The 287,475-nt window shown below is 44.2% G+C and overlaps 7 protein-coding genes, 2 long non-coding RNA genes and 6 pseudogenes across 18 annotated transcripts in view; 7 read left to right on the forward strand and 8 right to left on the reverse strand.

The window, feature by feature from the left end:
* Positions 1 to 579: 579 nt before the first annotated feature.
* Positions 580 to 46,583, reverse strand: ANXA6 (annexin A6). 2 transcript variants are annotated; one of them, XM_039836638.1, is made up of 26 exons: positions 46,431 to 46,583; positions 36,887 to 36,930; positions 32,170 to 32,260; positions 31,394 to 31,488; positions 30,711 to 30,824; positions 29,479 to 29,569; positions 28,470 to 28,549; positions 26,639 to 26,695; positions 25,765 to 25,858; positions 25,233 to 25,328; positions 23,814 to 23,872; positions 22,719 to 22,841; positions 21,556 to 21,614; positions 20,185 to 20,263; positions 18,408 to 18,489; positions 17,117 to 17,211; positions 16,416 to 16,529; positions 14,427 to 14,517; positions 13,547 to 13,626; positions 12,888 to 12,941; positions 7,539 to 7,556; positions 6,640 to 6,733; positions 5,367 to 5,462; positions 3,577 to 3,635; positions 2,092 to 2,214; positions 580 to 991 (listed from the first exon to the last, which is right to left on the reverse strand). In XM_039836638.1, exons 2-26 carry the CDS (start codon positions 36,902 to 36,904, stop codon positions 932 to 934), a joined length of 2,022 nt encoding a protein of 673 aa, XP_039692572.1. In that variant the 5' UTR covers positions 36,905 to 36,930; positions 46,431 to 46,583; the 3' UTR covers positions 580 to 931. The 2 variants fall into 2 exon arrangements, with proteins under 2 accessions (XP_039692572.1, XP_039692573.1); XM_039836639.1 differs by lacking the exon at positions 7,539 to 7,556 and having other exon boundaries at positions 702 to 991.
* On the forward strand, positions 24,667 to 24,784 carry LOC120581775 (uncharacterized; annotated as a pseudogene).
* LOC120581729 (uncharacterized) lies at positions 29,793 to 29,911 on the forward strand (annotated as a pseudogene).
* Positions 46,584 to 59,946: 13,363 nt separating the features above from the next.
* LOC120581203 (platelet-derived growth factor receptor-like protein) lies at positions 59,947 to 71,982 on the forward strand (annotated as a pseudogene).
* Positions 71,983 to 72,381: 399 nt separating this feature from the next.
* Positions 72,382 to 104,102, reverse strand: CCDC69 (coiled-coil domain containing 69). The gene is made up of 9 exons (XM_039836640.1): positions 103,900 to 104,102; positions 89,529 to 89,598; positions 86,632 to 86,738; positions 86,040 to 86,127; positions 77,977 to 78,050; positions 76,818 to 76,919; positions 76,233 to 76,352; positions 75,269 to 75,366; positions 72,382 to 74,544 (listed from the first exon to the last, which is right to left on the reverse strand). Exons 1-9 carry the CDS (start codon positions 103,945 to 103,947, stop codon positions 74,367 to 74,369), a joined length of 885 nt encoding a protein of 294 aa, XP_039692574.1. The 5' UTR covers positions 103,948 to 104,102; the 3' UTR covers positions 72,382 to 74,366.
* A 10,949-nt stretch (positions 104,103 to 115,051) lies between these two features.
* Positions 115,052 to 115,170, forward strand: LOC120581680 (uncharacterized; annotated as a pseudogene).
* A 4,285-nt stretch (positions 115,171 to 119,455) lies between these two features.
* On the forward strand, positions 119,456 to 129,889 carry GM2A (ganglioside GM2 activator). The gene is made up of 4 exons (XM_039836644.1): positions 119,456 to 119,790; positions 124,160 to 124,321; positions 125,820 to 126,002; positions 126,332 to 129,889. The coding sequence occupies exons 1-4, from the start codon at positions 119,701 to 119,703 to the stop codon at positions 126,482 to 126,484; spliced, it is 588 nt and encodes a 195-aa protein (XP_039692578.1). The 5' UTR covers positions 119,456 to 119,700; the 3' UTR covers positions 126,485 to 129,889.
* Positions 129,890 to 130,222: 333 nt separating this feature from the next.
* SLC36A3 (solute carrier family 36 member 3) lies at positions 130,223 to 159,438 on the reverse strand. Its single transcript, XM_039836643.1, has 11 exons — positions 159,292 to 159,438; positions 156,591 to 156,673; positions 151,144 to 151,234; positions 148,647 to 148,735; positions 146,097 to 146,192; positions 142,624 to 142,708; positions 141,263 to 141,481; positions 139,221 to 139,319; positions 138,671 to 138,837; positions 135,905 to 136,074; positions 130,223 to 132,917 (listed from the first exon to the last, which is right to left on the reverse strand). Exons 3-11 carry the CDS (start codon positions 151,231 to 151,233, stop codon positions 132,649 to 132,651), a joined length of 1,284 nt encoding a protein of 427 aa, XP_039692577.1. The 5' UTR covers position 151,234; positions 156,591 to 156,673; positions 159,292 to 159,438; the 3' UTR covers positions 130,223 to 132,648.
* A 109-nt stretch (positions 159,439 to 159,547) lies between these two features.
* LOC120581585 (uncharacterized) lies at positions 159,548 to 166,186 on the forward strand. The gene is made up of 3 exons (XR_005647332.1): positions 159,548 to 159,782; positions 159,865 to 162,279; positions 165,732 to 166,186. It is a non-coding gene; the product is annotated as an uncharacterized LOC120581585 (long non-coding RNA).
* SLC36A2 (solute carrier family 36 member 2) lies at positions 162,274 to 187,257 on the reverse strand. Of its 2 annotated transcripts, XM_039836641.1 has the most exons (11): positions 186,537 to 187,257; positions 185,748 to 185,950; positions 182,645 to 182,735; positions 181,989 to 182,077; positions 181,259 to 181,447; positions 177,839 to 177,923; positions 174,736 to 174,954; positions 173,282 to 173,380; positions 167,460 to 167,626; positions 165,725 to 165,894; positions 162,274 to 163,090 (listed from the first exon to the last, which is right to left on the reverse strand). In XM_039836641.1, exons 3-11 carry the CDS (start codon positions 182,696 to 182,698, stop codon positions 162,819 to 162,821), a joined length of 1,344 nt encoding a protein of 447 aa, XP_039692575.1. In that variant the 5' UTR covers positions 182,699 to 182,735; positions 185,748 to 185,950; positions 186,537 to 187,257; the 3' UTR covers positions 162,274 to 162,818. The 2 variants fall into 2 exon arrangements, with proteins under 2 accessions (XP_039692575.1, XP_039692576.1); XM_039836642.1 differs by lacking the exon at positions 186,537 to 187,257 and having other exon boundaries at positions 162,739 to 163,090; positions 181,352 to 181,447; positions 185,748 to 186,000.
* Positions 165,036 to 165,153, reverse strand: LOC120581804 (uncharacterized; annotated as a pseudogene).
* A 15,222-nt stretch (positions 187,258 to 202,479) lies between the features above and the next one.
* On the reverse strand, positions 202,480 to 214,986 carry LOC120581597 (uncharacterized). Its single transcript, XR_005647343.1, has 4 exons — positions 214,935 to 214,986; positions 205,168 to 205,444; positions 203,632 to 203,793; positions 202,480 to 202,606 (listed from the first exon to the last, which is right to left on the reverse strand). It is a non-coding gene; the product is annotated as an uncharacterized LOC120581597 (long non-coding RNA).
* Positions 214,987 to 220,531: 5,545 nt separating this feature from the next.
* On the reverse strand, positions 220,532 to 220,650 carry LOC120581849 (uncharacterized; annotated as a pseudogene).
* A 1,178-nt stretch (positions 220,651 to 221,828) lies between these two features.
* Positions 221,829 to 287,475, forward strand: part of SLC36A1 (solute carrier family 36 member 1) — a 265,469-nt gene continuing 199,822 nt past the window's right edge. For 4 of the 8 annotated variants that reach the window (XR_005647333.1, XR_005647334.1, XR_005647335.1 and 1 more), the window contains exons 1-10: positions 221,829 to 221,987; positions 231,878 to 232,025; positions 237,611 to 237,701; positions 238,556 to 238,644; positions 239,104 to 239,199; positions 241,178 to 241,262; positions 241,649 to 241,867; positions 246,366 to 246,464; positions 248,986 to 249,152; positions 252,260 to 252,429. Coding sequence is in view for 5 of the 8 variants with exons in the window: in XM_039836647.1 (XP_039692581.1) it covers positions 231,883 to 232,025; positions 237,611 to 237,701; positions 238,556 to 238,644; positions 239,104 to 239,199; positions 241,178 to 241,262; positions 241,649 to 241,867; positions 246,366 to 246,464; positions 248,986 to 249,152; positions 252,260 to 252,429 (1,159 nt within the window). In the remaining 3 variants the exon portion in view is untranslated. The other 4 variants (XM_039836646.1, XM_039836649.1, XM_039836648.1 and 1 more) reach the window with 4 other exon arrangements.
* Positions 273,637 to 287,475, reverse strand: part of FAT2 (FAT atypical cadherin 2) — a 72,715-nt gene continuing 58,876 nt past the window's right edge. Inside the window, exons 20-24 of the mRNA XM_039836655.1 lie at positions 284,924 to 285,069; positions 280,932 to 281,373; positions 278,764 to 278,917; positions 276,678 to 277,132; positions 273,637 to 275,597 (exon numbers count right to left, since the gene is read on the reverse strand). Coding sequence (XP_039692589.1) covers positions 275,065 to 275,597; positions 276,678 to 277,132; positions 278,764 to 278,917; positions 280,932 to 281,373; positions 284,924 to 285,069 — 1,730 coding nt within the window. The 3' untranslated portion in view covers positions 273,637 to 275,064. The remainder of the gene's footprint in view (positions 275,598 to 276,677; positions 277,133 to 278,763; positions 278,918 to 280,931; positions 281,374 to 284,923; positions 285,070 to 287,475) is intronic.

Below are 287,475 nucleotides of genomic sequence, written 5' to 3' on the forward strand. Positions count from 1 at the left end.
TTGGTTGCAATGGATGAAGAGCACACAGAGAAACGTCCAGCAGCAGAGGGAAGAGAGGAGGCTCAAGACCCAGAGCTTAGACCCTCCTTTGGGATTTCCAGCATAGAATATAAAGATGGAACTCACTCCTGGGCAGCATTAACAATCTCAGGCTCTAATGAGGAAAATCTAGGCAGCAGGTTCCAGGTCAAAAACACAGGTCCTCACTGGAAATGCGTTTGCGTGTCTATTTAAAGCGAAAAGAAGTGTAAAGGGAATGATTTCGAGGCACATCTTAGAATGTCAATGTTAGAAGAGAAAGCCAAGATCTTTTTTCCCCGACTCTCCCATTTTGTAGATAAGAAAATAGAGACTCAGGGAAAGAAAGAGACTGGCCCAAGGTCAGAAAGCAAGTGTGTAGCTGATGTAAATTTGAACCCAGGTATCTGGACTCCAGGTTCAGTGTCCTAAAGCACAAACTGGAGGGACGTGGGTGGTGAAACAGTGACCGGATGGCCAGCTGGCCAGAAGACATTTCTCCCTCCCCCAGAACACTCAATCGGCACCTGCCACCATGCCCTACCAAAGCACACACGTCTCTCGTTTCATAGACAGAGGCTCAGTATGTTTTTAGATTTGACAAAGCCCCAACCAGGGCAGGGCTGTGACAAAGGGCAGAAGGGCCGAGGAGGAAGATGGGGAGTGGAGGTGGATGGAATCTGTGGCTATGGTTCTACAGCCGCTCAGATGTGAGCAGTGACCAGGCTGGGCCCTCAGTGGCCCATGTGAGTGGGAGCCTTTCCTAAACCCGTTAATGACAAGAGCCCCCCCTTGTCCCCTCCCTCCACCCTGCCCCTTCCTTAGTCTCTGGAGCTGGAGCGATCAGGCTTGGTCACGGCGGCTGGTGCTGATGACCATTTCTCGGCTTAGATGCCCACCAAAACCAGTGGCCCTAGTCCTCGCCACCACAGATAGCCAGCAAGGCCTTCATGAAGTCTCCAGAGGTGTCACCCTGACAGGGGCAGAGGGAGAACAGAGTGAGTGAAAACAATCCTGATGGCCTCAATGCCCTCTCTTCCCAGCTTCCCATTTTCCAGGAATAGTCTGTGTACATACAAATATATGTATGTGTGTAACATCCCTTTTCTATACAAATGGGCACATAACTTTTTTTTTTGACTGAGAAAAGATCACAGACCAGCACATAGAGCCTCCTGATGCTTTTCATGGCTGTATCGTATTCTACCATGTGGATGTATCATTTATTTAACCAGTTCTGCACGGAGGGGTTCCACACTTTTGCTACTGTAAATAATGCTGACATAAATATTCTCTTACATGCCTTTGGGGGCATGTGTGACTATATCTATAGGATAAATTCCTACACATAAAAATACCACGTCCGAAGTGGACACATTTAAAATTTTGAAATCCCCAAACTACCCTTTTAAGATGTGCTACCTCCCTACCAAGTCTGTTGAGACCGCCTGTGAGATGTTCCATGGGTTTGTCAACCAAGTACAGTATAAAACACTTTACGATCTTGACCAGTCAGTGTCAAAGACAAAAAATTGGGCTCCATTAAGTGAAAACAGTCAGACACAAAAGATCACTTGTTACGTGATTCCATTTATATGAAATACCACGTGCTGAGTCTCCACTTTCTGTCTCTGTAGAGACGGTTGTCTAGGGCTGAGGGTAGAAACAGGTAAACAGGTACAAGGATCTTAGTGGGGTAATAGAAATGTTTTAAACCGAATTGTGGCGATGGTTGCACAACTCACTAAATTTACTAAAAATTTTAAAATTACACTCATAAACAGGTGAATTTTATAATATGTAAATTATACTTCAATAAAAGTTTTTAAAAGGCCAAAAAAGGGAGAGCTCTTGTTTTATTTGGAAATCTTTAATTATAAATCTCTTGATCTACCTGGAATTTATTTTGGTATAAACAAGGAGGCAGGTCTCGTTTCATTTAGCCACATCCTGGCTGTCCTAAGAGGTAGCTCATTGAGTAAAAGATTGTGGGAATGAAAAGGACTTCAAATCTCACATTCTGGGATCTGACACTCACCCCCTTCCCCACTGACCTCTACCCTCTCCTCTCACCTCAATGGCTTGGTGGACAGACTTGTCGTATTTCTCAATGAACTCCCGTCGGATGTTGAGCAGGTCGATCTCACTCCGGGAGACCATGATCCGGGTGAGGGTCTTTTCATCCGTGCCAGCACCCTGGTGGCGTGGAAGACAGGGGGACACAGGGTGGGAGAAGAAACGGGGCCAGATCAGGCAAGGACTAGTGCGTGTCCATCTGCCTCTCTTCCTTTTCCCTCCAAGACCAGGGTGGGAGAGTCTGCATCCATCTCCCACAAACAGTCCTGACCCAAACTCCCCTGGGCCTAGGACTGGGCCAGACAGGCAAAAATGGTCTTTGTGAATTGAATAGTGTGCCCTCCCCGCACCAAATCCATATCCATTTGGAACCTTACAATGTGACGTATTTTGGAAATAGGGTCTTTGCACATGTAACAAGTTGAGGTCATACTGGAACAGGGTGGGCCCTAGATCTAACGACTGGTGTCCTTATAAGAAGAGGACACGTGGACATATACACAAAGACGGTCATGTGAAGATTAAGGCAGAGCCCGGAGGGACAATGCATTTACAAGCCAAGAGGAACTTAGGTCCCTAGAAACCACCGGAAGCTGGGAGAGGCATGGGCAAGCTTCTCCCTCAGAGCCTCCAGAAGTAACCAATCCTTCTAACACCTTCACTCTGGACTTTTGGCCTCTAGAACCGTGAGAGAATAAATTTCTGTGGTCACTCAATTTGTGGTCGTTTGTTACAGCAACCTTGGGAAATGAATACAGGGCATCAGGAGCAGGCAGGGAACACGGAGTATGTGGGGCAGCCAGGGCCCACCTCCGCTCCCTAGGAGCTCAGAACACCAGCTTAGGAGTCAGAGCTGGCACGTGATGAGCACCCAATAGATGGTTGTCAGGTCTGGGGACTGCAAGCTGAGAGGGGTCTCATGCTTGTTCCCACCAAGCAGGCTCTGTCAGCAGCTGAGTCTCCACTTGCTGGGCTGAGAGGGTGTACGGTGCATCCTCAGTTTTCAGAAAGCCAGGGCTAATACCAGAGCTGAGTACTTGCTATCTTTTGTGGGCATTTGTCAGAGGAGGCACTGTGTCACCTGCTTGAATGTGAGCTCCAACAGGGCAGAGATTGTGTCCTACTCAGCCCCGTGTCCCCAAAGCAAGTGTGCAAAGACCCTAATTCTCAACTTTTGGCCTTCGTTGTGGGAATCTGGCCTGTGCATTGTAGGCTGTTAGCAGCATCCCTGCTTTCTACCCATAAGATGCCAGCAGCCATGCTCCCTAAGCTGTGACAACCAAAATGCCTCCGAACATCTCTAAAAAGTCACCTCTGGCTGAGAACTGCAATCCTAGAGCCAGACACAGAGCAGATGCTGATAAATATCAAACAAGGGACACAGCTGTCACAAGGCTTGATCTGGGGGGATGGCCCACTCCTGGGTTTATGGGCGGGCAGATGTGCTGGGAGGAAAAGAAACAAACAAGCAAGTTTTCTTACCTTCATGGACTTGTAAAGTTTGTCGGCAAAGAAGAGAGGCTTGTTCTTGACACTTTGAACTGGTAGGAAGAGGGAAGGGATTCAGGGAACTCGGTCAGAGGAAGTGCACCCAGACTCTGGGCAGGGCTTTCTCCTCCCCTCCTCTCCCCCAGCCTGGGCCTGAAGGTCATTGCCAACCCTGGGGTCATACTCAGAGCCTGACATCTTCACTTCCTCTTCCCCATGCCGCCTCCTCTGGCTCATCCCTAGGCCTGGCTCTCATTGGGTGACAGCTTACTTCCTGCTAAAGTGCTTGCAATTAACTCAAAGGGAAGAAACCTCTCATGAACCCAAGGCACAGGGCCTCAGACTCCTACATGCACCAGAATCATTGAAGAACTTGTTTACAACTCAGGTTTTATGCTCCACCTGGGGACTCAGATTCAAGAAATATTTCGAGCAGCAGTCCTCTGAGTATGGTTCCTGGACAGCTACATCAGCACCATCGAGGGACTTGGCAGAAATGCAGATTTCCAAGCCCCGCCCCAGGTGTGCTGAAGCTGCAACTCTGAAGGTGGGTGACCACCTCATCCGCCTTTGCTGGGACGGTCCTGGTGTTAGCATAAACCAGGTTGGTCTGGTGCAGCCTAATGTTTGAGAGCTACTGATGTGCAGAAATACTAGGCCAAAGAATGACTTGGTATAATTTAAGGCACCGTGCCAGCCCCTGAGGCTGACTGTCGCCCAAAGTCTGCACACTGTTGCCACACTGGCAGCCCCTGCTCCCCACCCATATCCCCCCACCTAAATAATGCCGATGTGGGGGTCTCTAGCCCTCAGTAGCTGCTGGATTTCCAGGCTCCAGAGCCCACAGGGGAGTGTCTCAGCTTAAGGAAGAAGAATCAGACACCAGCCCCAGAAAGCCAGAATGACTCTGGATAAAAGTACCTCTGTGAGGAAGGTGGGGGACAACAGGCTAGAGCTGTGTACCCCGAGGGCACAGTCATGTGCCCCCTGCGACAGGCTCAGGAACCCGTGGGAGAGATCACACCCTACACCAACCTTCCAAGCCCCCTGCCACCTCCCAGACATACCCCAAGCTCCTTGGCCTGTGAGTCAAAGCTCCGGCCTCCCTCCTGCGCTATCTCGTTGCCTTCGCACGCTCCCCCACACCCCCTCCTCTGAACACATCATGAATTCCTTTGTTTCTTTGTTTTTCTGGTGTGGCGGTTTCCCATCTGCCCCCCATTATTTCACCTCTGCAAATCTCATCCCATCTTGCAAGGCTATACTTGATATGCACAGTTCCCATTGTGCCACCCCCTCCAAGGAGCCTGCCTCGACTCCAGGCCCAGGGCTGAGTCAGTCTGGTGAAAGAGCAGACTGGGCAAAAACTTGCATCCTCTGCAACCAATCCCAAAAGCGTACCCCAGTCCTGCCTTAGAGGACCCCGGGCCCACCACAGACAGAGTGATGTGGAAGGGTGTGTGTATGTGTGCGCGTGTGCCCACGCACGCCCTAGTCCTGCAGGACACTGTGCCTCTACCCAGCCCTGCCATCACACTCCTGGTTCTTTCCCTAGGGAGAGCTGTTTCCTCTTCCTGCCCTGAAGGCTGGAACAAGTCCTCATGTTACCCTACTAATCACACGTTGACAGCACCCCTGGAGCCGATAAGTGGCGGTGTGGATTTTCCAGTACTAGTAGCTTAGGAAGCTGCCACGGCCACTCATCCAGGGAATCTGGCCATGTTCCCAGTGCCCCCATCCGTTGCCCTTGACCTCCAGCCCCTTCCCTTGGTCCTGCCAGTTACCAATGGCCACAAATGCGTCCCTGACATCCCCAGACATCTCCTTCTTGATGGTGTGCTCCACGTCATAGTTGGTCATCTTGATGAACTCCTGGAAGACTGGCCCCAAAAGAAGCCCAGAGGTAGGGGGTGAGCTTCAGCTCAGAGAGAGGGGCGAGACCACTCCTCCCCCCACCCACCCAGCTCCACCCACGGGCTGCGCCTGGGAAAGTGGAAAGGGGCAGCAGGTATGGCCGTGCCCCGGCCTAACTGCACTGGGCAGGATCATCGTGGGAGGGACGTTCTGACCTCAGACTGCCTTGGGCTCAGAGCCAAATCTGTGTCAAGTTAGTCATTGCCCCAGAGCCTTGGATAAATTCCAGGAACTTGGAATAGGGTAGTAGAGAAGCATGAGTCCCTGGCACGGCTCTGCTCTGAGTTCACTGAGTGCCTGTGGGCGAGCTCCTCTCCCTCCCTGGGCCTCCCCTCCTCCTGTGGGATGGAGATTAATGTCAGTAACACAATGGCAACACTGAGGGAGTTACTATGAACCAGGCTCTGTGCTAAGTGCTTTCTGTGCTATTATATTTTTTATAACCTCACAACAATCATGTGAGGTAGAATTAAAATCCCAGTTTATAGCCAAGGGAACTGAGATATTACAGATAATCAATAACGTACTCAAAGTCATAAGGCTGCTAAGTGGAAGATTTGAATCAAAGCAGTCCAGCTCCCAAGTTCATTCCTGTAGCCACAATGCTAAAGCACTGTAAGTATGTTATTGAAAAAGTACCAGGCAAATGCATGCTAAAATGTAAAGGTCTTAGTGGAAAGGGTACTAATGTCGGGGCCACAGCATACAGATGTGCCCTGTGCATGTGGCAGCCTGTGGCTCAAAGACGTGTATGTGGTTCTTATGCCAACACTGCCCCCCAGCACCTTGCTCCTGCAGACATCACCAATGGATCGTGACACAGAATCCTTTCAACACAGCATTCCAGGCAGCCACTATCCATCCATCAGATTGGCCTCGGAGGTGAAAGCCACCTGCCCTCCCGTATCCCAAGCATCGTGCCTGTTTCCCTAAGGAGGTGAAGGGAGTTGGCCCCCCAGGGTGAATGATGCGTTAGGGCCAGGGCTCCCCGCGTCCCCATCAGCTACCACACTCCACTGCTGGGGTCTTTTAGAGAGAGGGTGGGTGGGCAATGGGCTCCTCTTTTCCCAGAGAGCGGAGAGGTTCTCATTAGACCTGGGGATCTTCCTGCTGAATTGGGGAGGGGAAGGGGTCAGGCCTCACCTCTCCGGAGGTGCGGATAGCTACGTGTACACAGGATCGTCATGAAACGCGTCTCCAGGGAAGTTTTGTCTCCGCTGGATGTGTCTGCTATTTCCTGCAGAGCCCAGGTCGGGGCAAGGATTTGAGAGGAAAGACACAAGAAAGCCTTGGTTATTATTCACTTTCATGTCTTTGCCTAGGCCAAGGGCACTTAGAAGCTGTGTTAACCCAGCCACCCAAGGAGGCTGGCGTTGGCCCCTTCTTCTTTCCTTGGCCTCCTCACCCCCTCCAGTTCCCAGGGATGCTGCAGACTGACACAGAGGGACTGAGTACTAGGCACTTCTACCCTGGCTTCGGGGCCACAGGACAGTGGCCCGGGAGAGGGGCAAACAGAGTTCTGAGACTGTGGAGACTCAGAGTTCTCCTTCCATCCTTAAACTTCTCCGAAAGCCTCTTCAGGAAGTGTGTCTGGGCACATGGGCAAGGAAAAATGGCCTAGCTAGTGCTTCCCCAACTGTCAGAAATGGCAAACATATTTTAACACACCGCATATATATATTTCCACAATGGTCTTGCTGGCTACTAGTTCTATTTAGATTGCTAGGCTGATATTAAATTTCCCTGTAAAATAAATCATTTCAGATTTTTTTAAAAAGTATTTAAAAAAAAATATTCACAGCTTGTTATACCTAGCACAAATCATGTGGGAAATGAGTGGCTGAAGTTTGGGAAACACTTGCTGGGCCCATTTTTACCCAGCTGGGTTCTTACAAGGCTCTGAAGGAGAGAGAGAGAAGCTGCGGGCAAACCCCCAAATCACTGCCTGACTCTGCCCCACTTTGCCCCACCCAGAGGCACAGACAGAATCAGACTTCACTCAGAGAGGCCTTAAAATCCACGGGAAAGACCATAACACTCACCAAGATCTCAGCAGCCACCTGAGAGCAGGGAGGAGAGATAGGAGGGAGAGAGGGGAAGGCAAGAGTCAGAGGAGGCCCGGAGAGGATGGCTCTGGGGGCCCTGGGGTGCAGGGACGGGGGCCTGGCTCAGGGTGGCAAAGGCCCCAAGAGGCCCAAGGGGACTTGGGACCACGATGGGCACAGGGAAGAGAGAAAACACCTTTTCTTGAACTTTAGGATGGAGCTCAAAATGGGAAAAGGCCTGGGAATTACTTAACTACAAAAATGCCCACCTGAGGGGTATAGGGAGGACACAGAACGGGGCACTCTAGCTGTCATCACACCTGGCAACCTAGGGCAACTCCAGACCTACTGTGCGCATCTTCAAAGCCACTGAGAAGTCAGAATGCGAGAAGTGCCAAGCTCACCACACCCTTCACATTCAGAGTTAGAGGGTCCTGGGGAAAGCTGTCATTTCACTCTCTCGAGTGACAGACAGGACAGGAGAGCTGAGGCCTGAAGGGGAGGGGACTTGTAGGGGGCATACAGCCAATCAATTGAAAAAATGCCAGCTGTTCAGTCATCTTACAAGGGTCAACTTAAATCGCTCCTTTATGCTGAGCACAATCCTCTATTGTTAGTACAGATTTTGTTAGGCGAATACTGTGGCCTGGAGTGCCTAGGGATGAAATACGGCCAGCCCTGTGCATCCCAGACTGTTTTGCTTTTGCCTGTGTCCCCGAAACTCTGCCCTCCACTTTAATCTACTGAACATAAAAAACCATCCTCTTCATAAACTTCCCAATAGTTTTATGCTTTAGAAACCTTTTTATTTTATAAATTGGCAATGTCTATCAAAATTTAAAATGCACGTGCTTTTCGATCAAGCAATCATGTAGCTAGGAATTTGCCTTAAAGATATACTGGCAAAAGTCTTCCAAGATGTATAACGCAAGAGTGTTCACTGAAGCATTCTTTGCAACAAAGAAAACCTGGAAACCATTAATAGACTTGTTAAACAGTCTATGGTTCTTCCAATACTGGAAATCCATGCAGATATTAAAAAGAATGAGACTAGTCTGCAGCACTGATAAGGAGTTTCCATTTAAAGTAAGCAAAAAAGTGAAGTGTAACATATTGTGCATAATAATGTTCTTTTTATCTAGAAAGAAAAGATAAATGCACACTCGCTCCTACGTACTTACTGGGAAGTTATGTAGAGGGACAGTCAAGACACTGTTGACAATGTTTGCCTTTGGGGACTGTGAGGGAAAGCTTTTCATTTTATTTTTCCTCAAATTTTACGTTTACATTTTCTCAACATGCAAATATATCATTTTTTACTTTAATGTCGAATAGATGTTATTAGGATTATGGGATGCTTCTGTTTTTTATTTATACTTTCTATATTAAAAACAACCTAGTTGAACCTTGAGGACATTATGCTAAGTGAAATAAGCCAGTTCCAAAAGGACAAATACTGTATGATTACGATTGTATGAGGTATCTAGAGAGGTCAAATTAACAGAGACAAGAAGTAGCATGGTATTTACTAGGGGCTGGGGAGAGGGAAATGGGCAGTGTTTATTTAATGGGGACAGAATTTCACTTTTACAAGATAAAAAGAGTTCAGAGGAGAGATGGTGCTGAGGGTTGTGTAACAATGTGAATGTACTTAAATCACTGAATTGTACACTTAAAAATGGTTAAGATGGTAAATTTTATTATGTTATACGTATTTTTATCACATATTATGTGAATTTTACAACTTAAAAAATGTTATGCTAAATACTGACCAGGTTTTTTTTTTTTTTAAAGAGAAATGTTTAAAAAATTTGAGAAAGGATCTAAAGTGCCAAACATTCTTCATTTATTTGGGTCAGAGAATCCCAGACAAATATGTTTTGTCAAAGTATCTTTAAGACAATCATATTTGTAATATGAAAAATGCGGTGGGTTACTAAAATAATTTTCTAGATAATCAACACAAAAGTGTTTCCTTATTAGCCTAGTTACTTCATGCAAAAATTAATCTGGGCAGCACCTATAAAAGTCATAGTTATCATATGACACAGCAATTCCACTCCTAGATACACACCCAAGAGGAATTAAAACATATGTGCACACGAAAACTTATAGGCAAATATTTCTAGCAAGCAGCTATAAATATTATTCATAATAGCCAAAAAGTGGAAACAACCCAAATGTCTGTTAGCTGATGAACTGACTTTTAAAAAGTTATATATCCATACTATAGAATATTATTTGACAATGGAAAGGAATGAAGGAATATATATGCTATAATATGGATGAATTTTGAAAATGTTATACTAAATGAAAGAAACCAGTCACAGAAGGCCACATATTACATGATTCTATTTATACGAAATGTCCAGAGTAGGCAAGTCAGGGACAGAAAATAGATTAGTGGTTGTTTAGGGCTGGGGGGTGGGGAGGAAATGAGGAGTAACTGCAATGTGTTTCTTTTCGGGGTGATGAAATGCTCTGACGTCGATTGCGGTGACGATTGCACAAGTCTGTGAAGACACTAAAAACCACTGCAGTGTACACTTTAAATTGGGTCAATATATGGTATGTGAATTATATTTCAATAAAGCTGTCCTATTAAACAAATAATAACCTGGAGACTGAATTACCTAAAACTGGCCACAATTCTTCATTTTCCTCTGGGTCCATAATTAGACCATCTGTATTATTTATTGCTCAAACTGGAACACTAAGAGTGAAAGGGAAGCTATTAGCAATTACTGTGGGGAAATGGGTGAGCACTGGACATATGTCTCCCTGCTCATAACAGACCCAGAATTCCAAGAGCTCGAGGGTGTTCTAGACGCCCATGGTGAAAGAGGGTATGGGAAGGAGGGTATACACGAGCGAACAAACACTGCCAAGTACTAATGTGCAGTATCTAGAATTTTTATGGGGGAACTTGGCTCTGCATTATCAAATGCCTTCAATTTTTGTATATATTTTCCTCCAGCACTCCCATTTTGCCTCCAGAAATCAACTCGAATGGAAAAATCATGCGTTTGACAAAAGAGTTGGATACTAGGAAGAGGGCTGGTTAAAAAAAAGTTTGGTAGATTCTTAAATAGGATATTGCCATTAAATGCTGTTGATTTTTAAAAATGACATGCAACAGTGTTCGCAGGATATTAATTTTTAACTGATATAAATCAGAAACCCATATTTTATACATACATAAACCCTCCCCCCCCCAAAAACAACTAGACTGATATATTCCAAAATATTAACAATGTTATTACTGGTAGGCTCTGTAATTTTTTTCTTTTCTTTCTTTCTTTTCTTTTTCTTATCTATCTATCTATCTATCTATCTATCTATCTATCTATCTATCTATCTATTTGCTTGTTTCTATTTTCTCAAGTTTCTACAAAAGAATACGTATTACTTTTGAAACAAAATGTTTCTAGTTATAAGAAATGAGCCCACAGTAAGACCGGGGTCTTGAACCTGTGAACTGGGGGGGCAACTGAGCTGGGCAAGGCTCTAGCTCCCTTGGTTCTTTCCACCCAGGTTCTCTCTCCCTCTTTCTCTCCTGCAAAACTGCCCCCAGTGAGGCCCACCACTGCCCCCTGCTGGCAGCACCTGGATGAATGTCCTAGTAGAGGATGGATTTGAGGTGATCTTTAGGAAGAAGTCAGTTTCAAAGACCATCAACAGCACAATGGGGCTGCTCATACTAGTACTTAAGTATCTGCTGAATGAGTGAATGAAATGTGGCTTCAGGAATCCACTCTAGGGATCTGGATTTCCAGGCTCTCCCCCATAAAGGTAAGCATAATGCAGCAAGAGTATCTTATTGGAATGGAATCCTGAAACTTCTGACAGCTATACTCCAAACCAGGAGCTGGACAACTGGACACCACCTGGTTTGGAAGCTGCAGGGAAATGATTATACTGGGTCCTATATTAAATAATATTAGGTATAGGCTTTGAAGTCAGGCAGGCCTGGGTCCAAATCACACCATGGCCACTTAGAAACTGTACCCTTGGATAGGTAAAGAGCTTTGTTTTCCTCCAGTAAGAAAAAGGGGGCATCATGAAGTAAAAAACGGTCTTAGCATCATGCTCAGTACTTAATACGCATCCTAATCGTTTCATAGAATTTGTCAGGTTACAGCTAAGGATCTTTTCAGCTCAGATGCTGCCGGAACATTCCACACCTCTGTTGGTGGAACTGGGAAGCTGGCCCTGACTCCCAAACCATCAGAGCTCTTTTCAATCCACCAACTGTTAAAGAAGGGGGCTGGATCCTCAAGCTGTAGTATCTATGCTCATTCCTGGATCTAGAGCTTTTGGGGGCTGGGAGGAAGGGTCAGGCAGAAGAGACAGAGATCTGCAGCTGGGCCAGGCCAGAAGGTGCTAGAAACAAGGCACAGGCAAGTGGGGATAATGCAGATGGCCTCAGCAGGGATTGCCCAGCCACAGGGACTCTTAAGGACAATGGATGTGGGGTTGTCCAGCCTCTATGAGGAGCCAGCTCTAGATCTCAAGCTCCTTAGCCTTAGGAGCAGGGCAGAAGCAGAATAGCCAAGAGACCCTAGAGCAGCAGTCCCCAACTTTTTTGGTATCAGGGACTGGTGCTCCTATGAGAATCTAATGCCTGATGATCTGAGGTGGAGCTGAGGTGGTGATGCTAGTGCTGGGAGCGGCTGCAAATACAGATGAGGGTTTGCTCGCTCACCCGCCTCTCACCTCCTGCTGTGTGGCCTGGTTCTTTACAGGCTACGGACCAGTACCGGTCTGCAGTCCAGGGGTCCCCTCTCCTTATTCATTCAACAACAAAGATATATTAAGTCCTGACCATGTGCCACTTTGGAAACATCGGTGAGCAAAACAAAGATCACAGCCCTTCATGAATTCACTTTCTAGGTTCTCCCAGGATACTCCCTTCAACCTTGGTCCCATTTCATAGATAATGAACCGAGACCTGTAGCACTCAAGCTTCTTCCCAGCAAGCTCCCAGACTGCTCCCTCTGAGTCAATTCCACCTGGGCCACTGATTTGCTGTGTGACTTTCAGAAGTTACTCACCCTCTCTGGGCCTCTTTTTTTCCCACTGTAACTCGGACCATCTGTAAGTCCCTTTCAGCTCTGAAGGTCTGGGGCTCTAAAATTGCTCTTCACACAGGAAATGCCAAGACCAGCACTACGCTCCTGAGCATCACTCTGAGAGCTCTGAAAACCCCACAGTCTCACTTCTGAGGGTGAAGTGGTGCAAGCGGACCAGAGTCTAAGTGTCTGCCAATCAAACCAGTAGCCTCCCCCGCTCTGACAGCCAAGGCCTGGCATGGACAGACATCGGCGAGAGCTGCCGGGGCCTCACCTGGGCATCCTCCCGAGCCTGGTCCCGGTCTTCTCCTCCCTCCTCACGGTTCCCCTGCAGCAGGACCAGTGAGAAAGGTCAGTCCCCAAACATCCTCCCTTTGTGCCCCTCAGTAGCCACAGGAACTTGCTCAGCCTCTCTGCCTCTCTGAATACTTTTCTTCAGCTGTAACATGAGGGCAATAATCCTGCCTTCATAGGGTGGGCTGTCGTAAGCATGAAATGTGCACGTTTGGAAGGCGCTTATTAGCCCAAGGCCTGACTCAGACACACTGAGCCTGCATCAGGGCCTGGCACCTGGGCTGCAAGACTTCCAAGAGATGGTGATAGAAACTCTCAGGTACGACACAGAGAAAGGTCACCCACATGACCTTGTCCTGTCAGCTGGGTGCCCAAAGACAGGATGCAGGGACTAAGATGCTCACCAGGGAGGGCTGCACGGAGAAGGCGGCACCAAGCCAGCTTTGAAAAGTGAACAGTGGAGAAGGCATTGCACGAGGCAGTAACCGTCTGAGCAGTGGAACTGAGTAGGTAAGTGGGGAAAACACCTGTCTCTTCATCAAGAGTGGGCACCTAACTCCCTGCTCTCCCACACAGCAACCCTCCCCTCCCCACAGGGTCCCAGAGGGCCAAGCAGGGCTGGGCCATGAATTCACCCACCGTGGCCAGAGATATGAGGATCCTCTTGAAGTGGCCAGACGTGTCTGAGCTCAGAGCATCCTCCAGGGACTTGTGATAGTCTGAGACAGAGAAAGGGGATATGGGTAGCTGCTGGTCAAGAAGGACTGGAGGGGAGCCTAGAGGCTCAGACTTGACCCAGAGCAGTGTTGGCGTGGGTGGCGGGGATGAAGGAGTTCGCAGTTGGTTCTTGGGGGCATCTAGCCATCTGGTGACCTTGAGACTGATGTGCCTATTGGTCCATCATTTCCTTCTGCTCCTGTCCTGGTTGAGGTCTCACTGCATCTCGCTTCTCCCATTTAACTGCCTCCCTATCTCCATTCTCTTTTCTCCTTTCCCCACTGTGTGACAGTTGCTAGACCCACAAGGACAGCTCTGGCCATGTGACTCCCCTGCTCGAAAATTCTACCATTTTAATGCTGTTTACAAGGGGAAAAGTTTAAACATTTTTAACTTGTACTCAAGGTTCTTCAAAATAATATGGGGCCACTTGTGAAAAAATCATTAACAATTTCAAGATGACGATGGCATAGCATGCAGCCAAGCATGGGCCTTCTGAACAAGGGACACAGTGTGGCTGCACAGTCCACCCACCCAAGAAGCCTCCCTCCGTCTCTGGTGGCCTGGATGCTCTCTCCTCTCACTCTCAAACTCTTCTACTTCCAGGCCTTTGTCTGGCTGGGACTCTGTCTGGGGCACCTTTTTCCAAGACTCGGGGTTGGGCACACCCAAGGGGGTCATCGAAGCTTCGTGGCCTAAGAGAAGGCAGAGCTGTAGGGAGAACTGTGGGCGAGGTCAGAAGCTGGCTCTTCTCCCACCTGACCCCAGGGTACTGGGCCCTAGGCCTCCTCCCCACACTCACCTTCCTTATAGGCCTCATTGATGGCCTGGATTTCGGCGTTGGTCCGAGTAGCTAGGATTTCGATGAGAGCTTTTTCATCGGTGCCAGCTCCCTAGAATGTCAAGGAAAAGAGGATCTGAACCACAGCCCTGAACCTCCTGCTGATGTCTAAGGGGCCCAGGCCAAGGAGGCGTCTGCTCCAAGAAACCATCCCGGAGGCGAATGTCCAGGCCACCAAGCCTTCCTGGATTCTCTCCTCACCTAGACGTGGCCCCCAGACCAGAGACCTTGGCCCAATCAGGGCTCAACATTCCAGCTTGTCAAGATTCCCAGAACCTCCCATGAGAATTGCTTTGGACCAAAAATTAAAAAGAAAAGAATATACGGTAGAAGGGGATGTGCATCTAAAAACGCACATACAAACACACATCGGAACGTAGATGTTTATACGTAAGTATATCACGAGAACGGAGGACACGCATCACAACATTGGTGACTGGTTTCCGGGTAGGTGAAGGAACCACAGATGATTTCTGTTTCCTTCTTTTTTGTTCTGTGTTTATTTTTCAAGTTTTCACAGTGAACACATATGATTTTGTCAGAAGAAAAACAGTTTGGTGCTTTAAGGAGAAAACATACTATGTTTGTTTATGTTTGGATGTGATGAGTGATTCATGGACTGATACATTAAGTCTTCTGGACAGAGGCAGCTTAGGGAATCCGCTATTCTAAGGACCCCATTTTAGGGGAGCGGAGGGAGGTAGACAAGACTGATTGTTAATTGACCGATAGATTCAAACATCTGTTAAACACCTGTAATGTGCCAGTCCCTGTGCAAGCTGCTGGGACAATGGCTATAAAAACAGGGAAGTCGTGGTCTCTGTCCTGGGAGGTTACTGCCCAGTGGTCAGCTGGTCCCTGGGTTCTCTGCCCCGAACAGACCGAGGCTGACTGAGGTCTTTAATAGTCTCTTTCTTAAAAGCTGACATGTGGCAAGGACAGCCTGACCCTTAGAGTGTCCTGAGACCCGGGGTCTAGCCCCATCCTTCTAATTCTGTGTTTTTAGGTCATTCACTTTTTTTTTTGTCTAGGAATTTTAGAAGGACAATAATCTCAATTCGCTTTGCCTAGGGAATGTCTGTTCTCTGCTCTCTTTCGAATCCTTCAGGGGTCCAAAGCTCTAGTGTTTTCACACCGTCGTCAGGTCAGGCTCTAGCACCAGACAGACTTGGTCCAAATCCCAGCTCTGCTACTGCGACTTTGACCAAGCGACTTACCCTCTGGGCCTCAGCCTTCTCATCTGTAAGATGGGGGTACCACAAAACCTCGCCTCGTGGGTCGATGAGACAAGTCACTGAGCTATAACACACATAGCCCAGGGTAGTTTACCATTTGCTCTCAGTAAAGGAGCCCGTAGTACAACTGGCATCTTGGGAAGCAAACCAGCTCCAGCAACAGCTGGGCCAGGACCTAACGCCTTTTCTTGCTAATTACAGGGTCAGATCTTAAGAGTTAACAGCGCCCTTCATACCGGTGACCTCACTTGACCCACCCCCATGTTTGAAGGGAGGGGATGAATGCTCCCTCCCATTTCGCAGCTGAAGGTGTGAAGGCTTAGAAAGTATAAGTGGCCCAATAACACAGTGAATATGTGGCAGCGCCGGACTAGAATGCAGACTCCGGAGGCTGTTGTTCCTTCCAGGTCCCTTGTGCTTCCTCCAGCTGCTCCAAGAGATCCCCCTGAGCCCTCTGGTTCCTGGGCACGGGACCCCACTTAAACCAACCATAGTAAAAACCGAGACTTTCTTTGGCAGAAATGCTGGGAGGAAGAGCCTCTCCACCAGAGCTGCAACCTGTAGGATGTACACAAGCCATCCTGCCACCATGGGGAGAAAGGCTGGTTGAGAGTGAGGCCGCCGCAGGGTAGAGGTGAGCTGAGGTAGGGAAGAGGCTGCGTCCTCCCAGCACCTGCATGGACTAGACCCCATCCATTTGATGCCCACACCGTACCTCCATGGCCTTCTTCAACTGCTTGGCATCGTAATGGGCTGGTGGCATCATGAGCCCCAGAATCAGCCTCGCCAGGTCTCCAGAGAGCTCAGACTTCAGGTCAGCCATCAAGTCCTGCAAAGGGCAGAGCCAAGATCATGCCGCATCAGTGCTTGCTCACGTGTGACCCAGGGTAGGGAGGAGACATGGAGTGAGGAAATGGGCTCCACGTGGATGCAGGGGATTACAGGAGCCTGTGTCTGCTTTGTTGTTATTGGGTTTACTATTTAGGGGAAGCCAAAGAGGGTGGGAAAAAACCACCAGGGGTAAAACCTGCTCTCCATGGAAGCAACAGGTAGGGAAGGAAGCAGGGAAGGAGGCACAATGATGGCTGACACTTAGCCTTGGGGCCTTAAAACCTCTATAAGCAGAGGGAACTGCGGGGTGGCCAAAGCACTGCAGGAAAACAACTCATATCTCTAATCTCGCCCCAAGCCATTCACACACGTGACACTGATCACAAGGAACTGGGGGAATGGAGAGAATGTGTCTGCAGGCAGCCCAAACCCAATGCTGAAGACGCTCTCAGAACACATGACCACATGGGGTCCCACGGCTGTGGAAGCCCCAGGTGCCCGACTGTGCGGAGTTGGCTGTGATAGCCTGCCCTCCCTCAGAGAAGGGAGTGGATGTGGGCCCAGGGTGCAGGCTCAGGCCCTTACCCGGCCGAAGTGGGACTTGAAGGTCTGCCGGATCTGTTGCCGCTGGGCGTTGCTGCGGTGTGTGATGATGTCGATGATGGTGCCCTCGTCGGTTCCTGAGTCACCGAAGCCACATGGCTCAGAGGCAGGCCTGCGGCCCAGCTTCCCCTATGCCCCCCACTGATGGGCTCCGCCAATCTCTGTCAGGGTAGAGGCCTGGCTAGGCAGCCATGTGCTCCCGAGCCCCTGCAGGAGCCCTGCCACTGGCCTAAGCCACTAACTTCCCCTGGATTCCTCCCTGTACTTCTGTTGTGTCACTGGTTAAGGGGGGGTGGGGGGAGGACAAACAAAAACCCTGGGGGAACAGAGAGCACTAGGACGAGGATCAGGGCCTCTGAATTCTAGTCCTGGTTCTGGCATTGGCTGAGCAAGTCTTGTCCCCTTTCTAGGACTCAATTTCCACACCTGTAACATGAAGAGGGCTGAAGTAATTACTAAGGGAATCCTTCTAACCTCATAATCTAAGTCCTCTTGGGGACTCTATGTCCTTTTTCTTCAACTTGCTGAAAGCTGGACCCCAAGTCCCTCTAACTACAGCAGGTCGATTCTGGAAGGCATCAGGATACTGCTTCCTGCCTCTCAGATTAATGCCATCAACTTCAGACTTGGCACAGGACTCTATCTTTAAAAAGCATTTTTATACCTGTCATCTTACAGTCCTAGATATGCTCCATAGATACTGTTATTCCCAAGAGACAAATGCAAATGAAGCCCACATAGTACAGGACTTACCCCAAGGCCCCAGGGAGGTGCTATTGGACAGATGGCGGGGAGAAAGGACCATTCATCCACCCACAGGGTAGTTCTTCTCATTGGTGCTAAATGGAGGCCTGGAAGCGGGTGACGGGGGGGTGGTCCACCCACTAGAGAACCTGGACTCGGATTATACGGTCCACATCCCTTATTTTATAACACGGGAAAATCGAGGCTTATAGGGGTTGAAGGACTTGCCCAAAGGTACAGAGTGAGTTGGTGGCAAAGCCAGGGCAAGAACACAGGGCTTTAGACCCAGTACTTTTTTCTACACCAGGATATTGCTCCTGAGGGGCTAGGGACACCGTAGTCTCTCTGGGAAGGCCTTGTGTCAAGTTCCTCACAAACCCCTTCTCTCCCCGCCTCCCTGCACTCAGGAGGGCGGAGACTCAAAGACACTAGTTTGAGACATTAGCTCTTGCCCCTGCCCAGCCCACTGCCAAACCTGCCACACCCGCTGCCCCAGAGGCCACCCCTGCCCCTTTCCCGTCCCCCTTACCAAGTCCCTTCATGGCTTTCCTCAGCGCTTTGGCATCTGCATCAGGGTTGAAGTCATTGGCTGGACGCACAGTTCCCTTCAGCTGCAAAAAGCAGAAAGAGACTAAGCAGGTGTCTGGAGGCCCCTCCCCCGGGGGGGGCCAGGCCAAGAGAGGAGCATGCGAGGGAGGGGAGGCTTTCCCCATGAGCCCCATACCGAGCAGCGTGGGGGAAAGAGGCGGGGTGAAGGCACAGCAGACAGACCCTTGCCCTAGAGCTGAGAGAGGGAGAGAGACAGACCCAAGCCAGGCAGCAGGACAAGTGCTGGTCCTGGAAAAAAGTGGCCAGGCTCCTGCCCCAGGAGTCAGCTCTGTCCTAGCTCCACTGTGGCCTCCTCAGTCCCTCAGAATCTTGCCCTGTCTCCAAGGCGCTTCTGCCTCTTAGACAGACATTCCTCCAGAAAAGGCAACAGAAATGATCTGGAATACCAGAACGGAGTCTCCCAAATTTCAGACACTCCTTTACAATGTTTTCCATATGTGCATTCGCCCTATGCTATTTCTTAATATTTTTATTTAATTCAGCTTTTCTGTTTTACTTAAATGCATTCATTTTGAAGTACATTTGAAGCAAGGTTTTTTTATCCACTCTATTTCTTGATATATCCTAAAACAGTGCCTGACAGAGTAAACAACTCAAAACATATTTGTTAAATAAATTAATGAGTGAGAATAATTTATACCACTATCATGAATAGAAGGTTGGCATCATGTCTGGTAAACAGACAACAATAACCCATGAAAATAAATGTAATACAAACAAAAAACATGTAGTGAAACACAGATCACCACATTTAACCGAGATGCCATTTTTGCCAAAAGCAAAATCTCTGAACTTGAAGCTGGCTCTCTCGGCTCTCTCATTACGAAAAAGGAAAATCAACGAGTGTGGCAGAGACGTGGCACTAAACTGAGACCATGTCTTTAACATAATCAGGAGGACGGAAGAAATCAAAAAGGAGTAGCTTTCCCACCATGTGAGGTTCAAGGTTATTTAATGCCATGGGGTACCCCTCCTCCAAACTAAATTTCTCAGATAACTTCAGATCATCTGCAATGACAGTTCTTGCCTTCTAATTTGGGGAACGCTGTCCTGGAACATCAGAGCTCAAGAGCCCTTTCAGGGCACAAGGAGACTGCCATGTCTAACGCCCTCATCTTAAAGACAGAGGCTCAGAGAGAGGTGGAGACCTGCCTAAGGCGGCACAGCAAGTGAGTAACAGAGAGTCCATGGCTCCAAATATTTTTCTGTGGACCAAGCGCTATACCAATCTCTGGAATGATTTGCCCCAAGCACTTCTGTGAAAACTTTCATTCTCATTCTTTATGGAGCCTGGGTCCAAGGATGGTCAAGACAATCTTGAATCCTCCTGTGCACCCAGGGGTACCCATCTGTTCTCAGCTTTCATGCTTCCTAAGCCCAACTGTTAGGCCCAGGATGGGACAGCCTCCTCCATGAATCCAGCCAGGTCACCATTCGGCAAGCCCTGTTAGTGGTGAGTGGACCAGAACACTTCCCAGCGTGTTAGAAGTTAATGCAGGAAGCAGATGCCCACACCAGAGTGCCCGCCCACGAATTCATCACTCCAAGGAGAAAAGGAAGCTTCAGATGTGAAAACCGTCTCTCTCGGCTTGGCCACCAGGGGACAGCTGAGCGCCAACCAGAACAGCAGGAAGTGTGAGCAGAAGAGTGGAAGCTTTGTGGTCAAGAGGTCAAGCGGGAGGTGGGGAGGGTCTGACCTCTACTCGGGCCACTGCACTAAGCTCCCACATCTGATAGGCCACCTGCGCTGCCTCCGGGAAGAACTGGCCAGCAGCACTGGAATGGAGGGGGTTGTGGGGAGGAGAGGAGGGACTGTCACCGTAGGCAACACTCCACACATACGACACAGACCACGCAGACACACGCACACACACGTGCGCACACACACACACACACTTCTACTTTAAATCCACCTACCTCCCCTCCAGCCTTAGCCTCGTCCACTCACCAGAGCACTCACTCCATTTCTGAGAACCTTCTACCCTCTCGAGACCCCATACGATGCTGGCTCTGCCCAGCAGCCTTCCTGGCTGGGGGGTCCCAAGGACAGGAGTTCCCCAATGTTTCAACCTCCCCTTATTTCTATTCAAGTCTCCCCTCTCAGACAAAGTCAATGACCAGCTTATGGCCGCATCATCTCTTCAGCCCTTCCTGCAAAGCGCCGTGCGGAGCGGGCACTCAGTAAATGTCTGCTGAACCGAATCAGCCCCTGCGGCATTTACCGAAGGGTGACAGGTCTAGCAGCGCTTAACTGGATCCTTATAAGCCCCAGAGAAGAGAAATCTCAGTACCTATAGTTCCCTTCCTAGCACACGAATCTGGTCAAGTCGTGCACCAACCTCATCTCTTCAATGGCTCCCCGCTACCCTGAGGCGAGGTTCATAAGCCAGAAAGAGGCCCCCCAGCCCCTGGTCCCCTCTCGGCCTCATCTCTGTTTCTAGCACTCTATAAAAGTGCAGCCTTGGTTAATAAAAATGAACCAGGCGGTGTCCTCTCATTTCTAGGCCTTTCTTCTACCCCAAACATTTTCTTCCAGATCCTGTCTTCACCCCTTCTTCCCCCTTCCCTTCCTACTTGGGTCTCAGCCTCGTTATCTCCAGGAGCCTCCCCAGTGTGGCTGTGAGCCTACATGTGCTTTCATAGGCACGTGTGTCTCCCCCATCACAGGACTGCCTGTGCGTACGCCTGGTCTGTATGCCTCTCTAGGCTGCAAGCATCATCAAGTGCTTCCCTACGAGCAGGCTGCATAAATGAGTAGGGAGTGCAGGTATCTGTACCTTTTCCTTGGAACAGATGATGAAACTGAGACGCCCCTATGAAGTAACAGGGCCTGGCCCCTCATATTCTGATTCCTGGTCCGCAACCCCAGACTGACTTCCCAAGTTCACAACAGCAGACGTCTCCACGTACAGGAGACCACAATCACGTTCACACACACACTCAGACTTTCACCTGCATGGGACTTCTGGCTCCAAGGAATCCCCAAGCTCATCCAATCCATCCATCCACCAGGATGAGAGCCAGGAGAGTTCTGGCCTGCCACCCCCCAAGGCCAAGAAGCCACTTACTCATCATCTCCCCCACACAGCTTCAGCAGAGCCTTCTTGTACTCGCCTGAGGTGTCATTCTGGGGAGAAAGAAAGAAAGGTTACCTCTTACCCAACCCTGGGGTCTTCTCAGACAAGGAGGGAAGGTTCAGGAGGGCCCCACATAGGAAAGGCCAAACACTTATTCATGGCAGCCCTGACTCTCTTCCTGTCTGGAGGTGGCTGAGACCAACAAACAGGAGTGTGCTGGTAAGAATCTAACAATTAGCTCTCTGCGGGGGAAGAAAAAAGAAGAAAAGGAAAAAAAGCCCTGATTTGTAGCATTTGTCAATTTGCCAATTTCCGCGGTATAAATACTTCCGATGGACAATTCCAAGCTACCGATACGACTTTACAAAATGTGGAATTAAGAAGAGATGCTCACTGCTTTATTGAGCCAGTGAGTCAGACCCTGCGCACCACTGTCCCCAGCAAGTCCCCAGCCTGTCCCTCCCAAGTGAAAACAGTCCGTGAAAATAGGGCTCCACGAACGAACAGGTAAATGTACATTCGACAGACATGGCATATTCTATGTCTCTCTTGGAGCTTTGTATTGAATTAACATATTAACGGCTATGATAAATTCTGAGGTAAAGAAATTGGCTTATCTTGGCTTATTCTAGTTTTTTTCCAAACATTTTCCCATGGAACCTTTTTTCACTTAATGCCTATAAAATTCCTCTTTAGAAACACACTTTGGGGACCATGGCTTGAACTCAGAAGGCTTTATCCCATTCATCCTCCCCCCAAAAGAGAAAAAACCCAATTCTACATCTGTTTTTTGACCAAGTCATATGGGCTGGACACCCTGGGGTCATCAACTGGCCCAGGGCCAAGAGGTCCCAAATTAAGTCTCGTTTGTGTTCTTCAGTGTCCCCACCCTTCTTCCAGGAGACTGAACTCTCACTGCCCTTGGGATGGAGTCCTCATCCTGGATTCAGCTTGCGTGCCGTTCAGGACCCAGCCCTGCCTTCCTCTAAAGAGGCGCCTCACGTACCTCACGTCTCGCAATCACTGCCGGACGTTCGCTTCTCTGTTAAATGCCCTGAATATGCCACAAGAAGTTCCCAAGAGACTCTGGCTTTCTAGGACAGTTCTTTCCCTCCCGCGGTGGCCCTGCTCTGGCCCCTGTCAGCTCCGCTCACCTTGATCATGCTGTAGAGGGACTTTTCGTACTTGGTCCGGAATATCTCCCGGATGTCAAGCATGTCCAGCTCGCTACGGGAGACCATGATGCGGATCAGGGTGTTGTCCCGAGTCCCCAGGCCCTGGGAGACAAGTGGGTTTAGGGGACAGAGAGTTGAGAGAGAGCTAGACAGTTGACAGAGAGTTGACAGTCCCCAGCTTAGTTAAAAATACAACTTTCGTAATAAAACATCAAAACTAAGAGCGAAAGAATTGGAACTTTGCCACTCCCTTTGAGGCTCCCTGTGTGTCCCTGTGTGTCTTTGATTTTCCTTATAATTTTACCTAACTTTGTAACTCTAAGCAATATATTATTTAGGTTTGCACATTTTGGAACTTTGTAAATATGCCACTGTGCAGTTAGTTCCCCTGCTCCTCCTCATGGACACTGTCGTATCTAGTTTTTTCCTAATTCAGACAATACTGCTATGAATAGTCTCGTGAACATGTGCACACAGGCTCCATCTCTCCAGGGCTGAGCGGCTCACTCTCACTCTGGCATTAGAAGGCAGAGTATGGGCTGCCGTCCACTTGCCCTTGTAGGATGGCCATGCAGGGGCTTTGGGCATATGGTCTCCAGCAACAAATGACTCCGTTCGTTTACCCTGCATGCTATGGAAATATCATCAGTTTCTAGGTCTGTGTGTAAAATAGCGAGAAGCAGTGTTCTCGGTACACACTCACAGTGGAATCGCTGGGTCACCGGGATGAGCATGAGGACTCAGCAGACAATGCTAAAGTGCTTTCTACTTACCAACGTACACTATATATAAACATTCTGGTTACTTAACAGTTTTTAAAAGTGAGGGCTTCCAACCCATCTGGCTGGCTGGATTGGGTGCAGGCTGACACTTCAGCCTCTGATCGATGTGAGATATGTGACTGGGCAGCAGGCTCTGGAGGTCATTGGGGACCAAGTGCCAGCACTTTGTTCTGTGGCTAATCTGCTGAAGGCTCTCTTTGGCCAGTGGACCCCAAGGACTTATTCTAAAGTCCCAGCAGTGGTAGGCAGGGACCCCCTCCCTCAACTCGTTTGCATCAACCCCACCATGTACCTTCATGGCCTTGAAGAGCCTTTCAGCAAAATACTCCGAGGTGCTCCGAATACACTTCACTGAGGAGAGGGAGGAAAAGGCAGTTATTCTAGCTGCCTCAGAAGGGGGATACAGTGGCTGGACCCCTTCTTTCTTTTCATTCCTTGGGGGCCACCCAGTTCAAACCCAGGAAGAACCCTGGCTCCTGATAACCATGGCTGACTTTGATCACAAACCCAGGGGAAAAATCAGGAAACGGGCTTGTTGTAATGTGAGTAGTGCATTACAAAGACCCACTGCATCTTTCTTGTCCTTTGGGGTTTCACAAGGAACTGGGTCTGGTGGGAGGCAGCCTCTGGGGAAGAGCTGGGAAAGGTATTCCTTTAGATTCTGTTAAGCCAGAAAGGTACTGGCTCCTGAATCACTAGATCCTGCTGGCAGAGCGGGCCAGAACCTGACTATGGGAAATAGGGTTGGCGGGAGACAGTTCTGGATGGGAAGATGAGGTCTGGGCTGTAGACCTCCCCCAAGAAACACACACATATAACCTAGCCCAGGCTCAGACACGCTGACTCTTGGAATGTCTGGCTTGCAAGAGCCTCTGTGTCAGGCAGTCCATTCCCTCTGCCCCATCTATCAGATGAGGAAACTGAGGCCCAGCAAGGATAAGTGACTCCAAGCCAATAGCAGATTTGGGAGAAGGCCTGGGTCTGAATCTTGACTTTGCCATTGACTAGTCAGCTCCTTGCATCCCTCATGCCCAAAGTACGCCCAATTCATTATAAAACAACCCCTCGGCGAGTGATTCCGCCTCTGTGAGATGGGGGTAACAACAGTGCCCACTCCTGGGTCCTTTTTAAAGATTAAACACTCAGTCTACTGCCATGCCACCTGAACAAGCCCTATCTCGTCTGATCTTGGAAGCTAAGCAGGGTCGGGCCTGGTTAGTACTTGGATGGGAGACCACCTAGGAAGACCAGGTGCTATAGGCGTAAAAAATAAAAATAAAAAAATAAGGGACTGTAAGCAAACAAGGTCCTTGCAATCTGTGAGGTCAACAAAGGGTTGCCTCATGACGAAAAAAAAAAAAAAAGATTAAACACTCAGCATAGTGCCTGGCACACAGTATGCCGGGCTCTACAAAATCCACTCTCCTAATCATTATTTCTCAACCCCGTCCCCCAGCCCCATGCTCTTTCTCACCCTACCAGACACACCGGATGAGTGAGCAGAGGGAAGTCAGGGCCCGAGGCTCGACTCCCTGCCTCGCTGGCCTCAGCCATGCTGCCCTGGCTAAACCTTTAGAATTCACTGCCCATATGGTTCTCACCTTCCCATCTCCATACCACAGAATTCCCTTTTTCCATTCTCAGCCCATGTTTCCTGGGCCAGAATCCCACACTCCCTCAGAGCCTGTGGGAATGCAAAGTCAAAACATACCCACGGCCAGCATCAGCTTCTCAAAGTCCCCAGACAGCTCCCCTCGGATGCTGGCTTCGATGGGCTTCCCTGTGGTCTTCAGATACTCATCAAACACTAAGCCAGAGAGAGAGAGAGACAGGCATGTCAGAAGTGTCCCCAGGGTACTGAGAACGAAAGAGACTTCAGAAAGGGAGGATGCAGTGACCAGGACTGGAGTGCCAATATGAAGGGAGGGCTAGTACTTTGGGGGGGTGGCAGGCAGGTTGTGCATATCACCAGCCACCATGCAGTCAAGCTGCCTTATGCCGCAGGGAACTGTGTATCCCTCATGCTCCAACATGAAGATAGGACTGGTAACCAGACGGAAGTGCTAAGCATCCTGTTAATTGCTTTGGTTAAGGACCATACAAACCACCGTCTAATAAAATTAGGACTGGTGTTTGGGTTGCAGATGAAGTAGCTATCATGCTCCATTAGAAAAGGAAAGAGAACAGAATTCTTGGCACAGCTGCAAGGGAGCAGCTGTAGGTCTTCTCTGGAGCTTGCTTACCCAACCGAAGATGCTGCTTGCTGCGATTTCCCAAAATGTAAATGAACTGGGCTTCATCTGTTCCCCATTTCAGTTCCCCTGCCTCGTACAGGTCCTGAAGGGGAAGAAGTGGGGATTAACCAAAAGAGGAAAACTCAGGAGACAGGACTCATGGGCCAAGCCACTCAGAACCAATGTTGGATCCCTGAACATAACAGTAATTAGTAGCCTCAGGGCATTTTCATATACTGTTTATCTTTCCCCATTTCCTTCTGGGAAAACTCCTACTCAATGTTCAAGTGCCAGATCAGATGTCCCATTTGTTCTCAAAGTACTTCCTGATGCCCCCAGCAGAGTTCTGTTTCCTTCCCTTCCTCTCTCTTCTAGGCTCCTATAGCTTTATATTTCTTTATAGCTTTGACTCACTGTATATTGCAATGATTTCTTGATATGCCTGTCTCCCCACTATGGCGTGGGTCCCTCCAGGACAGGGACTGTGAGTCAGCATTCTCTATATCTGCCCCTGCAATGTTAGTGGCACACGGTGGGGCTCAAAACACCTGGAATGTATGGTACATCCTGGGAGAAGGTGTTCATGTGATTAACATATGGCTGTCTCTCCCAGGACTGCTGATTTTGTTCATTACTGGTTCTCCAATGCGTGGCAGGGTGCCTGGCACGTAGTAGCTATCGGTAAATATTAATAAACTAAATAAGTGAACAAATGATGAAAGCTCCAAAATACATCTCACCAACTTTAAATATGTTGTATATCTTTGAAAGATAACATAAATCTTTTCTTCAACAAAGCACTATATAAATGATGCTGTAACTGTTATTTCTGGTATTTGATGCAAATTACTTTGCTTGGGGCCCTCCATCGGAGTTTATTTACCTGGACATCCTGTTGCACCAAGTCCTCGCTTACTACGTCGTCGTCTTCCCTCGTTCCCTGGGCAGAGAGACAAGGCATACGTGGTTCAAATACCAGAGCCAAGGGGAAGTCCTGGATGCCAGTGGTGGGGACAGGGAGGGCTGGGAAACCATGTTGGCCCAGAGGCGTCCAGGAGCAGTGACTTATAGCTGCTGCTGGATCAGGACTGCAGCATCTGTTTCATGGGGAATCGGAGTTCCTCCCACTGGCTTTTCCCTTCATCCTTGGAGCTGGGACAAAACAGGGGAGTCCTGAGAATCATCAAGGTCCTCCCAGGTGCTACCATCCCATCCCAGAGGAGGCCAGAGCCTACCGAGAATATCTGTGAGGGCAGGGCCCTTGTCACAAGTCCTGGCATGGCCCATGGTGGGCCCCAACAATATCACAGGGGTAAAAATTCTGCACATATGCGTTCTAGTAGAGGTTCTCATACCTTAACCCAAAGAATTCACCAATGAGGATTTGAGACCTGGACTCTCAGATCTGAGCTCCCAAGCTGTAAAGGCACCAAATCCCATGTGTGCCAGCACTGTCTGCCTCATCTGACAGAAGAGGACATTCACAGGGGTCAGGGGACAGCCCTCTTGGGCTGCTTGGTTATGTGGGCAGAGGTCAAACCAATGCTTATTTCCTCTTCCCCCAGATTGTGCATTTCAGGATCTCAACCCCCCTGGTTCTTTGGAACTGAGCCCAAGAAGACAGAGCTGGCAAGCTTACAATCTGTGCCATGTCACTGCCCACTTAGTGTCAGAGGTTGAGGAGGCAACATCCTTAACTCTAAGATACAGGCTGGAACTCTCCGTTTCAGAATATGCTCTTTGAAAATGGGGCCAAGGTCACGCTTTCCCACGCCTGATGTTTCTGAAAATTCTCCAGTTGCTTAATATAAAATGCACATTGTCATGGTTATGGCAAGGAGAGAACTGGTGTAAAATGCGGGGAAGGGGGAGGTGAAAGAAACAAAGAGGTCGCTTAATTTATATATAAAGGTTTGGTCCTTGGAGCTGGGCGAGAGACATCTGTGACCACAGAGACTGCCGTGAGGCCAGACCTGTGGAGGCGAAATGGCAGGCAGGACCTGCTCTCCAGCCCACTGCGGTCATGCCAAATGCAGGCCTGCTGTAGCCAGAACTTTCAATTATTCAAAAGCATCCAGAAATCTGGTTTTTGAGAAAAAGCTTATAATTGTTAGCAACTAACTCAAAGTGGTTTTTTTTGTTTGTTTGTTTATTTTTATAATTGTGTGGGAAAACAAAGGAAAAACACCAATTTGGTAGGTTGAATGCAGCCAAGGACACCAGACTGCGCCCTCTTTATGGGCTCTTTTTTTATGTGCTTCTTGGGTGGGAGGGAGGAGCAGCAGGGTTCCACTGTGAGGGCAGCCCGGCTCAAGTACGCTCAGTGGCCGGAGGGAGGCCTGGAAGGGGTGGGGCGGTACATGTGGAGAGAGGAAGAAGGTCACGGGAGAGGATATTTCTGGTCACAAGAGAGAAGGATGTATGCAAACGGAAATGTGGGTCACCTGCCTCTGCAAACCAGGAGGAACAGGACAGACCCCCTGGCCGCTCAGATTCCACACCCAGGGGCACCAGATGGAAATCATCTCAAGTTTGGGGATTAAATGGGCGGACGGAAAGGGGTGGTCACAGTACAGGAGGAGGACTTTACGCCCAAGGAGACACCAGGAGTCCCTCGCAAGCCACTGTCTGGGGAAACTGGGAGAGGTGCCCACAGCCAGACTCTGCCTGCACCCTGGCAGAGAGCGCAGGGGAGGGCCCCAAGGTGGACCGACCTGGAGCAGGACCACGAGCATCTTCTGGAAGTGGCCAGACGTGTCACCAATGATGTCAGCCTCTAGGTCTCGTTCGTAGGCTGCAGGGAAGGAATACGAGCTCTAGTTCCATCCACAGGAGACCCCAGAGATCCAGGGTAACGATCCCTGATGCCCCCAAAATGATCAGATACTGGTTACAAATCCCAAAAACCAGTCTCCATAATGGCCATGGCAAGATCCAGGGTGTATTTTCAGTTCCTTGTACTGACCTATGACACGATGTGATGGGATCCAACTGCTTCTCTCCATCCCCACCTATACCACTGTCATCGCTCACCTGGACAGTGGCCACAGCCTTCTGACCATTCCTTCTGCTTCTGCTCACTCCCTCTCCAATCCACAGCAATGAGGGTGACCAACTTAAAGCCCACATCTGATCATGGGCTCCCCTGCTTTCTACTGGACTTAGAATAAAACATCATCTCTTTCTCTGGGCCTGTCTGGTCTTGCCCTGCCCTCCACCACTCCTGCCTCACACTGACTACCGGGCCCATTTCTGCTCCAGGGTCTTTGGACTTGCCGTTCCCTCTGCCTGCAAGGATTTCTCCCCACCCTTTATACAAATGGCTCCTTCTCATTTCCTTCCAAGACAGGCTTTCCCCGACCACCTGTCTGAAGCGGGTCCTCCCCAGTTAAAGTCTGATTCTTATTATCCCATTTGTTTCTTTCCCAACACGACCACATGTCATTATTGTGTCTACTTGTTTATTATCTGTATCCTTCATTACCTCTTTAGTCTATAAGCTCTTAGAGACAGGGACAACATGGGTTTTGTCTATCACCATATCCTGAGAAACCCAGCACACTGCCCGGCACAGAGCAGGTACTTATTGGAAAGATAGACAGATGGACAGATCAGAGGGAAGGAGGAAAGGAGGTGGCTGAATAAGATCTTAGGGTCTCCACCCTTGCAATCACCCTCATTTTATATCTGAAAATCCTGAATAGCCCTTCCTGCCCATCTCACCATCTTTGTACGCTGCCACCAGCTGGTGGATCTGCTCATTGGTCCGGGAAGCCAAGATTTCAATGAGGCACTTCTCGTCAGTGCCAATTCCCTGGGAGAAGAGAAGGGACACATGAGTCAAGGGCTGTATGGGTGGCCACCAGCCACAGGTTAGGATCCTGCAGTGGCCGAGCTATGAAACCTCCAGCATTCAGGATGCTCCTATCACAGCTTGCAGGCACTGACTGGAGCTGCTGCCCTGAGAATCAATAGATATGGGTTCCAGTCCTACCTCTGCCTGCAGCTTTGTGACCTCTCATTAAGAAACTTTATCAGTCTACAGCCATGCCACCCTGAATGTGACCGATCTGGTCTGATCTCGGAAGTTAAGCAGGGTCAGGCCTGCTTAGTACTTGGATGGGAGACCATCTAGGAATACCAGGTGCTGTAGGTGTTAAAAAAAAAAAAAAAAGAAACTTTATCTTTCTGGGCCTCAGTTTTCCCATCTGTAAAATGGAGATGCTACTACTTGCTCTGCCAAATTCATAGGGAAACTGTAAAGGTAATCATCTCTCATGTTGCTGAGTTTACTGGTTTATAAAATGGATTCACGCTTAATAGCTCATCTGAAGCAAAGATCATAGCACATTATAAACTGTAAAGTGCTAGGTACCCTTGAGGGTTTTTGTTCTCTCCCTGTTTCCTAGGGAGTGACCCTCTGCTTCAACCAGACTGAGCTGCTCCTCATCTCCTGATATCCTCACATCACAACCTCTCCGGCCATTTGCTTCTCCATCCTGGAACGATTTTCTCACTCTGATCAACCAAATTCTTCCCAGGCTTTTGGGCCCAACTCGATCCTGTCATTTTCTATGATGCCCTCTCAAGCCACCCCGGACCAACGGCCTGCCCTGCTAACCTCCTCTGTTACATCCTTAGCCTTTGGGTGTTGGACACAATTTTTCTCCACGTCCCCGTATTCTGCTTCCTCTGGACTGTAAGCTACTGGTGTGGGGGTCTGGGCCAAGGTCCCCTCTCAAAGGGTCTGCCTCATACTGACGTCTGTCCTACATCTGTCCTCCCTGAGGAGATTGTGGCACCCCTCTGGGACAGGGTTTGGACAAGCTGCCTCTTGAAAACAGGGTACATCGCTGGGTGGATGTGGGGCTCACTGAACACTTGCCGTATAGGCCACGTTCCTCCTCTCAATCACATCCCCTCCCCCGACACACACACAGACCCACCCTTCTTACCGAGATGGCATCTTTAATTTCTTTGGCATCACAATAGGCGAGCGGCCTCATCAGACCCACAATCAGTCGTTCAAACTTCCCCGTCAGCTCATATTTCAAGTCCGCAATGAGGTCCTGGGGGGTGGGAGTGGGGGTGGGAGAGGAGATGGAGGAGGAGAGGAAGAGCAGTTACAATGATAAGAATTACATTTAATGAGCACTTAAATCTGTACAGGCCTAAGTAATCTAATCTCATTCAATCGTCACTCTTGGAGATAGATATGCATGGGTACGTGCCATCATCAACCCTAAGAAGCAGGCTTAGAGACGTCAGGTAACTTGCCCAGTCACAAAGCTAGCAAATGGCGGTGCAGGGTTCAAGTCCACAGTGTCCTGCCTCTTCCCCATCATTTGTTTACTTGTTTACTGTGTGTCTCCCCCACTATCTGTGAGTCCACAGGGTTGACCCTCTCATAGGTCTTATTCACCTGTGCAGCCCTAACACCCAGCACAGTGCCTAGCACACAGCAGGTGCTGCAGGTGATTTGTGGCTGAATGGTCCCCTGACTGAAGGGAATAGGGCAGAAGTGCCAGCACAGAGGCTGACCTGGAGTAAAATACTCAGGAAAGACCCTAAATGAACACACAGGTGAATAAACCATCCCCTGACCCACCCGTCCCTGCCTTCTGGTTGCCATAGTTACCTTGCCATAGAGGGACTTATAGCTCTGGCAGATCTCCTGCCTCTGCCTGTTGCTCCGGGAAGTGATCAGCTCCAGTATGGCCTCCTTGTCGCTGCCTGGAAGAAGGGAGAGCACCCATTGCCCTATGCCAACCTGCCTCCAGGAAGCCCACCAGGGCTGCTCCTTGCAGTCAGTGGCATCAGCCTTCTGCTCACGAGGTGGTGGCATGGAGGGGAGGATCTGTGGGGATCTGCCAAGCCCCCACTGAGAGGGATCACAGCACCTGCAGCATCTGAGCACAGAGGGCCTGTGATTCAGTTCCCCGTCGTACAAATAAGGAAACTGAGGCCCAGAGGCAAGGACTCACCCAAAGTCTCATAAGGAGCCTGGCTTAGAAAAACTCAGGTGTCCTAACACCCAGGACTGGTTCATTCAACAAGGAAAATCAAAGAGAATAACAGGCACCAAATTCAAGGTAGTGGTTACACCCACGAGGAAAGGCAGAGGAGGTGTTACAGGAGGGTCCAACTATATGAGAAAGCAAGTGTTATTTCTCAAGTTGGGTAGTAGGTTTGTGGGTGAAACTTCTATTATTCTTTAGAATAATAGAAGTTCTGTGGGTCTGGAATATTTCATTATAAAACTGTGAAAAATAATAGAAAGAGGAGACAAAACAGAATGAGTGAGCGCATCTCATCATTTCACTCCCACCCCAGCCCCCATATGGGGACACCCCCAAGCCCCAGTGAATCCTCCTGTTTTTCTTGCAGCCCCACTCCCGGTGGCCGGGTACCCACCGAAGCCCTTCATAGCGGTGTACAGAGCCTCGGCATCCTGGCTGGGATCGAAGTCCGGAAAGTCGCGAATGGAACCGCGGTACTTGGCACCCTGTGGAGAGAGAAGCAGAGGGTGAACTGCTGATTCTGGGCCTGAACTGGGCTCCCTGCTTCACCCTCAGACCACGCTCCCAACCCCGGCCACGGGCAGAGTCCAGGCTGTGCCCTCTTCCCCTAAAATTGAGCACTGAGCACAGAAAGCCTTGGCAAGGGTGGGAATGACTCTCCTGGTACTTTCTACCACAACCTGCCCCAAGAATGGTGCCACTTTCCCACGGGAGGGTGGCTCGGACAAGCCCACGGCCCTGCATCACTTTCCTAGGACCCAGGAGAGATTGAAATCCCGGCTGCGTGCAGGGGATGGGACTGATCCCAGCAAGAGTGACGGGAGCCCCTCATGTTTCTATGGCAGTTTCTGGTTTACGAAGCCCTTTCGCCTCCACTGTGATTATTTTCACAACTTGGAGAAGCACTTAAGATGATCTCCATCACAGAAACAACTGGAACCCAGATCTTTGGCCTGTTTCCCTCTGCTCTCCAGCTCCAGAAACCCTGTAGCTGCTACCTTCCGAGGGGGGTGTCCTGGCCCAGGGAGCCCGGGGTCACCCTCGGAATTAATGCCAAGACAAGGTGCTATTCCTCTGGGCCCAGTAAACTGAGCTGTGAAATGGCATCTGGGGACAAGCCGGCTGGGTCCTTGGGGTGGAGAGGAGGAGAGGCAGAGCCAGAGGATCTGAATGCACAATGGCTTGGTTCACAGAAAAGTCAGATGTGGGCCGGCGACATGGTCTGAGAAGTCTGGGGTCCAAGACACAGCTCAGGGAAGGGCACTGGGCCTGTTGCAGGCCCTGTGCTTTGGGCTGAAGATTCAGGGAGAAAGAAGACCTGACTCTATCTTTCATGAGCTTCCCACCCAGCAGAGGGGAGACAAGCACAGACATCAGCATAAAGCTTGTAGTAAATACCCTAGGACAGAGGCAAAATAATGTGGGGAAACGGTGGAAGCTGAGTCTAGCCAGAGGAGGGAGCCGGGAAAGGCTTCATGGAAGGGGGAGGGGTTGTCCATGTAAACTTAAAGGAGGAAGTAGACAGGCCAAAATGAGCCTCTGAACACCTCCCATATCTCCCGGTGCCTGCACTGCGAGACCTGGCCAGGCACTTGGATGCTCTTTGGTTTATGTCTGCAGCTGCTGACTCCTCTGAGGTATGCATGCGTGGGTGCAGAGTTGCTATTTAAAGTTCTGACAGGGCAGGGGACCAGAAAGGGACATAGTCCTTTTCCTGCTACCAGTGAATGCCCTGCAACCTGATCACAGCCCTGGGCAGAGAAGGAAAGAGTAACACATGCCAAATTCCCAGACCAGAGAAGAGATACTCCTTTTCAAAAGCTCTGAGTATCTGTCCTGCTCACTAGTGTATTTGTAGCACCCAGCACAGGGCTTGGCACAACTAGGCACTCACTAAATATTTATGTCCTAGATGAATGGGTATGTGAATGGATGGTGACTGAATATAATCTGAGCAGATCAAAGAGGAAAAACTTCCCGCTAAAGGATGACAGCTGGCCCCAAAGAGCGGTTAGGGGGAGGGAAAGGGTTTCATACAGAGCAAGCAGCATGGCGAAGGCCTGGAGGCAAGAGCAGGCAAGCAACGTTCAGAGAAGCAAGGCCAGATGCTTCAGCGCTCAGTGCAGACATCTAAAGTTGCCAAAATCATGGGAGTGTAAATTGCCAGGAGGGAATGGGGAGAGAGGAGATGGAAGCAGGTCCCCAGGATGAAGGGCGGAGGTCTCAGCAGCAGCAGCAGCAGCAGCAGCAAGCCGAGGACCCGCTCCTGCTGCTGCTCCCCCTCCTCCCTGCTCCTCCCTCCTCACACACTGCGATGGCTGAGGCAGTGTCTGGGGAAGCGGCTGCAGCTGAAAGGTGAGGCCATGCCATCCTGGGGGAAGGGAAGTCTAACGACAGACACAAGGCTTGATTGACGTTCCCTTAGAGTCAGACTCAGGGAGCAGCAGGCCAGTCACCCCCATGGGTCTTTCCACAAGGATAATAAAATCTTCTAGGGAGCTGCCTGCCAGATTAGTCATCCCAGGACTGGCAGGATCACAGCCACCAGAAGCAGCAGACACAGGGGCTTTACTACTGGTCACATTAGAGACACAGAAACGGTCCTTCGAATCACCTAGGCCCAGGTGTTCCACCATTGGTACCACCTGTGCAGCTGTCCCCACTTCTCTGGCAGACAGTTCTTGGCCTCAGGTAACCATGATCAAGGCGAGGGGAGAGCAGAGGTGAAGGGACTTTCCACCCTGAAATATTCAACAGGTCCTGATGCCAGCTGGTGAGCAGCCTGGACCCTGGGGCTCTATGGTCTTGGGCCCCATCCAGGCTGTTGCTGGAGTAGGAGTCCCAAGGCCTTTCGGGACAAATGTGATATTGTCACCCAGAGAGAAAGCTGCTGACCGGAACTCCACCTGAGAGCTGCCTTGCTCACACCTGACCCAGGGCTCGTCTCTGCAGCTCCTGGAGTTTCAGGCACCAGCACCTTCCCCTCTTGCCCTGTCCTCAAAGTGTCCTCATCCCCAAAATCATGTTCAAACCCAGATATCCCTGGGGCACGGAGGCCATGGAGACATGCCTCCAGGACCTTTCTATGACACCACACTATTTCTTCACGTCTTTGAGTCTCAAGTTCCCTTTTTCTGAAAGGAAAGAAAGGAGGAACAGCACAATTATCATAGTAGAAGTAAATGGGGGTGATCTGGACCAGAGAAAAGAGTGAGTGGCTTGTTCTGTGCATGTGTGTGTGTGTGTGTATGTGTGTGTGTGGTGTGTGGTATGTTTTGGGAAGGGGGCACACTAGAAGCAGAACTGGGGTGCGAAGAATTGGGAGCCGTAGACACAAACTTCAGCTGGAGACAGAAGGAAGACTGTCTCGCTCTGGTACCTTCCTGCGACCTCCTCCCCTCCCTGAGGCCCTGTACTCCAAAGCATGCTGAGAATCACCGTTCTGCTTAACACGCAGTCTTCCCCAGCCAGCTCTGGCCTTCTGTTCCAGCCTCCCCTCCACCTAGATCATCTCAGCCCCTTGCCCTTCTTGAGTAGCTTCTCTGGGCAGCTTTCCAGTTCTCTCCACCTGCCAGAGCTCCTTTACTGCCCCCACCAGAGCCTTGGCACCATGCATGGGGCATCCCAACTCACCCCAAGGCTCAGGGACCACTAAGGCTCTGGGACTCCTGCCTGCAGGATATCTTCTGGCCCTTGGCCCACGGAACAAGAAACGATGGGTCAGCCAGGCAGACAGCACGGTCTGGGAGCACTGGACTAAGAGTCCAAACAAAGATCTGCGCCCTAGGTCCTGGGCCCTGTGACCTCCCAGGGCTTGATCTGTCCACTTCGGTCACCTAGAACCCTGCAATTCGAATGCCTCTCAGGAAGTAGCTCAGGGACAACTACATATGGGAAATGGGGGAAGCAAATGTCTGTCTTGGATCTTTGCCCATAACCACTAACACTCTCTCCTCTTGGTCAGAGGCCACATGTGCAAAGTACGCTCAGAGGCCGACAGGGAGGCCATAGCTAGGACTCTTTTGAGTATACTAATCCTATATCACACGACACACTGTGCTCTTCGAAAACTGTAAATTGATATCCTTAAGACCCTTGTTCATTGAATGGCAAGTCATGAAGACAGGGACAAAGTTTGGTTTTCACTGAGCTCAACCACCTCATAACGGGAACTGAGGCCCAGAGAGAGTAAAGAACTCACCGATGATCACACACCTCCTATACCATGTCCGTGGCCAGCTCTGTGACTGAAGTGAGGGGCCAAGTCAGGCATCCCCCAGTAGTTTTATTCTCCCTTTCGATCCCATCATTGCAGTGACCTTGTCTTTTTCTCTAAGGCCAACCAACAGGGATCTCTCTCAGGCAAACCCTGGCACAGAATGATACCTATCTCTGACCAAGGGCAGAACCTAGTCCTGGCCATACACAGGAGTAAGAGCTCTGATACACCTCAAATTCTACTGCCCAGCAAAGTGGTCACACGGCATGAAAGACTGAGGTATCCCAAGACAGGGGAACTTAATCCCCAATGCATGTGATAGGAAACACTTCCAACTCCAGAGCAGAGAGGACCCCCTAATGCTTTGGCCTGTCTTGTAGCCACCTCCATTCCTATAGGAACCACTCTTGGGCCATACAGTTTGGGTGGGACTGACTCCATCGCCTGGATCCAAGCTACCCAGGACCAGCCAATGAGAACCAAACCTTGGACTTTCCCTGGGATCACAGGGAATAAATTCTGTTATTTCCTCCAGGCTGCCCAGGAAGTAGAATGAAAGCCTAGATCTGCTGGTGGCCAGCATGACAAATCAGGGAAGAACCTGCCCAAGAATGAAGCCATCCAGAGGAAGTCCAGTACAGAAGCAGAACCCTGACACTAGTATTTGGGCACCTGCATCCAGCCAGACCTGAAGCCCTGGATGTCTCAGTCCTGTATGCCAATACGCATCTTTTCTGCTTGTGTGATGCCATGGGTCACTTGCATCTGAAAGTGCCAGGGATTTGCACAGCTGAAGGTGCCAGGGATTCGTGCGGCAGGCCTGGTGATGCGCGGAGGATCCCAGGCCCCGGGAAGGCGGAGCACAGCTTCCAGGAGGGGAGAGGCTCCTTACCTGTGCTGGTTTGGCCATGGTCTCAGGTTCTGCAGCAGAAAACACTGTGGAGAAGAAAGAGACCCCATGAGACTCCCCTGCACTCCGCTCCCCTCCATTCTTTCCCCCGAATTCCCTCACTCTTCCTTCCTCCCAAGGGAGAGGATGATCCCCCTGCTCTTTTCCGGCTGCCTCCAGCCCTTCAGGTTAAATGACACCCAAAGACCAGATGTATTTTTCAGGGGACAATGGACAGACACTCACGCCAGGCTGGGAAAGGAGCTTGGAACCCAGAAGGAGAGAGGTCACGGCCATGGACCACACGATTCCTCCAGGCCGTGCAGGACACCTTCTCAGATATGGTCTCACTCATCCTCACGGCCATCCTTCCTGGCATCAGAACCACCCCCCCCCGCCCCGCCCGCTTTTTTTTCTACAGAGAAGAAAACTGAGGATGGGAGCGGGGAGGTAAGTGAGGTCAAGAAATTTGCCCAAGGTCACATGACTTAAAATGAATTCAACAAAGTCCAGATTGCAGAGCCCATGCTATCTGCACCACGTGTGCTCTCTTTCCAAGTTACCAAAACTAGTGGCCTGCAGATGAGAAGACTCAAGGGACTCCTGGTCACCTGCTGCGAATATCTGAAGGGCTGCGGGGCCTGTATAGGTCAGTAAACACTTTAGCGTCTGCTCTGATTAGGTACTGCTCTAGGTACTGAGGATACAAGAGTAAATAAAAGGGTAAATCAACACCTGCTTTTCTGGCATGTACTCAGTAGTGGGGAAGAATAACAAAGGCATGTGATAAAAACTAAGGAGACAAGATGAAGGCGAGAGTGACAAGGGCGCAGTGCCAGGTGGAGCGGTCGGAGGGTCTCATGGGCCACGTGGACACCTGGGGTAGTGTGGCCAAGGAGCTCAGGGTGGCTGATAAGGCAGCAGGGAATGGGGGCAGGACTCGGAGGATGTGGGTCAGGGACCAGCGCCTGAGGCTGCTGTAAAGACTGGAATTTTCTCTGACTGGACAGAAAGTCACGGGGGCAGGGGCAGGGGCAGGTGACTGAACAAAGAGGAGACACAATCTCACTTAAGGGGATGTCAGGAGACAGGGTCTACAGTGAAGGAATGAACCAAAATATCTTACGTAAGAATAAATGAGAAAACTGGTTTGGAAAGGGGGAGAGATAAGGGAGGGGGCTGGGCTCATGAGCCTCGCAGCAGGACGGCAAAGATGGGAGGGAAGCCACCTTCTCGGGACGAGAGGGAGAAAAAGGAGAGCCAGTACTTTCCATTTGATAGAAATTGGATGCTTTTTTAACCCTGTCTATGTGTGATGTTTTAAAAGTAAAAAAACGACTCTATCAGATGTATTCGGTAAGACCTATGAGGAGCTGAACGAGAAGAGACGGTAGACGCCAAGGAGACATTTCAGCTCTGTGTTTTTCAGTTCTTCACATCGACCCTTTCCCACCCCACCCCCCAAAACCCCAGCAACAACCACCACCACCTTTAGGGGAAAGCAGTCCCTGACCTCAGTCCGTAACCCCGCCCTCATTGCAGAGTCACTGGAGACAGTGACAGAGTGGGGGACACAGGGTTTGGAGTCAGACAGACCTGGATTCATGTCAATTTTGTCGCCCATTAGCTTTGTGACCTTGGGCATATTGTTCATCTCTGAGTTCAAGGTCATCTCCGGTACAAAACTGGGGCTTTCCCTTTACCACCTTGTAGAGTTGTTGGAGGATGAGATGTAGCTTTTGTCAAGCCAGCGCACATGAGGCCAGGCAGATATCTGTTCTTGGTCAATGGTGGCACTCACTGTACTAGGCGTACAGTGAGTGCCAGGCTTTGTAGTGTTTGCCCATGGGTCCCCACTCACTGCCTGATTACAAGTCCCCCAAACTACAGTCAGCATGCAGACATGAGATGGGGCTGGGAGTAAAGAGCAGAGGACAAACACATCTGCCTACGTAGCAACCGCTCTGCTATTTCCCTGACAACCAGGGGCCCCTTGGTACAAATGTACAGCTCTCACCAGGAAGTGGCACCCTCTCACCCAGAGGGGGGCCCACTTCTACTCCAGGGCCTGGCTGGGAGCCAGCTCTGGGTTTCCCCGGGGCCTGGGGACAGAGAGGAAAGAGGATGAGGGAGCCTCAAGGGCAGCAATGAAACGAACTAACAAAACCCAGGAAGTCAGCTGAGACAGGGAGGGAGGGCTGAGGCCTGTCACCTGCACCTCCAGCCTCTCCTTTGGCCTCGTTGATGGAAACTTCAGCTGCTGGCTGCAGCCGGGCCCATTTGGACGAGAGCCGCTTTCCAAAGAAAGCCAGCTCAGAGGCAGGGCCTTGAAGTCTTTGGGACAATACTCTTGGCTCTGAGAGCCATTTATGTGTGTCTCATGTGAGTGTGTATGTCTTGTATGTACATGAAAAGCAAGTTTCTTCCAGAACCAGATGTTCAGATAGCAGTTCGGGGAGCCAATCTCCAACAGCCTTTCTTCTGAGGACTCAGGGACGCTCTGGAGTAACCACAGAAGGACCATCTACCCTGGTGTACTCCAGCTCTACAAGGGGCTGATTCTTCCCAGAACAACCTGGACCATACTTTCCAAATTCGCTGAATTAATGTTCTAAATCCACTATTTCAGAATCTCAGGGGGGCCTTAAGGAGCCACTACTCCAAGCCTCTCATTTGCTAGATGCGTAAATGCATCTCAGGGAGGATAAGTGACTTGCCAAGACCCAGACCACAGCGAACATCTCTGCCTCCCACCTACGGGTACAGCAAGCCCCACAGCCTTGGGCCCTGGCTGCAGCGGGATGTCAGGAAGAGACCACAGGCATGTCTCAGATTCCGGTTCCCAATCTGTCTGTAACCTCAGACAAGCTGGGTTCTCTCTCTGGACCTGTTTCTTCATCTGTAAAATGGGGATATGATCACTCTCCCTTTGGGAAAATCCAGAGCGGGTGTGAGAGGCTTTTATAGATTTCGACCAGGGATTTTCACAGCAAAATCTCAGAATATCAGTCCTAGAAGGGTTCTCCTCAGGCCACAGGCTTCCTCTCTAGCGCCCGTCCCCCGAGTATGCAAGTCTCATCATCTTGGTTGAAACAGCTTCTCAAGACTGGTAGGTATGGCCACTCTAGACCTGAGCCTCTCTCCTCCCAGGCACCCAGAATCTCTTCTGGCCTGGCTAGCATGAGGGCGTGCTGTGGCCAGTCATTCCAGAAATCCGTTCAAGGGTAGAGGGTCGCCTGGTGGCTTGGAGCTGCTGTGGTCACTGCCCTGCCGTAGTCCTTTAGCCTGCGAGCAATCATGTTTCCTTCCTTCCCTTGGGAGCTCAGGACTGAAACTAGGAGGAACACTCTGGGATAGAGAAGACACCAGAGCTGGCAGAACCTGTGGTTGGCTGCTGCCCAAATACAGAGTTGGGGGAACCGAGAGCTGGAGAGGGGAAGGTCTTGTCCAAGTCATGCAAAAGGCATGGGCTTTGAGGTCAAATCTGGCTGTGAGTCACAGCTCTGTTACCCATCAATGTGATTTAAGTTACCTAAACTGATTTTCAATTTCTGCATCTGTAAAATGCATATAAATATACCTCTACAAGCTGAGAAATAAATGAAATAATAGATGAAGAGCCCTCAGCACAGTGCCTGGCACATAGCAAAAGTGCAACAAATGGTAGCTTTTACTGTGATAAACCTAAACATTTACAAGAGAGGCAGGAGGGCATGATAAGAAAGAATGCAAGTTTTGCAGTCATGGCCTGAGTCCAAATCCTGACACTTCAAATTCCTAGTTCATAACTTCGGGTGAGTTACGTCACTTCTCTCTGATTCAGTTTCTTCATCTCTGAAATGACGATCTCATAAAATTCAATGATGTGAGGCAGGTACTAATTAAATGTTTAATGAATGGTGCTTTTTGTTACCACAGTCGTCACTATTACAGCAGCGGTCTCCAAAGTGAGGTACTGGGCATGACGATCCACTGGGGTGCAGGAAGAGAATACTACAATTTTCTAGATTTCTTTCTTATCCTTTTATGTTCCATTTTTGATGCATGCTATACACGTACAACTTATATGTGCCCACGCACACAAATATTAGGGGTTCAGGCTGACAGAAGTATATAATTGAGTGTGGACTCACTGGAACATAACAGAGGAAGGAGAAGAAGAGAGAAGATGTCAGGCAGAACAGAAACACCAGCATAAGAAAAAGCATTTCTGTCCTCAAAAGGTAGCTCCTGGGCTTTGGAGAAAGAGTTGTACTTTTAGGGAGGGAGATGTTGAGTGTAAGGGGGTGAAACCAGGTGTTGTGGGACGAGCAATTTGACAAAACTCAAGAAATACCTGGAAGATCATGCAAAACACTCACACAAAAAAATCACTCCTGTGCTCCAGGAATGCCCAAGGGGCTGTAACTTGAGCTGTGTCACCGCTTTGTCCACTTGTCTCCAATGGTCCCTTCAGAGCACGCCCTCTAGCTCAGCATTCAAGGCCCCTGACATCCTTTCTGATTTATCTGCCCTCCCCTCCCTCCTCATCACCCACCACCACACCCTCTCCCCTCTAAACCAGGAATCCCGTCCACCAGCATTTTCTAGCCAGCCTCTAGCATCAACACCAGCGCCTTTTCAATTCTGGCTTCATTAATACCCACTGGGGAGTTTTTCAAAATAACCAAAGCATAAGGTCAACCCCCAGAGACTCTGATTCAACGGTTCTGGGGTGAAGCCTGGGCTTTGATAATTTTTATAAACTTTCCTAGGTGATTCTGCCAACTCTTCTAGAAAGCCAGGAGGAATTTCTCCAGCCTTTGAACCCCCACAGCACTCTGAAACCACCTACGCTTGGCTAGCCTGGGTCAACCACTGTGGATTTGTCATTCCCTAGCAGGTAGAGGCTATCTGCCTGCCTCCAAGGTATTGTGGGAAGAAACCTGTACTTCAAACTCTCCAGGTTATCTGATTTCAGTCTTTGTCTTTGAGCTATTTTACAGTTCAATAATTTATAGATAACTGATAGTAATGCAAACTAATTCTTATAAACATGCTCATTCTGTCCCAATCAATAAAGGTCCAACTGATTTCTCTCTCCCACCGGTGGAAAAACCAGTTTGCCTCCATTTGAACATTCCTTTCAATATGTAGGTGTCTGTCTGCTGATTCTCTTTGGAGCTGGTTATAACATCTGCCTGGCCTGGTCATTGATTAATGAGTAAAATTAAATCCTTAGCACAAGGTCATTTTTACGTCTGTGTGAGTCATGACTCTATTTTTTCCTGGAAATTACTGTGTATACTCCTTGGCTATACCCCCTACCTTAGGGTGTGGGTGTGGCTCATAAGGATTATTGGATATAAGGCACCGAATGGCTTTAAGGCTTTCTTTAGTGACCTCCCTTTGAAAAACCACAGTGTAGGGGAGGAAAAATAATTTTCCTTCTGCTAGAGCATCTAAAGTCCTTCTGGCTGGTCTCATAATCAAATTGACGTGAGACAGCTTACCAAGAGAAAATAACCAAATTTATCACGTATGTGCATAGAAGGGTTCCATAAGAATAAAGACCCAAGGACGAAAGAGGCGGTTGAGGCTTATATGCCATCTTGAGCTTCGGAGAAAGGCGGGTAGTGGTTTGGACTTCAAAGGGAAGGTAGGCAATTCACAGGTAGATGAGAAAGAGCAAATATCTGGGCCACGCCATAAACCATGGGGCCTACAGGGGTGTCTAACCACCAGACTTTGCTAGGTTCCTCTCTGTCTGCCACACTTGGTTCATATTGTGCTAAGGTGATTTTGCAAAGGTGAATATGCTAAGGTGACAGCCCTACCCGGAGCAGTATTTCTATCTGAAGTTTTCAGACAGGTAAGGGAGAGGTAAAAGGCTCTTCTTGAGTCTTCTTTTTGTTTCTAAAAAATAACCAGCTTAAAATAATCATAATCCTCCCAAAAGGCAATATTTTGCTTTCTGTCAACAGAATAAAAGGAACCGTCCAGCTGGCTGTTTTAAAACTGCTTTACTCCTCGTTATACAGCCAGGAGAGGAAAGAACTTGAGGGGTTAAATAAGTTGCCCAACTTGTAAAGAAAGTTAGTGATTCAATAAGGGTTCATTTTTCAAAACTATTTATTGAACACCTCCTGTATGCCCCTCGTTAGGAGTTGGGGATAAAATAAAAAATGAGACAAGTCTTCAGCCCCCTGGAAGCTGTAAATCTAGTGCAATAATCTGCCATTTTTTTTATCCTAAACACTACCAAAGTAACAAAAGAAAAAAACCAGAGCGTTCCTCACGATAAACAAAAATGTACTTTTTAAGTATGAGATTAAAAGCACATAAGAGGTCTAATAGTTTCTTCCTGTACCCCAGAAAGTCATCTTTAGTGCCTCTGGGTGTGTGCACCCCACTTCTAAATCTAAATCCTTCCCGTGCCCCTTTCCTGATGGCTACACCCCTAGCCCGCAGGAAGATACCCAGGACCAGCCCCACTGCCCTCCAGGAGCCTCCAGGGTAAACACCACTCTGGCCATGTGCCTGGGCACCCTGCTTCGCCGCCCCCCCTCCCCAGCTCATGCACTCAGGTTTCTTAGAGAGCAGTGTCTTTCTCTCTCCTGACCCAGAACCATTGATCTCAGGGCTGGACAAGGCCCTAGGAGATCATTGGGCTGCTCCAAGTTTGGAATTGGACTGCCCCGGGTTTGAACCCCAGCTCAGGTCACTTTCGTGAGAAGCAAGTGCAGTGTCTGACTACAGTGAAAGAGGCTGGAACCTGACCTGCTATGCAGGAACTGTGAGGCCTTAGGCAACTACTTAACCTCATATGTAAACTGGGTGATAAAAATAATACCTACTGCAGGGGAGTTGTGGTGAGGATGAAAAGAACTGACATGACTAGTGCTTAGAAGAGGCCCTGGCACACAGACACATTATATAAGTGTATTATTGCTTCCTTAATCTTTCAAAGGCTGAGTTTCCACATCTGCAAAATGGGCACAGTAACAGCATCTCACATATCAAGGGCATAGCCAGGGCCTGGCAAGTTGGAAAGGTTTATTTAATAAATAATAGAGGTTGCTATTTTATTATTATTTAAGGAGTACCAAGACATCTGTTTTATAGGTGAGGAACCTGAGGCTCAAGTCACCTGCCTTCTCAAGTACCACACCCCTCTGAGATTATAACAGTAGTACTTGTTTCTCTGTGCACCACACTCTACAGTTTAGAAGACACTTTCGCATCTGCCATTTTATAATCTCATTAGGGCACATCCTCATTTTACAGATGGGGGATCTGAGGCTCAAAGGACAGTCATTCCTCCTTAGCCAGCCTCTGTGGGGGCTTCTCCACCCCAGGAAGAAAGGGTATGCAATATGGGTGATTCCAAGCCAAAAAGTGTATAAGCATAAAGGCACCCCCATCACACACACAGACTTCTTTTTCTCTATTGGGGGGCAGGGGGAGGAGACACGCATACTCAGAAAGCAGGGTAAAGACCACATCCTGTGCTTTGTCCCCACCCAGGAAGTATCCTGGAGAGGCTGGGTGGGGGGAGGCTGGTGAGACCACTGGGACTCCCCAGGAAATCCTGCAATGGTACAAGAAGAGCCATGCAGCTCCAACCCATTTCACCAGCTGGGGCCCTGGGTACATCTCTTATCCCTCTAGAGAGGAAGGAACAAAGGCCCCGGGGGTAGGGAGTGTGCCCGGGGCACCCAGCTGGTTAGTGGCAGGGCTAGGGTTGAGGCTGACGGCCCAGGGCTCCCCTGGGTGCTGCAGTGCAGATGTTCCAGACACTGGCAGCTATCCATCACTGCAGAGTTCCCCATCCTGTCCCAGGAATCAACCCCAAGGGTCCAGGACCCCGTCTTCCCAGATGCAGCCCCTTCTCTGCATACTCGCAAACACATGCTGACCCAGCAACAGCTGTGGCCCTTACCCAGAAACCACAAATATTTTCTGTATCTCAGCAGCCCGCCTTGGGAACACGGGGTGGAAGGCAAGGAAGATGGATGAGTGACTGTCCCAGATGCAGAGGGGGGGATGGAGGCCTCAGGCTCCCTCCCCAGCCCCACCCAACTCCCAGAATCCTAAATCTTAGAACAGTTGAACCCTAGAATACCAGCACTAGAAGTGGCAGCCAATTCATCAGACTTTGTTACAGATGGGCAACTAAGGCCCAGAGAGAGAAGGGGCTTGCCCAAGGACAACCAGCACCTGGAACTGTAACCCAGCTTTCCACTGACCCCTAGGCCAGTGCCCTCTGCATGGCCCAGGGCCTGATGGCAACAAGCGCGGGTCTGTGGGAGCTGAAGCTGGGAGGGTCATTCACCTCGAAGGGGAAGGACTAAGAGGTCAGCATATGGCGTCTGGGTCAGTGGGGCCGGCAATTTAAGGTGCGCTTTGGGTGGGGGATGAAGGGAGAGTGAGGGAAAGGGCAGACTGGGGGGAACCATTCTTTTCACAAACTGGGAGCCATATGTCCAAATTTGGAATCGCCCGGGAAGACTTAATAGAATTTAGAGAAAAGGAGGGGGAGGGAGGGAGGAAGCAAAGGCTGGCCTGGTCCTCCCGAAGGACCCCTTGCCCCTTCCCCCTGCCAGGCCCTTGTGGGCCAGGCTTCACAGGCCGGTAATGGAGACTTCCCGCACCTGTAATTATCCTTTGCAGCTGACAAATAAATCAATTTTCACAGCCACCGTTTCCTCTGACAGGGGCTGGGTTCGTCGACTCTGGGCTTAGAGAAGGAAACAGGCTGAGAAGAAAAGCTATTAATTCAAGGTTACTGTGCAAGTTGTCGGTGGAGCTGGGATTCGGATTCAAGGGATTTCACTCCCGTGCTGCTGTTCTGGGAGTTATCTGAAGCCCCCAAGCTCCGAGATAGGCCTAAACTGGGGTTGGGGAGAGCAGGAAGAAGGGTGGGGCCTCTTCCCGCCGCAAGGTCCCTTGAATGGGCCTCGCTTTCCAGGGAAGCAGGGTCCGCGGGGCCCCGAGGTGTAGACAGCGGTCCGCACACAGAGAGCCCTCCCCACAACACACTCAAGCGATTTCATAAGCGGCTGGAGATCTGACTCTTCGCGTCCTCTGCCTTCGGCTTCTGCCACACCCTTCCCTGCGGGTCGGGTCCTTAGATCCCCGTCCAGCTGTCCCCAACCCCGAGCCTTCAAAGTCTCTCCATCCCCCTCCTCCCCCCAAAAGAGCAGTGCCAGCGAGAGACCCCGAGGCCTCGGCCCAGGTGCGCCCCTCCCACACACCATGCCCCCTGCAGGCCTCCCTCCTCCCGCTCCCCTCCCCCAGCCAGGGTGCCGTCCGCCTCCGCTTCTCCGCCTGCGGCCCTAGATTTGCTCCACTGCGCTCCCCCAGACACACCCAGCCCGCGACCCTCTCGAGTGCCCTTGGGATTCGGCTCCCTGCGACCCTCCCCGCTTCTGGACGCGCCCTCCCCGGATCCTGGAGGGAGGCATAGGTCCGCGATGACGGGGCGTTTGTAGATCGCCCCCGCGTCCTTGCAGCCCCCTGCCTGGAGTACCCCGGAGCAATCCCGCTCCGGCTTCAACCCGCTCACCGAGCAGCGGAGGCCTCCTGTGGCGAACGGGCGGACGGGCAGACGGACCGGCGGACACGGAGCTCGCTGGATGGGAGCCCGTTAGCGGAGCAGCAGCAGCCGCGGCGCAGGGGCGGGCGGGGAGGACAGCCGTGCGCTCTCCCGCCCGACACGTGGCGCGCAGGGGCCAATCCGGCGGGGCCCGCTCGCCTCCTCCCTCCCCATCTCCCCCCCCCCCGCAGTTCCTCGCTCCTTGAATCTTAGAATGTCACCACCCCAGCAGGGCCTCGCGAAGAGAGCTCAGACCCGGGACTTGAGACTTGAGAGAGGGGAGGGGATTTGGCCAAGGTTACACCGCCATTCAGGGCTGGCAGTGAGAGCTCCCGACTCCCAGTTCTGCACACTTTCCCCCAAATTCCTACCACTTGCCAAAGCTTTGTTGAGAAACGGATCATTGAGCCTTGACAAAATTGAGGCCAGGCACTTTATCCGTCTGATCAGATTCCATTCCTCAATAGCCCATCAGATCCGCGACGTTACTTACCCACTTTCCAAGAGAGCAGAGCCCGTCCGTTGGCTAATGTCGCAGAGCTAGTAAGTTGTGGAGTCGGGATCGGAACCTGAGCCACGTGACTCCAGGGAGCCGCATAGCCCAGAAGAAGAAAGGGAGACGAAGAGACCAGCAGTTATAATCCAGGGCTGTGGGGGAAAACAATAGGGATTTTTGTTTGTTTGTTTTGTTTTGTTTTTTAAGATAAACTCTGGGAATCCAAATAAAACAGAATAATTGTCCCCCAGGGGATTTGTAAAGACTTCCCGAAGAAGGTGATTTGCAGTGAAGGTCAGTAGTACCTCCCATCCCCTGCCCCCTTAGAAATTATGCTTTGATGAAAAGATGGAACGATGCAATCCTGGGCTGTCAGGCAGCTGCTGAGTCTCCCTATGCAAGACATTTTACTGCTCTGATTCTCAATTTGCTCATACGAAAGATAAGGATAACCCAGGCCTTTTACAAGAGTTACCCTCAATCTGTTCCTAGTTCAGAGACCTCTAAGCTTCCTACAAGGAGACCTGGTTGGAAATTATGTCCTTTCATCTGTCTCTTCATTTCTTAACAAGCATTTATGAGCACCGTAGCATGCCAGGCACTGAGCTGGGAGGCCAAAGCGAGCAAATGGGAAGCGGGGCCCTGATCTGCCCTCATGGAGCTTCCGGCCCTTAGGGAAGACAGATGGTTAGGTCATTGTGCCGCTAAAGTTTAGCTAGTTGTAATCTGGGCACCCTAAAGTGCTGTGATGGCCCACAGCAGATGGACCCAGCCTGGCCTAGGCTCCTGAATGAGAGTGATGTTAAGGTATGATCAGAAAGATAAATGGAATCTAGTAAAGAGACTAAGAAGAAATTAAAATTATTATCTTCAGATGAGATGTGCTGTCAGTAGAAGCAACACCTTTTGAGATCGACTGTGAGGGGGCTGGCCTCAGTGAGGATGGAGGTGGGTCTCCTCAAGCATCATAAGAGTAGCTGCTATTTATTGAGCATGTTCTATGAGCCAGGCACTGTTGTAAGCGCTTTGTTTACAATGTCGCATGTAAGCTTCACGATTCATTAATAAATATTTGTTCGGGACCTATTATATGTCAGGCACTACTTTAGGAGCTTTATCTTTAAACAAAATGATCTCTGTCCTTGGGGAATCTGCATTACAGCAGAGGGGAGATGGAGACACAGTAAGTAAACACGACATGTCAGTAGGTGACAAGTGCTGTGAATAAAAGGAAGAAAAAGTGGGTGAGGAGCCCAGGATGACGGGGAAGCTGCAGCGTTACGGAGGGCGTTGGGCAGATGCCACTATGAGAAGGTGAAATTTGACTAAAAACGTGTAGGGGGTGAGGGAGGACGTGGAACTGAACAGACGTCTGTGGGAAGAACTTTCCAGGCAGAGGAAACAGCCAGAAGAAATGCTGCGTGGCAGGAGGAGGCCTGGAAAGTCTGAGGAACAGCAAGGCGGCTGGAGTGGAGCGAGCGAGCGGGAGGGTAGCGGGAGAGCAGAGGTAAGGAAGGACCGGGTCCTGGGGGTCGGGGCCAGGGTTGGGGCTGCGGGCCCCTGTCAGACTTTGTCTCTTACTCTGAGGCATTTGCGGGGAGCTGTTACTGAGTGTTGAGCAGAGGAGGGACATGACTTTTTTTGTCCTTTTATGGGGATACAATTCACATAAGATAAAATTAAGCATTTTACAGTGAACAATTCAGTGGTGTTTAGTAAATTCATATTGCTGTACAACCACTATCACAATCAAATTCCAAAAACCCATACCCATTAAGCAGTCGCTCCCCATTCTCCCCTCCCCTCAGCCCCTGGCAACCACCAATCTGCTTTCTGCCTCTATGGATCTACCTATGCTGAATATATCATATAATGGAATTGTAGTATATGTGGCCTTTTGTGTCTGGCTTCTTTCACCTAATATATTATATTAGTCAGGGTTCTCCAGAAAAACAGAACCAATAGGATATATTGAAACAGAGGAAGGTGAGAGAGAGAGAGAGAGAGAGATTTATTATAAGAATTGGCCCACACAGTTATGGCGGCTGAGAAGTCCTACAATCTGCTCTCTGCAAGCAGAAGAACCAGGAAAGCCTGTGGTATAATACAATTGGAGTCTGAAGGCCTGAGAACCAGGTGTGTGTGTGTGTGTGTGTGTGTGTTTGGGGGGAGGTGACAGGGAGTTGGGTATAAGTTCCAGAATCTGAAGCCTGAGGACCTAGAACTCAGAGGTCTGAGGGCAGGAAAAGATGGATGTTCCATTTCAAGAAGAGAGAGACGAGAGAGAGGGAATTTGCCCTTCTTTCTCCTTTTGCTTCATTTGGGCCTTCAGTGGACTGGGTGATGAGGGCAAGTGTCTTTCCTTAGTCTACTGAATCAAATGCCAATCTCATCAAATGCTAACCCTCACAGACACACCCTGAAATAGTTTTACTAGCTCTCTGAGCATCCCATAGCCCAGTCAAGTTGACACATAAAATTAACCAGCACAACAATGTTTATAAAGTTTATTCATCTTGTGCACACACCAGTACTTCATTCTTTTTCTGGCTGAATAATATTCCATTGCGTGGAAGTACCATATTTTGCCTATTCATTCATCAGCTGATGGACATTTGGCTTGTGTCTTCTTTTTGGCCATTTTGGACAGTGATGCTATAAACATTAATATATAAATATTTGAGTATGTATTTCTAGTACTTCTGTGTATTTACTGAAGAATGAAATCGCTAGTTCATATGGTAATATAGAATTAACTTTTGGAGGAACCACTGAACTGTTTTCCATAACAGCTACACCATATTTATTTTATTTTACTTTATTTACATTATTATTATTACTTATTTTTTAAACATTTTTTTGTGGTCCCTCCAGTCCTGGAGAATTCCCCCAGCTCCCAAAGAGCTCTCATGGTTCCACGTCCTTCCGTGTGCGGTCTCTCTCTCTTTTGCTTATTGTGTAGAAGGTGTTCAACTGGCTCTCAGTTGCCTCTCGGGAGGAATTGCCCTAAATGTAGGTGTACATTCCATGTGTTCTTAAGAGGGGGTGAGCTCAAAGTCCACCTACACCATCATCCGGGACCCGCCTCCAGCTGCACCATTTTATATTCCCACCAGCAAGGTACAAGTGTTCCCCACGTCCTTGCCAACACCTGTTTTCTGTTTTTAACGCCATCCTAGTTGGTGTGGAATGGTATGTCATTGTGACTTTGATTTGCGTTTCAATAAACTAATGATGATGAACATCTTTTCAGGTGCTTATTGTCCATTTGTACATCTTCTTTGAAGAAATGTCTATTCAAGTCTGTTTTCCCTTTTTAAACTGGGTTGTGTTTTTGTGGTTCAGTTGTAACAGCTCTTTATGTATTCTGGAGATGACGCGTCTCTCAAAGGGTCACTCAGCCCCCTGTGCTGGAAATACCGACTACTATTGGGGGGCGAGAGTAGAAGCAGGTCTGTTAGGAGGCTTGTGTGGTAACCTGGACAACAGAGGCCAGTGGCTTGGCCAGAGTGATATAAATGGAGGTGCTAAGAAGTGGTTAGAGACTGGATATATTGGAAAGCAGAATTAACATAATTTCCTGAAGCACTGGATGGATATGAGGTGAGAAAAAAAGAGAGGGGTCAAGAATGACTTCAAAGATCTTGGCTTGAGCCACTGCCAGGATGGAGCTACCGTGGACGGAGATGAGCAAAATTGCAGGAAGAGCAATTTGTGGGGTGAAAGTAGGGAAAAGATCAGGAGCTCGTTTTTTGACCAGTTCGTTGAATATTTCTATGAGACATCCAAGAGTTGATGTTAAAGAGGCAGCTGGATAGACAGATCTGGAGTTGAGGAAAGAGCTATGACTTCGGAAGTCATAGGCATATAAATACCGCTCAAGGACCGAGAAAGAGATGTGCTCATCGAAGGCGAAGGGGACCAAGGGACACTCCTACACTGAGTCAGGGAGAGGAGAAGGATCCAGCAAAGGCGGCTGGGGAAGAGCTTGCTCTGTGGTGGAAGGAAACCCAGGAGAAGGTGGTGTCTTGGAAACCGAGTGAGGAAAGTGCTCAGGGAGGAGGGAGTTATACCAGATGCTGTTCTTAGGTCCAGTGGGACAGGACCCAAGAATCCATCATGGATTTAGCAACCTCAAGGTCGACGTTTCTTGCGGAGTGAAGAACAGACTTGGTAGAGCGTTGTGGGTAAAGGCATGATAGGAATGGGTTTAGGATAACAAGCATCTACTACTTCTTCCGGGAGTTTTGCTGCATAGGACAGCAAAGAAATAGGCAGTGTCTGGCAGGGGGATAGAGGTCAAGAGCAGGTTTTTTTGTTTTTTTGTTTGTTTGTTTGTTTTTAAGACTGGGGACATTACAGCGTACTTGTGTGCTGATGGGAATAAGCAGATGGAGAGTGAAAAACTGATGATGAAGAAGAGAGAGGGGAGCAATATTTGGAAAGAGAGTGGGACCTAGTGTACAAGCGTAGGGGACATTACTCTACTTAATTGCAGTGAACTTAACTGGAGTTTAGAGAAATTACAGCCTTTGCCCAATGACAGCCCAAGAGACTGAGGCAGGATTGAAAGCCGGGTCACCGTGAATGCAGAGCCCAGAGTATTATTCCTGAGCTGTAGAAAAAGGCTAACATACTGTTCAATTCTTTCGAGCTGATCATCTCATTTCTGGGAACCAGTCCTAAGAAAACAATCTGAAATACAGAGGAAACTTTGAAGCCCAACACTGTATTTTTTTAACCACAAAGAGGAAACAACCTAAACACCCAACGGCCATAAAGTAGCAAGTAAGCATATGTTACACGGACTCACCGGCTGGTGAAAACAAAGCCTGGAAAGAGGTAAACATGGGATGGAAGCACACTAAGATGACTTCATCTTTATGGCATTTTCGGAAGCCCCTTCCACAATGGAATGGCCCTTCCAAAAGTGCTTGCAACAGAGACGACAGTGTGGTGGGGTGAAGCGGGACAGAACAAAGCCTGGGATTCCAGACTTCGTCCCTTCTCTGGGCTTTATTTAGTTTCTCTGATGGAAGAGAAGAGGTCGGAATCTCCAGGCTGCGCGCTAGGGAAACTGAAAATGGTCGGATACTGCCACCTGCTGGCAGGTCCCTGTTTTGCCGGCTTCCACCAGACGAGGGTGCTAAGTGCTGAGCGTTCCAGCTATGCGTCTCAATTTAAGTTCACTTGAAGAAGGAGCCCCAGGCGGTACTGTTAGCATGACCACTGGGAAGACCCACTTTCTTAAAGCCTGTCTCAGTGCCTGGCACTCATCCATAAGACTTCAGGATTGCTTCTCTCTATGGGAGAGAATATAAGGAATTTCTAACCACTTGGCATGAAGCAGTTTTTTTCAGCTATGGAGTCTCATCAACATAAGGGCTTAGTTTTGGGCAGGCAGGTCACTTGGAGGGTGGAGAGATGGAGAAGTAGCGTGCAAAGGAAAGATAGGCTTAAAAATCATAGAACCACTTTTCTCATGATTTTTACTGTTTGTTTCATTACTGTAAAAATAATAGGTATTCATTACAGATAACCAAAATATAAAAAAATTTAAAGCCAATTCTACAATCCAAAGACGGTCTACATTAACACTATGTCAACACATCATTCTTTTATTACATAACAGCAACAACAATAATAATAGCAACATTCATGTGACACACACTTTTCTTTGCAAAAAACTGGAACTTATTGCAATATTATTTTATCTTTTATAAACCTTAATTTATTGTGAACATCTTTAGTGTGATTAAATCTTCTTTTTTTAAAACATTTAAAATAACTATCAAATTCTAGTACGTGGTAGTAGTATAATTTATCTTATTGCCTATTGTTGGACATTTAAGTTGGCTCTGATTTTTTTCAGCAGAACTTAGAGATTTTTTTCTAAACCTTGAATTCCAGATAAATGAGTAATACATATTTTTGAGGCTTCTGATAAATATTGCTAAATTGCATTCCATTGAGAAGAAATCAATCTACACTCTTACAAGGCAGAAGAGAGATCACTGAATCTTAGCATGATTACATACATTTCATAAGTCACAAAACATGTTTGCATCCATTATCCCTTCCTAACTGAGGTAGACAGAGTAGGTACTATAATCCTATCTAAAAGACATGGAACCTGGCACCCAAGGAGGCTCCGCGACTTAGCCTGCATAACAGCTATTTCTTGTCTGAACTCAGACTGGAACTCAGGTTTCCTGACTCTGTGCTGTCTCTTGGACCCCCTAAACAAACTCACTTCTTTTAGGTTTAACGGCATGACATGGTTAGGTCTTCAGAAGGCTTCTTGGATATGCAAGTATATGATGGACCTTCCGGGCAGCTTATCACCCCACACCAAAGTCGAGCCATAAGATTACCTCGACCACTAAGGAGAAAGCTATGGAAAGGCTGCAGTCACTGTGAAAAGGTAGGTCTGAAAGCCTCATAATTATAAAAAGCTGCATAGTACAGTGCTTTAGAGAATGGTCTTTAAATTAAAAAGCACAAAAGCCCTAGGGGTTCTGGTTTCACCACATTCTAGCTGAGTGACCCTTAACCTTTTTTATTTTCTGAGATTCTGTTTTCTTAATTATAATACATGGGTAGAATAAAAGTATCTACCTCATAAGATTGTTGTTGGAGGTCACCTGACATAATGATATAAATCTCTTAGCAGCAATTTGCACATAGTAAGGAGACAATAAATATAAGCATTGCTATTATTATTATTATTTTTATTAATTAAATGAATAGAATCCCGGTCTATTAATAATAAGAAGTGAGAGCTAGTTCTGGCTTGGTTATACGCTCCCTGAATTTTGTTTTGTTCTTATCTGTAAAATGGTAGAGAGAAGGGAATGGGAACAAATGATCTCTTAAGAGTCCCTTTGTTCTTAAATGTAAAGACTGAGTCCCTAACATTCTAAGATTCTATTTAGTGTTGAAGAGTCTGCAAGTGCTTCTTTCAAGATTCTATGAGATTAAGATTCTATAACTCTGAGATTCTCTTTCTGGGATTCCAAGATCCCATGAGTCCCTGAAAATTCTATTGAAAGATTCCATTTGCATGGAATGAAAGTTTTTCTAGGCTTGGCAAAAGCTTGCCTGACTAGCTCTTACTATTCTTGTGGGTTTCTCCTTAAATAGCACTTCTTCAGAAATTCCTTCCTAATCCTTCCTCCAGTGCACTTTATACACCCCTCCCCATGTCTCTCCTAGGATCCTGTTCTTTCTCATTATAACACAGTCCCAATTGGCAATGAGATATTTGTGTGATTTGGTTAAAGCCTTCACATCTCCACTGCGTGGTAGACTCTCAAAAAGTAGACTCCCACCCTTCACCCAAAGGCGACACCCAGGAAGGGGGTTTCTTCTCCAGTTCACTAATGTAGCCTGGCCTGTTTGCGTCCCACCCGGGTGCTCGTTATTTGCCTCTTTGGGAGTCCTCGGATAGGCTGGGCTGTGTCTCTGCTGTTGAAACCAGCCTGGATCAGCTTATTCATTTGTTCAGCAAACGTTTGCCCACAAAGTGCCAGGCATTGTGCTAAGGGACCAGGATGAAGGTGAACGAAGCAGACCTGGTCCCAGTTTTCACAGAGCTCACACCCTGGAGGGCCAGAGATGGACGTTCTTGACACATAATCTCACAAATTCTCATAAAATTACAAACTGAAAATACTGTGGGATGGAGAAGAACAAGGTGTTCTGAGAGCAGACAACAGCCCACAGTCTGGATCTAGGACCTAGGGCTACAGCGGGGCATTCTCCAGGGCCTTGAACTGGTCCCCTATGCCCATTATCTGGGACACCTGGATACTCTCCTTGTGAAATCTCTCCCTGGGGAACGATCAGTTAGAACTTGGGTTCAAAGTAGTGTTGTGCCAAGCTCCCAGCACCTCCCTTGAGAGTACTATGCCATCAGGCTGGAAGCTAAACCATCACTGTCAGAGCCCTTCCCCTCCTTGCAGGACTCCGTCACTGAAAAGAGAATGTTAAAGCTGTAGGAGACCAGAGCTCTAGGTGTCCAACACCCTCCTCGAACAGTTGGGGAAACTGAGGCCCAAAGGGACAAGGCTGCTCAAGGTCACACAGTAAGTGGCAAAGTGAGAACAGGACCCTAAGCTCCCTATTCTCTGCTGCTCCTCAGCCCCCATACTACCTCCCACCTTCCAGGAATGACCACTGAGTGTACACAGGGGGAATCTGCATTCGGCCGGAAGCCAGAGGGGCTCTACCAGCTACAAGCGATGGTTAGAATGTAGACAAAGCTGTGTAGGAGACCAAGAGGCTTACGGCTGCTTTTGGAGGGTTTGGTGCTGTGGTGTTTACTTAGGTCACAGACATGAGTGAAAATATACCAGGTGACAGGTCTGTATTGAATACCACGATTTCATTTAATATTTTCTTGTAGGAAATATAGCTATTTGAGCCTGGAAATGCTAGTTATTACTCATTGCAGCCTTGTTTCCAACCAAAGAAAAAAAAAAAAACAGAAACAACCTAAATTGGAACAAGCTATAGAATATTGTGTATGTAGCACTAAGGAACATTGTTGATTAAAAAAAAAAAAAAGTTTAAGAAAAGATATGTACAGTGTAAAAGCATCTTGAGCTTCATCTGTAACATTTTTTGAGAATGAGTGTTATTTATATATTATTTACTTAAGTAAAATTATTTTTTTAGAAATACCACCCTTTAGAGCAAGGGTTGACAATTTTTTTCCTGCAAAGGCCCAGACAATAAATACTTTAGGCTCTGTGGGCCACATGTCACCATCACAACTACTCCATTCTGCTGTCATAGTGCAAAAGCATTCGCAGACAGTACACACGAGAGTGGGTGGCCATTTTCCAATACAACTTATTTATGGAAACTGAAATTTGAATTTCATATACTTTGCATGTGTCACCAAAATTTTTTTTAACCATTTAAAAATGTTAAGACCATTCTAAGCTTACAGGTGCAAAAGTCGGCAGCCAGCCGATTTGGCTCCAGAGGCAGAAGCCAAACCCTGCCTTAAATCTAGTCGAAGCCCCTCCTCGCTCCTAGCCACACTCACCTATTTTGTCCTCAAATATGACCCTCCTGTGACCTTCAGTGACCCCTCCAGCTGCTGCCTCTCAGCTCTGCCTGTCTGCCCTTGGAGACCCTCCTCTCCTGGCTGCAGGACTGTTTTTTCCTGAGCAGGACTCTGAATGGCTCCATTCACCTTGGCAGGGGGAATCCAGAGAAAGGAATTTTGTTTAGACTCAGGACTTTGATTTGCCTTTGAAATCAGTGACCACCCCCTGCCCCGCCCTGCTATTGGGGGCGGGGGGTCCCTGGCCATCTCCCTGCTCACACCCTGCTTGCCCCCGGACAGTCTCCCATGAAGCCCCTGTCACCACATCAGCTTTGCAGCTTCCGGTCACTCATCATGGCCCCAGAGCCCTCTGCTTCCTGTCCTGCTGCCTGCTCCTCTGTGTTATTTCAGGTATGGACCTCTTCTCTCATTTTGGTGAATTTTTTACTCCCTTGGGATGTCCTCCGAACAGCCCCCTCACACCCCACTTCTGCCTTGCCCAGGTGCACCCTGTTGACAGGCAGTGAGCACTGGAACCCTGCTGTCAGGAGGCTCCGTGCTAAGCTCAGCTCCTCTCCTCACGGTCTGTGCCAGCTTGGTTGGGTCCTGTCACCTCTGTGAGCTCAGCTTTCTCATCTGTACAATGACAGGGATGGACTGTGTGATCTTCCAAGCCCTTTTTTAGACCCAACAGTCCTCTCTGATCTGAAAATCAGAGGCTGTGATTTAGATTCCTGGGGTGGTTCAAGCCTGTGGAACTCTGAAATCCATCGGAACAAAGCCTGGCTCCTCCACTCACTGGCGAGATTTAATAAAACTAAGTCTCTAAGACTCAGCTGATTCAGGAGTAAAGTGAGAATAACAGTAATCTCAAAATTATAGAGTCGTTTTGAGGATTAAATGATGTCATGTATATAAACGTTTGGCCTAGAGCCTAGTACATAAACACTCAATAAGTAGCAGCGATATTATTTATACTTGATTATACCTGATCCCAATTATACCTGATCATACCAAGATTATATACTTTTAAGAGTCTGTGTGTTTATTTCTAGATTCTTTGACTCTAAGAGCCTATGATTTTGCTCTACATTCGAGGGCTCCATCAGGGGCACAGCCCAAAAGATTTCCAGCCCGGAACCTGATCGAAGATAGATCCCCAGGGAAGGCTGAGGCCCCAGAGAGACTTTTCTTCCATCTCTCCACTTCCAGCCACCCCAGGAAGAGGTTGGGACTGGAGTACTCTCTGCAAGAGAGTGTCTGGGCTTGGAGCGGGATTTAGAGAGATGGTGTTATCCCAGACTTCCCTGTGCAGATCCTGCCTGGCTATTGGCGATATTCCCACTTGGTGCTATCAGATAATTAGGGAGCCTCGGTTAGAAGGGAAGGGGCAGGCACCTTCCTGGTGAGAAAGCAGCAGTTTTAGTAAAGGGTCGATGGTTGGGATTGGAGGATTTATTTGAAGAAGGAGTTGGAAGGTGGGAGATACTGGTGGCAATGTGATCTCAGATATTTAGAAACCAGGCACTGAGAAGGATTCCTTGAGAGTCATCATGTCCAGGGTTTTAAACATTTTGCTCTGAGGAATTGATTCTATTGCCCCACTACCTGCCTTGGGGTGGGGGAGAGGAGGGCAGAGTAGATACTGAAGAGCTAGATGCGTGGGTTTCCAGCCCCTACTCCCTTCAACCAAAACAACCTTATTATTATTTGTTAATGATCTTTCAATATTTCGAGAGAGGGTTCTGTTATTTAGAATCGATCTATTGATTGGTATGTGTTTAAACTTGAAAAATCTCTGGTTTAGTCTGACCTCTTCATTTTACTGATGCGAAAACTGAGACTCAGAGCAGCAAGATGATTAATACAAAGAGGTAGCGTCAGACAGGGTCCTTCTAATCTGATGACCTTGAAACTACATGACACTCAAGTTTCCTCATCTGTAAAATGTGGATGTCAGTGAAAGCTTTCTAGTAGAGCTTCTGTGAGTGTTAGATGAGATAATGCATGGATAGCACTGTGCACAGTGCCAGGGCACCCAATAATTTTTAGTTGTGATCATTATCATCATCATCGGGTCCTGAAATCAAACTTGACATCTTTCTTAAGTTTGCCTAGGTGACCTGTTGGCTTGGCAAGCCCAGAAGCTCCAAAGCTGTAGACATCTCGTGACGGCTCCCAGAGAGCTCCTTCCCACAGCTCTCAGTCCTGGAAGGTGAAGATATGTTTGCAGCCACCCTGTAATCAGGCCTTGTGGTGGGTGGGCCCTGTTAGACCTGGCCAGGACAGCCTCGGCTCTGGGAGCCACTCTAATCCAGCCCTTGATCAGATTTTAACTCCAGGCCTAATAGGATTCCAGACCCCAAATCTAGGGACTTCCTCCAGCCACCTGCTCTGAGAAGTAGCCTCTCAATTAGGGCAAAGAACCAGCAGGTATTCCTGGCCCTTCTCTTATCCTGCCCTCTGATTGGCTTGCTTCTGCTTCATGGAAAACCTCTATCTATGGATGTTTGGCTATTAAAACATTAGCTTTATATTTGGATTTTTAAAAATACACACTTTGTGGCAGGCAGAATAATGTGCTCCCCAAGATGTCCACATCCTCATCCCCAGAACCTTACAAGGTGGAATTAAGGTTACTAATCGACTGACCTTAAAATAGAAAGAGTATTCTGGATTAGTCCCCAGGTGTCATCACAAGCGTCCTTAAGAGTGGAAGAGGGAGTCAGACAAAAGAACCAGAGAGATATGGCCCCCTGAGGAAGACTGCGACCAACATTGCAGGCTTTGAAGATGCAGAAAAGGGGCCATAGCCAAGGAATGTGGGCAGCCTCTAGAAGGTGAAAAGTCAAGGAAATGGATTTTCCAAGAGCCTCCAGAAGGAATGCAGCCCTGATGATACCTTGATGTTAGCCCGGTGAGACCTAAGTCAGCCTTCTGACTTGTGGAACTCTAAGAAAATAAATTTGTGTTGTTTTAAGCCATTAAGTTTGTGGCGATTTGCTATAGCAACAATAAAAAATGAATACAATATTCATGATGACAATTATTTACGGAGCTTCCATTTTATGCTAGGCACTGTGCTAAGTGATTCATGTACACTATCTCATTTAATATACATAATACAGGCATATCTTGGAGATATTGCACATTCAGCTCCAGTCCACTATAATAAAAACAAGTATCACAATAAAGTGAGTTGTAATCTTTTTCGTGGTGGAGGGTTTTGCCTTCAGTTTGTAAAAAATGCAACATTTAGGGGGAAGGGGGAGAGTTAGACAGGGTAAAGGGGGTCAAATATGTGCTGACAGAAAGAAATCTAACTATGAGAGGTGAACACACAGTGTAAATATATATATGCCTTACTGTTAAAGTGTACAGTTGAAACTTATTGGATTTCGTTAACCAATGTCACCATAAATAAAATTAAAAAAAAAAAGTTATGTTTCATATATACAATGGAATAATACTCGGACATTAAAAAAATGAGATCTTACTATTCGCAATGACATGGATGGACCAAGAGGTTATTATGCTGTGTGAAATAAGTCAGACAGAAAAAGAAAAATATCATATGATTTCACTTATATGCAAATCTAAGGAACAAAAAGAACAAACTAATCAAAAACAGACTCACAAATATAGAGGACAATCCAGTGAGGGCCAGAGCGGAGGTAGGTTGGGGGACTGGGAGAAAGGGGTGAAGGGTTAAAGTACAAATTAGCAGTTGACAGAGGGTCACGGGGATGGGGAGCACAGCATAGGGAATGCAGTTAGCATTAATGTGATGGCTAAGTGTAGAGCCAGAGGAGAGAAGGAGCGATCAGGGGGATTGTTTTGTAAACTATAAAAATGTCTAACCAATGTCCTGTGTACTTGAAACTAATGATAAAATAAATTTTTTTTAAAAAAAGGGAAAAAAATACCCCGCAATGTCTGTGAAGCACAATAAAGCAAAGAGCCATGAAATGAGTTACGCCTGTAATCCTGCAAGGCGGGTGTTCTTGTTCCCATTTTCTAAATAAAGAAAATGTGGCTCAGGGAAACCAAGTGACTTGGCCAAGGTCATACAGCTAGTTTGTAGCGGAGCGAAGATTGAAAACCCAGCACAACTGGCGCTGAGGTCCACATGCCATCAACTCGCCCGGGTTCACCACCTCTTCCCTGGAGTGGCCTAGATATTACCTTAGAGAATCTTTGTTTTTAGATGCCAGGCTTTGGAGTTCTAGGTCACCTCCTTAATACGTTGAGACCAACTGTTCTCTCTGAGGCTTAGTTTTTCAACCTATAGAAAGGGATTATAAATGCTCACTAGGTGCCCTTTGGGGGCTGTGGCAAGGATTAAACCAGAATGTGTGTGTGTGTGTGTGGGGGGGAATTCTTTGAACTGTTATGTGCTCTCTCTATGTAAGGAATTCAGAATAAACCTCCCCCAAACTGTCAAAACTTCTTAAAACACCCCTTTCCCTCCAAGGTCGGGTTTGGCTCCCAGGATAGACGTCCCTAGGGACACCAGGGAGACCTTTTACATTGTTGTGAAATAATAGACAAAATATGTATTGGTCTCTGTCCCTGGTTCCTGGGCACAAAGCTCCTAAAACCGTCATAATTTCCTAAGCGATAAAAACACTAAGAGCATCTTTTGTTTTAATATTTGGTCTTTGATCTACCTCGGTGCCTCCCACAGAGTTCCCAAATCTCTTGGAATTTCCTGGGTGATAAGGAGCATGTTTTGTTCTAATGAAGTGACACTTGGTGGGCTCGTGGATGGCTTCAGGATGGTGGCAGGTCACCAGAAAGCCCAAGCCAGGCTTAGCAGCTTGGCATTTTCAGCCCCACCCCCATCCTCTGGGAAGGAAGAGGGGCTTGAGACTGAGTTAATAACTGATCCCACCTGTGTGATGAAACCTCCTCCATAAATATCCCAAAAGCAGGGGGTTCGGAGAGCTTCTGGGGTGCTGACGCATGGAGGTGCTGAGAGAGTGGTGTGCTACGAGAGGGCGCGGAAGCTCTGCGCCCCTCCCACACACCTGGCCCTGTGCATCAATTCCACCTGGATGGTCACCTGTATCTTTTATCATCTGTTTTAAAATAATAAACTGGTAAATGTAACTAAATGTTTTCCTGAGTTATGTGAACCATTCTAGCAAATTATCAATCCCCAGGAAGGGGTTGTGGGACCCCTGATTGATAGCTGGTTTGTCAGAGCACAGGTGACAACCTGGGACTTGAGACTGGCATCTGAAGAGAAGGATGCGGTCTTGTGGGGCACAAGGCTTAACCTGTGGAGTCTGATGCTCTCCCCAGGTAGATAGTGTCGGAATTGAATTAAATTGTAAAACATCCAGTGGTGTTGCAGAGAATTGTTTGGTTGGTGTAGAAAAAAACCCACACGTACCTGGTGTCAGAGGTGTTGTGAGTGTGGTAGTCATGTGAGTAAAGGAGATACGTACAGGATACCTACAACAATCGCGAGACCCAGAGGACTCGGTTTTGAAAGTGCTCTTTTGGTTCTCTATTTTGTTGTGTTTTGTTTTTGCCCTTTGGGTACCTGTGTGTGTTGGTGATGGTGGTTGGGGGCCATAAAAAAGGACAATTGATTAACTCCACTGGGACCTTTTCTATTCATGCTGCCCAAACACTATTCCGGCCACCTTGCCCTGATTGGCGCCTTACACTCCCACCAGTGATGGGGTGGCCCAAGGCTTTTGTGACATGCTGGTTTAAGAAGATGTATCTGATGTTGTGTATAAGATAGATTGGGGCAAAAAGACTAGTTCGTTGGGAGCTACAATGATAGGCTGTATGTGATCTGATCAGGGCTTGGACTGAGAAGTGTTAGCAGTGCGGATAGAGAAAAGGGAGCATCTGGGAACTACTAGGAAGGAAAGGAGCCTCAGGACTTGGTGCAAGTTGCATAACTTTCTCCGTATGAAGAAAAGATTTGGGGTTTGGGTGGGAGACAGACATATGGAATGATTCTGCTTCCTCTCCCACAGGGAAGAAAAAATTGGTCAGTGGTAAAAGTTGAAGATAGTGGGTCAATATCTGCAAGGATTTCTTAGCATTCAGAGCCATTTGGCACTGAGATATGCCACTGGTAGTGTTACCATGGGCCCTGGAGTCAGGCTGACCTGGGTTTGAGTTCAAGGTCTTCTACTCCTTAGCACTATACCTTGGGAAAGTTAGCTTCCGTGAGGCTCAAGTTCCTCATCTGTAAAATCGGAATAATGCTTTGCAGTCATCAAGAGAATTAAATAAGAAAATGTATATAAAGGGGCTAGTACTGTTCCACAAACACTGTAGCCTCCATCAGTGGTAACTATTTGTGTTGTTCAGTACTGAGCTCCCTCCCCATCACTAGACATATCTAAGCGACCTCTTTTGGAGCATGCTTTAGGAGGTGTTGAAATATTGGTGGCAACTTGGACAAGAAAATGTGTAAGTTCCCTTCCATAGCCTACCAGCAGTCCACTTGTGAAAAATTCATTCTAAGGAAGCAATCTGATCAAAGGTTTATGCACAAGATGATTATTGCAAAATTGTCTACTTTGGCCAAGATGTGAAAAATCCAATACCCAACAACAAAAAAATAAATCATGATACACCCCTACCATGAAAGATCATGCGAGTCATTAAAAATGTTGGTGCACATGTGTTTGACATGGAATGAAAATCGTGACATTACTAGATGAAAATGCAGGTTAAAATATCTATTGTATTGTTCCATTTTATTTTTTAACAAAATAGCTATTTAAATTATTTGCATTAAAATAGCCTTGAGAAAATATGCTTCAAATATTCATGGTGGTTATCTCTGGTTGGTAAGTTTAGGGGCAAATTTAATTCTTTTTCTTGGTTCCTCTGTATTTTTAATTATTTTATAATTTTTCGCTAAAGAGTGGCAATTATTTATGTAGTAGTAATAAAAATGTAAAAGGTCCTAACAGAACTCTGAGGTTCTGTCAACTGCTGGGGTGAAGAAAAGACAGAATTCGAGGCGAATGGTGAAGCTGATGACCCCTGACCCATCCTGTCTTTCCTGCAGATGAAATTCAGGAGCCTGTCAGAATTCCAAAGGCTCAGAAAAAGAGGGGCCTCAAAGCAGCCAGCCCTGGTGAAGTGAAGCCCTCAGGAGCCCCAGGCGGGAGAATAAAACAAATTGGACCGGAGCCAGAAATCCTTGCGGATGAAGCTATCTTTGGAGCTCGCAGTCCCGGGGCCCCTGGCCTCCTCCATCCTGACCCAGGTGTTAGGGAGGGGCTGCTTCTGGAAGGTGGGAGACTCTCTGAGCCTGCAGGCTGGGGAGTCCCTGGAGCTGCGCTGCCGCTGCCGGGGAAGGGTGCCCGCGTACCTGGAAGAGGAGGGCGAGGGACGCCTGAGGTATGGGGTGGAGAACTCCCGTGGCAGCCCGAATGGGTCCAGGGGTGGGTCAGAGGATGCTGGGCAGCACTTTATAAGCACTTTAACAATTTTTTTCTAAAAAAGATTAGACTGTCCCAGAACTCACACTGGGCATCCTGTTAAGTACAACTATAGGCCCCTAAGAGAAACAGTAAGATGGGCTCGCAAGACCCATCAGATGCATAGTGGTTTTACACAACAGGAGACAAAGCTTCCCGCGATCCTGGGATGTCAATTCTGGGGGCAGCAAAAAGTACCTGTAGGGAGAAAGGTGACGATGGCAAGGCAAAAGAGGCTGACTGCGTGACCTGTCTGTGCTTGGGTGTCAGGCTGGAGGCCACCCTTCTGTCAGGGGAGCCATCACAGGGAAGCCAGAAATAAAGGCAAAGTTGGCCCTACCAGCATTGCCCGCCCGAGTACAGAAGAAAATCAGGCAGAGGCTGGGAGATTTCCTGGGGCTCTGGCTCCTTTGACGGGTGGAGGTGCTTAGGAGGCATTTGCTGGCTTGAACAAAGGGAAAGAGCCAAGGAGCACAAAGGAGTTTGGGAGATTCCACTTAAAATGTGTGGGCAAGGTCAACTGGGAGTAGATGGACCCACTAGAAGTTGCTCATGAGGCCTGAGAGATGGTCGAGCCAATCAGAATTGTGGGCGGGGCCAGTCCAAATCCTGACAGCTAGACTGGGAAAGGGGGAAAGACTAGGCGGGCGGGGTGACGAAAGTTGAGGAGGAGGATTGTCAGCCGATGAAATGATGCCATTAGGCGTCTCAGGCCATCCCCATCTCCTGCCCACCCCTGCCCCACCGACTGTCTTTCAGACTCAAGCACTTCAGCCAGCACAGTCGGTTACAGCTGGTGAACCCCACAGGTGCGGACACAGGGGAATACAGCTGCTGCGCTCGGCACTGTCAGGACGCCGCGTGCGTGGAAGGAGAGGACCATCAGGAACAGACGTTTATCTTCTTCGCTGGTGCCCCAGAGTCAGGGTCTCCAAGAACCTCCAGTCTAGGAAAAGTCCTCCAAACATAACTGTCTTAAGTCCTTCCCCTTACTCCCACCTGTAAAATGAGGGAATTGAGCTAGTGGTTCTCCAAGATCCTTCTTGTGACATCCTCGGATTCTATGGCTAATCCCATGCAGACTGAGGAGTCATAGAGTCCAGCTTTGTTCAACAGAGGGAAGAGATGACTCTTCTAGATTCGGCAGTGTCTCCCTTGCTCAAATTCAACCATAACAGTGGTGATTACCAAATCTAGAGGTTCTTGACCCCGACTATCAGTGTCACCTGGAAGCCTGTTAAAAACAGATTCCTGATCCCCTTGCCCGTTAAATCTGGTTGAAGTCTGGAACCCTGGAATGCCAACAAGTCCTACAGGGAAGTCCTATATTTGGGAGGATTTGGAAACCAGCAGCCAGTGCTTCCCAACTCTAGTTGCTCATTAAGGTTACCTGCGGAACTTTAAAACTACTGATACCGTGACACTCCTTCCTCTCAACGAGAAAGGTTCTGATTTACTTGGTTTGGGGTTGGTACCCAGGAATCAGTTATTTTAAAAGCACCTCAAGTGATTTTAATGTTCAGCCAAGGTTAACCATTGCATTTGTCTCATTCTAGAGTCACATACAGAAGTCACTGAACCGACGTGGCTATTTAAATAGGAATTGAAATGAAATAACGTTTAAAATTCAGTTCCTCAGTTTTACTAGCTATATTTGAAGTGCCCGATAGCCACGTGTATTAGACAACGTATATCTGTATCACGGATACAGACATTTCCATCATGACAGAAAGTTCTACTGGACAGCAATGCTCTAGAAAGCCGGGCCCCAGATAGTTCCTACTCACTGCATCATTGTGTATCCAAGACTCTGACCTGAGACCGTTACTAATAGTACCTTGAAAGAGTTTGATGAACAATTGTCTCCCACAGTCTTGGTGCCTCATATCTAGTATCTCATTTGCTTCTTATCAGCTCTGCAAAGTAGGCCAGAATGGGATTATTGCTCTTATCTGACATGTAGGAAGAATCAAGGCTCAGAAGAAGAAAGTGATTTGCTTAAGATCTCACAGTTAGTGGGTGGCAGGATTCGGAATCAAACCAGACACCCTTGACTTCAAGTTTAGTACTTCCTGTAATACTCCTCACAGAGGAGGACACTTGGAGACCAAGCCTTCTGAAACCCCTCATTGTACAAACGGAGACACTAAAGACCAGCACCAGGCCCTGGGTGCCGTGAGCGTGTGGGAGGAGACACCCCGCCTTCGCAGATCGCCCCGCCTTCGGAGATTCAGTTCTTAAGGGAAAACGGCAACATCCATAGGTCAGGGGTGGAAGTGGGGAAGGGGAAGGGAATTAAAGAGGGGGGAAGAAAAAAGATACTAAAGACCAGAGAAGAAAAGAGAGTGTTTAAGATGCACAGCAAGCTAATGACAAAGCTAGAACAAGCAGGCTGGCCTTCAGCTCCCAGTCCAGGACTCCTTGCCAAAGGGGAAAGAACACGGAGAATGGAGATGGGCAGGGAGAGTGGAATTTCAAGTCCTCACGAGGGACCTCATGCTCATGGGTGGTGGTAGAGCATTAGATACAACAAATCTGTCCCAAGCTCATTCTTCTCTCTCTCTTCTTCCTTCCCAGACCCAGAAGAGCTCTTTGTCCCCACAGAGAATTATTATGAGGTGGTGCAGTTACGCAGTCATCAATCAGTCCTGCTTCCCTGCCAGATAACCAACCCCCTGGCCCAGGTGACGCTGCATCGGGAGTTCCCCCCGGAGGAGGTCCCAGGGGATGGGACAGACATCTCCCTTGAAGTGAAGAAGGGCTTCACCATCCACCGGCCCTGAGCTTCCTTGGCTGGTTCTCTTTTCTGCCTGGCCAGCCTAGGTGGCATGAGACAAATCTCTACCAAGTACCTGCTGATCTACATCAACTGTGCGTGAGCCTAAGGCTCTAGGTGGGCAGGGCAGGGAAGGATATGGGGTGAAATGCCTCTTTTGGGAACCTCAGGTTTAAGTTCTATGGGTTTTGGAGCTCTAAATAGCCAACCACCTTTCAACATCACTCCATATATTCAAACGTCTTGTCCAGATAGCCAGCCAATCAGCTACTGAACTAGCCTGTATCAGTTCAGCCTTTCTGTCCATCCACTCATTCTCAGTCGAGTCACATTAGTTCATTCATCCATCCTCCCTCACATCAATCATTCCATTCACCCATCTCCACCAGATCAACTGTTCCATCATCTACACATCTTCTATTAATTCATTGTACCCATTCGCACATCCTCTATCAATTCAGCCCCCTCAACCCTTCATCCTCTATCGGTTTAACCATCTCACCCATACCATTCAATCATTCTAACAATAAATTCAACATGTTTTTCCCCATTTCTCTCCCATCTTCTCCATGGCAGATCCATCTTCCTCACCCAAACCCACCATCCAAGCTTCAGCAACATCAGTCCAACTGGGAGAGAACTTCAGTGTGACCTGCACAGTTCCAGGTGAGCTGGAGATTGCTGTGGACTTCAGCTGGGAATATCCAGGGCAGAAGGTAAGCAGAGGGTAAGAGGAGGCTGTAAGTTTGTGTCTATGTGGTGGCGTGTTGGGGCAGGGGCGTGGGAGGGAAGGATTAGGATGAGGGCCAGGAATGATCTCAATTAAGTGGAACCATGACTTGACTGGGAATCTGATAAACCTGGATTCTAGTCCCAACTCTGACACTGCTTCTCTGAGTGACCTTAGGAAAGTGACTTCCCTTTTCTGGGCCTCAGTTTCCTCATTTGTCAAATAGAGCTACTTCTCAGGTTACTATATAAAAATGTGTAATTCATTCCTTTGTTAGTTTATCCAACAATAATTATCGAGCACCCACCATATGCCAGATACTATACTAGGTGCTGAGACTACAACGATGAGTCAATAAGAGATAGCTTCCGCTCTCTGCAAGCTTATAGTTTAAATGGGGAGGAGGAAGTAGGAAGTGAACAATCATCTAGAGAATACTATGTGCTACGTCAAAGATAAAACAGGAATATAATCAGGTGTACTTAAAATAGAGCACTCAGGGCATCTTCTCTGAGGTGACATTCAAGCTAAGACCAGACTGGCCCAAATCACATGAAAATGGGGCTTGAGCAAGTACTCAGGCCCTATGGCTGGGTGTATGTATGATGAGTGATGGACCAAATGCATTAGCAACTGTTTCCCGGGCACCTGCTGTGGGTGTTGGAGAGGTGGGGGTAGTGATACTCTTTCCACTCACAGAATTTACCTTCATCACCCTCAAACATCGGGGAAAGGCTGTGCCTAATACTGATTACTTCAGAAATTCTTTTTCTTTTCTTTTTCTTTTTTGGGAATAAGATGTTCTAGTAATGCTAGAAGATGTACTCTTATCAGAAATATAAAATGTCTAAATGTCTCAGATTTTATTTTTATTTTCTTAAAATGACTTCGATTGTTTTTTTTGTGTGTGTTTTACAAATTCCCATTCCCCCATCCCCTCCCCTTTGGCAATCATCAGTGTGTTCTCTATATCTGCGGGTCTATTTCCATTTTGTTTATTCATTTGTTTTTTAAGATTTCACATATTAGTGAGATTATCTGGTATTTGTCTTTTTCTGTCTGATTTATTTCACTTAGCATAATACCCTCTAGGTCTAGGTCTATCCACATTGTCTCAAATGACGATTTCATTTTTTATTGCTAAATAATATTCCATTGCAAGTGTGTGTGTGTGTGTGTGTGTGTGTGTGTGTGTGTGTGTGTGTGTGTATACACATACATCACATCTTCTTTATCCATTCATTCATCTATTGATGGACATATAAGTTGCTTCCATATCTTGGCTAATACTAGTAATGCTGCAATGAACATAAGGGTGCACATATCTTTTCAAATTAGTGTTTTTGTTTTCTTCAGGTAAATATCCAGAAGTAGAATTACTGGATTGAATGTCAGCTCTATTTTTAATTTTTTGAAAAATCTCCATACCGTTTTCCATAGTGGCTACACTAATTTACAATCTCACCAACAGTGCACAAAGGTTTCCTTTTCTCCACATCCTCGCCAACACTTGTTATTTGATTTATTGATGATAGCCATTCTGACAGGTGAAAGATGATGTCTCATTGTGATTTTAATTTGCATTTCACTGATGATTAGTGATATTGAGCATCTTTTTTACATGTCTGTTGGCCATTTGCACGTCTTCTTGAGAGAAATGTCTGTTCAGATCCTCTGCCCATTTTTTAATTGGATTTAATTTTTTTTGGTGTAAGGTTGTATGAATTCTTTATATACTTTGGATATTAGCCCCTTATTGGAGGTATCATTTGCAAATACCTTCTGCCATTCAGTCGGTTGCCTTTTTGCTTTGTCGATGGTTTCTTTTGATGTAAAGAAGTTTTTTAGTTTGATGTAGTCCCATTCATTTATTTCTTCTTTTACTTCCCTTGCCTTTGGGGTCAAGTTTACAAAAACTCCTCTGAGACCAAGGTCCATAAGTTTAGTGCCTATGTTTCCTTCCAAGTATTTTTATTTTTCAGTCTTATATTCAAGTCTTTAAACCATTTGAGTTGATTTTTATATATGGTGTCAGATAGCTGTCTAGCTTTATTCTTTTGCCTGTGGCTTTCTCGTTTTCCCAACACCATTTATTGAAGAGATTTTCCTTTCTCTATTGTATGTTTTCAGCACCTTCGTCAAAAATTAGTTGCCCATGTATGTGTGAGTTTATTTCTAAACTCGCAATTCTGTTCCATTGGTCTGTGTGTCTCTGTTTCTGCCAATACCATACTGTTTTGATTACTATAGATGTATAGTATAGTTTAAAGTCAGGGAGTGTGATATCTCTCCAGCTTTGTTCTTTTACTCAGGATTGCTTTGGCTATTTGGGGTCTTCTGTAGTTCCGTATAAATTAGAGTATTTTTTGTTCTATTTCTGTAAAAAATGACATTGGGATTTTGATGGGGATTCTAATTTGTATTTGTCTTTATGTATCTTTTGATCTCTTTTTTTCTTCTTTGACTCCATAGTTGTTCAGTAGCATGTTGTTTTATCTTCACATATTTGTGGTTTTTCCAGCTGTGTTCTTATAATTAATTTCCAGTGTCATCCTGTTTTGGTCAGAAAAATGTGCTTAGTACGATTTCAACCTTCTTAAATTTATTGAGATTAGTTTTGTGTGCCAACATATGGTCTATCCTAGGGAATATTCCATGTGCACTTTAGAATGTGTATTCTCAAGTTGTTTGGGCTGGAAAGTTCTATAAATGATCAATGAATCTGTTTGGTCTAAAGTGTTATTTAAGGCAGATATTTTTTTATTGGCTTTATATCTGGACGATCTATCTATTGCTGTCAGTTGGTTATTCAGGTCCCCTACTATTCCTAGAATTCTATCTTTGAGCTCACCAATTCTCTCTTCCATCTGTTTGGTCTATTTCTAGTGCTCTCTACTGCATTCCTCATCTCATTTATTACTAACAGACCTAATTGACAGCAATGGATATTGAGTTCTTCAGCTCCAGAATTTTTTTTTATAGTTCCAATCTCTTTGGTAAAGTACTCCTTTTGTTCATTTATTCCTGAGCTCATTTTAACTACCTTTCTGAGTTTTCTTCATAACTGCAATCTTGAATTCTGTCATTTAAATCACAGTATTCCATGACTTTGAGTTTGGTTTGTGGAGAGTTTTCATTTTACTTCTGTGCTCCCAGGATACCTTGGTTGTCCGTGCTATCTGATAGATTGTTTCTCTGGCTGCACATTTGAGGTCGTGAGCTCTTTTCTTGTTTAGATACTGTTTTGCTCTCAACAATTCTGCAGGTTGATAGGTAGGGCGCTTTCTTCTGTTTGCCAGTAGATGGTGCTATAGTGCAAGTTTTTTCTTACCTGCACCGTTCGCACCTCTGAGCTTGCGGAGTGGCATCATTTAGGCTGAGGAAAATGCTGGTACCTACTGGGATGATGGGTGTCCCCTCTGTGACCAGCTTGCCTCAGTTACAGGGAAGGACATGGGGGAATGACATGGGTGTTAGAGAACTGGTTTTAAGAGCTCCCAGAGCTACCTCCTTTTTTCTAATGCCCACTAACCCACTGTTTTTGGAGGCGTCTCCACTGCCAGGATGAGTAGGGCAGGGGAGGCAAGTTTGCGATCTCGCAGCTCCGCCTCCCTGCCAGCAATGGCTGTTGGCACTGCTGTGTTGTTTGTGCTTCCCAGCCACCTTTACCTGGCTCTGCCGCAACGGGGAAGGGGAAGGGAGATAGATGCCTTTTCCCAGAGGGAAACCGCTTCTGCCTCTCTCACACTGCAGGCCCTAGTGTGAGGGCTGAAGCCCAACTCCACTGCTAGGATGCTTGCTGGAGGAGACACAGTGGATGCCGAACTGCATCTGCAGCCACTGTGTGTGTCCTTCGTCTGTCCTGCTTCCCCTAGTCATTGCAATACTCTCACCTTCAGATGTCCCTATGTGTGGACCTTGAGCAGGGAGTCTTTGCTGAGTTATAGTTGTCCAACTTGTTATAAGAGGAGAAACAAATGAGTCTTGTCACTCTGCATGATGGAAACGTCATTTTAGGAATTCTTAGAAGAGCTTCCTGGAAGAGCTGAAGTTTGACATGAGCCTTGGAGGGAGGGCTTGACCCAGCAAAGACGTGATGCAGGTGAGCTCCCCGCCCCTGGCCTTAGGACAGAAATAGTGGGGGGTCACTTTCCCACTTGTCAAAAGTGAAAGCCGAGACCCAATAAGGGGAAAAGAACATATAGATAGTTGGGAGACGATGGCTTCACTGTGCCAGCATCTCCCCAAACTTTGTTCTTAGAATGTAGAATACACCGCCCACCCCCCAAAGAAAAGTGTTCCTAGGAAGTCACTGCCTCATAACCATCACCTGCCTTGGAGATTCAAAATCCACCTGCACAGGGGACAGACCTAGTGGTCTTAGTCTCCCCTATTTAACTTTGCTTGACTCAGTGTTTCTCAGACAATTTTGATAATGGACTCCCAACTCCCCACTCTCTTAGAGGAGGGAGCACCCATTAACATCCTCACAGAACCACACTACCATGAAACCCACACAGAGATGCTGCTCTCGGCTGAGTTACCTCCTGCATCTCAGTGAGTAGGGGAGGAGATTCCAGCTTCTCTTCAGAGACTTGAGGAGTTTCAAATTTTCTACAAAGAACCTGGCCTTTCAGGTGCTCTGCCACTGATGTGTGATCTTGGACAAGTCATTTCTTTTTTCCTTGAAGATAAAAGTCACTTGAGTTTTACCTGCCCACTGGTACCCAAGTCAGAGATGGCATCTGGGCAACGGACGGACAGTTATCTTTTATCCCTGCAGCTGGGCCGACCCCTCTACACCAATGAACGGGCCAACGTGGTACGCCGGGAGGGCCAGGTACGGTAGGAGGCAGGGAGCACCCTGTACATGGAAGAGGCCTGGGCTGGGGATGCTGGCATCTACACCTGTCGGGCCACCAAACTTCAGGGCACTGGGACTGCTACCACCCATGTCTGTGTGACCCAAAGCCCTCAAGTCTCCCCTGCCTCTCCCTAATTCCCTCCCTGGCTACGGGCACCCATGTGTGGAACAGAAGCAAGAATAGGCAATTGTGTGAATATTTGTGTTTTTTATGCCAAGGAGGTGACTTCGCAGGGCAGAAAGAACCTTAGCCTTAACCCCTTACACTCTCCGTCTCTGCTTTCCTACCTCACTTCAGCCTCGCAGCCTCATTTCAAGCCCTGACCTGTTCTGCCAGCCTGAGCTCCAACCCCAGGTCCTGAGGCTAGACAAAGCTAAGGCCAGTGCGGTGCCAGTACCCAAGGAGGGAGCCCAGAATTTCTGGTGAGTCACCCATGACCCAGAACTTATTTCTCAAAGATGCCTACCCCTAGCAGAGGTCATCAAGAGGACCCGCCTCTTCCCTCTCCCAGGAAAACACAGAGACCAAGTAAATATGATACTGTGCATTCTATTTAGTTTCATAGCTCGTCTGTCCCAGGGTGAGGCTAGGGTCACCCTAGTAAGTTTATCCCCTTACATCCACCATAGGCGACCTGAGGGGAACCCTGCTCCCCACAACTTGCCCCTTCTCCGGCCCAGCTACGACCCATTAAAACGATGCTTTCTAAAGGGCATTCTGCAGCCTGAAGTGCTTGTGTTGGGGTAGAAACTTGGTCAAAGAAGTTTAGGAAATGCTGAATACTTTGCTTCCTTCTTGGGAATTTGCAACGTACACTAGCATATTAAAGGTTCTGAGAAGTCCTGCAGTTTACAGATCTGTTTAATTTGATTGAATCTAGAGATTCTCAAATCACTTGGCCATCGATTCTTTTCTTGGGTGTGCCCATTAATGTCCAACCACCCAGCATATCCCAGACAGGCTCTGGGAAAAGTTACGTGAGGAAGCATGAGTGTAATTCACTCCAGAGCAGCCCCAAGGCTCCTTCCCGGATGACCTGTTTGCCCATGGCCAGAGATTCAGCTCGGGACTCCCCTAGACTCCCAAGAGTAGAAACTCCCAGGAGTAGAAGCAGACGACGGAGGCAGTCTGGGACAATGCAGGAAACTTCAGTTCTAGTGGACTGACTTTTCCTATGTGCTGGCCCAGGTCCGGGGGCTGGAGCAGGGGGCTGGGGCCTCGGGCAAGGCCCTGTGGCTCCTGTGATCTCAGTCTGCTCTCCTGCTGAAGAGGGATAAGAACCTGCTTCAAGGAGCGAATGCAGATCAGAGAGAGGGGTGTATGTGGAAGCATTTCATTAAAATGCTCTGTGCCAGGGGAGGGTTATTATAGGCTCCTGCTGACCTGACTTCCTGAGAATAATCTTAAACCCACAGATGTCAGGGCTGGACAGAGCTGCTGAGGTGGGTTACTCCAGCCACCCCTTTGCACCGATGAGGAAACGAAGGGCCAGGTTCCAGAGGCCTGGGGTCAGGGGTGGTAGAAGGAGTGAAGGTGGAGAGCAGGGGTAAAAGACCAGAATAGGTGGGGGACAGATAAAGGAAGGGGTTGAAAGACTGTCACAGATCTGATCTTCCCAGAGCCTAGGGAGAAAGAAAAAGCACAAGACCTGGACAACAGGTGAGGTCCCAGTCCTGGCTTTGTGGGTCTCACTCCCTACCTCGTTTTCCCCATCTGTTCAGGGCTGAGGTTCCAGCTCTGGCTGTGGAGTATGCTCAGACCCACCAGGTGGCCTTGGTGCCCATGTGGCACTGAGACTAAGGGATCAGAGGGCTGAGGAGTGAACTTTGCCTGGTCAAGGAGGAGGAGCTCTGGCCATAACCCCTGGGCAGACCAGACTCTGGGACCCTGAGCAGTGACAGGCCGACACCCTGCCCAGCTCCTCCTCACCTGGGTCAGCCCCTTGCACCACCAGCACCAAGGGCCTCCAGTGACCCCCTCCCCGCTGCTCACCTTTCCCAGTTGGTTCAAAGGCTTTGGCCCACTTCCTCCCCTGCCCCCCAGCTCTGAGTCTGACCTTTGGACAATCCTCGAATGGGACACCGTAGTAACGCAAGAGTCGTTTGTTCCCCCAACTGTTTTAAACTGAGGCTGAGAGAAGGCCAGGGCAGAAGTGGGGACATCTAGGAGTAAGGTGATGAGCTGGCAGCAAAGCTGACACGTTAGGACAAGGAGGTTGTGTCCTCTTTGTCAGATGGCCTAAGCGGCACAGTCTCCCCCTGAGAAAAGCCTCAGAACTCCCAGATTTGGACAGAGAGAAGGATGGGAGGAAAGGACTCCTCTTGCTTGTTCCCTGGGCCAACTCAAGGGAAGGCGCTTCTTGGGGCCTCTGAAAGTCCATGGGCGATTCTACATGGCCCGCGCCCCCGGGGGCTCATGGGCACACACCCTGGCTCCCATCTCACCCCTGCTGTCTTCTCTGGAAAGTCCTGGAGAGGAAGCCGTGACCACAGGTATCATGGCTGCCCAGGACCTGAGCCTATGTGGCAAGAAAGGAGACCTCGGTGGGGGTGACTGAGGCCAGGGGGAAGGTGGGGGAGGCATCGGCCCCGAGGACCCGGTACAGCAGCTCCTCCTTCTCTTGCTGGAGCTGTCGCCTTAACTGCGACTCCTTCTCCAGGGCTTCACGGGTGAGAAGTAGGTCCTCCGAGAGCTGCCTGTGGATGCAGACAGAGGCCAGGGTTGCCTCCCAGGGTCTCCAGTGGCTGCAGAGACCAACCCATCGCTCTAGGACACCTTCCTTATGTGGGCCACCAGCCTGCTACAGGGTCCCCACTGCCCCATCGTGCCCCGTCGAACACAAGTGATTCAATCTGCTGACCAGGAAGCATGGTCCTCACAGGCAGACAGCTCCAGGTTCAAATCTACTCTATCGTTTGGCTGCGTAACCTTGGATGAGTCACGTACAGCTGCTGAATTTCAGTTTCCTTATTTGTAAGATGGAAATAAGACTATTAGGATGGAGCTCTTAGATTAATTATGAGGATTAGATCATATGTAAAGTATTCAACAAATTATGTCTGACACATGATATTAGCTCTCATTTACTAAGCCCTTAGAACTGATTCATTCATATACATTCATTCACTCTTTCGGCCTCTTGAGTTATAAGTTCCTGTTTTCTCTTCCCAGATTGGGCTTCCCCATGGAGCCCACTCAGCCAGGATGGGGACAAACAGATACTAATCAGGGCCTTTGATTTAGGCTTCCAGGAAGAGCTGGTCCCTAGGGACACCCGACTCCTAACAAAAGAGGAGCCAGGTTCCTAGGATAGGGCTGGGCCCACCTGTGAATCCATTTCCCGGGCTTCTCTCGGACTCTAAACTGGAGATTTTGGCGAAAAGGGTGGGGACGGAGGAAAGGAAGCAGGGGGCCAGCTACCTTGACACAACCACCTGGTTGCGGCCTCGGACGTGGAGGTCCTCGTTCTCCTGCTGGAGGGTGGTGATTTTCTCCTCCAACATCAGGTTTTTTTCTTTCTGTAACAAATTAGAATGAGCTCTGAAAGCTACCAAATTCACATGGTACAATGCATGCGGTCACCTCTCTCTTATCTGTGGTCACTGAAAACACTGCTTCATTCTAGACCAAATGTTACATTTCATAGAGCAATAAGATGACTTAAAAAAAAAAACAACAACAACTAAGGAGTGAACAGAGAGCTGCCAACTTTTGATCTGGCCACATGAGAATGTTAAAAAAAAAAAAAAGATAAAAGAATACAGCCACTACCATCCAGTATCCCTATCAGTTCATAAGAGAAAAGATACATATAAATAAAAGTATGTCTGTTATGCTATGCCATAGAAATGGTTGAACAAAATTTATTGAGAACATTTGAGATGGTCTGATTGTGTGGCACACAAAGGACCTTTGAGACTTCTTCCAGAGCAACATAATCTCTGTTCAGATTCAACCCTTGGCTTCCAAGGCCTTCCTTCTGGAGACAAAGCCAATTGTGTCCTCAATGCCTGCCGCTCCCCAGGCCTGTCCTTGCTGACTCTAGTCTCCCATATCTGTCTTATTTTTCAGTCTTCCTCAGCCCCTGCCTGACATGTGACATCTGCCAGCCCCTCCTAATTAGCCAGGCTAACTGCTCTGATGTCACCCAAGTTATAGCAACATTAGTGGCCAAGAGAAGTACAGGTCCCAGATGACAAGGAGCCACTGCTTGACCCACATTGGCCGCAGACCAGGCTCAGCTATCTCAAGGGCCAGCATGGGTGGCAGGTCAAAGCTGGTGGGAGCCTCATCAAAGAACCTACCCTTTGCACATCTGACAGAGGAAATACCCAGAAAGCAGAAGCCTGAGGCCGCATCCCCCCAGCCACTTCAACCCACGCACCACTGTTTCCATGAGGATCAGCCGCTTGTCTAGCTCATGAATACGCTCATTCTTCATCTCGATGACAAAGTGCAAGCTCTCCAGCTCCTGCTCCCAGAACTGACTGGGGCTCCCGTAATCCTAGACGGGGACATAGAGTGACTTCGTCAGACCAGCAGACAGAGGGGCACGGGCTACATCCCTCCTCCCCATTCTCCCTCCAATTTACTGTTTGACTTAGGAAGTCACATCCCTTTCTTGGCCTGTGGTCAATGCTTAATATGCTCTATCTCATTCTATCCTAATTACACCCCGAGGCATCACAGATGAGGAAACCATGGCTTATTGCTAAATGGTAGGTTTGCTGTTTGCATCTAGTTCCTGCTGAATCCCAAGCCTGAGCACTTTACTATCCCACATGCCTCTCTCTGAGCCTTACTTTTCCCCTTAGTGACATGGGGACCCTATTTCTTCCAGTCTGTTGTGAAGGTAAGAGTGTCAGGCCTGAGCCTTATCCTTGAAGAGGGACTGACCTTTCTTGTTGCCCAGACCCTGGCCTTCCTGGCAATTCCAGAAGGAAAGGCCCCCAGGTGTACTGTCGCCTACCTTGATGTGCTTTTTGTAGTCTTGGCTCAGAATGGACTCCTCTACTCTCTTCATCTTGGCCTGGAAGGTCTCCAGCTGTGAGGTCAGTCCATCAATGGTCTCCTGGAGAAGGGAGCAGGAAAGAGATGATCAAAGCCTGGTTGGTAAAGGCTGTAGGTAAACTTCTCCACATTCCAGAGAAGTATCAGTTTTGGGTTCTTCAGCCAGATTTTGCTCTACCCTAACCAACAATGCAGGCTTAAACCACTTCAACCACTGCTTCAAATATACCAGTCCCACCTCTTATTCTAAACCCTTTAACAACTCTCCATAGCCTTGGGGGACAATGACTGCCCTGGTATTCAAGGCTGGTGTTTGGTCCACATTCAGAATACAAACGAACTGGTCTCAAGACACTTCCCCAGTCTCATCTCTCACTGCTCGTCTCTCCACACCTTCTCCTGCAGGCAAATATCACATCACTCCTCCAACTGCAAGGTGCCTTCTTGTCTCCATAGTTTTTCCCTGCCGAGAAATTCCTCCACCCTAACCTTGCCCATTGCCTTTAGGATAGAGTGCAACCCTTTAATATAGCTTACGGGCTCTCCGCATTTGGCCCTTGCCTACTTCTCTTGCCTCAGCTCTCTCCCCCACTCATATTTTACACCCCAGGCATCTTGGGCTTCATTCAGTTCCACAGGTATTCCATATTTTTCCCCTTTCCTCTGCGCCTTTAAATATACTGTTTTTCCCCACTGCCTACAGCACCCTTCATATCCTTCTTCATCTGAAGAATCCCAACCCATTCTTCAGGTTCTAGTTTACGTCTCACCACCTTTAGGAAATTCCTGACCAATCACATTGGGTCAGATGCCTTCTTTCATGCTTCTCTGTGCATCCACTCGCCAGCCTAATCACACTGTAGCAACCAAGCTTATGAGGTCTCCAAGATCCTCCTAGCAGTCCTTGGAAAACTACACCAACCCTAATCTCAAACCCAGTCCTCCTGAGCTAATAGCCTGGTTGCCACATCAAGGGGCCTGTATACATGGAAAGAAATCATCTCTGTCCCTCATACCTAGGTAGAGGCCATCAGCTTGGACTGCTTGACGCTCCGTGCTGCTTTCTGACAGGTCCTCCCCTACACTCACAGAGACTGACATGGCCCAGCCCCTCTCACCTGCAGGGCCGTCTTGGCCTCCTGGAAGGAGTGGGTAAGGGCTTCTTTCTCTTGCTCATATGAAGCCCGGAGGACTGTAGAGAAAGAGGACCTCTGTGAGCTCAGACAGCCAGATGCTTTACCCTAAAGCCTTCTGGCAGAACCCATGAGGCCCAGAGAAGCCAGGTACCCACAGAGGCCAGGAGTCTGGGAATGCTCTTATTTATCCATCTTGGGGGCTTGGCACTGTGCCGGAAATACAGTAGATATTTAATAAAAGCTCATGGAAATGGAAACGAATTATACCCTGGAACTGTGAACTATACCAGATTGTGGGTGCCACCCACATCTTGCTGAGACTAAAATACGAAGATGTTGCAGCAAGTTCATTCATCTTAGACCATAGCACAATGTGGAAAATGCATAGGGCCAATTTTGTAAGCCGGGTTAGTCAAATCATAAAATCATTAGTTGCCAAACCGTGGCACAAAACTGCAGTAAGTACATCAGACTTGGTGCCAGAAAATCTACCTGGTCCTGATTTTGCTTCTTCAAAACTGAGAAACTTAGAGGAGATCACTTGAAATATCTAGAAGTCCTATTACCTCAGCTGTGAAACGGGTCGATAAGCCTGGCCTAGTTGAGGGGTGAGAAAAGGGCATGCAAGGGCTCGCCAGGCGGGGCAGTGTGGTGCAGAGCAGGATTTATCATTTCCCAAATCAATACAGTTATATTTTTCATCCCACCTCCTCTACAAAGTTCCTTCTGGAAAATGCCAACCTTGTCACAACTGAAAGAAGATAACATGGAAATTACTAACAAGTGGTAGGATGAGAAATAGGATAGAGAGGACAGAAAATTTTAATATAACCAAAGGGTCAGGTGTACAAGGGGCCTCTGTCACAGTGTGCCCAGAGACATAGAATGTCCACGAATATGAATGTGATATAGCTGTCAAAAATTGATAAGATCAGCTATATAAAAATTACAGTCTTAATTTTTAAAAATTATGGGCCTAATTTGCATATCAACACAGGTTCTGATTTCAGGTAAGATGGAGAAAGTACACTGCTACTCCATCTAGTCTGTCTTACTGAATGTAGCTATAAAAAAACCTGGAGAGAATAAATGCAACAGCTATTTTCAGACTCTGAAAACTAAATGGTAGCAGGAAGACTGAGCAAGAAGTACCACTGAATTTGAAGTACCACTGAACCAGTAGATTTAAACAAGACCTAGAATCTCATATATTCGAATATCCAAAATGTCCAGGGTATAATACAAAATTGCTCAGCATATAAATCCATAATGGCCCAGCATGGAATCCCAAATACTTGGCATACAAAGTAGTGGGAAAAATCTCAACTTGCCTGAGAAAAGAAATTCAACAGAGGCCATCACCGAAATGCCACAGATGCTGGAATTATTAACAGAGACATTAAGGCAGATGTTTTTTAAGTGCTCCATGAAGGAGCCTCTGGGACCTTTAAGACAATCCCCAAATGTCTAACGTTTGTGTCATCAGAATCTCAGAAAGAGCGCAGTGCAGAAAAACAATTTAAAGAAAGAATGGATGAATGCTTCCCAAGTCTGGCAAACCATAAACCTACAGATTAAAGATATTCACTGAGCCCCAAACAAAGAAAACCCAAAGAAATCCACACCCAGACACATGATTGTTGAAAACTAATGAGACAGAAAATATTTGGAATGAAACCAGGGAAAAATAGTGTATTACTTAGAGGAAACAATTGGAATGACTGTGGATTTCTCATTAGAATTCTTGGTGACCAGAAGGAATAGGAACATTTGAAACTGCTGAAATAAAAGGACCGTAAATCCAGAACCCTATATCTGGTGAAAACATCCTTCAGGAAAGAAGGTGAAATAGAGACATTCTCAGGTGAAAGAATACTAAAAGAATTCACCACCGGCACACATTCTAAAAGAATTTCTGCGAGAAATTCTTCAGACAGAAGGCAAATGATACCAGAGGAAAACTTGGAACTTCAGGAGTACAGGAGGAGAAACAGAACTGGTAAATACCTGGGTAAATATAATGGACTATCCTTCTTCCCTTGAGCTCTTTAAAATATGATCGATGGTTAAAAGCAAAAGTTATAACATTGCCTGGTATTCAGTGCACGTAGCTGTAAGACATAAGACAAGCACAAAAAAAAGGCGGGGGTGGGGTGGGCGGGCGGAGAGAGGAACTTACATTGATGGTAAGGTTTTAACATTCTACTTGAAGTGGTAAAGTATTAGTTTGAGCAGGCTGTTAAATATATTGTAATTCTAGAGCAATGATTATACACACATGCACACAAAGAGATATAGTAAAAGAGACAATAGTAAGTTAAAATGGAACACTAAGAAATGTTCGAATACTCCAAAAGAAAGCAGAAAAACAAAAATAGAGGATAAAAAACCAGAATAGACAGAAAACAAATACCAAAATGACAGACCTAAATTCAATCATATCAATACCATTAAATTAAATGATTTAAACAGACCAAATAAAAGACAGAGTCTATCTGAATGGATAAAAAACCCCCAGCTATGTGCCATTTATAATTAATCCACTTTAAATAGATGTTATTTAAAAGTAAAAGAATGGAAAAGCAAAATTAATCAAAAGAAACTATAGAGGCTATACCATTCTCAGATGAAGTACATTTAAGAATAAGGGAGATTATCAAGGATGAAGTACATTACTAATGATAAAGGGGTCAATTCTCCAAGAAGAGGTAACAAATCCTAAATGTTCATACACCTAACAATGGTTCTTCAAAACATACAAAGCAAATACTGACAGAACAGAAAGGAGAAATGTATAAATGCGCAATTTTAGTTGGTGACTTCAACACTCCTCAGTATTCAGTAGAAAAATAAGCAGAAAATCAGTAAGAATAAAGTAGAACTGAGCAAGACCATCGATCAATTTGATTTGATTTATTTATGAAGTACTCAGCCTAACAATAGCAGAATACACATCCAAGTGCATGTGAAACATTCACAAGATAAACCATATCCTGAGTCATAAAGCAAATCCTAACAAATAATAAAAGGAGCAAAATATAAAAAATGTTCTTGATCATAACGGAGTCAAAGTAGAAATCAGTAATAGAAAGGAAACTGGAAAATCTCCAAACATTTTGCAGGAAATGCACTTCTAAATACCAATGAGCCAAAGAGGAAGTCTCAAGAAAAATTAGAAAATATTTTGAACTGAAATAAAATAAAAATACAAAATGTCAATTTGTAGATAATGCAGTAGTACTTAGGGGGAAATTTATGGCACTAAGTCTTTATGTTAGAAAAGGAAAGAGATCTCAAATCCCTAATCTGGGCTTCTAGTTTAAGAAATCAGAAAAAGAGGAGCTAACTACATATAAAACAAGTAAGCAGAAAGGAGGAAATAAAAATAACAGAAATTAATGAAATTGAAAATGGAAAAAAAAATCAATAAAACCAAAAGCTGTTTTTTTGAAAAAAAAAAAAACAAACATAAAAAAGATAAACCTCAATCAAGACTGACAAAGAGAAACAGAGAACTCACAAATTACCAAAGAGGGGATATCACTACAGATACCTTAAATACCATCTGTATTTAAAACAATTTTAAAAGACTACTACAAAGAATTCTATGCATATAAACTTGACAACTGAGTTGAAATGTACCAATTCCTGAAAAACTACAACTACCAAACTTACCCAAGGTAAAATATACAACCTGGACATTCTTATAACTATTAAAGACTTCGAACTTATAAAGACTTTCTAAAAAAGAAATATCCAAACATGGTTTCACTGGCACATTCTACTAAACATTTAAAAATGCTATAACACCAATTTTATACTTTTCCAGAAATATAAGAGGAGGGGACATTTCCCAACTCATTCCATGAGGCGATCTTTACCCTTAGACTAAACCAGACACATGGTACGAGAAAACTACAGACCAATATCCTTCATGAATATAAAGACAAACATGTTCAGGAAAATATTAAAAAATCAAATTCAGCAACGTATAAAAAGAATAATATACCATGACCAAGTAGGTTTTACGCCAAGAATTCAAGGCTAGGAGGGCAATATTTGAAAACTCAAATCAATGCACGCCACCATACTAACTAAAGAAGAAAAACCCCATGATTATAGGAAGCATAGATCTAACTGTAAAACTTAAAACTTAAAACTTTTGGAAGACAACATAGGGGATCTTTGTTACCGGGGGTTCAGCAGAGTTTTTAGATATGACACCAATAGTATAATCAATTAAAAAAATAATAAATTGGAGTTTATCAAAATTAAAAGCATTGCTTTGTGAAGGACACCCTTAAGAGAGTGAAAAAACGCTCAGATTAGGAGAAAAAGATTTGCAAATACAAAGGATTCGTATCCAACAAATATAAAGATTTCTCAAAACTCAACACTTAGAACAAACAAGCTAATTAAAATGGGCAAAATATTTGAAAGGACATTTGACCAGAGGATATACGGATAGCAAACGAGCATGAGAAAAGCTGTTCAACATCATTAGTCATATCATTGAAATGCAAATTTAACCCATCAGGAAATATCACTGCACACCTATCAGAACAGCTAAAATTAAAAATACTGACAAATGTTGGCAAGAAAGAGTAGTGGAACTCACACATTACTGACAGGAATGTAAAATGACAGTCACTCAAGAAAACAGTTTAGGCATTTCTCATAAAGCTAGACATACATTTATTATATGATCCATCAATCCCACACCTCTGGATTTATCTAAGAGACATGGAAACTTACGTCCACACAAAAACCTGTACTCGAATGTTTAGAAGAACTCTATTCATAATTGCCTCAAATTGGAAACCACCCAAATGTCCCACCACAAGAGAATGAGTGAACAACGGATTAGAACTCGGCAATGAAAAAGAATGAACTAATGATACAGGGGACAACTTGGTTGAATCTCAAAGGCATCATGATGAGTGAAAGAAGCCAATATAAAAAATGATATTGTATTATTTTCTTTACATAACATCTACAAAAATACAAAACTATAGTGATGGGGAACACCTCAGTGGTTACCAGGGGTTGGGGTAGGGGAGGATATGAGTACAAAAGGACAGCTTGAGAATATTTTCGTGGTGATAGAACTGTTTTGTATCAGATTATGGTGATGATTTCAAGAATCTATATGTGTATTAGAATTTATGGAACTGTATACCAAAACAAGTCAATTTTACTATAGATATTTTAAAAAAGAAAAAGAAAAGTAGGAAATAAAAGACAATAAAGGTCATCAAATGTAAAAAACCACCACTAGCCTCTCCCTGTATACTTGTATATTGCCCCAAAACAAAGCCCATATATTTCCCCCATGCAATGCTTTTATTCATTCATTTCATACATGCTTATATAGCACCCAATATATGTCAAGCAACTTAATAGTAACGATGAAAGAATCCTGACTGATGAGGAGACTTCAAGACAGGAAGCCCCTTCTCCTCTGGTTTTATAAAAGGAAAAATTTCTTATCAATATATTTATAATGCTAAAAAGAACATTAAAGCAAAGCTTGGAGAACAGAGTTGTTTTCCCACAATAGCCATGCGACGGTAGGGAAGGCAGGTTTTAGAGATATGGAAAGTAAACTGAAATTCAAGGTAGATTTTGAGAGACAGAAACTGAACCGAGGTTAAGTGTCAGGCCTAGTTTCACAGGGTGTATTAGTATTAAAACGAAACTCTTCAAAGTCCCAAGGCAAGGGCTTCAATTCCACATCAAAACATTTTGTGCTAATGTTGCAATATGTTTCAAGATTCTTAAAATTGGTCAGACCTCTGTTCTAGTTATTCCATTTCTGAGAATCTAAGGACATAATGTGAAATGTGGGCACATCTTTATGCAAAAGATATTGAGTGCATAGTAGTTAAAATCTAGATGGCTAGATTCACAGGAAATAAGAAAAATCAAGATCTAACCTTTATAAACATTTTAGTAGCAGCATAATTCCATGGAAACCTGTTTGATACAATGTGAAATGAAAAGAACAGGGTATAAAATTTTACATATAAATTAATCATTACTGTGTTTCGAAAAGATTAAATAATTTAGGGAAAAGATCATGCACATACTGATGATTAAAGGGAAAACTGGCATAACATTTTCAAGGTCAATTTCAAGAGCGCCAGAAATATCTTATATATCTTTCCAAAGAAGATATACAAATGACCAACAAGCATATGAAAAGATGAGCAAAATTAGTCACTAGAGACATGCAAATCAAAACCACAACGAGATACCACTTCTCACTCACTAGGATGGCAATAATAGCAACGACAGCAGAAAATAACAAGCTTTGGCAAGGATGTGGTACAACTGGAACCCTTGTGCACTGCTGGTGGGAATGCAAAGTGGCGCAGCCACTGCGGAAAAAAGTTTGGCAGTTTCTCAAAAAAGTTAAGCACAGAATTACCATATGACCCAGCAATTCTATTCCTGGGCGTATGCCCGGGAGAATTGAAAAGCAGGTGTTCAAGCAGGTGCTTGTACTGGCGGCACTATTTACAGTGGCCCAAGGGTGGAGGCAGACCATGTTTCCATCAGCTCTTGAATGGATAACAAAGTGTGGTGTATCCACACCAATAATAATGGAATATTATTCAGCCATAAAAAAGGAATGGAGTGCAAATGCATGCTGCAACATGGACGAGCTCCGGAAACATGCTGGGTGACAGAAGCCAGAGTGAGAGCCACAGGTTGTGATTCCATTAACATGAGTGTCCAGAATGGTAGTTGCCAGGGGCTGGGGAATGGGGGATCTGGGGAGTGACTATTTGGTTTACTTTTTGGGTGATGAGAGTGTTTGGGAACTGGATAGCAGTGATGGTTGCCGGGCACTGTGAATGTACTAAATGTCACTGATGGTAAATCTTATGTGTATTTTACCAAAAAAAAATGTGTACACACACACACACACACACACACATGCACACACTTTGCCGCACTAATTCTACTAAGACATTATTCTAATGATAAAATCATGAATGTGGCCAAGATTTTACAAAATGGGGTTCACTGTGTAAGTACCCTTGCTATTGTAAACAATGGCAAAAGTTTGAAAGGACCTAAATGCCTAACTGAAACAGCTCAGTTAAATGAACAGGGCACACATTGGAATGCTGTGTTGTTACTAAAATTTATGCTGTAGAATTTTATGACTAGTTGTTAATACAATTCAAAGTTTAAAAAATCGATTTCTCTCCTCCCCTGCCAAAGTATGTGTGTGCGTATAGATGTATATTCTAGATATACATCTATACATACAAACAGACAAAAAGAAAGAGAAAGAAAGGGGTCTATATCAAAGGAATAACAATGACTGGTTCTGGGTAGAATTGTACACAATTTTAATTTTCTCGATAATAAAATAATAATGGTAATAATTATTTGCTAAATATCTTACAAAATATCAGGCACTGCTCTAAATTATTTCTATCTATCTATCTATCTATCTATCTATCTATCTATCTATCTATCTAAAATTAAAGTAAAGACCCTATGAATTAGGTTAACTTCTTCAAGGTTATACAGCTGGTAAGTGGTAGAGCTAGGATTCAAACTCAGGGTCTGTGATCCTGCTATGTTCTAAGATCTTTTTGTTTAATCCATAGATTCTAAATTTTCTATGATGACCACGTTTGTTGATATAAGAGAAAAGAGTTTTTTGAAAAAAAAAAATAATAATCACCCTAATTAGAAATTGTAAGCTCTGCCATTATAGTGGGGAAGGAATATGAATATTTAAAAATTCTCCTATATGTCTAGGTTTTTCAAATTTCCTTTAAGGAATATGAATTAATTTTAAAATGGAAAGAAAAAACCATCTTGACTAAGGTAAAACAAGGTATGATGTCAGACTTTTAAAGCTATGGCCCAAAAGACAGTTTAAGGACCTATAGACTGCAGCTCCGAAGTAGCCAAGTGCTGTGGACCAGAGGTAGGAGGGAGGGGTCAACGGCAGTGCCCCTGTGATGGCACCAGAAGGAGGGCCCTCCCATGCCCCCCTAGAGCAGCATCACTATCCTTACCTTGCAGGGCTGCCTCATGCTCTCCCTCCAGGACTCTTCGCTGCTCGTCCAGCTTCTCTTGAAGCTCTAGATCCCTTTCCTTCTGCACCTAGGGGGAGGGGTACCCAGCAGGACGAGATAGTAGGTACAGGTTCAGCAGAGTTCACTTATCCACTCACAGACCCCTGGAGCTTTGTGGAGCTTGGTGATCAGAGCCCCATCCCCTCATCTGAGTGATGGAAATGACTTGTGCTCAGAGACAGCTAAAGACCTCTGAGACACAGCAGTCATGGCAGACTTTGCTTTCTATAGGGCTTAGAGGGGGCTCCCAGATAATTATCTAGGCACAAAGGGATTTAGGAGTCTTCTAATCCTGATGCCCACTCAAGGTAGGAAGCCCTATGTTAGCATTTCCTCTCTCACCTTTCATTTTATGTAATGAGTATAATGAATTACATGCAAGTAGTTATGAATATTTGTTCAACAGATAAAGGACTCCCTTCTTGGCGAAAGGAGTAAGAGATATCACAACAATAAAACTGAAAGTTGGTCCTCACTCTTGGATTTTGCACAGTTAGCTGAGCAGGAGGAAAAGAGAGGGGTTGGAACTTACTTGTTGTGTCCATTTCTTCTTGTCCTCTTCGTGCTGCTGGAGGATTCTGGTGAGATCCTTCTGGTGCTGCTCAGCCTCCTCAGATGCACAGAGCTGGACAGTTGTGGCTATAGATGAGAAAGCACATCAATAAATCACACTGAGCAGAGTGGAATAGGGTCCAGCAGAGAGAGTGTGGGAGGCTGGGGCTGAGGGGCAAGAACCCTGATCTCTACATTAAGAATGGTTTCAGTTGGCGACCAACCTGCAGACATAGTCCCCCAAATCTCTCTGGCTTCAGTGCAGGAGCCAGTGGTCTCATTTTACCTCCTAGGATCTGTAGTAGAGCTGGTAACTCACAGGACAGGTTCAGCCCATAAAAATGTTCTATTTACCCTAAGATCTAAATTAAAAAAAAAAAAAAAGTTGCTGATAGTTAATGACTGGGCAGCTTTTATTTTTACTTCATAAAGACTTCTAACTTTTCTTGAAGAAGCCACAGAACTGGCAGTGTGCACCTTTGTGTCAACCAGGAGCCGGGGCTGGGGAGCAGCTGCCTCCCAACCTGTCCAGGATGCAGCTCTGCCATTCACCACAGTCCTCGCTTCTCCCTGTGAGGTGTGTATAAGGGGCCACTTCATCGTGTGCTTTATCTGCTGGGGCCTGTCATTGTCTGCGCGTGCGAACCCTCACCTTTAGCCTCTCCCCAGCTGGAGGCAGAGGAGCTGCCATGAGCAGGAAGAAGAGACAAACAGGAAGTCTAGCTCTTGCTTGGGGAAACTTCAGAACAGGCCCCGTCCATGCTTAGACTCCGGTTCTGACCTAAGGCAGTGACCCATCCCCTCTGTGCCTCAGTTACCCAATATGTGAAATCAGGACAATAATGATACCTTCCTCATGGGGCTATTGAGATGATTAAATCAGAAAACAATGCCAACAGACATAACAGCAGAGAAGGAATACTGAGCGCTTAGCATGCCCAGGATCAAGTGTCTCACAGGTATTATTACTCAGTTCATTCTCACAAACACCCAGGTGGGTGGATACCATGATACCATGATATTCCCATTTCACAGATGAGGAAACTGAGGACCAGAGAAGTTACACAGTTTACGCAGGATCTCCCAGTTCACCAGCGGGGAAGAAGGGCTGTGAACCTACGCGATCTGATTCCATGGCAAACTCTCCTGCCTGCCGCCTTATTCTGCCTGTTTATGCACAGAGAGTTAAGTGTCGCACCAGGCATTCGGAGGTGCTCAATAAGTATTCTCTGTTGTTCACTAAATGTTCTCTAAATGTTCATCAGGGCTCATGAAAAGCATTAGAGGCAAATACTAGTGTCGTTAGCATTGCTATTCATGTTAGGATTACAGACCTCCACAGGCAGGGTCTGGCAGTGAGTATGGTGAGGAATGTGGGGACGAGGGCTGCTAAGCAAGAAGTCAACACTGTGGTCAGGCCATCTAGATAGAGGAGGAACAGTCAGCACCCTGGGTCAAGGTGAATGGCAGTGGTCAGGATCAGAGAACCCCTACTCTCACAGATCATTTGGCTCAGGGTCTCAAATGTCGCTCCATAAGACCAGTACCAGACCGGGCCCAGCTGGGAGAAGCTTATTTGAAAGATATAGCATCACTAACAATGCAGATTCTTCAGTCCCATTCCCAGAGATTCTTATTTCACTAGTCTGTAGTGGGGCCCAGAATCTGTATCTTTTTTTTCTTTTTTCCTCTTTGATCAGGTTTTTATTCAGCTTAAGCTGTCCGAAGTGATTTGACCTTTATGAAATAAACCAATTTCAGTCTATGCCGCAGACTTTTTTTCTTCTGTGTTATGTTCACTCTTCATTGCCAACAGTGCCAGGTCTGGGCTGGTGCAAACATGCGGCCCCATGACACACTGCCAAATCCACCCTGGCCAGAAAGATAAGTCCCACCACCTGGAACTCGGGGAGTTCGAGCCACAGCTTGGCCAGAACCCCACGACTCAGCACTGGTTTGATGACCTGCTAATTCACTGACAGCACAGGGCCGTCTGTTTTTTTTTTTTGCACAGGTTGGTATGAACAAGTTCACAATATCTGGTTGAATGGGAGCCTTGAACACAGCAGGCAAAGTGATACTTTTGCCAGATGATCCCCCTTTTCAGAGTATGCCGATATCAGTGGACAAGCACAGGCCACGGCGGGGAGAGGAGATGGCCATGCTTCTCAGGCCGGTGGCTCCCACAGGAAAAGCCCAGGATCTGTATCTTTGAGGTTAGACTGGAGAGCCTCTGAATTCTGGTCCAACTTCTTATCTAGTACTTGAACTTCATCTATAGTATCCCTGACAGACTCTAGGCTAGAATTAAATACTTTCAGAGATGGAGAGTTCATTCTATTACTAGCCAGCTCTGGTAGTTTTAAGTCAACTACCACATAAAAAAAATCCTTCGAGACTGAACTGAATTCTGCCTGCCTGCTACCTGGAGGCCCTAGCTCTGACCTCTGGGTCACATTGTACAAGGCTTATCTTACTTCTCCATGAGGGCACTTAAGACACGGGGACAGAACTGTTGTTTTATTGCAACATCTTTCCAAGTAAAATATCCTCTGTTCCTTTAACTGCTCCTTTTAGGACCTGGTTTTCAGATGCCTCATGAGCCTCATCTTCCTTCACTGTGCTCCTTCCAACTTTTCTGGACTCCTCTGAAAATGTACTTTCCAGAAATAAACTCAGCACTCCAGGTATGGTATGAACAGCCCCAAACAGGAAAGCGCAGGTCAGGACTATCACCTCTCTGATTTTAGACACAATACTCCTTATAACCTATCTAAGATCTCACGAGATAATTAAGTAGCTACATCCCTTTTGTTGATTATAAAATAGGAAACCTCACAGATGTCAAGGAAGGCATTTATGGGGCAGGCTACTCACCTGTGTCTCCATTGAGGGGACCTAGTTCCTGGGGCTCTGGTCTGGGTGGCTGATCTGGTTCTTGGCATCTCTGGAAGAAATGACATGACAATGAGGGGGAGGTAGAGGGTGGGAGGTCAGTGTGAGGATGGAGGCCTGAGGACTCTTCCAGAGGCAGGACAGGACCTTCAGCTATGCCAGGTCCTTCCCGGTGCCCAGTCCACTGAGGCTGCCTCCCTCCCTTCCCAAGGCAGCACCCCCTCTGGGGGCAAGGGGTTCTCAGAGCGGATTTCTCATCATGGCCGGGGAAACCCTTGGCGAAGAGGCTGGTGCTCATTGACCGCTGCTTAGATTCTTGTGGTTTGGCTCCTGCCACCAGCCGTGGGGCTCTCCCTGCCTACTTCTTCCTTTTCCCAGGACTTGGACAGACCATCTGCTTTTACCCTCACCCATCGAGGTTATGACCTTGAGATGCCTTAGAACTTCCCAACTCCCAGTTCAGAGACAATTCCCCTTCCTTCTCAGAGTCTGTGGTTACCACAACTTCCAGCCAAGTTCCCCTTAAAGTTCTGTGGGGTTGGGGGCAGAGCATCAGAAGTCTCAGCCATGGTTTTGCCATGTTATTCTCTGTTAGAAGGGGCTGTTCTCTCAACTGTAAGGCAGCGGAAATACTTACCTTGCCAGATGGGGTGAGACACGGAATCCGGATGGATCGGGTACTATGCTATCTTATCTACTCTATCTCAGCTAATCTTCGGAACAGCCCTGGGAAGCAGGAATGTCCCATACTGAAAGATGAGAAGACTGAGGCAGATTAGGACTCAGTCAAGGTAGATTAGGGGATAATTGCCAGAGTCCAGTATTTGAGCCATACCTAGTGGGCAGTTTAACCAACCTTGGCCCGTGCTGGTTGAATCTGATCAAAGGAGAGAACTGAGGTGCAAGGGCTTTCTACATCACAAAGCGGTGTCAGTGGCTGGCAGATTTTCAGTTTTCATAAATAATTAGCATTTTTTTAGTAAGGGAGTTGATATGGGTTGACAAGCAAGGATGCTGAAAAAATTATTTGCAAACGATCACTCTCGTTTCGTAAAATATAGGACATTTTAACCTTCCGAAATATGGTAAGGAAAGCACAAGACCAGTTCTTCTGGGAAAAAGAGAGTGAAATTTTTACTCAATGTTACACACACTCGTATCTTTAATTTTCTCATTTTACCCCAGGTAGGTGAAAATTTGGTTAAGATCTGGCACTGACCACTGGACCAGAACTTGGGGTGGAAAAAATGTAAGCCCTTTGGTATACTTTTCAAGATGTTCTTTTAAAAAAGAGAGAGAGAAAAGGTATTCTAGACCCTATTTTAAGAAACGCATTGCTAGATGGGAGGGGGTTCAGGGGCTGGGTGAAAAAGGTGAAAGGTTAAGAAGTACAAATTGGTAGTTACAAATAGTCATGGGAATGGGGAGTACAGCATAGGGAATATAGTCAATAATATTATAATAGCTATGTATAGTGCCAGGTGGGTGCTAGAATATTGGGGGGATGACTTCATAAATTATATAAATGTGTAACCACTGTGCTGTACACCTGAAACTAATATAAAATAATAAATAAAAAAGAAAAAATGGGAAAAAAGCACTTTAAAAACTAAGTCAGCCCATGAAAAGGCTATGAAATGTTCAGTTCAATTGTGAATTATTCCTGTAAAATAAAAACTTGAACAGATTTTTAAAGTGATTATTAGAATAAACATGAAATTATTAACAATTTCATGAATTCAAGAATCACTGAAATACTGCTAAAAAGCATACTTCTGGTTGGGAAGGGAAGATAAGTCAAGGGAAGTCTTCTAGAACATTCTGCTCCTGCCCCAGCACAGAACCTGGCACAGTGTGAACCCCTGGTAAACTGAGTGAGGCACGGTGCCTCCCCCAGGCCCAGGTGCTCTAAATCTGCTCAGTGGCCTGACATCTGAGTACTTCCATCCATCCACCCTGTTAAGACTCGGGCTTCCCTTCCCAGGGGAGAGGGAGGTGCTCGGCCCAGGCACAAGCCAGGGAAGCTGTCAACACGGGAATCTGGGGAAGTGACAGGAGCCAGCCTCTCCCCCCTGGGCTGGAGGGAGGAGGAAGATAAACACAAACGGTCTTTGATCCCTGTTACCATTGGTTACACCAATCTGGGCAGTGTTTTTATGGGAGTGAGAACTAAATTCCAGCCACTGCTCTTCCATGAATTTGGACAAATCTCTTCCCTCCTCTGAGTTCCTGCTTCCTCCTTTGTGAAGTGGAGGCAAGGAGGTCTCATTTAATCCATGGCATCCAGAAACTAGACTTACAGGGAGTGATCACTTTACAGACTGGAGCAGTGTGATCAAGAACTCTGGGTCACCCACACCTGGATTCAGATTCTAACTCCAACACTGTATGACTCTGTGACCTCTCCGAGCCTTGGTTTCCTCCCGAGGTTTTTTTAAGGTTTTAATAAGATAACACACTTATAATGCCTGGCATATTCTAAAAGCTTAAACATTGTGTAAGCTTATTACTTTATGTTTGAGAAGCATGGCAAGAACAAAGACTCCACTGTGCCTTGGTAGATCTCTTAGGCTGCCCTTGGCCTTGGGTTGTCTGAAATAAGATCATAAAGCTCATGAAAAATTCTCTTCTCCCAAAGACCAACCACAGAAAGCTGAAAACCTCTCCTCCACCAACAGCTTTCAGACCATGCGCAGGATGTGGCCTGCGCGTGAGCCCCCAGATCCTGACAAAACCACCTCCAGTATCACTCCTTTGGAATGACATTCTAGGTTCATCACAGTTTGTCCTCAGTCTATCATCTTCTTCCTCATTTTTTAAATTGAGGTAAAATTGGCATATAACATTATATAGGTTTCAGGTATACAACATTAAAATTTGATATTTGTGTACATCACACAGTGATCACCCCCATAAGTCTAGTTTTCATCCCTTACCATACAATTGATTCCCTTCACCCGTTTTGCCCTCCCTCCAGCCCCCTTCTCCTCTACTAACCATCAGTCTGTCCTCTTTACCTATGAGTTTGTTTTTGCTTTATTTTTTGTTTGTTTTGTTTTTAGATTCCACATATCGATGAAATTATTCGGTATTTGTCTTTCTCTGTATGACTTATTTTACTTAACATAATACCTTCAAGGTCCATCCATGTTGTTGCAAATAGCAAGATTTCTTTCTTTCTTTTTTAATGGCCAGGTAGTATTCTATTATATATACACCACATTTTCTTTATCCATTCATCCATTGAATATCTTAGCTATTGTAAATATCTTAGCTATTGTAGATAGTGCTGCAATAAACCTAGGGTATGGATATCTTTTCAAATTCATGTTTTTGTATTCTTTGGATAAATACCCATAAGTGGAATAGCTAGATCATTTGGTAGTTCTATTCTTAATTTTTTGAGGAATCTCCATACTGTTCTCCAAAGTGGCTGTACCAATTTATGATCCCACCATGAACAGTGTGTGAGGGCTCTATTTTCTTTTTGATAACAGCAATTCTAACAGGTATGAAGTGACATCTCATTGTGGTTTTGATTTGCATTTCCCTAATAATCAGCGATGCTGAAAATCTTGTTGGCCATCTGTATGTCTTCTTTGGAAAAATGTCTATTCAGATCCTCTGCTCGTTTTTTAATTGGGATATTTGTATTGTTATTGTTGAGTTGTATGAATTCTTTATATATTATGGACCATATTTTCTTAACATTTAAATATTCATAAACACCTTTTTCCTATTATAGTAGTAGTAAATAATATATATTTATCAGAATATTATGTATACTTTCTTATATCTTACTTGTACAAATATATTATGAGCATTTACCACATGGTATTAAATATTCTGTAAAAATATTAATGTTAATGACTCAAGTATTATAATATCCTTATGGATGAATTTCATCATTTAATCAATAATCTACTATTGAGTATTTAGATTATTTCTACTTTTTAATTTCCAAATTATGGTTTAGTTAACATATTGACTTATAAGATTTTTTTTAACACATCTAAAATTACTGGTTCTACCCTCCAAAAAGATTCTACCAATGAACTCCTCCACCAACAGCACACAAGAAGGCCAGATTCACGGCAACTTTGCCAACATGGAATAGTATCACTTTTTTAAAAATGTGGGCATATTTGCTAGGTCAAAAACAAACCAAAACAACCCATTGTACTCCCGGCACAGGCACACACATCCATGTGTCCAAGACCACCCCAGCATGACATGTGGGTAAACCTCAGAGATATCATGGGTTCAGTTTCAAACTACCACAATAAAGTGAGTCTTGGTGGAGGGTCTTGCCTTCAACTTGTAAAACATGCAACATCTGTGAAACGTAATATAGCGCAGTACAATAAAATGAGGTATACCTGGACAGTCAACAATTCCTACGGCCTCCAGGCCCAGCTCAAATACTATTTCTCCTCAGTCTCTCCCCAGGGCCGAGTTGGTTCTTGTTCACGCTAATCTCCTATTCAGACATGCATGTGAGGACCTACCTGGTTACGTGTTTCTAGTCTAAGGGGCTCCTTGAGGACAGGGGCTGTTTGTGAAATCCGCTGTGGATTTGCCCCAGTATCTGCTGTGATGCCCAGAGCAGTAATTGTAGGAACACGGCCTACGGGCCTGCTGAATTAGAACACACGGAGTGCTTGCTTAACACAACTCCCCAGACCCAGTTCTAGACCTACAGAACTCGAGGCTAGTGTGTGTGTTGAGCAGCTCCAATTTGCAACCTCTAGTTGACTCTGAAGCTCGCAAAAGCCTGAGGACACACTGCCCAGAACTGAGTAGGAATTGATGAGCAGCTTCTACGTGGAAAATCCCCAGGTTGGGCGCTGGCTGCTCCCTCCTCAGAGGTCATGGAGCAGAGTTCACCCTGCGGAGGGAGAGGACAGGAGCAAGAGGGTGACACAGGAATTTCTCTTCCAAAAGTAGAGCCTGGGGAGGCCTAGGACTGGGGCGGGACATCCAGACTGAGCGCTGGCAGAGGAATGGCAGCTTCCTGAGACAATGGAAACTTGGGAGAACAGAGCTACAGAGGTGGCGGCTAGCAGCACAGGAGGTAGGGAGAGCCCAGGACTGGGGGAGAGGCCAGGGGACCCAGGTTCCATCTTTACTGTGGGACTTTACAGAGGTCCCGTCCCCTCTCTGGATCTCAGTTTCCCTATTTGTGATGGGTCAGGGATGGAACAGATGTCTTCCTCAGTCCTTCTGAACTCCAGGGCAGCCCTTCAACAAAGAAGGCTAGAAGCAGGACCCCTATGTCTTGGTGACACGCACAGTTCTGGGGCCCAGCTCCTTGCTGTCAAGCAGACCAGTGTGCTGCTCTGAGTTCAGCCTTATGCAAACGTGGCTGCCAAAAGCAGACAGAGAGTTAGGGTAGAGTAGAGTACAGGGTACAGTGTCCAGAGCCAAGGAGAAGCCAGGCTGGGCCTGGTGAGACCCCATGCTCGCATTTTGGAGGGTAAGTTGACAAACTGAAATGTGTCCGAAAGGAATCGACGGAACGTAGAAGGAGACTTAAAACCAACTTACAGGAGGGACTGTTAACAGAACGACAGTTGGTCAGCCTGAGGGACAGGCTCTTAGGACAACCTGGCCACTGTCTTCGAATCTCTGCAGAACTGCAGAAGCTGCTAGTGTGTCCTCCATAGCTTTGGAGGGCAGATTGTGGCCAAAGACTAGAAGTTTCAAGGGAAAGTTTCGATGCAACATGAAGAATTTCAGAACTACCCAAGCAGAGGCAGGCCGCCTTATTGGAGGGTGGGGTGTGGAGGTGGCAGTGAGCTCTTCATCATTGGGAGCATGCAAAAAGAGGCGAACTTCATTTTGTAGGTTGAACCGAGTGAGCTCCAAGAACACTCAATTCTAATGGGCTAAAATTCTGTAAGTTATCCCTGATGTTCAACAAGGAGAGACCTCTAGTAAGCATGAAGCGTTTAGCTAGTGCAGGGGGTACATAAAAACCACCCACGTTAACCAAGCCTCAGAGGGCTCTACTGAATATTCTACAGACTGTAGTACTTTGGGTGAATTTCCATAGTTCCATACTAAAGCCTCTGTGGTAGACTCCTCAACTTCCTCCAGATTCTGAGGCTCGCCAGGGAACAGTGAAGAAGCCACTCAGATGGAAACTGCCCAGCTCTTCCTGACCTTGGGAAGCCCACCAGGATGGAAGCCCAGAGTAGCCCTGAGGATGGCTGGGCCTCTCCTGAAGACACTTGGTCTAATCTCGCTTCAGGGATCATCATTCCATCCTTTTCATGGGCCTTCAAGGCGCTGCATATTTCTGATGAAGTGCTTTAGTTTTTATCTTCAGTATTCCCACTGAGCTTGGAGAATTTAGTAATCAAAGGCCCCTTAAGAGTGAACTGAGCTCCTTCCCTGTCCCCGTAAACCACAGCCCTGGCTTCCCTTGGCCACATAGTTCTGTCATACCACCTTGGCCAAGGAAGGCTTACTGGGACCCAGAAGACAGGTTGGAAGGGCCCCTGGAGACAGTTTATTCCAATCCCCACTTCCTATTTCCAGATGGAAAACTGTAGCCCAGAGGTGGGATGGGCAGTAACTTGTCAGAGGCCACAAAGCAGGGGAACAGAATCATAATGAGAATTCAGATTCAAGGCGGAGCCTGGAGTCCCTTCAGTGTATGCATATACCAGACCAATCCAAATAGCTGAATGTTTAGGGGACAGGGGACAGTGATTCTGAGCCTCAAGGGACTCAGGTCACACCCCTCTGCAGTATCAGAGCTGCCTTTCCGGTGTCTGGACTCTGAGAGGGTGGGGCCCCGCCCCATTAGTTTCTGATCTGAACAACCATAGTCAGAGCCCATTGGCTGAGGGTGGAGGCAGGAAAGAGGTGGGGGTGGAGGCCCCAGGGGCCCCCTCCAGGGCCTTGGGTGGAAGGAGGAAAGGCAGGGCCCTAAAGTTCAGGCTGTTGAGAAAGGTTAGCATGCACACCCAAATTACAGAGGCTCAGTTGGAAGAACACCATAAACACCGGCCTCAGCTTTCCGAACTCTAAGATAGGCAGAAGTATTTTGCCAAAGTAATGCCTGGATTTGATTTCATTTTTACATTGCCAGGGACACTTAAGATTTAGTTCAACTCATTATATTACACAGCGTGGCATCAGCACCACCCACTGCCTGCTTGGGCGATGGGCCGATGTGACTATACAACCAACTTAAAGGAAGGAGCTGCGCTGGGGGCACTGCCTATTGTCTGAACACCTGTAGTGCCTCCAGAGCACCCCAAAGCAGGGGCCGATGTGGTCTCCATTGCTCCTGTTTCACTTACTGATGAAAGAGATCTCAGGGGAGGATGGAGCCACTTCCCTCGTAAGCACCTGCTAAGCCAGACCACACCAGACAGTTGAGCAGGCCTCGCGTGCAGGGCCCAGCCCTCATTCACAGACGGAGGGGCTAAGGCCTAGAGAAAGGCTTTCTAATAGACCACAGACCTTTTCTTCCTCCCTGGAGCCCACCTCTTCCTGTCCCCTATCGGCTTCCCAGGGTGTCTGCCAATTCCAATCGCCTTAGAGGCCTGGAGCTGGCAAAAGCACCCAGCACTACTTCTGACATTTGGGTCAGCCTGGCAGGCAGGATTCTGAAGGAGCAGGACAGAAAATGGTGTCAGTGGCCAGGGTCGGGGAAGAGACAGGCTGAAGGCACAGATACACTGCTGATACACCTGTCTTCCCAACCCATTGGCAAACTCCCCAGTGCGAGTCCAGTGTTGAGGACCCTGGCCTGCCATTTACTTGCTGTGTGACTTTGGGGTACGCCCTCCCCTCTCTGGGCTTCTCTTTCCTCCTTTCTGTGGCATCGAGTTGGGCTATGGGAAAGGCCTTTCTGCCGTGGAAATAGAGAAGGCAGAGTGAGGTCATCCTGACACCTCAACTTCTATCAATCCTGTCATGCTCATTTGCTCTGGGCAGTGCCGGTGGGTTGACGCACTCAGCTGTCAGTGCCTGCAAGAAGAGGGCTTCTCCGGGGGACAGAATAGAAGGGCCCTTGCTCAGGAGGGCTTGGGTGGGGGTCCTGAGCCTTTCCCACCACCCTCTGTCCTGGAGCAGCCCTGTGGGGAGGCAGTAAAAGGGAGGGCCTGGAGCAGAGGATGACAGAGAGCTCAGTGGCCACCTCCTAGGTTACATGCTGCGTGCTCACCACTCTGCGATTGCATTGCCAGCAGAAAGAGGCCCTCATTAGAGAGGACAATGGCACCTAGAAGATGCTCGGGGCAGAGTCATTTGTAATAGGCAAACCCTAGAAACTTGCCTCATGTCCATAACAGTGCAAAGGCTCAATACGTCGAGGTGCATAATACTATGCAATGTCACTCACACGTTTAAAAAAACGTGAAGTAGATCTTTACTTATAAAGATGGAAAGGCATTTGGTAGAATATCAATATGCAAAATAAACTATTTCTATTGCTACATAAATGCACAGAAAACATACCTTGAAAAGCACAAAGAAATGTCAGTCGTCATCTCTAGAGAAAAGACTAAAATTGTTGTGGTCAAGGAAGGGGAGCTTAATTTTACCCAAATTCTTAAAAATTTTAAAACAATATAGTGTATCCAAGTTTTACTTGTGCACAAAGTAATTAACAACAAGAAGAAAAAAATACCTCTCTTGGAACCACAAAGCAGCTGAGGCAGTCATCTGACAGATGAGGAACTGAGGCTTAGGGAGAGCACACCTATTTGAGATCACACAGCAAGCGAGTGAAAGAGGCAGAATTAGGACCCACTCTTGACTCCCAGTCCAGTGCTCTTTCCTCTGCAGATGTTGCAGCTGGTGTCCAAAAGTATTTGAGCCTTGTCCAAACACCTCCGTGCTTGCTATACTCCCTACTTTTCTGCCAAACCAGGGTTCCAAAGGGAGGTATTGGGTTCTTGTCCCCATTTTGACTGGTGGCAAGGCAGGCGTGGAGTATGAGACAGTGGAAAGTTATTAACTGTGGGATATATAAAGGTCCTAGGGCAGCGGTAACAAATTAGCAGAAAGTTGGTGACTTAAAATGACAAATGTATTCTCTCACAGTTCTGGAGGCTACGAGTCCAAAATCAAGGTGTTCGCTCACTGGTGGTTGCTTCTGGAGGTTCTGTGGAGGGATTCGTTGATTGCCTCTCTCCTAGCTTCTGGCAGTTGCCAGCCTTTTTTGATGTTCCTTGGCTTACAGATGCATCACTCCAATCTCCGCTTCTGTCATCACACGGCCTTCTGCCTGTGCATCTGTGTCCAAATTTCTCTCTTCTTATAAGGACACCAGTCATTGGATTAGGGCCCATCATAATCCATTATGACCTCATCTTAACTGGATTATATCTGCGAAAACCTTATTTCAAATAAGATCATATTTATAGGTTCTGGCTGTACATGAGTTTTGGAGGGATGCTATTTGGGTAACTTTTCTGATGTCAGGGCTGCTTCCTTAAGGAAGAAACAGGCGATGGGTTGCATAGGCATGGAGAAATGATGGGGAAGTCTACAAGGTTCAGACACACTCAGTGAAAAAGTAGTCCACCGCTGGGCAGAAGGAATATGGAAGTAGGTCAGTTTGTCAGTCTGGGGAGTGGAGAGAAGCATGGACAAGGATTGGTGTTTTACGTATTGCAAGGTGTTTGGCCTAGATGTTCTAGAAGATTCAAGTTTGACAATAAAGTGACACAAGATAAATGATTTTTTAGGGATTAAAAGTCACCTGGCAAGAGAAGTCGAATGACTTGTCTTCAGGTAATGGACAGATTTAGATCCATTTATGCTAAAGATGGATGGATAATCTCGCTCCTTCTCTTCCCTGTGCCCAGAGTGGGGTCATAGGTGCTCCCCGTCTCCTCACCCCCACTCGTGCTCCCGGGCTGGCCTCTCCCCGTAGGTTATCTGGGAAGGCTCATTGTGCTCTGAGGGTAGAGGACACTGAGAAGTATAAACACTCAAGGGTCCCAACTGGCTAAATAAGCCACGGGATGGCGACAGAACATTAGCTGGCCATTCAAAATCATGTTTCCATGGATTATTTAACATGGGAGAATGCCCCCAGCAAAATAGCAGGTGACTAGAATATAACCATTTAAAATATATTCTCAATTTTATAAAAATGTATATTATATAGTAGGAAAAGCAGTAGAAAGAATGACATTGAAATGCAAACAAAGGCTATCTCTTAATGGTGGGATTAAAAGCAATTTTCAAGCTTTATACTTTTCCAGATTTTGACTCAAATAGTATAATAATCAGAATAATTCGATTTCTTAAGTGGAGTCCTAAATATTTGCTAGTTGTAGGCTTGCATCCTCTTTTCTATTCTCGCTAAAATGTCATCTGACCTCTACTTGAACTCCTCCAGAGATGGGGAACTCACTACCCTTCTTCCTCATGAGAAGGAGAATCTGATTCCCTTCAGCTTCCCCTCACTGGCCACAATTCTGCCTTCTGGAACGACAGAGAACTAGGCTGCTGCTCATGTCCCTTGACAAAACTTCGGAGGTTCAAAAGCAGTGGCCAGGCTCCAGGCTCCATCCTCCCAACCCCAACAGCCTTCCAAGGATGTCGACGTCCCTCTGGTTCCCACGTCCTTGTTTGCTTTCCGTAGGTACAATCCAGGCAGTGATGTCCTTAAAGGATAACTATGTCTCCCTATGACATTACCTACATTCTCTCTAATCAAGAGCGTACCATTTGCCAGTCAGTGTATCAGGGACTCTATTATACACATCCTTTCGTCTAATCCTTAAAGTAACACTATGACCCAGGAGCTACTATTACACCTATAGTACAAATGAGAGAACTGAGGCATGAAGAAGCCACATCCCTTCCATGGTCACTTACTGGATCTGTGATGGAGCCGGGACCGAAGAGGCACTTAGCCCAGAGCCTCATGTGCCAAGTTAAGAAATGGATACGTGAACTCATGCCGTTAGTATCTCTGGTTGTGTCTCAGAATTATTGATGCCCATGCAGGCTCTTCCATGTCACTCGCTTCTTCATCTCTCCCTCTCTCTCACCTGGCCTGCTACCTAGAAGTGATCATGAAGGGTTACTGAAAGACTGACCCATGGGGAACATGTTTCCTGAGACCCAGGTTTGGGACCAGTGCTGAGCCAGGTTCTCTGACACTCTGCTCAGGACTGCAGAGCTGTGGCTAGAGCCAAAGCCCTGGGGCCTGGGCAGTTCAGACATCACACAAAGCACACGTATGCGGGGTGAGCACGAGGCAGTAGATGCTCCTCCCCACTGCCCAGAGGGGGCTGGTAACCTGTCGGGGATGAAAGGCCCTACATACTCCCCTGTCACTCCCACAGGAAAGTCCATGGAAGGCTTGTTTCCTTGCCCCCTATTCTGTCTGCCCAGCCATTTCCCAAGTCCTCCAGGGAAACATGGCCATATCAGCCACGGTCACTGACAAGACAGGTTTTGGAAGGACCACACAATGCAGATAGTTCCTCAGTACCCACCCCCATTGTGCTAGGAATTCCCACTCACTCATTCATTTGCCAGGATTTCAACTTGTCTCAATAAGGCAGTGACTTAGCCTCCCAATGGAGTCTAGAACAGCTGGTCAGCTAAGGCCACCAGGCACTATAGACCACAGAACTCAGCAAACCTTCAGATCCTTGAACCTGGAGGGACTTTGAGAAGCCCTAGTGGTCAAGCCCTTGTCCCTAGCCAGGGTAGATCCCACTGAAAGCTCTGGCTTCATTCCTTGATGCCTGCCACATCCACGCTCCCCGCCATACCGAACTTTCTCCTGCTCAGCCTCTGTTTCAGGAAGTTCTCTCTGTCTCAACTGGGTAACTACTACTAAACCTTCAACACTCAGTCAAGGCATCCCCCTCACACCCCCAATCCAAAAGCCTTCCTGTATCGCCCAAGGCTGGATGAGCCACTCCTGCTGCATTGTGGCTAGGCCCTAGCCCAACTCTTATATGGTCCTCGTTCGCTCACCCAAATATTTACATAGCACCTGCTCTGTGCTCTGCACCAGGCGATGAACACTGGACGTGCAGAAAACCAACCTCAGCTGCACTGCTTTGCCACCAACTGGCTCTATAACTTTGGACATGTCACTCCCTAAATCTGTTTCCTCACCTGTAAAGTGGGGAAGATGCTGCAGCCCGGCCTCTTTCTAGGGCTTTTGTGAGCTCAGCAGAATGTGAAAGTGCTCTGTAAACTGCCACTCTGGTGGAGTCGCTGTTGTCATGACCCGGCCCTCTGCAGTCTGAGCTTATTTTTGTACATCCCATCCTTAGAGTCCCCTCCCTCGGGGGGCTGGTCGCCTGTTGGGGATGGGTTTGGGAGCTCAGGGGTTGGCACCTGGATGAGACATTGGGCATGAACGTAAAACACACATGAACTTTAAACAAAACTGACTTACAGGGCCCTGGCATTGCTGGGGCAGGGAAGACATGCCAGCCTGCTCTGAGGCAACAGGGTGAAGACTTTTATGCCAAAGGGCTTTGAAATTATTTCATTAAGAATTCACCAGAAGTACAGGGTAGGAGTAGAGACCAAGAACACTGAACCAGGGGGACTGGATGCTGGGGTTCTGCTCTAAGTTGCTCTGTGACATCAGTCAAAACCCTTCCCTCTCCCAGGCCTTAACCTCATTCTGTACACTGGGTGCTTCATCAGAGGTGGTACCCTAGGCCCTGCACACTCGGAGAGTCTGTGCAGACTTCATTTGTCTTTCACAGTTTGGCACTGGGACCCAGTTCAGGCTGTGCCAGAGACAGACAAGGGCAGCCTGGTAAGGCTCTCAGAAGGGCCAGGAGGCACGGGAACCCATGCTCACAGAGGTCTCCTCTTCCAGCCTGCAGAAGGTCAGGCCTACCACTTCATTGTTGGCCCACTTTGTAAACTGAAAGGCAGAGAACACAAACTTCTCAGGTTGTTAGACTCATCCCCCTTCCTCTCCAGGTCGAGGGAGAAACTGAGGCCCAGAGAGTGGTAAGGGCTTGCTTGGGGTCACACGGCATGTTTGTGGGAGAGCCAGGGCCTAAACTCAGGATTGATGTCCACCAGCTCCGTTAGTTTCAAGCCAGGTTTAGGTTTATCTGCCCATCGCCCTTGGCAGCCAGCCCTCTGCTTCTGCTGATAGAAGCCTCAGTTTCCTTGGAGCCAGAGAAGATATGAAGATTTCAGGGTCAGTGCTTGGTGAGTTTTTTTGTTTTTTTTTTTTTTTTGAACTGGGAATAAAGGAGGAACAAGGAAAGCAAGGGAGGCATTGTACTTGGGACCAAAATTCCTTTTCTGGAGTAGGCACAGGGCAGGGAATAAGATCATCTAGGTTGGGGACGGGACTGAATACCCAACAGGCAGAAAGGCTTGTGCTTGGGCACAAGCCAAACAGGGGCAGAGAGAGACTCAAGTTCAATAAAAATTTACTAAATATTCTCACAGTTTGGGGCCTCTCAAGGTCTCCAGGGAACTGATCGTCAAGTTGATGGGGCCACCTATTCCCACCTGGCTGGAAGGTAGGCAGGAGTAGCGGGAGAGGCCAGGACTTCCTGCTCTGCGGCTCAGGAGATTGTCCTTCTGGCTCGAGGCTCTGAACCTTCTGGGCTTGTCAGACCCCAAGGGGCAGCTGGTCCCACTGCAAGAAATCTGAGTAGCGTCTCCTGGGCCCTAACCCAGCTCTGAGGCCCCTTGGGGGAGGGACAGGAAGGCAGGGAAGGGCAGCAGGCTGTAGATCTCTTCCCTCTTTGGCCCCTCCCAGCTCCCCGCAAGAACAGCCCACATGCACCCGCTCTGGGGCCTGAAGAGGCCCTAATACCAGCGATTCTCAAACGTTAAAGCTATTGTAATCACTTATCTTGTCAAATATTAGGTTCTGTTTTAGCAGGTCTGGGGCAGAGCCTGAGATTCTGCATTTCTAACAGGTCCCACGTGATGCGGATGAAGTGAATCCGTGGACCACTCGCCAAGTAGCGGCCCCTTAGAGATGATCTGCCTCTGTATGGTAGGAAAGCCGAAGGGCCAGAGAGGTCAAGTCACTTGTCCATGCTCACACAGCCCCAGACCGAGGGGAAAAGGCACCTGCCACAGGCAGAAGAGATTTCCCCACTCTGGCAGCCAGAATTAGCTGCCCTTTCCGGGCCCAGGAGCCGTGTTTGTAAACTGGGCTGCCCCGCGCGGCTCAGCCCGCGGCCGGGGAAAGAGCGCCGCCTGGCCGAGCCCTCCCCACATCCCTCCGTGCGGGCCTCGGGCAGGTCTCTGCCTGGCATCCCCGACCGACCGGAGGGAGCCCGCGACACCGAGCGTCCTCTGCGCCGGAGCGGTTCCACACTTCCCCTCCCCTCGGAAGGCAAACTTCTCTGCCGGCGTCCTTTACCTTTTTGGGGGGTTTGCAGCAGCTAAGCTTGCTGTGTCCGCAGCCCATTATCCTCCGGGGGCTCCCGGACGCCGCTTCCTAACTCCGGGGCCCCCAGAGGACCTTGCCGTCCCGGCCCTGCCGCCCGCTCCGCGCGCGTCAGCCAGGGCTGCCGGCGAGACCCTGAAACTGAACCTGAAAGCGCAGACTTGAGCCAGAGCCCGGCGACCGCGCGCCGTAAATACCGGAAGAGCAGGGCCTCCGCGAAGCCGCTGGGGCTCGCCGCGCCACAGCTCCAGGCAGGTGACCAGAATCTTGTAAATGTTAGGAACCTTAGTCCCCAACCCTACGAGCAACGGATGCTTTTCCGGGCCCCCAGTAGAAAAAAGGCCAGGAAAAAACTTAAAACAGTTTTTTATTAAACACAACAGCTGCCATTTATTGAGGGCTTCTTCTGTCCCGGGTCCTTTACACATGTTGTTTCTATATCTTGCCATCTCCTTGCAACAGAGGTGTGTTATTGCTTCCATCCTATAGGTGAGGAAAACGAGGCTCAGAGATGCGATTTGCCTAAGCTCACATAGCTAGTAGGTAGATACCAGAGCCCAGATAGAATACAATTTTAACTCCGCAACCTAAGCTTTAAACCACGTCCTTACAAATACATAACACTAAATTTAATTGCAGTGCCTCCTCACTTCTGGGTGGACAGCTCTTTCCAGCTCTCAAGCATCTGTGATATCCTACTCTATCCATCTTGGGTAGATGTTATCCATCAAGACAACCTCGTGTGGCAGGTGCAGTGGGAATAAGGAACACAAAATGTCAATGTCTGGGGAAAAGAACTTTTATATACCCTCACTTCGTTACTAAGATTTCTAGACATGGCAATGCAGGAAAAACACCTAACTTTGAAAATCGGTGTGCGTGTACGTCTGTGTATATATCAGGAAATTTTACAAAGCCCAGAGTCACTTGGAAAGGTGTGTTGATGAAAGGGAATTACAGTCATGAATGAGGAAAGAATACGAATCCACAAAAGAACTTCCCCCTCCACAGAGTGCAATAAGTTCTGAGACAGGAAACTAAGGATGCAGGTGGAGGAAAAATAATATAAGATGATGTTCATAAAGTATGGGCCTAAGTCAGCAGCATCAGCAATACCAGAGAAATTTGTTAGAGATATAAATTCTCAGACCTACAGATCTTAAACTCTGGGGATGGGGCTCAGGAACTATAGCTTCACAAGCCCTCCTGGTGATCCCGATCCATGCTAAAGTTTGAGAACCACCTGCTGTAGGATGGGCTAAACAGGTAATGAGAAAAGAGTATCTACTTAAATTAACAATGTTTATTGAAACAGCGCTTGTGACTTAATCAAAACCAAAACCAAAAATAACCAAACCAAACAAAACAATCTAAATAGCCAAGAAAAGAAGTTTGGTTAAATAAATTATGATCTATCTGTAAAAGTAGAATGTCATGTAACCAGTAACAATATTAATGAAGACGAATATTTTAAATGTTATACAATGTAATAAATTCATTCTTATTTAAAAAAAATATTAATAGCGATTACCTCTGGATGGATGAGATTTTGGATTTTTAAAACCATTCTTTATTTTCTTACATTAAAAATGAGTATGCACTTATTACTAATGAAATAAGAAAATTAGTATTGTAATAAGAAAAAGTTAAAAAAAATTTAAAACTCATATTTGAGACAAAGACTAGTTTTTTCACTATCCAGTCATAGTCAAGTATGTGAAATCCCAAAGAAATAGATAATGACTCTGAATTAACTAAGTAGGAAACCAACAAAAAGGACAAAAATGATCAAAATGTGTGTGGGGAGATCATAACCAGTAATGCCCTGTGTGATCCTGAGCCAACTGTTTCCCCTTTTAGAGACTTTCCCATCTAAATATTGAAGAGCTTAACTTTCTAAAATTGATCTTGATTTGTAAAGTCAATAGTGGAAATCAATAACCTGTGCTGGTGGGTGGGACTAGAAAGGCATGTACCTGCAGCCTCTGTTCTCAAGAGGTCCTACCTCTAGCTCCTTTGAGCCTCACCGGAGACCAGGCTCAGATTTCCCACTTTCACATAACTTGGCTTTTTGGTTATGTGCTTTGAAGTTCCTGCCTGAGAAAAAAATCTCTGAAGAGGTGTTTGTTTGTTTGTTTGTTTTTGTTTTGAAAACATTGCTAATGAGATTTTTTAGTCTTTAATGTACCTGCTCGGTTAGGTTAGGTTTTGCTGCAGCAATGAAAAACATAAAAATCTCAAGTGAAGCTAGGTTTTGCTCACACTACATGTCCAGCATGCGGGGGCGGCGGACTCTGCTTCACAGAGACATTCTACACCATCCTGTGATGCAGCCATCCCAACACTGTGGCTCCAGGGTTTGCCAGGGCAAGAGAAGAGAGTATACAGAGAATGGTGCATGGAGTCTTAAACGCTTCCACTAGGCAGTGACACCAATTAAGTCCGCCACATTTTGTGGGCCAAATCAAGTCACATAGTCATGGCCAACTTCCAGGGGATGGGGAAGAATGCAATGCATGTCCAGAAGGAGAGGAGAAGCCGAAATTCTAGTGAACATCACTAAAGTCTGCTGATAGTTAGATATCAAAAGCAGGTACTATAATGTGCCCATTTCTTAGACAAGTTGGATGATGAACTCGCCCTGGTCTGCTCAGGATTTTCCCACTTCTAGTACTGAAAATCCTATGTCCCAGGAAACTCCTAAGTCCTAGGCTAGGTTTTGTGTAAAGGGGTAAAAGTTGAGGATGGGGTGGGCTCTCTTGAGAAAGACTAGAAAGAATGATACAGGCACTATCCTGAACCTCTTTCATTAGAAAAGTATAATATACCCATAGCTTAAAACTTTTACATAGAATTTCAGGTAGTTTAAAGGCCCTGTGCAGCCCACGCAATGGGGCTGTGTGTGGATCCCAGGTTAAGAACCTCTCAACTCAGCGGTTGCTAAACAGCTTTCTAGTCTTGAAAGCTTTTTCTGTTTAAATTGTTCTGATTGAGCCCAGTCATTCCCCAAATATGTGTTGTCTGCCCAGAGTGACTTTCTTCACCATCCATCTCTATGGGTTATAATTCTACCTGTACATCAAACAGCAGCTCAAATGTCCTCCTTCTGAAAGCCTTGCAGCACCTGTTTTACAGTTTTCTTGGCACATTTGAGAGTTTTCTTCTGAGTTACACTTGTTTGTGTGCCCTGTGTGTCCTCCTTAAGGGACTAAAGGTTACACAGCTCTGTCTCCTCCCTCCTCACCCCACCCTGTACTTATTAGATTATGGCAGAAATTTCCAGCCACCTTACTCAACTTTCATTCTTCCCTCTTCTTTAGTTACAGAATCCTGATATTCTCTGGGACTGCAATGCGATGGGCTAACAGGCTACTTACCCAGCTTCCTTTGCATCTAGAGGTGGCCAGTGATATGTAAGGGGAAATTACTGGTTGGAGCTTCCAGGAAAACTTTTAATAGGAAAATGACTCATCTGGTAGCAGGGATCTTCCTTTACTTGCCACCCCCTTTTCCTGCCTGGAATACAGATATGATGGCTGAATTCCAGCAGCCATTTTGTTACCCTGAGCAAAAAGATGGGAGGTGCCTTGGTCTCTGATAAATTTATGGAGCCTCTGCACCAGCCTTGATCAACTGCTTCCTAACTTTTTCGCACAGTGGAATAAACAACAAATTTGTTTAATCCACTGCCATTGAGTTTCTGTCACAGCAGCAGAATGCAATTTCTAAACAATTCCTGGTCATTAATTAAGATTTGTTACATTAAATTAATTAGAATAATTACTCTTAGAGACACTGAATAGATCTCAGCTTCAGTTCTGGAGGTGGGAAAGGAGGCTCTGCTGAGAAAGTTACCTTAGATTTGCCAGACTCTTGATGGAAATGTTGCTTTTGACAGCTTCCTCTTGGAATATACATAAGAGAAGGAAATGAGAGGGAACCTAAAATTATTGAGTCCTTACGCATCTACTGGAGTGTAGATCAAGGAATAGGCAGACTCATTTGCTCCAGAATCGTCTGGGCATCATTGGTTAAAATGCAGTTTCCCTGGAGCTCTCTCTCCTTTCCCACCCATTGAATCAGGTCCTGGAGGATGACTCATGAATTTTCACACTAAAGTTCAAATGTTATTGCTCCAAAGGTTGCGGTGGGTCATCTCACCGGGGAATCGAATTGTTATATTAATTATATTAAATTGTGTTGAACTGAATTAATGGGGAAGTCCTTGGAAAGGAGAAATGAGTCTGAGTAGTGCTAGTTAGTGAGAAGCCATCCCTTGCCTATTTCCCCAGGAGAACTGTGGTTTGGAATTTGAGTATGCCTTGGTAGAGGTGACAAGATTCATGTTACCACTTTCTTTACCAGCAAATGGTGATCCATGTGAACAGTCATTGGTTAGGGAAAACTGCATATCACCTCTTTAAGAGGGCTCTGGTCCTGAGGCTACCAGTAATGAGCAAGGGTGGATATTTCTCTACAGTAGTGGTTGTCACCTCTACCAAGGCAGAATATGGTCCAAGAGTCAGCAGCACCAGCATTTCTTGGGAAGTTGTTAACAATACAAATTCTTGGGCCCCACCACCCCACACATCAGAAACCACTGGCTGTGGGGCCCAGGAATTAGTGTTTTACAAGTTCTCCAGGTAAGTCCAGTGTATGCTGCTATTTGAGCTGCTTCGACCTTTCCGTCCTCCTAATGACTGACAGCCATTTTAGTGGGCACAGAGATGAGAGTGGAGTCTAGGGCTTAGTAAATCTACAGGTGAGCCCCATTTTTCAGATCAGAGATGGATATTCCCTGGAGCCCTCAGGACATTGCCTGGTTTTACCTGAGTCAGCACGTACTTGTCCCCTCCTATAGTCTGTCTCCTCATATCGCTTACCAGAGGGCTGTGTTTGCACCTTCTGCATGTTCCCACCTGACATCGCGTTCTCAACTCCATTCAGCTCCATACATGTTTACTGTACGTCCTTCTCAATGGGAATCCTAGTTTCCAGCAGCCCACCTCATTCTTTGATTTGAAAAATGAATATTTTTCCGCCTCTGTCACCTGCTATTTAATCACAGTTTAAGCAACCTTTCCTACTAGATACCGCCCTAACCCCTCCCTTCTGGAAAATCCAGTGTTTCCCAGCCCTGATGTCACCTTCCTTGCTCCACTCCAATGGGAACATCTCACCCACATGAAACTAACTAAAATGAGAGTCAGAGGAAGGTGAGGACAGGGGCTGTGTTTTCCAAGACAAAAATGGAAAAACATAACTTGGCAAAGGAATTTGTGACACTTATATTTTTTATTGACTTGGCTTTATTTATTCATTTACTCTTTGCTAACATATTAGAATTCCTGGGCATCTAAATAGTTTATGGGGACAAGGAGGTAGAATATTTGTCAATAGGAGTGGCCCAGATCATATAAGAGCTATGATTGAGGTCCAAGGCTTAAAACCTGAATGCCCACAGACCTGAGTAGGTCCATAAATGAGTAGAGGGCCAGCCTAAGATGGGGTGGGGTGCCAACTGGGAACCAAGTACCCATCGAAAGGAGCGCAGGTGGATACGCTGCAGTGAACAGACGTTAGAAGGAAATGAAGGCTCTGGCTGGCCCGACTTTCCAGTTTTTCAAGAGAAACTAGAAATCTGGTTTTTTTTCTTTATTTATTCTTCATTAGTTTTATGCTTTAAAGCATATTTATTTTTATTTTTATTTTTATTTTTCAATTAGAGTTGACATTCAATATTATTTTATATTTGTTTTAGGTATTTTGTAAATGTAAAATCTCTCTTTTTCTCTCTCTTATGCACGAACACACACACGAACCATGATGAGAGCTAAACCAAATATTTAATGTTTTCTGGAGGTTACATTGCCTCTGGTCCAGGTATCCAAATAATGCAACAAGGAGTATGGAAAAACATCATGAAAGCAAAAGGAGCACCTAATTCTATCTGGGAGATGAAAGGGGAGGGCGGGCTTCACGAGGAGGTGATGTTTGAGCTGGGCTATGTAGATTAAATAGGGGTTCTCTTCATCAAGAAAGTGAGGAAGTATATAACTATGTGAGGTGATGGATGTGTTAACAAACCTGACTGTGATGATCATTTTGCAACGTATACATGTATAAAATTAAAAAAGAAAGTAGGGAAGAACACTGAAGCCCAGTGCTGTGTGGGTTTTCAGTGGGGCTCAGTGGCTCAGCGTGGCTGGAGCGCTGGGCAAATGAGTTGAGTGAGGGAGACACAGCTAGACTAGGAGAGGCCTTGAAGGCCTGACCAAGATATTTTTACTTTATCTTGTGGGCAGTGTCATTAATTGATTGAAGTTATACATGGTCACTCCAGGGCTCAGGCGGAAGGTGGACAGAAAGTGTCGTCCTGGAGCCGTCAAAGGTCTACTGGAATGGTCCCTGAGGGAACTGGTGCAGGTCCAGAAGGACTGCAGCCCCCAGGTCCAGCTCAGGCCCGGCCTTTCCTGGGCTGCAGCCTGGTATAATATAGTAACTACGGCGGGTGCTGCCCGGCAGAGTGTGGGGTGCTGCGGGTAGGCGGAGAGCAGTTTCCTCTCCTCTCAGCCTGGGAGGCGGCTGCCAGCAGCCAGCAGTGTTGTGGTTACCGGGGCCTTGGGTTACAACACATGTTTGTTTTTTAAAAACTTCGCAATACCTTTTAAATCAGGGCCCTGGACAGGATCCAAGGACAGTAGCAGGACCGGCCCCTGTGGCTCTTCTTAAAGAAGCAGCTGCAGAGGGAGGGAGCCTTCAGAACCTGGACTGCAGGGAGGGCCTGAGTTCAGGCAGGGCTCGGAGGCTGGGCAACGGTGGAAGGAGATCAAATCTCCAGCTCATCTTTTTACTTCTCTTCCTTCTTCCAGGCGCTTTGGGGTCTGAAACACTTGAAGAAGATGAGCAGTCTTCCAAGCTGTCTTGGGAAACTAGAAGCAGTGGGTAGAAGTCCCCAAGAATGTAGGGTCCAACTCTCTAGGAGGAAAGACCTTCCAACCAGTCCAAGATTTAGGGGTCCAGCTTGATAGCGAGTGAGAGCCCCTTTGTGAGAGGTAGGCAGAAGCTAATATTGTAGGGCATGTTGGAAAAACCATGCAAGGGTCTGCTGGGGTAGGGGTCCTGGGGTAATGGATGCTTAGATCCATTTTGCTTGCTACTGGAAGGGATCCTTGTCCCTTTTCAGAGACAAAAGTGATTCCTCCAAGGAGTCGAGATTGGGATTTGAGAGACTTTCATTCTGCTGTACTGTTGATGGGAATGTAAAATGGTGCAGGCCCTATGGAAAACAGTACGGAGGTTTCTCAAAGAATTAAAACTATGGTAATACGATCCAGCAATTCCACATGGAAACAACCCAAGCGTCCACTGACAGATAAATGGATAAAGAAAATGTGGTGTATGCAATATTATTCAGCCTTTAAAGAGAAGGAAATTCTGCCACTGGTGACGATATGGATCAATCTGGAGGACAGACATCATGTGAAGTGAAATGAATCAGTCATAGACGGAAAAATACTGCACAGTTCCACTTATATGGGGTATCGAAAATAGGCTCATAGAAGCAGAGAATGGAAAGGTGGTTCTAAAGATCTATGGCATGACAGACTGTAGTTAACAATAACTTATTGTGCACTTAAAATTTGTTAAGAGGGTGAATCTCATGTTAAGTATTCTTACCACAAAAACAAAACAAAAACAAAAAACAAAAGAGCACAGGGAAAGTGATGGATATGTCTATTACCTTGATGGTGGTGACAGTTTCAGGGGCGTATCATATGCCCAAATGCATTGAATTGTATACATTAAATATACACAGTTTTTTTGTACATCAATTATATCTCAAGAAAGTTGTTCTTAAAAAAGAGATTTTCATTCTGATCCTTTGCTTGCTATTGATTTGCACTTGACCCTGGACAACTTACGTACAATTGTTTTTCTGGTCTCACACCCAGACCCTACCCTTTATCCAGTGCCTAGCATGGAGTAAGCTCTAGCAAAGATTTGCTGAATGAATAGATGAATGAATAAATGAATGAATGAATGAACGAATGACTTGGATTAGATCTGAAGCTGAATTAGAATCAGCAGCCTTCAGAGTTTACATAAACCTGAAATTACATTCACAATTGTATGCATATAAACAATTAAATTTTTTTTCTGGATAGAGGATCTATAGCTTTAATCACCATCACCATCATTTACTGAGAATTTATTATGATACGCTAAGGTCTTTACGTACTTTATCACATTTAATATTTAGGAACCATGAGGGAGATTGGGTGGGTTACTAATTCCACTGCATCGAAGTGGAAACTCAGGTTTGGAGAGTGTAAGGACTTGCTTAGGGTCGTGTAAGGACTTGCTTAGGGTCGTGTAAGGACTTGCTTAGGGTGGTATCTGGATTTGAACCCAGGTCTATTGGACTCCACAACCTGAGCTCTAAACCACCATGATAAATTACTACAGCTTCTCGAAGAGATCTGTGACCCCAGAAGGTGAAGAGAAAACATTCTATGGCTCTAGAGTTCTAGTTCTCTGCGGGACTGTGGGGAATGTGGAGTCAGGGGTGGAGGTGGAGGCGAAAGCAAGCCAGCCAGAGCAGGACAGCGCCCACGCCAACAAGGGCTGCTATTTAGAGCCGCCCCAGAGCCCCCAGAAAGGATGATAAGGGGATGGGCAGGGAAGAGCAGTTGTAACAGGAGCCCGGAGAGTGGGAGGGGGCTACCTCCTCCTCCGCCCCTGCTGCCTCCAGCTCACCCTGTCGCCTGATGTCTAAATAAGGCTTAGAGGCACATTCTAGGCAGCTAAAAATAAACTCAGGCTCCCCCTCCTGCCCTTGGGCTCTGGCGACCTCCCCAGCCCTGTCAGAGCTCCCCTTGGCTGGACCAGCTCTCGGGGACACGCCCTCGGAGCTATAGAATGGGGTCTCTCTGGAGAGCCCAGGGTTCTGGTGGGAGAGAGCCCTACTACAAGAAGACCTGGACCAAAGTCAGGACGCCGGGATCCTACTCTTGGCTTTGCCTAACAATCCCGGACAAGTCCCCGTTTTCTCGGAACCTCAGTCTCCTCACACGTAAAATGCGGACGTTAGAATGATGATGTAAAGCTCTGGCATTTTTTGAATGAAGTCAGAATCCCACACTCTGGGATCAAACTTCGGAGTTTGCCCACCGGGGTTCCTTAGGGTACATCTGTCCTGCAGACTTATTTTTAGCCCACGTAGTTAATTAGCTACCCATCCTTAACGATTTAAAGAATTAACATAAAAGTCTGAATTTCCAACCTCTTTAAAAATCAGATCTGTCCGCACCGGGCCATTGTGCGTGGTAACTTGAGCCTGAATTGGGTAGCGACTGCCCCCTGCCGGCAAGATGAATGTACTACTACAGGAGGCAGTCGACACCCTCACTCATCTTTCAGCCCAGTCCTGCAGGCAATAGTGTGCTCGTGGAATGAATGAGACAGCTATTAGAATGCTTTGGAACCTGTAAAAGGCCCCATGAATAGGTTTTTGATGATGGTGCTGCCTAGATGAAATCTGATGCCAATGCATTGTTAGCCCCTGTCCTGGTATCCGGGTACCAAGCCCTAAGAAGGCTCTCACCACCCCTGTTGGGAGTCATGGAACAATTGAGGTTCTCTTAGGAATTGCCCGGGCCTGCAGAGAAGTCATTGAAAATGTCCTTGGCTGGACAATTACTAGCAGAAGTAGCCAGGGTCTGTTGAATTTAAATAATCATTGAGAGACACTTTGGAGGCCAGCAGAGAAGGCAGGGCAGGAATGGAAGCAGGAAAGAGAAGGGGAAAGAAAGAGAGAGCAGAGCTGTTCAAAGAACAGGATTCTGGTCAGCCTGCTTGGATTCACCTCCTCTAGGGCAGCTCATTGGAGCTAGACACTTCACAGAATCAAAGATGCTGCATCTGGACTGGCCCTCAGACATCATAGACTCCATCTCACCTTGGCATGTGGTAGGGTGTGGGGGAGAAAGAAATTTTACTCTACCCTTCCAGATTCTTTCAGTTGGTCTAATAATTAAAATGCCATGAGACTGAATAACAAGATAGATATTGACAGTTCATAAAAAGTTATTTCTGGTGATAACTCTTCTTATGGGCAAGGCCCTAAATTTAAATTCTTTAAAGGAGAGATAAAACTTCTTCATGAACCCACAGTGTCTTGATTGCCTTCAGCTCAAAATAATCCACACGCCAAAGTAGCACGTCCTGAGGAGGCCTGTTCTGAACCCCTTCAAGTATGATGAGGTGTAGACATGAGAACCTGGGAACAACTTAGGCTTCATCCATCCTGCTTTGTTTTACCAGACACATTCCTTGGGAGGAAATAATGACTCCATCTGTATCCCACCCTTGCCCCTCAATAGGAGGAAAGTCAGTCTAGTCCAGACCCTCTGCTACTCTAACTGTGGTCCTCAATCAGATGCATTGGCCTCATGGGGAGCTTGATATAACTGCAAATTCTTGAGCTCCAGCCCTAGTCTGCTGGCCTGCTGAGTTATAACCCGCGCTTTAAAGGAGATTCCAGGCGTTTTGCATGCATATTATCATTAGATAAAAGCTGCTTTAGACCAGTGGTTCCCTATTTTGGCTGCAGCTTGGAATCCTCTAAGGGACTTTTTTAAGTGCTGGTGTGGTAACCTGTCCCACCCAGGGGTTCAGCCTTGACCTAGACTACTAGGTGATTTGTTTAAAGCTGCCTAGGTGATTCCAGTGCATACCCAACAATGAAAATTGCAGCTCTAGGCAAAGGCTCTAATGAGATGAAAATCTTTAGGAATCAAAGTGATGCCAGAATGTACAGGGGCCTCCCACCCTTGGCCCTCAGACTGAGGCTGCTCCTGAGGCACCTTCCCCAGCCCTGTTTGTCTTGCCAGACCAGTCCAGCTCCTGCACCCCAGAGCATTGCGAGGCCTCCAGGTGCTCTCAGGTTTCAGACAGGTAAGGTGAGAAGGGAGTGGGTGCTCCTGGTAGCTCTGCAATTATGCCCAGGGATGCGGCCCTGAGCTGGGAGACCAGAAACCTGGGTCCTCATCCTACTTCTGCTGGGTGGCCTTAAGCTTCAATTTCTTGCTCTCTAAAATGGGAATATAAAATTCTACTTCTGGTCTATGGCCATGCCACCCTGAACAAGCCCGATCCCGTCTGATCTCAGAAGCTAAACGGGGTCGGGCCTGGTTAGTATTTGGATGGGAGACCACCTAGGAAGACCAGGTGCTGTAGGTGTAAAAAATAAAAAATAAGGGATTGTAAGCTGACAAGGTCCTTGCAATCTGTGAGGTCAACCAAGGGTTGCCTTGCCTACAATAAATAAATAAATAAATAAATAGATAGATAGATAAACAAACAAACAAACAAATAAATAAATAGATAGATAGATAAAAGTTCTGAAATTATACTTCTGAAAGAGGCTGAAACTGCAATCAGGTTAGTTGTTAAGTTTTAGTTTGGCGACACAGCTTAGCAAAAGTGACACTCCATTTTGGCCATTGTTTCTTTTTGGTAACAGCTTCAATGGAAAACTGTTCATTATCTAGAGCATATTCTTCCACATAATCTGCTTCTGATTCTATAATGGGCTGTGTGCTTTTCATTGCCTCTAAAGTTGTAGGTAATACATAAGAATGGAAAATAATATTTGCCTGTACACATGCAATTTTTTGTCCTGTGGAGGTTAAATTGACTTCCCTCCCTTAGTGTGGAAAAGGCCATTTTTGTCTCCATTTGCATATTTATCTCAATATTCCTGATGTATAAATGTGCTTGTTCTTTGGAGTCTTCTTTATATTGGTTGTAACATCTCACAGATTCCCTCATTAAAGGAGTTAAATTAAATCTCTAACGCATGCTCATTTTATATCTATGAGAGTTATAATTTTGCCTTCAGTTAAAAAGAAAACCACAGACCCCAAATGGCATCACTTGTACTAAAGCCCATGATACCAAACTTAGATTTAATATCTGACCTAATTGTTGTTTCAGCCTTTCCTAGAAATATAATCTTAATCAGTCTGGAAGTTTTTGGTCAAGAATCAGTCATCAATCACATGGGCCCTCTCCATCCCCCATAGACCAAAGAGGCAATCTGCATGATAAAAAAATCCTTGCCATTCCCTTCCCCACAAAAGAAGATGTCTTCTTGGTCTAAAAAATATCCTTCACTTTTGTTAATGGCTTTCTTGTGCCACCCTTCTTCCTATAAAAGCCTGTCATTTGGTACAACTTCACAGAGAGTCCATCTGAGTGCTAGATGGGATGCTGCCATAAAGTCATTAGATCTTCAAATTTACTCGGTTGTGTTTTGTTTTTTAACATTTCTTTTTGAAAATTACCCTATAATAAAAAGAATAGCCAAGATTTAAGAGTCTTATGCTCTATCAATTGAGCTAGCTGGGCAGAATAGCCAAGATTTAAAACCAGATGTCCAGACTATTTTTGGGTTGAAACCCCATGGAGACCAGGCAGTAACGAAATGTTTTCATGCCTCCACCGCATCACCTTGAAAGGGGTTCAGAACAGGCTTCCCAAAGATGCGCTACTTTGGCATGTGGATTATTTTGAGCTGAAGGCAATTGAGGTCCTGCAGGCTCATGAGAAATTTTCACCTCTCCCTTAAAGAATTTAAATTTAGGGCCTTGCCCATAATAAGAGTTATCACCAGAAATAACTTTTTATGACCTCTCTATAGGGCAGGGCAAACACCTAATTACTCAACATCTACTCTTCTTATCCTCAGAAGCCCCAGGCACCTGACTTTATCCTGAGCTCAAAATGTCCTACTTTCCTCATATTTCTTTTCTGTCCCTGAGCCTCTCACATATGTGGGATCTCTGACTCATATTTTCAGGGATTCCACACGTATTTATGTAATTCAATTTGGTTGTTTTCTCTTATTAATCTGTCTCATGTCTGTTCGATTATTAGACCTGACAAAAGAACTTAGAAGGCAGAGGGAAGTTTCATTCTGCCCCACAGTTGTCTGTGGCCGCTACATCTGACCCACGTGCCTGCTTCATGCGCATCTGAGGTGGTAATCACTCCTCATTACATTTGAGGTGCTCACCATACCAGCCTTTACACACATGCAGGTCTCCAACAACACCTGCTCCCACCACACTCAGGCATGGCTGCTAGGCAGGTCATCCTTGCCCACGTTATTCCAGGGCCTAAGCCCAGTGAGTCTGCTAGGAAGCCCATGATGATGAACATTAGAGTGACAACAATTTACGTATTTCCAACCCATCACTCCTAGAATGTGGGTTTTTCAAGCGCAAGGGCCTTGTTTTAATAATTGTCATTTTTATGTATGTGTGCACCTATTGAATGCCAGATGTGTGTATATCACTGGATGTCAACCTTGGTTGCACAATTTTAATCACCTAGGATTAAAAAAACAAAACTAACAAAAATGATGCTTGGGTCCTACCTCCAGAGATTTAGATGTAATTGGTCTAGAGTAGAACCTGGGGATCGGCATTTTAAAAATCTCCCTAGTGGACTACAGTGTACAGCCCTTGCTGGGAACCATGCCCGATGTTCTTGACCATGTTTAAATTTCACATTGGCTCTTACCCAAAATGTTTCTCATTTCTCCCAAGGATGGTCAAAATCTATGTCCTGAGAGAGTTCTTATTAGACTCAAGATGGAAACCCAATGTACTTTGAATTAGTTTAACCTGATTTCTTATCTTCCGGTATTAGTACTCTTGGATAATATCTTATTTATTTCTTTACTTACTGACTGCTCTTCTTAAACAGACCCTAGTCTTTTTGGGGGTGGGGGTGGGATATAGGGGTGTGGATAGGAATTTATCTTATTCAACCATTGAATCTATAAGTATTTATTGAATGAATGAACAGCTTAGTACTGGGAGGTAGTTGTTTATCATTATCATTATTTTAATCCTTGTTTTGCATTTGAGGAAACTGAGGCCAGAGATGTTTGGGCCCCTCCCCAGGCTCTCACAGGATGTAAACCTGACTCTGCCTGACTTGGAGCCACTGTCCTGTCCTCACTTCCATCTTGGTTAGGTGTTGGTTTTCAGTTACTATCTATGGCTTTCCAGAATCTCCTCCAAAGCCCTTCAGATGGAGATGTCAGATACTTTAATCTCCAAGGAATATGCCCACTCATTGAGAGATCCTCGAAGGTTGCTTGGACAGTAAAGGAGGCATTAACCTTTTATTGCCCAAGATCACTGGCTTCTGGTGTGAAGGAGTGTGCCTGAGGCTGAGAGAATGGAGTTTTTAGGAGTCAGGGGAAAGTGGGTAATAGGGTGGAGGGGCCTTGGCAGGTGCAAAGATGAAAAAGAATGAGGCCGGGGAGGCTGTGCAGTCTCCTTCCTATTTCCCAATGAGGCTCCAGGGCTTATCAGTGTTGGCATCCAGTCCCCCCACCCACCACCTACACATCCACCAAGAAGCACAGCCACTGGACATCTCTCATACTACTGTGAGGTCAGCCTCAGGAAAAGGAAGTTCTAGTTTCACTTCTGCTCTGTGACATTGGGCAACTCCTCTTCCTAGTGGGGCCTCAAATTGCACTTGTGTATAATGAAGAGGTTGTGCTAGATAAGAGAGCGAAGAGCTTATGTCATTGGGAGCAAGATGCGCAATTTAAAAAGCATATTAAAAGATCAGGTAAAGTTTGCAGCTTACTTAATAGTAATGTACCAATGCCAGTTTCTTAGATTTTATGAAAATACTCTAGCTTACTATTAACAATGGGAGAAACTGAGAGATCGCTCAGTACTATTTTCGCAACTTTTCTTTCAATCTAAAATTAATTTCAAAAAATTTTTTAAAAGATGATTAGGTAGGTTTCAGATTCTACTCATACGTTCATTTACTCAACAAAGATTGATTGTTATGTGTCAAGCACTGGGTACACATCAGTGACCAAAAGGAATGGTCCCATCCCTTGTGGGGTTTACAATCTAATGGTAATTTGGCAGGACTAATATCCCTTTGCTTCTTGAAAAAACAAATCTCAACTACGAAATGTAGTTTAACCAAATCTTGTCTTATGGCGTTGATAAGCAGAATCCTTGCTCTATCGCTTTCTAGTTGTGTGACATTGGCAAAGCTAACTTCACCGTGTATAGGTTCCCTCAGAGATAAGATAGGGCAAAAATTGATTCCCTTTAAAGTGCTTAACAGAGCATAGCACGCATTAAAATACTTACTAAATGTTAGTTACTATCATGATGATGATAACAATTATTAAAAAGACAGCGATTCGTAACACAAATATGGGGACGCATAATATTGACAGGAAGAGTGACATTTTTGTCAAGAAGGACTTGGGTGTGAAAACAAATATCCTTGGGGCAGTGACCATCATAGAGCGAGGTCAGAAACCACAGCTCCGCCCCTCCCTCTTGCTCCGGCTCCGCCCTTCTCTCCCCGCCTCTGTCTGCAGCTCTCAGCTTCGCCCCGCCCCCGCACTCAGCCCCGCCTCTTTTTTCTTCCGGCTCAGCCTTCGCCCCGCAGAGCGTGGGGCTTTGACGCCCACACTGGTGGGAGGGGCTCAAGGAGGAGCCTACGCCGACGGGAATAGGGAAAGATCTGTTTTGATCCCCCTTGTTGAAATCCCAGATCCTGGCGGGGCGGGGCGAGGCGAATCTGTAGCTTTGGCGCTTAGCTTTGCATAACAATGTAGAGCTTTGCATAACCAAGGCACGCAGGCATTTAAAGGCATCGCCTGCCTCAGGCCCCAGACCTTGTGGTTATTTTCACGCAGACCGACCTTTTGGAATGATGCCCTTAATGCGGGCTCCCCTCCTGATGGCCCTGGGCTTGCTTTTCGCTGGCTCTGAGGCCTTTGGAAAGGTCTTAAAGAAACAGGTGAGTGTAGCGCTTTTAGATGCTGCTTTCAGCTTTGCGGCCCAGCTGGGGTGGTATGAGTGGGGAGGGGATATTGGGAGTGGCTATTGCCATCTCTAGAATTCGTTCTCTGCTGCAGAGCCTTCCAGAGTCACTAACGGTGGGACTCTGAGTGGGTCTTTTTCTTTCGAGTAGTTTGTTTCCCATGTGGGGGAGGAAGAAGCTTTCCTCTTACTTTCCAGGTTCTGTGGCTTGGTCTAATAATCAAATTGATATGAGATAGATTTATAAGTGAAAATAAGCAAATTTAATTACGTATATATGAAACATGCAAAAGCGGCAAACCTAGGAGGGTCCTATTCTGAATCCCTTCACCCATCTGTACAGCGAGGGTGGTCTTTAAGGCTTGCTCAGCTTTAGACTTCTTTGGAATGTTTAACCTCACTCAATGTATTCTGCCCTCTGAATGAAATTTTGTGGAACCGGAAGACTAAAGCGCTGCTCCCAGGCCCAGAGACACAGTCCTGTTTACCTGTCAACCCCGTCCCCACCATAAAGAGGCCTGGCAGTCATCCCTTCCCTCTATGTACTGCTCTGTGGCTCCGTTTATTCTGATGGTTGGATGGGTTTGAAAGGCCCTCTGAGCCAGAAGATCCAGACTTGTTCCTCTGGTGACAAAGATCAAGCTCCGCTTTTGGTTGTGAGCCACGGAGAGGCACCTACCTCCAAGCTTGCCCCTTTCATTTCTCATTTACTTCAAGCTCCAGACCCTTAGGAGAGGGAAGGTCCATCATTATGAGACCTAGAGAAGCCTAGTTCCATTGCCTCTTTGCTGCATAGCTGCAGGCAAGACACTTTGTATCTCTGGCAGCAAAGAGCGAGGCCCAGCTTAGATCCCCTTCTTCCAACCACTTTGGAAATATTTGGGAGCAAGGAACAGTGTGGTGTAGAGGAAAGTGGAATAGGACTGAGAGCTGGGAGGCCTGGCTTCTGATCCTGTCTCTGTCTCTAATCCATGGGCATGGCCTTTGGGCTCTTTGAACCTTAGCCCCTTCATCTGTAAGATGCATGTGATAATGCCAACCTGCCTTTCTCGTGGATTTCGGGTGAAAGGAAATGCTCTTATGGAAGGTAAAGCTCTAAAATTTTAAAGTGATATAAGCCAGTGGACTCAGCCTCACCCTACCCAGGGGTAAGGAGTCTGTTTTATCTATTGAATGAAGAAGCAAGGACCTTTGGCCTTATTTTTTTCTAGAGGATTCAGTTTGTCCCTGAGCGTAGGTTGAGAATGTTTCTCTTGGCTCCAGGTCTGACTGCTATGAAGTGGATATGAGGTGGAGTTCGGCTAAAGCTGGAGCTTGCCCTACATCTCCATTCTTCTGTATGTCTTGGCTGTGGATTTGTGGCCATTCCAGGCCATTCCAGAGGGTGTTAGATTGGCAGTTTTGTTGGCAGTTTTGGAGAGGCCTTGAGATATCATAGAGTTCACCCACCTCACTCAGGCTCACAGAGGAGGAGAGCAGAGGAGACTCACCCAAGATTACACAGCAAGTGGCGCTTTCGATCCTTATCTGCTCTGATCCACATGTTCTCTGGGCTCATGTGGTTTAAAGCCCTGACCCTGAGATCACAGGCCAGATGAAGGCTGTGGGGTGATGGTCAGTGTGTGAACATCCGGAATTGTGCGTTCCAGTTCCTCTTCTAGCACTAACCAGTCTCCAGATGCTGGGCTGTGGTAAGCATTGGATAACAGGGGAGAATGTCTAGCCTTGTGCTGGGTATACAGACTCAGTGATAATGTATAATGAGTGTTATTATAGTGCACATACTATGTGCTATGAGTTAGACCATGTGCTTTTTTCCTAATATACTTCTTTTGAGGAAATGATTTTAGATTTACAGCGAAGTCGCATTGCTAGTGCAGCCATCTCACATACTCCTCGCCCAGTTTCCCCTAATGTTAACATCTTATTTTCTGCGGTGCACTTGTCAAAATTGAAAAACCAATATTGGGACATTACCATTAATGAAACACTAGACATTATTGGATTTTCCTAGTTTTTCCAAGAATGACCTCTTTCTGTTTAAAGATCTAATCCAGGTACCGCATTCCATTTGTTGTCATGTCTCCCCAGTCTCCTCTGGTCTGTGACAGTTTTTTAGTCCAGTGTTTTCATGGGCTTGAGGATTTGTGACCTGTACGTTCTGTTTACAGACTTCTCCCTTTCACAGTAGCCCTGCGCCAAGATATAACTATGCCCATTTGATAGATGAGGAAATTGAAATCAAGAGGGGTTTGCTTAGCCATGGTCTCAGCTAGTAAGAGCAGCTGAGGTCTGATTTGACCCCATATTTCTTCCTCCAGAGCTCTGCCCTATGTTGACCCATGTTGCCTCTTCCTGCATGCTGGGATGGCCAGTATCTGATGCCAGGCCTGGCCCTTGGTGGGCATTGTAATCCATCATTCCTCCTTTTCTGGATGCAGAATTCATTGCCACGGAAGCCTTTAGTCAGGCATCAGGAAACAACCTCGTATTCCCCTTCACAATTGTAATTGTTTGGGTAGTCAGCATGCACTGGTGGCACTCAGAAATCAGAGTGGATAATATTTATTCACATGAAACTGTAAGCTCCTCAAGACAGGACAGGACCATTTCTCATTGTTTACCACTATTAACACGGCACTTAGCCCACAGCCTGTGATCATTGCTCCATAAATATTTGTACAATGAATGTTGAAGGATGCACCATGGGGAATACAGGGATGAATCAGACTCTGTCCTGCCTTTCTTAGTCATGGCATGATGTTTCATTCCAAGGGACAGAAACCCATTCCAAGAAGCTCCTGATTCTACTGCCTTGTCAGTGGAATCTCATGGAACTAGTGGCAGGCAGTAGAGGCTGGGATGTCTAATGGCTGTCATTTAGTGAGCCAGCTCATGCTTTGGATCTGGCATTGTGTTATGACCTTCACATACATGCTGTCACCCTTGGAACAGCCCCGAGAGGAAAGTATAAATGCCTTCACTTAAAAGATGTGGAAATCGGGGCTCCAAAGAGGAAACCGTCCTATATAATCACATGATATGGTGACCGAGCTGTGATTTCAACCCATGTCTGTTGACTAAAGCCTTGATTTATCCTATGTCTCATTCCAAAGCCATGCCTTTTACTGCCTGTGTAGTAGGAGTGGGGAGAGGGGAGGTGACTCTATCTGTTCTCTTTTCCAGAGACCAGTAGAGCCCCTTAGTTCTTGTCCCTTTGTCTTGGTCATAGGTTATGGATCCAGGAGTTCTCATCTCATCCCAAAACTATGACCCACTGACAGTACAAAGCCCAAAGTCTTCTGAATAATTTTGCCTCCATCTCAATTCCCAGATGAGAGTCAGAGAGAATCTGTCACCTAACCAGCTTGGGTTAGGTGTTCCCTTTTGGCCCAGTCGGATGTGGGTGTGTAGACGATGGGGATCAGCTTAGGGGGTGGGACCGGCAGATGGTGGGAGTGCTGTGTCTCAGAGGTGGCCTTCGGGGGGCTGGAAAAGGTGCGAGCAGGTAGGCAGAGTCTGCAAAGCGTAGGAAGTTTAAAAGATCGTAGACGAGCAAGGTTCTGTGGGAGTGGGGAGTCAGTGTACATGTGGAATCAGGAGACCTCTGGGGATGCCCAAGATAGAGAGAAGTGGCTTCAGGAAGCAGAGGGGAGGAGGGTGACTCAGGTGGGGGCAGGGCATTAGCCGTGGTATGGGAGTAAGAAAGCACTGGTTAGGATTGGGGGAGTTCGTTCACTGGGATTGTTCATCAACAAGTGGCCCACTGGGATCTTTTCATGTGTGTCCTATTCCCTTCCTGGGTTAGTTGTACACCCCATTGAGGGTGAGGTTTTGGATGTTGTTATGTTTTCCACTGTGTTTTGTGTTGCCCATTGTCCCTGGCCCTGGACCGGGGAGGGGGAAACAGGGTGTGTGATGGGAATAAGGTCCTGGACATGGACTTCGAAGGGGAATCTTCCAGAGTTTCACTCTAAGGAGAGCCCAAGACTGGCTGGAGAGGAGTGGGGAGCAGGGAGGTGGGAGATCAGAGAAGGTATCTACCAGAGGTGAATATGGTTAGTTTTGAAGTTCAAGGTCTGGTATACTGTGCTTTATAGTTGAGCACACTTTTGAGAGATTATGTCTTTCGAGTATTTTACTTTAGTCCTGCCTATGGAATGGGTAGGACAAGTGTTATCCCAGGTTTACAAATGTGCAGTTACAGATGAAGCTCAGAAAGGTGAGGTACCTCCTCCAAGGTCACACTGTCAGTAGCCTGTTCTGTTGATTCTTCTGACCTGTGAGATTTCTTTTTTGTCAACTTTACTTTTCTCTTCTTTTCTTGCTGCCATGATTGTCCCTAGCCACTTCGGTTCAGTAGCTTTTCCTGGGAGAACTGTGATGAGGGGAAGGACCCTGTGGTGATCAAAAGCCTGACTGTGGAACCTAACCCCATTGTAGATCCTGGAAAAGTGACTGTCAGTGCCAAGACCCAGACGAGTGTCACCCTCAATGCTCCTCTGAAGGTGAGTCTGGGGTGGGTGGGATTGGTGAGGTTTTGGAGGGAAGGTGCCATGGGCCAGCTGGCAGGGGCCTTGAGGAATGTATGCCCAGGGATCTGTGAAGAACTGGCATCTCAGAGCAGGAAAGAGTACATGGATTTATAGACTCGTACTCACGTTCATAGGGGCTCAGTATCATAGAGTTGGAAGGAATGTGATGTCAGCCCCCAAAGCTTCCTCCTGAGGACACAAATGACTGATTTCCTCACATGTGGCAGCCTCCTGACAGGGTGGCACAGTGCTCACTGTTGTCTGACAGCTTTGGTTAGGCAATTTGGTTTTGGTGGTGGTGTCGTTATTTATTATAAAACAGACATCAATTAGCAAGTGATCTGTAGTCAACTTTAGGAGACTCAAGTGGTCGAAGTCGGTGGGGGCGGCGAATAAATTTCATTACTTGGTGATAAGGGGTAAGCACTGAACATTTTGAAAGGCTAGTGTTTGGAATGTTCCCTCATGTAACATATATATTAATTTTTAATGGATATATGTGAAAATAAGTAGTGCTCCTTGTAAATGTCCTCCTGTAATCTAACTCCTCACAAAATAGTCATTGTTAGCTATTTATATATCCTGTCAGATTTTTGTCTGCATTTGTAAATATATATGAATTTATACTAATGGGATACTATGATGTGCTATTAAACTTTCTTTTCTTTTTTCTTTTTTTTTTTAATATCATACAATATGTTCCATATCTCTTTCTATGGCATTTGGCATAGGCGTACCTAATCATTTTTAATGACAGAAATATTATGTTGTAGCTCTGTCATGATTTACAATCTATTGTCGGACATTGAGTTTGTTTCCAGGGCAGTTTTTTGTTTGTTTTTGGCTATTATAACACCTTTGCAGAAATTATTCTTGTAATGCATCTTTTTCTACTTCCCTTGTTCTCTGACACAGACTTTTTAGGTCTTGATACATACTGCTAAAGTGCCTCCAGATGTTTGAACCCTGTTTATCCTCTTAACCAGCAACAATGGATTTGTCTTTTCCCACATATTTGTTGACAATGAACATTTTATAAAAATGTGTTTCCAGTCTTCTATGGCATCCCTAATGAGGTTAAAGGTCCTTTTATAAGTTTGCCTTTTGTAGTTGCTTTGGAGAAATGGAGGAAGCAATGCCATAGTTAGCCAGTTAGCAGTTAGATGACAAATGCATTTCAACTCAAGTGTTAGCTTTAACCAATGGGTGATGACTACCTAAAGAATTCTAAGACTGTGTGGTTCAGAGAAGGCGAAAAAAATCACACTTGATAATTAATGTCTGCCATTGGCACAGGAAAGGACAATTTGGGGGCACACACCACAATATTGTCATTTCTGGATCAGAGTATCTCTAAGGTCCCAACCAATTTAAATTCTGTGATTGAAATGAAATGGTGATCTTTTAAAGAGGCAGAGGAGCTGGTATGTTTGCCTTGGAATTTACATGTTTTCAAACTCTTTCTCATCAGGTGGAATTAACTGTGCAGAAGGAAATGGCTGGCTTCTGGGTCAAAGTCCCGTGTGTGGAACAAATCGGTAGCTGTACCTATGAAGACATATGTAATATATTTGACAGTTTTTTTCCTCCTGGAGCGTCCTGCCCAGAGCCCCTGCATACCTATGGGCTTCCCTGCCACTGTCCCTTCAAAGAAGTAAGTACTTAGGGAGGGAGAGCATTATCCCTGTGGCTTGAGTAATGGCATGGGGTTTAGAGAGAAGGATCCTTGCATTTTCCTCCTGCAGATCTGGATGTCTGTAAACTGGTGAGATCTATGCTGAGGGGTTTATCTTTTGGAGGCTTCAGTTTACCCATCTGTGAAATGGGAGACTTGAACTTCAGTGTGACTTCCAGTGCCCTTTAGCTATAACATTCCATGGTCTGCAGTGCATGACGATCTCTAATCTATGGCTCTTAGGAGAATGGGAGGTGGGCCCCATCAGTAGGCTCCCCCTGACCTGTGATCCACTGGCTTTTCTACAGGGCGCATACTCACTGCCCAAGAGTGTCATCACCCTCCCCCACCTGGACCTGCCCAGCTGGCTCAGTACCGGGAACTACCGCATCCAGAACATCCTAAGCAGTGGCAGGAAACGTCTGGGCTGTTTCAAGATCGAAGTCTCTCTTGACACATAATGTGGCACCAGCTACAGCAGGATGAAGGGGTGTGAGGAAGGCATCCTCATTCCTCTGTCTTGCATTTGCCAAGGCCAAATTTTGATTCTCTTTCCCCATTCAAGCCCCTTTCCACAGTGATGCCACTACCCTCGCCGAAAATCATTTTGTGTCACCTGCATTTTAGGCATGGACGAGCATCCCTAACCTGAGGGAGGATAAGCTTGGTGGTTCTTGATAGCCCAGGACATCGACCGGGCTGGCCACTTTCTTTTCCTCCTGACCCCTGTGGCTTTCTCTCTAATAGCTTAACTCATTTTCCAAACAGTCAAGGAATAGGACCAATGTTTTTTGTGAACCCAAGTTCAGACTGACCCTGGCTTGCTCTTTATGATTCCCTTATTAAATTTTTTTGGTCACTGACTTAAAAGTCAGAGTATTAACAGTTTTCATTTTACTCCAACCCCCAACTTGGAATGAAGGGCCTGAAGTAGTTGATCTCAGTCTATTTCTCCATTAACTTCTATGATTAATTTAGTGCTCTTTTAGATTTTCCCAATTAACAGTGGGGCACAGTGTATCCTAAAGAGGCAGAGCATGTGGTGGGGGGCTTCACTGGGAGAGAGAGTTAAGAATGCTCTATGTGTTTAAGACAGTTTACATACTCAGGTGCCTGTGAGGCCCAGCCTGAGACATAAATGAGTGACGAGGACAAGGAACATGTGTGTCTTCTTTTTTTACTCTTTATAACAGCACGTATGCATTGATACAAGGCAGCCAATGCCCAGTCTTGAGTTGGGGATATAATCAGGGATGTTGGGGACTGGGGTGAGTTGGAAAGGGCACATGCTGTTTGTCAAGGCTGCTGCTGTCTAAGGTAGAGCCAGTTAGTCCCGCGTGAGAATGCTATGGGCCCAGTTTGCCAAATATTCTCAATTTTCTTTTCCGTAGAGAAGCCAGAATCCAGACTTTTATATGAAACCTAAGGATGTTTAAATATTGGCAGGTAATTATTTTTTTAAAACACTGAGCAGGCCGAAGGGGCCAAACATACTTGTTAGTGGGGAAATTTGGCTCAGGGTAGCCAATTTGCAACCTCAAATGTAAGAACATGCATGTCTCATCCTTTCAGTCTCGAGACAATTCCTGTGGCACTGTTTCTCCCCAACAGGGCTGAATCCGTGATGTCAGACCCAAAGAGTAGGCCCTTCTAGTGCTGGGGGCGGTAGAAGCAGCTTCTCAGAGCTGTGAGCATTCTGAGGGTGAATGTGGCAGATGCTAAAGAGTTGGACCCACCAGCAGCTGCTCTGGGGCAGGGGTTCAGTGAAGAGAGATGGACTCATGTCAGGTGCCTAGGTTTGTCCATTGTCTTGTCATCCATGACAACTTACTGACCCATGAACCAGCCCTGAGTTCAGGGCTCATTTGAAGCCTAGAATGGCAGTACAGTCATGTGACACTTACGGGGATATGTTCTGAGAAATGTGTTGTTAGGCGATTTTGTCGTCGCGTGAACATCACAGAGTGCACTGACACAAGCCTGAATGGTACAGCCTACTACACACCTAGGCTACGTGGGATAGCCTGTTGCTCCTAGGCTATAAGCCTGTGCAGCATGTTACTGTCTTGAATACTGTAAGAAACTGTAACAATGGTAAACATTTGTGTATCTAAACTTAGAAAAGGTACAGTAAAAATACATGTTTATGGTGATGCGTGGCACTAGGATGTTATGGCAGCTACGGTGTCACTAAGCAATAGGAATTTCAGCTCCATTATGCTTCATATATACAGTCCATTAGTATGCAGAGCATGACTGTACTTATTTTTAACTTGCTGAGAATTCCTCCTCTGCCTTGGCTGTGTATACTTTCATTGACCACATCTTGGGATTTGGAAAGCTTCGCTGCAGTGGTGCAGACGAGCCTAGGCGATTCCAGGGACTGACTCTTGTTACACCTCATGAGCCGCTTGGTACTCGGCTCCATTTGGCCTCATCACCATCCAGCTTCCTGGGTTTGCTCCTTTGCTTTTCCGTTGCAACATGACCTCTCCAATTTTTGTTCCCTTCCTAAATCTCCTAGTCATTTTTAGTTCACAATCATTTTTCAGTTTACATCTTCGAATGGAATCTCTGGCTCATTAACCTTTTTATGCTACATCATGCTTTCGGGTCAAATGTTTCTCTAAGTTTAAGTGGGGAGGCCGGTGAGAATCTCAAATCACAGGGCAAAGTAGACTTTTTAATAAATGGTGCTGAGTCAACTGGGAAGTCACTTGGAAAAAGTTTAAATTAGATCCATACTTCACACCGTCTGCAAGAATAAACTCCAAATGGCTGCAGGGTCTAAATGTAAAAAAATGAAACCATACAAATTCTAATAGAAAACATGAGTAAAAAAATCCAGAGGTAATTAAAGATTGATATACTTGACTACATTAAATTTTAAAAATGCTTGTCAAGAAGAAAATATTTACAGCATATATCATAGAACAAGAGTTAATATTCCTATGTTAGAACTCACCCATGATTAGAGAACTGTAAGTTGAAGCAATACTGAGATAATATCACCTCTCAGATTGGTGAAAAATAGAAAGTATAACGCGACATTGTGCTAGGCAAGGCTGTATGGAACAAGGCATTCTCACGCATAGCTGGCAGGAATGCAAACTGGTACAACCCTTTCTGAGGGGAATTTGTCAGTATCTAACAAAACTTCAAAAGCACTTACCCTTTGACCCAACCATTCCTCTACTGGGAATTTCCTTGAAGATACACTTCCAACAATACAAAATATACATGTACAAGATTATGCATTGCTACATTGTGGTTGAGAATATTGAAACAACTCAAGTGTCCATATGTAAGATAGTAACTGAATAAACCATGGCATATCCATGTGATGTATTATTCAGTTGTAAAAAAGAACAAAGAAGATCTCTGAATTCATACAAAATTATTTCCAGGCTATATTAAGTGCAAAAAGCAAAATGCAAAAAATGTGTAATGTGCTACTTTTTGTGTAAGAAGAGAGAGTATAAGAAAATATACATGTATGTGCTCATTTGTATGAAATAAGGAAAGATGAGCCAGAAACTAATCAGTTATCTACAGAGGGACGTAGGAATATAGTGGAAAGAAGGTAGAAATGATAATAGTATAAAGAATGAGGCGGGGACACATCTGAGTACATCTTTTTGTATAACTCTGACTCTTAGACCTGTAATAATGTTCCTCATATCCAAAACATGACTAAAATGAACCAGGAGATGAGGGAAATTCAATATGGAATACAAACAACAACAAAAAATCTAATTCTGTTTCAAATGAGTAATACAACCACACTGAAAAGGGTGAAGAAATAAGTTACAGTATTTTGATGGGATACCATATAAAGCTAAGGATAAAATGTAAAAAAAAAAAAAGAAATTATACAAATATGAAAAGAAAACAGGTTAAAAATCCAGAGGTAATAAAAGATTGATACATTTATTTACATAAAAATAAATGCTTCTTAAGAAGACAAGCATATATCATAGACAAAGGGTTAATATTTTCTTAATATACATTGTGCTATTGGTGTTGTATCTAAGAAATCTTTGCCTAACCTGAGGTCACCAAATTTTATAGTTCTAAGTTTTACATTTAGGTCTAAGGTCCATTTTGAGTTGATTTTTTAATATATGATAAGTATGGATCTGATTTTTTTTTTTTTATGTGGATAGCCAACTTTTGCAGTACTATTTTTTAAAAAGGTGATCTTTTCTCCACTACTTTGCCTCTGTATCTTTCTTAAAAATCTGTTGCCCCATACGAGTAGAGTTTATTTCTGGACTGTCTATTCTGGCCCATTGATCTATTTGTCTATCTTGGCACCAATACCATGTAGTTTTGATTACTATAACTTTGTTATAATTCTTGAAATCAGTGTTAGCCCTCCAACTTTGTTCTTCTTTTTCAAAGATGTTTTGGCTATTCTAGGTCTTTTACATTTCCATATGAATTTTCAAATAGGCTGGTCAATTTATATGTATAAAGAGCCTATGAATTAGGCAGGAATTGACATTTTAGCTATAATGAGTCTTCTGAGCCACGAACAAGGTGTATCTCTCCACTTATTTAGGTCTTAATTTCTTTTAGCAACATATTATACAGTCTTTAGTGTACAAGTGTTTCATATCTTTCATCAGATATATCCCCAATTATTGCATATTTTTGATGCTATTGTAAGTGTACATCCTGATTGTTCTCAGCTAATATAAATACAGTTGGATTGTGTATATTGACTTTGTATCCTGAAGCTTTGTAAATGCAATTATAATAGTTTTGTAGATTCCATTGGATTTTCTACATTGATAATCATGTCATTTTCATATGAAAACAGTTTTACTTCCTTTCCAGTCTGGATGCTTTTTGTTTCTTTTTCTTGCCTAATTTCACTGTCTAGGAATCTTGTACAATATTAAATAGAAGTACTGATGGACATCTCTATTTTGTTTCTGATCTTACAGAGAAAGCATCAGTCTTTCCTACTGAGTATGATGTTAGCTATAGGTTTTTCATAGATGCTCTTTACCCTCTGTGGAAGTTCTCATCTATTCCTGGTTGCTGGGAGTTTTACATTAGGAATAGACATTGGATTTTGCCAACTTCTTTTCTGTGTCTATTGAGATGGTCGTATATTTTTTCTTTTTAGTTTATTAATATGGTGAATTACATTGATTTTCAACTATTAAACCAGCCTGTGTTAAATCCCACTTGATCATGACGTATAATCCTTTTCATATATTGTTGAATTTGATTTGCTAAAACTGTTTATAGAATTTTTGCATCTATGTTCATGAAAGATTTTGGTCTGAAGCTTTACTTTCTTGTAATGTCTTTGCCTAGTTTTGGTTCACATAGTGTTTTTAACCCACTTTCTTCCACTGATAAACCACAAATATATTTGCATATCAATAGATGCATTTTTGCAATGTTTGGGAGCATAGCAGCATTTTGTTCTGGATGAATCATAATTTAACATAATGTTGGATGTTTGTTTCCAATTTTTTACTGTTATAAACAATACACACTTATTCTGCATAAATTTTTGCAAACACAAAAGATTTTTAGGATAAATTTCTAGAAGTGAACTGAGTGGGTCAGAAAGCTACACATTTTAAGACTTATGTATTGTAAAACTGTCCTTTAGAAAAAACATAACAATGTATATTCCTATCTGCAGAGTATAATATTATCTGTTTTTCAAAACTCTTTCTAAAACTAAATATTATTATTGTTATTTTTTAAATATTATTTTTTAAGGTAGGTCAGTAGTCCTTGCAATGGATGAAAGCCATTTCTACCACACAAACTTCTCAGCCCCATTAATCTAAATCAGCTCTAAGTGGCTTTAAGTTACTAGAGAAGGAAAAATGTTGATAGATAGATGATGTCCTTTTAGGTAGAGAAATTACCATAATGATGAAAGATCATTAAGAGATTTGTTTTTATCCCTTAACCTACCTCTGATATGCCCTATGCCCATATCTCCAAGGCAATAGTACCGGTAACTTGCTGATGGAAAGTACTCAGTTTTCACACATGTGGTTAAAGGATAATTTTTTTCTTTTTTCTTTTTCTTTTTTTACTTTCAGGATGTCAGAGCTGGAAGAGCTCTTAATAACCAATCAGTCCAATCCTTCATTTCATAGATGAGAAAATTGACACAGGGAGAGAGAAGAACTTGCCCAAGATCTCATAGGAAATCAGAGGTAGAGCCAATGGTTAGACAAAATTACTGCTAAGTTCTATTTCTGTTCTGTCTGTGACTCTTCTACTTAGAAGAATATCTAAATAGAAAACCCCCTTCCCGAACATACACTTTTCTAAATCTGTTGTGTTAAGAGAAGCTACTGCCAAATAGAGAAAACAATTACTTTTGTATTTACATTTATGCTTGGTCTTTGTTTCCAGGGATATCATGGGTAAATAGCATCCCTTTTCCCATTAAATGAAACCAACAAAGACACAGCCTGAGAGGTAGCAGTACTGACTTGCGTCACCTACATTTCTCTTGGAAAGATAAAAAAGTCGCTAATTAATATAGAGATGTTGGGGTTTGATGAATGTATATAACAGCCACAGTGAAAGTTAAACTGGGGATGGGAGGAAGGGAGAACTATTAGAAAAAATTAGATAATTATGCATAGACACCTGTGGAGTTGGCTATGGAATGGTTGATGGGTTGTATCAGCTCATAGAGGGCTTGGTATGTTCCAAATACACACCCTAAAAGGCCCAGGATGCTGATCATGATGTCCTTTGCAATGGTGACGCAGCTCATGTCTTCAGGGTAAAAGGTGATGAGCTCCAGGAGGGGTGGGATGATGAGGGCCAGGGCACTGCTGCTCACAGAGCCCACCAGGGAAATGACCAGGTCCAGGCGTGGGATGAGGATGGCTGAGACACCTGTGGGGACAGAATTTAGAATCGCTGAATGTTCTTGCAAGAAGGGAGCTCAGAAATAAACCATTTATTTGGATTCTTATAATTCCACAGATGCCTGATCAGCCATTTTGGAGAGGTAGGAAAGAAGCCCACTGCAGACTTGAGCAGTGGGTTGGGCCCTGTGGCTCTGGGCTCCCACCTCTGTTTTAACCACCAATATAGATGCTCTCCTTTTATGTTTTCTCTTTTGGGTTTTTCACCTATAATATTTATTGGAAAGGCCCCTCTACCACTTATCTGTTACAACCTTCTCATTGTAGGGATGGGAAAATCTAGAGCTCTAGAGGGAACTGGACGTGCCCTAGGTCACAGAGAGCTGAGAATCCATTGAAATGCCCAATCTAAGGCCCTTTCCACTCTATTCTGCTGCCTCTCATTTATATGAAAGAACTTGGTATACCTTAGGTACTCAACAAATGCTTCAGTCTTACCCAGACACTAAATCTGCAGTGCATTTGTACTAATACCTATAATATAGCCACTGTCTAGAAGCAAGGACAGTTAAATAATGAGATAGCTCGTTGCTGTAAGAATCTCAACCACTTGTTTTCCTACTCTTAGAAGGACATAGATAATTAAGGAGGACATAAAACATAAAGACGGAATTCAGCTGCTCATTTCCTATCTCTTCTGTAAACACTCAAATCTTCATCTTTTATATATATGATGAACATATATCATGGATTTTCCAGGAAGAGTACAATTTCGATAATGATTGAATGAATAAATATATAACTTATGTGATTCAACTTTAGACAATCATTTGATTTTCCTATGAACACATTAGGAAAAATATGTTCTAGAAAGCACCCTTACTAGCTTGCTGGATCTTGAAGAAAACATCACCTCTTTCTGAAATAGTTCCAACATATCCAATCAGAGAATGAGAGAGACTCATATAGACTCTCATAGTTGAGAGTCCATCACTCCTCTGATGGGATGGTCCCCATCCACAGCATGTTTAATAAATTGCATACTGGAGCATGTACAGAAAAAAATCAGTGTCTGTTCTCCAGGAGAGCTCACAGTGATGGGGCAGGGAAGATATGTTCAAGGAAGCTCTAATGCAGGGTAGACAAGAGGAGGGTCAGATCCGGTTAAGTCGACTCACTGCTCAGAGCTCTTCCATGGCTCCCCATGGCCTGATTGCCTTAGCACAAGGTCCCATAGGACTTGGGCCCTGCCAAATCCTCTGGCTCATGTTTCATCACTCCCCACTGCTTTTCATTCTCTAAAGAGGCCAGACGTAGGTACCTGCCTCGGATCTCTGCAGAGCCTGCTCCCTACACATGGTACACTCTTCACTCCTCCATCTACCTACGACTTATCTTTGAGGTCTTCACTGAAATATCACTCCACTGGAGAGGACTCCCTGACCTGACCCAGGTAGGCTAAGTTATAGGACCTGTAATATTCTCCTAGGGTTTTTCCTCTTCTTACATTCTTAACCATCAGATGGTACATCTTTACATCCCATCTTCACACTCATCACAATGTGCTGTAATAAGTTTTTTGCATATATTTCCCACTCAACCGTAAGCCTCATGAGGGCAGGAGCCATGTCTCCTTCATTATTCGTTATTGTGTCCCTAGTGTCTAGCACAATGTCAAGCACATAGTAGGTACTCAGCAAATGATTGTTGAATGAATGAAGGATAACGGAATTGACAGGCGGATTAGGGAGGAGGAAGTGTTCATTTAGCACATACCCGAAGCAGGACATGTTATTAGGTCAGCCGTCTCAGGTGATGACTTCCCTGTTCCCAAGAGGCCTGAACTACTGTTTTTTTGTTTTTTTTTTTTTTCCTTTTCAACTTACACCCTTCCTATTAGGAAAGATCTCAAAACAACATATTTATAGGCTTCTGATGTCTTGGTACAGACCAGGAACTCTGAAATACTTTAAGTCAAACAGGTTTGCTGTTTCTGCTGATGAAACTTCAGTTACATGAAGTGTAACATCTAATATAGCCTGTTCTTCCCCTGGACTGCTCCAAGAGTTACAGTTTCTCCTGACCCCAAACTGAAATGGATTCCGGCGTCTTTAAGACTCAATTTGCTCTTTGACTCGTGGCATCTTTAAGACTCAATTTGCTCTTTCTCTTTCACGATAATCCCATGGGTGGTGGAGGACAGATATAGAAGTTCCCCAAGCCCCCACTCCCCCCAAGAACATCCCTAGTTTTTTCCCTCACTCCTCATGGGATACCTTTTCCGGTCTTCTTTCTCTGGACATGCTTCAGAGAAACAATTCCTCAACTCTGTTAATAATGTTTCCAAAACATCTACCATAGCTCCTAATGTAAATGAATGAGTGAATACATGAATGGAAGGAAGCATGAGGGAAGGAAGAAAGGGAAGGAGGGTGAAAGGGAGAGGAGCACACTCAAAAAATTATCTTTTCCACGACCTTAACAGATCAGCTCCTTAAGGTTTTTCCCTACAGTTAAATGGTGCTTTATGATAGGGGACTTGACCTTAATTTCTGATAGGAAGAAATATGGCACAATGGAAAACACAGACCTGCATTCAAATTCCAGCTCTGGCACTTAGCAGCTATTTGATTTGAGCATGTCATTTCATTTCTCTGGGCCAGTTTCCTCAATTGGTAACATTACATTGCTAGGCTGTCATAAGTATAGATAATGTCAGTATTGAGCTTGGCATGCAGGAGGCATATAGGAGTGCTACTGAATGAATGATTCTTCTTTCTCTCATAAAAAGCCAATGTATACTTTCTGTGCATAGGCAATAGAGATTAGTGGAACATTTACTATGTGGTAGTTCTGTTAAGCCCATTTTTCAGGTGAAAAGTTGAGGTTCATAGGTAAAGTATCTTGCCCATGCTTATGAAAAAGGCAAATGGCAAAGCCAGTGGTATTGGGGTAGATGCCAGTGTGGTTCCCAGCCACAGCTTTGGGCAAGAAGTACCCTTTTATCATACTCACAGGTCAGACAGACCAAGGCTGTGCGGACAGACAGGTCTGCAAACAGTGCCCAGCTCTCTGACACCTGGGAGATGACGATTGGGATGATGATCTCAGCTGGGACGTGGAACTGGAGGGCGTAGGTGAAGAAGATGCCAATAGAGTACATCAACTTGACTGACTGGTACAACCTGCCGACAGATGGATAGGATGTGAAATGTGACATGGCTCCTGGGTGGAACCATGCAGGACTCATTTACTGCTCAGAAGCTGGTACTTGTCACTGAGTTATAGAACTGGCTAACTTTCATTAACTCAGGCCCGACCCACCATCAGAGCCGCCTAGGAAACTTATTGAAAGTACACATTCCTGGAGATTCTGATTCAACAGGCCTGTGGCTCAGAAATCGGAGCCTTTTTTCTTTTAGATTTAAAAATGTATCCGCGTAGAGTAAAAGTCATAGTACGCAAGTCACACAGTGAAAAGCCTCTCTTCCACCCTTGATTCCCGTCTCCAGTTCTTCCTTCCACAGACGATCCCACTAACAGTTTTCCTGTAGCCCTTCCGGAAATAATCGGTGGATAATACAAGCTTATACTGAATGTAGGCGCGCATTCACGCACACACTCACGCACACCCACGGTAGCATCCTCTACATATCATTGAGCTCCATTTTTGATAATTAAATATTTCTTGGAGATTGTTGCCTATCAGTACACATAGATTTGGCTCTTCTATTTAACAGCTGCTTGGTATTACAATTGCATAGATATATTATAATTTTTTAATCAGTCCTCAATTAATGGATAAATTATTTCTAGTCTTTTGCCATTAAACAATGTTGCAAAAAACATTCTTGAACATATATCTACATATAGTATTGTAACCCTAGAAGTAAAAATGCTGAGTAAAAGTATATGTAATTTAAAATTGTGATAGCTGTTGACATATTGCCCGTATTAGAGGGCCTGTTCCCCACATCCTTGCCAAAACAGTGTGTGAACACATGCTGCTGTTTGCCATTGGGTTTTTAAAAATTGGCACTTCTGTTATTATGAGGCAAACAGCATCTTTTCAAATGTATAAAATGCCATTTTGGGGATTTGTCTGTGAACTGTGTGCCCGTGGCCATTTTTCCCCCTTGGATTGTTGGTCTTTTTCTTTGTGGGAAGGGTTATCTGTTTATCCATTCTTTAAGGCCTCTCATGACCAGCCAAGTTCAGAGCAGGTGTGAAATCCTCATGGCACCTAACGCCCACGTTTTCTGGCTGAGGCCCCAGAAAGAAAAGCACCCTACCCAAGGTAGCTAGTGGTGGCCTGAATTGCCCAGAATAAGAATGGCCTATTAAGATGACATCTGATTTGTATAAATTAAGTCGCAACTTCAAAGAAATTCCACATTTATTATTTCATCTAGTCATTACCACAACACAGTGAGAGGGTGAGGCTGGTAATATTTTTCTCATTTTGCAGCTGTGACCTTGTGGGAAATGAATGCCACACCATCCTACTCACCCCAAAATGCCCAGGCTGTGGGGACACATAACCATGATAATAGCTAACACTCAACAACTGCTTACTATGTGCCAGACACTTTTCTAAGCATTTTATGTATATTAAACCAATTAATCCTCACAATCGCTCCCTGAGACAACGTGGAAGTCATCTGGGCTGTTCAACAAATACTTCCAGTTCTTCCAAGCACACTTCCCTGCCCCTTGGAGTGAGGTGTGGCCATGTGGTTTGCTTTGACTGATGAAGTGTGAGCACAAGAGATGTATGCTTTCACAGCTTTATGGTAGAGGGTGTGATTTGTGTACTCCCTGCATGGCAACCAGCAACATTTTAGGGAGTGGCTGTTCCATCATTCTGGGCCCTGGATTGGGGATGGTACAGAACTGAGCCTCAGTTATCCCTAATGGGACATGCAGCATGAGCATATTTTTAAGCACTTGTGTTTATTCAGCTATTGAGATTTTGGAGTTATTACTAGACTGTAACCTAGTCTACCCTGACTGATACAAATCGGCATTAGTATTACCCTCATTTTATAGAGGATGGAAATAAAATCTTCAAGATTGGGCAGCTTGTTCAAGGTCATATAAGAACCAGAATATAAATCTCATTACTTAGCTTTAGAATCTGTGCTCTTAAACTAGTGGCTCTACTGACTGCTTAATCACGATGCATCCAATACTTCCAGAATAATGAGAACGGCTAACGCTCAATGAATGCTATGTGCCAGCCTCCAAAAATGTTTCTTGGATGAATGAATAAACAAGTAAATAAATGAATGAATGAATGAATGACTGCAAGAAGTCCAGACCAAATTCCAATGGGGGCATAGCCATGGCAGCCTAGGTCCATTTCTGGAATTGGGGGCCCAAGTAGTAGTGCAACCTCAATCATTACCCTGAAGTTATACTTTCTGTTGTTGCTGTTTCTGCTTCCCCAACACTCCAGGCCATTCCTGTTTTAGGGCCTTTGAACTGTAGAGTCAGACAGACTGAGTTTCAAGTTTCAGCTTCTCACGAATAGTGGGAGTTGGGACAGTTACATACCTCTCCAAATATCAATTTCCTCACCTATTAAATGGAAGTGATAATAATCATGCTAACTCCTAGGGCTAACTCATAGGACTGTCTGGATTATCAAATTTACCTGTTATTATAATACAAGTATTAGCAGTTAAATGTGCTATGATAACCCAAGGGATGCCATATTTTGTCACTGAGTCTCAGATCTCATGACTCTCCTCTCCCTACCCCAGGCAGGCAGGGACGTACCAGCAATTGGGCAAGTTGAGAGTGATGCTGGCCTGGGTGCTCGATCCAAACTTCATGTAGCCGAGGGTCCCTAGGCAGACGTAGAGGATGATGATAAGGGACATCCCCAAGTACAGAACAAAAGAAAACTGCTGTGGATGCTTCATCTGGTTTTTGAGAGGCAGGACCTGGCGGTGAAAGGAGGTTATGAAAGAAAGAACCTGCAAAGGAGCAGGTTCCTCATTAGCACAGACATCCTTCAGGTGGCCCTGGGTCGGGGAAGAGGCCTCTCCACCTGGCCACACCCCCTTTCATTTCCCTCCATGCTTTCTACTGCCAACAGTACACTCTTCCATCTGGGCTAATGAATAAATTCTCATTCAGTCTTCAAAGCTTAGTATGGTACCTGGGACAGTTGGTGCCCTGTGAATGGGTCCTGACTTTCCCTTTCACTGGGACAAGATCATAATCTTCACTTTTCATAAATACTATTATTTAGTCATCTGAGGCAATGGCTGGCTTCCCTAGAGAGCACTAGGGACAAGTCACTCAAACCCCGCATTAATCTTACCATACCGACTCCTTCAAACGTGAAGATGGCTGTACCGAAGAATAGCAAAAAGGTCTCCCAGCTTGCCATCAAGGGTAGGTTGCTGGGATCTGGAATCCCCTGAAAGGAAGGAGAAGGGCACTGGCTTCACCATGTCATAGAAATCATCCCGAATCTTTGCCTGGAAGAAAGCTGGGCCGCACCTGACATCAACAGAGCCGGTGTTAGGAGCACCCATGAGATGTATAGAGCTTCGTCAGTCGGCTCATCTTTTAAAAAGTTATTATTTTTACTGTGATAAAATACATAGCATAAAATTTACAATTTTAACCATTTTTAAGAGTACAGTTCAATGGTTTTAAGCACATTCACCTTGTTGTGCAACCATCACCACCATCCATCTACAGAACTTTTTCATCATCCCAAATTGAAATTCTGTACCCATGAAATAATAACTCCCCATTATCCAGCCCCCTGGCAACCCCTATTGTACTTTCTGTCTCTATGACTTTGACTATTCTAGGTACCTCATATAAGTGAGATCATATGATATTTATCTTTTTGTGACTGGCTATTTCATTTAGCATATTGTCTTTAAGATTGATCCATGTTGTAGCATAGATCAGAATTTCATTACTTTTTTAAGGCTGAATAATATTCCATTGTATGTATTTACCAGATTTGTTTATCCGTTCATCTGTGAATGGGCATTTGGGTTGTTTTTACCTTTTGGCCATGGAGAGCCCTCTCATCTTTACATGTGGGGAGAATGGGACCGAGGGAGGGGAGGGGAATTACCTGAGGCCACTCTCCAAGTTAGTGGCACAGTGCAGATAAGAATCCAGGGCTTCTGTTTTCCAGTTCTCTAATGCGTCTTTCCTATCATTTATCTCAGAGCTGTGCAGTCTACTAACTGGTACAGCAATTATCACAAGTCTAGAGGGAACAATGATTTTAATAGACTCCTGGGATGGGCAGAATAGTGTGCACGTCCTAATCCCTGGAACCTATGACTATGTTATGTTACATATGGCAAAGGAGAATTAAATGTTCAGACTGAATTAAGGTTGCTAATCAGCTGAATTTAAAGTAAGGAGATTATCTTGGATTATCTGGATGGGCCCAATGTAATCACAAGGGTCTTTAAAAATGGAAGAGAGTATCAGAAGAGAACCCGAGAGAGATGATAGCATGAGAAAGCCTCGGCCTGACATTGTTGGCTTTGAAGACGAGGCAAGGCACGTGGGTTGGGAAGGCTCTAGGAGCTGGAAAAGACAGGAAAACAAATTTTCCCTGCAAGTCTCCAGAAAAAAATATATAGTGAGACCTCCAAAATTGTAAGATAAATTTGTACTGTGTGAAGCCACTAAATTTGTGGTAATTTGTTACAGCAGCAATAGGAAACTAATACAACCATAATGACTTTCAAAGTAATGAAACCATAATGGTGGAATTTCAGGGCCTGTCACAATAGCATAGCATGGGCTTGGGAGGCAAACTGACCGGAATAGAAAAATTGCTTTCTGTTTATCAGTTTCTTTGTCTATAAACAGAGGATAAAGGTAGTACTTCCAAAATAGTATTATTGTGAAGATTCAATGAGTTAATATATGTAAAGAACTTGGCATCAAGTAAGTCAAATTCCTTTATCACCCATGTATGCCTTATCCACCTATCTCTGTTACAATTTTTGTTGATTATTTGATCCAAGTTTGTCTCCTCGAGTGAATGTAAACTCCATGAAAGTGGACACCCTATCAGTTTTACTTACCACTGAATCCCCAGGCCTTTGCACAATATCTGGATCACAGAAGGTTTTCAGTAACTGTCTATTGAATGACTCATCGTTATGTAGTATGATGATGATAATGATGATGATGACCACAGTTCGCTTTTATAGATTGTGAGACAAAAGCTGTCACAGATATCACCTTAGCAGGGGCTGCTCAGAACAGTGGGTCACCTTCCTTACCTTTACCTGCCCATAATGATAATAACCCTCCCCAAGTGTCTCAAAAGCCTTGAACACAGACCCCCTTTCTTTGGTGGTTTCAGGCACAGACCTGCACGATATACTCAAAGATCAGAGCCATGCTCCCTAGGGTGGTGATGTTGGCCAGTGTTGAGAAGATGGATAGCAACTTCAGGTTCTGGATAAACACCAGCAGGATCAGGAAAGGCAGGATGGTCAGCATGTAGAAGCGAATGTCCAGGATGGGGGTCAGCACCAGGATCTTCCTGGGGTGACAGCTGTTGGAGACCATGTGGGCTTCTTCCACCATCTGATGCAGAGCATAATGAAGGACAGTGCAGTTAGGGTTGCAGAATTAAACACAGGATGCACAGTTAAGTTTCAATTTAAGATAATAAACAGATAACTTTTTAGGAAATATGTGTCCCAAATATTACACAGGACATAACACAGTAAAAAAAAAAATTTCTTTTTGCTGCTTATCTGAAATTCCAATTTAACTAGGTGTCATATATTTTTATTTGCCAGATCTGGTAACCCTAACTGTAGTGCCCATGACTGAGACAACCAGAAACCCTTAGAATCATAAAATCTTAAGGTCGAAGGGTCCTTTTGTCATCTAGCTCAGCCACCTCTTCCCCATCAAATGGTTTTCTTTCATACATCCAGAGCACGGGAGTTGATTACACAAGAATATCTTCTTCAACTTTAGAGAGCCCTAAAAGCTAGAAAGCTCTGACTATTGAGCAAAATCTGTATATTTAAATATTCCATCTATAATACTTGCCATAGGATGGCTGTTTGAGTGTACAAAAACAAATACACTCCCTCTATTCCATGAAGTCAAGAAAGAAGGTTATGATTGATTTGTAATGCCTATTAGGGATGCAATGAGGGCAAGATTGTAGCTCGTTTGCTTTACATTTAGTCATCTTCTATATGATAACCCTGAGATACCCAAAGTAAATTCACCAACATTTTTAAGGCTAAAAATCCCGAATTATTTCTGATTGAACATAATTATAAGACTCCCTCGTCATGCTGGTTTCTCTTCTCATGTGTTGCTTTGGCTTCTCTAAGATTTTTTTTTTTCTCTTTTTTAGGCAAGGCAACCCTTGGTTGACCTCACAGATTGCAAGGACCTTGTCAACTTACAGTCCCTTATTTTTTAATTTTTTACACCTACAGCACCTGGTCTTCCTAGGTGGTCTCCCATCCAAGTACTAACCAAGCCCGACCCCGTTTAGCTTCCGAGATCAGACGGGATTGGGCTGCAGACTAAGATCTTTTTTAAAAGTCATTCCAAGACTGAGAAAACTCTCAAGAGTAGTCTGATCAGGGGGTAGAAATTTAGTCATCTCCTCCCATGATCTCAATACTATATTTCTGCGAATGCAGCCCTAGCAGCAGGAGGTCTGCTTGTCTACCACTCTGCCCTGAAGATTTATTTACCTGTTGTAAATTGTCTGCTATAAACATAAAATAAACACTGCAGAAGCCCAGTTGGGTGATGATTAGCAAGAAACTGACAATGTACCTGAGAAGGAAAAGAAGAAGCAGATGGAGGGAGAAAAGTTATTTTTTTAAATGCAGTTATTTTAATTTTTTGAAACAATTATTTCTGTTATTATTTTTAATATTTCCCCACTTTTTTCTTTTGAAAAACTTCAAGCCCACAGAAAAAGTTGAAAGATTAGTATAATTAAAATCCATACACCTTTTAACTAGATACACCAATTGTTAACTTTTGGCCCTAATATGTATGTATATACATATTCATAAACACACGCTACACACACACACACACACACACACACACACACACACACACACACAGTGTTTTTCAGAACCATTTGAAAGTCAATTGCAGGTAAAACACTTCAACCCTAAATATCTCAGCATACTCTTCTTAAGACTATGATATCCACAAAATAAACTTCAATATCCTCAAATATACAGTCCATATTTTTTTAAATAACCTTATCTCCAAAATATCTTTTATAGCAGTTTTCATTTTTTTGATTCAGGATCTAATCAAAGTTTATGTATTGCATTTGGCCGTGTCTCTTTAGTCTTTTTTCATGTAGAACGACCCCATAGACATCTGCCATTTTTTGTTTTCCATGACATTAGGTTTCTGGGAAGAGCCCAGGCCAGTTGTCACGCAGAATGTCCCACATGTGGACTGTATGATAAGTTCCTCATGATTAACTTCAGATAAGCACTTTGGCAAGCATGCCAAGGTGATATTTTTTACTCCTTTTCATCTTATTGGGAGCAACATGATGTCCTGTGGTTCCACTGTGATGGCGACTGCCAGCCTGCTCCATTGCAAACATACATTCCTCTCTTGGTACTCTGTGGGGCAAAACTTTGAGACGGCATGAATATCCTACTCCCCTCCAACCAAGAGCTTTAACATTCACCGATGATCCTTACCTGAATCAATTATTTTATCGGTGGTTGTGAGGTAGTGGTTTTCTTTTTTCTTTTTCCTCTTCTTCTTCTTTTTTTTTTTTTACGAAGTGGTAGTTTTTTAATTCTATCTGTCATTTCTTCTAAATTTATTAGCTGGCATTTAAGAAACGTATTCTTCCCCCTTTTATTTCGTATCACAATAGGCTCATATTATTTTTTATTTAACATATTATACTCCATTATCATCATTATTCTTTTGGATTCTTAAATTGTCCCCAGTTCAGGAATTCATTTATTTTTTAACAGAACGAAACCATGTTCCAGTACTTAGATTGGATTGTGATACCAATTGCATCAGAATCATCTGAGGATTATACTAAAACTACATATCAGTCTATAGAGTCAGGGGCTTGGTGGTATCATGTGAGACTTCGGGATGGAGATTTTTTTCCCTATTTATTATGGAGATTTTCAAACACATACAAAAGCAGTGACAATAATTCAGTGACTCCTGGGTGCCCATCCCAGCTTCAACAGTTATTAAGCTTTTGCCAGTCCTCTTCCCACCTATCTCTTCACCCTACCACACACATGCTTATTTTGTTGGAGTATTTGTAGCAAACTAGAGACCTCACTTCACCTGTAAATAATTCAGTATGCAGCCCTAATGGACAATGACTTTATAGATATATACATATATTTATATATATATATAACCACCATGCCATTACCATCCTTTACAAAATTAACAATCATTTTTTTATATCATTTAATATTCAGTTCATACTCATATTTCTTCAATTGTCTCCCAAGATGTCTATTTTACAGTTGGTTTCTAAACAAGTCTATACATTACATTTTGTATTTTAAGTCTCTTAAGGTTTTTAAACTGCTATATTCTCTTTGCCCTGTTTACTTTTTTTCTTGCAACTTTTATTTTTTATTTTTCGGTTAAAGATACCAGATAATTTGTCCTGTAGTACATCCCACTTTGTAGAAGTAGTTGATGACTCCATAATGCCAGTTATCTTGTTTCTCTATCCCCTGCGTTTCTTATAAACTGGTATTAGATCTAGCAACTTGATTAGACTGAGGTTCTTCATTTACCTTCCTGGTGAGGATATCTCTTATTTCTGAGATGGTGTTCTATACTCCCTACTGTGTCCCATTATAAGATTCCTCATGTCTGGCTGTCCTGTGTGTAAACATGAGATGCTAAGATGGGGTCAGGTGGTATCAATGTATCCTTCCTTTATAAAGTTTCCTAATGGCTTGTGCACCATCGAGGATTGCCGCCTACATGGAATGAGCAGTAGTTTTTAATCAAGCTCCCCAGGTATCTCTTAGCACATTAAAAACTGCAAATCAAAAAATTGGTTTAAATATTTTCCCAATTTTTTCTCAGTTACTGGACCTCCAGAGAAACGAGGTGGGTGGCAGCTAGATGTTCCAGTCCTCGCTTTGCCACTAAATTCCTGTGTAACCCTGGGGACCTTTATTGCTCTGGGTGGGCTTCGTTTTTCTCCACTTGAATAGGCATGGATAATGGTGATGTTTAAGGATCCTTTCTGCCCAAAAGTTTTACTAAGAAACTCAGTGTCATCAGAAACTGATAAACTTTGGTGAGAAAAGATGGGCAACTGCAAGTTACCTACAATCACTGCCCCATAATCTCACCTGTCTGATAATCAGAGGGACTGCTAATCAGGAGATCAATGACCTATTGAGAGTTCCGGGTGAGGAGCTGCCCAGGTATCTTGGGAGCCACCATGCTGACTCATTACCTCTTGAGGGCTCTGCTGGGAAGTCTAAAAAGTTAGGCTCTTAATCAAATTTCTGTCCCATTATTATCTCTGTCTAGGTCCCTGGACACGTTATTTTGTCTTTATGAGCCTTGGTCACCTCATATTCCCAGGACAATAAAGACCCACCCTTCCTACCTTACAAGATGTTGAGAAGATCAGAGGAGTTGAGACATAGCAGAGCATTTTGTGCCATAAACTCTTTTATCAAGCTGGGAACAGCACAAAAGTTCATCATTAAAGAAAAGATTAAATAAATCTATGGTATACGTCTACACCAGGGAACATCGTGAGCCTTAAAAAATAATGAAGACGATCCACATTGTCCCAATGTAGAAAGAAATTCGAGACATATTGTTAGATGAAAGAGCACATTTCCACAAAATATCAATTAACGCACAAGAAAATGCAAAACGAAATGTCTATTTCCATTCACGCACATCTATCCGCAAACATGCAGTGAAACGGAAGTCTAGAGAACACTGACTAACTTGAAAGCAGTGATTACTTCTTGGATAAAGAGGGGGACGGGAGATGATGCTATCAGAGGAGATGCTCTATATCATTTGATAGTTTGCAATAAGGACTTATTCATTTAAAACGTGTGTGACTAGAAATAAAGGAAGAGCAGGTAAGGATTATTGTTGCTATTGCTGTTGTTATCATTATCATTATTATGACTACTGTGTCGTCTATGACTACTACCTCCCCCACACCGAGTGGGTCCTCAGCCAGGCGTTTTGGCAGGTTTTGAGACCATACATCATGGCCTCTCCGTAGTTCACGAAAGTCTTTTGCAGTCTAGAGAAAGGACAAGAAATGCATAACTTAAAACATTTTTCGTAGAGGTACGATTTACTCCCAAAGTGAGTAATTATTATGTATTTGTGTGTTAACATGGAGCATTCCAGTAATTTCCTAGCAGCAGTATTACTGAAATATATTATAGCAGTATATTTTTAAAACTTTCAGGAGTCTGCCTTTCCTCTATTTCTGTAGTAGTCTTTTTAAACATGAATATTTAAGTGGATTTTTAAAAAGTAAAGAGTAGCTGTGAATTGAGTAGGTCTGCAGACCAGGAAAGAGGGGTTGTGACACATGTGAGGTGTGCACACTGGTGGGGGGAAGAGGGAGGACGGTGGAGGGATGTGGGGATGGCCAAGGCAGTGATTCTGTCTTTTCTGGACTTCCATGCCCCGCTTCGCACAGCTGAGGGTGTTGGGACATTTGAGATGCCTGTCCCGGAACAGATCCCACGCAAAGGTGATACTTAGGCTCCTGCCCAGTAGCCTGTAGGATGTGACACCCAGGTTCCTGCCTATCTTGTCCCCCTCCCTAGGCGGCCTTTCCTAAGGGTAGGGAAGGCCCTGCTCAGGAACTATCTATGAGTATGTGGGAGCCGCAGCAGGTTGCTGAGGACCTGGATTCCCAGTGCTAGCTGCATGACTGAGGGGAGCAGTTGGGAGAGGGAAAGAGACCCAGATGGGTCAGAAAACCCAAGGTTTAGATCCCGACATGCTCTCTCAGGTAGCGGGGAGACTTGAGCAAATGTCTTTAGATTTCTGGGCCTCAGTATATTTTTACATGTGGTCTGCGTTTGGGGGAGCAGATGGTGAGAGATGGATGTGGTGATGCACTGGAATGTGCATGATCCTTCTATTTTTATTATTATTCATTGTGCTTAGCATTTCAAATACAGAAGAGGTCACATTACATAGGACTGGCAATTGTATTAGTTTGAGGGTTACAAATTCAAAACTGCGGGGACCAGATAGGTATCAGAGATATCGTGAGGGAGGCTGGGTATAAGACAAGATGGGGAATAGTGGAGACAGTGGCAAACCCTCTGGTAGACATCTTGTTCTAAAAGGGATTGACCGAGACTTGACTCCAGCTGAAAAACGAAGCCCCAGAGGTGCCAGATTTTCTAACTGGCAAGGAAAATATGGAGACCTTTGGTTAATTGTGAACTCTCCATGTTTTTAAACATAGGCCAAAACAAAGCAAAACTGTGGAAGTCTCCCAAAACATATCTGAAGTCCATAGTTAGCTCTTAGGCCATCAGTCTGTAACCTCTGTAAACAAAACAAAACAAAACAAAACAAAAATGAAAAACAAGTCATCATAAGAAAAAAAAAAAATGGTCCCAGCAGGCTTGAGGGCAGAAAAGATTTGCAAAATGGTTAGAATTGAGTCAGACAGGTTTTGGAATACTGGCTCTGCCATGTCCTAGCTGTGTGACCCTGAGCAAGGCATTTAACTCATCGAAGTCTCAGTTTACTCATCTGTAAAATGGGAGTGATCATAGTGCTATAAAAGTTTGCTAAAAGGAGTAATAAAAGGAGGCTTGCAAAGCTCTTGCCATGTACCTGGCGCATGTAATTGTGCAATAAATCTAATTACTGAATGAGTAAGTGCTCTTATAAGCGTTTTGTGAGCTGGAAAGTGCTCCCCATAAGTTAGGTGTGACTGATACATACTCTAGATACACCTATTTGGGTCTGATAATTTGGCTTTATGGAAAGTTTCATTTAATATCTCTACTTTGACTTTTGAAGCCTTTCTGTACATCTGCAAGGGCCCGTTTAGACTTGCACGTCTCGGGAGCAGCTGAGAGCTGTGGACAGAGAGCCATCAGGTGGTGGGCTATAAAGGATTATCAACCACCTATGAGTTGCTAGATTATAAATATAAAACTCTCACCATTGTTTGATTTCATTGCATTTGTCTCTTCTTTGCATCGAAGTTTTGAAAACGTAGAGTATCGTGTGTACTTTATTATTAATGACTAAAGTCACTATGAATTATTAATTTCATTGCTATTTTTTTCTACTTTTAATAAATTGAACCCAAAAGTTTTACCTGGAAAAAATTACCCTTCCTTACAAGGTATGTGCACTGGAGGTGGGGTAAGTTCAGGGTGGGGAGATTAAGAGGAAAGACATCCCTAAGTATCTTGCATATATTCAGTAGTTTACAGAGCATGTTTGCATCTTTTATCTATTTGATCTCTCTAGGTTCAGGGAGTGCAGAAACTTGACAAAGTTGTCCAGCTAGTTAGCAGCAGAGTTGGGCTGGACCTAGGAATTTCCAGTTGGGGTTCTTTAGTACCCCTTCCACCGCCTCTGTAGAATCTAAAGCAGCAGGGGCGGGGGCCTGAAATGTGGCCAGTTAATTGGGTCAGTTGTCAAAGGAAACTCAACACACCCTCAAATGGGGCCTGGCATCGGGGTGAGAGAGAAGCAGGACTCTCACCTCTGACTGAGGTGATGAGCACAGTTCAACAGGATGACCATGCAGTGCACAGTGAGGACCCCGATGGCCAACAGGCTGATGGGACCAACCTGGAGAGCAGAGGAGAGGTGGGGACGGTGAGCCACAGACTGACTGCTCCCTCACCCGACCCTCTCCCAGCCTGGGTGCTGGAGCCCCTCTCATAATAAAGCTGCCTCTGGGATGACAGCCCCAGCCCCCATATGGTCTGGTTTGAATGCCCTTCTTAGCATTGCTGCAAAGTGGCTGCCCAATCTCTGCTAGGATACTTCCAGTGATAGAGCACTCACTACATCCCCAGACAGCCCATGTCTTTCCTCCTTTACCCCGAGTTCTGCCTTGAGTTCCCTCATTCCTTTGTCCTTAAGTCCTTCACGATGCTTGAAGACCAAGGTTCCTCTTAGAACTTGGTTCTCTTTCTCTAGTACGGGATTGTCAGCAGGGGCACTAGTGACATTTTGGGTCAGATGATTCTTTGTTGTGGGGGCTGTCCTGTGTGTTTTAGGATGTTTAGCAGCATCCTCTGGCCTCTATTCACCAGGTGTCAGTGGCATCCTCTCCCCTCAACTCGTGACAACCAAGAATGTCTCTAGACATTGTCATTGTCTTTGGCGAAGGTGAAGTGTGTGAAAAACTATCCTCAATCACTGCTCTAGTATATCTAATTTGTCAATATCTTTTATTTTTTAAATAAAAATCGTATATATTTAAGGTGTACAATATTATTTGATACATATGTATATAGTGAAATGATTACTGTAGCCAAGCTAATGAACATATCTTCTCAAAAAAATGGAAAATAGTTTCCATTTTTTGTATATGTGAAGAGATTAAAAACAGCAGGGCTCATTATTATTCATAATCTCCCAGATGTGATCAGATGTATACAGAGTAAAGAAGGACTCTGACTCTCGTACTGCCTTTGTTCTGAACACTCATGCCTTTCCTGATGTGACCTGAGATATTATCTATCACAAAGAAACAAATGAGAGATCAAGAACACCACTAGATTCTACTATAATGTAGCCTCTGTATAGTAGAGACTTTTAAATAAAGGCTCGAGAATGCACATAATAGATGCTCAATATATATTTCTCAAATGAGTCATGGTCAGAGGTTCTGGTAGGATACGGAGGGTCCAGAAGTTTACTGACTCTTAGGAAGCAAAAATCAAAGAATAAAAGAGCTATCTCAAACAGCAAATACCACACCAGCAAAGATGGTTTGGCAAAGGGCCATTTGGTAATAATACTCTTTGGAAGTTCTAGAACCCTGAGGATTCCAAAGCAGAGAGTCCCATCTCTGGGTTAGAACTGCTATGAATCAGAGTCATGTCAGAAGCCAGAATCTCCATTTGCCTTCTTTAGACATCAGGCCTGGAGAGAAGGAGAAATTTGCTTCAAGTAAGTGGAAATAATATATTTGGCATTAATTCAATTCAATAGACATGAATTGGGACTTCCTGTGTGCCGGTCTCTATGGCAGGTGTTGTGGAAAGGTATAAAGGTAAATCAGAGATTTCCTGCTATCAGAACTTTCAGGTAAGCGAGGAAGACAGGTATATAATAAAAAATAAGTATCTCTCATCTTTGTAAGTGCTGTAAGAATTTCCCGTGAGGTAAATATAATTTCTCGAAAATCAGAAGGTGAAGGTGGCATTAATTTAATAGGAAACCGTTAAGTTTTACAGAGGAGGGAGAAGGGAACAGCACGAAAAGAAACAGAGGTGGGATGGCAGGGAGTACGGGGATCGGTGAAGACAGACATGATCCTCATCTTCCAAGCCACTTCCCCACAATCAGTCGAATGGTTTCAAACAGGAGCCACACACTGAAACAGCTGCAGGGACCAGGCTGCTAATGTAGCTGAGTGAAATGGGCTGGATGTAAAATCCTGGGGACTGGGGGATACTGTGGCAAAGTCGATTCTGCACCAGTTTGTGAGGATGGTGGATCTTTAAGAATAACGGCGGGGTGGGGGAATCGAAGGCGGTCAAAGATACAAACTTCTGGTTATGATATAAATAGGTACTGGGGAGATAGAGTACAGCATGATAACTGAGTTAACACTGCTGTACGGTATATTTGAAAGTTGCTAAGAGAATAGATCTTAAAAGTTCTTAGCGTAAGGAAAAAAATTTTTTTGTAACTATATGATATCGATGTTAACTAAGCTTACTGTGGTAATCATAGTGCAATATATGTATGTCGAGTCATTAGGCGGTACACTTTAAACTTAACCAGAACTGCATGTCAAATATATCTCAATAAAACTGGGAAAAGGATAATGTCTTACTCCCTCCAGGCACACTCCACTTGGCTTCAGGTTGGCTCCTGTGGATTGATGCCTGCAGGCACATTTCCTATTGCAGAGGTATCCCCCAATTGCTCATTGATAAACAATGCAAAGGTCTCAGGGACCCACCGCCCCATTCCTCCAAATGCATAAACCCCGTTCCCCATCACCAGGTCCCCCTTACCAATAAGCCGGCATTTTTCATGGCCAAGGGAAGCCCCAGGAGCCCTGTGCCGATATTGCATTTCAATAAATGGATCAAGGTTTGCATCATCCTGTGCAGGGAGAACAGGGAGACAAGAGGGCATGTTAGTGGGTGGCCCAAAGCCCAGCCTCCTTCCAGCATCTCCAGTACCGTCTGCTGGGAAGAAGGACAAAAGCAGACGAAGTGGAATCTGGTTCAATTCTGTTCCCAGGCTCTGTCCTGGAACATCTGATCCAGGGCTGGTGCTAGTTCAATGGCTCAACAAATATTTAACACATAGTAAGAAAAAGTTGATAATTGCTACCAAGTGAATAATTCCCTATTACCAGTTTATTAGTTCATTTGTCCAATGAGTTTTTTTTATGATTTATTCACTCAAATAACATTTATTGAGACCTGCTAGATGCTTGGCATTTAGATAGACTATGAAAGACTTAATAATTTTCTCAATTTACAGTCTCATTGTTGATTCATTCACTGGAAAAAACAATCTCTCACCACATATGGAGTATATACTTTTTCTAGGTTACTCTAGATCCATTTCCTCAGCTAATAGTCACTGTGAATTTATTCCATACTATACACTGGATAAAATTAAATAACATTGCTGCTGTGCATACAGAATGCTTACTATGTGCCTGGCAGTATGCTCGGGGTAGGGTTCTAAATGTTCTTCACACCTGTGATGGCAGCTCCTGCTCAGGCAGCTTCAATCCACTGGGGAGGAGGAAGGTGGAAACAGAATCATAAGAGAATCAAAAGGGAACCGAAATAAAAAGCTAAGGGCAAAAGCACAGAGGTAAGAAGCACACGATTCTGAGTTCTAATTCTGCCATTAACCTACTGTGTTTGGTCACTACTCTGAGAAGACCCTTAGCTGCTTACATTTTCTGATTTTTTGTGTGCCAAAAAGAGAGAGAGAGAGAGAATAATTCTTGCCCTGCCTACCTCCTAGGGATACGGTAAGAATCAGAAGAGGTACTACATGATGAATCTTGGAAAGGTAAAGTGCTTTGCTGATGTGAGGCATCTCAGCATCAGCAACAGCAATAGCATCATCAACATCATCACATCATCCTATCACCATCATTACCACCTTTGGTTTGGCCTTATGGTGCTCGCCTGTTAGAAAGGGACTCTTTGAAAAGGAAGCAGAGCTGATAGGAAAAAGGCAAGCAAGGGCTGGTTCGAGCAGGTAGAAGAGTCCCCTCCTCCTGGAACAAAGGTACCTTAAGGAGGCCATTGGAGGTAATGCAGTCTGAACTGTCTGGAGGCAGCTGGGACAGTGGAAGTAGATTGACCAAAGTCACACAGCGAGTCGTGCAGAGACAGTTTCTGTCCTCTCCGTTAAGAAGTCAGGGCTGTGTCAGGCTTTCACATTTCAGTAACAACTGGTCAGAGGGTTGGGTTCAGAGAACAGGGTGGGTGGGCCCTTGGGACCTCTGCGACTTCCTGAATTTCTATTAGTTCAGTCTCTTCATCTAAGGATGGGGGCACCCATTGTCCCTTCACTTCCAAGAGGTAACTTTCATTTCTTGATAACTGTAATTATTGGAAAATATGTCAAAGCAAAACATCTTTAAAAATCTTTTGTCAATTCTTTGATAATAATTTCTCCAAACGCTGTGCTCTTTTCCCCGCTTCCTGCTCTCCTTCTCTCCATCTACTCTCCTGCAGCGGTGTCTTGCCCCACGTGAATCAGATCTCTTGGGAAAGATGAGACAAGTTTTGGGAAACCATAATGCCTTAGCTAACGACATCAAAGGTCAGGGCTTCGGGGAGTGAAAAACATGTGGGGAGGTCCAGGAAATTTTTTTTTAAATTTATGGGTTTTTTCCCCTTGAAAAACAATATACATTGCTATTATAAAAGAAAATAGCACCTTAACATTCCTCCGGGCATCCCCAGTTGCTTTTACATGCACTTTTTTTTTTTTAATACAAGGAGAACCATTATAATACTGTGTCCTAAACTAAATTTCTTTATGAATAATATGTCCTTTACATTTTCACAACCATTGATTTCATTGATCACTTGTAATGGCCGTATTATATTCCATTGTATGTGTGTACCATATGTTATTTAAATGATTTTATAGTTTCTGAATTATCAATATTTTAACCATTGCTTCAATAAAATTATTATGCATTCTTATGTTATCTCATTAGGAAAAAATTCTAGAAGTGGTATTATTGACCAAAGGATATATTTATGTATATTTAATTATACTTTCAAAAGACATAAGTAACACAATATGAAATTCAAAAAGTGAAAAACAAGAACCAAAAAACTTATGTTGTGAACATAAATCTCTCTGCCTTCTCTGTCTCCCAGTTCTTTCCCCAGAAGCAGTCACTACTGCCAGGTGTGTGTGTGTGTGTGTGTACTCTCAAAGTAAACACATGCCAAATAAGTATTTGTACATTTTATATAAATATGTATCAGGATTTGACATACACATTGCCGTCTAGAAAGATACCAATTCAATTCTTCCCAAAAGGACATGAGAGAAGGCATTTTCTGACACCCTTATCAACACTGAATATTGTCATTTACAACCTCATTATGCCCACAGTCATTATCTTAAATAGTGTGACTGGCAATAAAGTCCTAAGAAAAAGTTCAAAGTGTCTGAGTTCGCCACAGTAAAAGCAGGTACACAGGGCTAGGTGGTGACTTTTTGTTTCCCAGATAGGTTTGTAGTTGGAAGGGAGGGAGGCAGGGAGAAAGAGAAAAAATAACAGCAGATGTAGGAGAGGAAAGCAGCCTGAAACTGTGGAAGAAAGAGAAGCCAGCCTAAGAAAGAAGATTGTTTCTGGAATCAAGAATCTCATGCTAGGGATGGCCACGCTATCTGGGTTCTCTGCAAAAACTGGGCAACAGGTATAATACTCAGAGCCACACAGATCAACTCTCTCAGATTATGAAGGCTCCATCTCGCATCCATCTCCTGTTCACTGGGGATAAGTGTATTAAGAGAGAAGTAGGAGGATGTGGCCCAGAGCTGTGAAGGCAGCAGATCTGGAAGGCAGAGCAGCCACTTACGACAATCCACTGGCTTCCTCAGCAGCAGGGACATCCTCTGAAGTGGTGTTGCTGCTACTCTCCGAGAGTGACTTGGACTCGTTATCCAGGGAGTTGGGCTCACTGTTTTCATCCCTTCCAAGCAATGACGTCTTCAGCATGGTGGGTAGGTGGTGGTGGCTCAGGGTTAAGGCCTGTAGCAGCCTTGAACCAGCCTTCCATGGGTTTTTCTCCAGAGAAACCAGGGCTGCAGGCCTGAGATGCTAGCTCCTAATTCTCTTCTGGCTGAAGCACAAGCGTGTGAAGCACTGGTGGCAGGGGAAGCTGATGTTGATTATGCCTCACCTGGCTTTGGGGGGACTTATGAGAGTCTCATCTCAGGATGACCCTCAGTGTCCCTTGCGATTTGTCAGCCACACGCCAGGACTCGCTTAGACTTTCAGCCCCTCCCGGTTTAGCCCTTAGTGCTTATAGGGCAAAGTGAACAGTGTGACTGGGAGGAAGAAAGCACCATTGGACTGGAGGTCCTGGTGCCTGGATGTGGGGCCAGGCTCAGTGCTCAGCTATCTCTGGCAAGAAGGAAACCAGAGCTACCTCACAATGGAGGCCGCCCAGCCAATAAGGTGCTGCAGAATCCCAGGATGCAGGTGTGGCCCAACAGAGGGTAATCCAGCCACCATCTGCCCCAGGTGGGGGTGAAGCATGGTTTTTAAGGCCCAGTTCAAAAGTCACCTGCTCAGAATTTCTGTATAGGAGGAGTGTATGGACTGCCACCTATTTGGAAGGAAGTAAACTTATAAAAAATTATTTATTAAAAAAATTTATTAACTACCTAATATATACTAGGCACTGTTCTCCTTGCCGGGAATCCATTAGCGTAGAAAACCTACTACGATCTCTGCCTTCATGGAATTTACAAGCTAGTGAGGAGACTGACAACAACAAAAAAGGTCAAGTGTATGTTAGTTGGTAATAAGTACTATAAAAAAAGAGAATTCGGGAAAGGGAAATGGGGAGTGCTGGCTGAGGGGAGGGTTGCAATTTTAGATTGTGGGGTCAGAGAGGGCCTCACTAAGGAATTGACATTTGGGGAAAGTGTTTAAAGTACCTGTTTATGTTTTGAGACAGAAACTCAAAGCAGAGGAAACAATAAATACCAAGGGTCCAGAGGCAGGAGAGAGCCTGGGGTATTTTGGGAGTGAGAATAAGGCCCTGTGGCTGTCTTCAGCATGCACAAAGGACAGGAGAGATGAATAGAGGTGGGCATATGTCTGCTTTGTGCTGGTTTGTGCTGGTTGCCCTGGCATAATTATTAAAAGTGCCTCTTTTCACTAGCAAAAGTATCCTGGTTTGAATGATAAATTACATGGTCACACCAGAGATGCAGTTAATGCAAGAATTAGCAATGGAAGAGGGATAGAAAGGTGGGGGCAGGAGCTTGTAGGCCACTGGAATGCTTTTGGTTTTTATTCTGAGAAGCGAGGTATCACAGAGGGTTTTGAGCAGAGTAGTGACACGATTTGCATTTTATGGAATCTCTCTGGTCTCTTGTTGGGGGCAGACTGAATGGGATGATGGCAAAAGCAGGGAGATAATCAGGAGGCTGTTACAATAAGCTAGGAGGCTGCTGCAATGACCCACCAGGATGGTAGCTAAAAAGATGGTGAGGAGTAACTGAAGTCTGGGTATTTTTAAAATCTAAAGCCAAGAGGATGTGCTGATGGACTTGATATGGGGTGTAAAAGAAAGAGAAGGGTCAAAGGTGACTCCACTGTTCTTGATGTAACAGGAAGGATGGGATTGGCATGAACAAAGTCTAGTCTCGAAGATGCCTTTGCAGAGCGAACCCAGGTACGCTGTACTTTGTATGTTTATTTGGGATGGTCTGGACAAGTTACTCATGAAGATTATGTGCTCTCCATGTCAACTTGGTACTGCCCCAAATCAGCTCTATGAGCCTCTCTCTTCCTCTGAATATCAAATGAGATCTCTCCCCACTCTGAGGCCCTGAAGACTTTTTCTCAAGTTGAAAATAATTTCCCCTCCTCTTTGCATTCATTCATCGCTTTAATACATAGTAGTGAATGTCTGCTCTGTATTAGGCAGGCACTGCAGACGTAGCAATGAACACTTTTAAGGAGTATGCACTTCAGCAGGAAGTAGTAAGATGACAATAAACAAGGTAAACGATAAGTAAAAGTGATAGATTATAATAAATGCTCATTTTAAAACAAAGCAGAACAAATTCAACTACAAAAAGTGAGAATCACCACCATCCAGAAAAAACAGTTGTGAACATTTTAATGGGCTTCACTGATGAACGCGTGAGCACTTGTGGACAACCCCCCACCAACCTGATGTGTAATACAGCTTTTTAAAAATATAATACACATAAAACTTACCATCCTAACCATGTTAATGTGTAGTTCAGCAGTGTTAGGTACAGCCAGTGTTGTACAATCCAACTCCAGAAACTCTCTTCATCCTGCAAAGATGAACATCTATACCCATTAAACAATCCCCCTTTCCCCTCTCTACCCACTCTCCCACCATTCTACTTTATGCGTTTATGAATCTGACTACCAGGTACTTCATAAAACTGGAATCATGCATTATTTGTCCTTTTGTGACTGGCTTATTTCACTTAGCTTAATGTCCTCCAGGTTTATCTACACTGTAGAACGTATCAGAATTTCTTTCCTTTTTAAGGCTGAATAATATTCCATTGCATGTATATACCCAATTTTGTTTATCTATTCATGTGTCAATGGATATTTGGGTTGTTTCCACCTTTTGGTTATTGTGAATCATGCTGCTGTGAACATGGGTGTGCAAATATCTCTTTGAAATGATAATGACTTTTTCACTTAATATATGCTATACATATTTCACTTCACCAAACAGAAATAATTTTTAATGATTGGAGAGTGTTTTATCTTTAAAGTGGGGTTTATTGAGGTATAAGTTATATCCAGAAAAACTCACCCTTTAAAATTAAACAGTTCAACAAGTTTTGACGAATGTAGACAGTCTTGTAACTAACACACAATCTGTATAACATTTCCATCACTCCAAAAAGTTTCCTCCGGTCTCTGTTGTCAGTCTTCTCCTCTAACATCCAGCCTCTGGCAACTGTTGATGTGTTCCATCCCTATGGTGTAACCTTTTAAGCCTGGCATCTTTCACTTGGCATGATGCTTTCAAGATTTATCGATGTTGTTGAATGCATCAGTTAATTCCTATTTATAGCTGAGTAGTATTCTATTGCATGGATGTATCACCATGTGCCTCTTCATTCACCTGGTGATGAACATTTGGATTATTTGCAGTTTAGGGTGGTTATGAATAAAACTGCTGGAAACATTCATGTTCAGAACTTTGTGTGGTCAAATGTTTTTATTTTTCTGGTAAAGATTTAGGAGTAGGATTGCTTGTGTACTTTTAAGTTTATAAGAAACTGTCAAACTATTTCCATAGTGGCTTTACCATTTTGCATTCCCATCATCAATTTTTGAGAGTTCTGGTTGCTTCCTTAAATAGTTTTTTTCTTGTGCCTTATTTTATTTAATAAAACTCTATTGGATATACAAGACATGTCCAATTTTTCAGTTTTATAAACAACACTGTGATGAGCAGCCTTATATGTATGCCTTTGAACATTTATTGCCTTAGAAGAAAGTTTTGTAAGTAGAATTGTTGGGTCAAATAATATTCTTATATTCAATTTTGATTCATATTGTCATCTAGAAAAATCGTGCCAAATGCACTACCACCAAAAAAACGGAGTGTCAATTTTTCGACACTCTGCCAATGCATTTTCATGAATCTTTGAAATGTTTAGCAATGTGATAAGTAAAAATGACTCATTGTTGCTTTAATTTCTAATTCTTTGGTTACTATTGAGGATGAACACCTTAAACAATTTGGACATTTGTATTTGTTCTCTTGTGAATGCCTCGCTTGTGCTTTTAACTTTTCTATTGTTTTTTTTTGGGGGGGGTAGTTATTGAGTGTGTGTGTGTGTTTGCATTTAGGTATTTACCCCTTCATATAGACTGTGAATATTCTAATTGGAAATCATCATTTACTTTTGTCTACTTTTTAATGCAATATTTTAAATGTTTAAGGGTTAGATTCTCAATCTTCATTTCATAATGAAGGGACTTTACTACCTCATGGTTTTAAAATATTTTAAGTTATGTCTAATTTTAAATGGTCCTTACTTTAAAAAATAATTTAATATTAATATTTAAATATTTATGAATATTTAATTTTTAATTCTTAACAGAATCCTGGCTTTTAGTATTTCACTGTTAATTATGATGCAGCCTCTGAGATCGACTTCCTCCTCCTAAGGTCATGTTAAGTTTCTTGTATTTTTATAATACTGAGTTTTCTTTTAAAGTTAGGCCTGGACCATTAAATTCTATTAATGCTTTTTTTCCCAGAACCTCCTGATGACCATTTTTCTTCCCTGGTATCAAACGTTATCTGTGGTAGTGGATTTATTAATGTCGAATCATCTTTGCATTCATAGGGAAAGCTCGACAGTGCATTTTTTTTTTTTGAGGAAGGAATTTAGAATTTAACTTTTTAGAAAAAAAACCTTATTAACAATCCCTCTCCCCACCATTCGGGCCAAAGTGCCAACAGTTAAGAAAACATACTGAATAGTCTATCCTTAGTTGTAAGGGTGAGGCAGTGATTCCTGCTGAACCAGTCCAATACAAGCATATCTCCTTTAATTGCCTTTTGCTTTATTCCACGTCACTGGGTGTTCCTTTTTTTACCAAATGAAGGCAAGACCTTCCATCAGGAAAAAGATTACGACTTGCTTTATTGCAATACTCGCTTCATTACCATGGTCTGGCACAGAAACTGCAATATCTCCGAGGTAGGCCTGGAGTCACCCGCCTTGACTATCTACCGTGGGAGAATTAATTCCCCTCTAATTCACCGCAAGCAGTCCCAGAAAGTGGAGAGGAGGTTAAATCTGGAGAAGACGATTTAAAAAGATTTTGAAGGGATGAGGAGAAGCTCTCTCTCAACGACCCTCAACAGGGAGGTTTTATTTAAAGGAACTCCACTCCTGACTTCCTTTACCTTCTCCTGGCGTTCCTTTAACTCCCCTCTATCCTCTCCATCGCCTCCCAAGCCCTTAGTTGCCTCCTTTGTTTCCTGGCTCAGACAGTTTCCAAGCTTGGTCAAAACTGTGCAGCGGAGGAGCCGCTGGCGAAGGAAGAGGGCGGACAGAAGGCGCTGACGCTCACGTGACGGTCCCGCGTCCACCGAGATCTTAGCGCCTCGTTCCGCCCCCCACAGGGAGCCCCGCCCACCCCAGCTAAGCCCCGCCCCTGGACCAACCAAGTTTTAGCCTTAGGCTGGCGGTGTGGTGGTCCAACCGCCACACCGCCCACGCAGCGCTGCGGGCCTCTGCACTCTGACCCCCAAGTAGGGAAAGAGTCGCCTCCAGAGACTCCAATGTGCTGCAGTGGCCCCTGCGTCAACGCTCCCTCGTGCTGCGGCTACTGAGGCGGCTATTGCTACAGCTCCCCGGCGCTGATCTGGAGGGAGGGTGAGGGCGGACACGCCAGGTAATTTCTCCGCGCGTCTTTACTCTTAGTTCCCAGCACGCCCTGCCCCCCTCCCCCTCTCCCTATCCCCGCTCCCTCCCAGGCTGCTGCCAGACCGCTCACACCACTGCAGCACTTTGAGGCGGGACAACCCGCAGGAAGCACACACACTCAACTGGGCCGCACCATTGCCCAGAAGGTGGGCGCTCAAGTGGTACGTACGCCCCGACATCCATGGGCGACGGCATCTGTGAGTCCGGCTACCGCGCCAACATCTGGCTTGCGTGCGGCTCAGAGCAGGACGCGGTGATGGACGTGGGCCTGGGGCTGCGCAGCCTTCTGGAGTACCTGTGTACTCCTCCGGCCTCTTGCAGGGCAGCGGGGCCAAGGAGGACGCACCTTGCTGGCCGCTAGGGGAGGTGGCCACCCATCTACATTTCGACCACTCCAGCCTGTATTGTTCCTTTCATATGTTGCCAGGTCTATTTGCTCTTACTTTATTTAAGCTGCTTGCATTTTTATATTTGGTCATAGTTTCTGTGTGTGCTTTGTTAGATTTTGGTATCAGAATTAGGACCCTTTTGTATAAAGAATAGAGAAGTCTTTCTCTGTGCCTGGGAGGATTTAAATAACATCAGGTGGCAAGGAAATCCTGCTTTGCTCCTGATCACCATAAAGTCTCTAAAATCCCTCTTTTCATTTCATATTTGTAAAGAGTTGTATTTCTAATTTTTACACATTTGTAATCCACTGGACACATTTTCCCTATTTATCACTTTGGTCACCACCATTCAAAGGTCTCTCTTGGGCTCTACAACGCAGTGAGGAGCTTTGGTGCACAAATGTTTGAGTCCTGGATCCATCTGTCATTACATGTTTGATGGTCAGCACGTTAATATCTCTGAACCTGTTTCCTTATCTGAAATTGGGGACAATAGCAATACATACTTTATAGTGTTGTTGTAAGGAATAAAAGAGATAATCCTATGAAAAACAAGTGTTCAATGAAGGATGGTTTTTCTATGATTCTTGACTCAACAGCAAGTTCCAAAAGTTAAAGAATTAGTACGTTAGATGGGGTGGGGGGTGGAGGTTGGCGGCAGCCAGTATGTGTGTGTGAAAACCAGTATCAAACAATTAAAAAATTTTAATATCCCCACCATTCAAACACAGTTTTAACATTGGTAGTCTTTAATGCTGTCGGCAATTACTAATGAGTCTCCCTAGCTTGCTTTTATTGATTACCTCAATGTTACTAAATTTATTTTTCCAATGCTTAATGTTATCCAGATTGGTCTAAATAATAAGAGTAACCTGATCATTTTGCACAGTAGGGGCTTGTCCTTGGAGAATATGTGACCATTTTTTAATAACAGAGAAGACAATATCAAACTTAACAAGGATGGTAGAATGATAGTGGCGCAGGATGGAGAGACAAGTTCAGAAAGAAGATGGCTTTCCAAGGCTCTGAACCAGTCAGTGGAAATTCTTTGGGTCTGCCTATGAAAAAGAAGTGCAGGGTGGAAGTGATGAGCCACCCCGTGGCCAGGTGGGCTGTGAACCACTGCAAGGGCTGAGTGTCCCATCTCTGGGCAGGTACTCTGCAGACTACAGGATCTGAGTGTGTTTAGCTGGCCCTTCCACTACCTGAGCAGGGCTTATGCCTTGAAGTATCTTCTATAAACCCATCAAATAGAAAGTAATACATAAAAGGAGCACACCAGGACTTGGGAAATGAGACAGACACATGCCCACCCCCACCCCATAAACGTTCCTAGGCTGCACAGGGAGGATGATGGTTGAAAATAAGCAGGAAAGGGCTTTTTCAAATGTTCTCTTAAAACAGGCTAAAAGAAGCATGGATCACTCCCATAAATCACAGAGAGTATGAAGAGAATCTTCTTCCCCTGGGAGACTATAGATCTGCCTATAATATCTACTCAGTTATCTAGGGGCATTTCCCCAATTTTAGCAATATTAAGGGGGAGGGAACAAACACCAGCAGGAAGATTGAGGTGGTATCTCAGGTTGACTGGCCTCTGGCTGCCAGCCAAAGTCATGAGAGAGAGAGGGCACTGGAGCATCAAAGCAGCAGGGCTGAGTAGGAGGGCCAGATTCAGTGCTGTCTAGAAGTTGGCAGGATGGTTGATCCAGGGGGTGGGCTCAGCTGGGATGATTCATTTCTGTTTCACATGGTCTCTCGTCTTCCAGTAGGCTAGCTCAGGCTTCTTCACCTGGGTTGACTCCATATGTACAGCAAGAGATGAAAGCCCTGATGCACAAGCCATCACCAAACCTCTGCTCAGATCACATTTACTAATGTCCTATTGGCCAGAGAAAGTCACAAGGCTAAGACCAGATTCAAGGGATAGATTTCACTTCTTGATGGGAGGAGCTGAAGAGTCACATTGTCAAGAGGAATTTGTGGCCATTTTTTGCAATCTACTACAAGAGCCTTGAACTATGTATGCTTGGCACATAGGAGGTGATCAAGAATGCTTGTTGCAACACTTAAGAGGTAAATAATGTCATTGTCCACCACTTTTCCCCCTGCCATTTGCATATCCAGCGTCTTGATGCTGGAGCTGCGCACACATTGCTGGATTACAGTTTATGTTCCCACTGCTAGTCTTTACTCTTTGAACAGATCCAGAAAAGGGGAAACCCTTTGTCTATCAAATCAGAGTCAGCTTGGGCCGGCCACACCTCCTTCTGCCAGTTGCTGCCACTTGGGTGCCTCCTGGTGGCTCCTCTTTGCATAGCTCCACTCAAGGTGTGGAAGTCACCATGTGAATTGCCAAAGAGTTGGATAGAATGGAGAGCCTTCATAGGGAGAGCTCTCGATGTAGTAAATGGCTGGAGATGGAAAGAAAAGGAATAAACAACAAAAACAATTTTTTAATTACCATCTAGACCTTGTAGCTGGTGAGTCCTTGCTTGTTTCACTGTGACTTGACCCAGAGAAAAGGTAGGGCAGCAAAATAAAGATAATGCATATATACAAGAGTTCCATATCATTAAAAGTTAGGTGCCGATGGGTGAGGAGCAGTGCCTTTCTCACTGAATCAACATGGTAGAGTTGGAAAAGGTGACAGAGTGTCCTGGCTGGATCAGTTCGTCTAGGGCCTGGTAGGTCCCTGCTACAAAGCCCATGAAGCCCAGGATGCTGATCAGGGCGTCCTTGACGATGGTGAGGGGACTCATGCCCTCTGAGTAGTAGGTGGCGATCTCCAGGAGGGGCGGGATGATGAGGGCCAGGGCACTGCTGCTCACAGAGCCCACCAGGGAGATGACCAGGTCCAGCCGAGGGATCAGGATGGCTAAGATGCCTGCAGGAGATGATATGGGATAAATTGATCTTCTAGGCTTAGCCAAGCTTCTAAAGTTTGTTTTTAAAATCCCTTTCTTAAAACAAAAACCAGTTGTTTCTCATACATTCAGTTACATAAAGAAAAAGTTGAAAGTCCTGTAATATCTCGAATCGTATTCACTACAGGTCACACATTAAAAATTTTGTGTGTCTCCTTTCAATCACTTTTCAAATATATCGATTCATATTGTTGGGAGGAAACACTTTCCCTTTACCCACTTAGGTTCATTGATGGGGGCCCGCAAATTTTACTGGCAATAGACAGATTAACAAGAAAAAAATTTATTTAGGGCTAAGGAGCCTTCAAATGAATTGGCTCCTGGAACAGCTAAAGATAGGGGTTTATATCCCTATTTCATAAGGGGTAAAGGAGGGGTCAGAGCTTCTATGCAAGAAAAGTAGAAGGTATGACAGTTTCGGATAAAGTTTATTTAAGTAATTACTCAGATTGTGATGATGGTTAGTCTCCTTTCTGGTTGAAAATCTCCCAGAGAGGAGATTTATGACAGCTGGACTTTTCAGAAGATCCTGCTTAATTCAGCAAAGGAAGTTTAGCTAAAAATTTTTTTCCTGTCCCCCCATGGCTGCTGTTCCTTCAAATGTTTTTAGCTTAAAATAATTTTTATGCCACTAAGGTACGTTTTGAATCCCTACATATCCAACAATTAAGCTCTTAATAAATAAATAACACCAAATAACAGTGCTGGGAACTGGACCCAGTTGTTTGGGATCTATCAATGTACAAAACAGAATAATTTAAAAAAATAGCCCTGTCTTCATAGAGCTAACATTTTAATAACATGACTATGAGCACCTTTTGCAAACAATTAGAATGTAAAATTATTTCTAGGAGAAAGTTAGAGCAAGGTCACAGGGTCTCTTTAAAAGTGTGTTCTGCAGGTTTTACGCACACCAGAAAACATTTCACAAAGAAACACTAAAAGCTACAGATTTTGAAATTCTATTTTTTTAGTAGGATGTTTTGCAGGCCTGGGCTTTTACTTTTTTTTTTTTTTGATGGAAAAGTGTCACCAAGAAAGCCCAGAAGCCTCCAGGCTTCCTGTGGTATAAGAGTGAGAACAGGTCTGAAAGACAGGATTCTGACTTCTCCCTGTGTGGCTTTGAAAAAGTCCCTAGTTCTTTCCTCAGCTTGTAGCCTCATCTACAAAACGGGGATAAATGACATCTATCCTTTTAGGTACCATGGTTCATGTTGCAGATGGCATTAAAGTTTTAAACAAGTTAATTAATGTAAAGCACTAAGAAAGTTATATACTCATATGTACTGATTGGGGCGAGGCATGCAGAAGTCCTAGTTTTAGGCTTCAGGAATTATCATCTTCATATTTGAGACAAAATCCTCTATCTCTCTGGAGTCTCTAAGGTTTCTGAATGGTAATGTCCCTGCCTCCTAGGGTAAATTGGGAACAGATCACTTCAAAGGAAGGAAATCAGTGTCCAGTGAATTATGTAGTACAGCTAGAGGGAGATGCTTAGAATCACGATGAAAAGGGCCACATCATACTCAGTGCAGCAATCGCCATCATCTCCTTTGCCCCTGCTCAAATACTTGCAGAAACAGGGCACCCGGGACCATGGGGCCCGGAGCTGTAAGGGGGAGAGTGGGGCCAGCTGGAGCCAGTGAGTGAGCAGGGCCTGTCCTGGGGGCAAGTCCCGTTGGCTACTGCCAATGGGGAATGTGACCCTAGGCTTGCCATGTCATCCGCCCCACCCCACCCCCCAAAATAAAGAAATTTGGATTTGTATGTGAGATCTCTCAAATTTTTTATGTTTTATTTTTAAAATTTTTTAGGTGAGGCAACCCTTGGTTGACGTCACAGATTGCAAGGACCTTGACAGCTTACGATCCCTTATTTATTTATTTTATTTATTTTTATTTTTTACGCCTACAGCACCTGGTCTTCCTAGGCGGTCTCCCATCCAAGAACTAACCAGGCCGACCCTGCTTAGCTTCTGCAATCAGATGGGATCGGGCTTGTTCAGGGTAGCATGGCTGTAGACTCTCAAATTTTTTATGTTGGCCCAAATTTGTACAACATCATGAGGGTCAAACAACATACCTCTACTGCCAGACGAAACACACTGACTGCCATTTTCAACCTCTGTCCTGGAGATGAAGGGTGCTGGCTCTGGCCTTAGATGACCTGGATTCAAATCCTACCTCTGGCACTTCTTGGCCAGTTATCACTCCTTGCTTCAATTTTGTCATTTGTAAAGCAGGGTTTATCATAGCACTACCTTATGAGAATTCCTACAGGACTGAATAAAATTTTATAAAATATAGACTAAAAAGAGCTTAGCATGGTGGCTAGCACACCATAGATGTTTGATAAATATCAATTATTATGATTGTTGTTCGATAAGCTGTCACTCCCTCAGGCTGGACAACAGTCAATCATCTAATTAGATGTAAGAATTAGGCTTAAATGACTCACTTCTTGCAAAGCCTTTTCCAATCCCTGAAATACAGTTAGTGCTCAATTAGTGGGTTATAATGACTATCCTTTATCGTCTGGCTGATTTCTGACAGCCCTCAGGAAAAGAGCAACATTCCGTTCTCCTTTCTACTTACATGTCAGGCAGACCATGGTGAAGCGGATGGATAAGTCCAGAAGCAGTGCCCAGCGCTTTGACACCTGGGAGATGGCAAAGGGGATGATGATTTCTGCAGGGACGTAGAACTGCAAGGTGTAGGTGCACAGGATGCCGGCGACGTAGAGGAGCTTGACTGACTGGTACAACCTGCAGGACAAACCAGAGCCATGCTTACTGTGGCCACCGGGCTTCTCAGAACATCAACTTCTGACCTTGGGACGGTCCCTAGGGCTGCAAGTGTCCTTGTCTGAAAACGATGGTGGGTAAAAGGAGAGTCAGGGGTACTTGTGGGCCTTGGACTAGAAGCAGAGGGAAGGTGTGATGGGGATGTTGAATTTTATAAAAGTTTTTTTGACCTATGGAGATATGATACATATCTTTAGTCCACAGATGTGGTAGACATATCTCCCATGTTTAATAAAATTGCGTGTATGTGTGATGTGTATCTCTGTATCAGTGTTCAGGCGATTTCTTAAAAAGGCTAACTTTGGCATTTCTGTTTCTTGCTCACACTAGTCCTGATGCCTGGAACCCCACTTTACTCCATTTCTCACTGATTTCTTGAAATTCCCATCTTTTGAGGAAGTACACGTGCCAGATGCTTTTAGACATGCCCAATTCAATCCTCATGACAATTCTGCTTTATAAATGTGGAAACCTAGGGTCAGAGAGGTTAAGTAAATCATCCATGACTGTAAACTAGGAGGCAGTGCAACAGGGACGTGGACCTAGAAGTGCCAGAGTTTTCCTTCTTTGGACAGAGTTGTCTTGTTAGAGAACAAGATAATCTGTTGTTCCATCCCAATGTACTTTCTTTCCTTGGAAGTCCCCAAGACCTCTTTGCTCCTGAGGGTTCCTTTTTCTGTCCTATATTATATCTGTGTGTATATGTACTATCTGTCCTCCCCCAGTCCCACTGGATCATGAGCTGGGGAAGGTAGTGAAGCTCAAGTTCATAGTCTACTCACATCAGTACCCTCCACATGTATCTAGACTGGCATCTGCATATAATTGACATGTAGTAAATGCTTGCTGAATGATATTTATCCGCTTAGGAAAGGAGCCCCATTTGAGGCAAATTAAGCCTCCAAGTGACCCTTAAAAGGGCAGGCATCCTGTAATTAAAGACATGCCTCAGTGTGGGAGAAAATGCTATCCAGTGCTAGATAGGTTCATGAGTCTATTTAAATAGGGCACTGTTGAGGTCTGGCTCAGCTAACTGTTACATGAACTGAGTGCATTTGACCAAAATCTTTTTACAGTGGTCTTCCCAAATTGGTTCTTGTTTTACTGCTTTTTCATCCCAGCTACTCTGACATGTGGATGTGCGCCACTGGCTGTGGCAAGCAAGATTTGGTAACACAGCCTTTGTAAATATAACTGCAAGTGTTGCCACCCACCAACTCCTCTCTCTGTCTCCTGCCTTCCTCCAGCCACCTCCCTCCTCTCCTTAGGTGACCAAGGTCTCTCACTTCTTCCCTCTCTTCTTAAATCATGTCCTTCATGCTGAGCTAAGGAGGCCTCACTCAACATGGGCGGCTGTGGTTGAAGGAAGAGCTCCCCGGACAGAGAACCAGAGCCCAAGGTTCCAGCGGCAGCTCTGCTTCAGCCAGGGGAAGCTCTCTAGACCTTGGCTTGCCATCTGTGGAAGGGAGGAGGAGGCGACCTACACCTGGCCCTGAGTCCCACCACCCAAGGGCCCATAAAGTTACCAGCAGTTGGGCAGGTTAAGGGTTATGCTGGCCTTGATGTCATTTTCAAACCGCATGTAGCCAAGAACCCCGATGCCAATGTACAAGGCAGTGATGATAAACATCCCCAAAGACAGGATGGCTGGGAAGCGGCGGGTGTTCTTCATCTTGTTTTCCAGGGGCAGAACCTACAGAAATATCACCATGTGAGAAGACGAGGAGAAAGAGGGACATGCATATAAAGAAGAATGGCACACAATTCTGCATATATACCCCAAAGAATTGGTGGCAGGAACTAGAAAAGATATTTGCACACCCCTGTTTATAGCAGCATAATTCATAACAGCCAAAAGGCTGAAGCAACCTAAGCATCTGTTGATGGATGAACAGATCAACAGAATGTGGTATATACACGCAATGGAATATTACTCAGCCTTAAAAAGGAAATTCTGGCACATGCCAGAACATGGATGAACTTTGAGGACATTATGCTGAGTGAAATAAGCCAGTTACAAAAAGACAGATACTGCATGATACCATTTATATATACCTAGACTACTCAAATTCACAGAGTCAAAAAGAAGAATGATGGTTTCCAGGGACTGGGACCGGAGGAGGAAGGGATGAGGAGTTATTGTTTAATGGGTACAGAATTTCAGTTTTGTCAGATGAAAAGAATTCTGGACATGGATAGTGGTGATGTTTGCACAATAATGTAAATGTACATTGTGGCGCTGAACCGTACGCTTAAAAATGGTTAAATCAGTAAATTTCATTAGGTATATTTTACCACAATTAAAGAAAAAAAAGAAAGAAGGAAGTAGACCCTGGAGTCACAGGATGAACCCTGGACCATTCGGAGCTGGAAAGGCCCCTTCAGGTTGTCCAGACCAAGGAGCTCAGCCCTCTGGGGCAGCATGATCTAGCCAGATGCATTTTCTTTGGCCAGCAGAGTCTTCGAGACAACAGAATATGACGCCTTTAGGTACAACATTCTTTCCGCGTTCACCAGGCCCACTGCTCCTGCTCACACTGACATACCTGGCCTCTTCACCCAGACTGCCTTCCAAAGGCATTTGAGTTTGAGACTCTCAATTTCAGTGCACTTGCCCCTCTCTACAGATGGGGAGGCTGGTGGCGGGGCTGGGACTAGAGCTTCCTGGTTCCCCAGTAGCACATTTCCCCACACACTATGTTCTCAGGACCCTTCCACCCCAGATGTATCCCTGGCTCTAAGGGAATCCAACTCAAGACCAGCCTGCCCCTTGAGCCTGCTGGGCAGCCAAAGGTCACTTCTGTCTTTCAAACCAACGCTATGAAGATCACAACTCTCTGAACTGGTACATGTATAATTCTTATTTTATAGATGAAGAAAACAAGGCTCTGAAGATGGAGTAACTTGCCCCAAGTTATACAGCTTGAAAGTGGCAGAGCCAGGCAGCAGACTAGGATTGTCCTCCAAAGTGCAAGGACTGGTTTCCACCCATACTCTTAACAGCATTGTGTTATGTTTATTACTCAATAGGACCTTAGCATCTGTGCCTTTGTACTGTTAACGACTTTTTTGTTCTGCATGCATTCCTCCCCCACCGCCATGCAAATGAAAACGGCTTGTGGGAGTGCTATCAAGGGGTCATTGCTGTGCCTTTCCACTTCCTTCTGAGTTAGAGGCAGGGTCCCAGGAAAAATCCCGAGGATTACGTGGACAGCAGACAGTCCACATCCTGAGCTTTCCCATCCTGTAATACATTTTTGCTGCAAAAACTTTCCAGGCTAAAAATAATCTTTTTACAAGGCCAGATCATTCTAAATAGCTCACTCTCTCTCTCCTCCCACAATAGATAATTAGCCATTTGTGTAAAGTGCAAAGGAGCCTGGACTGGGAGTGAGGAGTGCTTAGTTTTAGCCACAGCAGTTCCCAGCTAGTGACCTAGCTCAAATTCCTTTTCCCTCTTCGGGACTTGGGCTCCTCTTCTGTAAAACTGGAGACTGGGCTAGAAGATTTCAAAAGGTAATTTTAACTCTGATACGAATAATCATTAGTTCATAGTTGGTGTTCAATAAGTATTCATTGAACAGATTATCATCATTAAGTTGGAGAACTGGGATTCAGAGAGTACCCCATGGCCAAATAATACGGCAACATATTCTGCCTCCAAAGTCATTTGCTCAACCACTGCACTCTGCTTGTTGCCATGACCGTCCACCATTCTAAATATAAAGTGCTTTCGGTTCCATTAAGATGGTGTAAGCACACTCTATCATCTCTCTCTCTCTCAATGATTAAAACTAAAAGCCCTGGGAGGAGAACATAAAGCAATGACTCCTAGACTTGAAAAGTATATAACAGCAGGTAGATTAACCAAAACCAGTAAAAATGACCATATGGCAGTGAGTTTCCCGATTTTTTTCTTCCCATATGTCCCAGTTTTGACTCAAGGGAAGCCCAAATCTTAGAACTATTCAGTGGATGCGGACAGATAGAACTCCAAGAAAAACCCTCTTTCTGGCCAGAAGACCTAGAATAGGGGCCCGTCTGAGACAGAGAGTATGCAGAGAATCCCTACTATTTTTGTTTTGCTTTTTCACTCTCCTGGCTATACCATACCCCAAGTCACATCCTAGTCACAAAGCAGCAGTCTGGTGTATCACTGACCGTGTGGTGGTCACTGATGCCTAAAATTCTGAGACAAACTCCTTCTCTCTGAGCAAAGGAACTAGGAAAAGAAGTTTGGGGAGTCCCCATAGCGTGGGGGGACATCAGGATTGGGTAAAAATCTGTGAGTCCAGTGCAAAATGAAAATGCAGGACCCCCTAGACCAAAATGAAGAATTTCAAGATGAGGAAAGAAGAGCATTAAAGCAAGCATGGGATCCTTCCAAAGGCAAGGCCCTATGTGACTGTTCAGGCTGCGTGTTCATGAAGTGCGCCTTGGTACGAATCCCTATTATTAAAAAAAAAAGTGTCCCCCTCTCTTTTCTCTCAGTGCTTTAACCCCAGGGTCAGATCTGACAGGAAGTTCACAACAGTGTAGGGAGGCTGAAACCCTGGCTCTCTAGCCAGAGGACCAGAAAAAGGAGGCACTGGGAGCTGATGAGTGTGCAGGAAACAGAGAGGAGGGGGCTGGAGAGAGTGATCTCTTAAACCTGTGAATGAAGTTCCGGGCTCAGCCCCGAGCTGCATAAGTGCGGAACTGATGTGAAGCATCAAAGCAGAGCCTTTGAAAATTGAACTATTGTGTAGACCACCATCTACATCCAGATTGGTCCCTGGGTGGCACAGAGCTGGGGTGAAGCCAAATATTACTGCAAAGGCTTTGAAAATTAATCTGATATTGGAACCATGTCCCACAGAAGGTAAATCAGGACTTGTGGTCTGAATCTAACCAGACTGGCTGCTTGCTAAAACAAAAATCAGCATTCTTCAGAAGATTTTAACAGGCTCCAGAGTCTCATAAAATAATATTCAAAATGTATATGATATAGTCTAAAATGACTCAAAATACAAAGCACTGGGAAAATCTCAGTAAGTCTCAAAGGAAAAGACAACAGATGCCAACCCTAAGATGTCTCAAATGTTAGACATATCAAAGACTTTAAAAAAGCTATTATAACCGTCCTCCATGTAGTAAGAAAGAACATTACTGAAATAAATGGAGAAATATAAATTCTCAGCAAAGAAGCAGAAGCAAAATAAAAGAACCAAGTGAAAATTTTAGAACTGGAAAACCACACTGGAAACCACACTAGATGACAGAGCACAGAGTCAGTGAACTTGAAAATAGATAAATAGGAATTATTGATTCTGAACATAAAAGGAGAAAATATATTTAAAAAAATAAACGGAGCCTCAGAAACAGATGAGACATGTATCAAAAGGTCTAACAGATTATTGGAATTCCAGAAGGAGAAGAGAAAGAGATGGGTGCAGAAAAGTTTTTTTTTTTTGAAAAATAATGGCTGAAAACTTCCCAATTTAGGTAAAAGACATATATTTACAGATTCATGAAATTAAGTGAATTTCAAACAGAAGAAACTCATAACTATATCAGATATATGATATAATTATTTTAATATGATTTTACTGCTGAAAACCAAAGAATAAAAAAAGAATCTTGAAAGTAACCAGATAAAAAGAACATATTACATATAGGGGAACAATGGTTCAAATAAGTGCAGATTTCTCATCAAAACCATCAAGGGCCAAAGTAAGGGAAACCATATTTTCAAAGTGCCGAAAACAAAACAAAACTGTCAACGTGGAATTCTGTACTGTGAAAAAATATTCCTCAGGAATAAAGGCAAAATGAAGACATTCTAAGATGAAGAAAATGAAGGCAATTTGTCACCAACAGACCAGTTCTAAAAGAAATGCTAAGGAAGGTTCTTCATGCTGAAGGGAAATGATGCAAGAGAGAAACTTAGGAATTTGAGAATAAAGTGCAACAGAAATAGTAATTACCTGGGTAGATATAATAGACTATTTTTATCCTAGCAAGATTGTTACAAGTAAGGACCATGTGTAACGATTAAAAAGCAAAAATTATAACATCGTCTGATGGTGTTTTAATGTATTTAGATGTAATACATGTGGGCAACATAACATAAAGAGGAGAAAGTAAACCTATGACTGTAAGATTTCTACAGTTTATTAGAAATGATAAAATATTAGCTCTAAGTAAATCATGCAAAGTTATATATGTATATTATAATCCCCAGAGCAACCACTAAAAATATTACAGAAAGAGATATATTAGTAAAAAATCCAATAGGCAAATTAAAGTGGAATACCAAAAAGTATACAAATAATCCAAAAGACAGCAAGAAAGGGAAAACAGAGAAAAAGCAAAAGGAAAGTTAAAACAGAAAACAAAACACAGACCTAATAACCATAATAATTATGTTACATGTAAATAGTGTAATTCCACCGATTAAAAGACAAAGATGGTCAGATTGGATTAATAAACAAGACTCAATTATATTCTGTCTGTGACCTAGCAAGCTTACTCTCAGAGAAATAAACACCTCTATTCACACAAAAGCCTATACACAAATGCTTATAGTGGCATTATTCATAATTGCCCAAAACTAGAAACAACCTGAATGTCCTTCTGCAAGTGAACTGATAAATTGTAGTATTGCCCCTACAGTGGACACTCAGAGATAGAAAGCAATGAGCTTCTGTTGCATACAAGATGGATCCTAAATGCAACTGAGTGGGAGAAGTCAGTCTCAAAAGGTTATATACCATCATCTCCTATATATGAAATTCTGGAAAAGATAAGACAATAGAGACAGTGACCAGAAGGTGGCTGGCTGCCAGGGTTAGTGGTGGCAAGGAGAATTGACTACAAAGCGGGCAGGCAGCACGAGGGAGCTTTTAGTGGTGTGGGAATTGCTCTGTCTTGACTATGGTGTACCTATGACTCTATGCATTTCTCACAATTTACAGAAATGTAGCGCCTCCCGCCCCCCGCAAAAAAAAAGTGAAGTGTACTGTATGTAAATTAAAAGTAAATTTAAAAATTATATACACAGCACTATCCTTCCTCAAGTATGGAAGCAGAGACTATGCAATAATCTACTGTAAATGTATAGTACTTTCCAGTTTAAAACTTTTTTATGTTTCATCAAATCCTGTCATATAAATTGCACACCTTAATCTGTCTTGATTTTAAAAGACTAAGAAAGACATGCTGATATGAAGATAAATGTTTAATAGATATACTGGGATAAACTAGAGCTCTGTCTAGGGCACAGAAATCCAGAAACCCAGAGTTCCCAGCTCCTGCTCAGAAGGCCACCCGCAGCACCAGGGACATTCCACCCTAATTCAAACCTTACCACGCCAATGCTTTCAAAAGAAAAAATGGCTGTTCCAAAGAAGAGAGAGTAGGTCTTCCAACTTGCTATCAGTGGCAACCGGCTGGGGTCTGGGATTTCCTATACGAGAGAGAAATGGGGTAAGATGTTAACTCTCACAGCATGTTTGGGCTCCTTTAAGACATGGGTGTTCTGAAAGTAGACCTGATTTTTTTTTTTTTAAATTTAAATGTCAAGAAATTCAGAAAACTGCAAAAGGATGTAGGCAAGAATTAAAATTGATTTTAATACTGCCCGATAACAAAGAGCTGGAGGGAAAAAAACATTGAAATATTGTCAAAGTGTTGAAGGATCAGTATCTCACAGAGGGAGTTAGGTTCATCAGCATCCAATAAAAGAATGTCTTACACATGACAGGTTAGTGCCACCTAAAGTGCCTGAGAATATGGAATGTACAGTGGTAATAGTGTTAAAAATTACTGTGATGGAGTTACAGTAATATTCTAGGGAGTCCTCCCCACCCAAATTAGTTAAATATGAAAGTTTCCTCTTCTTCAATGAGCTATAAATTGAAGGAGAGAAAAGTGTATGAAATAAACATGTTATGTACCCTGTGACCTAGAATATGAAAATCAATACGGAACCATTCCTCTAATTGGGCAATGTCTGAAAATAAATCAGAGGTAGCTATCTCATTGGGAAATTCAATTCTGTGGAATTTATCAATATTGCCTTAAGGAATACAATACTTATCCATAGTTATCCTAAAATATTTGACTTTGTTGTTTTTATTAAATTTCGTGGACAATATAACTTTTTTTTCCTTGTGACTTCTAAAAGAGAAAAACATCAGAAAGGTATTAGGTGTGCAAAGGGGCTTCTGGGATTTAAATTTTTATATAGTCTTGTCCATTATAAAATAAAAATTAGGAAGGATAGAAAAGTAGGAAATTGAAGGAAAAAAATCAACCACAAAGACATTGTCACTTACATCTGAATAAATTGGCTTAAGTAAGCCTTTCAAGACTCTCTATTTACATCTCTGTGATGAGACAGGAGGCTTTTTTTGAGTGGCCTACAGGTAATTTTGGGTGCCTGGAATTGTTGACTAGAGGATGTAAGACTATGGGTAATTCGACAAGAAGATGCTGCTTTTTATCTGCCTTTCGCTGCTATCCAATCATTACAGGAATGATCTATAGTAAACTGATCAAGATGTTTTCCTTGCGAAGCATTTTTTTAAGCCAGAATTTGACATAAAATGATTATTGGAGAAGCAACACAGAAGAGGAGATATCCAGAGGAATGAGATTTCACAGAGACATCTTTGTGGAAGAAATGCTACAATGAGGTGGGTACTAGGCTGAAGAATGGGGTAAACACTTACCTACCCTTAGGGCTGGCACCAGGTATCAGTTTATTATTGATAAAAAGCTCTGCCCCCTGGAGCAGTTAGGTGTGTGCTGTGCACTAACCTGGACACTGTACTGGGCGATGATGACCAGGCTGAGCAGCATGCTGAGGTTGGCCAACATGGAGAAGACGGATAGCACCCGGAGGTTCCGGATGAGGGCCAGCAGCACCAGGACGGGCAGGAAGGCAAGCATGTACAGTCGGGAGTCCAGGGTGGGTGTCAGAATCACTGTCTCGTTGTAATGGCAGTTGTTCGTGGTGCCATTAATAGCTTCCACTACCTGCGGAAGGAATAGGAAAAGCAAGTCAACAAATCTGTGCATGTGATTAGCTCAGTGTCTGACCCATGATCAAACTCCCTCACAAAGAGCTGGAATGTCTCACGTGAGTTAGGGTGAATTTAGGACTTCTTATTGTAAATCTTCTGCACAAATAACTTTAGTAAAAAAGAAACTTAATTAAAAATAAATAACTGGATTTATAGTGGCTATTTGTTGGCTGTTGGCAACCTAGCATCATTCCTCCGGATTTTGATTTATTTTTGGTGAATTCTCTCTTATCTGAATACAAACTTGGAGAACTGTAAGCCAAAATCATATGGCAAAGCTAAAGGACTGGTCTTTAACACAAACTAGGGCACTCACCATCTCTCCCTGAAATCTGAATCTAAACACCTAGCAAAATAACACAAAGTCAGAACAAGGAATGTAAAAATTAATTCTGACAAGGGATCCCTGGGGAGGCTGCTTGTTAGTTCTATATACATCCCCCTAACTGCCCTGGTTCTTGTTCTTTTCTGAGAGCCTTTTTTTTTTTCTTTTCTTTTCTTTTCTTTTCTTTTTTTGCTTTCTCCATCATTTTGGAAGTTAGCCAATATTCTTTCACTAAACTTATTTTCTACTTAAGTTCCCCAGCTATGTCTTTTGCTTATAACAAAAAGACCCATCACATACTATTTCTTAATTAGAACAATACTGGCTTTTTGAGTGAGAGAACTCTTCCTTAGGAGGACTGGACCATTTATTGCAGGAAATTTATCATTCCTGCCCCCTCCCCCCAATAAAAGCTATTAGCATCCCCCAATTATTGTGATAAACAAGAAACACCCTCCTGCACACAGTACAAATACCCCCTGGCAAAGTCAGGTGCAGGGGGTGTATGGTATTACTCTCATTTAGAATCCGAATGATTTAAATGATACAGTCTTATTATGTAAGTGATACAACTCATTGCAGAACAATTAGAAACTAGAGTCAGGCAAGAAGAAAATGTAAAGCAATGATAATCTCGGTACCCATAGGTAGCCATGGTAATGCATCTATACATTTTCCATATAATACCATAAATGACATGTATTATACGTATGCTTTTACAGGACTGCAATCCCAGCATACACTCTTATTTTAAAATGCCCTTTTCTTTAAACAACACACCATGGCTACTTATATGAATCATTCAGTCCTGTCATTTTCTGATTCCTTACTACAATAGGAAAATACCTAGAGCATCAGCCAGACATTCAAGGCCCTCCATCAATGGGCCCCATTCAACTCCGAAGGCTTTTCCTCTCCCTCGGCCCACACTTTCCTCGCCATCCTATTGTATTGTCTCTCCTGAGCAAGTTCCCTATGTTCCTGCCTCCAGGTGTTCACTGTTCCATTCTCTCACCTTGGCTGCCAACAACACCCTTCAACACTCAGCTCAGATACACCTCCCAAGGGAGCCTTTTCTTCCCTAGCAATCTATTCTTCCTCTGCACATTGCTGCCCCTCAGTTCACAATTAAGCACCCTAACCTCAGAGTGGTGTTAGTGGTGTCCTGCGCCAAAATATCATATTAACAATATTTAACCTTTTTTATGTTTTGGAACATTCTACTTAGCCTGTAAAGTCCTCAAGACAATGCTTGCTTTGGCTCTAGACAGATGATAAATTAAGTTCTGCTGGTATCAGATGATTTCCAAGCAGCAACCTGGTAACATGTTTTAAAAGACTTCAAAACAATCAAACTCTTTGACTCAGTAATTTTAGTTGAAGCAGTATATACTAAGGAAATAAAGGGGTATATTAAGACTTGTACAGATTATAGTAGAAAAACAGATTTTAGTAGACAAATAAAGGGAAACAAAGATCATATCTAACAATAAAGGACTAAGTCATGATCAACCTGTGTGATGAAATATTATCAAACTATTAAAAATTACATTATGAACCATAAGGAAATTTCAAATGCTAACCAGTTAATACTAAGTTAAAGTGATTACTGTGAGTGATTGGATTAAGAATAATTTTGTTTTGTTTTGAGAAGCAATATAGCATAGTGTTTAAGAACTTGAGCTCTGATGTCAAAAGGCCTGCATTTTTAACTTTGGCTCTGTGACCTTATACATATTATAGAGTTTATAGTATCAGTTTTCTCATCTACAAAATAGGAATAAGCACAACACCTACTCTAATAAGGTCATGGAGAGAATTAAATGAGGGAAAGCATATAAAATGCTCAGCACTGTATCTGACACATAATAGAAGCTAACTCTAAATGCTTACTATTTTTTCCCTTTTTGCGATTTATTTTTACATTTCCAAATTTCTAGTATTACCATAAGCAGAAAAAAAAGAAAACCCTAAAGAATAGTTTTCTTTTTTAAGCTAATTCATTGACTAAGGATGGCCTCTGTTATTACCCATATTATTTTGCTCAAATTGTTACGAGGTAAGTTCTGGATTAGATTGACGGAACTTGCTGGGGACCACAACTGTTAAACCATCACGATTAAGCAACTAAAAGGTAGATAAAAATGGCTCAAAGAAGATTAGGTATTATCCCAAAAGACCCACATCACTTTTAGAAGAGTTAAGGAAGATTTAGCTCCAAGGTAAGATTGCAAAATCCAAAATTCCTTCCAGTCTAATTTTAAAGACTAACTTTGAGGACAGGTCCAAGATACTGAACAAAAGGTACTATGGAAAAAGTAAGCACTTACAGAAATCTGCAGATATATGCACTGGGGAAGTCTGGATTCTTTGATAGCATCTAGTTTAACTTTCTTGTTTATACTGATGAGGACTCTAGGTCCCCCAAAAGAAGAAGCCATTTGTTGCACAACTAGCAGAGGACCCTCCTTTTTCATGACCTTTTCCTCCCACCTTCTCTAAAAGACTCTACCTGTTTTAAATTATCAGCCAGAAACACAATGTACACACAGCAGAAGCCCAGCTGGGTGAGTATAAGGAAGAAGCTCACCATATGCCTGGAAGAGAGGAGAGAGAAAGAAAGAACACTTATTATAAACAGAAGAGTTGGCTCGTCATTTCCATTTTTGTCCCCAGGGATTGGTGGCTCTGTACCAGCACCCTCGTTCATGCCACCACAATCAACAATGGGGCAGTAGTAAGAAGTGAGGTAACAACAGTTCTTTAAAAATAAGTCTCAACCACCCTCGCATTCTCAGCTCCGCAAGTGGTAAAATTCTTCATGGTTAAGAACCTATCTGTGTGCTTGGCTCTGTGGTATTTCTGGTAATTGATACCCATTGATGTAGGGCAATTGATACTAATTGATGTAGGGCAGTAGGCACAATATTTTTATTAGCTATCTTTAACATTAAAAAATTTTTTTCTACCACATGCCGGACACCATATTAGGCACTGAACATACACAGACAAATAACACTTCGTCCCTTCCCCTAGTGGTTTATAGATTACTGGGCGAGATGGACCAAAATTAATACGGTGCTAAGGGCCATGGTCAAAGGGTACTTTACCCAAATTATAGAGCAGATAGTCTTCTTAGAAAAACCAATATTTGAATGGGAGTCCCCTGGGAAAGGGAAGAAAGATAAAAGAAGAGGAAGAGGAGATGGAGAGAAGAGAGGAAAGAACATTTCAACAGAGGGATTAGGCAGATTTCTCTAGGGGCAAGACTACGGTGGGAAGACTGGATAGCAGATTCTTACAATTATGGAGGTAAAAGACAGCAGCTGCCTGAACAACAAAGTGGCCATTAGGATGAGAGAATTAAAGCATTTTAAGAGATACTAAGAAGCTAGAACTTACAGAACCTGGTTGAGCACCTACATCTGGGGGAAAAGGAAAGGAAATGATCTAAGGTGATTGACAGGTTTTTAGTTTGGACAACAAAATGAACCCGGCAACTCAGAAGGAAGAACAGGTTTTAGGGGAAGGAGAAGAAATGACACATTCAGTAACTGAATTGTAAAGCCTGAGGTTCCTACAGGAGATATTCGGAAGACGACTATATACTAAGGTCTGAACCTGTTGATTTGTTGGTAACAGACAAAGTCTTGAGCAGGCAGATCAGCATTGAAGAGTGTGCAGAGGGAGAAAAGGAGAAGGCAGCGTTCCAAACCCTAGAGAACAGCAACATTTAAAGGAAGGATAGAAACAAAGAAGCTGCAACAAATGCAGAGGAATGATCAGAGAAGCAGGCAGGAAACCAAGATGACAAAGAGTTTAATAGAAGCCAATAGAGACAGAATGTTTGAAGACGAGAATAGTTAATTGTACCAAATGCTGCTAAGAGGTTCTCCAGGGCAAAGAAGGTACAACAAGGAGGTCTTTTAGGACACTGGTGGAAAGAACTTCTGTAGAAGTATAAGGATAAAAAGCCAGGGGACCCATGGAAGAGATGTGAACGGGATATGCAGACGTAAAGTCAAGGGGTGGGCTGTTCTTTCACAAAGCTAGTGTGTCAGCCCCAATGCCATTTCGATCATTGCAGACCCATTGTTTAAAGCACTTCCTGACACATTGCAGGTATTAGGGAGATATCTGTTGAATAACGAGAAGTTGAATATGAGTCAGGATAGTGGCTAGAGGATAGTGTAAGGTACAGGAAGCTTTATTATTTTATTAAAGATGGAGATATGTGAACACATTTAAATGTTGAAAGTAAGAGTCCATCGTTCAAAATAGAAGCTCAAGTGATAAGAGAAGAGATGATCAGTGGAGCAAGTTTCCTAAAAAGAGCAGGAAAAGCTACTTTACGTGCCCAACAATAAGTAGAAGGATTTGAGGGGTAGTGATAGGCATAAACCTCCTCTTTGGTGAAGGAATCGGGAAAATTCAGGTTATCATCCCATAACCTTTTTAGTCTGATCATTAGCTGAATTTATTAATTCAGTATGTGAATGGACTTTGGACCAGGGGAGGTGCCAGACTCATGATGCTCTGTAGACTACACTACATGGGCAGCACACACCTCAGACACAGCAGTGGTTGGGGTATCACATCTCAAGAGAGACTTCTACAATCTGGTGCTCAGAAAAGAGTAGACATGGGGATGGGAACAGGTCTGAAAATAAAGATGAAAGAGTAGATTTAGTCCCAAGTGCGAGGGGACTGAAGGGACTGACTTGTGTGTCATCCCTGAAGGCATAGAGGTGGAGTTGCAGAGGGAAGTCTTCAGCTCACCAAAGGGTCATTAACACCTTGGCCTTTTTCTCTCTTCTCACTACAAACTCGCCCCCCAAGAGACCTCTTCTGCCCCCTGGCTTCATGGCTGATGACTTTAGTTCTGTATCTCCTGTGTGAAGATAGGTTCAAACCTATGCAACTACTCACTTGACATCTCCACTTGAATATATCTCTCAGGCTCCTCAAACACAACTTGTCCAAAACAGAAGTCATCAGAAATCTAAAAAGCAACCTTGACTTTTTCCTTTTCCTACAATCCTAAGATCCAAATCATGACCAAATTCACTTTTTTCCACCCCCATGGCCACCAGCTTGGTCCCAGCCATCACTGCCACCTGCCTGGACATTGTTAATAGCGTCCTTATGGGTCTGACTACTCTATTCTTGCTCCTCTACAATCTATTCTCCTTACAGAAGCCAGACAGATCTTTAAACAGTGCAAATATGACTATTTCCCTGATTAAAACCTCCTAATGGCTTCTTGGTTGCTTTTAAGGAAAGAATGAAACCTTCAAGAGGGTGAAAATGTACAGCTTGATGGGCCCCTGAGTCCCTCTTTAGCTTCATCTCCCTGACTCTCTGCCCTTGAGCTGCCTGATCTTTCTCTACCTTGAAACTGCCACATACTCCTTCCTGCTTCAGGATCTTCAAACTTTGCTTTTTCTTCCTCCTGGAAGGTCCTCCAGGCCCCTGCCCACTTTCTCAGTGTAATTCCTCATCCTTAAGAATTCCTTCCTTCAGAAGTCATCTCCTCTGTTCCATCCTAGGAAGCCCACCCACATCTCCTTACCTGCTTGGCAGCAACTAGGACTTCTTTCCTCCATTGTTCTTATCTCAGTGGTTATTAAATAACTGTGTCCTAAACTGTGTAATGCCTTTCTTTCTCACTGGACTATGAGTTCTGTGAGGGCAAAGCCTTGTTTGCCTTGTTCCTCATGGTATTTCCTGGGCCTGATACATAGTAGCAACTGGATAAATGTGGTTTAATAAAAATAACATTAAATATTATTAAACATTAAAAATATTAAATATTAAAACTGCATAGCAAAGGAATGAGCACCCTGTCACTGGAGGTATACAAGGAAGGGGCTGGATCAGGAAGGTTGCCCATAAACCCCTTCCATGTGGAAAGTCCGACATTATGTGCTACCTGAGCCACCATTGCAGAGAAGAAGGCATCCCTGCCAGCCACGTTTCCTTCTCCTGTATCCTAACCCCTCCTGGCAAAGCAAGAACAAGGTACCTTCCCCAGTGGGCGTGTTTCCGAAGCCAGGCGCTGGGGCTGGCTTCCAGTCCATGCATCACTGTATCTGCATAGTCCATGAAGGGCCTGTTAAGCCTGCAGGAGAAAGTACATACATAGTTACCAAGAGGCGGTTTAAACTAAGATCATATACTGAAAAGTCAGGAGACACGTAGCAAGGCAAGACCCAGCTGGAGTGGAGAGACCACTGGGGCAGTGACCCAGTGACTAAAGTTCTAGTTCAGACGGTATCTTCTTGGTGGCTAGTTTTCCTTACCTGTCAAGCGGGGCAGTTATTACATAGCAAGGGTAATAATACATGCCTTGCACTGGTACAGTAGTTTTCATATCAGTGATCCCACTGGATCCTCATGACAACTCTCTGAGGCAGGGCTAGGCATGGATTGTTAATGCCCAATTTAGAGATGAGTCATGCAGGTACGCACAGTGGCCTGACTGAGTGCACCTACTGAGTTGCGTGGCAGAGCCTCCCTTTACATCCCTGCCCTGAATGCTTTTCTCCTTTTCTTGTTGGAGGAAATGAAGAAATAAACTCTTGTTATGTGCAGAATGTTTCTGGGATGTCCCTGAAAACCGAGTACCAAAGGAACTGATATGAGGATGCCGTTTTCCTCACCTGTGGCAGAAGTGCTGGGCACACCTGACCAGGATGTGCATACAGTGGCAGGCAATGAAGCCCATTGCCAGCAAACTCAGCGGGCCCATCTGGAGGAAGGGGGAGCCAGGGGGCAGGGAAAGAAAGAAGAGAATGAATTTGTGAAGGACACTGTGGGGAAGGATTTGGTAGTGCAGATGTCATTCAAGACTCAAAGAACTTTCTAGCAAACTGGTTTGCAAACTCTTTTTAGCAGTAATGGCTGTTCTTTCAAATATAACCTCAAGCAGTAATCCAATAAAGTATGTAAAGCAATGACAATGGGGTGCTGTGATAGGAGTAGGCAATGCAGAATTTTGAGTTTCATTGGCTTCTGAGGTGTCCCCGAGAACTAGAGCTCTATATACCACAATTAGAAAATCATAGTCCAACCCCTGCAGTCTACAAGGGAAGAAACTGAGGCCCAGAGAGTGGTCAAATGACTTGCAAAGGCCACTCAAATTCTATAGCAGAGCCAAAACTCAACCCCAGGCTACATGTCTAGACTCCAAGTCTGGACCAAGCTGTCTCCCAGAAAGTCTGCTCATTGCAAACCATCATAAACCCTTAAAGCCTCTCTTCTCACCTCCCTGCTATAACCCAGTCATGCTGGCCCCAGGGGTGGCAGCCTTCCTTACCAGGATGCCTGCATTCTTCACAGCCAGGGGTAGTCCCAGGATCCCTGTGCCCATGTTGCCTTTCACCAGGTGAACCAAGGTCTGGAACGCTCTAAAGGAAAGTGAAAAGACATGAGGATGTGGGTATGTGGAGGTGAGGAGATCTAACAGATATTCCCTCACAGCATGCCAATACCTGAGTTAAAGTGGATAGGTAGGCTCCTGGCCGCCTCTCAGTCCCCATGGCCTTGCCTGGCACCTCTGGGTCTCCTGCAGGGTGACCAACCATTCCAGTTTGTCCAGAACTGTCCTGATTTATAGGACTCAATCTATGCCATTGTAACACTTACTATATAATAGATACTCAGCTAAGTACTTTGTATGTTTTATCTCATTTAAGCCTCTTATTAAGGCTAGGGAGTAGATGAGGAAACTGAGGTTAGAGGCTCTTTTAGTGACTTGTCCAAGGATATACTGGAGAGCTAGGATTTGAACCTAGGACTGCTTCAGAGTCCCTGTTTTTCACCCTACTTCTACTGGACTGCCTCCCAGAAATAGGCCCAGACAGATGAGTAAAGGGACACCCCATTTCATAACCAAGGAAACTGAGGCTCAAAGAGTGGGCAGCAAACAGCCTAAGGTCATAAAAACTAGTGGCAGAGACAGGATTGAACTCAGAGAAAAGGGAAAAAGGCAGGCAACAAAGAGAAATCATTGCGACTTTTGAATAAACAGGTCAAATGACTTGGATTCCCAGATGCGGTCTATTGGGAACTGGGCTCTAGAAGGATATTTTTTCTCCCTCAGGCCAAAGCATCAAACTGAGGAATGGCATGACTCTTCTCACACCAACAAAACCAAAGACGAACACTCAGACCCTTTAAGGCAGAAGTGAAGCTTGTCCAGAGGACAAGGTCTACCCCTGTAGAGATAAAGTTCAAAGGAGGTGCCCTCTCTGCTGATGAATTACAAAACAACTTATGTTTATACCTCTTTGTACTTGGACCAAGTTAAACCAAGGTAAGTACTGGATTTGCACCCACAGCTTTAGAAACCTTGGAAATCCCCCATGATGGCCTTCCAGAGAGACTTCTTGTGAAGAGCACTAGGGGTATTCTGGAAAGAGCCTGGCCTCTCGGGTTGGACAAACCAGAGATTAAAACCCAAGGCCACTACTTAACTAGCTGTGTCATCTTGGGCAACGTGTCCACTTTGCCGAGTCTCTATAAATGTTAGGAGGAATGATATTTTGAAATAACTGCCCTAAGCACCCATGCTTTATGTTAATCCCTAACTCCTCTAGCTTCCTGAGGGAGGATCTGCCCATTGATCTGTTAAGGTTAAGGGTTAAAGAGAACAATTGGGGGAGAAGGAAGGTGGAGAGTCCCTGCATGCCATTCCCTCCCTGCGTCAGCTTTGTTGACACAGCATAGTACCCCGTGGCACTCCAATGCTGTGCTTATTTTGCAACTAGGAAAGGGTCAGCGGGTTACTTTGGAAATTTCTAACTAAAGGGCTTGGGAAATCAGAATTTAACTTTAGGCCACTCAGCCTACTTAAAAACATAGTGTGGTCAGCTGTGTGAAGCACTGGGCTGGGAGGCAGGAAACCTGGGTTTTAGCCTCAGCTCCTTTGGTGACCTTGGACTGCCATCCTATTCACAGTAGCCAACACTTCCAGACACTGCACTTGAGTGTGTGTGTGTGTGTGTGTGTGTGTGTGTGTGTGTGTGTGTGTGTATGCAATTCACTTGTGCAGCCATCCTGGGAGGAGCAAACTGTCATCACCTCACAGAGGAGAAACTGGGGCACAGACAAGTTCTATCACTTGCTCAAGCTGGTAAGCAGCTAAGTGGGAACTGGAACTTGTGTCTGCTGGGCCCATAGGTACCATGCTTACCAAACTTGTGTTACTGCTTCCCTCCAAACAGAAGGGGCCCACGTTCTCATTTGCTTTATCTCTTGGATTCTTAAGTAGCTGAAATTGCCACCAACCCATATGTTAGTTCAGGACACAAGAGTTAGTTGGTTCTCTCAAGACCTCTGATTGAGAAATACTCCTATTCAGCAAGGGATAACCCCAAGGCCTAGAGAGTTTACTCTCAGGGTGAAGCATTCTTAGCAACCCAGAGACAAGCCTTGGGGCAAGAGAACCTGTCTCCGTGCCAGTCATTGTGCCTACCCCTAAACTGACCTGTGGGGTGGCAGTGGAAAGGGGCTTTGCCTGCCCCTTATAGTAACTTCTCCCTCCTCTACATCCCTCCGGCCCCTTCAGATTTGATTTCTGCAGGTAGCCTCCTTAAATTCACACTGCCACCGATTTATCACCTTTTTGCATATGGGAAAACTGAGGCTTAGAAAAGGGAAGGCAGAGTCACAACTTGAATGCAGGTGTTCTTTCTACTACACCAATGGGATCAAAATTTCCTTCTTAAAGCAGCAGAACTCTCCACCGCCATGCCAGCCCACCCATTTTCCTCATTGAACTAGTTGTTCTGCTTGAGTGGTGGAGGCCAAGGGAGCCTCCACCTGCAGCGTGGCTTCCTGCCTCAACTTTCAGCAGAGCCCTCCTTGTCAGGGTTTGAAAGACTCATGAGTGATCCTCTCTCTTCCCCCTACCCCAAAACACACCCCAGGGAGATAGAAGAAACTAGATTCTTCTAAATACCGTGGTTCTGATGTCATCATCGCAATTCTCAGTTGAAGTAGAGGCCAGGGTAACTGGCCTCCAAGAAGTTGGGGATCCTGTCCTTCCCCCAACATTATCAACATTGGCAAGGAGCAAAACTGACTTTAGGACCAGCACTGGATTCCAGCTCCCATCCTGCTAACAACCTAGTGCATGGTCTGGGGTAACTTGGACTCAGTTTCCCCACCCGTGCATGTTGAAGGCTGGTTCACTCTATCCCAAGGGCTTTTTAACAGTCTCCACTCTTGCCCCTTTAAGCTCTTGTCTTGACTCAGCCTGCAACTGCCCCTTCTGCAACCATGGTTTTCTCATCTGCATGATGGGTTGGGGGTCAGGCACCCTTCCCCCTTGCCCCCCAACTCCCGCCAAGGGTTTTTGCCAATGCAAGCTTCAGGGCTAGAAGGTGGACATAGGGATGGCAGGAAAGAGTACTCACGTTATGCCCTTGTCTTCTCCAAGCTGGGCAACTCAGAAGGGCTTCCATTCAAGAGACTGAAGTCCTTGTTCTGCAGCTTCTTAGCACTTTCAGGAGGTGACCCGAGGTCCAGTTTGAGGTCAACAGCGTCCTGGGAACTGCTAGCACTCTTGGTCCCGGGCATGACTGCTTCAGAAAGAGAAGGCTCTGGGTGATGAAGAGGTCTGCATTAGGAGGCAAGCAGGAAGGTGTCTAGTTAGGTGCAACCCAGTGGCTCACACCTCATTCACAGGCTCTGGACAAACTGGAGAGGCCCCACCCACCTCCCCACCCCGCTCCGTGGGTGCTCCTCCTGCCCCAAGAAGCTGAGGAAGAAGAGCCAATTGGGAGGAGGAGGAGAGGGGAGGGATCTGGGAAGGGAGTCAGCCACCCTGACCCTGCAACAGTGACTAGTCAGTGATCATTTCAATAACTAATATTTATTTAGCACTTCACTAAGAAACAGATACTCTTCTAAGCGCTTTACCTATATTTTCTCATTTAATCCTGCACATTAAATAATGAGATCAGGTTCTGAACAAAAGGAACATGCCTAAGTTCACATACCTAGCGAGTGACAGAGTAAGGACCAGAGCCCAACTCATCACACTTTTTAAACAGAACACTATTTCTGCCTCCAAGAGCATACCTACACATTGCCACCTCCTTATTCATCCCAGGGCAGGGGCTGCAGGTCTGCTGTAAGGTATCCTTCTGAGAGCTGCCCTTTCTTGGAAAACAGCTGGCGGGGGGAAAAAAGCAATCACTCACCTCTAACTGCTTCTTAGCTTTTGTGAGGCTCCAGGGAGAAAGTAGTGGAAAGTCTTTTGGAAAACAGGGAGAGGCAGAGATTGTAGAACACCCAGTAGCATTTCACTGGGCAGGACACTGGGCCAGGAGAGGGTGTGATTTGCCTAAGGTCACACATGCCATTCAGGATAGAACTCTGCCGCTAAAAAAGACCCTGGGGGTTTCTCTAGTGTTCCGTTCTCTGTCATCATCTCTACTTCAGTGACAGAAGAATGGGCCAAAATTTCCTCCTCCCTCAAAATTATAGCATTTTACTCAAGCCATACCACTCCCTGTACCACCATCTCCTATGCCAAGAGCTGTACTTAAATATCTCACAGTTAAATGGTAGCATCCCAGATTTGTCTGGGCCCCTCCCTTAAATGAGACCCTTTCCAAGGTCCTGTATGAGATTTTGAATTTGTAATTTTGCATTCTTTTCCTTAAAGAGGCCCTCTCTACTCCTTACCCCCTCCTCAATGGTATAAGCTTCAGGCTCTACAAAGCCTGGCTATATCTCTGGCTAGCACTGTTATTTTGTTTTTACAGATGTGGAAACTGAGGCTCAGAGAGGTAAAGAATAGCTTGTTTAAGGTAAAGACTAATCCTCGGTAGAGCCTGAAACTCAACCCCAGCCAGATCGTTTTATGCCTTAAGCCTGCAGCCTTGATCACTACACTGATCCCTTGCTCTGAATCCTCACCCCACCCTTCTACTGAATCAACTGAAACACTTGCTGTGGTTTGAGAAATGTCCTCTATTCATCTGTCTGACACCATTACGTGGCAGTGTTCCTGGTATGTGGGGTAGCAGGCAGCATTCTGTGGCCCGCTCATGACAGCACTGGAATTCTATAACTCCATTCTAAGCTCAGAGCTCATTTAACCCACAGATCTTGTTCCTGCTCAGGCAACAAGGTCAGTAAGTGAGGTTGTCAAGAAGCTTGAAATATTAATACATGAGGCTAGTTCTTGCTTTCCTTTCCAGGTTATGAGAAAAACCGTGAGTTAACCTTCAAACCTTTGGGACAGGGGCTGCTGGTATATTGGAATTTGGCTGGGGTTTTTTCCCAGGGTTGGCTAAAAGGGAGCTTGCAGGGCACTGCCTGCAGACCTACAACTTGCTGCACCACCTGTCAGCAGGAAAGGAGGGTTCTTCCATGATGAGGGCCTTCAAATTAAGCCCTTCTAAACAATGGCCCAGACATTTGTAGCTTTGGGATCGACTGGGGCTCTACCATGCTGTTATGACCTTGGAAAAGGCACTGCTCCTCTTTTCCCCTTTACGAAATGCGTACTGGATCGCAGAGGACTTCCGAAGGACTGAGGACCCAGGAGCTATGCTTTTCAACCCTAGTGGATGCTGAGACGCAGGCTCAGCCTCCCTGGGGTTGAGGCACATGCAACTTGTGTGAGCACAGACTACCCATTTGACATCTCCATACAGGGTGGAACAAGTGGAATTTGAAGAATGATGGCAATCTTTTATGATCCTTCAAACAGAGGACTTTGTTTCTTTCATTCTTTTATGGCAGTTTGGAAAGTTGATGTATATCAGAATCAACTGGGGAGATAATAAAGCACACAGAGACTCAGTGACGTAAGGAGAATCTGGGCCTTTGTGTTTTTACCAAGTTCTCCAAGTGGTTCTGATACTGCTCAGAGTTGAGTTCCATTGCTCCATGGGGAAAGAACTGCCCCACTTTAATAGAGAATTGAGACAGAGAGCTGGGAAACACTCTGCTTGAGGTTGTGTAATCTGGTAGAAATGATCACAAGTACTCCATGAGGCTGGAAGTAGGAGACTCCAGAAACAAAGATGAAACTGATAAGGAACATCACTTGTAAAATTCTTAATCTTTTAGCAGGAAATGATAAGGGACATCTCTTGCAGACTTCTTAATCTTTTTAGTAAAACTAGTTAAGTTTTCTTCCCTCCTTTCTTTAGGAAAAGGCCCTCTCCCTCAAATCTCGATAACTGCCCCAAAACTGGTGACTCAGATCCTCTGGCTATTGATAAGCATCATTGGCCCATTGTTAACAGAAAAGGTGTTAGGCTAGATAGGGCTTAGAGTCTGAGAGGAGAGTGGACTTTAGGCCAAAGGTTTTTTTTACTCTTTAAGAAATATATTAACCAAGCCTGTTGCCCTTTACTCACTTAATAGGCAAATCAATAATAGAAGTTAATACATACATGATTTAAATAACAAGTTTGTATCTTCTTTTCCTTGTCTCAGGATTTAAGCGGCACTTCAGCAGGAAATCCAAGACCCCGCTCTGACTAAGGCAGAAAGGGAAAGAGCTCCATGAAACCCCTTTAGGCAGGGACAAGGACACTTCTCAGCAGGAAGCAGATACAGAAGAAGGGACCTCCTGTCCCTCAACATCCATACTAATAATAAAGGAGTTCATGGCTCTTAGAAAAGAGTTAGGCAGGAAAGTTAGTTAGGGGGATTCGGGTTTGTAGGCAAAGACACTGAGGTCATCCTATCCTAGAAGGGGTCTGCCCTAATCCACCCACAATTAAGCAAGCCAGAAGGCATTTTTAGGCTAAAAGTAACTCCTAGAAAGAAACAAGTGGGAAGAGAATTAGGTACCAGTTTAAGCCAGTCACTCACACCTGTGCAATGAAGACCCCGACACCTCCAATTCACTTGAGCCTCATATCATCATTATAATATGATGCATATGTCTGGAAGTTCATTAATATCATTTTAACACACTGAATTCTGGGAACGAACATGCTCAGAAAGCAAATTATGAATCACTGAGTCCTGTCCATCTCAGTTGTCACTCAAAGAAGCCCACCCCTCTAAGAAAAGTAACCACCCACAGCAAGTAGGGATTAAAAACCCCAAAGACTTTGTTACCAGGCCTTTTGAGCCATGCTTCTCTTGCTCAGGCCTGCTCCCATGTCTGGAAGTGTACTTTTCCTTCTAATAAATCTTTTCTTTCCTGCTGTACTTCAGAGTCTTGCTCAATTCTTTGAGACATCAGGAACCTGGATGACATGCTGGGAGAGGACCCCACTCTCCAATAACATCTGTGGCGAGCGAGCCAGGAGGTAAGCCCCTTTCTAGGAGAATCTTTTCCTCTTTGTCTTGGATGTTCCGTTCCTATGGCATTGTGTCTCTGTGCTGCTCTGACTTCACTTCTCTGTCTACTTTCCTCTGGGGACCCCAGGCTGAGGTCTTCCTTAAACTGCTTTTCTGCTTTAATTCACCCTGTATCCTCTGCTCCACTTTCTATCTTGAATGTAGTTTCCCCAGGACAGGGACTCCCAATGACCCTCTTTCCTGGACCATTCCTTTCCGACATTTGTTTCTGCCCACCTGGGTAGCCCTCAGAGACTTCCTCTCCTCTCCATTTTAGGCATCCTTTAATCCAGTAAAGGATTCCCTTTAGGGTCAAAGGCAAGTTACGCCCAAGGCTGCATTCTGCACCTGCCTTGACTACCCTTGCCCTACAAGCTCTGGTTAAGGTTATAACATTCCAGTGTGCAGTAGGAGAACAACTGTTCATCAACTGGCAGAGTGCTGAAAGCTGAGGGGTACCCAGAGTTATCCTAGGCCATAATTTCCCAAGCCTAAGCCCAAGTCAAGAGCTGAATTTAAATTTGAGTCCAAGCGTCAGAAAAGTAGCACCGGTGCTCTACTCATCCAAGACTGGAGATGTCCGGCCTCCTAAGCCAGAGACTTCGCAGGGGGACGCCCCAGGGAGACCCTCTCCCGGACCTGGCTACCACCCAGAGGGATGCCTCGTGGGGTGGGGGGCTTGTCCTTCCTATGGAAACTCTTCTTAGACTCTCTCTTTTTTTCACAGACTTCATGGGAAATAAGCCATCAGCACTTGCCCTGTGAGACTCGCATCTCGGCTGTATCCTTAACCATTGGGACAAATTTGATCCCGACAACATGAGAAAGAAATGCCGTGTGTTTTACTGTAATGTCACTTGGCCACAATATAAACTAGGAGATCAGGAGCGATGGCCCGTAAATGGAAGTCTCAATTATAATAACATCCTTCAATGAGATTTATTCTGCAAAAAGGAGGAAAAATGGTCAGAGGTTCAGTATGTTCAGGCTTTCATGGCCCTCTACCAAGATCCATTTTTATGCCCAGACTACCAGAAGCCTCATATCAAGGACAAATATAAACCAGAGCCAGATATCATTGAAGACCCATTACTTAATACCCCACCTGTCCTTCAGAGGGAAGTTCAGCCACCCCCATATAATTCTCCCTCTTCAAAGGCTCCACATGGAAGCTGGAGGCTATATTTAGCCCTCCTCATACTCAGAGTGGGACTCTATATCCCGCACTCCCTTCCACGGTCCTGTGTCTCAGAGAGGTGGCTGGGGCAGAAGGCACCATTAGGGCGCAAGTGCCTTTTTCTATCACTGATATTCAGCACTGTAAGGAAAAATTAGGAAGATATTCTGAAGACCCAAGCAAGTTTGCAGATGAGTTTCAAACCCTGACTCTGGCCTTTGATCTTTCCTTGAAAGACATCCAATTTTAGCCACCTGCTGTACAATCATTGAAAAGGACCACATTCTAACAGTGGCCATCAAGAGGCAGATTAGGCCTTTGTTAAGAACCCCCAGGGCAATGCCTCTGGATCAGAGGTAGTGCCTTTAGCTGATCCTGATTGGAATTATAATACCCAAGAGAGAATGGCCAGATGCCCCAAATTTCTAGAGGCCCTCATCGGGGGAATGAAAAATGGAATACAAAAGCCAGTGAACTATGAGAAGCTTAGAACCATTACTCAAGAAAAAGATGAGAACCTGACCAGCTTTTTCAGCCAGCTGGAAGAAGCATTTAGGAGGTATACTAATGTAGACCCCACTTCCCCTGTGGGGTTAGCTTTGTTAGGCCAGCATTTTATTAGCCAGTCAGCCCCTGTTATCAGATGCAAGCTTCAGAAGCTGCAAATGGGGCCGCAGACTAACCAAAATCAATTACTAGATATGGCCTGCATGGTCTATAACACTCGAGATCTTAAAGAGGGAAAAAAGAGAACAGAATAAAGAAAAAAGACAAGCCAGAATTATGGCTGTCACAAATGGCTAAGCCCTTGGTACCCAACAAACGTCTCTTAAGAGACCAGGGAATAAAGAGAAATTGAGTTCTTGCTTCAAATGCAAGAAAGTAAGACATTGGGCAAAGGACTGTACCGAAAAGCCCCCGAGCCCCAGCCACACATGTAAAGAAACCGGTACTAATCCCTGGTATTGGAGAGTTGACTGTCCACACTCCCAGAGAGGAGGGTGGCCAACTAACACCCTAGTAGCCCAGGTCCAGGAACTGTGTGAAGAGGCCCGGGGCCATCCTCACTGCCCTGTCTAGGAATGTCATCACTACTGAGGAACCTGGACGTAATGGGCAAGCAAATTCAATTTCTTTTAGATACAGGGGCAACCTATTCTGTTCTCCCTGCATTTGCAGGAAAACCCTCGTCATGAACTACGATTATCATAGAAAGTAGGAGAAGGCAAGGTCCACCATTTTACTCCACCATTGACCTGCTAATTTGAAGATCAGATTTTTCAGGAGTTTTTAATGGTTCCAAGCTGCCCTGCTCCCTTGTTAGGACAGGATATTTTAACTAAATGAGGAGTAATATTACAACTCGGATGTAGACTCCCAGACTTTTAATGCTTCAAGAATCAGCTAATATATATCAGAAAACATTAACCAACAAGTTAATCCAGTGGCTTGGTATAATGACAAACCCGGGCAAGCCAGGACTGCTCCGCCAACAAGAGTTCAACTTAGTGATCCATCTAAATCCCCTAACCAGGAGCAATATCCTATTAAGCCTGAGGCAAAAAAGGGTCTACAGGCCATTGTAACTGAATTTTTAAAACATTGGCTTTTGAAACCTTGCCATTCTCTGTGTAACACCCCAATTCTGCCTGTTCTTAAGCCTAATGGGGAATATTGGATAGTACAAGACTTAAGGATTATTAACGAGGCTGTTATTCCCATCCACCCCTTAGTAGCAGATCCTTATACATTACTATCTCAGATCCCAGGAGATATTTACTGGTATATTGTACTAGAGCTAAAGGATGCTTTCTTTTCTATTCCTTTGCATCTGGAATCTCAGTTTCTATTTGTCTTTAAACGGGAAGATCCCAAAACTAGGGAAAAACAACAACTTACATGGACAGTGCTACCCCAAGGGTTCAAAGACAGCACTAGAGAAGGACCTTCAGGATCTAAACTTAGAAAAGGGAAGCATTCTCCAATAAGTAGATGACCTAATCTGTAGTCCCACCAAGGAGGTATCAGATGAGAATACTGTCAAGATCTTAAATTTCCTTGCAGAACAGAGATATAAAATCCCTAGGAGCGAGGCTCAAATTTCTTTGCAGTAAGTCCAATACTTAAGACATGTTTTAACACCTGGGACTCGACAGCTATCCCAAGATCATATTCAAGCTCTTTGTACGCTTCCTTACCCAGCCTCTAAGCAACAATTCAGGTCCTTTCTAGATATGGCTGGGTTTTGTACAATCTGGATACTTAACTTTGGATTAATAACTAAGCCCTTTGTATGAAGCCACCAAGGGACCAGATGATATCCCCTTAGACTGGAAAGGAGAAACCAAAAAAGCTTTTAAGCAATTAAGGCAAGCTTTAATTCAGGCCCCAGCCTCGGGCATCCCTAATTTACCAAATCTTTTATTCTGTATGTAGCCTAGAAAAAAGGCTTAGCCCTAGGAGTCCTCAGAAACTAGGACCTGACCCTTGTCCAGTAGCCTAAACTTCAAAGAAACTAGATAGAACAACTATGGGCTGGCCAAGTTGTTTAAGGGCAGTAGCTGCAGCAGCCCTCTTAGAAGCTACTAAGATTACCTTAGGATAGCCACTGGAGGTATTAACCCCTCATCAGGTCTGATCTACCTTAGAGATCAAAGAACGTCTATGGATGACTGGAGAATGCCTAACAAAACATCAAGCCATTCTCGTAGATGATCCCGAGGTTATCCTAAAAGCATGTAATACTCTGAATCCTGCTTCTCTTATGCCAGTAGAGACTGTAAATACACACTCTCGTGAACAATTAATTTCTTAAACTTATGCCAGTAGAACTGACCTGAAAGACTTACTCCTTTCCGATCCTGAAGAAGAATGGTTTACTGATGGGAGTAGTTATATACTACATAGAGGAAATCTGGTTACACAGTCTTAAGCGGAGAACACATAATGGAGGTACAGCCTTTGCCTCCAGGCACTTCTGCTCAAAAGGCTGTAATCATTAAGTCTTAGAAGGGGTAAGAAGCTAAGTATCTATACCGATTCTAAATATGCCTTCCTCGTGCTCCACGCACATGCAGCCATTTGGAAAGAAAGGGGACTGTTGACAAAGAAGCAGTCAACAATAAAGCATGGACCTGAGATCCTCCAATTACTAGAGGCTGTTAATTTACCTAAAGAAGTAGCAGTCATTCACTGCAAGGGACATCAGAGAGAAAATTCTCCTATAGCAGAAGGAAACAGAAAGGCTGACAGGGAGGCAAAAACAGCTACCTTAAAAACTTTACCATCAGTCTCTCTTGCCCTTTTTAGGGATTATTAGACCCTAAGTATTCCCCTGAGGAAAAAGCAGAGGCTGAACGTCAGGGAGGATGAAAGCAAGAGTCCTTGTGGCTTGTAGGAAAGAGAAGAGTGGCTCAAAAGGCCTGGTAACAAAGCCTTTGGGGTTTTTATCCCTACTTGCTGTGGGTGGTTACTTTTCTTAAAGGGGCGGGCTTCCTTGAGTGACAGGACTCAGTGATGCATCATTTGCCTTCTGAGCGTGTTCGTTCTCAGAATTCAGTGTGTTAAAATGATATTAATGAACTTCCGGGCATATGTATCATATTATAATGATGGTATAATGAGGCTCAAGTGAATTGGAGGTGTCGGGGTCTTCATTGCACAGGTGTGAGTGACTGGCTTAAACTGGTACCTAATTCTCTTCCCACTTGTTTCTTTCTAGGAGTTACTTTTAGCCTAAAAATGCCTTCTGGCTTGCTTAATTGTGGGTGGATTAGGGCAGACCCCTTCTAGGATAGGATGACCTCAGTGTTTTTGCCTACAAACCCGAATCCCCTTAACTAACTTTCCTGCCTAACTCTTTTCTAAGAGCCATGAACTCTCTTATAATTAGTATGGATGTTGAGGGACAGGAGGTCTCTTCTTCTGTATCTGCTTCCTGCTGAGAAGTGTCCTTGTCCCTGCCTAAAGGGGTTTCATGGAGCTCTTTCCCTTTCTGCCTTAGTCAGGGCAGGGTCTTGACTTTCCTAAAGAAAGGAGGGAAGAAAACTTAACTAAGTTTACTAAAAAGATTAAGAACTCTGAGATGCAAGAGATGTCCCGTATTATTTCCTGCTAAAAGATTAAGAAGTTTACAAGTCACGTCCCGTATTAAAACCCCTACCCAAAAGGAAATTCATCACCCATCCTGTCCCCCCAGATAACTCTTCAGAGCCTGTGGTTGATTACTGTGATGCTTCCCTCTGCTTAGATAACAATAACTCATGGGTATTGAGTCTATTCTATGTGCCTTGCCTGAGACTAAGTGTATTACGTAAGTAAATTGAGATTTCCAGACCCAATTCCAACGTAGTGTAGAGGCGGGTCCCCACATACCAGCAGGGTGTCCGAGAATTCAGCTCAATTCTGACTTCCCAGAGATAGCATCGAATTCCACAGGGTAAGGGTCCGTCCAGTCCTATTAAGACTGCCCTCTATCCTCCCACACATATACTTCAGATGCCAAACATATATCTAGGCTTCTGCCCTGGGCTTCTGATCAACTGGCTATAGATTGGAGGTTCCACCAACGCCCTCCAACTCAGGATGCCAGACACAAGTCCAGTTTATTATCTGTACTTCCGACAGACTGGCTATAAAGCAAAGGTTCCTACAATCCCCTCCTTGGGTTCAGTTAATTTACTAGAATGGCTCACAAAACTCAAACATGCTACTAGATCACTGGTTTATTCTAAAAACATATAACCCAGGAACAACCATGTGAAAGAGAAGCATTGGGCTTCTCTTCACATCTCCACATGTCTGCCATCCCGGCAGCTCTCAGAACCCTGTCCTCTTGGGTTTTTATGGAGGCTTCATTACATAGTCATGATCAACTTATAGGCCACTGGTGATTCATTCAACCTCCGCCCCCTCTCCCCTCCCCAGAGGTCCCATCCTTCTAATCACATGGTTTGTTCTACTGGCAACCAGCTCCCATCCTCAGGTGCTTCCCAAAAGTCACCTAACATAGGTAACATAACAAGAGACCCTTTATCATTCTCGACACTTAGGAAATTCCAAGGGTTGGGGAGCTGAGAGTCAGGAATTGTTGATAAAGACCAAATATATATGAGAAATACATTTTGGTCATCTGAATGGCCAAATATATTTCTTATAAATCATAATATTGCAAGAAGGAAGGCACTATTATCATGCCCACTCTACAGATGAGTGTGGAGGACAGACTGCTCCATGGTGTGAGGGCTGGCTGACCTGTGAGCTGGACCAGGGCCAGAAGGGAGGTAGTTCATCATGGACCTCCAGCAGAGAATGTTTTGATCTTAATCACTATGTTCTGACACAAAGCAGCACTCCTCCCCTTCCTCCAGGTATGGGCTGTGGGTCTGGAAAGCATTCCAGTTGTCCTGACCTGGTCAAGCATGTACACCAACTTCTCCTACCTGGGAGCAGTCCCAAACTTGTACAGGTGAGTATTCCCCACCTCCTTGCCCTGTATAATACTCTGGCTCCTGCTAAGTGGTGTGGGTTTGTAAGTTTCCCTTAATAAACTTTACTAATCACCAGATTGGAGTGGACAGTTTCTTTCTTCGGTCTTTCCCTACCCTTTGTTTATGGAGGTCTTTCCCTGGGTCTGTAGCAATTGGTAAGCTAGCCAAGAGATCTATGAAATGGGTCTTGGGGAAGCAGGCATCAGTGGGGAAATCCTGGTTGGCCATCCACTTCCCTCTGGGAAGCAGTGGCCTGGACTAGATGCATTTGGACAGCTAGAAGAGTATGGGGGTGCCCCGAAAGCAAGCACTGGCTCATGTGCTTTTTTGAGAAATTATGCATTGTACACTGTGGCGAGGAAGGAAAGCACATGGCTACAGCTGTGGGCTGGCCTGTCCTATGGGCGATTCAGCTGGCCACGGACGCCTACCTAGAGGCACAAGCCAGGGTTAGGAAATCAGGATGAATTAAAATTAACTAAAAGAATATAAGTCTGTCTACAACTTTGCTAGCATTGGAACTAGCTGAGAGTTGGGGAACAAGTTAATAAACTAGAAAGCCTGCCACTTTGCCCAAACGGGGAGGTCAGTAGCAAGCTGCCATGACCTAAGGTCAGAGAATTTGGGACTAAGCCAGACTAGAATGCAAAGCAATGGAACCCATGGGAAAGTAAAGACAGTGAGAAAGCAGATACTACAGTAATAGTAAGACGGATTACATGCCCCATGCCATCTGATCTTCGATTCAGAGGAAAGCAAAAACACGCAGCAACGAACGACCACATCCACAGGCAAGAGAACCTCCAGGGCAAGAGACTTTGGTAATGAAAGAATCCCTATCCACCGAACTAACCTATCGATTCTCCAAGTTTCAGCAAAAGGCCAGGGAAAGTATGCTAGGGGGGACACACGGGGTGATGCTATTTCCCTAACCCGTCAGGAATCAGAGAAAATGCGTACATTACCATGTCCCCCACTCTCCAAGCGCCGCTGCAGGGTGCCCGAGGAATTCATGGCACTTACCCGCTCAGACTGGATCATCTACCATGTAGGCGGACTTGGCCAAACCAGGGAGATCTTCCTTGGCATGCAGGACTGTAATAGAGTGAAACTGCTCGGTCTCTTTGACTCTATCTTAATTCTAGTCTGCATTTTCCCCACGGCCTTCAGGCAAATAGCTCCTGCGATAAACATGCTAATCATTAAAGGAATTCGTCTTGAGGCTTGAGTGTTTGGAAGAACAACCCCTTGCCAGAAGGGGCTTCTCCCGAAGAAGTGGGGAAATATGTACAAAAATAATGATTGTTTTATCCAAGATTTGCAGGAGCCCAAAACTGGACTCAGATCAGCAGGGGTCAACAGACTGGGAACAAAGAGATTTAGAGATTTTGTGCTCTTCCTTGGATCCCCGTTGGCACCCAGATGCCTGCGGTTGTCAATCACCTCTTGCCCTGCTCATCCTCCCTTCCCTTGACGTAAAAGAAGCCTAGTTTCTGGGCTCTCTTAAAATGGATTTGAGGAAACCCTAAGTCCCCCCATCTTCTCAAGCTCACACTTTCTCAATCAATAAACCTTTTCTTAATCCAAACTCTGATGTTTTGAATACTGGCTTTTTGAAGCACCGGACACATGGATTTTGAACTGGTAACAGGACCATGAAAGTCTAGAGCAGCGGTCCCCAACCTTTTTGGCACCAGGGATGGTTGCTCCTGTGGGAATCTAATGCCTGATCTGAGGTGGAGCTGAGGTGGTGATGCTAGCACTGAGGAGCAGCTGCAAATACAGGTGAAGCTTCACTAGCTTGCCTGCCACTCACCTCCTGCTGTGCAGCCCGGTTCCTAACAGGCCATGGCTGGTACCGGTCCACGGCCTGGGGGTTGAGAGGAAGTATAATAAATCTTTAGGGATCTGGGTATGCACCAAGCAATCCATGCCCTGGTGTTCCAGGGACATGACCAGGCCACAGTTAGCTCCTAGTATGTGGTACAGGACGCTTATTTCCATGCTAAGCCCTGCATTGGGACAGAATATTATGATGTCAGGCAATCTATTGTAGATCCAGGAGAAACAGATGGGTCCCAAGAGCATGTCCGTGCTATGGGAAGGACCCGGAACTCTGATAAAGGGAAAGAAAAGGGAGAAATAAATACAGCAGGTAAAAAATGGCCTGTGAAGATAACCCCAATAAATGTAGCATGACTTAGTTGCTGCAGGCACCCCAAGAGTAAAGACTGACCGTCAGCCTAGTGCAGTGTTTGGATTATGGAAGGCTTTAAAATCTGAACAGTAGTTCCACCTGATACTGTACCCCCACCTCCACTGGACACTCTGCTAATACCAGAGGGGCCCTCTAGGATTTCATCCTACTCTGGTTGGGTGCTGAGGTTATCCTCAGGTGAGGGCTAGAGCGGGCAACTGGAGGCCTCATGTGGAACTCGCTATTTATTGGTTCCCTCAGAAATAAACAGATGACTGCTTTGGCTGACATTGGCACTGCATGTACTCTGATACATGGTAATCCTCAAATTCTCTGCCCCTGTCCGTGTTGCAGATGGCTGTGGAGGCCAGACCGTAATGGTCAGGAAAGTCCACTGTGTTCTGCAGATCAGGTACTCCCCCTCCCACCTCCCTGAGAGTATGAGGTCTTCATTTCCCCAACCGCAGAGAACATATTGGGCATTTACAGGCCTCTGTTGGAGAATTCCACCTTAGAGTAATTAAGTCAGAATTGAGAGGCAATGCCAACTGTGAACCTGTTTGTTTACCGCCACTGCAGAGAGTGGTGACGGTCAAACCATACCAACTACTGGGAGGATGCAAAGAAATAAGAGAAATTATCCAAGAACTCCACTGTGTGGGCATTGTACGCTCTGCACATGGTGCTTTTAACAGCCCAGTGTGGCCAGTGAAAAAGTCAGATGGCTCTTGGAGGATGACAGTAGATCGTAGAGAACTAAATAAGGACAATTGTGCCTAATACTGCCACCACATCAGATACTCTGGCTACAGTCTTAGGAACATATCATCCTGTGCTAGACCTGGCCACTGCCTTCTCTAGCACAGCCCTGGCTGCTGAATCCCAAGATTAATCTGCCTTTACCTGGGAAAGGCTACGATGGACGGACGTTTCAGGTACTTCCCCAAGGCTATTTACATAGCCCCACTATATGCCCTGTAACGGTGGCTCAGAATTTGTTACTATTCTTTCTGACCCCTTTGAAATGGGCCCATCACATTGATGACATGATGTTAACCTGTGAAGACTTGCCTCTACTGCATCAAACCTACAGGCCTTGCTGTACCTTCTACAGGAGAGAGGAAGGGCAGTGAATCTACGTAATTTTCTGGTGTCTGCTAAGTGGTGTAGGAATCCATTTAGCTGTCCAAGACACACCTCATTTGTAAGTTTCTCTTAATAAACTCTACTAATTACCTGATTGGAGTGGCCAGCCTCTTCTCTCGGTTTTTCCCTGCTCGTTGGTACAGAGGTAGATTTTCAGTGACAGGGCCTTCCCTGGGTCTGTGAGCTATAACAATGAGGAAACTGAGTCTCAGAGAGGTTACTTCACTTTCTAAGGTGACCCAGTTAGTATTAGAGGCAAAACTCTGATTCATATCCAAGCCTTTGAAGCTGTAGTTTAGTTATCCCCATGTTCCCCCACTGTGTCTAATGTATAGTAGAAACTCCAAAACAAAAACCCATAGTTATGTGTTTCAAGACTTTAGGATTTCATGCATTAATCTTATCTCCAAGTGAATTTTGGGGATTGGTAGAGATGGCCAAATTCTTATTTTTGTCTGTAAGAACCTTAAAATTATCAGTCATTTCTTAAAAGAAGAAGAAGAAGAAAAAAAAGCAGAAGTGGTTTTCCCAAGGAAAATTAGGGAGAAATTACAAGAAGAAGGGAGGAAGAATTCCGGGCAACAGAAATAGATGTACATCACGAAGGAGAAATAAAACTTGAACACTGGAGTGTGATGCCAGGGACAGGTAACCTTCCTTACATTTTCTCCTTTGAGTCTACATGCCTAAAAAGAACTGCCAAACTGCCATTTTCCATGTTCTCAATCCACTGAGATCTCGCTTCCAGGCATGTCCTCGGAGTTGGCTCAAAAAACTCCATTTCAAGTACGTGATTAAATGATTTTAGTCAATTTATAGTTGTGCAATCATCAAAATAAGTCCATTTGGGAAGATTTCAAATCACAGCCAAATTCTCCTGCGCTTTTAGAGTTAATTCCCTGTCCTACCCCCAGCCCTAACAAACAACTGGTCTGCTCTCTGCCCCTGTAAATTTGGATTCACACTCCCCAGGCAGCTCAAGGCAGTTCTGGTGCTAAAATCCAGTTCTATGTGAACCTCTGCTCAGTGCTCTTTCTCCTGAATCAAGATGATGCCCATGGTATGGAGGTGCTAGTTAGCGCTCAACAGCATCTGCATCCCGTTTAGGTGCGTGATAATTGCAAACACATCAACGTTCCTGTCCCTACTTGACAGGCTCTAGGATAGCCACCCACAACAAAGAATTATACTACCCGAAATGTCAACAGTGCTGAGGTAGAGAAATGCTGATTGACACCATTCCTTTCCCTACCATAGGCAACAGTTGTGATGTATTTAGCATATATTATCTTGTATTTACACTTCTAAGGTGTATATTGTTGCTTTATTGCTGTGCACAATTAATGTAAATGATATGTGAAAATCGCTTTCTATTTCCTGCTTTTTTCTTTAGCTTCTGTTTTTAGACTCCATCCATGTTCCTAGATTTACAGCTACTGTTAAAACTAAAAATGGATGTGCTCGTTGGTCCAGCTACTCCACTCCTTGATATCACCCTTAAAGAAACCTTCTCACATTTCTTAAAAATACATATACAATAATATCCTTTGTATCACTCCATGAAGGGTATGAAGGGATCAAGACCTACAGAGAAGACAGTGGATTCATGTTTCCCATCTCAGCTCCTTTAGGGACATCTATTCAATGAGTAGGGTGGTGGGTAAAACTGTCTGCACTTTAAAAATAGTGTTTCTCTCTTTCATAATTGAATTTGCATGAGGTCAGCGTGTATGATGTGTATGTCATAAAAACTGGATTGAGTTTCAGAAGAATTTTAACTCGGCCTCTCCCACTATCTAGGTCACTTTACTTCTCTAAACTTCATTTGCCTCATCTGTAAAGCGGGGGTGCACTCTGTACCTGCTAAAAGATAGGAGCTAGATCTGATGGTCTCTGAAACAGTCTATGATCATGACATGCTAACTCACTTTTATCGGGAATAGAAAAAATAAAAATGCTTTTTAGTGCACATAAGGCAGAGAAAAGATTAGTGATTATGTTACTGTAATGCTCAAAAAGCCTGTAATGACATCTCACTGCCTACCGGAAAGAGCTCCAAACTTGAGCCTGGGATTCAAAGCCCATCGTATTTCAAGTCCAATTTTCCACCATCTCCTCTCACAACAATCCCTTCGTCTCCACTCCACATGCTCAACATTGCACCCATCCCAGACAATTAGAGCCATTCCCTGAGCACACAATGCACCTGCACAGTCGGTGCCTTTCGCATGTGCTGTTCCCTCTGCTAAGAATGCTTTCCTTCCATTCATAATCTCACATTCCTGCTCACTGTTCAAGTCTTAGAGGCTTCTGTGATGCCTCTTTGTTCCCTGGTCAGGTTTAATTCTCCTTCTTCTGAGATGCCATAACATTTAGTCATTACCAGGTTACAGAGACTCTTACGGGGAATATGAACCGGTGGTATATATGTCAGTCTTTCTGTGGAGCTGGGGAAGGTAGCTAAATCATGTCAGGACTCCTCGACCTGGCATTCTATCTTCCATGGGGTAGATGGAGCTGTGCTAAATTAGATGTGTCTGTAAACGACCTAGAAGAGGGGAATACTCAATAAATACTCACTATTCTTTCTTCTCCTCCTTCTAAATGATGAGTGTGAATTACTCAGAAAACTAAATCCAAGTTATCACATTTTTCTCAATATTTTTATTATTATACATTAGATTAAGAATGTGATTTTCTTTTCATTAGGGCTGTAAACTTTAGCTAAGGCAGCCCTACCTGCATGTCATGCTTCTAGCTCTGAGGCTTGAACTCACTCACTAGCAGATAGAGAGACTGTGGATGATGCTTGCCTGGGTAATGGCTCCAAACTTGAGGTAGCCCAAGGTCCTGAGGCTTATGTACAGGATGGTGATCACAAACATTCCCCCAGTAAAGGATAAGTAGAAACTGGGAATGATCCCGCATCTTGTTTTCCAGAGGCAAAACCTGTGAATGGAGGGGCCATAATTACACACGGTGGTCCCCATTTATGTAGAGATCCTATTTACCCACTATTTATTATTATAAATTCATTTATCTCATTCATCACAAAGCTCGAGAGAAAAAACAAACTCCAAGACATGACACCTCTAGATACAAGGAATTGTGCCAATATCAGTACATTGATATACATATTATATCAATATGTATATCAATAATATTAATTTTAACAATATCAGTTGCTGAAAAGACCTTGAAAGTCTTCTAGTCCAGCCATCCATACTTGAGTATCCTAGTCCACGATCAGGAAAGGCTCTACCTTTGAGCAGTTTTACGGCCCATGGATAACGATGATGATGATGATGATGATAATAATGACTGATGGTACAGAAAATCGCAGTTAAAATGTACTAGCTGATTATCTTTGAAAGAGTTGTGCTGCTACGCTCAGACCACCAGGGGGCGCACCACCCCTAATTTCAGAAGTCCAGCGGCATCTGCTTCGCATGGGAGCTTGCTAAGGATGCAGAACCTCAGACTCCCCGGCCTCGCCCCCCACCTCCCGAGTTAGAACCTGCACTGTAACAAGACTCCTGGGTGGTTTGTGTGCACATTGGAGTTTGGACAGCGCAGCTCTGAGGTGCTGCTGACGCTGCTGATCTGAAGACAACGCTCCGCATAGCAATGCTTCAGAGCAGTCATCCCCATACTTGGCTGATCATCAGATCAGCTGAGGGACTTGAAAAAACTCCACAGATTCCCGGATTCCAAATTGCAAAGATTCAGATCCAGCACAACTAATACAGGGCCTGGGAATTTGTTATTAAACAAGGTCTCAAGGTGCTTCTGGTGCTTACCCAGGTTTGGGGGAGATAAAAGCTTACATCTAGTGAGTACTTGCTATGTATCAGGCAGGGGCTTAAGCTCTTTCCATGTACTAATCTGTTTATTCTTACCACTGTCTTAGGTACTCGTAGAAGTTGCATTTTCCATATGGGAAAACTGAGGCACAAAAACGTGAGGTAACTTACCAAACTTTGACATGGTGGAGCTATGTATGAACAGAAGTCAGGTGACCTGGCTCTAGTGCAGGGTCTCTCAGCCTCAGCACTACTGATGTCCAGGGCTGTCCTGTACATGGCAGGGTGTTTCACAGCATTCCTGGCTTCTACCCACTAGTTGCCAGTAACTCACTATGACAACCAAAAAAAAAAATGTCTCTAGACATTGCCAGATGTCCCCGGGAGACAAATTAGCCTGGTTGAGAACCACCACTCTAGAGTCTACACTTATACACACGAAACACACTCTGCTTCCTAAGAAGTTTACACCACGTGGCCAAACAAAGGGGTGAATTATTCGTCCCATTTTAAAGTATGACTTACCCAGGGTCACATGGCTTATGAGTTGCAGAGCCAGCTGAAGGCTAGAGGTAGACTCTGCCCAATCTTGGCTCCTGATTTCTTTTTTCTTTCTTCAAGGCTTGCCATGGATGTTCATGGGATTAGTGCTCAGCAACGCTGCCCCCCACATTCCTGAAGTGACCCGACCCCTCTGTGTCACTTATGATTTCTATAGGCGCTTCCTCTAACTACAGTTGATCGGTTCAGGGGTGGGACCTGACTCACGCTGAACCAATGAATTAACTTAAGAGCTGTGGACAGACTGGCTGGCATCGAGAGAAGGAATGAAGCCAACATGTATGAGCAGGGGCACTGGAAACCCTGACGTATCCTGACTTCTGGGTTTTTGTAGTTCTCAAAGCCTAACTGAACTGCCTCAGGATACTTCTCAGGGCTTAGCTGTTCCATGGAAATTCCCAAGATCTTTCTCATAGTCTCCTTTTGTTCTCCAGTTACTTTAAGTTGAGCAGAATAAGAGCACTTATTATAGTCTTCCCCTGATAACAAAATATGTACTTATTGGGTGGGAGGGGGTAGGGACTCTCCTTTAACTTCAGTAATCTGCTCCTAAAAGTCTGATGATCTGTGTGAGCACATTAACTAATAATCAACCTCCTATTATTTTGAATAGGAAAAAAATGTCACATGACACATTAACCCTAAACATTCAACCAATTTTTGAAATGTAACTGAAACTCAGTAAAATGTCTATGTGTCAGTAATAAACCATGATGTTAGGCTGTAAATGCTTACAATGTGATATTGAATGCAAATTAACATGGTTGTTACAAACAGTTGCTTTGTCTAAACTAACATCTTCCATATCCTTTTTGTTGACATTTGTTCTGCTTTCCTAGTTGTCTGTGTGAGATTCTAATATTTGACTGTGTCTGGAATATAAGAAAATGCAAGCAGTGTCTCAAGGCATTCCCACAGATGGTTTTGTGGAATCTGTTGTATTGAGTTTGGGGACATAAAATGTAAATGTTTCCTATATAAACATACAAGAAAGTTGTAGTGGGAGAGAGATATTCATTCTATGAAGTTTGGACATTAAAAAAATATAGACATTCTATTAGGAAAACAGTGGAAGGAATTTTCTGTGAGATAATCCTGTATATATGTCAAACAATACAGATATATATATAAAAAACACATCCCAACCTGAAATTTGCCTCTCCAGAGGAAATCATCTACCAAGGTGAAGGCCTGGGGTGGGGAACTTGTCTGGAGGAGGTACTGGAAGAAGAGAAGGAGGATTCTCATCTTGAGGACATTGGCCAGCACAGAGAAGGTCAAGGCTGGGAGGTTCTGATGTACACCAATGGCAGCAGGAGGGGCCCACTCCTCCCCAATGCGGAAATTCAAGGTGGGTGTGGGAGTCACAGCTTCTGCCCCTGGAAGTCACCTGACCTGTAGTCTCATTGGCTGTTTTGATCACCTACAGATAAGAAAAGATTATGTACATCTAAGCTGCCACTTCCCATCCCCATAGCCCTCCAGCCTTTCCTGCCAACCTGCAGCCCCCAGGAGTACCAGGCCACTGGAGGTTTCCTCACCAGAACATTTCTCTTGTCTCCCAACTTTCCCTTAGTTAGCCTTAGAAGGCAGTGCCCCACAAACTAGACTGGAGCACCCAGCCCACTTTCTCAATGGGATTGTAAATTTGCACTAGTATGATTATGGCTAAATATTTATCTTATCCATAAGAATGTAGGTTTCCTGACGGCTGGGTGGCAGGGGCGGGGGGAGGGGAGGTTATTGAGTTTGCTCATTGCTATACTGCCAGCACAGTGACCAGTCCATGGTTGATAATCAGTATGTTCTGAGAAATGTGCCTTAGGCGATTTCGTCTTTGTGCCAACATCATTACACAAACCTAGATGGTACAGCCTACTACACACCAAGGCTACAGGGCATAGCTTATTGCTCCAGCCTACTACACACCAAGGCTACAGGGCATAGCTTATTGCTCCTCAGCTATCAATGTGTACAATATGTTACTGTACTGAATACTGTAAGGCAACTGTAACACAATGGCATTTGTATATCTAAACACAGAAAAGGTACAGTAAAAATATGATACAAAAGATAAAAAATGGTACACTTGTATAGGGCACTTGCCATGACTGGAGCTTGTAGAACTGGAAGTTGCTCTGAGTAAGTCAGTGAGTGGGCAGTGAGTGAATGTGAAGGCCTACGACATCACACTACTGTAGACTTTATAAACAGTGTACATTTAGGCTACATTAAATTTATAAAAAGTATTTTCTTTCTTCAATAATAATTAACCTTAGCTTACTGTAAGTTAACTTTATAAACTTAAAATTTTTAACTTTCCAACTCTTTTGTAATAACACTTAGCTAAGAAACACAAACATATTGTATAGCTATAGAAAATATTTTCTTTCTTTATATCCTCATTCTATAAACTTTTTTCCTATTAATTTTTGTTTTCACTTTTGAAACACCTTGTTAAAAGCTAAGATACAAACAGACCCACTAGTGTAGGCTTGCACAGGGTCAGGATCATCAGTAACAGTGACTTCCACCTCCACATCTTGTCCCATTGGCAGGTCTTCAGGGGCAATAACACACATGGAGCTGTCATCTCCTACTATGACAATGCCTTCTTCTGGAACACCTCCTGGAGAACCTGCCTGAGGCTCTTCTTGAGGAGGTGTCACTCTTTTCAGAAATATGTCCATGGTGGTTTGCCCGATTTGTTTGTTTCTTTTGTCACAGATGCTTCACAATCAATTGTGCTGTGAACATTCCTCTTTATAAATGAAACCTTTTGGTGTTGGGGTTCATGTTTACAAACTTTTTAAGGGGCTTGTTGAAGTCTGCAAAAGCTTCTGCTAAACCTTTCACTGAATTTTCTTGGGCGTTCTTCTTCTTTTTCTTCTCCTGCAGTTTCCTCTTTTTTTTTGCCTCTTCTTCAGCTGTGTGGTCCTGTTTCAGTTCCGACAACTCCTCATTAGTCAGTTCCTCGGAACCACCTCTAGAAGCTCCTCAATGTCATCCTCATTCACACACAGGTAAAACTTGTTTGCTATCTCACCCACAGCCTTGTTGATTTTTGCAACCCCCTTATCCTTAGCAAATCCTTTGAATCTATCGATGAACCCCTTGAGTGTATTTCTTCCAAATGCCATTCATGCACTCCTTAGCGATGTCACCCCGAGCCCAAGCAAGATTCTTGATTGAGTCACAAATGTTGTAATCCTTTAAGAACTATATCAGTGTCTTCTTTGGTTTCAGTAATAGCCTGGGCAAACTCCTCTTCAAACAGAAGGCCTTAAAAGCTACTATAACTCCTTGATCCATTGATTAAATCAAAGAGGTGGTGTCTGGAGGGAGAAAAACCACTTGGATATTGGGATAAAGATCACCAATAAAATGAGGATGTCCAGGAGTATTATCAACAATAAGTAAAACGTTAAAAGGTGTATTATTTTCTAAACAGCATTTCTCCATTTTGCTGCCATAGCAATTCAGGAAGGCATTTTGGAAGAGGATCTGTGTCATCCATGACTTCTTATTGCTCCTGTAGTACACTGGCAGTGCATGCTTATCTATTGTTTGAAGGCCCTGGGCTTCTCACTGTGCCAGATCATAAAGGGTTTCGATTTGTAGCCTGCAACATTGCCCCCAAGCAAGACTGTTATCCTGTCCTTAAAAGTCTGGAAACCTGGCATCCACTTGGCCTCTTTGTGGATGAAAGTCCTTTTAGACATCCATTTTCAAAATAGGGAAGTTTTATCCATATTGATTATTTGCGCTGGCAAGTAATTTTCCTCCACAACCAGCATATCGAGAGTTTCCAAAAAATTTTCAGCTACTTTCACATCAGCACTCACAGACTCACCACTTACTTTCACATTATGTAATGAATAACAATTATCAAACCATTTAAACCAACCAAAGTAGCAGTCAATTCAACATTGTAGTCAGATGCAGCCTTTTCTCTCAACATCACAAACTTTTTCCTTAGGCTGTGATTGTCATGGTGCACACAGGGCCACACTTCTGTATCTGGTCTTCAATCCAGGTCATTAGAAGTTTCTCCATGTCTGATACTGGCCCTTCTCAAATGTTTGTTAGTCTTGTTGGCTTAATTGAAGCAAACCCTTTAACAACTTTTGTCACTTTGGTCTTGTACTTCAAGACTGTAGCTATAGTGGAATGGGACGTGTCTGAATGGCAAGCAGTAACTGTCACTGATTTTCCACCTTCTTGGTCCTTAATCACTTTTAATTTCATTTCTAGGTCGAGTACTCAATGTGGCCTCTTTCTGGCAACATCGGCAGTGGATTTTGTATGCTTAGGGACCACGGTGAACAAAACAACACAAGATTAAATCGAACACAAGAGAAGACGATGCAATCAAGAGATGTAAACACGAGATGTATAAGGCTTCTTCTGGCATAACACAGTATACTGTTTTACAGCAAACTTATTTTATAAGTAAAAGGGTACACTCTAAAATAATGATACAAAGTATACTATAGTAAATATATAAACTCAATACATAAACCAGTAACATAGATATTTATTATCATTACCAAGAATTATGAACAGAACATAATCATATGTGCTATACTTTATACCACTGGCAGTTTGTTTATATCAGCATTACCACAAACATGTGAGTCATGCATTGCGCTATGACACTAGGCGACAGGAAATTTTCAGCTCCATGATAATCTTATGGGACCATTGTTGTATAAGCAGTCTGTCACTGACAGAAATGTTGCTATGCAGTGCATGACTTTATTTTTTGAATAAATGAATTCTTTAATTGAGAGCATTTAGTGAAATTCTGAACAGAGAGAGAGTGATGGCTAGAACTTCATTTTTTAAAAAATAAATTATTTTATAATGATAGAAAATATTTATGGTTAAAAATTTAGAAAACCTAAAGAAACAGAGAAAATGTAAAGAAAGCAAAATCATCTCTAACAATTCTCTTTGCAGCATTGTTTATAATAGCAATAACATAAAATAAAATAGAAATAAGCCAAATGTCTGTTAATAAGGAGTGGTAAAGAAATTATGTACAATGAGTCTATGACATATTATTAAGGAAAAAATTTAAATGGCAGCTCAATATAATACTTTGAAGTACAATGATTATTGTATATGCATATTCAAATATTCATAAAAAACCCCCAAAATTTTCATAACTTTTAGTGATATGTTTTTGTAGGGGTAGAGTTTTATAGGGATCTTTAATTTGATAATGTCTATATTATTGTTTGATTTTAAGAAAGAGCTATGTTGTTTTTGTAAGCTATGTTGTTTTTGTGTTCTGAAGGGAAAAAAATCAACTATAAAGATTAAAAACTGGAGATAAAAGATACATACCTGTAGATTTATTTCAGAGATAACTGCTGTTAATATTTTACAATAAATATATATACATGCAAACGCAAACATATATATTTACAAAAGTGAGACCTAATTGTTTACAGTGCTTTGTAGCAAACCTTTTTATGGCCTATATTACTCAAGTTTCTTCCAACGTTAGGGTTTGAAGACTTATTTGCTGAAAATAACAGCTAACATGTTTATTGAGCAGTTACTTCATTTTAATAGTTCCACAGAAACTTTTCTAGCCTTAGTGAGCTCACAGGCTAATTATAGAGATATGGACGCCTAACTATATTCAAGAGAAACTATACATATTAAAAAATAGGGTTGACTTGAGAAGGAAAAAATAAGGTGGTGATTGTGCTGTGTGTATCAGAAAATGATATCCAGAGAAGGTGGGCATTCAGGGTGGATGTGATCTAGATAGCTGGAGATGTCAGAGTGGAGGAGAGAGGACATTGTAGGTGGGAAGCGTAAATTAGGCTCAGTGGTGGGAAAGGATGGGATATATTTGGGAACGGCAGATGGCTCAGATATATTAGGGCATAGGAAGAGAAGTGGAACATCAGGCTGGAGGGCAGGTGGAGGCCAAGTCGCTCAGGGTCTTTTGAGCCAGATTAAGGTGTTTAGAATATATCTGCATTCAATAGGGAGACCATGAAGATTCTCAGGTGGAAAAGGTGTGCTCAGTTTTATCTGTTGCTACTCTGAGATAAGAAGCTGAAGGTTCCAAAGCAAAGGCTGAATTAATTAGGCTTTCACTAAATTGGTTGCCTTGTAGGGAGTTGCTCAAACTCAAGATGGTTATCTCTTGCCATCTTGTATCTCTGCTCCAGTGCTCTGCCTTTCCTGTTTACAGTTATCTGCCAGAAACACAGAGAACACACAAAAGTCCAGCTGGCCCATAATCAGGAAGAAGAACACGATGTACCTGGGCATTGGGAGATTATTTGTTATAAAAAGACGGAAGGCAGAGAGAAGATGGGACCACCCAATGTGCTGGTATCATCAGCCTCTGCCTCACTTCTCCTCCCTGGGAGCCTTTGCTACCTGCAGCCACAGGTAGGAAGCCTTATAGCAGCCTCAGACCTCTTCCAGCTCCATGAGAGACAGGAACACCCTGACAGGCTCATTACAGCGCTGTCCGGGTATATTTTTCCAGGTAAGACCTTTGTGTCTAGGTAGTTATGGAGACAAGAGGGTCTGCTTTGGCCTTCCTGTCCCATTATCTGTTGTCCAATCTCATCTGCTTGGAGGAGGAAGACTGCCCTCCCGCCGATTCCAGCTGACTCGACCTGAACACTCAATACTCTGCTCAGAATTGGCCATCCCTTCCCCCATGGAATGGCTGTTTCCATTCTTGGCCCTTCAATCTGTGGTCCACACAGCAACCAGAGTGATTAAAATTATTGATTATATCATTTCCTTCCTCTGCTTAAAACCATTAAGGGGCTTTTTTCTGCTCTTAGAATAACATTTTAACCTGTGATTTGGCTCCCGATACCTTCCCATTCTTTCCTTTTACATCTCTTCCTCCTCGCTCTATGCTTCACCAGTTTCTGAAAGACTCTGAGCTCTTCCCACTTCACAGCCTTTTGCTGATATTTTCCTTAAGATAGTTCTTCCCACACCTATTCAAGCGGCTGGCTCTTATGTGTCCTCAGATCTTGGCTTAAACTGTACCTCTTCAGAAAGGTTTTCCCCAATCCCCTGCAGCTCTTATCCTAATTTATAATTATACATTTACTTCTTTTCTCATTTATGGCTAGTTTATAAAACTCCATCAATGTAGGGATCACGTCTATTTTACTCACCCCTTTCTCTCTAGCACCTAACGTGGTGCGTGGCCTATAGTGGGTACTCAATAGATACTTGGTCAATAAGAGGGTAAGTGAATTAATGAGTGAATGGGACTCTGGTGTCTCAGTGAATGAACTGATCTTCTAAAAAGTACACAGTCCATCTGACTTTGAGTCACTGCATGCTGGCTGGCATCCCCTGATGTTCAGGGTTAGGAGCCCTCTCAGTTTGGTCTGGGGCCATCTTAGCCTGGTCCCTTTTTGTTTCCATGTACCTTGGGCCTGGCTGCTACAGCCACTGGAGCTTGAGGGTCTCTACCACCCGTTTCTTATACCCTGGTTCCAGCTTGCATTGGACCTATGCTCTTCTGCTTAAACAGGTCCACAATTAACTGTCAGTAGGGGTGAGTAAAGAGGTTTATAGTGTACTCCAAATCACAGTTATAACAAAATGTGGCATCAAAATATATTTCTTGTAAATGACTGCCAGTAAAGATTTTTACCAAAGCAGGATATCTGCTGAATTGAGAATGATTTATGTTACACTGTGAGAGCAGTGTCCAATACAGCCTCATTGTGTAATCTTTTGACTTCCAATGACTACAGACTAATGGGCAATGGAATGAGGGGGAGGAAGAAGAGCTGGTAAAGAAACCAACACAGCTCAGCTGTTACCTGGCTGGTGACTCTAAACTCTAGCCACCGGAATCAGTTAATCCACACTCAGGGTAACTAGGATTATTCTTTCCCAGGATAACTAGGAGTTGAACGCATTTACACAACAACTTTTTCTCAGAGTCATGGTTTTTAGCCTGTGCACCTTTGGGCAAATTGCTCCCTGTCTCGAAGGCTTAATTTCCCCACCTGCACTTCAGGGAGCTGGATTCTAGAAGCACCTAGCTCTGACCCTATAATAGTGCATCTAGACCCATGTGCAAGTCTTAGGTCTTCGTTATTCCCCAGAGCTGTCTTTCTTTTAGGATTAAAGAAAATTCTCTAGTTAAACACAGGAAACTTTCATTTCCTATATATTAATTTGCTCCTAGAAGCTGCATCTATAGTCAACAATGCACAGTTGTTTCTTCAGGGCAGTGTTTCTCAAACTTTTATATGCATCAGAATCACCTGGACGTCTTGTTAAAACACAAATTGCTGGGCACATCCCAAAAGTTTATGATTCAGTAGGTCTGGAATGGGGTTGAAGAATTTGCATTTCTAACAAGTTCCAAGATGATACTGATGCAGCTGGACTGGGGACCAACTTTTACAACAATTGTCTCGGGACATCCAAAAATATTTATTATTATTTAGGGTTGTATTTCCAGAGGAACAGATATCAACACTGAATCAGAGGCTCCCTGGGACCTCATTGGGATCCACCATCCTACCCCATTTTAGGCAAGGAGAGGACAAGGTACCTCACCTAGTGGGTGTGGTCCCACAGCCAGGTGCAAGGCTGGCCTCCTGTGCCACATCACCATATCCCCACAGTCCCAAAAGGGCTTTTTGAGCCTGTGGGAGAGGAAATGGGACTTTGTTGGGTTTAGAAGTATATTTTGGGGAGAGAGCAAGACAGGTCTTTCCCTACACAGGCTAAATGGAAGATATATGCTAGCAATCTTGGCAGAAATGACAGCTGTCAATACCTGCTGGTGCTCACTCTGCCTCCTCATTTCCCTTAAGAGCTCTGAAATCATTCACTAACTCATTTTAGATATGTAATGAGTGGCTACTGAGTGTCTGGAGCTGTGCAAGGCCCTAGGATCCATAACAGTGAGATAGGCAGAGCCCTGTTCTCTGGAGCTATCGGTCAAATGGATTAATGAGTCTCTCTTAATGGCCACGTAAGCCCCTAATTCTCATTATGAAATATATTTCTTGCATTTTCCTGTCTAAAACACTAAGTTTCCTCCCCTAAACTCTGACTGCTAGGAGGTCGGGATGCACAGGACAATATGACCTCCAAGGTCCTTTCCTGCTCTGTTTCTATGACCTCATGATATTGTCCCATGGCAGAAAAAGCTGTTCACAAAAACCAGGTGTTTTTACGGGGCATGAGGTGATGCTGGGAGGAGCAAAGGAGTGGCCCAGCGCCAAACTGACTCCCCTGGCTGTGTCTCCAGGCCCTGGCTGGCCCAAGCAGAAGTGAGTTTGATGTGTCTCAGTAGCCCTCCCAGATTCATTGTTCTTTCTTGTTCCCTTGGCACTGATGCTAACTCTGGATCCAATTGCACTCAGGTTTCCAGGACAGGCAGCCTGACCTTAACTTGGGGTGATCTGGGGACAAGTGGTAAAGAACATTTCCTCCTTCTGCTGCCTTGCGAGATCTTGAGGAGAAAGTTCCTCATGAAATGAGTAAAGTTGTGACAGAAAACCCATGGGTGCCAGTGCCAGACTCAGACCCTGCCCTGCACGAGGGAGAAATCCTGGGTGTAGGTGCTGCCTGCACAATACTTAATACCCTTTTCTTATTTAACTCTCTCAACAACTCTAAGCAATAGGATTTATTCTCACCATTTTACCCAGGCTCAGAGATGGGAGAGCTTTGCCCAAGGTCACACAGCTAATACGGGAGTAGCAAAAGCTGGGATGGGAATGAGTCTGTTTTTCTGTGGTCTTAACCACAGGTTACCCTACAATCCCAGAAGCCATTTAGTTCAACATTCTTTTCTCTCCCATAAAATGCTTGAATTTTTCCTGCCATAGCCAGTGCTCAAACACTTCCAGAGACAAACCTCAAGCAGACTGGTCCCTTAAACCTTCAAGGACAGATGACAGTTGATCTTCTTAAAAGACCCTTGGCACTTACACAGCCTTCTTTGGAACCCCCTTATAAAATTCGACCATACTCAGTGCTCCCCAAATCTTCCCTTGTGTGCAATTTAAGAGGTTGGCAAAGCGGATACCTCCTCTGTTAGTTCATTTTGCACAACTTTACTGAACTCCTTGTGCCCAGGCTCTGTGCTAGGTTCAGGAGGAGGCAGAAGTAAATGAGGCCTGGTCACTGACCTCAGGTTGCTCACAGTCTGGGCAGCTAGTCTGCTCCATGTGAGAATTAGCTAACCTTTAACTTAACAATTACTATGTGCCAGGGACTGTTTTAAGTGCTCTACATGGATTATCTCAACTGACACTTAACAATTGTCTGAGGTAGATACTACCCCAATTTATAGATGAGAAAATTGAAACAAAGACAGGTCCAGTAACTTGTCCCAGGTTGCACAGCTAGTAAGTGGCAGAGCTAGGACTTGAGCTCAATTCTGACTCACTCCAAAACCAAGGCTCATTTCCACAATTTTCTGCTGATCCAGGTCAATGCCAGATTTGGGATTCTTTGATTTTGCTGGTGAAAGCTTGATCTACCTTCTTCAGTCGAGGCAGACCATGCTTTATGGATGCCCTCACTGGCAACATCATTTCTCCAAGGACTACTAGCTCAGATGCCACCTCTAACACAAGCCTTCCCTGTTGTCATCGTCTAGAAATACCACCTTCTTGTTCTAAACCTTCCAGAACACTTTTTACTCATGCCATTCTCTCTGGAATTTCAGTCATGTGTGTACATCTCTTTCTCCCCAAGCTGTGAGATGCTTAGAGCCAAAGATATAACGGCACCTTGTGTTCATTGCTGTAAGCCCCATGATGTCCAGGTATTCAATAATGTTGAATGAATGGATCTCAAAAGATTTACACTTAAGATTCAAAGTATCATCTTCAAGGAGCATTGTCTTTGCCACTAACACGACTTCTCTATACCTCTCTTTGCTTGTCTGTCCAGAATGGAGGAGAGCCGAGATTTAGCTTCTTGAGTTACTGGAAGGAAAAGAAAAAAAATTCAGTAGCAGACTCCAGGTATGTCAGGCCCACAAGCTCCTGTTGGGAGAAAAAGACCTTTACTTGGTCCCACTGGTCTCCTCCAGGCAGCAGGAGCCCAGGTAAAGGAGTTGCTGGCCCTCTCTGGGGGCCACTGGGGCATTCCTTGGACTGCACCACCCAGGGACGGCCAGTTGGTCGGGATGCCCCTAAGCTCCCGGCAGGTGGATACCCTGCTCTTCAGCTCCACACACTGGGTGGCTGAAGAGCTGGGAGCGTCCATAGCTCTGGGAGACACTTGAGCAGGAACAACTTTGGCACAAGGAGCTTCAAGGCACAGCTCTCAGCTGCTTGAGTCTTAGTGGCTCAGGAGCTTAAACACAGCTCTACCTTCCTCACCCGAAGTGACACAGGCTTTGCTCCTTAAGAAGAATAGATGGCCAAAAGCATGAACGGACAGTAGTATGGGCTCCTCTTCTACCCACACTGACTCCTCACAGTTGCTCTAAGTCTGTTCTTTCCCTTCTTCCTTCCTGCCACGAATACTGATTAAGTATCCACGTGCTGGGCACTCCGCTGTGTGCTGGGGACCCACTGGTTCCAGGCAATGCAGTCCCTGCCCTCCAGGCACTTAGCTGGAAATCATAACTATTATTCAGTTTCCCATACATAAGTATGGGAATGTCAACTGTGATTAAGTGCTCCGAAGGAAAGTTAACAGGCTTGCGTGTATGTAATCAAAAGCAGTTCTTCTTGTAAAGGGGGTCCATAAAGGTTTTCCCGAGGAAGAGGGACATCTCCTGCATGGCCATGTTCTCTTCACCTTATTATCTAACTAAAATGTGGCTCCCCCTGAAGCCTTTGCTTCCTCTGCAGACCTTTGGGGGCGGGGGCTGTTTTCTTCACACCTCTCATACCACATGGCCAGAAAGGGGCTAGATCCTTGCTCCTGGTTGCTTTCTTCCCTCCTCTCTAAAAACATTGGCTCCTTTGGAACTCTGCCTGCAGACCACACCACCTCTGCTTGTCACAGCATCCACGGCCCTCAGGGCCACTCCCCCTCTTCCATCTAGTGCGAGTTCTCTGTCTCTGTCTTTCTCTCTCTCCCTATCTCCGTCCCTCCACCATTTCACTATGATCATTGTTGATAATTTTAGCCACCATAAATGAGTCATCTGTACTCCAGCCTCTTATATCTTTGACCACTTTTGCTTCCAAATAGTTTGTCCTTCACCCTACCTGAGACACCCACTAGACCTTGGCATTACCCAAAATGGCAGCACTTTCAATCTCTGTTTCAAGTATCCCATTCTTTGAGTGGCTCACCAGCTCCTATCTGTCCATGTCTCACCCATTAGTTTGCTGACTCTAAGTGGAGGACTGAGTTAAGCCATGCCTAAACCCCCAACCCACAGAAACTGGGAGACAATAAATGTGTGCCGTTTTAAACCACGAAGTTTGTGGTAATTTATTACACAGCAATAGAAAACAAATATAACCATTCGCCTTTTTTATTGGTTTTTTTTTTTCCATAATGTCATCTTACATTGCATTTTTCGAAAACTCAGACACAATTTATTCGATTGTTAAACAGGTACCAATCAGTACCTTCATATGGAAAACTGTGACCGCGGAATCCTACGGTCTAAGTGAGGAGTCACAGGAAAACCCAGACGTTCTCGCACTTGTTGCCAAGTGTGACCTTGAAAAATAGCTTTGTCTTTTTGAGGCTTATATAAAAGAAATGGGTTGCAGCAGACTATCTCGAAGAAACTCTAATGTGTGAGATACAATGATTCTGTAGCTGACCTAGGACCAACCCCTGCCCCCCTGCCTGCCCCCCTCCCCCCCTCCGGCCAGTCATCTAGGAAGGAGAAATGCAGCTGAAGCAGGGAAAAGGACCCACAGTGCTGGAAGATCTGAGAAATAAATGTCCTTTCCCTAGTCATGTCATTGGGGAGAAACTGAAGCCATGGTGAAAGGGACTTGCTATTAAGTGGCCGAGTGGGACACAGCCTTACCTCATGGCTCCTGTGTCCGTGCTTTTTCAGTGGCAACAGGAGGCTTACAAGCTCTCCCAGGCCCTTTGTTAGCATTGTGAGGTAACCCCAAGGTCTGCCTACCCTACAGATGGGCTTTGTGGTTTTGCTCCAGATCTTTTAAAGTGCCTGGGCCCAATCCCGGGAATATTTCTCATCTGGTGGTGTCTTCTCCTGTCTTAATTTCAGGGGGAGCTAACAGTTGGCCCTGTCTCATGCAAAGACTGAGAAGAAGGAAGCTATTGGCTGAGTAAGAGGTTAGGAGAGGGTCTGTGGGTGGGGTGGAAGCTTAACCGATTTCAGGAAGGGCAGGGGGCTAAAGCTTTCCAATCCGCCATAAAAATATTTTCAGAAATTGATCACTTCTCATCACCTTCGCTGCCATCACTCTTGTCTAAGTCATCATAATCTTATTGCAACTGCCTCCCACCTGGCCCCCGTTTCTGCCCTTGCCTACTATATGATAGTCAAGGTGCCCTTTAAAAATTCTATTTATTTAATACATTTTCTATTTATTTCACATAACTATACATATATGTGAAATTTCTTATTTATTATGATCACTATATTAATTACAAGAACAGAGAGAGTCAATGTACAAAAACCACTAATTCAAAGCGTCCTCTTAAATACAAGTCAGATCATGGCACTCCTCTGCTCAAACTCCCATCTCACTCAGAGTAAACACCAAAGTCCTTAAAATGGCTCACAGAACTCTATACGAATTTCACCCACTCATTGCTCTAACCTAACCTACTTCTCTTCTGATAGCAGACTCTGCTCCGGTCACACTGACCTTGTCCTTCTTCAAACAGGCTAGGCATACTCCCACCCCAGGGCCTTCACATATGCTATTTGCTCTGCCCAGAATGCTCTTTCCAGAAAAATCCACATGGCTTGTTTCCTCATCTACTTTAGGTCTTTGTTGAGATATCACCTTCTCAATGGTACCTTCCTTGACTATTTAAAAGTACTGCAATGCTTCCCCTCTGCCCCTAGACTCCCTCTCCATTTCCTGACTTTTCTCTACAGCAGATACACGATAGATATGTTATTTATTATTTATTTTTGTTGTCACGAGGGCAAGAACTTTTGTCTATTTTGTTCACTGTTGTATTCCCAGTGCCTGGCACACTGATACTAAATATTTATTAATAAAAAAACCCCAAACATAGTTCATCATGCTTATCTTCTTACTCTTCTCTTTGATTCTTTATTTTATTATTTTAATTTCCAAGAGCTTTCTTTTTCTTAAAAAAATGTCTTCTAAAGTACATTGTTCTTATTTCGTCATTGCAACATCTTATATCTCTGAGGACATTTGTTTGTGCATTGGTTTTGCACAGTCTCCTCCGAGGTGCTTTCATGTGTTCGTGCATTTGATTATTCTAACTTTTCCCCTAGAGATTTTTCTCAGACGTCTTAACCTTTTGTCTTAATCTCTTAAAAATTTTAATTAACCATTAGAAGTATAATTTATATACAATAAAGTTCACATACTTTGGGTAATGGCTTTTGACAAATGTATAAACTCATGTAACCACAATCCCAATCAAGATGTAGATTAGCATCACCTCAGAAAGCTTGTGTACCTCTGTAGTCAGCTCCCTCCTTACGTATCCCAAACAATCACTGATTACCTGTCACTAGTTTTTGCTCTTTCTATACACTTATATAAATTGAATCATATACTATGTAGTTTTTGTGTCTGGTTTCTTACCCTTAGCATAATGAAATTCATTCATGTTTTTTTTTGCATGTATCAATAGTTCCTTCCTTCTCTATATGCCACAATTTATCAATTCATCAATTCACCTATTGATAAATTTTTGGGTTGTTACTAGTTTAGTTTTACTAACTTGTCTGCTATGAACATTTGAGTATAAGTCTTTGTGTGGGACACAGCCAGAACGAGGCTGAGGCAAATGAAAAAGCCTAGGTCATAAAATTTAAGGAGGCCCTCACTCTCTTGTTCTTATTAGTGCCAATCCTTGCACAACCCTGAGAGTGGCTGCTTTCTTAAATTTTCCACCTGAGGCACCTTGCTTGCCTTAGTCCAGGCCTGGTGTGAATATATGTTTTGAGTTTTGGTGGGTAAATATGTAGAAGTAGAACTGCTGGATCATAGGAGATGTATGTGTGCAACTTTATAAAAAAAACTGTCAAAACAATTTTCCGAAGTGGTTACACCATTGTCACTCCCACCACCAATGGGTGAGATTTCTAGTTGCTCCACATCCTCACCAACACATGTACTTCCAGTCTTTTCTTCTCTGTTGCCACAGATGGATTGCTTCCTGCAAATATGGCTCATCTGTATGATTCTGTCATCCTCGTCTTCATGGCTACCCTGATCCAAACCAGACTCAGGAAAGCTTCTGTTGCTAGTCTTGCTGAACTATTTCTATGCCTGTTGTTGCAAACAAAAGGGATATAGCTATGCAGCTCTGAGTGAGCTCTTCATCTTCAGGAAAAGCGTTTTTACTGGTGCTTTTCTGACAGCTTCCCCCACTGAGCCCCTTCACTACTCTCTAAGTTTCTTTCCCATTCTCTCCCACAGCTTCTGTCTGATCTCAGCTGCTTTTGTTAGCCCTTATACATATTTTGGTATACATGGATTCTATTTATCTTCTGGCTTCACTGAAAATAGAATTTGCAGTTTTTTCCTTTTTGTTTTTGCATGGTGTCTAGAGTAAAAGAGTCAAAATACGTAAATATCCATTTTCAACTAGAAATCTTTATATTTCTGAGTAAACAATAGGAGGTGGAGATTTATGTATTTGGGAAAAGGAACCATAAGGAGATGTTATTGTATGTTAATTTCTAATTAGGACCACATAATGATAAAGTTGATAGAGTTAACAGTATCTGAAAATGATGGAACCCTTTCTCCAAGGGTCTCTCTAATAAGGATGTGGTGGTCAGGTATAAGAAAGAATCCTTATTTATAGTCAATGCATTCCAGGAGCAGATTGGGGAAGGTGAATTCCCAGTTGCATCAGTAATTCCAACAGGGAGTTGTGTGGTTTTCACACGACCTGGCTTTCTTGAGTAGACTTTAGGAGAAGTCATAAAATCAATAATATTCAAAGCATGGAGAAGACCTAATGGGTACATTCATTGACTTGGCTCAGCAGCATTTCAAGCATAGTTCCTGGCACTGAGCAGTCAATAAACTGGTGGGTTCTTCCAGTGATGGGATAAACTCATTGGCCTTCAGATTTTGAATTGAGCATGAACCTTCATTCATTTTTCTTTCCTGATGAAATGAACCAACTAATAGTAGATTTTAAAAAAAAAAAATTAACTAGGTTTTAAACACATATAAAGAGATATATGTTTATGAAAGAATTTATTTATTTATTTATTTGTTTGTTTTTTAGGTGAGGCAACAGTTGGTTGATCTCACAGATTGCAAGGACCTTGTCAGCTTACAAGCCCTTATTTATCTATCTATCTATCTATCTATCTATCTATCTATTTATTTATTTATATTTTTTATGCCTACAGCACCTAGTCTTCCTAGGTGGTCTCTCATCCAAGTACTAACCAGGCCTGACCCTGCTCAGCTTCTGAGATCAGACAGGATCTGGCTTGTTCAGGGTGGCATGGCCATAGTGTTTATGAAAAAATTTAAACAGTATAGACAGTGAAGAGTGAAAGTCTTAAGCAAAACAATAACTACTGATATTCATAATTCCCAATTTTAGTACCAAAAATCTGTACATTTCTGTATATGTGTATATTTCTATAAATACATAGTGCAGAACAATACTCACATGATGGTAACTTTGAATCTTTGGAGAGAAGAGTGAATTTGGGAGAAGGGGAATTTCTGTTACTATACTTATATATTGTCTCATGTTCCTAATAAGAATATATTAATGTATTACTTATATAATTTCTACTAAATATTTTAACGGCTTATTGAGGTATACATAAACTACACATAAAGTGTATAAGTGGATAAATTTCAGATATATTCACCTGTGAAACTATCACCTCAATCAACATAGTGAACATACTCATCGTCTTGAAAGTTCCCTTATGCCCCGTTATAATCACTCTCTCTTCTTCTGGCCTCCCTACACATTCCAAGGCAACCACTAATGTGTTTTCTGTCAGTGTAGATTAACTAAAAATTTCAAGAACATTATATAAATGGAATATTTTTTCTGATTTCTTTCACCCAGCATAATTATTTTGATTTATCTATTTTGTAGTTGCGCCAATAGTTTTTTTTGGCTCATTAGTCTCATAAAAAACTACTAGTTTCATTTTAAAAAGTAAAATCTGCTGAGAGGAGGAAAGAGAAGCATAAATAACATATACCGCAAACATACTGAAATGTTGCCATTCACTTAAAAATGTTGCTCAAAAATTTTAAATATTTTAAAAAGATAATGTTCCCTTACCTCACACTCAGTCCCATTTCCAGTAGCAACCACAAATGAGTTTGCGTAAAGTCCTAAAAATACGAATAGATAATTTTTAAAAAGATGTATTATTTTTCATTATGAAACCAATACGTGCTTATTGAGACGTGTTAACAGAGCGAGGGTAAAAATTTTCTTTCACAAGCTTACGCTCTGGAAACACCGCTCTTCGACTCGGGACACACTGCGCATGCTCCAAGGCCAAAACCGCGCCCAGTTCCCGCTCCCAGTCTTCAGCCCTCAAGAGCACGGCCCTTCCCGCAGTGTCAGTAACAGGTCGCCAGGGGGTGCTGCGGCGCCGCACTCCAGAGCACCGCGAGAGGGGCGGAGTTGAGGCTCCCGGGAACTTGTGACCAGAGCCTCCAGCTTGGGCGCCGGCTCACGTGATGAGGCCCGGAAGCAGCTGCTGGGCTGCTGAGGGCTGATGGCAAGACCTCCGCGCTGAGTCGGGTTGGGGTGGGCTGTACTGAGGCGGGAGTCACAGCAGGAGCGGAGCCGGAGCCGGAGCCGGAACCCGAGCGGTGAGTCCGCGCGGACAGGCTGTGACTGGCGGCCAGTCACCGCCTTCCTCAGCACCGGCGTCGCCTTCCTCAGGGGCGCAGCGGATGCTGGAGATCAGGCACCGACTGGCTGTCCTCGATCCCGCGCCTCAGCTGAGGTACCCTGTGGGCACCCTTCCTGGGATGAGGCGAACTGGAGACTGCCTTGTCTCTCACGCTATCTCCCTTGACCTCCACGTTCTATTTGACAGATGTGGAAACTGAGGCCTGAGATGGGAAAGACCACTCAAAAGACTAGCCAGGGCTTCTAATACGCTTCCCCAAGGGGTCCAACCGTCTCGAGCAAGTCACTGGCCCTCTGTGGGAGCCCTGCTCGGGACTTGCTAATAGTGTGGGTCTTCAGGTCATAGAATACCAGAACTGCAAGGACCTTGGGAAATCATCTGGTGCAACACCCCCCTCCCCAGCCCCCCTGGGGACAGTCAGGGAAATCGAAGCCCACGTAGGAGTATGGGCTTGCCCGAGGTCACCCCTCGCAGAGCTGCGACTAGACTAGAATCCAAGCCTCCCTGAGCTCCAGCGGCTGTTTGCTTTTCACCACACTGCCTCCTGCAGAGAACTTGACATGTGAAAAGGCACCCTTTCCCTTTTTTTTTTTTTTTTCCAGCTCTGCATTGTCCATCGCACCGATTGGATTGAGTATGGGCGTGGTTCCGTTTCAGTGTTCACGTTTTTTTTCTGCAAACTCATCATTCTGTAGGTTTTCTTTCTAGCTGTCCTGCAGTTTAGTGTAAGTCATACCAAAATATGAAATAAGAATTGGAATGTACTCCTGGGAGGGCAGGTGGCTAGCAGCTGAGGTTGTGGAGAGCCCTGGCATTAACTTGAAGCATATAAAAATCGTTGCTTTATTTTTTCTGTAGCTTGTCAGATTTGGGGAATACTGGTTATTTGGATGGATATTTTGCAGTTATTTGAGGCTTGTTGAAATAAGATAGCAGCATGGTGTAATGGAAGGAACCGAGACTGGAGAATGAGAAGGTTGTGTTCTAGGTCTGACACTTGCGTTGCAACCTTGGACGACTCCAGTTCTTGCTTGGGTTTGGGCTTCCCACTGTGTACAATGATCATTTGAATCTCTAAGGGCCTCTTCTCCTCTGACATGCTCTGCATCGAGGTCTGTTTTCTAATCAGAGAAGTTTTTTCCCCCCAGTGTACATTAGCATCTGCCTTGCAACATGACTTAATCCAGTTGTCCAGGGAGCAGTTTCCCTTCTTAACTTATTTCTAAGTCGCCATGAAATTCTTTTCCTCTTTCTATCTCTTTGTGTTATGACCAAGCTAAATGACAGCAGAAAATGGTTTTGACTGTCTTTTATTACTTTAAATATATGATCGGTGCCCTCTTTGACCCTTGTCAAGAGACTAATCTATAGTAATCAACTTGTACATTTAGAGCACGTTTTCTTTAAAGATGTTCTTGAAGTCAAGGACCAGGACATAAAAGGCTTGGTTATTTGTTCTGAAATTGAGCCTGTCTGGAGTGGAGGCCATAAGCAGCAGAGGCTGCTCTGATGATGATATTATTTTCTCTCGCTTTGTTTTTTGATTGTGCCATTTATAAGTGTCTGCTCTTGGGTCCTTATTTTCCCTTGACTGTTCATTTGGCTTTATCCTTGTGCTTGAAGTTCTCAGAGCTGTCTTTGTGTATTTTAAAGGCAGCGTAAAGAGGCCGTTTCCATTTCTTTTGTAATACAGCTAGGACCAGTGGATCAAGGGAAGTGGTTTTTGGGTGAACATAAGAACTTTCAAAGAATTAGCATCTCTCACATTGCAACATAGAGCATGGAGGTCTCTGACACTAGAAGTAATTGTCACTGGGCAGTTACTTTTGGGGATGTTCAGATTAAATTATTGTGTTGGGTAGAGGATTGGACTAAATAAAGTTTTAATTTTTCTTCCAACTCAGAAGTTCTGTGCAGTTCTAGGACCGGACATGTTAGCATGTGGGAGATGAAGTAGAATGGAGTAGAGGTCTACTTTTGTGAGAGCTTTATTTTTCCTCTTGCTTCAGATAACTATTCTCATTGTCGAGTACACCTGCTTTTTCTCTTTTCTTTCTTTTTCTCTCTCTCTTTTTTTATATCCCCATCCCCCTCCCAGTGAGTATATCCCCTTTAAATTTTTAAAGAAATGTTTAAAGTTCTTTGAGGGTCAGATGCTGAAGAGTCATTACTTTTAATAATACATTTCTTCTTCCCACCCTGACCTGAAACAAGATTCTAGAACTAAGTTGAGTGAATAGACTTTGATGTCTACTTTTGCTGGCCTGATCCTGATAACCCCTTCCAGAAATGGGTGACTAACTAACAACTAACACCAAGCTTTTCCTTTTCCTGTAGCAGAAACTCATATTGAGTCTGTGTTCCTTAATCCAAGCGTTGGAGGAGTAGCGAACCTCCCTCCTTTAGCCAGGCCTTATTGGCCGGGTCTGAGCACACAAATCTAGCCTCTGTCTGATGGTTGTGGGAGTCAGTGGATGGGACATTCTGAATATGGCAAAATATAAACCACGTGATGCTGTGTTTGGTGCTGTCTCTTATCATCCAAACATTTCTCTGGGAAGCCGTGACACCCAGGGCCAGTTCTCAATAACCCTTTCTAGTAGGTAAGACTTCTCTGTGCCTCCCTTTTCCAGTGAAGTTCAAGAATCTGTCTGTGTGGATCACTAGGATGCTCATGGCACATAGAACACCATTTTCAAGATGGGGACCTGGCTCAGTACTCCTTAGTGATGGAATGGAAGAAGTGCTGCAGCACTTAATTTGTACAGCAAACTTTCTGACTTGCTGTCTTTGAACTTCTCTACAGTACTAATTACAATTGCTACCATTAATGAGTGTCCGTAATGGACCAAGCTACATATTTAACATCTTTACCTTCTATCTTCACAACAGTATTGTGATGCAGATATTATTAACATTTTTCAGAAGAAAAAACTGAGACAAAGGGAGATTAATTTGCTCAGGGTCACCCAACTAAGCTCTGAACTCCTGTACTTTTTATTATGCAGAATTTCCCCTGCAGACCTAATCCTGCCCCAGTTTTGTTCTAAGGAGATTTTAGGGAGGGTAGATCATTTATAATATGGTAGAAAGAACACTGGACTGGGAATCTGGTGTGCTGGATTCTAATCCCAAATCTTTAACCAGCTAGGGCCTTGGTTTTCTTACCTCTAAATGGGAAGCTGGAGCTCAATCTTCTGTAAGTCATTTAGTGATTTTTACGATTGTGGGTAAAAAGCGAGCGTGTTTGCCTATTCAACTTCTCCTCTGCAGAGCCTGCTAAGGTCAGCAGCTGTTTTATGGCTTCTTGCACCCTAGACTCTTTCAGGAAGGAGTCTCAGTTTATGGAATGTACTTCTGTGGTAGGTTAGATGGAGTCCTATCTGATATTCTTTAAAAACAAATCATGTAGAAGTCAGTTTTCACTTTTCTCCTGGTAGATCACACATAGCAACACAGTCTGTGTCCTTGTTCTTGTCTTTGATTTCCAGCAACGGAGAAGAGAAAATGCATCTAGAGAATTTGCCAGTTCTTTGGATTCCAAAGTCTAACCCAATGTCACTGTTTCAGAATAACAGGTGGCATTTTTAGTCTACATATATCATTAACCCATGAACTCTGGTAGGAGATGAGATCTGGGCTGTATCCATCATAATGAGATCATACTTTTTTTAGGGCTTTATATACCTGTAATCAGGATCATCTGGCTGGTCAAAAATAAAACGCTCTGATTAAATCAGATTTGGCTCATAAATATGTTCTTTTTTTTTTTTTATAGCAGCTTCATTGAGACATAATTCACATAGCATACAGTTCAACCATTTAAAGTGTACAATGCAGTGGTTTTAGTATATTCACAAAGTTGTGCAACTATCACCACAATCAATTTTAGAACATTTTCATCACCCCAAGAGAAACTCTGACCCCTTAGCCATCACCTCTATTCCCTCTTAACTTCTTACTCCAAACCCTAGGCAACCGTCTCTCTGTAGGGTTCCTTTTTCTGGACTTTCATGTGAATGAAATCATATAATATGGCTGACTTCTTTCATTTAAAATAATCTTTTCAGGGTTTATCCACGTTGTAGCATGTATCAGTATTTCATTTCTTTTTATTGCTGAATAATATTCCATTATATGGATATACCACATTGTATTTATCCATTCATCAGGTTTATTTCTGCTTTTTGGCTATTAGGAATAATGCTGCTATGTATTTTTGTGTACACATTTTTCTGTGGGTATACGTTTTCATTTTAATCTGTACCTAGGAGTGTAATTGCTGAATCATATGGTAACTATATTTAGCCTTTCGAGGAACTGCCAGATGGTTTTCCAAAGTAACCACGCTGTATTACATTCCCACCCAGCAGTATGGGAGGGTTCCAATTTCTCCACATCTTTGTCAATGCTTGTTATTATCTGTCTTTGATTTTTAGCCATCCTGGTGGGTATGAAGTGGTATCTTATTGTGGTGTTTTAGTTTGCATTTACCTGATGGCTAATGATGTTGAATATCTTCATGTGATTATTGTCTGTTTTCACATCTTTAGTGAAGTACCTATTCAAATCTTTTCTCCATTTTTAATTAGATTGTATTTTTATTGTTGAGTTATAATAGTTCTTTTTATGTTCTGGGTACAAACCCCTTATCAGAAATATGATTTGCAGAAATTTTCTCTCATTCTATCTGTTGTCTTTCACTTTCTTGATGGTGTTCTTTGAGACACAAACATTTTTAATTTTGACGATGTCTAATTTACCTATTTTTTCTTTTTTTTTGATTTTGCTCTCATATATAATAAACCATTGCTTATTCTGAGATCAGATATTTATGCCTATGTTTTCTTCTCAGAGTTTTGTAGCTTTAGCTCCTATATATAGGTCTTTGATAGATTTTAAGTTTTGCATATGGTGTGTGCTAGAGTTCCAACTTCATTCTTTTGCACGTGGATATCCAATTGTCCCAGCACCATTTGTTGAAAAGACTATTCTTTCTCAGTGAATTGTCTTGGCACCCTTGCCAAAAGTTAGTTAACCATAGATGTGAGTATTTATTTCTGGACTATTTCATCGATCTATATAATGTCTGTCCCTGTGCCAGTACTATATTGTCTTGGTTACTGTAGCTTTGTAGTAAGTTTTGAAATTGAGAAGTCCTTCAACTTTGTCTTTTTTCCAAAAACAGTTTTGGCTAATCTGGGCCTTTTGAATTTCCATATGAATTTTGGAATCAGCTTGTCAACTTCTATAAAAAGGCAGTTGGGATTTTGATAAGGATTCCATTGAATCTGTAGATCAATTTAGGGTGTGTTGCCATTTTAACAATATTAAATCTTCTAATCCATGAATACTGGGATATTTTTTCATTTATTTAGGTCATCTTTAATTTCTTTCAACAATGTTTTGTAGTTTTCATGTATAAGTCTTAACACTTACTTGGCTCAATTTCTTCCTAAGTATTTTATTCTTTTTGATGCTATAATAAATGGAACTGTTTTCTCAATTTCGTTTTCAGATTGTTCATTGCAAGTGAATAGACATACAAGTGATTTTTGTATATTGATCTTGTATACTGAAATTTTGCTGAACTTATTAGTTCTAATAGTTTTTAGTGGATAATTTTTGATGTGTTTGCAAGTCTGGACCATTAAAAGTATTGTTTAGCTTTTGGTAGTGAAGCTAACTGACCCTTTTGTAATGTGTTTTCCTCCTTCCTCTTCTTTCTCCTTCCTGGCCATCCATGTGCCCTGAAAGAGACCTACAAACATGAATAAATGGATTCTCTTTCCCTTCTTGGGATTAATCTTGTTTATTATACTGAATTTAGATAGAATTCAATGAGTAAATTCTTAAATAGCTATCTAGAGAACATTTTAGTATTTTCAAATGTGAGTTTAGTATTTTCAAAAGTATAAGTCTAATAAGTGGGGGAAATATGTTCTTAAAGTTTTTATTATCAGTGGTCTTTGCTAGAAATTATAGAAATGTAAAATAAAACAAGTATGAGGAGCTACCTATCCACCTAAAAGAACAAAAATAAAAGTGATAAAATCCAACATTGGCAGGGTTACAAAGATACAGTCATGTCTGTATAATGCTAGTGACATTGTAGGTTAGTTCAGTCATTTGTATGGTAAGAACCATTAAAAATGAACCTAGTCATCTAGTTCTCCAAGGATATGACTCAAAAATTAAAAACTATTTGTATAAATTCTTTTTAGCTATGATATCAACTAGTTATTATTATTTTTTTAAACAGAAGCCTCAAATCCAACAATTGGGAGCTAGTGAAGCAAATTATTATTTAATATAATGATCGACCATTATATTACAGTTAAACATTAATCTGTGCACTGTGTAGTTTCAAAGAAGAGTAGATATGAAACAAGTGGAAAAAAACAATGAGAACACTGATAACTAAAAACAGGTTTACATAAGGAGAAGAAGAAAATTTATCAAGGTTATACAGTTTATATTTCAATGCAATGTTGGTTGAATGTACACATTTGAAGAAATAATGTATATATGTATATATGTATATATTTGCTACAAAAATGCAGACTTTTCTTAGTAGTTCACTCTTTGGGATCTAAATGTCTTATGGAGATTTTGACTTTGTGTTAATGGGCCACATGTAATGAATAAACTCTCTTCATTGTCCTCAAGAACCTGAAGGACAAGCTTGTCTTGAACACTCAAATATTGCAACTCCTCATTTGACAGTTAACAGGTTCTATTAAAACCTCCCACAGGGCTGGAATTGGTAATTGCAGCAGTAGACTTAGAAACCAGGTTTCATCAAAGGGAGCCCAGGGGCACGGTGACCTTGGAGGCTAGCATTCACTGGGGACAGCTAGAGAGCAAGAGGAGAAGGCCTTGAAGGAGCCATAGAAAGAGCCATAGAAAGAACTCCTGGGAGTGACTGCACCCACCCTATGTGCTTGAATCTCTACTTAGCAGCTTGGAGAAGGGTTTCTGCTTTTCCAGGGATGGGGAACACACTGTCTCCCAGCAAACAATTCCATCTAGACAATTTTTGATAGAAGACAATCCTTATGTTTAGCCAAAGACCTGCCTCCCTTTACTCTCTACCTACTGATCTTATTTCTAACTAATCTTTGAAGCCCCACAGAACAAGTCTTATCCATAGAACAGCTTTTAAAGGCAGCTTTTATACCTCCCAAGTTGCCAGTTCTCCAGATTGAGCCTTCTCAGTCCTTCCAACTATTCTTCATTTAGTCGATTTCCATCCCTTTCCTATTCCTGGTGCTGAACCCTGGTGTACCACAGTATGTGACTGTTGCCTCTGTAGTGTGCTACCTGAAACAGAACACCATTCATGGCAAAACGGAACATTGCTATATATCATCTACTTAAAGTCTCTCTCATCCTAGTGCAACCTAGAATTTCATTAGTTTATTTGGTTATCTATTATGTCACTGACTTCTGTTAAGCTTATCATCAACTAAAACTTATGAGTAGCATTTTTTTCCCTTTCACATGCATGCAGTTGCCAAGCCATATCCTGTCAGCCTCTTTTTGAGCAGTTTTCTTAGCAATAATCTGCTGTAGGTAACTTCAGTTTTTATACACAACATAAAGAGACTTCTTTATAGAGTTTGATATAAATTGAGCATCTATACCAAGTAAGCAATAGAGTGGTTTCTTGGTTGTTGGGGAGGGATTGGGGAGCTTGTCAGTCCCTATATACTGTCTCTTTCCCTTAGTAATATTCAAGATTTATTTGGAAGGCCCTATTCCTCAGATACTTTTGGTATGTTGGAAGAGACTAGAAATTAGCTATTGTTTGCAGAAATAATTACATTTGTTGATTCCTGGAATAAAAGACCTGGAGAGTTGCTGAGATTTTAGTTTACTCCCTCCCCTTTTTGCACATTTGGAACAAAGACCCTAAAATATAAAGAGAATTGTTCCAAGTTACTAAGCAAACTGGTGATAGAAGCAGCCTTAGAACCCAGGTCTTCTAACATACACAGAAACTTAGCTTACTGACTTTTGCCTGAATAGTAACTTTCAGCTATTTCGTAATTTTTTTTTCTGCCCTCTTTATGCACTTAAGTGCCCCAGGGCTCGATGACTTTCTTGAATTTTTCCAGCATGTTAGTAAATGACACTCTCTTAGATATTTAGTGAAGTCATTCTGGGAGTGAAGCTAGGCAAGATCTTCTGTGGAGCTTCCAAGCCCTGTACTGGTTTTCTGCCAAGCACTTTCCTTGCTTGATTACCTGGGGTCCCTCCTCCATTACAGTTGGTGGGAGAAAATGAGGTCACCCTAGATCACAGGTGCCGGGGAGGGGCCAGTTACTGAAGAGTCACCTGGTACTGGACCTGTGGGCGCACTTAGCACAGAGCTATCCTCTGGCAACTAGTGTTGGGAGTTGGGTAGATGGAATGTTGTGATAGCCATCAAAGGTCTTGTCTCTGAGATAGGACATCAGACTCAGTGGGCATCCAGGCATATGCTGGAGAGAGCCCTTTATAAAGGGAGGCAGTTGTGCCAGTCTGCCAGGTGTCAAGGATTTTTATTTGTAATTTTTAATGTTCATATATCTTTTTTTTTCCTCATTTGATTGCAGATTCTTGGATGGCAGGAAGTTGAGTCTTTTTTCGTTATTACTTCATGCAGTTGGCACTTTATTCAGAAGGTGTTTCCAGATTCAGGCAGAGTGTCAGGATGTATGTTTACTGCTTTGCTGCTGCGTGGCTGTAGCAGAGCCTGTCTTTTCATCTTTTGGGGGATTGAGTCTTCATCTGTAAAATGAGCAGTAGGAGTGACCTCTGAAGGCATTTTTAGCAATAGTCTCTAGGATCCTGGGGGCCTACATGACTCCCAAAATGTATCCTTACTGTGTATCTTAGAGAAGTCATTGTTCTTCTCTTTTCTGTAGTAGTATTACTGAGAAAGTCCACCCAGGGAACACCATCCTCACCATCCTTCCTTAGCACACAACAGGAAGGGTTTCCTCTTTTACCATCTTAAAAAAATTGTCAAACCTATAAAAATGAAAAGGAAGGAGGCTTGTGAGGGGAGATGCTGAGATAAGGGCCAGTGGTCAGCACCTCTCATGCTCCTGCCTGGTCTTCCTCTGAGCTGCTTTCAGCTGCCATTTCTCAGTATTCAGGCTGGGTTGCAAGAAAAGAGTCCTAGAGTCAAGGGATGAGAATCTCTGATGACCACCAAAGAGTATAGGAGAGGCCAGAGGTCATGGCAGAGAGAAAGAGACAGTCATTCGTTGGTGGCTCTGGGACCTGGTGGTGAGTTTGAGCAGAATTGGATGACTCAGAGGGAATTTCTTGAATGCACCAAGGTTCTTTCTCTAATGAGTACAGAGGAAAAATAGGATACGGCTAGGAATATTCAGGTTCCCATCCTCTGAGAGCTTGCTCTCCGGGAAGATGGATGGAGAAAACTTTTAACTGTTGTTCAAGGTCCAAGAAATTAGCTCAAAGGAAAGGACTGTTAATCCTGTCCTAAAGAACAGGGAAGCCTTCCTGGAAGTGTCTGTCTGCATCTTCCCTCACCCCTCCCAAGTATGTCTCAACTCTGCTCTGTCCAGGTGTGCTGTGGCAAATTCAGAAACTTATGAGCATGCCACTGACTGGGAAGGCTGAGAGGCAGAAGCTGAATCAGCTCAGCCTGCCCGTGAGAACTTTGTACCTTTTTCATTTTCATAAGTACAGTCATTCGCATTTTACTTAATCCATAGTGCAGCTGTCATTGAGCTGCTGTAACAATGGCTGCTTCTGCCCCAGAGCCCACTCCAGGCTTGGAGCTAAAGGCCCCAGCCACTGGTGGTCTTAGCAATGACCTTGTCCCCCCAGCTACCATGTCCACGCAGAGACTTCGGAACGAGGACTACCCTGACTACAGCTCCACTGATGTGAGCCCGGACGAGAGCCCATCCGAAGGCCTGAACAACTTTTCCTCCCCAGGCTCCTACCAGCGGTTTGGGGAAAGCAGCAGCACAACGTAAGTAGCTGTTTCTTCTCCCCTCTTGGGGGAGATTCATGTTTCTAAATTCTGCATTAGTAACATAGTCTACCTTAGAGTTATTTTTGCTCCCCTGTTTTGTTAATTCCCCACTTTATAGATGAAAATGAAGAGATCGGGCAGTCACAGTGCTGAGATTTGAGGTCCTTGCCTGCCATTCTATAGTCCGCTTCTTATTCTTCATTCGTTTTAGCTGTGTTGGTCCAGGAAGGCTGGTGCCAAGTAAGCCTGAACATAAAAACTTGTAGAGAACATTCTCTTAATTTAGAACGTGGGTCATCTATGCTAGAACCTTAAATATATCCAAGCCCAATTGGAAGTCTCCTTTGCAAAGTCTCCCCCAGACTTCTGTCCCTATTACCGAAGAGCTAGTTTATTTGGCTGAGGAAGTGGGAAGAGGGAGGGATAACTACTCCTGCACTTAAAAAAATCAAGGAGTTGATAGAGAAGAGATCTGCTGTGCATTCCTTAGAAAGAGCTTATGTCTCACCCTGGAAACCGAATCCTAGGACTCATCTGGACTGAGTTGGACCCTCTATGGGCCTCAGTTTCCCCAAATGTCAGGTAAAATTGAGGACTCCACTGTGAAACTATGCTTACTGTCTGGTGCTTACCACTCAGAAGATTCAAAGGAGGGTTTTTTAGTTATTCCTTTTTTGTGTTCTCTTATGGGTTGGGTGTGACTTACTGAGTGACCCTTTATGTCCTAGACTTATGCTGTCCCCTGTGACTGCCCAAGGAGACCATGGAAGCTTCTCTTGGAGCTCATTAGTGGTGAAGCTCCCTCTGGCTGTAGTCTCTCCTGGTGCAGGGCACTTTCTCTGGTGAACTGGGATAGAACTAGAGGATCTGGACTGTCCACATTACCAGCCCCTCTCTGCCACTAGTTGATGTCTGCTTGCAAAGCTTCAGTCTCTACAGCTGATTTCTCATGGAGCATGCTTTTGTAGATTCCTCCATTTGCTTGCATTGTTAGCTGATGGAAAAGATTGCTTAGAGCAGCGGTGAGGACCATCTTTCCTCTCTTTACCCCTAACCTTTCCTACCCAGTTGGCTTCCCCTAGGCAGAAGGAGCTCCAGATGCGACCAATGACATGTGATTGCTTCTCTTCAGAAGTCACACTCGTTATTGTGAAATACTTCCTTTAAGCTTCTTTCTCTGTAGTTTCCCTTCCAGCTTTTGCTCCTTGTTCTCAGGCATCAACTTTTTGCAATGCTTGTCATATGCATTTTCATTTTTAAAGGGACCTCTCTGAAGTTTAGAACCAACCAGCTAGTAACTTCAGGATGGTAGCTCATAGGTTTTATATGTATTGAAGCTAGTTCATGCCTGTTAGCTATTCTGAATATCTTTTTTCACATTGGGTTATAACTAGTAATTAACCCCATGTTATTTCCTTTTGTTTGTTATAAATTGTGCAAATCAGAAAACACCTTACTTGGGCTTGTATTGGGACATTTTCCAGGGTATACCTTGTTCTGAGGGGCATGCTGCCCTGATGTTGTGATACAAGATAAGTGACCAGGAAAGCCCACCTTTCCTGTAATGGGCATGTATCACAGTCCCATCATAAGTGGTACAAGGTAAAGTACTCCTTTGGGCCTTGGAAGATTGGTTGAATACTTGCTTGAGGCCCGAATCCACATAAGCATTTATGTGTAGAAAACATGCCAGGTACGATTAAAGTGTAAGCTGATTTGGGGGACCCTGTTAGCCTACATGAATCTCATATGTGAGAAATGTTAGGGACAGGTTTTTGAGCTAGATTCCTTGTTTATCTTTACCTTGCTCCCATCCTGTCACCTAGTTTGCCAAGGATCAAAGTAAATGGAAGTATCTCTTAGTCTGCTGCATATATGCATGCATACATCTGATTCTTCTAGGGGTTAAGGGCTCAGTAAAAACCCTGAATCAGGGGTGCAAATAGGAACCCCAAACATTTCCATGACAATGAGCTTAGGAAGGTTATTTCCTAACACGATGTCATCAAGCTGTTAACTGTTTTGGCAACAGCCTCATTTCCCTGCACTGGGCAAAATTTTCTTCTTGTTGCCTAGTTGAGTTACTTTATACCAGCTATTGATTGAGCCTCGGTAATTCTTCCCCAGGTTGGCAGGCTGGGAAACCAGTTGACTGAAACTGGTTTTCTCTAGGTTTTCTGGAGCAGCTAACTGCAAAGTGTGGTCTTCAAACCCTTTGGGGCTCCCAAGACCGTTTCAAGAAGTCTGAGAGTTTAAAACTATGTTCATAATAATACTGAGATGTTAATTGCCTTTTCACGTGTTGACATTTGCACTGTTGGTACAGAAGCAATGGTGGGTAAAATTGCTGGTACCTTAGCATAAATCAAAGCGGTGGCACCAAATTATGCTAGCTGTCATTGTATTTTTCACCACTATATATGTGAAAATATAAGTCAATTTTACTTAAGCGTGTCCTTGATGAAGCAGTCAAATTGCTAATTTTATTAAACCTTGTTCCTTCAGTACAGGTCTTTTAATAGTCTGTGTGACAACCTGGTATGCATGAAGCGCTTTTACTGCATACCAAGGTACAATACTTATCTCAGGGAAAAGATCTTGAGTGATTATTCAAGTTGTAAACTGAACTAGCTGCTTTTTTTCCCCCATAGGACACTATTTTTGTTAGAAAGAACAACTTACACACTATAGGTTATTCAGACGTTTTCTTGAAAATGAAAGGAATGAGACAATCAACGATATTTGTTCCCCACAATGAAATTTGAACTTTCAAACAAAATAAGAAAAAAACTTTTATCCAGCACTGTGACCTGGACAGCTTCCCTCTACTTAAAGATTTTCTGATGGAATCAGTGATGATATTAATAAATGTGATTTTTTTTTATATTGTGTAAGATAATATGCCAGCGTTTGAAAGATCTACATAACCTAGAAAACCAGTATCTTCAAGATGACGAAAGTGTGATATTAGAAAATTAGCCATAGTTAAAAGATCAAAGAGCAACATCACCAGTGAGTTTTAATGTAGTAGAAGATGAAAAGTTCAGATCCCGTGTTTCAGGCTAACTTCCAAAAAATGACTACGTGTTGAGTTTTGGTGTAGTGTCAAAGAAAAACTACCACAATTTTCTGAAGATGTGATTAAAATGCTCCTTCCTTTCCCAACTATATATTTGTGTGAGGAGAGATTTTATACTTCAACCAAAACAATGTGTGACAACAGAGTGAATGCAGAAGTAGATAATCCATTTGTCTTCTGTTGAGCATGACATTACAGAGATTTGCAAAAAAGTAAAATAATGCCATTCTACTTAACAGTTTTCTTTTTGGAAAATAGAATTATTTTTCATTAAAAATCTGTTATTTATATTAACATGTAATAGATTTGTTATTTTAAATTAATGTTTGTACAATTTCTTGGTTTTAATTTGTAAAATTGTAGATATCAGGAGACATAATTCACATAAGCAAAAGCTATTTGGGCTCTTCAGTAATTAACAAGTGTATAAAGGGGTCCTGAGACCAAAAAGTGTCTGATTTGGAGCATAAACAGAACTACAAAGATTTGCAAGGCTTATTTCTCTCTCCCACCCCACTCCTCTACCCTCCCATAATTAAGACTTTGCAGTCCATGGAATTGATTTTGTGATACTCATATGATTTGGGGTAATCCCAGCTTGGGGTCATTGATTAAAAAGAGTAATTTTAGTCAGTTGCCTATAATCTGATGTTTTGGAGCTAAAGGACCTTGGAAAGTATGTTGTTCTAGTCCAGTCTCCTCACTCTACAGATGAGACAAGAGGCCCAGAGAATGAAAGAGAATTGTCATATGCAATTAGTGGCAGAGCCAGGGCTAGAGGCACCTGATCTCCCATGAAACCAAGGATTCTGTGGGGCAGTTGGGGTTGGTACAGTGCTTATCTTTGCCTTTTAGTGGATTGAACATTTGCCAAGATAGAAATTTGGCTGACCCATCATTCTGCCTATAACCTCCTATTCGCTGGCTGCTGATAATGAAGGAGTCACCCCTGGACTCTTGCAGTCCAGTCCTTAAGCTGTTTCCTCAGCATAGTCCTGAAGAGCACTCAGCCTCTTCTCTATAGACTTGAAGCAATTTCTTTGATCTTTCCTGATAAGCTTTGGGGACAGTAGGAAATTCAAGAAGTGTTTTTCCTGGAGGTAGAAATAGGAAGGTTACCAAGAGTAAAATTCCTTTCCAGAGGGTGCAAATGAGTCTTAATTTGGTCTTTCTGAGTAACATATATTATTTTCTTTTGGTTTCTCTGGAATTGTAGATTCGAAGAAATGTGTGTAAGCATCATTTAGGAGGGATTTAGGTTATATGGGCAGAAGAATTTCCAGACAGTGCCAGGGGCCAAATCCTAGGTGAGTTTGATGTAGGGCAAAGCCATACCATATTTGACCTGTTCCATATCCTGGAGGTAACAAAGAATAGGAAATACTGAAGAGGAGGCCTCTCCTTTGCTGTCAGTCCTTTGATAAGTTTCCGTTCTCTGTGGCAAAAGTAGAAATTCCTCTCCCATCCTTACCCCCACTTGGGTGGCCACGAAACCGACTCACTTCTCAGTGTTGGTGCCCCACATTGCTCTCTCAGTGCGTTTCCAGGCACTTCTTCCCCGTCGACACACTTACAAACCCTGCTTGTCTTGCTGGGCTCTGTGCAGGCCTCTCCACTTGGAGCCCTCACCTACCTCCCCTTCCTGGGCACTGTTCCTGTTTCTTTCAGACCCAGATCTTTCTACTTTAGGTGGTTATTAACATGTCCGCCTTATGTTCATTGAGACATTATTAGTTTCTAGAGACTGAGGTCCATATCTGATTCTTACTTATTTCCACCACTGCATTGACACATGATAGATAGTATTTGCTGAGTGAAAAAATGAATGAGAAAGTGTGACAGGTTTTACAGTTGCACCTTGAGGGGTCAGTCTGTACAATAGGGAAGGGAAAAATCTGTTCTCAAAGCAGAAGGATAAATTCTGAAGCGGGCTTCTCCAATCCTAGAACTGTATTGCATTTGACTTTTTTTTTTTTTTTTTAATGCAAAGTAGGTCAGGGACTTCTGACCTACTGAGGTATTGCATGACTTTTACTCTATTCACTTTCCATAATACTTTCTGTTAAAGGTTTTGGGCTTCTGTTTTTTATTTCCCCTTTTCTCTCACACCAGTATCTGTCCTTCACAGTTAAGGTTGTCATCCTCTCTTATAGTAAGAGATCTAATTTTTTACAGTGGACAAGTCTATGGTGAAAACCAGGCCCAAATACACTAGGAAAGGATGGAGTGCCTAGACAGAATCACACTATCTCTCTGGTCTAATCTTCAAGAAAGAGAGGGTTCTCAGACATCTCTGGGGTCACACTGCCTGGGTTTGAATCTTGGTTCTACTCTTTACCAAGTATATGACTTTGAGCAAGTTTCTTCCTCATCCATAAAATAAAGTTACTACATGTCTCATAAAGATGTGGAAATTGATTGAGGTGATATGTGAAGGCAGCTAAGCATTTAATGAATGTTAGCTCTCATTAACATGCCCATGTCTACCTTCTTCTCTCTTCAGATGGTTCCAGACCTTGATCCACCTGTTAAAAGGCAACATTGGCACAGGACTGCTCGGGCTGCCCCTGGCAGTGAAAAATGCAGGCATCTTGGTAAGAGTCTGCATTGATGGAGGGAATTATCATGACAAATTTCTGGAGATAGTGTTTTAAATAGCTCCATTTAAAACATTGTAAAATGGGAAGCTTTTAAAAAAAATTTAGCTGAGAAAAAGCAGAATTCAGATGTTCATTTGTCTAAAGATATTTATTGAGGGCCTTCTATGTGCCGAGCACTGATCTAGGCTCTTGGAATATTATCAGTGAACAAAACAAATAAAGATTCCTACCTTCATGGAGCTTACTTTATGGCAGGCAGGATGTACTTAAAATGTCTCAGGCTGTTTCTATTAATAATGTTAACTAATGAATTAGTAATAGGAGTCTGTCCATTTTCTACACAGTCCTCCCACACCTTACCTCTCAATGGTCATCTCTGAGAATCTCACCCCCTATAGACTGTCCAAAGCCATTCTGGTTTCTTTTAGAGTTGGTGATAGCTCAGAGATGTGGATTGTCTATAGCTAAGGGCTGTTTTTCTTGATCTGGTACTGCTCTAAAAATAACTTTCGGCCTCCTCCTTATACCCCTTAACCCATTTCTTTTTCCCAGGCAGTGACAGCAGCCTTCTGTTTTGCTGATTGGCAACAGTCTTAGACTAGCCTTATCTTGTGTCATTCTCCACTACAAGATGAATTCTCTCAAAGACATGCTAAGGTTCAGATGGTGTCCATCTCACTGAGCTAATCTCCACGATCACATTTATGTTTCTAATGCTGTGCCAGAAGTTCTGTCACCGGAAAGTGCCTTAGTCGCGTTTTGATCATTTGCAAATCCAGTTTCAGTTGGCTCACTCCTAATTCTACCTGCTTGTCTCTCCCTCTCTTGCTCACAACATCTTCCCCCAGATGGGTCCCCTCAGCCTGCTGGTGATAGGCATCGTGGCTGTGCACTGCATGAGTATCCTGGTGAAATGTGCTCGCCACTTCTGCCAAAGGTGAGAGCCCTCCAAGCCACCTCTTGAGTGACAGATTTTTCTTTTGGGTTCTATTACCAGCCCTGAAAGTGAGCACTTACACAGTTCACTCTAAATTCTTGATGCTAGCTGAAGGTGAGCACTGATTAGCACAGCATACCTTTTCCTGTTATTTTTGTGTTCATTTTCATCATGTATCATGTGTCAAATTTACTTATGTCAGTGGATAGCATATTCTAATTTTATGTTTTGTAATATTTTCCCATTAAAATGATTCTACCAAATGGTTGTTAATTATAATGAAAGTAACTGTCCCATTGACTTAACACTTCTGATCCTTGAAAACATTCAATCCAGGACTCAGTGATATTTCCAGAGTGACAGATAGGGGACCTGGCCCAGGTCTCAGTGAGCTGCATTTGTTCTGTCATTGTCTAACCCACACACTTTGCCCTTCCTCTCTCTCTCCTCTCCTCCCAGACTGAACAAGCCCTTTGTGGACTATGGGGAGACAGTGATGTATGGACTGGAATCCACCTCCAGCTCCTGGCTCCGGAACCATGCACACTGGGGAAGGTAACTGGTTTCCTTTCTCATTGCTGCTGTGGCCTCCCAGTGTGGAGGCCTTCAGACTGGGGTGAGATATGGGAGATAGTGTTAGTAGTGGAAAGAGCATCATTTGGGTCATTGGACTTGTTCTAGCTCAGCTTGTCAGTGACCTTGGGCTGTGTGACTCTTCCCTTCTCTGGGCCTCAGTTTCCTCATTGGTAAATGTGGGGCCTGGCCTGAAAGATCTCTATAGTCTGTTGTAGCTTTGATAGTCCATGATCAGTATTATATTTCATTTCTTCATTTGTTCAACAAATATATTTATGTGCTCTTATAAGTGGTACAAAACAATTCTAGGTATAGGAAGGGGAGAATTCCCTGAGGTAAATTATGTGGTCCCAGTCCTCCAGAGGGTTATAGTCTTTCTAAGGAGAAAGGTGCATGGGAAGCTTGTGAACAGAGCTCAGGGATAGTATAAACCAGTAGGAAGAGGATGTCCTGAACTAGATATACATCCTAGGCACTCAAAGGGGAGGGGCTTTCAAGATTCTCTTGTGTATTGTGCCAGATGAGAAGTGTATATAATAGGTGCTTTAAGGGCAGAGCACTGGACAGGAGAAAGAAGGCTTTCAAGGAGGAGGTGAGGTGAGCTAGAGAGAGTAGAACAAATGGGTTTATTAAGGAAGGAGACATTTCAGGAGATGAGGATATTTGGAAATTTCTCCTTATGGTAACTTATAAGATACCTGAAGGGAAATATTCTTTTTGTTTTCTATTTGAGGAAACAGTATATTTAGATGTAGAGAATTGGTAGAATCAACGGCCAAATCCCTTTTTTTTAAAAATTGAAATACATTGAAACTATGTTCTCCAGAAAAACTTCTTTTTGTGATCATAAGAAGACTTTCACTTTCACTTATTGTCTTCTTCCTGTGATGTGGGTTTATGTGATCCTTTCAGCAAAATCATTTTCTGATTGGGAGAAGCCATATTGTCAAGTAACCACCATTGGTTGGTTGGTTGTTTGGTTGTTTGATTTTTCCCTCCCTCCCTCCCCCTCCTTCTCCCCTCTTTCTCTCTCTCTCCTCCTCTCTCCCTCTCTCCCTATGGCACCCCCTGCCTCCTTTCCTTCTATCATTTAATAAGAGTAATGCGTGCTCATGGTAAAAAAAATTATTTTTGAACAAGTAGGACATAAAGTGAGAAGTAAAAGTGTATACTGGTCACAGTTGCATGAATATACTTTTTGAATTTCTGTATATATACAACCATATACATGTTCTTAAAATTTTTTTTTAATACAAATTGACCATACTATGCATACTGTTTGGAAACTTATTTTTACCATTAAAGGTTTTAGTGATTTCTCTATCAGCACATATAGATTTAACATATGCTTTTTACATTCTGAATACAGTTCCATTTAAGAATGGTCTATAATCATTTTCCTTTTGATGACCCTTTAGGTTATTACCAGCTGTTGTTGTTGTAACAGTGCTTCAACCAGCAGTCTTTTTGGGTACATCTATTTCCATGTGCTTATGTGAGAATAGCTTGGTTCTGGGATCCAAATTATAGAAAGAGATTGTGACGGGGTCCACTTCCTGGGCTTTTATGCTGAGGGTTTATATAGCTTTAGAACAAATGGCGTGAGATGGGACAGGTGGGCCATGGGGAGGGGGAGGTCAAGGGGCACGCAGCGGTCCTGGTTTGTGCTCTCCTCTGGCCATTACAATCTTGAACTTGTCTGACCTGCAGCGTTCCAAACAAGCCAGGAAGGGGACCTCAGAAATCACTCAAATAGCACCTCCTTTGCCTTCCCTCAAAGCTCCAGAATGGTGGCATCTAGCATAGTTTTTCTTCTCACCAGGGCACACTCCTCCTTGTCACTTGATGGGAAGGGCCTGTGATGACTGGGACAAAAGCACTGTTCAAACACCCATCTCTCTGGGAGTCTCACTTTTTATTATCATGATCTTTGTATTCCTTCCTTCTTCACCTTCAGGCACATCGTGGACTTTTTCCTGATTGTCACGCAGTTGGGATTCTGCTGTGTCTACTTTGTCTTTCTGGCTGACAACTTTAAACAGGTAGGGCTCTGGTAAGAGAGAGAGAGAGAATGGCCAGAGATGAGTAGACTTTCTGTTTAGGATTCCTTCCAAACCAGTTTTGTTCAACAAAAGAATTAGGGTTCTTTGTATAGAACAGTGTCTTTTATTTGATTTTATCTAAAGATGTAGGACATTGAGAAACCTCAAGATGTCCGTTCTCCTATTTTTAGGTACGATATGATCAAACTCAGCTAAACAATTGGTTTCTGTGATAATTATGAAGATCTCCAAAGATGGTCCACCTACCACAGACTTCTGTATGACCTTGGTCACACACTTTAGTCAGAAACCCTTTGTGGTGGGAGGTCCACTGGCCTTTGTGTTTTGAGAGGCCTTTTCCGTTTCTTGTCTTCCTCTCATTCTAGGTGATAGAAGCGGCTAATGTGACCACCAACAACTGCCACAACAATGAGACGGTGATTTTGACACCCACCATGGACTCGAGACTCTACATGCTCACCTTCCTGCCCTTCCTGGTGCTGCTGGTTTTTGTCAGGAATCTCAGGGTCCTGTCCATCTTCTCCCTGTTGGCCAATGTCACCATGATGGTCAGCTTGGTCATGATCTATCAGTTTATTGTTCAGGTATGAGCCCCGGCTTCCTCCTCTACTTATTAAATAATCGAAGAAACAAACAACACAAATAAGTAGCATGTGAATAGGAATATGTTACTTATCTGTGGTATATTTAGATTAGGGCTTCTCAATTTCAGCACTGTTGACATTTTGTGCCAGATAACTCTTTTGTCATGGGGGCTGTCCTATGCATTGTGGGATATTTAGCAGCCTCCCTGGTCTCTACCCACTAGGTACTAGTAGCTACCCCTGCTCCTAAATTGTAACAAAAGTCTCCAGATGTTGCCAAACATCCCTGGGGGTCAAAATCACCACCCTTGAGATCACTGAGTTAGACTTTTTCCCAATTAGACAGTTAATACATGATCATTGTATAAGATTGGAAAATAGAGGAAAATATTAAAATGAAAATAAAAATCAACTTTTCTAACCTATATTTAGATAAAATAATTTCTTACCAGTCCAATTTTATATTTATTTGTCACAATTATAAATCCAGTTATTGTTCCCCCTTGCACAGCCCATGTGGGCAGGTCTGTGGGGTAGTACACTAGAGGACATCTATATAGATGGGTAGAAGATCAGACTGAGAAAAATGTGCCCTTAAACACCATGGCTGTTTGTGGATAAGACAATACTTTTTGCCAAAACTTGAGAAAAGAAAAAGGATGAAAGCAGGGGGAAAAAAGCGTAACTTAAAAAAAAAAAAGATATTTGAATTTAATTCCCCAAACAACTCACGAATACACACATTAAAATTCAGACAATGCAAGTACCTTTTGAACACCAACCACATCCCACCCTGCGTCTCCTCCTCAGGGACCTACTGGGTTTGATTGGTCTCTTTCTAGGTTCTACGAGTGTATTACACACTATATTAGTATGGAAAGAAATATAAAACAAAAATATATTTTGTTTTTTTAACACAATTTAAAAAATTATATGTAGTTTTCATCCATTATGCTTTTTTTCCCTCGACAGTGTCTCAGAGAGCTTTCCAGGTTGATACCCCTGGTGTTACCTCATTCTTTTTAATTGCTACATAGTACCTCAAAGAATAGATGTGCCATAATTTGTTTAACCAGTCTCCAATCAGCAGACCATCAGATCATTTGTAATTTTTGGTATTATTTCAGTATTATCACGGTATTATTTTCTTATGCCTTCCTTTTGGTGGTTATGAATAAATATTTTTCCAAGATATTTATCTAGAGGTACACTTGCTGAAGAGTATGTACTTTTGAATTTTTTATATTGTCAAGTTGCTTTTTCCAAAACCTATTTATTGACTTCATATAGACTCCCTTCCATAGTATATAAGTTTCCCACCTTAGCCATTGATTGGTTATATCAGTCTTTTTAATTTTGGTCAGTCTGACAATGAACACTACCTCATTTTCACACTGTGTGCTTAACAGTGACCTAGTTAAGCACACAGTGGTTTCCTAGTTAAGCACACAGTGATTTCCTAGAAACCACTGATATGGTTTCTAGGAAAACAGTAGGTCAGAAAAAGTAGGGACATGTTGTACAAAAGAAACGACATAATGAATTTAGATTAGTGAGCATTTACTGTTTTTTTCTTGTCCTAGTGAGTCAGATGGGTGGCAGATATTGACTCTTCCACAGAATTATTTTTTAAAACATAAACAGGTGTGCATACCCCATTTTTTTTTTATGGGACTGGAAGGAAGGCCTATGAATGTGCGATGGATCATTTCTTTCTCTGCCTCTGAAAATTAAGTTAAAACAAAGAAGGTTAAATAAACTTTTGTTTTAACTTTGTAATTAGAGATCTCCATCGGTGCTTAGGACGCACTGCAATGGACATAAAGATGAAGTGAGAGACACGCAGCACATTTAATTACAAACCACTGCAGGTAATTGGACTGGTGGTTGCCGTGATCAGAGGGCTAGGATGGGAATATGGGATCCGACAGTGTCTCTCAATCACAGCTGAAGGTGGTGTCTGTCCAGAGCACTATCTATGCAAAGTACAACTTGCACTTTCAGATGAGGCAGCCCCGCTGATATCGCGAGAGTGACTGTAAGCCTGCCTCTGGGCTCAGTCAGGAGCTGTGCTATGATCAAGGCATGCTATCTGCCCTAGGTGCAGCATATGTTTGGCTGTGTGTTAAGTGGCTTCATTTTGACATCGCACATAGCTGAAAGATACTCCCTCTTGGTCGTTTTTATTGCTGTTGCTGCTGTTACTACTGCCCTGTCTGGGCATTTTGCTCTGTTTACCTTGAGGATACCACTGCTGTCCGATGTCCCTGAATCACGAGCATGTATATGATGGCGCTCTTGCTCCTCATGCACATGCTATCATGAAGCCAACCAAGGTCTTCCACCTGAGCAGGTTTCCCATGTCTTTATCAAATGGCATAATGAGTGGCGTAGTCCTGAGCAGAGTGCCTTGCCCAAAGGGGGCTCCCAATGAACATTGCATATCCTTAATTCTGAGATGCATTTTTTCACATTTATAGTGTTTCTAAAACTGGAGTATATTTTGCATTTCTTAAGTATGTTTAACAGCATTTCTCAAAAAGCTGTCATTATTATACTTGATAGTATTATAGAATCTTATAATTGATAGTATTATAGAATCAAGGAAATATATTCAGTGAGCTGATTTTAATTTGTATGTTTCTTTTAAAATTCAACTTTTTCCATTTAGTTGTTTGGGTTATAAGTCAGTAGCCATCATTAAATATGTAGAATCATAAATTCTTTCTACTGGTCTCATTATACTCCCACACCAGACATGTACTCTGAAATTCTCTCTCTGATACCTCGGCCTGATCTGATGTACGAACCTGGGTAGTTGTTGTCTGCTAACCACCAGATTGCTCCTCTTTCCAGGAACTGAAGTTACACTGTGACTCAGGAATAATTATAGGGCACGTTCACTGTCATCTCATTGTAGAGCAAAGATATTTATTAGTCTGTCTTCATTCTAGGTACTGAAATGCTTCTTATAAAGAGGTCTGATTTCTTAGGAGGTCAGAAAAAAAGTATTTTTTAAATTCTTTTTATTTTAGGGAGACCATATATATTTACTTAGAAACCTTTCAATGAGAAGAAGCCTATTATAGAAATTAATACTAGATCTTCTTTTGTTCACTAATACTATTCTGTCATACTGCTAGAATATGCACATATTTATCTAACTACCTTTATAGTTTAAATCAATTTTGAAATATTGTAAAAGGCAATTGTAAAGCCAATTCTTATTTTAATCTAAGCAATGTATACTCATGGTTTAAAAAGCCAAATTCTGAACGGACAACAGCTTCTGCTCCACTCCGTGTTCTATTCCTTCAGTGCCATCCATTACTGGAACTATTGTCCAGGTAGGACAATAGTGGCTGCAATTCCTTGCTTGTACAGCCTTACATTGTACCTGCAGTTGACAATTGCCTTGGTTTTCATTTTCTATTTTTTTGTCTCTTTTACCCTTATCTACCTCTCCCCTTATCCCCATTCCTTCTGGTAACCACTAATCCACTGTTTGTGTCTATGAGACTCTGTTTGTCATGTTTGTTTGTTGCTTTCAGTTTTATATCCCACATAGGAGTGATATCATGTGGTTTTCAACTTTTTCTGTGTAATTTCCCTTAGCATAATTCCCTTAGCACATTGTCCAAAATGGCAGTATTTCATCTTTTCTTATGGCTGGGTAATATTCCATTGTATATATGTACAACATGTTCTTTATTCAATCATTTGTCATAGTTGCCTATATTTTAAATGTTCTTTTACGTATTTTTTCCCAAATGTTCCAATACTCCTGTCATGTGCCTATCAATAATATTTTCCAAGTACTCAAACTCATTCACAAGAATTTAAAAGAGAGAAAGAAAGAAAGAGAAAAGAAGAAAAGTGGAGAGAAGAGAAAGAGCTTATCTGCAAATTTACCACTCTCTTTTCCAGCTTTATCTGTGTGGAGTATTTATGTAGGTGTATTATAGCAAATATGGAAATTTAGATTTTATTGATTTTTTTACTATTATTTCATAAGCAGTTTTTCATGTGCTACTTAGTTATTTCAATTTTTGCTTTTTAAATAGTTTATGATATTCTGTGGTATAGTTGATGTGCATACAGTAAACTAAATGTTCACTTGTTTGGGAACTTTTTGGTTGTTTTAGTTATTAATAAATAGCTTTGCTCAACTCTTTTTATATTTTTATTTTTTTTCTACTAGGATTAAATTTCTGGGGATGGAATTATCTAGAGAAAGAATGTGACTATTTTTATGCAAGCTCCAGCATTTGAGTTTTTTTTAATGATGCATTGGACTAGTCCCTCCCCAAAGCAAATAGGATATTCTCAGCCTGAAGGGAAAAAAAATACAAAAGCTAATTGCCCCAGATCATCTGTTAGGTTTCAGACTTTCTCTCTTCAGAGAATCTTGGATTTAGGAAAAGATATGAGCTGATGTTGGAGTTCAAGTCTTGAATCTTTGTATAGCCTTTGCTTTGTTTTATTTTCTCTCTTTCAGAGGATTCCAAATCCTAGCCACCTCCCATTGGTGGCACCCTGGAAGACCTACCCTCTGTTCTTTGGCACGGCCATTTTTGCATTTGAAGGCATTGGAATGGTAAGAGTTGCACTGTGATTCAGGGGTGTCCTTGGTGTCCTTGAGGAATGCTGAGGAAATACTATTAGAAGTGATCTTCTGAGTCTTATTGGCTAGTTTAGTGAGCAGTATTTCAGAGATTCCACTAAAGTTTCCCAGCTCCGACTTTTGAAAATAAATTGTAAGTAATTAGAGAATGTTTACATTCAAATTGCCTTTTTTGCATGTTCATCTTCTGTGTGTACAGTAAGCAATAGAACATCACCATTAAGAATGCAGGGTCTAGATTTAGACTGACTGGGTGAGTCCTCTTGCAGAAGAGTAACTGTGTGACCTTGTGCAAGGACTTAACATCTCTGAGCCTTTATTTGCTTCCGAAAAATGAACTTAGTGATTAGTAGTTGTTAAGATTAAATGAGATATGTGTAAAGTGCTTTGTACAGTCCCTGACATATGATGAGCCTTACATTTTATTTTTATTACTAATACTGTTGATTTTATTATTAAATCAGTAAATGTACGAGTAATTTCTCTGCCCTAGATCATTGATGTATTTTCTTTGTGTAAATAGGTAGCCTTCACTCCTAGCTCAGCTTCCCCCCATCATTTTTGTGATTTCACCAGATCTGCCACTCAATCGTACCTATTTTTATTTTTATTTTTCATGATAAAGGTCTAGAATTCTCTGAAGAAAATTTTTAGCTCTGCTGGCCAAGGGCTTAGGAAATGGAAAGACACTCTTTTCATGGAATATCTTTTTGTCCCCATTTGATTTCTCTGTCACCTTATACACTCTTAAGAAAAACCTAGCAGCCTGACAATTTTTTTTCAAAATACTGAGGAATTGCTGTGGAGTGTGTTGATAGAATGTGTTAATAAGGCTCTAACATCATGGGGGAGGCTTTCTGAGTGATCATGTGTAGGTCGTTGTCTTGTGGATGTGAACCTTTCTCTGTGCTCTTTCTTGGGGCTTCTCATTTCCCAGGGAGAATGTCTCACTCTGATTCACAAACACCAATGGTTTCCCTGCTGCTAGGGAAGAGGCCTGAGTGGGCCCGTATTGCAGCAGTGAGGAAGAGGTCCCAAGTACTTGAGACTGGAAAGTGCGGAAAGATGCCCAGACACCTTGGGTTCTCAGGGAGCATTATACTAGGTTTATCAGTTTTCCCTAACAGCACGGTGTAGAAGTTGTTCTTTGTTTCATTTCATTAGCCAAGGCTTGGGTATTGAGTCAGTCAGTCTGTAATCATTATCTCTTCAAGATTTCTGCTTTCTATTTTTACAGCAGAGAGAACTATGCTGTTTTGACTCTTAGTTTGGATTTGGGGGATGTTGAGCATGTCTGGGTAAAGTGGCCCTGCTCACTGTTTACTGTGCTCTCTCTGTGTTTGCACCGCTGGCCCAGGCTTGGCGGACATGGAGGAGATGGGTTCCCTGCCCTCTACATGGGAGGAAACTGAAGAAAAGTTTAGAAACCGTTTCTTACTGGGTGTGGATCAATGGTAGCTTGAGACCCTTTAGGTGGTAGGAAGGCGGATTGCCGAAGGCCAGCTGGAAATGCAGAGCTCTGGAACCCTCAGAGCACCAGGCTTTGGATCATGGTGTCTGCCGGGGTGTGTCTGACATAGACCTACTCTGCCTCATGGTCACAGGTGCTTAAGGAAAATGAGTGTAATGACAGATCAAAGATGGTTTGTAGTCATCGCCCTGTGTTGCTTTTCCTGGTCAGCCATGCCAGATGTAGTTGATGGCAGATTGTAAGATTGTCACAGTCACACCTGCTGTTTTCCCCATTCCTAAATGAACCAAACTTCCTAACCTTTCCTTTGCTTCAGCTAAAGTTAAAGAATGTCCTCTGCTGTGAGGGAGGAGGCGGCAAGGGTCAATGGTTTGAAATAGGAGTCTGAAAACTAGGATTTGTCATACATCTCCGTGATCCTGAATCTCCAAGATCCTCTATTAAGTCATGCCACCCCCACCATCTTGTTTTTCTAACTCGGAGGTTTAGCTTGTCACTGCTGGTGCCTGCCCCTTTTGAGATAAGGCAACAGTTTCTGGGGACTAGAGTGGCAGTTTTCCCTGACCTGTGTTTTGTATTCTTTGGACAGCTTATCAGAGCCGTGCTCTCAGGTGAGGTACAGCTGGCCCCTGCCAGCACCAGCACCTATTCCAGGTGGGCATGATGCAAAAGGGCCTGCTGGTTGCCAGGTGGCTGCATTAAAAGGTCAAGGAGCACTCCCAGCCTACAGGGATCTTATAGCAGGAGGCAAAGCACTGAAATGGACCGGAAGTCTTTGGTTCCAGTCCTGCCCACTCTTCCCATTCAGTACTTGCCAATTAGACAGTGGGCTCTAGGTCTCCTTAAGGTTTGTGAGTAGAACTTCTGAGGAAACAGCTTACATTTATTTGTCTAATAAAGGATGGCTCTTGGGGAATTCTGGAAATAAGAAGGTACTTTTTTCTGAGAATATTACTTTTTTTTTTTTGGGTCATTAATGTTGCTTTTTTTTCTCTTTTCTTTTCTCTCTCACTATTCTCATAGGTTCTGCCCCTTGAAAATAAAATGAAAGATCCCCGGAAATTTCCACTCATCCTGTATGTGGGAATGGCCATCATCACCACCCTCTACATCAGTCTGGGGTGTCTGGGGTACCTGCAGTTTGGAGCTGATATCCAAGGCAGCATAACTCTCAACCTGCCCAACTGCTGGTATGTGAGAGAGGATGGAAGCCTGGGAACATTAGGTATTTTTAGCAAATGGGTCAGAATGTGGATTCTTCCTGCTACCTCTCTCTGAAGTCAGCCTGCTTCACTTTAGCCCACTGCAGCCACCATCTCCTCTGCTTGTCCCCAGGCCAGCACCATCCCTCCCTGGCTGCCCACCACACTTTTTGACCTGTCTCCCTGCCCGAGTCTTACCTTTTCTCTAGATCTGTGCCCTCCTTGTTACCTGTGTGAGCCACCTAACAGCCCTCAGTCTGGTGGGTCATGCATATGCCTTTTGAGAACTCCTCAAAGGCTTCCCCTTTCTCTCCTTAATGTGCCTGTCAGGCAGGCCTTTCAGGCTCTGGCCGCCCCCCGCCCGCCCCCCCGACCTAATTCCTGCTTATTGAGGAGGACTCGGTCTAGGAGTTGCTCTTTTTAAGAAACTTTCTCTGATATCTCGCCGACTGCAGCTTCAAGTCTAGGTCAGATGCCCCTTCTCTCTGCTCCCCCAGGATCCCATTAGGATCCAATTTTAATTCTTATCCCATTATGTTGTAATTGTCCATTTACCTGTACTGTGAGCTCTGAGGACAGCAGCCGTCCAATTTTCTATTTTCTCCCAGCACTTGGCTTATGATCATTACCAGGTGAATGGTTTTTGAACAAAAAGAAGGAATAAATGCTGAGACTGAGGCATTTTGTAAATGAGGAGATGTTATCAGGAAGCAACTGGGTATAGAGGACAGTGGTGATCTGCCTTGTCCTAGCTCTGTGGACTTGGACAAATCACAGCTTCTCGCTGCCTCAGTTCCCTCTTATAAGAACCAGGAATAGTCATTTCTTCCTGCCAGGATTGTCATGAAGATCAAATGATATGTGTGACAGAGATCTCTGTAATAGTATACTGGTGCTATTGAAAAATAGGATGCTGCCCTGAACTTTGTTCTTTGGGTAAGGAATTCCTATGGAGGTACATGCTGAATGGATTGGTTGATCAGCTCCTTGTATACCATTTCTCTCTGGAAATCTAAGCCCAGAAGGGCCAAGTATCTAATCCATTTACCTTAAACCATTCTGTATAGATGGGGAGAGAGGAGGGCACACGTGCTTGGTTCCCAGCTTCTGCTGTGCCTCTCCCATGTGATCATCGACTTTGTGTGCAGGTAGAGGCCTCTAACCTTGGACCAAGTGTTGTTGGGAGCCCTTCTGTATCTCATTTTCTTCAACTTTCAGGTGCTATATTGTAGGGAAACACTGAGGCATATTGAAATGCTTCCTTAAAAGGTAGATGTCACAGGATGTGTCCTAAGCAACAATTATGTTTTGAAGATTAAAATTTCATGCGAAGAACAGCTGTGGCTAGACACTGAGACACTTGCTGAGTGCCCTGGGGATCAGAATCACCTTTCAGGACAGTCTGGTTGATCTGCCTGTATGTGTTTTTCAGAGCTCTCATTGGGTGAGGCATTGTGCAAGGACAAACTGAGAAAATTTAGAAAAATGTTTATTCAGTAATGTTGTCAGTGTTTAGCCCAGGACACTCTACTCAGCAGGGATCTGGGGACTAAGTTTGTTATATGGCCATTCAAGTGGTAGCCCTGAAATAGGCCATTGTTTTCAGAAAGTCTCTTTCTCTTTCTCTCTGATGCTTGCTTTTAAATTTCTAAATATTCGTGCCCTATCAAGAGCCAGGTGGGTAGCTTAGCATAACAAGAAAAACAGATCAGGAGCAGCAGAAGCAGCACACATAATCTGAAGCCATAGATGAGCATCTGTCTTCTTTCCTCTGATATTCCAAACCCAGCTGCTCTAATCTTTCTCCATTTGGGTGTGATTCATTTGGCCAACTCTGTAGGTAACTGTCTTGATTTGAGACTTCCCATCATTCCAGAAGGCTTCGCTGCTGTACTGAGTTTAATTATAGAGCCACCAGCTGATTTTTCCGAAGAGTTTTTATCACCTATTCTTGGAGCAAGTAAGACCTTTTGCCAAACTCAGTCTCTCCCAGGATGTTCTCCTGCTTATAGCATAAGAACAACTTGTAGGTATTAAGTTCAACCACATAGAAATTCAGTGCACATTATACACAATATAATCACCACTTTTAAATAAATTTCCAACAAGGGAGGGAGGCCAGTGTTTTTTGCTGCTTAACACTTGAGGGTCTTGTTTGGCGTGGAGCTTTGCTTAGGTGCAAGGTGGCCTTCCCTTTAATGACCATGTCTGATGCATATGTACTTCAAAGACTCTTTTCCTACTCTGCACAGTCCTAGGCCTGGGATAAGATAGAGATATCCAGTGTTGAGTTAATAGTCTCTCTGAGAAGCTGCACCTGAAGTGGTGGTAGGAGGATGGCTGTAGGATTCTGGATTCTGCTTCTGCCTGTTGGTCCTGCGTGGTCATCATCTGATTCCAGGGAGCTCTGAGTTGTCTGGGAAGGATATAAGAGGGTCTTGTTACATTTCAATTGTATATTTAATTGTTTTTATTTTTGAAAGGATATATATGCCCTTGGTACATATTCCAAATGTTCAAAGGATATACAGAAAATTTTAAGTTTCCACTCACCTCCCCTGGTCCCCAGTTCTACATTTTCCATTTCAGAGGCAACCATATTAACTTGTTTCTTCTGTTTCTTTCTGGAGATGTTTAGTGTATTTAAGAATGTCACATATATATGTGCGAGGGGGAAGTTTTTTCTTTTTTAGACAAATTGTAGCACACTGTAGACACTATACTGCTTCATGCTTTTTTTCAGTTAATAGTTTATCATAAAGCTAATTCCATGTCATCACTCAGAGTTCTGCCCCATTCTTTTTAACTGCTGTATGGGGATTTATTTAACCAGTTCCCCACTGATTAATATTTAAACTCTTTTCAGTCTTTTGTACTTAAATAATGCTGCAATGACATATTTTGAATATAAGTTTTTGTGTACATGTACTAGTATATCTGCAAGATAAATTGCTAGACATGAAGTTGCTGGGTCCAAAGGACATTTGTAACTTGGATAGATAAGGCCAAACTGCAAGGGGTCCGTTTTGCACTCTCCCTGCTAGTATATGAGCGTGCAGAGCAGACTTTTGAACATATCTGGGCTACTTCTGCAGGCTGTACCAGTCGGTGAAGCTGCTGTACTCCATCGGCATCTTCTTCACCTACGCCCTCCAGTTCTACGTTCCAGCTGAGATCATCATCCCCTTCTTTGTGTCGCGTGTGCCCGAGCATTGGGAGCTGGTGGTGGACCTGTTCGTGCGCACCCTGCTGGTCTGCCTGACGTGTGAGTAGAACACAAGAGAATTATTGCCTTTGTTTGTTTTTTCCCAAAGGGCTCCCAGTCCTCCTCAGGGCTTTCATGAGGGAGAGTTTGAGTTGTAGTGAAATTGCCAGTGCTGAGTAAACAGGAAACTTGACATGCTGTCTGTTTCAGAGTTGAGGCATGTCCAGGTGATGAAGTGAGTTGATGACATATGTACTCTAAAGGACACGGGAATGGGGACCGTCATTTATTTTTTGGTATGGTATGAAATGCTATAGAGGTGGTCGAAAGTCATAGTAAAGACATATAATTATTATTCCATATAAAATATGGTAAAAGCCTAAAAGAGAGCCATTTACCCTTGTTCTCACTGAGTATAGGTTACTTTAATAGCGGTACATGTTTATTGGTTTTTTAAAATAATCATTTTTGCCATTTGACAGTCTATTCTTTAGATTTCATTTTGAGGCTGCATGTTACTCTTCTAGACATTTTTGGATGTCAGTCTACATAAACACGTTTCTTAGAAAGTTTTCTGTTGATTAACCAGGTGTTTGATTTATTACTTTGTGTTTAATTTTTCTTCCCTGAACCACACACCCAGGGGTATGAATTGAGAGACAAGATGTCTCTCAAATACAACAACAACTGTATTTGTTGTTGGTTGAAACTGGCATAAATTTAAAACATAAACATAAATTCCTATTTTCCTCAGATTATGTGGATTGATAAAATAGAGAACCCCAAATGAATTGATCTATACTGTCTGAATTACTGTGAGATTTGTAATTGCTTTCCAAATTGAAATGCTTGAATCATATACTCCTTTTTTTGGCAATGTTTGGATTTTTATTTTATTTTTAAAAATTTTATTCTTTTGGGGTAAGATATCTTGCTTATTAGATTGAGACTTCCCTAGAAATTTTTTTATTTTTCATCTGTCTTTGGAATAAATATAGTCTCTATAATTTTTTAATTGAACCAGAATTGAGTGTTTAGGGATGAAATATATGAATGTTGTCTGGTTTTCACTCAGAATGGGAAATCAAATGATTTTATTGGTTGGCCATTAACAAGAGAAGGGCAGGCAAGAGACTATCCACCCTTTTTAGCCACCCAAGCAAAATGTAGGGAGCAGGCTAGTGTCTATCCCAGAATGGAGTCCTCAGGGAACAGACTAGTGCTTCTCCCAGAATGGACCTCCTCAGGCCACCTGCAGTTCTTTCTTATGTCACTTCAAAGATAGTGAGTGGGTGGAACCTTAACATCCTAGATTTCTGTGTGGAAAGAACTCATTGGAGCTATGGAACTAAAGGCCTTTCCATGACTTTCTGATTTAATTTTGGACAGCACTTCTTCTGAGGATTTATTGCTGGGTGGTTCTGGGTAGGAGTTGGGCAGAGAGTGGACACCTTGATTTTTCCAGCCCCAGATAGCTGTTGGCAACCAAGAATCTGACTTCGTGGTCGTAGCCTTTATTTGGGAGACCTTCAGTCCTCTTCTATTTCAGACTGTAGAACTAGCCCACTAGCAGCTAATTCAGGGCCCAAGTCTGTCTATAGGTCACTGCAGCCCCAGAGCTGCTGCAAAAGAAGGAAGGTGACACATCTTGCTTTTCCAGTAAATTTCCTTAATATATGCTGATAAGATGCTTGGACTCTAGATTTTGCTCCTGTCTTCTGCCAGCAACTCTTGATGCTTTGATTCAGATGTATATGTTTCTTCCGTGGATGGATTAGCTCTGAGTTTTGAGGAGATGGATTCCACATGCAGGTGTTCATAATATCAACTCTCAGGGCTCTAATTCTTGGATCCAAAGGTGTTGGGAGAAAGGATGGGGCTGGTTCACATAACTGGCTTTGTTTCAGAGTAGTTCCTCCAGAAAAACTAGATCTGTCTAGGTAAAATGTGCTGTCACTGCCTAGATAGCAGCTTCTCTCTTTCTGAAAAGCTGGGGCATAGATGCTGGGCCTGATTCCCCTCACAGCCCCATATCTTTCTGAAGCCTGGCTTTAGCTTCCAGTAACATGTCTTGCTTCCTGCCAGATCTTTTTCCTCTGCACCCCGCAGGAGCCACCAGTCTCTGATTCATAGACCCCATGCTGTCCTTAGTTGTCTTTGGTTTTTGCATCACTTTTTCTGACTCTGTCTGGATCTCACCTCCCTTTTACAGCATGATGCTCAAAGGATTCGAGCTGCTTTTGATCTTCAAGCACTTTCAGTTGTTTTTCCTTTCTCCTGTGATCTCCTGTGACTTAGCATTGCGTTGTTATCCTCTTAAAGGATGCAGCCCCTTCATCTCTGAGCACTCTGACTTCTCCAACCTTTCCCTGGAGACTGAAGTAATTGTGGGATTCGGGAGAGGCATTTCACTGTAACATCAACTTAAATGTATTTATGCGAGTTCATTTTTTGTTTCTTTGTACTTTCTTTGTGCATAAGGTTAATGGGTATATGATTTTAGAGCTTTGATATAATTGTTTTCAATTATACCCATAAATTTTAATGGCAGCTTGTTTTATTGCTGTTTCTGGTGTTTTCTTGTCTTTTTTCCAACTTTTCTCCTCTTCCTCACCCTCCGTCCCCAAGAGGAGCAGGGCAATTTGGTTTAGCCTCATTTTTTTTTTCACTTGGAATTCAACTTTCTCGCTACTCTCCCCCATCCTGCAAAGATTGTTGTATCTACTTTCTGATGTTTAATTTCAGACTATTGGGGAGGAGGGGCAGGGTAAATATACGTCAGAGAATGGTGCTCATTTCGTTATGATTTCATATGGGTCAGTATTTACTTCCAGTCCATATGTTTAGAAATTCCAACTCTGCAGGTCACCTGATGCCCAGAGCTTGTGTAGAAGGAGAAGGTGTGGGAGGCTGGCTCTATCTGGGGAATCCAGAGGTGCAGGAAGAATAGTTCCTTTGGATTCCCTGAGGCACTAACCTGTCCTTCAGTGGTTGGCACTAATTTCTGTGGCATTTGCCGTATGAAACATTTCACTTCAGTTACGTATGAGGAGTTCAGAAACCTATTGTTAAAGATGTAATAACACAGAGATGTAATATCAACTAAGAGACATGTTTAGACTGGAATGCATAGCTGTAAAACATTCCAGTAGCTCGACCTTTAGAACATGAAGCTTCCGAGTCTAAACAGAGTGGATTCCCAGCACCTTCTGGTCTTTCACACTTGCAGCTATAATAAAGAAGGGCAGTAGCATAAATTAGCTGTGCCCGTGCCCTGCTCCCAGCAGCCACCCCGAATCTTCCTGAGCCCTTAGTTTCCTCAACTGTAAGATATGAAGGGTATCTGATCACTAAGGTTTCTCTCAAGTCTAAAATTCCGTGATTCTATACAACTACTTTGAGCCTGATTTTAAATGTTGACTAAAATATTGCTCGAAAAAAGAGAGTTAATGTAAACACATTTGAAGAGTATCTAGATCTGGGTTATTGAAGAAGAAATTCTCAATATCCCACTGACTTAACAAAATAATTATTTTTGGTATTTTATCTTCTATATTAATCCTCATGGGTGCATTTTAAAAATAGTTGCAATCATAGTATACACATAACTTTGCCTTTTGCATTTTATTTAATATTATATCATGAATATATATATATATATTCTTCATAAATATTTTCATGGCTGCATGATATTCCATTATATTGGTGCATCATATTTACTAAACTACTCCTTTAGTGTTGGACATGTCATCTGTTTCCTTTGTTTTTGTACTTTTAAAAATTTATACCCCGACTGAATGAAAATATATATTCTGTAAGACTGTAATTAACTTTAAAGGTAGGTTTCTAGACAATTAAGAGTAACACAGGTGGGCTTCACCAGCATCCATCATAATGAAACAGCAGAATGAGCTTCTGGACATTGGAGCTGTTAGTGTCCAATTGGTATATGATTTTAGACCATATTTCTATAAGTGTGTGTATTTGTTCTCTTAAGTGCTTTCTCTTTTCTTGTGCTCTTTCTGTTGCTGGTCTAAAACCACAGACTTCAGAATCCCAGTCAGTTCTTTCTTTGAACATGCTGTTTGCCTCATGTTGCTTCAGCTGTTGAAAGATCGTATTTTTAGTTTCTTAACCCAAAGGGAAGATGTTTAGTAATACCATTGGAGCCCTCTTGACTAATCATGTAGTCCAACTGAGTTGTCCGCAGTCCCCTCTTTTTGTACATGCCGCAGCTAAGCTGCTACAGAGGGCTCTGGAACTGCCAGCTGGATGTTTGCTGTCTTGCTCTTTGTATGGGGTGTTCTTTTGCGGGAGAGTGTGGAAAGAGTGGGAAGAGGATGTTCCTAGTTGGCTGCTTCCTGAGATCATCTCTATCTTATTGAGTTTCTCTTTCTAGAGGGCTTTTACTCTTAGAATAAAGACAGTGAGTGCTAGAAGAAGTTTTAGTTGCTCCCATATCTTTCCTAAGTACCTGATTCCTGCCTCTGGAATTAGTTAAAACTAGTTTGCCACATTTTGCATGGTGGCAAAACAGATGTCCCCACTGTTGAGTCCTTGGGGCTCTTTATGCTAATTTGGTTTGGGTCTCCTCAGTCTCTTCCCTCACCATATTAGTGGGAGGCTCACTCTTCTTGCCTTCTTCCCCCATTACCTTTCTCCAATATCAGGCTTTATTTAGGCTTCAGTTGTGGAATCTGGTCCATCTAGGATAGGAAGAGGGCCTGTGGTCCTAGCTTTAAGGGAAAAGTTTTGTTGTGTTTAAAAATCTCTATTAAGGATATTTTTTATTAAGCATACTTATATATCCTTTGTTGAAAAATAAGAACAAGTGTTTAGACTGCTTTTAAATATCATGATAAAGTGGAACATCTCTGTCCAATCTGAGAAAAGATTCTGATCGCATAAGCTTCTGTTTCTGTTTCCACTTAATTCTTATAGATTGGATGGAGCACACTTAACTCATATCATTAATGCCTATCTGTCCTCCAGGCTAATAATGACAGACTCTTGGTGCTGGAGGGGCGAGGCAGGTCATTTGACTTGTCTCCTTCTAGGTCTGTCTCACTGTCCCTGATAAAGACCTCTCTTCTCTTGACATGGCTGGATCATTTGTGCAGACCAAGGGTTGGCACCAGAGGAATAAGTCAGACTCCCTTTAATGGTACAAAACCAGGTGGGCTAGAAGCTACGTTTTTGACACAACCATGTGTTCCAGGAGAAGGGTCCCATTGCTCCGCTTGCCACTCTTGAGCAGCACACAGTGCTTCCCAGCTGACAATGAGTTGAAGTACATATCCCAGAACACATTCCTAAGTGACTAAAATCTGCATTGTATAGTTCCTTAAGATTTTGGATTTGGGTGAGACTTCAGCGATCATCCAGTATAAGAACAATCACCTATTTCATGAGTAAATGAACTGAGGCTCAGAATGGTGAGCTGATTTGCTCTGGGTCACAAGCCTGCTATTGAGCAAGGACTGGTAATTATATTAGCTAAAATTTTGGAAGAATTTATTGTGTGCTTAGTACTCTAAATTCTTTACATGAATGATCTCATTTGACCATCCCTATTTAGCAGAGGGGAAATGAGTCTTAAAGAAATTAAGTAACTGGCTGGTTAGTGGCGAACTTGGGATTAGAGCCTAGGCTCTGAGTTCAGAACCTGTACTCTCAACCACATTCGTGTACCAGCCTCTCCCTGAGCTTAGTTCTGACTGCTGCTGCCTCAGAGCTGTTTCTACCCTACTACTCACCCAAATTGGAACTTCTGGAGCTATCACTATGAGGTTGACACTGGGCAGATGGAAACCCAGACCCCCAGAGAGGGCAAATGTCTTCTTCTGGGTCATGTAGCAGATCAAGTCTTGTTGAACATTAGGTTATCCATGACGAGAATGCCATTTTGTCCTTGACTTACAGATACTTTACCTTCAACTTCCTGCAAATTCGACCCTGGAGGTTTGAGAAATATCACCAACTCCGTTGATTTGGAAATAGCTAAGGCTGAAACAGACCATTTTTAACTTGCAGAGCAAGTTAAAAGCCTAGGTTTTGTAGACTTTCTGAGGGCTTCAGAACAGTGAAGGTGTTAATGGCCAATTGCCACTGTGGTTGATTACTAGAAGAAGAAAGGACAGGATTGCCTCACAGCTATGAAATTGTGGCAGGGGCAGATTTGAGACTCAGTTTTCAGATCTGGCTTTTTGTTATGAGGCTTTGAAACCCTTGTCTGATTTCCTTTGCAAAACAGAGAGAGGTCAGGCTCACGGTATACCAGAGTCTCTGCCAAACCATTGTGGTGCCTCCATGGGAAAGCTAACCTGACATCTGACTTCCCCAGTTCTTCGCTGACAGGATCTTTCTTCTAATCAGCTAGATCTTCTGTTCTCTCTTCTTCTGTGGGTATTAGTCTGTATTTTTTTACTCATCAGGTCTATGATGTGACTGTATCAGGGACCTGTGGTCCTGGATTCTAGTCCCAGCTCTGTCACTTTCCATTACAGGCCTCTTTTCACAAGGACAGTAATAATATTGTAGAGTTATAGATCCATGGAGCTGAGGCAAATTCAGTCCAATGAGTAGTTGCTTTGCATTGCTGTCTACTAAACATGATGTTCTGCCAAGATGAAAGTTTTCTGCATCTGTCCTTCCAGGACAGTAACCACTAGGCACAGATGGCTGTTGAGTCCTTGAAATGTGGCCAGTGTGAATGAAGAACTGAATTCATTTAAATTTAGAATAGCTAGTGAGTACAGTGTGGGTATGGGCAGCACAGCTTCAGAGTGAGATGGGAGATGTGACTCTGCTCCTCCCCTGGTAAACCTCGGTTCCCACGGGCCTCTCCTTTTACCGCAGGGAGTGGTACTCCAGTTTAAAAGTAAGTGTTTCTCATAAAACCTGTCCTGTAAATGCAACCCAGTCTTTTCGTCTGGTGCTCAGCCAAAGTGGCAGCAATTGCTTGATTCAGATAGTCCATCTGAAGGGTAAAATCGGCTATATTGGACTGAGTTCTGGCAGTCTCACCTGTGTGATGCTGTCTTAAGAGTGATTTGACTAGGTTTTTGCTTTAAGAAGTTAGAACTGAAACCCCCATGGCTAATGCAACTCTGTCACAGAGCTCAGGGAGGTAATAGATGTGTCTGGATCATGGTCTCAACGCTGAGAACATCCAGTTGGAGGCTGGCAGTGAGGAAGACAATCCATCAAAATATATTTGATTACTAATGAGCTTTTTTACACTATTCATAAGTAGCAAAATATATACGAGCGATGATAATATTACTTGTATTATGTGCCTATTGTATACCAGGCCTTTTGTTAAGTGCCTTTGATCATCATGACATCTGTGACATAGCAGTTATTAGTATCCCTCTTTTCCCAACAAGAAAACTGGGGAATAGAAAGAAGCCATAACTTTCCCCAGTGTCATTTGGGCAGAGCTAGGAGTCAAATACAAGAGCCTAATTCCGGAGCCTGTAATCTACAATAAACTTGTGAAACATTGACCTTTGCCCCCAGTGGAAAGCTGAGTTAGATGGGAATAGTGGGATTAGTGGGCACCAGATCAGTGTGGTCAGAGAAGCCTCCTCTCCGTGATTTAAATAGTGCTGTCTGACCAGGTTGATGGTGGTGCAGTCATTGGTATAATATGGAAGTCGGTGGTATTTTCCAATGCAGCGCCCGTTCATCTTTGTCATTTCCACCTTCCACACATGAACCCATGGCTAAGTTTCAGGTGTGGGAACCACTCACTGGCTTGTCCTGGTACAGGGACGTGGTCGTTGTGTGGGGCCTTGTTCCTGGGGTCAGCTGCACACAAAACTACTTCCACTTTCCCTGTACGAAAATGCTCTGTAAAAAGGAGTTTATCATGGTTTCATTCCAGAAGGAGGAAGATTTTTTCCCCCTTATTTTGTTTCTTGTCAGTCAAGTGGCGTTATCGATGTTGGAGGTAGCCTCAGTGGTAAGAAGGTACATAGTTGCTCACAAAAGTTTCACCTCCTTTGCTGCTCCACTTCCTTTTCTGCTCCACGCTTTCTCTCTCCTTTGGTAGAAACCAGATTGCCCTGGAATGTAATTTGGTTCCTTTTCCTTGGGAAGATGGGAGTCATATATTGTAGTAGGAAAAGCTGAAAGCTAGGTGACCGGAGTCAGGAGATCTGGGTTTCAGTCCCAGTTCTGCCAACCTTGCAGTGAGACCCAAGTTACTTCACCTCTCTGAGCAACTATTTTTGCATCTGTGGAATGAAAGACTAGGCTGGATAATGTTGATAAGTTTCTTTAAAGCTCTCCCTTCTATGAGAAGGATACGCAAGAAATTTGTAGAATAGCGAGGAGGTCCCTTCCAGCTCTGGGCAGTCTTGAACATCCATGTCCTCTCTCCCGCAGGCATCTTGGCCATCCTCATCCCCCGCCTGGACCTGGTCATCTCCCTAGTGGGCTCCGTGAGCAGCAGTGCCCTGGCCCTCATCATCCCGCCCCTCCTGGAGATCACCACCTACTACTCAGAGGGGATGAGCCCCCTCGCCATCACCAAGGACGCCCTGATCAGCATCCTGGGCTTCGTGGGCTTTGTGGTGGGGACGTATGAGGCTCTCTATGAGCTGATCCAGCCAAGCAATGCTCCCATTTTCATCAACTCTACCAGTGCCTTTGCCTAGCCGTCTGGGTGCATTCCCTGCACCTGCCCACCCCACCCCTGTGTGTTCCCTGGCACCTGGCCCCACAGCCTCCAGGAGGGTCCAGGCTCTGGTGAAAAGCAAGGTTGCTATCCAGGAACCCCTCTACCTGGGCCAGGTAGGACTGAGGGCAGCTGGGAGAATGGGTAGCAGATATGCAGGAGGTACCTTTAGTGGCAATGCCATCACTGTTTATTTGTACTTATTTTAACCCAGAACTTTTCAACTCCTTTCTCTCATCATGCCTCCTCCATTACCTGCCTCCCTCCCTCTGACTCACCTGCCCCAAATTATTCCTGTTGCACAGCTCACTTTATTTAAAAATTTTAGTGTCTCCCACCTCATGTTTTTCCTTTCCTGGTTCAGGCATAGATTAAATAAGTGGGAACTCCCCTCTTTATAAAGCCAGGCCTATCTCTCGTATCTCTCCCAAATATTTTACCTCAATTTTTTCCTACCTATTTAAGTCTTCAGCAGGTATCTGAGTCTACCTAGTAGTTTAAAACCGTTCCCCAAAGCTGACGTTTTTAATCTTTACTCTCTTCGGCTTGCTGTGACCCTCAGCAACACCTTCACTCTGAATTCCTCATGTGGATCACATTACTGTATTCTTAGTTGCTTTAGCTCCTAAAAGGTATCAAGTGCTGCCTCAACTGAAAATATTTATATTTTATTTAAAATTAGCTTTTGGGTTTAGACTCTGTCTCTAGATCTGGGGTGATTGCGAATTGTTCCTTCCTCAGTAAACTTGTATTCGGCTTCTCCTGCTGAAAGAAACTTGCTCTAGGATATGTCTGCTTAGGTCCTCAGCCTTTCTGGCTGACTACTCCAAAGGTTTTAATCAGGTATATCTAAAGGTGTACCTCTGTGCGGAGGCATACACTTTGCCTCCTTTCAACCAGCCTGATTTTATATTGAGGAGATATAAAGGACTCAGGAAATATTTGCCAGTGCGCTAGGCCAAGGGAAAAGATGGCTGAGTGAGATGTGTTTCTGCCCACAGGAGGCTTATAAAATAGTTGCTTTGTGCATTCAGGCCTGTTTTTCAGCCCCAGCCCCTGACATGCAAACAGCATGGCAGCATTCAGTTTCTGTCATTCCAGGAAGACACCCCACTGTTGCCATGTATGAGATGGTGAGGTCAATGTGCACGGTGCGAAATTAAGTTCAGAGTTTATGGCAGCTGGTCTAACACTAAGCGTGGTGCTTGGTTGTTTACAATCAACGGGGGCCAGGGCAGAAACAGTGCCCTGTCTTGGTCGCCTCCATGACCTGGACTCTAAAGAAACCACTTGGTTGGGATTTCGGTCCCCTGTGTTTTCAACACTAATTGTGACCCCTGTCTTTCCCTGCCACAACCCCCATGCCCACCTGAGTATCAGAAATAGCCTCAGGGTTGGCTCCTCCCAAGGTCAACCTTCAGATTTGGGAATAAACTGCAGAGGAGGCAGAGGAAGGTACATCGCCTTGCTTTTGGCCGCTCCTTCTTCCCTCTTGACGTGAGAAGTGTTTCAAAAGGATACTCGTTAACTCTCCATCTCTTGAGCTCTGTTTGTGTGTGTGTGTGTGTGTGTGTGTGTGTGTGTGCGCGCGCGCGCGCGCGTGCTCGCGCGCTTACATGTGTAGTAGGGTCCAGCTGCTCTCTACTCTTGTCACCAGGCTCTTGCTTACATGGGGCTACGATTTGCCCTGAGAGAAGGGAGAACAACACAACTTTATCAGGGCTTTTGCTTTTGTGTTTCACCAAAGCTCGTAAGGGCTGTGACCCACCTCCACAGCCCCAGCATTTTTTCTTTCTTTTCTGTTCTAGAGCCAGACTCTCTCATTGCAGTGACTCCTAAGCTACCTAACAATGTATTAACTTAAGAAGATGTTATCTTGGTAACTTGGTCTCCCTTAGGAGAATGATACATCACCCACCCTTTCTGCTCTTTGTTGGTCACTAATAGGTTCTTAATATGACCAAGATTCTACTTAGAGGTGGCAGTAGCCTTGCTCTCTGAAGCCTCAGGCTTAGAAGTTACCAAAGTGGCGTTCAGGAATTGTCATCTCCTGTTTGCAAGCCTGGGCTCCAGCAGTCTTTCCACAGTGGTCCTGAGAATTGCATTCAGTGAGAAGGTGTGTGCCAGTAGCAGGGAGTCAGACATGTGTCCTGCCTGCAGCTTCTGTGGTGGTGGCTTCTGTGCTTGCAGGATGCTGCCAGAAGCAGTCCTGTCCAAGTGGGCGGTGACACTGGGATGTGATGCTGAGACCTGAGGACTGAACAGCACAATACTTAGGTCTGCTGGCTCTAGGTCTTAGTGAAATGCAGGCTATTGCTTCATGGTTCCTGGGTAGAGAAGGTGGTGTGTAGGAGAAACGGCTGTAGTTTGGGGGCTTCTGGAACCTCATTTGGCGAGGCCTTCACCTTGTTTGATCTCTTTCCTGTGCTCCTGCACTTTGAAAGCCTGATTGCATGGCTGCTTCAGAAGACCCAGGCAAGGTGGACCCAGTCAGTGGGCCTTCCTGGTTGTGCAGTTTTGCAGTTGTGCCTGCATTAGGTGTCAAATAAAGGGTCAGCCAGAGGACGGTAGCAAGAGGAAGCCCTTCCTCCTCTTCTGGAAGCAGCCCTCTGGCCCAGCTCAGGGCAGCTTCCTCTTCTGCTGCCTGCGGGCCTTCTGCAGTCAGGGAGCCCTCCCGGGTCTCTTCTCATTGCTCGTTAGGAACCAGCTGCCCAGTCTCTCCCTGTGCACGGCTCGGTAAAAAAGCCCCAGCACAAGTAGTAGTCTGATCAGGAGCAGTGGAGCAAAGGCCTTCTGGAGTGTGAGGCTGCATCTGCTAAACCAAAGGCAAACCATGGGTTTTCTGGCTCAATACTGTTAGGCTCTGTGTCTTTTTCCCAGTCTCCCCCAATGCAGCCCCAGATTTTCATTAGCTCAGAAGTAGCTACTCAGAACCACCTTGTTCTCTCCTGCAAATGCTGCTGTTGGAAGCAAGGTTCCTACTTCCTGCTGGCAATGTATCTCTTCTTAAATGCAGGTGCTTGCTGGGAAGAGCTAACCCGGCATCTATTCAATTTGCCTAGAAGTTGTCACCATTCACAAGTGGCATTACTTATATTGTGCTGCTGTCCAGCTGCTAGGAGCCCTTCATCTGCACAAACTCTGGCCAGATATATGTGAATGTGCGACAGGTCTTAGCTTAGAACCTACAGCTTATGCTCTCCCCGCCTCTCCAGCCAAATTTATTGGCTGATGCTCACTACTCACTCTCTGCCCTCATGAAAGGTAAAATTTGTAATTTTAGCAGTTGTCTTAAAGTGATAATCTCAAACAGGTATGTTAGGAAAATCTCCCCCACCTCTCTGTTCTCCTGTCTTTTTTTCCCCTCTAGTTCTCCCTTCTGAAATGGTAGAATATCATCTCTGTTTACACTACGTGTTAGTCTCATGTTTTTTGGAAGTGCAAAATCTTAATTTATGTCTGTTTACAGCTCTTTCTATTCACTACTCATAGCAAGGGGGTCTGTATCAGTGGGTTTTATTTCGTAGCTGATTAGATGTTAAGACGGGGCCCCAGCATCGGCCTCGGGCAGAACATGAGGCAGCTTCCTTACAGTGGAGACACAAAGTACAAGTGGCATGACTTGGTATTTAGGGGATTGGCTCCAAATCTGCCTTATAATTAGATTTTCCAAAGTACATTATAAATCTCCAAGACCATTAGGGGAAAAGGGGACGGTGTGGTTTGTCTTTGAAATCATGGTCCATACTTTTAGGCAATTAGTCCTGCCAGCTGTAAGGCAATTTGCTCTGACAGCATCAGTCTGTTGCATTTCTTCCCTGTCCTTTGTACCACTGGGCCATTCTTTGGCCAGGGGGCATAAATGGTGCTGATAAGAGGTTATCAGAGTTGAGCGGGGGTTGGTATGAGGGTGGAGGGTAGCTGTCATAAGCCGTGGGGAAGCTGTTTTTTTTTTTTTTTTTTTTAGTGAATAATAAAATTATGTGACTCTTGTAAAATGTGTCAGTAGATGTGTGAGTAAGAGGAATATGAAAAACTACCGTCTAGTAGGTCCTGATAACCAGACAGTACTGCATATGTTGTGTGCCTACTCAAATGTATATTCCCACATGGTATGTGTGGAGATGTGGATCATGCAGGAGCTTGTAGAAGGTCTTATTTTGGGTTCTGCACACAAATTATGTGTTAAACTTTTCCTTTTCAATAAATGAATTTTATTTTTTATTTTTGAAGGTTGTGGTCTGTGTCTGTGTTTTCACTTTTTTTTTTTTAAATGTCATTCAGATCTGTTTATCTTAGGTCAAAATGTTTCTAGTTTGTGTCACGAAGCTCATCTGGAGACATAGTGTGAACTGTAGAGCCATCTTTGAGATTGAGAGTTCCCAAGAAGCGGGCCAGGTAGTGATTTTTCTCTTGCCTTTCCTGTCTGTTCCTGCTTCTTTTGAAAACTTGAGTAGGAATTCTCAACCCTCTCTGTGCATATCAGATGACCACACATGACAGGGGTGATGGTTACTTTTGTATGTCAATGTGGTTAGTCAGTAGTATTGAATAACAATATTCAATTGAATACTAACCTAGATGTTGCTGTGAAGGTATTTTGTAGATGTGGTTGAAGTCTGCAATCAGTTGCCTTTAAATAAAAAAAAATTATCCTCAAAATGTGAGTGGGCCTTATCCAAACAGTTGAAGGGCCTTTGAGCAAAACTGAGGTTTCCCTGAGGAGGAAGAAATTCTGCCTCAAGGCTACTGCATCAGCTCCTGCCCAAGAGTTTCTAACCTGCCAGCCAGCCTGCTATATGAACTTTGGACTTGCCAGCTCCCACAGTCACATAAACTAATTCCTCGAAATCCTTCTCTCTGTGTCTGTCTTTCTATGTTGTATGTATGTATACTTGGATGGATGGGTAGGTGGATAATTTCATCTTATTGATTCTGTTTCTGAAGAACCCTGACTGATGTGAGAAGTAACACCCAACTTTCTTGAAGTGGGGAGATTATTTCAGGACAATGGAAAAGACAACTCCCCTTCTATTCTTGTCACATTTAAGAGGACAAACAAGACCATCTGACTGACCCTTAGATGATTGGAAGATAAATTTTTGTTAACTACTGAAAACTTGTTTAAAAGCGGAGATCTTAAGAACACTATTAAAGTATAAGAGTTTACCAAGAGAGGAAGGTGGGGGTGTGTTCAATTATCAATATTATTACTGGAACTGGGGGTCAGAAGGATTCAGTGACTGTTTCAAGTCACTGACCAGTTAAGTGGCAGAACTGGGATATATATGCCAGCCCTGAGGTATCAGAACCCCAGTGCTTCCCAAGGCACTGGCTACCTCCCCTCTTTGTTACATCCTAAAGGAAGGTCACCTTTAGAGACTGTTGTGAGGATTAGAGAGAATGTTGTAAAGTACCTGCATGAAGGGCTGATGAAACATTTTCTGAAATATTAGCTGAATTGAAGAAAACCAAGACTCAGAATCAGTTTTACTTGTTTTTTGATTATTCATTCATTCTAGTTGTGTCTTGCTCACTTCCTTTGTGCAGAGCATTTAACCCTTTTAGATTGTTCACTTCTTTACATTTTTATTCCTGTTCATGTCCATACTTTTAGATTGTTCACTTCTTTACATTTTTATTCCTGTTCATGTCCATAATCCTTCCTTCCGGCTAACCAGGGCCCTCAAGGTAAGCCCACTGCACTGCTGGAGGCAAAAACTTGAGTGACAATGGACTGAATTTGGACCCTACACCTGGGACGTTTTACTAGGTAGGCTGACTTTCTTAGACTCAGCCCATTACAGATGTGTGCTAAGAAACTGTGTGTTTTTAATCAGTGTGCTTTACCAGACCCTTAACCATTGGTCTCCTTCTACCCTTTTATTTTTTAAATTAGGGTATAATCTACATATAATACAATTTACCTGTTTTTTCAAGTGTATAGTTTGATGAGTTTTGACAAATGCATGCAGTCGTTTGACCAGCACTTCTATCAAGACCCCGAAAATTCCCTAGTGCCCTTCGCAATCAATCCCATTCCCATGCCACTCCACCCTTGGCAACAACTGATCTGATTTTCCCGTCTTGGGTTTTGCCTTTTCTAGAATGTCATATAAATGGAACCATTAAGTATGTAGTCCTTTCTGTCTGACTTCTTTCACTTAGCATAATGCTTTTTTAATTCATCTGTGTTGTTGCATGCATCAGTAGTTTGTTTCTTTTTATTGCTGAATATTCCATTATATGGATGAATCATAAGTTATTTAGCAGTTGATGTATGCTTGGGTTGCTTCCAGCTTTTGGCTATTATGAATAAAGCTCCCATAAATATTCCTGTACAGATATTTGTGTAAATACATGTTTTTATTCTCTTTTTTAAATACTTAGGAATGGAATTTTGGGGTCGTATTGTAAGTATATATTAACTTTATAAGAAATTGGAAAACTGTTTTCCAAAGTGGCCGTGTTATTTTGGATTCATATCAACAATTTATAAAAATTGCTCCATATTTTCACCAATACTTCATATTGTAGTCTTTTTGATTTAAGTTGTCTTAATGGATATGTCATGGTACCTCATTGTGGTTTCAATTTGCATTTGCCTAATGACGTTCTGCATCTTTTCCTGGGCTATTTGCCATTGGTCTATCTTCTTTAGTGAAGTATTTGTTCATATACTTTTCTCCTTTTAAGATTTAGTCTTTAAAAAATTTTTTAAGCTTTTTTATTTTGAAGTAATTATAATTCACAGGAATGTGTAAAGAAATGTATAGGAAGATCTAGCGTACCCTTCCCCAAGTCTCCACCCATGTTGACATCTTGCATAACTGCAGTACATTATCAAAACCAAGAAGCTGACATTAGCATAATCTATAGAGCTCATTCAGATTTCTCCAGTTACATATGCGCTCATTGGTTTGTGTGTAGCTCTAAGCAATTTGTCACGTATAGCTTCCTCCACCACAATTGAGATGCTTAACTGTACCATCACAAGACTCCTTCATGTACCCGCTTGTAGACACACCCTGTGCTCTCCCACACCCCTAAATCCTAGCAACCACTATTCTTCATCTCTGTTATTTCACGAATGTTATATAAATTGAATTATGCTGTATGTATCCTTTTGATTGGTTTCTTTTGGTATAATTTCCTTGAGGATCATCCAAGCTGTTTCCTTTTTACCAATAGTTTGTTCCTTTTTATTGGTGAGTTGTATTCCATGATAGAGATGTTCCATAATATGTTTAACCAGTAACTGTTGAAAGAAATTTACATAGTTTCCAGGTCTGACTAATACAAATAAAGCTGCTGTGAATATTCATATACAAGCTTCTGCATGACAGTAAGTTTTTATTTCTCTGAGATACACCTAAGAGTGTGATTGCTGAGTTGTATGGTCAGCCTATTCTTAGTTTTAGAAGGAATTTCCAAACCATTTTCCAGAGTGTACCATTTTACACTTCTACCAGCAAAGTGTGGATGATCCAGTTTCTCTGTATCCTCATTAGCATTTGGTGTTGTCATTATTTTTTATCATCTTGTAAATATTTAATTAGATTTCTTCCTAAGTATTTAATTTTCTTTGGAGCAATGTAAGTGGTAATGTGTTTTTAATTTCAGTTTCCACATGTTCATTGGTACTGCATAGATATTGATTTTTGAGTGTTAATGTTGTATCTTATGACCCTTTGGCACTCACTTAATAATTATTCTATGAGTTTTTGGTTAGATTTCTTGGGATTTTCTATGTAAACAGACATGTTGTCTGCACATAGAAATAGTTGTATTTCTTCTTTTCCAGTCTGTATAATTTTTTTTTTTTTGCCTTATTGCAATGGCTATAATGTCTGGTACTATCTTTAAAAAGAATGAACATACTAGCCTTGTCCCTGTGCTTACAGGGAAAGCATTCAGTCTTTCACTTTTAAATATGATGTAAGCTGTAGGAGTTTCATCGAAGTTCTCTTCTATTCCTATACTGAGAGTTTTTTAAAAATTATGAATGGATATGGAATTTTGTCAAAAGCTTTTTCAACATCAATTAATAAGATCATACAATTTTTTTTTCTTCATCTGTTGATAGGGTGGATTACATTGATTGATTTTTGAATATTGACTCAACCTAGCTTACCTGAAATAAGTCCTACCTACTTGGTCATGGTATATTATTATTTTTATATATTGTTGGATTGTCTTTTGTATTTTACTAATCCTGATATTTACTCCGACAAATGTAGAATCCAGAATGGTGTCTTTTTATAAATGAGCAAGACCATCTGCCGTAACTGCTATTCTTGGCAGTTAAGTGTACTTTTGTCTCAAGCCAGGTTCCCAGCTGCTGTGGGGCTACACAAAGGCCGTATTTGTTTCCTTAAGACACAAACATGGGTTTCTCAGTCTTGGTATATGGACGTTTTGGGGCTGTATAATTCTTTGGGACTGTCCTGCACACCATAGGATGTTTAGCGGCACCCCTGGCCTCTACACACTAGATGTCAGTTGTACCCTACCAGTTGTGACAACTAAAAATGTCTCCAGATATTGCCAAAAGTCCCCTTGTGTATAGGGGTAGAGGTGGGGTGTGGAAATCGCCCTCCCTCCACCCCTATTTTCCTGGAGAACCACTGTCTTAATACATTTAACCCCTGCCTAACCCTAGCTGAAGGGATTTCCTTTTTGTCTTTGCCATGGAACAGAGGTAAGTGTGTGGTCACAACTATTAAAAAAAGATCTGCGTTTTTAATAGTTATGATGAAATTTCTAACATCTTTTGAACATTTACTGTGCCGACCATGATAAGCACTTTACCTATATTATCTCCTTTAGTACTCAGATCCCATGAAGGAAGGTATGAGTAATACCTCCACTTTGCAAACTGAGACATAAAAAGGTAAATAACCTGCCCAAGATCACATGTTTTCTAAGTGGTAGAGCCGGGTCTCCTGACTCCAAACCTTATGTCTTTGACCCTGAGATCTGCTTCGCTGCTACTGATTCTGTCACTCCTCCCCTCACATCCCTCAGGGCACACAGTACAGTTCCAGGCCCAGTCTGGGCACCGCAGTCCTCCTACATTCCAACCCAGCCCATCAGAAATACCACCATTATCCAAATACTCAAAACATTTAGGCCTTCACTTTAGGCTGTTCTCTTTGCCTCAAAGGCTCTACTCTCAGTGCTATATCTGAAGTTCAACTTTAAGAGCAGCTCAGATGGCTGCTCCTCTCTAGAACCTTCCCTGGCTGCATTAGTCATTATCTGTGGCTTCTCCCCAGAAATATCATAACGTCATTCTCTGGTTAACTTGTCTCTACTTAGGCTAGAAAGATGTGACTACTTGGCTCCTTTCCCAAGATCATGAGCTGCTTGAGGCATTGATCAGATCAGATTATCTCCCATTGCCTGTCCATGGGGCTAATCACATATCTGGAATTGGTTGGTTACCAAATTCAGCATAGTGTCCTTCAGTAGGGAGTGGCGTCTGGCCTGTAAGGAGTTGACATCCATATATTTTGAGTTTTCTACCAGTCTGAGTACTTTCCTTGGTTGGACCCTGTAGATTTGTTAAGGAATCTTGAGAAAATTCTAAAGCTTGTCTTTTTCCCAGGTTGGTACCTGAGAAAGTTTTTGTTCTTCATTAGGTGAGACAGTCTGTGCCTCTCCTCAAGATGGAGCTGGCAGAGACTGTTGGAGGACTTCCAAAGTCTATCCTTAGATACTGAAGTGTGGGCTATTGTTCATCTCCTGGGTTGATGCCCTCACAGATTGGTGTTTTACCAGTTCATCATTTGGTATAAAGAAGATGAATCAGCCGTTCTCTACTGAACTACCTGTGGGCCCTGGGCAAGTCACTCATACCTGAAAACTTTATGTACTATATCTTCCCCCGCCCTCTATCTTTGAGAATCTCCGCAATCTTCATCTAAAAAAAGGGTGGTTTTCTTCCCTCGGCCTTTGCTCTGCCGTCTTCCTCCCTGGATACTCATTTGTCGAGGTTCTGGCTTCAGTTCTCTCGCCAAGACTTCATGGGTCTCCCTTCAGAGCACTGCTCTGGTTTCTGGAAGATACACTTGCCTTCCGTATAAGGCCTTGAAAACCCTTATGTGATGATGACGCAGTTGTGCAGGCCCCCCGTCACTCCACTGCCACCTGAAGAAGCAGTTTTGCATTTCCTTTGCTGATTGTCCTGGTAAATTCCAACTGCCCTTCCTCATAGGATGTGGTTGTAAGTCCTGCCCCTCAACCCCCTTCCTGGCTGTCCTTCATTAGCAATGCTCTAGTTTGCCATGTGGCTTTTAAGGTCCAGTCTCAGAACTGGAACCAGGATTACAAGAGTGAGCTGGAGTTGAACCCGGCTTTGAGTAGACTCCACCTCCCCAAATGTAGACACTCCAGCTGTTAAATACACCTAGAATTACAGTGACATTCTTGGCCTCAGAATTCAGTTGGAACATTTAGACTAAGCCCTCTCAGTCTTCCTTGATACTGCTCCTCAATCTTCTGATATCCAGTAATTATGATTTGTTTCATGAACCCAAATGTAAGGTATAGATCTGGAGTCAGGCAGCTCTAGATTGAATCCTGACCTCGTTACCTCATCAATTTGGTGACTTCACTTTAGGTTACCAACATAAGTTACAAGCTACTTAATTTCTGTGTGCCTCTGTGCCTCCATTTGTAAATGGAGATGATAGTACTTACCTCGTGGGGTTTTTGTGAGGATTGAATAAGACAAGACATGCCAAGTGCTTGCATAGTGCCTGACATAAAACAAGTGCCAGTAAGTGGTGCTAGTGGTAGTAAGGATGATGGTGGTGAAATGTAAAAATGCCCAGCCTGGAAATCAAGAGACCTGGGTCTACCTTTCTCTGCAACTGTTCTGCTGAGTCAGACTCAGGATGTTTGGAGCATCATTGTGGCTTGACGTGGGAGGATTTCCCTGAAAATCATGTCTTCCCCAGCTCAGTAGGCTGGGTCTTGATCCCAGGGAGTCCTCTGGTGGCTGGTCCATGAAGGTGCAGGCTCTGGAAGACAAGGGGAAGGAGAGGCCTGGTGGGTGGAGAGGTGGGCTGGGTGGAGAGAGGCTCCACGATCCAGAAGGAGAGCAAGTGGTGTTGTAGGCAGATCCCTACTCTGGGTATTGGACTTGAATGTGGGTCTCATCTCTGTGATGGGAACTTGTGGGACCTTGGACAAACCCCTCCTCTTCTGTGGGCCTCGGTGAGGAACATCAGGAATGGAGATGGACTAGATGCGTGTTTCTTGAAGATGATTTAGGGGGTCCCAGGACAGTCATTTGTTTTAACCTGAATGGTTACATATTTTCATGTGTGCTAGAAGAAACAGTGACTTTCAAATCCTTTAGTTTATGGATATGATCATTTTAAGGTGAATAAACATTTTTAAAAATCTAAATACAATGAAAGAAAAATGTTAAGTAAATGATAGTATACAAGTGATATTCTCTGAGGGCAAAAATTGTTAAAGTGGTCAGCACAACAATAGAAATTTGGGCAATATTCGACTAGATTACTTGTGATTTCCTGCACAGTTCTGATAAGTTAATTCTACCTGTATACTACCTGTGTATTATTTCCTATCATAATAATCACCATTTATTGTTTATGCTGCTATTCCTTGGAACAGTATTATGAGGTAGCTATTATTTACTATTTTCATTTTACAAAAAAATGAGAGGCTAAGTCAGACCTACCTGATTTAGTGTGTGGCAGAGCAGGTCTGGAACTGAGCCCGTCTGACTCCTTAGCTACAGTCTGCTGTGGTGCCTCCCACAAATGTGCCTTCTCTGTTCACCTGCAGTGGCAGCTCGAGGGTAGGAACTGGGCTTTCCAGTCTTGGTGTTGCCTGCACAGACCATGGTTGCCCAGTGATGTTCACATCTAGCCCGGCCTCAGTAGCCACACTCAGGGTGTCAGGTTGTGCTGGCTTCCCAAGACACACTACAGTAAGTTCCCTCCCCCTGACTAGTGTCTTGTGGTGTAGAACAGCAGTCTCCAACCTTTTTGGCACCAGAGACCGGGGCTCCTATGAGAATCTAATGCCTGATGATCTGAGGAGGAGCTGAGGCGGTGATGCTAGTGCTGGGGAGCGGCTGCAAATACAGATGAAGCTTTGCTCGCTTGCCTGCCGCTCACCTTCTGCTGTGCGGCCTGGTTCTTAACAGGCCATGGACTGGTACTGGTCTGTGGCCCATGGGTTGGGGACCCCTGGTGTAGAGGATGGTAGTTGGGATCAGCAGTCCTGAAGTCTTATCCTGGGCCTTTCACTAACCTGCTGGTTAGCAGACTTGTTCGCTAACTGTAGACAGTTGTATCAGAATTGGAGACATTTTTTTCAAATAGTGTCCTGGGCCCCACTCCGGGGGTTCTGATTTTGTATGTCTGAGGTAGGGTTCAGAGATTTGTATTTTAGCCACTGTGCTAGATTTTGGGATCGTGGTGCTTGATTACTTTGAGGGTCCCTTCCGGCCCCCAATCCTGTGAACCTTGGCTTGGAAGGGTCTCTGGAGCCTTGTGCCTTTCCCCTGACCCAACCACAAAGAGGGTAAGTGACACAGAAAGTAACAGTAAAAAAGATACTTTATTGTTAAAAAAAAAAAACCAAATGACCAATGAAACCATGCACCCCGTCATTCACGCTCACAATCGCACACACAGCCACGAACTACACACACAAACGCACTCTCACCCACACAGCTCCCTCTCGCTGTAAGCAGCAACCTTGTGGGTGAGAGTCTGTTGCTCTTCTTTTTGACTTTTGTCTCCAGAAACAACACATGAAAAGGCAATGGACCGGAGAGAGAGGGAGGGAATGACAAGGCTACCAGAATTCTCTGGTCCCTGCCACTCCTGGCTACATATAGTCTACACATGTGTATACATGTACTATACATGGGTGCACACATGTGCAGACATGTGCCCACACTGACCCTCCATGCATAGGGTTGAGTCACTGCAGGTAACACTTATACTGACAGGCATCTGAGATAGAGGGACAGGCAAGGGCAAGGTGTCCAGTTGGGACACGCTGCTGTCCAGCTCCCTGCCTCCACCCTGCCCTGAATGGACATTCTGAGTTCCTTGTGTCTAGGGAAGAAAAATCCCTTTGGGGCAATTCATCCAGACAGCAAGGTTGAAAAGTGCCTAATAATTTTAAAAATGAAGAATTGTGTCCTTCTTGCCTTTGGCCCAAAGTGCTTGAGAAGTTTGGGATGAGGAACCAAGAGTTCCATGAGGTCTGAATTCTTTAACAAAGAGGTCCGGGCGGCACAAACCCTGCTGGCCCTGACTGGTGGAAAGTCACGTGACTTAAAGAGGCAGAGCAAACTGCTTGGTTGGAATCTGAGGCGAAATGGTGCTTCTTAGGTGCCCTTGTCACCTTCATTCATCATCGTGTCCCCGATGCCTAGCACAGTGCCTGACAAAGAGCAGATGCTTCAGTGGATGTATGAATGAAGCAGGGTGCACAGGTGCCTTCTGGTAACTGCTCACCTGCTGCTCACCCCTCAACCCCTAGGACACCCTGTGGCCCTTCAGGGTCAGCGACCCTGGGACCTCACCTGTATAGCGGGTGTAATGGTAGCCCGTGAGGCATGAACCTGCCTCTGCCTCCAGAATGGAGCTGTGGGCAGGTGTAAGAATGTACCCTGACAGAGCTGACCCAGTAGTTCAGGCTCTGCCTCCCTAGGGACTGAGAGATGGCAAATCAATGAGACAGACTCTCTCTTGCCCACACCAGGAGTCAGTGTTTCCTGGTTTTCCAGAGTAACTGCTCTGTGTATCCCCTTTCTGCTGGAGGCGTTGTGCTGTTTTTGGAGCTCTACCCTTAGCTTCCCTCTATCCTCAGGGACTAGCTGAGGGTCTGGAAGAGCACATTTCAAGGTATGGGAGCTTCCCTCCCACTTTCCCAGCCATGCTCTACTCACTCCTTACAAGACAGGAGGAAGGGGCCGAGTCCTTGGCCTGCCACCTGCCTTCCTCTGAGTACAGCTAGAACATGACCTCCTCACAGCTCCCATAATCACTCTCCACCATGTCAGAGCCCTCATAGTTGGGGGGTGCCTGGGGCTGGCCCTGGCCTGTGGGAAGCCCAACCCCCACCTCGCAGTCAGCATAAGAGGGCCCGGCCCGGCTGAGGCGCATCCTCACCCCCTTGTAGCCCCCCTCTGCCACGCAGGGCCCTCCCCCTCCCTGCCGGAACTGTGAGTGGTAGTAGCTAATGGCTGTGTACTCATTGAGACAAGGAGCCAGCAGGCGCTCATGGGGACTCGGGGGCCGCGGGGGCATCAGATCTTCCAGGTTCTGGTTGCTATAACGGGGTGGGAGGGGTGCCCGCTTGTTTTCCAGCTCCAGTGGGAAGGGGAATCCCTCATATAGGCCAGCGGGTTCAGGCATCACAGCTGGGGTCTGATGGTGGTGAGGCGAGGGCGGCAGAGGGCCTGGGGTCACTTCAGAGTGAGGGTACTCCCAATATTCCTTCCTGGAATGCGTAGGGGGCCAGACTGTGGCTCTGCCTGGGTACACTGAAAGAGAACAGCAAGACAGGGTGAACTTTGAATTTCTCTGGTGAAGTTTCCAGCTGACCTGATATCTACTATATATAACTTAGCATGTGGTAGAGAGAGTCCAAGGAGTGGGTGGGTATGTGGCCCGTCTATGTGTGGGGTCTCTGGCAGCCTACATTGATATCTAGAAATCCAGTGGGGCCAAGTTTAAGGCCCGAAGTTTAACCCAAAGCCAGCCCGTCTTGCAAACTGTGCCACTGACAGAAGGGTCCATGAACGAGGAGAGAATATGGATGGCTCCATGCAGCCCACCCCCAGTGCTGGAGACAGTAACTCCATCCTAAGTCTTATTGGTGGGTTTCGTCTCCTTAATTGAAGTAAACAGACACACAGTTTGAGTAGGTGTGATGGCATGTATCACAGAGGGTAATTACATGACATGTGTCTTGGAAGATTGCAGACCAGGTGTCCTTGGTCCCAGCTGTGTCCCTGCTACTGAATAGTTGGGTGAGTTAGAACAAGTCATTGTGCTTTTATGGGCCCCAACTACCCTATCGGCAAAAAGTTAGTGAAAAATACCTGTTTTAACTATTGGTGAATAAGCCAGAAAATATAAAGTGCCAAAGATGAGAGGCGGGGTAGGGGGTGGGGAGGAATGTCTCTCCTCTCAGCCGGCCAGGTCTGGCCCAAGGTTGCTCTACCTCCAGGCTGGGCAACTGGAAGCTTGGACTATTGATTTTCTTTCCCTTCCCAGAAGAACACAGATGTACAGAAGCCCCCCTTTCACCCCAGGGGTCCCACCCACCTCTGTCCAGGTTATATAGGTTTCTGCCATGGACATCAAGCCTATGGGTGCCCTGGAATCTGGAGGAGTGGATCATGATGCAGTGGAATGAGCCACAGCCTCTGAGTCCAGAGATGTGACATCTATTCTAGTCCACTAGTGCACCGTGACCTTGAACATATCCATTTACATCCCATATCAAGGGATTAGACTGAATGGTGGCCAGAATCCCTTATGCCTCAGATAATGAAGTACGTAATTCTACCACCCCTTTCCATCAGTCCCTAAGGCTAAAGGCCTCTGGCTGTACTGACCCATTTCCTCTCCTGACCAGGTCCTCTTAATGATGGGCTCATTGTCAGAGCGGGAAGAGACTGCAGCTGGTGGGAGTCTGGGAGACACACTGCAGACCATTGGCTGCTTAGAGCTGGGTCCAAAAGTGATGAGTTCATTTGGAACTGAGGTCTTGCTGGGCTCCAGTTGGTTCAAGTTGTTGCAGGAGCCGGTGCTCAGGGGGTTGAGCTCAATGACAGGTGTAGCTTGAGTGTCAACACCAATGCTTCTGGCCAAGAGGTCTGGGTCTTCCATGGCCACAGGCTTGTGAGACTTGCAACGGCGGCAGTAGAAGAGAAGCCCAACAGTGCAGACAACGGTGAACAGTAGGGCCACTATGACGATCAGAATTTCCTGCTGTCCCCAGTCCCCCCTTTTGATCTCAGGGGTGACTAGGCACTGTCCTTCTGCACAGCCCCTTGCCTCCTTTTCACACCTGCAGAGACAGAGAAGTAGGCAGGGGGCAGAGTTCCTACATTGCCCTTTCCATGTGTCCCCTACAAAGATATATGGGATGGAGGCCCCTATACTCAAGCCTGCCCTCTCCAATTTTCACCAGAAAAAAAAAATTATCAAACATATCAACCTCAGAAATTTCCATCCTCTACCAGTAAGGTATGGGACTCAGCTACACCCTCATTCATGACCCTGTGGATCTGGGCTCTGAGACTGTCAATTATTTCCACCCATGAGATCTAGGCAGTGGATATACTCTGTACCAATACTCTGTACCAATGCATATACAGTGATAGAGGCAGCCAACATACCCAGCTGTCCTCTAGAAATAATGTCAGGGATCCAGATACAAGTCAGCAGTACCCAGCAATGGCGACTGGGCATCACCAGCAGGTCACAGGAACCCAGCATAGCCCTGCGCAGACTTTACATAGAGCAGATTTCTCAGAGAGCACCTAGAACCCTATGACCTCTCAGGTGACCTTCAGCTTAGTGTCCCATGGCGTAAGGCTCTTAGGATACTTCTATGGCCAGCTTTATCCACTTTTGAAAAGATTTTGGGAAAGGCTCTCTCCATCCCACTAGAGTCTAAAACATCTCCCAGTGTCTGAAATTTCATCACCAATAGTTTGTCCTTTGGGGTTTAACGTTGTCCTCCCCAAGTTCCTCTTTTAAAATGCAAACACTGTTTTAGCCAGGAAGTGTCCTCCCAACACATCTACTGAATGGAGAGAATTGCATACTGCAGAGCAGTTGGTGCAGTGGGGCCGGAAATGCCAGTTGTGGAGAGAAAGGGCTTGGGTCATAAACACAGGGGAATCTTGGGTAAGCCCTTTCCATCTCTGGGCCTCAGTTTCCCCACTTGTAAAATGAGTGGGTGGACTATATTGTTGACTCTCTCATGCACATACTGATAGCAAGAGGCTCCCTTGGGAGCTTGTAAAAAAAGAGAATCCCAGGCCTCATTCCTTGGAGATTCCCAGTTAGTTGGTTTAGGAATCTATATATTTTTCACCAGTCTCCCTCGTGATTTTTTAAAGGCTTGCAGGTTGGAGAGCCATAAAACCAGGTAATTGTCAAAGCTCCTCGACATTTAGAGTTCAAGAGATAATTCGCCTCACCTTGCAACTCCCACCCACCACCAGACCAGCATAATATGAGGCACAGGTAGATTGCAGTGGGATTCAAGACCCACATCAGTGCCTGTACCAAGCGGTCATCATCCCCAGGTTGCTTTCTGGGAAGTCAGAGTGCAGAGTAAGAGAATAAGAACTTTAGCTATTTTCTGACTTTAACCAAGATCAGAACCACCTGAGGAGTTGGTTAGAAGCAGATTCCTAGGCCCTAGCCTGGGGAATCTGACTTGGTAGGTTCAGAATAGGGCTTGGGAAATCTGGTTTACTAAGAAGCACCTCCCTCTCCCAGAGTGTTCTAATGCAAGTCGTGGGAGGAAGAAGCCTTGACACATGGAAAAGGCTGAGAAGCCAGGTCTCAGCGCACTCAGCCCCTTGCCTCCCATTGGCCTCTTTAGGGGTCAGTGCAGAGGTCATTCCCTAATGGTGTCAAACCCAGAGTGAGGAGCCAATGTCAAGTGGATTCTCCTGTGTTTACCTGTCTCCTGTGTAAGGGTGAGGGCATTTACAGGATGTTCCTTCAGGGGAGGAGATGCAAGTTCCACCTTCCAGGCAGGGTGTCAAAGTGCAGTTCCCCCTTCTTTGTTCACAGTGCTCCCCAGAGAACTGTGGGGGGCACTTGCAGACATAGCCTGGAGAAGAGAAGGGAGGAGAGAGCATATTGGCCTAGCAGTCAGGCAGCCCAGGCTGAGAGGCCCTCCAGGATGAAGGGAGACCTCAGGGTATTTGCAGATACATGTGTTCACACTTATTTACTGAGTGCCAGTAAATCCTAGACTTATTCAGTGCTAGTCACTGTTCCAAGAACTTTCATGGATGAGCTCATTTGATCCTCATGACCATTCTGAGGTTGGTTACTGTTTTCATCCTCATCAAGGGACAGATACAATTTCATGGCAGGTGAGGAGATGAGGCACAGAGAATGTATGACATTTGCTCATAGTAATATAGCCAGTAAATGGCAAAGTTGGGATTCAAACCTAGACAGATATATAATATCAGTATATTAGTAATAATCATAAAAATTAGTTTTATTGATGAGAAGTGTTGGGAGAGGTTTCCTGGAGGAGGTGATATTTCAGTTGAGACTGGAAAGATGAGTAAAAAGTAGCCAGGAAAAAAGATAGAAGGGCCAAGAGGAAGCATTTCAGGCAGAGAAGAATGTATACCAAGGCTTGGAGGAGAGGGTGTGACAAGTCCCATGAACTAAGAAGATGCCAGGGTCAGGGAGCCTGCTAAAAAGAGGGGAGTGGGAGATGCAGGGCTGGGGGATGCGAGGGACCAGGGCATTGGGACTCAGTCCAAACAGCTGGCGGAAGCCACTGCAAAGTTCCAAGCAGGAAAGTGATGTACTCAGATCTGCATTATATAAAGATCACTCTGGTGCCCCTCTGAGAAGGTGCAGGTGGAGGGTAAGAAGCAGGAGAAGGGAGGTAGCTGGTGTAGTAGAAAAGGTGTGAGATGACAGGGGCTTGAATCAGCGATGGCAGTGGGGACAGAGAGAAGTAATGGACTCCTTGGATATTTTGCAGGTGGAAATGACAGTGCTATTAGCCAGACAAAGATTAGAAAATGGGACAATGACAACTGTTGACTGGGATGCAGGAACCTCATAAACTGCTGGTGGAAGTATAGACTGCTGCGGCCATGCTGGAGGGCAATTTGACCCTATTTAGTCAAAATAATTATTTGCATACTCTGGGTATGTGAATTCCCTCCGCGTGTGCCTGTGTGTGTGTGTGTGTGTGCGCGCGCACGCATGTGCAGTTCTCACACAGGTGCATATATAAGAAGACATATATGAGAGTGCTCACTGCAGCTTTGTTGTTAGAGATGGGACTTTGAAGCCACTAGCGTTTCCATTGCTGAGAGAGTGGAGAGGAATGATGTACATACAAGCACACCTTAGAGTATTGAGCCACAGTTAAAAATAATGAATTAGAATTGCTTGTGACAGCATGGACAGAGAAGTGTAAAAGATTATATATCACTTATAAAAATTAGAAGTCGAAGCATGTGAAAAACGGTCATATATGTTTTGCAAGAACTCATTTAAAAACTTTAAATGTTAACCTATGGGTTTAGGGAAGAAGGATGGCAGCAGAACATAGATTAAAGAGGAATAAGAAAGAGAAACTTTTCACAGACCAATGATGATACTAAGATGTGTGATGAATGCAAACTTCTACACCAGAGGTCCCCATTTGCGCCTTTCCCCAATCCAAAAAAAAAGTAGAAAGGAAGTTCTTATTGGGGAAGAATGAAGACTCCTGGCTTCCCCTAGTATAGACCTAGCAGATCCCAACACGTATTCACCCAGGAGAAAAGAGAGGGACGTTTGGAATCAGGAGGCAGATTGCTTCACTGAGATCTGGACCCCGAACATACCCCTCTCACTTAACTGCCATGTGACCTCGAGCAAGTTCCTTTACCTCTCTGGGCTTCCCTTACATAGCCTGGCACTTTCCTGAGCTGTGAAATGGAGCTGTTAATGGCTCTCTTCTCTCCCTCCCCCACCCCCATGGGGCTGTGTTGATAGAATATGCTTTGTAAACTCTATAGTGATATATAATTGCTAGTCCAACATGTCATAGTCCTCTGAAGAGCCTCCTGGGATAAACCTTGGTGTCACCCCCTAGCCCTTACCTTTCCCATGAGATTGTGAGCATTTCCCACCATTGAGACATGGGTTCCGGCTGCAGTCATCGCTGTGGAAACAACACTGGGTGAGGGCCTGCCTCTCTAGCAAGCCTGCCACCTTCTTGCCCTGGGCTAGCAGCTCCAGTTCCTCTCCGTTGATCGTGACCGCATCCAGGCAGCCTTCAAAGCCCTGGGAGACATTTGGGAGAGAATGCAGGAGGACAAGGCCACCCAGAAAGAGATCTCTTTTAGGCCTCAGACCCCGGCAGTTCTCTGGGAGCACAAGGGAGTCGTTGCCTGTGCTGTCAACCAACAGGTGAATGGAAGTGTCTGTCTCCTTCACTAGAATGGAGTGCCACTCTTGGTCATTCATGTGGAGCCAGGAGGAAAGAGTTCCATAGAAACCACCTGGGCAACGGTATTCCAGTTGGAGCACTCCATCGACCAGCTGCAAAGAAAACCCACATGACCATCAGCAAAGCCAAGAAGCCCTTATAAAAAGCTCTGCTAACAGGCTGCCAGTGCAAAGAATATTAGTTATATTTTCATGGGTGGGAGGTGTAGTGTTTGGTGATCTTCAAGGCTGTTTTAGACATTGTGTTTGTAGAGCATAAAAGCCTTCAAAGTACTTTTCTGTCTGTGGTCTTATTTGGCCCTCTCCATACTCCATGGGATGACATCTCCATTTTACAGATGATGAAACGGGCCCAGAGATGCTTTGCTGTCTTTTGGATTCTTCTTCACAGGACTCTCTAGTGTTCTACATTCCTGAACATGGGCCTTCAAGCATACCAAAAACCTCCCTCTCCCATTCCCTTATTCAACAGTTCAGCAGATGAAGGCAAAAGTAGATATGAAAAACCAGCTGTCTTCTATTCAGCCAGACGTAAGAGAGATTTACAAAAATGTAAAACAATGCCTCTCTTGATTTTGGAAAACGTAATTATTTTTCATAAAAATGTGTTATTTATGTTAACATGTAATGGTTTCTTCTTATTTTTTAATGAATTAACAAATAAAGATTTTGACATTTGTCAGTTTTCTTTTCTAGTACTGAAAATATCGTTAGCTAAAACCCATATAAATAAAACTTCCTTGGGATCTTCGATCATTTTTAAGAGAGTAAAAAGTCCTAAAGTCAAGAAGTCTGAGAACCACTGAGTTAAAACATTTTAGTTCACTTCACCCCAAGAAATAGGACTACTTGTGGTCAAATATTTTTCTGGTGACTCTGGGTTGGGTAGAGCTTTCTCTGGGTGAAATTTGAAGATCCAACCCAGTGTTTTTTAGAAGTTAGGCTTTTGTACACCACCTTTCTGATTTTTGCCCTCGTTCAATATTACCTATACTGTTATTTACTTTAAAAGGAAATTTAGTTATATGGTAAGTAAAATTACAGTATAATTTGCCATTAAGAAAAGAGAATGACAAAAATAAGTACAACTCCAAACGTTGTCTTTAAATCACTCCATTGACTTGCCCAGGACCACAAATTCATTGATCCCACCATCTTTTCACTGTCTCTCACCTCCTCGGCAATGTCCTCACTCCTCTCCTTATCCAGCTTAAATCTCGTAGCCAAATTTCTATCCCTCTCTTTCTTAGTAGAACTTACTTGGAAAACCCACAAATCTGGTAAAACCCAACTCTCCCCCTGCTTCGTATGAACATGATGGAGCTGAACATGGCTAGAGAGAAACACACAGCCTCGCATATTGTCCCCTCTTTAATTCCATGTGCATGAGTCTCAAATGAGCCCTTCATGCTGCTCGACAATTGTACTATCTTCCTCAGTCCATTCACTCTCCCAGATAACTATTTTTACAGTTTCTTTCTCTTCAGACCCCTATTGCTTCCCTCTCCTTCCTCAATCTCAGCAATCAGATGGGAACTTGCAGGCACACTCACGGTCATCTTGGTGAAAGGCAATCTCTCCACTCAGGTACTAGGTCCCACACCCCTTACTTCCTCAAGGACAAGGTTCCACTGACTCCTTTCTCTTTCCTACATCTTTGTTCATTCTCTGCTAGATCATCCCAACAATTGTCATACAAACATTATTGTTCTAATCTTTTTTTAAGTGGATTTCTTACCAAATATCACTTTTTTTTTCTTTGTTCCCCTTTGCAGCAAAATTCCACCCCTGCCCAACACAAAACTGACACCACTGGTGTCAGGGTATTCAGTTACCTCTGTGTTGCCAAATCTAATGATTAATATCACTTCTCATCTTATTTGACCTCTCAGCAGCATGTCACCCAGTTGATCACTTACTCTTTCCATCTCGAGTCATGTTCTTCACTTGCCTTTCCAGATACAGTTCTCTCTTGGCTTTCCTTCACCATCATTGATTGTTCCTTTTTAGTTGGATCCTCCTCTTTCCCCGACATCTCAGTGTTAGAGTGTCTCAAGGAGGAATGCATGGTCTACTGTCTTTTAAATCTACACTCCTTGGTGTTCTTCATCTCTAGCCTAGACCTTTCTTACAAACACTAGACTTGTTTATCCAGCTGCACTTGGAGAACTAATGGGTATTTCAAACTTACATGTCTGAAACTGAACTTCTAATCTTCCTTCCAAACCTGTTCTATCCATATCCTTCTACAGGTCTGTTGGTGGCAACTCCATCCTTTCTAGTTGCTCAGGCTGAAATCTTACTCCTTGCTTTCTCTCCCAGCCCTCATTCAATTCATCAGGAAATTTTGTTGGCTTTACCATCAAAATCTGTCCAGAATCTGACCTCTTCTTCCAAGTTCCACTGCCATTACCCTTATCTAAACCACTGCTATCTCTCACTTGAATTATTGCTTTTTGGCTGGGTCTCTCTACTTCTATCTTTGTTCCTCTAAGGTCTGTTCTTAACACATTAGCTATGAGGACCCTTTTGCATATATTAAATCTTTACTCGAAACCTTTGAATGTCATCTATATTGCTCAGAATAAAAGCCAAAGTCCTTAAATGGCCTATGAGACCTTTATTAGATGGATATATGCCTTAGTCCCATTATATCTCTGACCTCAACTCTTACTACTACTGTCTCCCTTGCTCACTTCACTCATGCCATATAGATGTCTGAGCTGTTCCTTAAACATGCTAAGTGATCTTCTACCAATTAGTATCCTTCTACCTAGAATGCTATTCCCTTAGATGTCTACATAGCTAACTCCTCATCCTTTCAAATTATTGTTCAATTATCACCTCAGTGAAACCTTCCTTGATTACCTTATTTTAAATTCCAACTCCCCACACTCCCGATTCCCCTTAACTTTTTTTATTTTCTTTTAACCCAAAGCACTTATCATGTTCGGACAAACTATAACTTTCTGATTTATTATGTTTATTGTCAATCTACCCCTGTAGCATGAAAGCTCACAGAGGGATTTTTGTCTTATTCACTTATGAGACTCAAGCATCCAGAACAGTGCCTGTCACATAGTAAAAATTTGTTGAATGAATTAAATTCTAACTAGCTGCCGAAGTCTGTTTCTTTTTGTTAAGCTGGGAGATTGGCATGTGTGCTAGAGGTGTTAAAATCAGGAAGGTAAACTGAGACTACCTAGAAGGCATAATCAAGACTGGAAGACCCTTAGAAAGGAAATTCATTTTTCTTCTATGCAATTCCATGTAGCTTAATGCAGAGTTTGTCACCTTGAGCACTCCTATGGTAGCCTGCCTCCCCCTCTTTGGAAGCAAAAGTAATAAAAGCACCAGGGATAGGTGGCTTTACCCATTTCTTTCTATCTTTAGAGATTCTCTCTTATCCTACAGAATAGACTAACCTCTGTTGTTGTACTTAGACATATGTCTTTAAGTAGAATGGCTTTGGCCATCATGACTGGACAGTCTTGTATCCTGACCTGGTAGTCACACCGAGCATCCCTGAAAACCATGCAAAGATCTCTTTGTACAAATTGGCCTTCCTGGCCATGCTTACGCTGCCCCCACCTCCCTAGCCTGGTGCACTCACATGAAATCTCTCAGGCGGGCAGTGCCTTACCTTCAGGGAGATACACACTGTCCCATTGCTGAACAGGAGAATGGCCTGTGACTGGAGTGTTTTCAGATGGAAATGGATGTGCCATTTCTGAGCCTCTGGGAGACTGTACCTCCCGAAGCTCTGACCGCTGAACCTTGTGGCAGTACCTGTGAAAGCAACCAGAGGTGTCACCTCCACGTGAAGTGGTTCCCACAGAGCCCTCGAGCTAACTTTGTCTCATTGCCAACCCTTGGGTGGCAAGCAGAGTCATTGCTCATTTTATAGATGAAGAAATGAGGCAGGGGGGTTACTCGTCCAGGGTCCTACAGCTAGACAGATCATCACCCTGCACACCTTCCTTTGGCCCCAGGGACCCTTGTCTTGGGTCCCAGCCAGGGTCAGGAAATATGAGCTCAAACCATTAAAATAGCAGGATTCGAGCCAGAAATGTAACCAGTTAAATGTGTCGAAATCAAAATTTCTATCCTACATAGTTTCCATGTTATTTCTGAAATTTGGGGAAAAAGGAGGTAGAATTGGAGAGGATTTTGCGCATAGGTGTGATTTCAGGAACACTACAAGTATTTTTTGCCTTAAGAAAGCTCCTTCATTGTTAGGAGTGTAATCACTTGAGTAAGCACTTCCCAAGTGAAAAGCTGCTGAGAGGCCAAGCGACAGTCCATGATAAAAAGAAGGGGCAGTGATAGATCATGTGGCTAAAACTTCGGTAGAGCCCTGCCCTCTAACCCCTGCAGAGCTGCTAATGTGCAGATGCATAAGGAGGTGGAGACTTATTTGAACATGAAACCCTCTTCTGTGGACCACCTATTCACAGTAGTGGAAATAGCGTTCTGTGGAACCCACTTTGGGAAATGCTATGTTATATTAAGCATTGCCCTCCCCAGATTTTTAAATTTTCACTCTCTCCAGAAGTGAGTTCAGCTGTTAAATTTCTGTGAATAAGCTCATAGTTGCCAGGGGGAGGGATCAGTGGTACAGGCCCCAGAGACCTAGGGGAGAGGAATTGTTGAAGAGAGGGAACAAGGCCAAAAGGAAGAGAAAAAATAACCAGAAAGCCTGAGGCACGTGGGATTCTAAAATCCTAAGAGGCCGTCATGCCATAGGTCTAATACTTTCTGATGCTGGCGATTCCATTGTAGTAGCTCATTATTGGATGGGATATTTAAGGTGATCTAGATTGGAATTCCCAAACCTAGCTGAATATCAAGATCATCTGGAGAATCTTAAAATACAAAATGTGAGGCTCTACCCTCAGCTAGTATGACTCAGTAATTCTGCTGGCACATGGGATCTGTAATTTCAAGCTCTCCTCATGATGGCTGTAGTGACTGAAAGAGAGCCCAAGAGAGGTTTCTCAGGTGCTAGTCATGTTCTGATTCTTGATCTAGGTTCTGGTTACACCAGAGTTTTTAGTTTGTGAAAACTTGAGCTATACACTTATGATAGATGGATATCTCTGCATGTCATATTTCACTAAAATGTTTTTTAAAAAAACAAAACCAAACTTTTTTTCGAAGTGATTCTGGTGATTGGTGAGCCAGCCAGTCCATCTAGTGTTTCTCCAAGTGCAGCCCTCGGACCACCTGCTTCAGAATTGCCTGAGGTGCTGGTTAAAAATGCCAACCAACCCCAGGTCTCACCCAAGGCAAGTGACACTCAGGAGCAGATCTTCTTAAGAACACATTCTCCTGGTGATTTTGCACAATCTTGAATTTTAGAAACTGCTACCCAACGCCAGATGGTGGAGAGAGAACCTTCAGCTATCACAGCTGTGCCTGCAGCCAACTCCAGGGCAAGAGACACAAGAAGGAAAACCCCACCCCGACAAGAATAGCTCACCCAGCCTAAATCCTGGGTCTCCCCTGCTTCCCCTAGCTCCCCAGAAAGTCCACAAATCCGAGAATCTCCCTAATGCGAACCCGGTAGACCTTTAAAGGGTAGGCCATGCCAGGCAGGGGGCGATGGTGAGCTGGGGGTGAGGCCATTCTCTTTTTGCCCACACTCATGAGCTGGTCCAGTGCATTGGTCTTAATGCCAGGGGTGCTGGGGTGAATCCTATCAGAAAACTGAGCTCCAGAAGAGCTTGGCGAAGTCTTTAGAGTGGGGTGCACAGGTATTTGAATAATCAGCCCTTCATTGGAGTCCGTACAGTTTTAGGCACAATACATTATAACCCCCATACCTCAGTTTCAACTGTAGATGGAGCTATGACCCTGCTTCATAGAGTTGTGGTGAAAATGAGTTTAGGTAACATACACAGAGCCTGGCACATAGCAGAGTCCTTATAGCAGCAACTGCTACCATATAAATGACAGCCACCAATGATGGGGTGCTTAGGGCAGTCATGGGTTAAGTGCTTTTATATCCATTAAGTGATTTACTCCCCAAACCAACTCAAGGAAGCAGATAATAATATTTTCATTATTTTATGGGTGAGAAACTAAGCCCAGAGGATTTTAATAACCCACCCGTGGTTACAGCTAGTAAGTAGTAGAGCTGGGGTTTAAACCTGAGCTGTCTAGTCTAAACCTTAAAGTTATAACCATCAGGCT

The sequence above is a fragment of the Pteropus medius genome, unplaced genomic scaffold (assembly GCF_902729225.1).
Source record: "Pteropus medius unplaced genomic scaffold, Ma_sr-lr_union100, whole genome shotgun sequence".
In the NCBI taxonomy this organism is placed as follows: Eukaryota; Metazoa; Chordata; class Mammalia; order Chiroptera; family Pteropodidae; genus Pteropus; species Pteropus medius.

Bases quoted from the DNA above. Each gene is read 5' to 3' on its own strand.
- ANXA6 (XM_039836638.1), bottom strand. The intron at 22,842-23,813 runs GTACATGGTGGG...CTTGTCTCCCAG, and splicing joins GGCTCTTCAAGGCCATGAAG to GGCCTGGGGACTCGGGACAA. The intron at 17,212-18,407 runs GTAAGGGGGACG...TCGGTGACTCAG, and splicing joins GAAAGCCATGAAGGGACTTG to GAACCGACGAGGGCACCATC.
- CCDC69 (XM_039836640.1), bottom strand. From the start codon at position 103,947: ATGGGCTGCGGACACAGCAAGCTTAGCTGCTGCAAACCCCCCAAAAAG. The intron at 86,128-86,631 runs GTAAGTTCCAAC...CCCTCCCCCTAG, and splicing joins AGAAGAAATGGACACAACAA to GTGCAGAAGGAAAGGGATCT. The intron at 78,051-86,039 runs GTAAGGATAGTG...CTTTCTCTACAG, and splicing joins GCATGAGGCAGCCCTGCAAG to TCCTCCGGGCTTCATATGAG.
- GM2A (XM_039836644.1), top strand. From the start codon at position 119,701: ATGATGCCCTTAATGCGGGCTCCCCTCCTGATGGCCCTGGGCTTGCTT. The intron at 124,322-125,819 runs GTGAGTCTGGGG...CTTTCTCATCAG, and splicing joins CCCTCAATGCTCCTCTGAAG to GTGGAATTAACTGTGCAGAA. The intron at 126,003-126,331 runs GTAAGTACTTAG...GCTTTTCTACAG, and splicing joins GCCACTGTCCCTTCAAAGAA to GGCGCATACTCACTGCCCAA.
- SLC36A3 (XM_039836643.1), bottom strand. From the start codon at position 151,233: ATGATGCAAACCTTGATCCATTTATTGAAATGCAATATCGGCACAGGG. The intron at 139,320-141,262 runs GTCTGTGCCTGA...CCTTCCTTTCAG, and splicing joins TCTTTGAGTATATCGTGCAG to GGGATTCCAGATCCCAGCAA. The intron at 138,838-139,220 runs GTAAGATTAATG...TTTCACCGCCAG, and splicing joins CGTTTGAAGGAGTCGGTATG to GTCCTGCCTCTCAAAAACCA.
- SLC36A2 (XM_039836641.1), bottom strand. From the start codon at position 182,698: ATGGGCACAGGGATCCTGGGACTACCCCTGGCTGTGAAGAATGCAGGC. The intron at 181,448-181,988 runs GTGAGGAAAACG...TTTCTCCTGCAG, and splicing joins GCCCAGCACTTCTGCCACAG to GCTTAACAGGCCCTTCATGG. The intron at 177,924-181,258 runs GTAGCACATAAT...CCTCTCTTCCAG, and splicing joins TCTCTGCAATGGTGGCTCAG to GCATATGGTGAGCTTCTTCC.